This window comes from Perissodus microlepis, chromosome 16 (assembly GCF_051167445.1).
Source record: "Perissodus microlepis isolate ML-2025 ecotype Zambia chromosome 16, ASM5116744v1, whole genome shotgun sequence".
NCBI classification, from domain to species: domain Eukaryota; kingdom Metazoa; phylum Chordata; class Actinopteri; order Cichliformes; family Cichlidae; genus Perissodus; species Perissodus microlepis.
The window spans coordinates 24,039,517-24,299,056 of record NC_140476.1 but is presented as its reverse complement, the minus strand read 5'-3'; the positions used below and the strand labels follow the sequence as shown (position 1 = coordinate 24,299,056).

Sequence of the window (259,540 nt, the reverse complement as noted above, 5' to 3'; positions counted from 1 at the left end):
GAGGGCGATTATCTTTAACACTCTCCCAAAAACCATAAAACAACAACAGACACATCTTTTCACTCACCTTTCCTCCGAGACCTCGACGGGAACGTGAAGACACCTGGCAGCACCGCCAGCTCCCGCAGATGCGCAGCGAGAATTAAGCGGGACCAGAGAAGTGAAGCGAGAATTAAGTGGCAGAGAGCCAGTCCGCTTCTCGGCGCTCATTCGTCAATAATATTAAATATGATAATGACGGTGATGTCTGCGCTCGCGATGAGAGGGGGCGGGGGTAGCAGGCAACAGCGTGGGACTGCAAGAAATGCAGGCCTCTTAGAGGCAATATGACAAAGCGTGTGTGCGTAAAAGCGAGAGTGATAAGAGCTTATTGAACATTTCATGAAATGTCAGACGGTTGTTGAAAACGAGCACATTTGTTGGTTTATACTGGCTGTGCTGGATTCTCGCAGAGCTCGTTAGACGTTCAAAACAGGAGCGTTAAAGTCCGTTTAAAGCTTTGTTTCTTACCAGACATGCAGGCTGCTGGAGGCAGAGTGAGCGCGGTTTTGGATAATAACGCGCTCCAAACTTTCCCCTCAATACCAGAAAAAACGCATGTGCCCTGAGCTATTATCTTTATTTATGTCAGAATGTTATTTTGAAATTAATTAAAGCCTTGGATACACGACGAACTTCGTCTGAATTTCTCATCGTTTTTCGATTTTTAATCCCCTTTGTCAGCTATTTTTTGTTTTTGTTTTTTTTTAATCGCTGATGTGAGCAGTGTCGTGTTCGCAGTTTTTTTTAATCCATCTGCGCTAAACCAGGCTGTTCAAAGGAAAGTTGCATAAAACAAAATATAATGTGTAATCACTGCAGATGTGGAACAAGGATCACCAGAATAGATTCAGAGTTCTCCGCGTATCTAAATATTTAAAGTACTTCGTTTGGCTCAAGAAAAAAACAAAACAGATATAATGGGTCCTTATTGTGTAGTTAAATTCCGAGTTTTTTTCCGCAGTTAAACGGGGCCCGAGCGTGTTGTGTTTACCCAAAGAACTGTCCCGTTAATAAGCCGCATCATGTGGCTTTCAACTCCTCATGCGAAGACACCGGGCTGGAGCAGGCGCTCTGAATTATTAAAGGCCGTGGGGACAGAGACTCTCCGCTGCATCACTCACTCAGATTCTTCCCTCTATCTGTTTTCCACTTCTCGGGGAACTGGGAATCTAGGAACGAAGCCAAACAAGCGCAAAAAAATAAAAATAAAAAATCTGTGGAATAGAATGAAAAATTGATCCCTGAAATATTCCTGATGGAAACGAATTCAAGGGACTGGAGTGAATAATTGATTCAGCAGATCGAAAAGCTCAAGAAGAACGCGAGTGATTAGAGACTAATGTGCTGCAGGTATCATTACTGAGCGAGAGCGCATCTGTCGGGCAGGTAAAGGCCCCGAGGATCCCCACACCCACCCCAAAATAAATAAATAAATAAATATATGCATTTTTCTTGTTTCACATCTAGGGAGCAGAGCAATTTATAGAAAGTGATCTTGTGATTTTAAACAGAGCAGACCTCCGGCACAAAACTCATTTCAAATTCAAGAAGTCAGCGGAATCATTTGGAGAAGAATGCGTCTGGCTTGGATCAGGCGAAAATGACGCACTAATAAATAAGCGTGGTTTGTTTCAGCCTCGAGTTTACACAGTGGAAGCTTATAGGCGCAGGAGCATGTCCGCTGTGGGGACAGTGGGGTTAGCAAGGGCCTTGCACCAGAGCCTCATTAATCTCACAGTGTCCGGTGCCACCTGATGAGCGCGCACAAAGAGCCGCCGATGGAATGTATCGGCGGACATTTACTCACATTACTGCGGCTTTATACTCCCACTCATCTATATTTGGATTCTAATGTTTTACTGTGTACTTAATATCATTTATTATTTTTATAGCTTTATTCACAGATTATGTTTACACATTTCAAAGTGTAAATATGCTAATATGTGTAATACATGTAGAGATGAAGCTGCCAACAACTATATAAAAACTTCTATACATTGATGAATCAATAATCATGATGAAATAATACACATATGATTTAATGAGTACTTCTACTTTAGGTACTTGCAGTATATTTATATATTTGAAGCCTGTAGCGTTCCATTATTATGGAGCTTAAGCAGGATGATGATTTTGCTTGAGAAAATTGTTCAATCAAAATTGAATAATCACTTTGTAAAACAAATACTCAATATAAAGCCCACTGCCTTCCAGTTCTTGGCATTGTATTTATTCCTTATCAAATGTTTTGTTATTGGCCCCCACCCCCACCCCGTGTCACCCCATTTCAAAATATTCTGGAAACGCCACTGCGCAACCAAATACTGACGCACAGCGCAAACCCGTTTCTTGCCCTTAATCTCAGTGACAGCATCTAAGTGCTCCTCTGAGCTGTTTTGCTTAGACGTAGTCATATTTCTGTGTTTGATCACGAGTGCATGTTTCACATCGCTCTTCGTGCACCACTCAGGCTGTGCCGTGCATTTGCCATCTGGTTCCGTATGGCTTTCCAGCCGCCTGTTGTCACCTTGTTAAGTGCGGGCCAGAGGGGAGCGGAGGCGTCACTTGTGCGAACAGCGCAGCTGTGTGGCGAAGAAGAAAAGAGACGCAGCAGAGGACAGCAGAGGCTCGAGTCCTGATGGGAAGCCGTCAGCGGTTATGTGTCGCGGTTGAGTCGTGAGATGGATTTCAGCTAGTTTAGAAACGCTTAAAAAATTGTTAGAACTAAGCGCCAAACACTGACTGGATACTGACTTTTTTTTTCTTTCTGAAAAACAAATACAAGTAAATCTGAAATAGTTTTAAATTCTTTTTTTTCTTTTGAAATAAAGATTTGCTTTAATTGTTTAAAAAAAAACGTTTGCAAGACAAACACTAATATTTAAATTTAACTGTCTGATCCTTAATGGAAAGTACTGCCATAATGACAAATTAGGATCAATACACACAAAAGCAACATGGAGCACGAACTGACTGACAGCATGAAGCTGATCACCGATCAGGCTGTCGTACGTTCTTTTCTTAAAAACATAAAATGAATAAATAAAATATAAGTTTTTAGAAAATATACAAAACATAAGGGAAACTCTTGACTGGAGCTTCTTCTGGACTTCCTGATGAGACCACGTGTTTCTTAATTCCACAGAAAACATCATTTATTGACGTGAATGGTGAAAGAAGGGTGGAAATAATTCTCTCAGATATAAACTGACCCCAAAATTAAAAAGAGAAGAAAAAATGTGAATTTAAGAGGCAGAAATGATGTCGGAAATATTAAAGTTAAAATTCCAAAATGCCGGAATTGCTCATTTTATGACAACAAAATCGAACCGGCATAGTATTTAATAATAATAATAATAATAATAATTGGAACAGTAGTATAAGTAATAATATTGACGATACTAATAATAATAACAATAAGAATAATAATTATTGTTGTTGTTGTTAATAACAATAATAAAATGTAAAAGATGAAAAAGTCCAAACTAATATTGCGTCATTAATATCATTTAAAAATATTTATAAACTCGCTTGTTTTGCTGAATGTTATTTGGATTTACTATTATTAGTGGGAATAGTTGTAGTATTAGCATTATTACTACATTGCGGCGTTCTGTTAGGGCCGACTCAAACGTGTTGTAACTTGCGTTTTCCAGTTTTTCCGCTAAATTAAGCGGCCATGTTTCGAATCAGCGCTAATTGAAAACGAAAGTAAGTCAGCCCTAACGAACAGCAGGCCTGTGACCCGAAGCAGCCCATTAAACAAAAAGCTCCGAGCGAACATAAATACGTTTTTCACAAACACCCATTTCACATTTGTTTGTTTGCGCTTTTCTTGATTGGAGCGAATGAGGGGAAATGAAAGGTACGGGCCTGAAGCTTAAAGCAGGCCACCCCCTCACTGCCCCAACAGTATCCCGTTAAGACACTTAATGTACGGAGTATTTAAGTTTGGGTTGTTTTTGTTTTAGTTTTTTTGACTCTGTCTAATACGTCAGCTCCAAAAATGCTGTGAGATTTAAAGCGTAAAGTATGAGCCAATGAGGCCCAAATGGCTTGTTTTTAAGGATGTATCTCCTTTCCGTCGAGGATTAATTTGTCTTTTACGGCACTTTCAACCCTTTTTCCAAATTGCTTCCATGCAGAGGTCACGACTCACGAGTCCATTATTGCACCTTCACACCATTTCTCACTGGATCACTGCTTTTACTCTGAAAGCATTAGCACCACAAACACCAGTTTGGAGGGGGGGGGGGGGATTATATTAAAATAAAAATATATATATTAAAAAATGCCGACTCTTTAATATTAATAACCAATTAGATAGATAGAACAGCTAGTGTCATATTATATATGTAATATGATTATATTTTATACTATATACTGTCATATTATGAACATTATAAAAGTGAGAAAAGCTATAATAACTTCTAAGACTTCTAAGAATCCTGGGCTGATTAGATCTTATGATGATGGAAAAGTGGTGCAGAAGGATCAGAGGAACAAAATCTTCTTAATAGCAGCTGATTAAGCATAATCACTGCTGTCAATGCTGCTATTTCTACTGAAAGTGGCTAAAATGCTTTTGCACTGACCAGCTTTAGAAAATGACATCCAAACATAGAAACCCTTTGCAGATTTTACCTTTTCCTGAACACTGGCATTAATCCAGAATTATTAAGGAATTCAACAGCAGATTCAACTTTTTATTTTCCTTTGAGGCACACATATCCAAGGAAAATCAAGTCAGAATCATTTAACAGACTTGGCAGTAAAAGGTTGACCTTTAGATTCCAAAACAAAGTGCAGGAGGTTCGTCGTGGGAGCAAATTGCATCTATCAGCCACACCAGCTATAATGCCCTCATGCCTATCTCGGGGTCTCAGCGTCTGGGCTCCTTGAGCTCCGATATGCAACACAGAGGACTGTTTTCCTTTCGGTAAAAGCCGTGGCCCTCGCTGGCAGCCCCCGCCACCTCTTTTCCTCCCAATAAGTTCTTACCTGAAATCAAATCCGGCTGCTTAACGAGGGGGGAGCGAGTTGGAGGGAGAAAGGCAATTGTGAGCGTCAGCACTCTGCACTATGTCATTGGGCACAAGTATTTGACAGCTGGAATGATCTATAAATACTTCATTAAAGTGTGTACGAGCTCCCTTCTCTTGTGCCTCATGGTCCACTTCTGGTAAGATTTACAAATGATAACATAAACAAAAAAAAGAAAAAGAAATTCAATTCTCATTTGAAAAGAATTGGAGGAGGAGGAGGAGGAGGAGGAGGAGAGGGGGGTTTGATTGGCGCCCATGAGCAACAAAACAGCGGAGGTCTCTGTAATGAGGTTTGGAAAGTGTGTTCAGTGTTTGAGGGGCCAGGGTTTACTTGACCTGCCAGAGGGATTCTCTTCCAAACTGGACAGAGAGCCAGACGCAGAGCTCAGCTGTCCAGGCGTTCACCACCAGCTACACTAAATCTGTTAGGAAATATGGGAAAGAGTACCCGAGCTTCTCTAAGGGCCGCAGACAAATGAGGTGGACTCATCAAAAAAGGTGAGCCTAATTCCTCCTGCAGCTTGGCCCTTAATATTTAGCCTCGGTGAAATAAAAAAATAAGCCCTCTCGCTGCCTTTTTGTTTCCCCCCCACCATGAAATGTATCCTTTGTAGCCCCTAGATTGAGACACCCAACATACAGGACAGCCATGCCAGTAAAACAAAATGCTCTCTGCCTCTAAGATCATTTGTCCTTGCACTCACACTGACTCGTAAAACCACTTCAACTTCAGCTGCGTTTCTGCGTCGCTCTAAGGCTGACACAGTCACGCTGGCAAACACTCCCCACGTCAAGCTGTCTGTACTAATAAACAAGGCGGTCGGCCTCGTATTCCTGAGAGCCCTGTGTCCAGAGCGGCCTGATGTGTGCAGGAAATGGATATGCTTTAAAAGTGTCTGCTGGGGCAGAGGAGAGAGTGAAAAATGGAATCAGAGAGAGGTCACAGGTCACACTGCTACCAACTGAAACAACAGGGTTGGGGGTAAAACTGTACATACGAAAAGCCCGCCCACAAAACACGCATATGGGCTCTTACCATGAAGCATGCTGGTCCTCGGAGGCTGCTGGACACGCGTGCTCCATGGTCCCTGTCACAGCTTTCCCACACATCTCGTCTCTGACTCCTCGACCACCAGGACACAGACGAGCAAACAGCCTTGCGGGTAAACAAGGGTGTGTGGGGTATAGTGTAGTGGATGGTTTCACTTTGCAGGTCTCCCCCCTGGGTGGGTGGAGCCACTGCATTCAAAGTAAATGTCAATCATTTACTGTCAGACACCAGCAGAGAAGCTTTTGTCTCCTAGAGTAAATCCCTTTGATTTGTCTAAAGGAAGTCAATGATTGAAAACACGCACCGAAGGAAACCTATACTGGGCCGTGGAGTATTTAGTGTGTGTAAATACGCAAATGTGTGTGTCTGTGTGTGTTCTGTGGGATTCCTGAGCGGCCGTCAGAGCGATCAGCCTGGCTGCACCGAGTCTGCGGGGTCAGAGGTGACCTCGGTGCTGTGATCTTGTGTTTGTTATTGCTGTGCTGCCCTTGGACGGGTTAACATAGCACACACTGCATCAGCTGGTCTGTGCACTTCCTGTCTCGCTCACACACACACACACACACACACACACACACACACACACACACACACACACACACACAACCACACTGCTCAGCCACAAGGCCTGTGAGAGCCGTCTGAGGGTCACTTCCACATGTGTTGATGGGCCCTGAGTGAGCTAATCTAAACTGGTGAAATGTTATCCTACTACAGGGAGGACAGGAGCTCAGCTGGCCCCCACTGCTGCTCTCTTCATCCTCTAATGTGCAGGAGAACATGGAGAGATTTAGTTATGCATGTTACTGTGGTTCAGTGGAATATTTTATCTTGTCACTTTTTTTACATTTTCATTTAAGATATTTTCCAGAAAACACAGGTTTGGATCCATAGTTGCTAGTTTGAGCTAACTGGGACATGGACTGCTTCCTCTTACTCTTTCATTTTAAAATGTTAGATTTTGTTGGTTTGTTGGAACGTTTTTACCTTTAATTTCTTAACAAAACAAACCCAATATTTTAGTCACCTGTCTGCAGCAGTTCCTGGGCACATGTGGACACCAGCATCTACAGCGTGACCATTACACAGTATTTTGCATTTAACTATAAGCAACAGGTGTGTGATAATGCAGTCAATAAACACACCTCCCAAAAGCCAAATCCTTTTTTAAAGCACTGTGTGTAAATGAAAGGAATTTATCTTTTAATTAGATATCAACATCAGTTTATTTGTTTTATTGTTTATTTTTATTTGATTTTTTTTAATGTGTTTTCCCTGAATTAATTCTCTGAAGTGTAATTAGGCGATTTTACCATAAACCCATATTTTGGAGGGGAGGGTTTTTTTCGTGTAAATGTGGACGTGTGTCCGCTGACATGATTATTTTCATTGCTCCCTCACTTCCGAAACTTGGCAGAACAATTTACTAAAAACTAAAATTACATATTGCTAGTTATGCAGGTTAAGAGGCAGGGTTAGGGCTGGGGAACTAGCAAATGACATGCAGGAAATAAAAACATTTATTAAGAAATATTTAACTTCACTTTAAAAATGTGTTGTCAATGCCTGACTTTTTTTTTTTTTAGGATAAAAGTATTTAAATGCCTGACATATTTTAAATAAATACATCTGAAATTCACTGTTTGCATGTTGCTACCTGGAATTACATTTGTTCCATTCTTTGTGCAGCTTTAATTCACACCAGCAAAACACTCCTGGTGTCCTTTTTCTGTCGCTGACTTCCTGCCATGCTTACCTGAGTTATGCAGCTCGAAGCGGCTTCAGTAAAAAAAAATAGACAGAGTGGAAAGTCACTTCTGTGACTGTTTTTGTGTTTGGTGGAATCTCAAGCAAGTGGCTGCAGTTTGATCTGAGACCACAGAGGAGGGCTTCTCATGCACTTTACTGAAGTACAGTTTTAATACACTTGAAAGTTATTTCCTGATTTCATTTATTTATTAATTTGTATTGTTTTTGCTATGCTTCATTTCTACTTCATTAAAAAATTTATATTATTTATTATTTCATGAATAAATCAAAAATCAGGATCTAATAATAAAATCTATGTGATTCAGTGTGCCACTCCACACCCCAGTCCTACACTTATCTTCTGCCATTGCCTGTGATTCTGTCACATTTTCAAAAAATGAAAAGCAAATGTATTCATTAATTAAATCTTTGGTAAATATATCACATGGACAAAAGTGTGTAAAGTAAAACTTACTTCTCTTAATCTTTGAATTCTGGTGTTTTCAGGAGCGCGTTCAGTGAGAGGAAAATCAGCCACAGGCAGGAAATCATCATCCTGTACAACTCCTCCATCTAATGCACCTTCCACACTGTGATAGTTACACCCTTTTGCACATACTATACAGGGAAAAAAACAAATAACAACGTCTTACAGGTTAAAGTAAAATGTCAATGGTACATGTTTAATCTCTGTATTATTCTGGATATTTATAATTAAGCTATTTAAATATATTAGAGCTATTTCTTATATTTTGTAACTAGTTCCGTCCGTTACTGTTCTTCTTGTGTTGGAGCAGCTCTAACCACATCATTTCCTTAATAAAGTATTCTGATTCTGATTTTCAGTCCCTTAGAAATGCCTTTACAGTTAGTTTCAAAAGAATTGGCTCATTCTAAAATGATCATTGAATTTAAGTGTGGTACTGTTAACAGGATGCCCCCATTTCACCAGCTCAGCTAGCGAAAATTTGGTGAGATTGCAAAGTGGACGTGTTGAGGAACCACAGTACTTTGACCACATCATGTTACAGAGCGGAGCTGCGGAGTTCCAAGCACCAAAACTGTGTCCTGGGAGCTTCGTGTCATTGGTTTCTATGAGCGAGCAGGTTCAAACTGGCGGCAGCAGAAGAGGAGTTAAAGACTTAGCGATGACCCCAAACTCCAACTCTAACTCATTAGAACATGTAATGTGTGTTTTTTTAATCGTTCTCCTAAGTCTTAAACTAATCATTCTAATTGACACACGTCAATTTTTAAAAACAGATAGATACTTTATTACTGTCACACAAGGGAATTTCAAACCATGATAAAAAATCCTCTAATGCTAAAAAAAAGCTAAAATTGATGAAATCATTAAATGAAACAGATAAAACTCAGAGGCTTAAATAGCTGAAGTAATATTTAACCCAAAATGCCCCATGTTATTCCAAGAAAATGAAGATACAGTCCTATCTGTTATATTTCACAAAACCTGTATCAAAGATGAAAACCAGAACAAACATGCTTAGGTGAGTGCCACAGTGAGTCCACTTTAGAAACATGAACAGGTAGAAACAGAGGCTGATTGTTACCTTTGAAGTTCTGGGTCAGGTTGCTGGGTTGATATTTACTCAGCTATATTGTTAGCGTTAGCATGCTGTGTGTGCAGGTGCTTGCAATGAACCAAAGTTGTGTTAGCAGCATAGTACAGCTGTCTCTGTCCTGGATGGAGTCCAGTCCATATCCAGAGCACTATTTTATTCCTCCAACATACAAACTGAAATCAGCTGATTGTAGCACAAGTGTGAGTGGAACCGATAAGCAGGATCGACAGGCAAGCAGCTAACAATCCAAGGAACTGGACTACTGGGATTTCCATTCGTAGTGATGATCCAGTTTGGATTTGAGTTTGACTGACATCCTATAAAAAGTGGTGGAAATCCCTTTAACAGAAATACTGTGATGCCAAAATGTTTGTGATTATTATTTCAAATGTAACATCTCGTAGTTAGTGAAATATTGAAATCTCTAAAAGCCAGGTCACCAGTGAGCTGGTCGATGTTAAGAGTTTGACCTCTTATGAGGTCAAATAAATTTTAATTGAATTTGTATTTATTACAAAATGTAATAACACATAATACATACACGTACATAACACTTATTATACATGTGGTCAACTTACATTTATGTATATTTGGTCCTCAGATGTCTCACAGGTGAAACATGCAAATTAAGCACATAGAATGCGAATTTCATCTATCAGTTATTTTATTTTCAGCACAGCGATATTTCAGGTTGTATGAATGATGTGGACGTGTATTAAACGTGTCCACAGATCTGCTGTGTCTATCAGCTTTGGCCTCCAGACCCTTCTATGGTGCAGCCACATTAGAGAGCTGTGGAGGCCGTGGTGCTGACTGTAGCTGTGCCAGCAGAGATATGCTAGTGGTGTCAGAGGATAGTTCTGTGTGCGTCACAGGTCTCCTCTGAGTGTGGTGGTCGGCTGGCCACCCACCTCTTCCATTTTCATACTTCAATCACTCAACAAGTACCCTCTAATACAGAACATATTTAGGGGGGTGTGGTGGACCACAGAGGTGAACATGTATGAGAGATTGAAAGAAAAAGAGAGTATCCACTTAATCAGTCATTATTTACAGTCCAGGGAGGTTTAAAATCAACATGTTCAGGAACCAGGGCCAGGCCTTATGGCTTTATAACTGCTGTTCAAATAATCACGACACAGATACCAGATACGGATAATTCCTCCTCAACTCCTGCCTCCTTTACCTCCTTTCCTCAGCCACGCCCTTCAGGTTATTTTCTAATGTCCCTCCCAACTAATAAAACGATTTATCGTGTGCAGTTCCTTTTCTGAGTGGATGCAGCACCTGCTTTTCTTTGCCTCTTTTACATATGACAGACTTTATAAGCTCACATAAATGCTCAAGAAAAACGGTTACATTTAATAAAATTCTTTGCTTGTGTAAATCTGTGTGTATATACACACACGTGCACACAAATATTTGCATGAGTGTGTGAAATGTTTTGCAAAAGCTGTGAAATGAAAAGAAATGGGAATCCTGAGTGAGGCGATAATGACTGATGGAGCTGCTCAAAGGAAACAGAAGCATTAATATGTATGCCGAGCGGTCTGGTTTGGCACGTGAGCGTGTATGTGTGTGTATGTGTGTGTGTGTGTGTGTGTGTGTGTGTGTGTGTGTGTCAGGGGGCTGGTAGTGGAGGAGTTGGAATGACAAGGCAGATGAGGGGAATGGTGAAAGTCTGACGCTGCCAGAACCTGCCATGTGTCATTGATTAACCACGCAGAGTTGCAATGATTTAGTTGACAAAGCATCACATTAGTGCTATGGATCCAAATGTGTGTGTGTGTGTGTGTGTGTGTGTGTGTGTGTGTGTGTGTGTGTGTGTGTGTGTGTGTGTGTGTGTGTGTGAGTGTGTGTGTGTGTGTGTTTAGATTAATGATCCAGGGAAAAACCAGATACTTGTTGAAATAAAATGAGGTGCCAAAGTGATATCATGCCATTGTTTTATTTCTCACGGTGCTATTCGTCTTTTATAACTGGGGGAATGGCTGCAATACTTTTGTGATGATTTATGCAAAAACACTTGGCAGCAACAATAAATATTAAAACAGAAATCAGGAAACTGGCATGTTTGGTCATTTTGATAGAAAGTGTGGTAACTGCAATAGAAGCCTAATATAATTCAGTTGATTAGTGTCGTGCCACATAGTGTCAGTGTCAGAAACAACAAGAGAACTTTCTATTTTCCACCCAGGGAGACGTGCCTTTCTTTTTATTCTACGGTGCAGCTGGAAATGGTTTCATGTACTTCAAGTTTATGGACCTTACTCAGCTCTTAAAAGTGTGTAAATCCACTCCACTTGGTAGCTGAGTCCTTTTTCTGGATAAAATATGCTGGTTCAGTCTGTAAAGAGCATGAAACTACATCTTCTATAGTGTGTCTGCAAATACAGGAAAAAGTGTGTGCATGTGAAGAGAGAGCAGTTGGCCAGGCAGACTAGACAAGAGCAATGTTTAGGGAAGTTAAGAGCCGACACTTTTCTTAAACCGGAGCTGGACCTGTTTTATCTCATCGTGATGAGAGAAAGAGGGAGAAGGGTCCTTGCAGGGACAAGGCCAGGTCTAGGGTTGTGTGGTGGGTAGAGGAGGAGGGAGGGTAAAGCTGTTGTCGGCCTGAGGGCTCGTCTGTTTGTCTGTGTGTGTGTGTGTGTGTGTGTGTGTGTGTGTGTGTGTGTGTGTGTGTCTGGAAGCTGTGGAAGACTCTGCTCTTGGGGCTAACTGATTAGGCCATAATTTCAGGGGTATCTTGTTGGAGCAGTCCCCTTTGCACCTACCACCGCCACCCCTGGGAGGAGCTGGAGTCGGTGCAATAAGACCCCGGGCATATCAACACACACACACACATTAACATGCGTGCCTATGGAGTGATGGATAAGCAGACGTGGGGATTGAGAACAGGAAGTGATGATTTAAACAGCTATGCCAGTGACTGAACTCTACCAAGTAAGGTACTCTATAAAGTAAGGAACATGAATGTGGAAGGAAAAGGTAAGCGCTGAGATATATGTTTCACAGACATGCCATCAGTACAAAGTCATCAATGTTCCATTGGATCAACAGCAGATCACATGACTTCTCAAGTCTGCAGTTCTCCTGTTTTTTTCTTTTAGCATATTTCAGCTCATTGTTTGATTTTTGTCCCACTTTGCTATTATACTTGATACTGTTTTCTAATTTGGTAAGTGCCTTTGCTTTAAGGCTTTAAAAACCTAAAAATCAGTCATATGCTGCAGAGCAGTCTTCTTCTTAAATCTGCACTCTTTGAACCATTCGGGAGGTTTTCATGTATGCAAAGTTCTAAGAAAGACACAAGCCAACAGGACAGGGTGAAGTTAGTTAGTGCATGAGTAAATTTAAGTATTGTAAAACATCAAGTATTTTACTGGAAAGGAGATAAATGATTCTGTAAGCAATTTTAAGTAATGCATAGCTTCCTGTATTTTACAGTGAAAGAAGAATGAATTACATTGTATGTAGATTTAAGTAGTGTAATTTTATATAGTGCCCGATTTCTGGGTATTTTACAGAAAATGAGACCGAAATTATACTGCAAGTAATTTTAAGTACAACATAATTTCTATGAAATTTTGCGGAAAAACAAACAACATTTCCAAATGTCAAATCGTAAGTACGTGGTACTTCTCAGTTTCAAGAAGTACCACATATTTTTTCATGAATATAAATGTTCATATTCATATATTTTAGCTATATAATTGTGATAAGGACTGTTCTCCCCTTCTAGTTTGCAAAAAAAATAGCCTATGGTTTGATATAAGAACAAAGACTTTTGTACACTCTACTCTATATTCTCCATGCTCTGAAAAGTACAGCATATTTACGATATAAGATGGGGAAATCTTACCAAATGGATGGCCGCCCATCACTGAGCCCAGTTCTGCTGGAGGTTTCTTCCTGTTAAACTGGAGTTTTTCCTTCCCAGTGTCACCAAAGCGCTTGCTCATAGGGGTCATGTGATTGTTGGGGTTTCTTCTGTTTTCCTTGCATCATTGTAAGGTCTTTACCTTACAGCAGGGGTGTCGAACTCCAGGCCTCGAGGGCCGGTGTCCTGCAGGTTTTAGATATCACCGTGGGTCAACACACCTGAATGAAATGATTAGTTCATTACCAGGCTTCTGGAGAACTTCAAGACATGTTGAGGAGGTCATTTAGCCATTTAAATCAGCTGTGTTGGATCAAGGACACATCTAAAACCTGCAGGATACCGGCCCTCGAGGCCTGGAGTTCGACACCTGTGCCTTACAGTATAAAGACATTGAGGGATCTGTTGTTGTTATTTGGCGCTATATAAATTAAAATGTAATTGAATTAACACACTGCTTAAAATGACTGTACTTAAAATTGCTTACAGTAGCATTTGTGTCACATTTCCTTAGTTATGCGACACCTAAAATCACTCATGCATCATGTAAAAATGATTTACATATTACTTAATGGTTCTTACGATATATTTACTTAATTACTTGACTTGTTACTGCTTTGTTCCAGTGTACCTATCTTTATGTAGTATATGCAGTATAAATATATGAAGTTAAAAATAATTATATTGTAATTTCAAATAAAGTATATTGGAATTATACTTAATTACTGGGAATTTTGCACTTAAATCACAAAATGTTTTGTACGATTTTATCAGTTTCTCACCCCATGAGTAGGATTTCTGGCCCTCTCTTCTGTACACTGTTTCAGTTCATTGATTGCGGAGGTTCGTTGGTTTGCAGGCATTTGTTTATTGATGTTTTGCAGCCGTGACATTAATTTGTCGGCCATTTTAGACATATAACAAACTTGGCACATCAATTCAGTGAAAAACCTACTAAACATTACATTGATGAGATAAACTATAGCAACTATGAGCAAACAAACAAGTGTTTATACTCTGTCGGAGGAATTAAAACACTTTAATGGCAAACATCTTGTTCGTTATATGGGGAAATTAGGGCTGGAGATGGATGCTTACTTACTCCCCCCAACTTTGTTGATGCTGTGAAGTGCGACCCTGGTACCACTCATTATGCTATCAGCAACCCCCTTTAAATTATGCTGGACCTGAAGCCCTACAAAGGTTTGGAAGCTTATCAGTAGTTTTTGTAAGAAAGAGTCAATGGATCTGATTTTTAACACATTTTGATATTGACGCAAAATGGGAAAGTAATTTAAACTATTGATCAGAGGAAAAAGAGTTTTAGGATGCTAGAGTATAAAATTAACTGACATTACATTAGCTTGTGACGCTATGTTGTTGTTTAGCTGGTGTTAGCTAGTTTTTACATTAACTGGTTAGACTTGCTTACATATTCCACTCTCCTTGTTCCAGATGTTACATCCACAGATTTGTCACTTTCACTCTGTTTGCCAGTGTGTCACACGGTTTGACAAGATTAAAGACAACATTAAAAAAAAAGTTTCCATCTCCAGCTCGTGCAAATGCATTTTATCTTCAGATGATAAAATTATTTGAATTAAAAAAACAAAAAAGCCTTTCACCTGTGATTCTGTAATCTAAATCATGAGCTGATATTTTCCCCACAACACCACTAATCAGTTCACAAAACATCTCCATGCATCCTGTTTACGGCTTCGCCTTCACTGGCAGCTGATTTAGGAAACACGCCCACGTTAACTGGTGCTAGTCACAGTTTAAGGTGAGCATTACATGAAGGTGACAGACAGGTGAGGGAGTCTGCAGGATGTACGGAGATAAACTCCACAGACACAGGAGTTTGGTGTGACACAACAAAACGATCATGACCCCTCCACCACTATGCTGGAGCCTGGAATGGCCATGTTTGGATGAGAGAGTGCTAAGCTATTGGCTAACACTACAAAGACTGGTTTGGAAGCAGCCATCATGGACTGTGCGGGCACACTGCACTTGCACAAATACATGCTAATTAGTTAGCACCTAACTGATTAATATACAAATAAAATATTAGAATTTCACTCACCAAAACTGAAGCACAGACTCCTCATGAGGACATTTTCATATTGCAGCCATCATTCCAATGACCCCAACTCCAGTCCTGAATCCTAAGTAGTCTTAGTCATTGCTAGCCTAGATTACTTGCTTCTCCCCTGATTGCTAGGACCTGCAAGAATGTTTTTTTTAAACTGATAACATAGGGTTAGGATCATCATTGAAGATGACTTTCTAGGAGTCATTCTTCAGCAGGAAATCTATGCCATAGTTACATTGTAATCACAAAGCCCTTTGAAACCCTACGCTGTAACCTACACTACTTATCACTGCTATGCAGATGATATTCAGTTATATATCTCCTTTAAGCCCCAAGATGTTTCCAAGCTACAGATTTTGCATAGGTGCATAGACTCCATTACAGGTTGGATGGCTGAAAACTTTCTTCAACTAAATGAGGAGAAGACTGAAGTCCTCGTTTGTGCACCTAAAAACTTGTGCCTAGTGTTATGGAAAACTTGGGTCCACTTGCTACTTTTGACAAACCTTTTATCAGGAACCTCAGTGTAACTTTTGACTCAGCTCTGACTTTGGATGCTAAATCTCTGGTCCGCTCCTGTTTTTATCACTTGAGAAACATTGCTAAGCGGAGTCCCATTGTATCGCACTCCGAATTAGAAATTGTCATTCATGCATTTGTTTCATCTCGTCTGGATTATTGTAATTCTTTGTTTACTTGTTTATGTAAAGCCTCTGCAAGTTGTTGCTGCTGCAAAGCTTCTGACCAAGTCCTCCAAGTATTCCCATGTCACACCCCTGCTGATTCAGCTGCACTGCCTCCCTATTAAATTCAGAATCCACTTTAAGGTTTTGACTTTGACATTCAGAGCTCTGCAAGGACAAGCACCAACATATATCAGTGACCTTTTACATCCATACATTCCCAGCAGGCCCCTGAGGTCATGTGATCAGGGCTTGCTGGTTGTCCAACACACGAGGCTGAAAACAAAAGGCGACAGAGCGTTTGTAACTGTGGCCCCCAGACTGTGAAGTCTCTCCCTTTGAGCCTGAAATCTGTGGACTCAGTGGTCGCTTTTATAAAAACAGCTAAAAACTCGTCTTTTTAATGTTTTAGCTTCTGTGAAGCACTTTGTGATTTTTATCTTGAAAGGTGCTATATAAATAAAATTTTACTTGCTTTACTTACTTAATTTTACTTACATACTATTGTGATTAGCCTGTTGAGTTCTGCTGTACATTTCTGGAAATTTTTTTATTTTTTATTTTTTTTACCATTGAGAGAATAACAATTGTTGTCTCAGTATAAGGAATAACAATCATAGCATCAATAAAAGGACTCACAAATGTAAAAATAAATTTCCTGGGGCAAGATTGGAGAGACATGAGGGAATGTAGAAAGAAGTGGAAAATCTTGAGCGACAAATATGTTTGCCCCCGGAAAAAAAACAAAAAGCTGACCACAACAAAGAGCGGGTACCCGGGAGGGAAAAAAGTCCCAGCTTTTTATTTGTTTCTGTCGACTGGCACCACATATAAAACACCAGGACATGACCACAAGGTAATTGACGCATAATGCACCAGCACAAGCATAAATGCTGGGAACAATGTCGGCATTTACGTAGATTACGTGGTACACTTTACAAAGATTCACAGCAGAACTCTAAATCAGACCCCAGAGGGTTGCTTCATTCACTCCCCTGAGAATAGGAGAGGCTCAGCAGACAGCAGTCAGCTACAGATGCTGTCAGTGAAAGAAGTCACACCCCCAATAATTCAAACTGTAATAAAATCTAAAACACTTATCAAATATTTACCTGCTGCACAGTTGCTATGAAGGGCTAAGACTTGACTTGGTTTTGAAGTTGACCTCAATTGTCCACTTAAAGTACAGCAAGTTTTTGGACCTTGCACATTGGCTTAATTTGCAAGCCCTCAAGGTTGTTGCTTGATAGTGCCTCTATCTGCACAGGACGTCATCAACTACCTGATAATTACTGCAACATTTAGCACCTAAAGCAGATGTTTGCCTCACACGTTGGCAGAGACGTGAGTAAATATTGGACTTATTAGGTGGCCTGAATTCTAACATTGTTTTTAACCTTTGAAGGTTCTTAAAATTTCAGCTATGTTTGAAATTCCCACCCCGAGTGTCTATGTCTCCATCACTGCACAGAAGTGGGATTTTTTTATTTATTTTTTTACATTAAAAATTCTAACTGTTTGTGATATAAAAAGGAGAACAAATGCTGTTCCTTTTGTTCCACATAAGAAATGTAAACATAAAATAAAGGCAGCTATCCGGCCTTTATGATCACCTTCCGCTGAAGCTCAGCTAACGCAGCTCGGACCTCAGCACCATCTCCGATCATCAGCACCAGACATTTTCTGACCTTCAACAAAGAATCTCCACAACCTCTTATCCGATCCTCTCTCGTAAAGCTTTGAATGAGTGCTGTCACGGGTATCGACCAATGAGGACCCGTCTGATCTTGAGTGGCGTTTTCATTCCCGAGCCAAACAATCCTTGTGGACAAACTGCCCTTTCTGTCTGTGAACTCCAAAGTCCAGTTCATCCCCATTCACTAGATTAGATAACCTGGTTTTAAAGGCAGGGATACTGTTTGCTCAGTGACTCCTCTCTGCCCTAATAGCATCTGATCTAATGGGAGATTGCGACCTGCTTGTTGACAGTGGAGGCCCACGCAGCGTCATGGCAATGGCCAAACAACACAGGGAAACAAAGCTGGGCTGAGCTTTAGTACCTGTAATTACTGGATAAATATCAGCTTCTTTGCTTAAAATGGACTGCAATAAATATGTTGCCTTAATTACAGCTATTATATTGTCTGTACTGGCTGAAATATGAAGGCTCATGAAGACTGCACCAAAGTGGGTTGCTAACTTTCTTTTTTTGCACTAAAATATATAGAGAGTACACACAAACTATTGTTGAGTTTGAATATATGATTATTCTGTGTGAAATTTCTGCAGCCATGTTTATCAGGACACATCAGTGTGGAATTGTTGCCAGTAGCGACTAGCTGTGGTGTGATATTTCAGGCAAATATGCGCATTTGCTGCCCTGTGAGGCAACACAGGAGCAGAGCGGCATGGCTGAACCCTTTCCTGCAACACATAGCAAGCAAACTGATGAACACGAACACAGTGACAGCAAAAACTCCGAAGACTTCCCAGTGAGACTTCACTGACCAGTTGGTGATGTCACAGCGGCTACATCCATCTGTGCTGGCCAATCATGGCCCTGCCTTTTCTGTTATTGGAAAGACTTGAATTCAACCCAGTGTCAGTCATTCACCAATTCACATTCATCCTCAGCAATATTCTGCTTATTAGGGGTCTGGAAATTATGCAAACAGTACATACAGCTGTCATGAAAATGTCTAAAATGGGTTCAAATCACATGCAGCCCTTTTTTTAAAATTCTATTTTTATAACATTTGACTGACATTTTTGGTTGTTTTGTAATCTGACAGACACAAACTAGTATTGCCAGACAGCAGTTTTTAAAAATGGCATGTTTATGCCATGTAAATGATGATTCTCATGGGGTTATATCCCATTGTGTTGTGTACTTGTGAGCTTACTTATGAGTCTCTGGACAGTTGAAACGTATTGTTCCCACATGCTAGGGTGGCACGGTGATGGAGTGGTTTTGCAGGGGTTTCAGATGTGCTGCTTGTCTGAGGAGAATTATTCTTCTTGTTGTGGGAATTGTTTGTTTTGAACCAAACTGGGCTTTTTTTAGATGTCTTTTCAAGAACCCAAGGAGACTGCTTGTCACCTCTCACTTTTTAGCCACATCTCAATGTTCTTTAGACGTCTGGCAAAGTCATCTTTACTGTCTTTTCACTGTGTTTAATCCAAGTTTTTGATGCTGTTTTTCTTTGTGAGTTGGGATAAAATAGGCTGAGCTTTCCTCCTGGCGCAAAGTCCTGCATCCAAAGCTCAGTGTTGAAAACTTACCTCAGTTACCTCAGTTGTTTACCCTTTTCATGCCTTTTGAAAACCATCTATTCTTTTCTGTAATTTTTCTTTCTTTTGCATGTTTTCTCTGACTATCTCTCTCTTTCTCTTTTTCTGTCTACCCCTCTGGCTGAGTGCTCCAGTCCAAGCTCAAGAGGCAGATTCGGCTGTGTATGCGGGCCCAGCCTGGCCCCGGCCTGCCCAGCGTCAGGCTAAGTGCCTCTGACAGCCCACCACACAGTTATTAACTGTGATCCGCCACCACGGGGCCTGGGCAACCCCGCGCCGAGGGGAGGGTCCACCAGAGGGCTCTGCTCTAAACACAAAGACTGCTTTCACTTTGCTCTCAGTTTCCTCTGCACTCCACCGTGGAGCCTATACCCTTCCCGCACTCGGTAATACATATTCACATAATTTAATATGCACTGCGTGCACTCTTTCCTAATATTTGCTGTCTGTGTTAGCCCGGAGCTGCTAGGAACCTGACCTGATTTGGTGCATGGAATTTTATTTAAAAAAATATCTGTGAAGAAGGTTATTTCATGAAAGCGTATCTGGGATCACATACAATCCAGTCAAACTCACAACCACAGGACGTACAGCGCTACTTCATCAGCTTATGGAACGTCATCCATAGACTTGTGGCTTTCATCCATATAGGTGGTCCACAGCATTGTTTGTCCTGCACTCACCCTCCTATGTGCCGGCCGCCCCTTCTCTTCCTCACAGGATGTGGGAGAGGGGAGAGTCATCACCCCTTCAAACAACAACACAACACGGGTCATTAGAAGACAAAATTGGGATTGAAATAAATAAATGTTAGTGAGGGGAGGACAGAGAAAGAGAGAGAGAGACAGACAGAAGAGGAGAGAGAGTGAGATCCATAATGACAGTTGACTATGTTTAGCCCCCAGAAAGGCACTGGGATAAACAGCAGCTTGTCCTAGCTAACAGGACGGCTTTAAGTCGCTGAATTGAAACCCCCAAAGCCACTTTTTCCTGCCCACATCAGCCATAATGAGAGCCCCAACATTCAATTGTTGAATAGTTGAGGCTTTTGCCTTTGAGGTGACTGGCTTTAATATAGAAACACGGCATACACAGTGGAGCAATGGACATCCCCAGCAGTGTTCAAAGCTGTGGCGGGATAAGGACACGGCTGACATGCATTATTCCTTACAAAAGCTGCCCTTTGTTTGCTTTACGCTCAGATCCCACAAATTGTAGGCTTCGTCCGTCAACATTTCTTATTTCAGTCCTTTTTTCTCCTCCTTGCCCCCCCCCCCAGCCCCCCTCCTGCTGTCCTTCCTGGCCTTGGCATGTGTTTGTGCTTTACTGCATTGATAACGCCAAAAACACACGCACACTTAAAACAATGACACTGTAAAAAGAACAAGTCCACTGACCTTTTTTTTGTTGTGAGTCTGCAATCCGTTCACACAGGTCAAATGTAGATGACACATAACCTTCCTGCTGACCTTTTTTATTAACAGGTGTAAACTATTCTGGTTTGGGCAGGATTTGTAAGGCGTGTAAGAAAATAACCTAGCATTAAAACATGACTACTTTCAAACAGTTAACCAAAAATAAATACAGGATGGATCATTTATTCTTTTGGGTTTTTTTTGTTTGTTTGTTTTTCAAGTTGTATTGATGGGAATTTATACATTTCAGAAGATATGATTCATGTGAATTGATTCAATCTTCATAGCCTCCAATGTTAAAATACCCAAGATAAAAACCTTATTTATTGATCATTTCTGCCTTCATGAATATTTTGTAGGGTGAATTTTCTATCACATACCCTTTTACTCTTTTAAGGTTTCAAAAGGTTTTTTTGTTAAAGAAAAATCAAAACAACACTGGTTCATAGAAATGTATTCAGCTATGGCTCCAATTATTTCCTGTGCTTCTGGCAACTTTGCTCAATACTTTCATTTGCTGGTCAAATAATAGCCCTGGTGACCTGTCTAGGGTGTACAACCCGCCCAATAGTAGCTGGATAGCTTTTATTTATATGTTGCTTAGCACTAATTAGCCGATATCTGTGTCTCTGTGTTGCGCCTGCACAGCTTATGGATGCAGCTTGCTAACCAAACTAGTTAGCATTAGCTGACTTAGCTCTCCATCCTAATCCTGTCTGCACAAAGTAATGCTGTCGAAGCCTTCGTACTGCCACTCCACAAATCCACGAGTGATGTCAGATGGCTACATCCGTTTTTTATATACAGTTTATGGTTTTTACAGCCAAGCACCAAAGCATCAAATCACAGCGGAGTTGTTAATACACCATAAAGCTTTCATACTCCTCAGCCGATTCCACTTTCATGCTGTGTTTAAAATGCTTTCAGAGACAGAATCATTTTTTAGAAGAAAAGTTTCATGTTCTGCTCTGAGTAATGCCTCGGCGTCATTTTAAGCCTTTTTACAAACCCTGCGTCTGACGGGTCAGGCACCATTAACCAAGCACACTGCCGAGTCAGAGCAGGTCACAACACCCGTTGGCGCCACCACACACACACACACAGACACACACGCAGAACAGATTGCTCAATTAGCCCTCCTTTAGCCTGTGCCTCTCTTAACCCTGCAGCTACGCTTAGAAGCCATTACACTCAGGGTCAAGTGTGATCCCTGTGCTTATCTGCATCAACAACTGGCAAGTGTAGGCGTGCTTTTGCATGCACACACATTTTACACACAAATCTTACAGGCCTCTGGTGAGCACTGGGAGTAATAAAAAGTGATTTAGTGAAGGATGTGATTGAAGAGGCAATGCTGCCCTCATGTGCTCTGCAATTTGTAATTACAAGTGGTTAAAACTGATTATTTGTGGATGGATGGTAAATCCCCAACATAACTCACTCAGGCATCTCCTCTCAGAACCACATCTCACAAAGTGGGTGACCAAAAGTTACCTCATGCTACTTTTCACTCCTTCACTTCTTTTCAGTCCTGAACAATTATAACAACAGGAGCTACTTGATATTGCTGTGAAAACCCAACTGCAGCAACTGATCCGACTGAGAAACAATTTCTTCGTCTGCTATGGTTCCTTAAATGACCTGAGCCTCAGTGGTGCTATCAGGATGTTGCAGAAGGAGGCAGTGTTGAGGTGAAACAGTGAGATGTTTTATCTGAGCCTGATGGCAAAGCTTCTCGTCTCCTCTCCAGAGCCTCATCACTCTGAAAATGACTAAGGGATGTGTGGTGGGCTGAAGAGGAAACTCCCTTTACCACAGCCCTGCTATCACTGTGGGAGTTCATTATACACACAGACTGGCCACACACATGAGCACACACACATACACGCAGTCATTCATATGCATGCAATATCCACTGTGGGAGACTATTACACACATGCAGTCTGAGATGTGAACCCTGTGGGGCAGATGTGTACACTATTCACCACATTATAAATATGATTCTGTGGGCATCCCCTGCCCCACCCATGCAGGCAGACTCCCCTGCAGAGTTCCACCCACAAGGTCAGCGGCTGTGGGATAAAGGGGTGAACGTGGAAGCCGTTATAGTAAAGCCGTAGAGGGGTCATAGGGTGAGAATATGTCACATGGACCACACATACATGCACATCTGTACAGATGTGGGGACCTTCATGCTTCCAATGCTAGAGTGACTCAAACGTTGCCTTTATAATGAAAAGTTCTTCACTACACTAAAACAAACTGCTGTACAAATACAGGAAACCTATACAGTTATTTCCCACCCTTTATGAATACATGTGACTGCTTCAAATTCTCATGATTAATGTAAATATTACCAGGAAGCTACTGTGTAATTTTACAGTATCATACAGTAGTTTCTCTTTGGCAAAAAAAAAACAGAACCCTTTAACTTTAAATCCTTAACTTAGTAGTGCTGGTATAGTTAGTAAAATAGTTATCTCTAGTTCTGCAGCTGATTGTGGGCTGCAGTGTTTCAGTGTATGTTAGACTGAGTGTTAACGTTTAGCTAAAGCAGCATTCATCGTCGGGCTGCTTATTATCATTGAATACAGCACCGTTCCAGTAATTTAAGTTGTCTAATGACTAAATGAAGAGGGTGAATTTAGGCTACATGCATGCTGTTGTGTCTTACAGCAATAAATTGTTTGTGGCAATTGCAGTAAGAATACTAAAAAACTGCACTAAACAATCAAAAATGCTATGAAAAAAAAAACAGTTTAATGTTAGTAAATCAGTCTGGTGGTATTTCACTGTAATTTAACAGAGTGCATTTAGACAGTCATGTGGAAAAGAAACTTTTTACGGAACTCCAAGAAGTCCTGTGCGTCAGCACCTATAAAAGGTGAACTTTTGGCGGTTTGCTGGTTTGAAGCATTCAGGTGTGTGTTAACATAATCTTCCTAGAAGTGGACATCGCACTAAATTCACCCCAAGATCAGAGCTACAGCTCAGACTCAACATGCCTCAGTTAGTGAGTTAAATTTGAAAGTTCATGACAGTACAAGTAGAAAAATACTTCATAAGACCTCCATTTCTCTCTAAAAGGAACATGGCAGCACAGCTTAGGCTTGCAAAATTACATCGGAAATAACCCAAGAGTTTAACCCAAAGTGTAGAGGTCTGGCCATGATCCTCAACTCCACGTCTAAAAAGCCTAAACACAACATATCAGAACAAACATCTCGTACCAACTGTCAAGCATGACTTGTTTCGCAGCAACACCTCGTAGACCTGGAATCATCATGAACTTCTCTGTGTACCAAAGTATTGTAGATCAAATCTGAGGCCATCTGTCTGAGAGCTCAAACTTTCCTAAAATTGGGTCATACAACAAGACAGTGATCCCAAGTACAGCAGCACATCTACAATAAGGTGGCTGAAAAAGAAAAGAAGCTGTTGAACCCGACTTAAATGCTATGCTGGGACCTTAAGAGAGCTTTCATTAATGAATGTCTGCAAATCTCAACTGAAGCAACGCTGTAAAGAAAATTCCTCCACAGCGATAAAGTCATTCAGAAAACAACAGAAGTTATTATTCCTGAAGGTGCTTCTACAACATTTCGAGTCACGGGTGCATTTTTAAAACTTTCTTTTTCACATGGCTGTATTATCCTAACCTGTCCAGGGTGTACCCCACCTCTCACTCCAAGCCTGAATTGGATAGGCAGAAGAGAATTGATGGATGGATGTATTATCCTACTGCAGTATGAATCTTCCTAATCAGATGAAAACCAATCTAAAAAAAGAATTGAGTGTATGATCAGGGTTTAGTCCATTTGTCCAAAGTAGCGACTAACCAACCCGCTAGTTTCCTCATCGAGGAACCGTCTGCCACAGCAGACTCCCAGTGCATGCATAGTTTTATGCTGAGAAAACTACTTTTTGAATACGATAAATACTTCTGAATATTAGATGAAAAACGATGCTGTATTTGTCACCATCACAGTGGAACTTGACAGCAATGTCCTGTTAAAAACTTGAACCACAGCCTTATAACAAGTGAACAGGTTGATTTATGTGTCTATTAGACACAGGTCTTTTTTATGAAGGTGTTAACATTATTACTTTAGTTTGACTCTCGACTTAAAAATCTCATTATCAATTCTACATATCAAGACTTGTATGTTTTATTATCAATTGTGATTTCCCAAATTTATGCGATTATCTCACCAAGATCTCAGAATTACGACCACAATACAAACTGGTTATTTTTACAAACCCATTGCCCTGTAATGCAACTTACCCCCATATGTAAATTCATGTCAGCACCAAATTCTCCCAAAGCACCCAAAGATGCAACCATTTCTACACATCAGTACATCCAATTCTTGTGTGTGGAAAAAAGCAGAAACCTTTTAGTTTTTCCTCCTTCCTTGTAACTTTAGAGCTTTAACTTTTAGGTTTTCTAAGCTTGTTATTTACTTGACTCTGACATCATCTACTGGTGAATCTGGGGTACAACATGCCAACAGAATTTGTAGAAATCTTTATTTATATTGTCAATCAAAAGTACAATATCCCCTAGGAAATGTAAAAACTGCCAAATAATTTACATTTAAGGCCACGACACTCAGAATTGGGAGGCAGCATCGCGCTTAAGAGTCAAGGTAAATCAGAAAAGCCCATTATAGTCAACAGGGACGCCGTTACTTCATAGAGTGAAGTCCCTTTGAGCTATAGAGTGTCAGAGGTGTGGAAAACACACGCTGGAGCAAACTGCCTTCACTGTTTAACTTAAGAGGTCAACTCCTGTCACAGTGAACGTGGGGCTGTGCAATGCTGACAGTTCTCCAGTCACATCATGTCAAACAGAAACGCGCCAACATAAGTTAGGAAAACTCAAACACAACAAACAGGTTTGGATTTGTTCTTTCCTATTTACAGAGTATTATTGAACAGGAGTCAGGCCAGAGCAACAACAGTTCCATCACTCAGCAAGTGATGCTGTTACATTCATAAAACTCATCTAAAACAAAAAGACCAGAAATGGAGAAACTTCTGCTCTTGCACAGGTTGAACATTCTTCAGATATCCAGTTTGTCAGTAGCTCATCCTTCAGCAGACACAGAGGGCTGTAACGGTGTCCTCTCCACAAAGGAGCAGCGGTTGACACATGAGTAGGTGCTTTCAGATACAAAGAAGTAAACTTGACATACAAATATGGACAAAAAGACCTACTGTTACAGGGTAATGCAGGGAATGAAAAGGTTCAGAGTGTCCATTTTTACACCTCACATAAAACATCTGCTGTTGTGCTACTGCTGATAAGATGTAGAACATTTAAAAAGTAAAAACAAATTGGATTCAAGCCATCCTGAGACAAATCTGAAAAATAATAAATACACCCTGGCTAGGATTACAGATCACGCTCCTGCTGACTGAACAAGTGTGTCTGTGTGTGTGTTTGGGTGGTATGTGAATCAGTTCAGGCGCTGACGCTCGGTGCGTTAGTATCCTTGTAGTCCGTTGTAAACCTTCTGTACAGATCCCTGTTTCAGAAGATTCCGAATACCTGCAACGACACGGTGACAGCTGCTGTTAAAAACCTTTCCCCGCGAGCACATCGAACTACAACATCATTGATCCTGTTCAGAAATGAGAACATGTAACAAAGACTGTTCTTCTGTCCCATTCAATTAAATTACATATAGAATAACTACTTGGCATATAAACCTTTTCTGAAGACAAACTTTTAAAAAAGGTATAACTTCAATTTATAAACTCTAAATTCAACTATTTGTTTTTGGCATCTCTCTTTGTAAATTTGAATCACTTACAGGGGACCAATCCTTATTTTCTGTTATGTACGTAGTGTTCTTATGGTTGACACGGCCCAAGTTTGGTCAACTCAGACATTCAGTCACCTGCTCTTCAAATCTTTTGCTTAGGAGGGGCAGCCAATCAGAAGAACTTGAAAGAGCTAACATGCCTCGTTTAAAAGAGAAGCAGGAAAGCCTTGTAAGATAAATAAGGACTAAATGAGCAGAATACAGTAGGTCCCCTTAAGATATGACGTGTCCTTAACTTCTCCCAGACCACCCTTTAACACTGCCACACTCTGACCTTCTTTCTGCTGGTCGTCGAGCTGTGTCTGAGGAAAGTCTACATCAAAGGTGATGATGAGGGAACCTCGAATGTTGACGTTGTCAAAGTTGGGCAGTCCCTCTCCTTTCTTCCACATTCGAGCACCGGGCTTTGTGATCTTATCCCTCACTATGTGGACCTGCCAGGCAAAGACAGACAAACATTTACTATCAATCTTATACATGTTTTTATTTTTCCCCAAATAATCTAATCTTTCAAAACAAGAAGCATATACAGAACCTTGTGTCCATCCAAATGTACTATATCCATCTCAAAGCCAACCAGTGCCTCCACCAGAGAGATGGTGACATTAGTGTAGAGATCATCTCCTCTGCGCTCAAACACAGGATGTCTATAAAGTAGAAACATCCCCACATCACTTGTCGGTCACTATACTTATATTCTAATTGGTGCACGCCTCTCTCTCTCACACACACAGAAATCTGTTCATACTTCAACACTTTAATGCGAAATCGAAGGTCTCCAGGCTCTCCATCGATGTGAGGTTCCCCTGTGGTCAGAGTAAAATGTTAGAAACAGGGAGTGACAAAAAGCTAACGAATTAAGATTTACAAAGCAGTTACCTTCTCCAATAAAAGGGTACTCCATCTCATCTCTCACTCCTTGCTCGATCTCTACCTCTAAGGTCCTCTCTTCATTCACCAGCCTGCAGATAAGATAACATCAGAGAATGTATTTGTTAATACAATTTATTGGTCAATTTATTAAGTACGTTAAGCAAAAATCTAGGATTCCTGATGTGTTTTTCAAAATATCCCATAAGCATTCCCTCCCCTGGATAAGCAGGAGCAGTTGGCTAGGGAGAGCGAGGTCCAGGGTTCTCTGCCTAGACTCCTGGATCTGTATTCTCGGGTTCATTTCAAATCCAATCATAAGGTCTTGGCAACTAAAACACACCCTGATGGAAAAAGAAGATCAACTCTGCCAGAAACTTCGCACATCAGGAAATAAGAATCAGAAGTGATTGAAACGAGAAGCAATACATGATCTAAAAATCAGTACCGACTTTGATACATGTAATAAACACACCTGACATCTGCAGCAACAGATCAATGTCATTCTGAGAGAGCTAGACCAACATACAACCTGAAGCAGTTATCAAAAATTAAAATGGAAGCATCGCAGATTCAAACCCTGTAGCTGTACAATCAGTGGCCAAGTCCAAACTTGGGTTAGAGACATTCAAATTTACGACTTCAGATGCTTCATCTCATTTTCAGTGGTGTCCAAAATGGGGTTATCATTTATAAATTGAGTAGTAACATCTGTACTGTGGACTTGTGTTGCTCAATATCTGTCCATTTGTTTTACTGGTGCAGCAGAGTTGCTTTGCTTGATTGAGAGTTCAACATATTCCTCATAATGCCTCACAAACAGCAGGTGGGTGGGGCTTCTGCACCAGAGCTGTGTGCCTGAGATGACCACATTAGGGACATTTTCTATGATGTCACAGCCATGTATCACAGAAAATAAGGAAAAGCATAATAGGCCCCATTTAATGATGACAACAGGAGCTGACTTACTTCACATTGGGACACTCATCGCACACCATTTCCTGAGTCATCTGGAAACGTCCAGGTCCAAGCTGGGTCGTCCTCATTTCCTGTCTGCAATTACACTTCCTTTTACCAGGAGCTTCTTTAGCTACAGGCTTGTTACGTACAACCTGCATACAGCGGGAAAAATAAGTGTTGATAACATGAAAATCTACAGGTAGTAAATTAGACGATTCATCGTTAAGCCTTGCAGTTTGATGACTGAATGAAGTGACACTCTATAGCTAGCTCCTCTTTGTGGAACAAACTTGAAATGTGAATAAAGGATGCTAAAGACTGTTCGTTTGGAAACCAGGAGTTTCTCCACACCTCCACAAAGTTCCCAGAGTAAACTTCTTCCAGTGTAACCTCCAAGTCCAATATTATGTCATTTCCTCTGGGAATATTCCTGTCCTGCTGCTGTCGGTTGCCACCAAACATGAACCCAAAGTCACCAAAGAAGCTACAGACGGAGGAACAGTAGCATGAGTGGACATTATACATACATTTAGCTGAACCTGGCATAAAATCCAGCTGAGCTCATGAAACCAACCTGGAGAAGATATCGTTGTGAGAGCTGTGGTGACCCTCTTTGAGCCCGTCCTCTCCATACATGTCATACTGTTTCCTTTTCTCCTCATCTGAGAGGACCTACAAACAGACAACCTGTCAATCACACAATGGCCACATGCCGCAGTCTTTGTTCTCTCCGCTGATACAACGTGTGAGTGTCATAATTCAATGTAAAAAAAAACAAAATGTCGATGGGCTCTTGAAAGCTGTGTTAGTTTTTGAAATTGACTGTGATTCATTAAAGAATGAAATGAAAAGTCAGTGAACTGTTACTACTGAAACAATCTTAAAGCTTACGTATAAAATATATACTTTTTCAAATATGAGAATACAAACAGTTGACCCATTAGAAGGAACAGCCAGCAATTACATTGAGGCTGTAGAAGTGCTTTCACCTGAGAAAAGCAGCAATGGCTCCATTCTTAGAAGATGATGAGATTTTGGAAATTCATAGAAAACTTTTACGGCTGTTGCTACTGCTAATCAGTTTGTCATTGTCTCCCGTTGTTTCAACCACAGACTATAGATAAAACATTATCTCCCATCATTAAGCATCAAGCTGAACCTCATTTCTTTTTGTCAACCTTTTTGAAACTAGATATATGTGAGAGGCAGATCAGACTGTACTGAGAAATAATCTTCTTGACTCTAACAGTGAGCATAATTTACAACATGAAGATTATGCTGTAACAGGACTTGAAACTAGTAAGTGAGCTCCTCAACCAACGAAGAAGGTGTTTACTGAGGTGACAAAGAGCTCTCTTCCCTCATTCAGCAACAACAGGCAAAAAATCCAAGTGGGGAGGTCCCAAGTTAAACTTTTCTCAATTTCAAGGTGAGCACCTGAAGAGACTACCAAAGAATGTTGGATATGTTGCTGTTCCTACATTTAGTAAGCCATTTCAAATTCTGGTTTTGAAATATTTTTATTTGTTATATATTGTACCACCACTTTAGATTTCTTTAAACAAATACCTACTGAACTTTATGGTTGAGATTGTTATCGTTTTGGTGCCTGAGGTACCTCAATAGAAACAATTTTTTAAAAAAAACTTCAAAAGAATTTATGTAGATCTTGTCAATTATTTTCTATTATTTTTACTATATTGTCATTCATTTAGAGATACATTTATAGACCCACCTCGACTAATAAAACTCGATTAATAACCAATTTCAGTTTTGTGTTACAAATCAGTGAACTTGCTGCGGCATCCTTCCGTTTTTAAAAGAAACGTGAACGTTTGACAAGGAAACACCTGCAGCGCTTATCCGAATCCACTCCCACTCATCCACGTCTGAATTTTCAATACACCAGCTGTGCTGCCTGACAGCCAATCAGATTCAGCCACACGGTCTAATCGTCCAATCGCAGAGATCTTACCAACACCAACCAAATTTCAGGCTTATAAAACAGTTGTATCGGCGTCTTTGGGCGGTTTTATACCCACATAGGATTAAATCTACGCTACTGTCCCCGAACACAGCTGATACTATGAAAATATAACAGTCTTTTAACTCAAAAACAATTTCATTGTTACTCATCTCGGATATCACTAGCATCAAGAATACAACAATGGCTACACATCTACCTCATAGGCTGCCCCCAAGTCCGCGAACTTGTCCTGGGCTTGCGGGTCGTCTTGGTTTCTGTCGGGGTGTAACTGCAAAGCCAGCTTTCTGTAGGCCTTCTTGATGTCCCTGATTGATGCACTCTTGCTCACCCCCAAGATTTTATAGAAATCTCGCCTACAGGAGAGAGGAAGATGGCACAAATGAGGCAGACACAGGAGGCACAGAGGTAGAAGAAAAACGAGAAACCGTTATCAAATGGCAATGATGCTACTTTTAGATTGTAAAACACCGAGTTAGCTACAATCTCCGGGGGGTAAGCCAGTGTGGCTTCCATAGACAGTATGCAGCAGCTTCATCTGCCGTAATGGCTAGCTCCAAGCTAACTAAGCTAGGTAGTCACTTAAAACACGGCCCTTACAAGTGGTGGATACACTTTTTAATGAGTGAGGCGCAAAAGACAACGAAAGCACTTATTAGCAAGTTAGCTCTGTGTGTCAGACTGTTCCACGCATGGAGAGCACGTCTAGACCAATCACAGTGAAACATGTGTACCAGCTGGCGATGCTGTTTCGCCGCTGTCCGAGCGAACGCCACTTACCCGGCAAGCACCGCCGTAGTAGCATAAAGAAGCAGGCAGCACACGTTACACAGATTCATCCCTTTAGCAGCCATAGATCTCAGGATTTCTCAAGGAGGTAGCAAAGAACAACCGGCTTTTTAAAGCTCGGATCCCAGCTGCCAGTCAGTCAGCCACAAGCCTTCTTCCTCCTGTCAGAGAAAGCCCGCCCACTGGATGTCGGCAAATCGTCCTCTCCCGAAAAACTCTGCCCAGCGTTAAAGAGACAGCTCACACCTTTCTTCTCAGCAGCCCTTTCTTGTCATATATAACTGTTTGCGCCGATGTTTTTTGGGTTTGTTTGGTTTTTTTTTTTTGTTTTTTGTTTTTTGCTTTTGTTTTTTGTTATATCTATAAGTACAACTAATAAAAAACTGAACATTTCGGTGAATAAAAAAACCCGGGCACCATGCTCATAGTGCAGGCTGAAGCGCGCCCCCGGGAGCTGCGCGCAACAGATGTCTGTTGAGATCTGAGTGGAGAGGAGGGCGCCAAATAGGAAGGACGGCAAATGTGAGTCTGACAACAAACCAGTAACCACTGCACTCGTCCTCCTCTGTATACCCACCTATGAGTCCTTGACCTGTCGGCCCTTTTCTCATTCAGGCCGAAGATCCCAGTAACAGGACGAGGACACAAAGTCTGACAGTAAGATCCAGAGCTGTCCTAGCTCAGCTAGCTAACTGGAGCTAAGCTAAGCTGGCCAGCCCTACTTTTTTATGTTGGAGTTAACTTTATGAGCAAATATCAGTGCGCCTGGTATTCGGCTTCATTTCTTGTTGTGCCACAGCAAAAACAAGTGAGTTTTGTGCATATATTTACTGTGTTACTGGATTGATGTTAGCTTAGTTTTGATTAGCTTGTCAAACTTGAAATTAGATGCCTAGTGTTGATGGCACGAGCAGCCTGGATGCCAGGAAGATATTTTTCAACCTGTAATTAAACGGTCATTTTTGAAGATTAGGTCTGTTGTCGCTGTACTAAAAAAACAAAAACAAAGAGAAGGTTCATGAAATGCGATGAGTTTAAAAAAAAGTGAGTAAAAGCAGAACATCCTGCGCTGTATCTGAATTGATACACAGTTGTGTGTGTACAGAGTTAAAGTGGCTGGAGTATGAGTGACATGGTGAACTAAACAGTGTGGACAGAGGTTGAGTCTGTGCGAAATAACAAAGCATTATGTTATTGTAACTGTCCAGTTTGACCAGTTTAACTGCTAGTGCTCCCCAGCTCCTTCCCTGGTTCGTGACTAATAATCATAATCCAGTAATGGCTCTGTCATTGTGATTTAAAAGTGTATTGTACTTATACAGTGTCAAATACTCAAGTAATTAATTATCGGTGTATGTCACATGGTTTTGTACTCTGACTCTTCAGACATGGAGGCAAACGGTGTGAGCATATGGCCACGCATGGAACCGTTCCTACTTGGTGCCCTACAGGTAAATATACTCCCACTATGATATCAGCCAAGAGCTGTAAATCTTGTAAATAGCATGAATTACTATCATTGTAGGTGGCACCATCCTCCAAGCTAAACCTACACTATCTTCGAAAGATGGCTATCTACGTGCGAACAAGGAATGGCTGCTTCCCCATCCTGAGCTGGCCCATGTGGAGGCATATCGCCTGTGGAAAGTTGCAGCTTCCAGAAGACCTTGCGTGGCTCTACTTTGAGACCTATGACCTTCTGATAGGTCATACACCAGAGGAGAGGCTGGAGTGGGCTGAGTGTCTTTCCCAGTGTTCTACTAAAAGTGAGCTGGACCAGCAGAGGAACAAGGTTAAATAAAGTTTAAATATTTATTCCAAGGACTGATACTATTGTAACCTTGCCGTCAGATTTGAAGGAAGAGCGGCTGCATATTGATAGGTAACCTGTGGTTTTTTTCCCTTTCCTTTGTGCACCAGTTGTCTGTGGACACTCTGCAGTTTCTCCTTTTCCTCTACATTCAGCAGCTGAACCGCGTGTCTCTGCGCACCTCTCTGATTGGGGAAGAGTGGCCCAGCCATCGCACTCGCTCCCCGTCTCCATCAGACAGAGAGTCCAAGACTAGCTATCAGAACAAGGTTCTCTTTGCCATGAAAGATAAAACAGAATGACCAACAATGCAGCAGGATTTATAGTATTGTGTAGTTCTAATTAGATCTGGTGCAAATTATTGTATGGTGGTGTATATGAAGTTAACCACTTATAGTCCAGTTTTGTTCCTGTTTTGGTTCTGCAGAATTGGGATGATCAGGCTCACCTGTTCTTCGTGCAAAGCCATCTGGCAGAGATTTTGGAGCTGCTAGTGGAGCCTGGTCAACTGTCGCAATCTGGACAGGCCCTAAGAGACTGCCAGGTCTGGGAAAAGCAAGCACACATCCTGAGTTAGGTCACAGACACAATCTAGATATTTTTAACAATATTTGGTGCTAGCCAGAGTATTTAAGATACCAGTTTATTTAATATATCTTCTTAAATATATTCTTATAGGCATATATGTAGAAGCAATCCCTGTGAGCTAATCAGTCTGTTTCAGGTAGTTGTTGCCTCTCTTGCATCTTTATCTTGTCTCTGAGAGTATTTATCTCTAATGTTGTATTCTGAAGCTTGATTTCTACCTCTGCACTGAATCTGTGCAGAGCCTACATGATAGTCAAATGTTGTTGCCAACATTTCTGCTTGTACTGGTGTGCCCATGTTGCTCTGCATCTCTTTGCCGAAACACTAGTTAGCGATGGCGTTCTTCTTTGAGTTGATCTGTTCTTTTGCAGCCAATTTGAAAACTGGTATCAGAAGAGGAAGTAGCTGTAAATGTGTAAAAAGAAATGGCAGTGTCTAAAGCATCAGACATAGACATTGCTGGCTGCGTCAATGTGATGTGAACATTCACAGTTACATGTCGGTGTAGTTTCACATCAGGTTACTGCATGCATTGCAGCATAGGATTTCAGAACAGTTCAGTTAATGCAGAAGAAAAAATTCTGCAACAGGCATACCACTCACTGTGAGCATCGAGCGCTACCCACCTTCTGTTCAAACCCACTGTGCATGAAGGACAGCCAATTAGAAGAAAGATGGCTGGAAGGGAGAAGACCTAAAATAGTTTGTTTTGGGTAGATGATAAACTGTGGAGTTTATCAGAACTAATTCACAAAAGTTCTCGTAAGGTCCTCCAATAGCATTTCAGTCAGGTTAAGGTCTGGGCTTAAATACCCCACTTTGATTCTTTTCCTTTTCAGCCATCCAGCTGTTTGCTGCCATTTGACTCTAGAATACTTTGGTATACAGAGGAGCTGATGTTGACTCAGTGACTGTAAAGTGTTTTTTGCAGAGACGAGGCTTTTTCCTAACAGTCCTCCCATTCTTTTTCTAACTGTACTGTTATCAACTTTCACATTTAACATGCTAACCAAGGCCTCTGGACTCTGAGATGTAGCTCTTGGGTTTTTTGCTGTTTCTCAGGTGTACTGCACAGTCTGACACTGGGGTGAAATCCTTCTTGAATGTTTTCCACTTGTCAATAATTGTTCTTTCTGCAGAATGATAATAAATAGCCTAACCCCCTTCCCGACTTCATAGACAGCAACAAGTGCTTCTCTAAGATCAGTGCTGGTGTTGTTCCTCCTTCACATTGTAATGACACACACCTGAATGCTCCAGAGCAGAAAACTGTCAAAACCTCTGCATTTACAGAGGTGGTCAGTCTGGCGTTTCTGACTTTCCATCTTAATTGATAGATGAGTTAGATTTATGGCTGCACATTTTTTTTCTTTCACTAGTGTAAATAAAACATTAACAGCAAATTGTAGCTGTTAAAGTAAACTCATTATGTTAAAATTTTTGATTAGAGAATTTCTCTTGTATTAATCTATACTATTTGAAATATAAAAACAAGTCCGTACTGTAACTGATTTCTCAGTTATGTTCTATCAGGTATCCCTGGACGCTGTGCGGAGCTTGGGTCTGCTTCTGGAGGGCTCAGTTTGCCAAGGAAAAGCTGTTCAGCCCATTCACCGGCTGCTGACCAAAGGTCCACTCCAAACACAAGCTGGGTACTCCTCGCTCACCCGTTCCTTCCCCCTGCACAATCTCCTCTCCTGCCTCCAGCGCAGCCTCACTCTGAATCCCTTTGGAATAACTGCCTGTCTCCATTCGGGCAAGAAGCTCGCTTGGGCTCAGCAAGGTTTAGTAAAATCATCTGGCATTAGTCCTTCCTCACGGTCTTCACTTTGTGCCTTTCTTTGACCGCCCATGTGTGTTTGTGTGTTCTAGTGGAAGGGGCCATGAAGAGAGCCAAGATAGCCAGGAACACCCACATGGCACCACCTGGTAGTAAAATGGTGCTGATGTCACAAGTCTTAAAACAGACCCTGGCTAAAACTTCAGACAAGCTGACTGGTGCCAACATTAAAATCCATAGATGTGCTGATGCCTTCATATACCTTCTCTCACCTCTCAGGTAAGGTTGCCTTCTAGTAATAGAAGTTGGGTTATCTTTAGCATACAGGCCAAGAGTGCAAGCACCATAAGCGGAATTGATAGGCAGGCAGACTAATGATTACAAGGAATTGCCCTACTGGGAACCGGTATTCTACAAGAACTGGTTCTCGATTCCCGTTCCTAGGCTGACTGTCAGTTGGCTGATCTCTGGCTGAAAGCGGCAGTTTTCAGTGGCTGTATCTGTACAGTTTATGTTCTTTCTGTTGTTGAATTTGTTCCTTTAGATCAGTCAGTGTGGACAAATGCCGTGACAGCACTGTGGTTCTGGGTCCCGTTGAGACCAGCGTCCACATCCACAGCTGCCAGAATGTGCGGGTGGTGTGCATGGCCGGCCGAATTGTTATTGGAACTTCCTCACGTTGCACCATCCATGCCCTTACGCCCACACGCCCGTTGCTACTGCCGGGAAACACGGACATTACTCTAGGTCCTTTCCACACTTTCTACCCTTCCTTGGAGGATCACATGGCCAGTGTGGGGCTGGCGGTTGTCCCTAATCTCTGGGATCAGCCCTTACTTCTGGTGACCGAGGGCCTTGCCAGCCACTCACTCAATACGTTGTCCAGCCCAGACCCCTCCTGCTACCGCTTGCTGCCACCATCAGAGTTCCACACGCTGGTCGTGCCTTTTCAGATGGAGGGAGACACGTGTGAGGTGCCCGGTGGTCTGCCTCCTTCATACCAGGCAGCTCTGGACGAAAAGAAGAGGAGGATACAGAACTGGCAGAAGACTGTGATAGAGGCCCGGCTGAGCAAGTGAGTGAGAAATTGACCCCCAAACCTTTATTAAGCAGTGGCTCAGCCACCTATACATGTGTTCAAGTAAGTTTTAGTGTTTCATTATGTAGCGTGCCTTTTAATCAGTGGAAAATTGGAACAGCAAAGGCATTCCAAAAAATCAATATGAATGTCAGTTAACTGCTATGTGTGAGAGATATGCAGTTTAGTGAGCACACTGATGTCAGACGGGTTGCACGAGGCAGTTCTCCACTGGCTCTTTACATTCATAAATAGATGTTCATCTTTTAAAGGAAATACACGTATTTAATGTTTAACTGGCAGGAACACGATTGTATATCTGCATACCAAAAGTTTTGGCAGTGGCACCACTCGATTGGTCAGTGATGTGACATCTAAATTGTCTGTCAGACAAGAGACAAGGCAAGAGTTTTGGATTTGTTTCAAAACATTCGATTTTATATAGTATCCATGTACTGGTCAGAGACCAATAGAGGAACGTTAGTTAAACAGTCGTTTCAAAGATAGTCTTATTGGAAAGTCTTCATTCTGCTTTGAATGTTGTGATTGGATACTATGACTCTAACTATGATGTACAACACTGAAGGTGCTGTGAGGTTCATGTGAGGATTCATGTTTGGAAGCATTAGATTGTGATCCACTCTTTCTGAACTGGGTTGCAATTTGTGCTCACAAGAAAATCTGAAAAATCAGAAAGTTTTCAGCTTGAAAAACTGCTACAAATTTATATAGACAAACTAATGCCTCCTACAGAGGCTAGTCTTTGTTTTAACTCCAAAACAGGAATATGATATCCAATCATCTGGAGTGCTGAGCATGCAGGCAGGTAGAGGACTATGGAGGAGTGAAAATGAAGAAGACCTTTATTAAAAAGAAGAAGAGCACAGATAGTGGCTATAGTGGACGCTTCATTGGTTTTAATGCTCAGTTTCACTTCAGCTCTTTGTATGTTAGAACTTCGCTCTTGTCTGCGGCTGGTTGGCAGGCCCACATGACCACAAGTAAGAGTGGCCCACAGACCCATTGATCACATATTCTGTACACTGTCTCCATTGACAACATTGACATTGCTACTACTATATACGAGCTATTAAAGTACCAGGTTAAGAAACAGAAAATTAAACACACGCATATTGTTGCTGGAGCATAAATGTAGGAAATAAGGTGAATGATGCTAAGAATTTTCTCTGCTTCATTTCAGAAAGACTTTTTTTGTTAAGCTCTGTTATTTTCAATATTATACCATTTAAATGCAACTTTCTTTTACGTTCTCTGTCTTTCCAGGGAGCAGAAGCAACAGTTCCAGGAATTGGTGGAAATGAAGTTTCATGAGTGGCTTCTGGAAACGGGTCAAAGGCAGGAACTGGACAGCCTAATCCCACCCACAATAGCCTCTGTAAAGGACTCTGATGGGGCAGCAGCAGACACCAACCAAGTTAATGATCCCAAACATATGAGGACTGGACAGGCAGTGGGGCAGTCATCCATGGCGTGTTGAATTTTACTGTTTGCTTTTTTTGCCAGCAGAATAATTGCACTTGTAAATTAAGGCAACATGGCCGTTTGCACATGCAGGTTACATATGGTCTTCTTCTCACACGGTGCTGCTGTGAGTTCTTGCTGCTGGTTAAGCTTTACAGCTTACAGTTGTGTCCAAGTTCACAGTTCCTTCTTGAGAAAAGGCAGCTAAATGTTTGACATGTCTAAAGTGGGAGTGAATTGGCTTGTTATCAAACAACATCATGTGCCACACACACTCTGTAAAGATGAGGCATGTGTGAAGTCGCCACATGCTTTAAAGAGACATTTTCCTGCTTATTGTCTTCTTCAGAGTGAGGATGAGGAGGAACAAACTAGGCACAACGATTAGCTGTGATTGACAGTCGAGTAAATATACCCTGACACATTGTTTTCAAGAAGTCAGTCTTTTTTTCAAACATAATTTGGTACCAACTGTCCATCCAGTGTTTAGGTGAACTTTGTGTTGCAATAGAGAAACCAAAACCTGTTTGAATTAATTTGATAGACAGCTTTCAGGTGCTGAATTATGGGTAACTGTGGTTCAGTGTGGTCATGGACTATGAAGCAACATCAATAGGATAGCAGAAAGCTATGGTTTTTAAGCTAGCTAACTCAAACAGAGCCTAGATATGTTGAACTTGCTTCCTAGCACAGCCCTCTGGAGACCCTGTCGTCTCTTCCATGCACCTACTGACGCCGAATCTTCTCAAACAGACCTCGTATACAAGTTTTCTGAGGGAACCTGCTGAGCATTTAAAGATGTAGATGGAGGATGGATGGATGTAGATGCTGAACATTTTAAGCACTTCGAATCTAAAGGGGCATGTTAGTACCTAGATCGTAATAGTATTATTATTTTTTAGAATATTAATAAAGCATTTTCGTGTGTGTGTGCGTGTGTGTGTATAACCCGTTACTCACATGCTGCTAATAGCTGTAGTGACGCTGTTTTGTGTGCTCGATTTTGCTCTCACATGACAGTGCAGCTGCTGCAGAGTCGTGCTTGAATTTCTTCAGTACAACAGAACAAGCTAATCTGCTGTTCCAGCTGAGGCATGATTTAATAAACTGGTGACCAGTTTTCCAAGAAAACTTAAATGTATATTTATTTTTGAATAAAGATGTCGATTTTTAGCACTGCATAATAATTATTTTTCATAAATCTACTTTACCTCTAGAATAACTGTTAGCAGTGAATACCTCCAAGTGTACTTCAGGCAGTTAGCTTCCTCTTTCCACATATACTTTACGGCACGCTGAATTTTGACTTCTATACAAAATATGATGTAAATTATACACAGAAGGCCTGCTTGAAATCATCAGGGCAGCACTGTATTGGAAATAGCAAATGAAGGGAATATGTGCTTAAAACAGTTTCAGGATGAACTGATTCATGCTGTAAACGCCTTAATGCTGTTGTTTACTAAAAAATGGTCCTGTTAATTTGATGCACAGCTCTGTGCAAGAGCACCAAGTCATTTTTAATTGTTAAAAACTGAAATAAAGGTTTTGACTACAACCTGGTCGCATCTTATGTGTTTCTTTGGATATTTACAATAATGTGCAAAAGTCTTCTAACCTTCATTTCTTTGTATTTTATTTCCAAGAAGCCAGACTTTTAGAGTGGTATATTATATATATATTGGTGCCAGTAGTTCTCCAGGCTTTCTGAGAGGCTTTCAAAAATTGTCTTTGGACATTCGCTGCTTTTTCATTCATTTTCAGTTCAGTCCTTGTACCTCACCATTATTTCCTGTTTGTTAAGCCACTTAACACTGAATTTTATTACACGACAGAACGCACAGTAAAATTTTAATTCTGTAAAAGTTGGAACTTTTGTGTAAAATGTAAATAAGAACAGAATGCAAAGACTTGCAGATTTCATAAATCAATTTTTTTTATTCAACACAGAAGACAATTAAATGTACCATTTTCAGGAAAAAAAAGCTTATTTTGAATTTGATGGCAGCTGCATGTTCCAAGTTTACCACTGTGCTGCAGCGCCTCTTTTAGCATCAGTTGAAGAGCAGGGGGGCTCAGCCCCAGTGCAGGGGGCCTCTGGTGCATCAGCCCAACTAGGGGGCTCTCTAACTGGTGGGGAGGTTGTTATATCTTTGCAGGTGGTCTCCTCACCACAGGAGCTCACTCTGCAGGTGGGGGGAGAGATATAGGAGAGGTGGAGAATGAACTCAGCCTGGGTGTCTATTGTCTTGTGTAGTTTGGGAGATGATTGGATGATGGGGTGGGTGCAGTTTTCTCTGGGGTGGAGTCAGGTGGGCTGCCCCGGACTCTGTGGGGCTGGGCGGTGCTGCTGCTGCGGGCCCCGGTCCGGATGGGCCTGGGCCCCCTTGCCCTGGTGGGTTCCAGAGTGTGGGTGCCTACTGGGGTCAGCGGGGGAGCTGGCCCCAGGGAGGGGCCGCTTGCCCCTCCCTTTCTTCCCTCCCCATCCTCAGCTGCCTCCCTATTCCCGCTCTACCACTCCCACCCACACACGCAGGGCTTGGGATGCAGGTATGTCACCAGGGTGCAGGGGAGGCACTCCCCCTCTGTCCCCTTCTGGCCGCCTGTGCCTCAATTTAATTCTGCAACCTAGACATCCACATTACTCACACTCTCACATAACACATACATATAGGGCCGTGGGGGTGGGCACGTTTTACAGCATCCAGAGGATGGTCGTTGTACTCCAACCCACCTCTGGCGCTGGTGCCCTACCCTCAATTTTAAATGCATTTAGACACTAAGGGTTTTCGGGAGGAGCCGTGCTGCTCTCTGAGAGGAAGCAAGTACCATGCTCTCCTGAGGTTTAAATGCACTTTAGAACAGCACACAGCAACACTACATATGAGCGGGCGTAGGGAGGTTTGAGGTCTTCACTCACCCCGGTTCTGTTAGCCATCAGGGCTGGGGGGCTGGGAGGAGGTGCTGGCCGTCAGACTGGGGTCTGGGATGCGAGGCCTCCCTGCTACTGCAGATAAGGAGGTGGTCCGCTTGCCTACACCCCAGAGAGAAGGGTTACATCTCCTGGGTCTAGGTGCAGCTTGCCCCTCTGGGGGCGGGGGTACCTGGACCTGGGATATAGAGTATGTTTGGGGAGTGTGACTGTCTGTGCAGTGTCTATTTGTGTCTGTCTACATGTTGGGTGAGTGCCGAGTATTTGGTTGTGTATATGGGGGTGGGAATGCACGTCTGTGTCCGCGTGCGCCTGTTCGTCTGTGTCTATATGTCAGGTTGGGTCTTAGACTCAACCTCTCTGGGTACATCTCAGGCCCTCCAAAGTACGGAGGCCTATCTCCCCTCACCACACTCCCTGCCGGTGGCTGATGCCCTCAGACGTTGGTGTATTGGTGGTCCTTGTCGTTTGGGGATGGGCGCTCATGTATGTACCGGCTCACTCCTGGTGGCCGACTGGCGGGGCCTGGCGCCTGTGGCCCGGCTGGGCCCCTTCCGGGGGATGGGATGCCCTCAGGCCTCTGGCCTCTGGGCCTGAAGCTCGGTCCTCTCTGGCACAGCTGGCTGCCGGCAGAGCCTGCGGGCACGCCACTGCAACCCCCTCTGGCCTCTGCTCCGTAGCTGCTGGGTGACCTCTCGTTTGGGGCTCTACTCAGCTCTTCCCAGGAGGGTGGCACGGTTCCCCCCCTTTTGGTGGTCCTCCTCGGGTCCTTGTACTCTGGGGCCTCTGGATATCTGGGGCCTGGATCTCCTCCATACCTGCTTCATACCCTGGTGGACGGGGCTATGGCTCCCCACACTCCCTAGCAGATCGTTACATGGAGAAACCTTTGGAATACAAGCGTGCTGATCCACACAGGTGTACACACGGGTGTTCACAGATGCGGACTACACCTTTCTTGGCTGCTGCCTCAAAGCACATTGTGCGCTGTCTATCTTGCGTGCTGCACAATATCGTTTATTATTTAGTATCTACTGTTATCTACTGCTAGCTAGTTTATTGTGATGGTTCTGTTTTTATTATGTTGCTCTTTTTTTTGTTTGCTTTCTCTTCTGTTTTTTTTTCTCCATACAGGTGATCCAGGTGTTTTGTTTGTTTTTCTTTCTTTCTTTCTTCCCCCCTTCTCACCGTCTCTTCTCCCCTCTGGTTTTCTTTCTCTCCCTCTCTTTCATTCTTTCTCCCTGTCCTATCCCCCAGTCATGTCTGTCCCGTTTGTAGCAACCGAAAATAAAATAAATTCATAAGTTTAATAAAGGTCAATCAAATGGACCAATATGGCAAGGTCATGATGATCCACTTGGTAAAATAAATCCGCTTGGCATCTTTCTTGGCCTTAAGACAACAATTCTGATGGCTAAAGATCCAAACGGGACACAAAAAAAGCATCAGTTGAAGAGAGCAGCTGCTGAAGTTTTGGGAGAGGAGTGTTGCCCTGTTCTTCTCTGATATAAGAGTCTAGTTGCTCCATAGTCCAGAGCCTTCTTTGTCTGATTGTTCATTCACGATGAGCCAAATGTTTTCATTTGAAAGGTTTGCACTGCAGGAAAGTCAGTTCAGCACCCGGACTCATCTACTATGAAGTCATGTTGTTTTGATAGATGCAGTATTCAGTTTAGCATGGTCTTGCTGAGATATTCTTTGTTTTTTGAAAAAGCTGCAGCTTTTGTTGCTTTGTATTTCACCTTGATGGTGCCTTTCCAGATGTCCAAGCTGTCAGATCCATAGGCACCAATACCACATACCATCAGAGATTCAGGCTTTTGAACAGAGTGGTGATAACAAGCTGGGTGGTGCCTCTTATATTTTGCCCGGAGGACGTGACATCTGAGCTTTCCAAAAAGAATTTCAGATTTGGATTTCTCTGACCGCAGAACAGTTTGCACTTTGCCTCGGTCCGTTTGAAAGGAGCTTTGGCCCAGAGACGATGGTGTTGTTTCAGGATAATTTTTTCACGTATGGCTTCTTTGACCTGTATTTGGCGCAGTGAACTGTGTTCACAGACAGTGATTTCTGCTAGTGTTCCTGAGCTCATGCCAGTTTTTCCAAAGTCCTTACAATTTTAGACCGAGGAGCATGATTCTGAAATTGTTTGTGTTTACTTCAGAGAACCTCTGCTTCTCTAACGTGCTCTTTTTATTTCTGTTGCCACTTAGCCAAATTAGCTGTAAAATGTTTCTCCAACTGTTTCCTTTTAGTAGTGCTTACTTTTAAAGCCTTTTATTGCCCTCATCTATCAAACTCCAAATGAGATCAGTTTAAACATTTGTTATGTTTTCTCTGTTCTATTATGAATAAAATATGGGTTCATATTTATGCGGCACCCCAACCTTTTAAATTGTTTACAAATCCACTTTAGTCCAAATTATTGGATTGATTAAAAAATCCTAGAAAATAGGATGCATAAGAAACACAATACTGCAAAAGTAAATCACATATTATGAGTAATGTTAAAGAAAATAAGTAGCATCAAGAGCAAAAGTATATAATTGTAAACATTTCATTAAAAGTCACATGCATATTATAACCAGCGCTACATTGTACATTAACTACTTGTTTCATACTCACATCTACAACACTCACTTTTTCTCCTTATTTTTGTTATTTCAGCACTTTCAGACTGAAATTTTGAAGTGAGGTCACTCCGTTTGTGTTTCCCATTTTTACTTATTAGATGTGAATACTTTCACCACTGCTTCATGTGGATCCATCCAAAAAAGAAATAAGTCATGAGTTGGCAGGTCCTTGCCAGGTGGGAGCAAGCTGGTGGAGCTGGCATGTGTAACGGTGGGCACTGGACCCAGCCAGTAGAGTAGTGGGGTCAATGGACGCTTACCCACGCCTGGCCATTATGCCGTAATCCTTCCTCGCTTTTCTGGAAAAACTGAATAGCACTAGAATCACTGACTCAATTTTTGGATCTCATTTTCATGACAAAGCGATTGTTCCCCTTTTGCCTCCACTGTTGCTGTTTATAAATGTGGGAAAGCGGGCATATAAAAGGCACTTGCTCAAAGGCCAGTGCAACATCAAGACCTCAGGGGGAAGCATCACCATCACTCATCATCACCAAGGCTATCCCACACAATATATCCAAGATGGGCAGGGTGAGTCAATGCAAAGAGTTTAGTTTTAATGTGCGGGTGCAAAAGTGCATGTGGGAGAGTACAGAGGTTTGCTGCAGATGTTGTTTCCTTATACTCTGTTGTAAATTAAAGCCTCGCTGCTTGTTTGAGCAGCTGTTAACAGTGGCTTTGCTTTAAAATGTCTGAGCTTTCAGACAGGGACCAGGCTTTAGACTGCCTAACAGAGCAAATGTGAAAGGTGGACGAGCACTGAGACTGTTATGTGTTCCCCCCTCAGATCGTCTTCTACGAGGACAAGAACTTCCAGGGCCGTCGCTATGAGTGCGACAGTGACTGCTCAGATTTTCACACCTACCTGAACCGCTGCAACTCCATCCGGGTGGAGAGTGGAGCCTGGGTGGTGTACGAGAGACCAAACTACATGGGCTACCAGTATGTCTTGAGCAGGGGGGAGTACCCAGATTATCAGCGCTGGATGGGACTGAACGACCACCTCAGTTCCTGCAAGATGATCCACTTTGTAAGTCAGGCGTTGCCTGCATGCTGCTCTGCTGCAGGTGCAAATTTTTTTAGCCTGTCTGTCATTTGTTATTGACTGTGCACTGTGAGCACAGACTGCACGCTCAATGACAAAGAGCTGAAGTCTTCACAATGTTCTCCGCAGGTGTGGAGTCGAATTTTTGAATATCTTAAAAGACTGAAGGCACAGCGGGCTCAGGGCATCCCAAAAAAGCATTTAGTATGTGAGATGACATCCAGTCATGTTCATGCTACTGCAGTGCTGTGTCGATGGAGACCAGCGTGACATCAGTCTCTTTGTATGAGCAGGCTTTGGTCCAGCTGACCCACAGCCTGCAGCCTCTTTAAATCAATGCAGTTAGTAGATGCGTGTGTACAGTTTGGTTCTATTTATAAAGGCACAAAACAGTGAGCAAACACACGCTGCAAACAATGAAGGATTGATTAATGTAAGGTATCTCACTGATTATGGCAAATATACCGAGTATACAGTCCTTCAACAGACTAGTTTACCATGATCATCGAGAGGCAAATTATACACTCAGATACTTGTTTGTTATTTTACTTGCAGCTAACAAGACAATAAATAAACTTTATATTAAAGTGAACCCCAAGAGTCAGATGATCCCACTATGAGCAGCATGTGGCGACTGTGGGGAAAAGAAACGTGCTTCCAATAGAAAGAGACCTCAGGCTTAGGTGCTGTGACCGGCTGAGAGGTGACAGCATCATTAAACACAAGCAAAGACAAATGAAACTAATGAACTACAATTTTAAAAATAATCAATAATTTGGATTAGCTTTTCTCTAAACTGCCACACTGTATCTGACAAACTTCAAATTAGGTGTACATGTAGTGTACGAATTTTCCAATTAGATGCAATTCTAATCTCATTGTATCCTTTCCCTTTTCTTTTCCCTGCACTAACCTCCATCTTCACCTCCTTTCTCCCTCCCTCACTTTCCAGACCAGTGGGACCCAGTACAAGATGCAGCTTTATGAGAAGGCAGACTTTGGCGGCCAGGCCCTGGAGGCCACAGAGGACTGCCCCTCACTTCTGGAAAAGTTCCGCTGGAGGGAGGTCAACTCCTGTAAGGTCTACGATGGTTGGTGGGTTTTCTACGAGCACTCCAACTACCGTGGACGTCAGTACTTCTTGGAGAAGGGAGAATACCGCAAGCCTGGGGATTGGGGTGCTGCCAGTCCTGCTGTCCAGTCTTTTAGGCGCTTCACTGAATAATTTAAACTCCATCCAAAAATATCAAGAAGACTGTCTGGGCATTATGAGTTAAAAATTTAATTATAACCTTCATCAACCATGTTTGTGATTTTGAGCTAAGGTCTCAAAAATAAAACCTGCCAAGTAAGCACAATAATCTTTCTGTGGATTATTTCCATGCATGTTTTGAACCATTTTAGCACATAACTAAAGTTCATTCACTAAAGAAAAAAAACAAGCCAGCACCTTCCCTCCTAACTGCACAACGGTGGTTAACACGGTTACCTCACAGCAAGAAGGTCTTGGGTTTGAGTCTCAGCTTTCTGTGTCTCTGTGAGTTAACCCTCTGACAAACTGGTGGCCTGTCCAAGTATACCCTGCCTCTCGCCCTGCGACAGGTGGGACACGCTGTCACGGCAAATCTCTCCAACCGTTATTTAACAACACAATTTATTTAAAATGACAGACAAAAAATAAACAAACAAAAAAAACAGGAAACATCTAAAAACATTTCAAGCATCCACTGATGAAATGCTGCCACCTGGTGGTGAAAGTTATAGTTTAAAAACTCACCCGTCCATTCAAGTTTTCAAATTCAAATTTCGGCTGGAATTCTGTGTCACAGAGGTTTGTACCATTAGGCGGAGTATAGAGCTAGTGTAGCCTCGAGTCTGCCCAGTAGGAGATCATCACTTCATAACAATCTATCAAACTGTTGCAACATGCTAATTTCAGCAATATATAAAAAATAAAAAAATACACAGACTTCTAGCAGGCTGTTAAAGTCGTATTATATTTCAATTCAATTTTATTTATACAGCGCCAAATCACAACAACACTCGCCTCAAAGCGCTTTATATTGCACAGTAGATCGTACAATAATAGATACAGAGAAAAACCCAACAATCATATGACCCCTATGAGAAAGCACTTTGGTGACAGTAGGAAGCAAAAACTCCCTTTTAACAGGAAGAAACCTCCGGCAGAACCAGGCTCAGGGAGGGGCGGGGCCATCTGCTGTGACCGGTTGGGGTGAGAGAAGGAAGACAGGATAAAGACTTGACATAAGTCCACTTTCAAGTATAAGTGCACTGAAAAGGCTTCTCAAGGCAAAGACTGGAATTAGTTGGACTGACACCTTGTTGACAGCTAGCAGCTATGGGCAAGTCAGTCACAGCCACAGCCTTGAAACCCCTTAAATTATATAAGGGGTCTGTATAGTTAAAGGAAGAAATAAGACAAAACATATCTCTGGAACAGGTTGTAGAAATGTTTATTTCTGCTGTAAAGTTGAACATTATAATATGGGAGTCTCTGCCTCGAGTGGCCACGAGAGGAACTACAGTTTTGGGCACTTCTGCTTCGGCACCCTGGAGGTTGCTGCTCGGTCAATATGACAGGTTTTCTTACATAATTATGAAAATTACAATAGGAAGCAGGCACTTGTCTGGACCCTTCAACAGACTTGACATAAGTCCACCCTTTGGTACTTTATTTTGGAAATACTCAAGGCTGATTCAGCCCAGCATGAGTTTGAGGTCCACAGTGACAGGCTGAGGGTTCCAGTGAGTCCCAAAAGAGAAACAGTTGCCTCCTCCACCTATCAAGAGCAGCTCTGGATCTTCTGAGTCCGTCATCTCAGAGCAAAATGAGTGGAGCATCAGAGGCCAGGGCACTGAGGTCTACACATGACAGGACATACATTAGTAATTAACATCGGATAATTCAGTTCTGCTTTTCCTCACAGAAGTGGAACAGTGCTAGTTTTTAAGCAACAAACCTGGAGGCTTTAAGGCCTGAGGTCGATGAAGAACATTGGTTGGTGCTAGATTTCCTTTAGAATAACTGTAAGTGCAATAAATGATCACTAACCGTGTCCAGACTGTACTCCATACTGCTGCACGTGGTGATGTTGATCACAACAACGCCTGGCACGCCGTCTGAATGCAGCCAGACTCCACCTACCACAACCAGCTTCTCACCACTCACATGGGCACAGTGAGAGTATCTAAAACGAAGCACACAATGGAAATCTCATCAAAGAGTTTCTTTAGCAGAAACTTGGAGTTTGGTTATGGTGTCTGAGGCACAACAGACCTGGGTACAGGAGGGGGCTGTACATCTATTCTCTCCCAGCAGAAGCCTCTTTCAGTTGGTGTCAGGATTACCGTGTCATCCAGGGGCACTCCTGCTCTGCTCAGCCCTCCAAACACCACACCACCACCTTTATATGAGCATGCAGAGTGAGAGTGACGAGCCTCTGGTGCTACGCCCTCTACTGGGATCTGTAAATGACACCCAGTGGTCATGTATGAGTCATGTGCACGTTATGTTCCTGCTCCATACTTGTATTCTTGAAATCTACTAAATGACTCCTTCAAAATATACCTTACATATCTAATATGTGGAGGTTTATATGCATACGGGCCCTGTGCGATGTGATAATAAACTTGTGCGTGCAACATTAAGAATCTGGGTTTAAAATTGTAACAACAAGCAAACCTCAGTCCAGTGCTGCTGGTCGACACTCAGGAAGTATCCGTCACCCAAAACGGCCCCTGATTGGTTCTTTCCACCAAAGACAAACACAAACTCTCTGCCTGCAGAGATGTGACAGGGATTCAGTGTGTAACGAAAAAGCAGGGATGGGATAAAAGACTGGCAGAGAGAAGGCGAAGCAAAGATGTGAGAAAAGCATAAAGCAAAAGAACAAATGGAATGAAAAAAGAGAAAAAGAAAGAAAAAGCTACAAACAGGAAGAGAAAAAAAGAAAGAAAGAGTGTAAGGCAAAAGGATCCTACAAGACTTCCTGTTTTCCCTCACCTCTGTGTCTGGTTAGGGTAGCAGAGTGCCTCCATCTTGGCGGTGGTGGACTGCCTGTACACATCATCTCCTCCATACAAAGCTTCGGTGCATCTTGGCCCCCTGACTCCAGATCACCAGGTGCACCACAGAGGCTAAAGGTCATTTTGAAAAGGTTTCTGACCGGGTTGAGTGGAGAGGAGCGACCTCCAAATACCACAGCACCCACTCCAGGTATAGGGGTAACTGTGTGGTAGAGTCGCACACCTGGGATAAGTGAAGGGAAAATTACTAACTTTTCCTGGCTAAATCAAGACCGGCTGCCCCCCCCCCAAAGAAAAAAAACCCTCACCAACATCTGCCGATGGCTCCACACTGACGGACCTCCAGCCTTCCTGTTCTCTGAGCAGGAGTCTGATCGCTGCTCTTCTGCCTCCTCTGCTGGAGCCTCCTGTTAGCAGGACCCACCCTGGCCTCACTGACGCAGAAGCCATCCCCAGCCCCTCCACACATACCGGTGTGGTCCGAACACTCAGGGCTGTTGTGCTCCAAGAAGGGCCAACAGATGGCACAGGAGATTCTAAAGCAACAACACAACTTCAACATGCATACAGAACGTCCCATTTCAAATGCTTGTTAGTGTCAAGTCGAGGAGTGGAAAGTGAAAGCTACCTGGAGCTCGAGGGAGTAAAGCCTGTGCCATCAAAGAGCCTCGAGATGCAGTAAGGATGAAGTAATGGGAACATTTCTGGTGCCACTCCTGAGAGCAGACAGGTGAGGAGTCAGTGTTAGAATGTACACTATGCCCACAGGTTAGACGCACTAACACTAACATGAAATTAAGCAGATTTTTTTTTTTTAAATCACTCACTTTTCATTATTTATTGTCATCATTTATTGTCTATCATTTTGTATGTGTACAGTTGGCCATTTTTACATTGCATTTGAAATTACCTGCCTCTTAAAAATAATTATTACCTTTATGATGTTAGCTAGATACTGAAGTACCGCAACTGCAACTTATGGACACCTGCAGTCGTTCCGGTGTTGTGCCAAAAAATAAAATGATGTTTTATATCTTCTTTATTTGAACTAACACCAAATTTTATAAAGTTTATTTGTAACTTTTCCATAAAGCTCTTCTTCTACAATCATTGAATGATTTTGATGTTAGCTACTGTGTTGACTGTTTTACTCTTTGTTTAATAGCAGGTTCAAAGACACTTATATTACAAATGATGAAGGTAAAAAGTAAGTGGTACGTGACAGACAAAATAAAAGATGGGTGTAGCTTTCAGGACTGCAGAGTGAAGCCAGTGTGAAAGTGCCCGGGTTCAAAACCAGAGCATTTTATGGTGAGGTGAAAGAATGAACCATTGCTCCAGCATGCCGTCCATAAGGTTTCCCAAAAACCACAGAGAGTGGGCCAGACTGGACACACTCTCCCCTCATAGTTGGAAACTGAAATAATCCTAACATCTTCATTGTGTGCACTCCTCCCCACAGAGGCTGACACTCAACTACAAACACAGATCGCTTCTTGAATAAGCACTGTGGTTTTCAGCTGTACTAACATTAATTGGAAAAGAGGTTTTCTAAAGGTCACAACAATAAATAAACATTCAGCAGCAGTTTAGTGATAAATGACAAAATGTGTCATCCAAACCAATTCAAGTGAGCTCTTCTGATCAGTAGTGCACACTTTTATAGAAGATGCAACGCTGAGACCCAGCTGACCTCATATTCATCAAAAGGCTCCAGGCTCTCCAATCTGCATCTCTCCTCCTCAGGGACCAGCCCGAAGAGGAAATTATTCATATCCAGGCACACACACTCCTCCAAGCCCTGGAGACAAAGACGCCATATATTTAACTGAGCAGGACTGGACACATTTAAACTTCATGATGTGTATTCATGGGATTAACCTTCACAGGAGGAACAGGGACGTTTTGAATATGCCTCGACTGTGGGTTTTTTTATTCAATTGGTACCTGGGTCTGAGGTATGTTACATTGTGCTTGTTCAAAGAAGTGAAAAGATACAGGAAGTGTCTTGTGTATAGGTTGTGTACTGACCTTGTCCAGGAACCGGTGCCTTTGTGCGGCGGTGTCTGGGTATTGTCGAAGTGCATGCAGAGTTGAATTGAGTTTCTGGAAATGCTCCTGCATGATCTGACCAAAGGGATCGTGCGGATGGATCTGCTCATACATAACAAAGAGAGACTGTGGCAGGAGCTTTGCTGCCCAACCAATGATGGCATCAGACCTGAAAGACACACAACATCCAACGGCTTTAAATGTGATTTGCTTTGATCATAAATTCTCAGTTTTTGCTACATATTGCCATCATCTAACTAGCGTTACATGCCCAAGTGTATGCAAATTCATCTCTAGTTCACATTTTATACATTACTGCACCATTGTGTTTCCATGTAGGTGAGCACCACTTCAGAAAGAATCAGGGTAGGGGCAGCCCAGTCCAGCCCAGCTACACGCAGAGCCTCTTCCACCTTGGACTCCTCTCTAACATCCACTCCTAACAGACGGTACTGACTGCTGGACACATAAACAGGTCCTGAAGAAACACAAGCAGCCATACTAACCTCTTACATCTTTTACCTGACAAATAATTTTTTTAAACCACTAACAGGAAAAAAAAAGACAAACCTGTAAGTGACGGTGACTGGGAGTCTATCATCCCCCTTAGTGTTATATTAGAAGTGATGAGGGCAGCCTTGCGCTGAGAGACATCAGGAAAATCTACCTCAAACACAACAGCCCCGCTCAGAGCTCCATCTCCACGTAGGCGGAAATACAAAGAGTCGAAGCCCGCACCCAAAGACAAGATCTAAACCAGGGAAGTGAGGTTGAAAAATAAAGACACCAATCAGAATGGAAACCTATACAAAAGATGGGAACATTTGGTAACATGGAAGATGATGGTAGCCTTAAAGAGAAAAAGCTTTTTAAACATTAAGTCAGTGAACGTTGAGCATTTTTAAATCATATTTGACTCAGATTCTATATACACTTTTTGTTTTCCTTTGATCAGTGAAATGACCACTACTCTGGATAATGATTTAAAATATCTGCTCTAGTAAGTGCCAAGAGGTATTACATGATGGCTGCTAAGTGACCTGCTTCCAGAAAGACTGATTGGACGATACGCTGACAGCTTACCTGTCTTTCAGGGCATTTTTCTGTAATCTGAAGGAATTTCCTTACACAGTGGTCCACAGCTTTCCAGCGCACATAATAGCCCCTGAAACATCCAAAGAAACTTTAATTTACACAAGACATTTTTACCCAGTACCCCCTGCCAGCTACATACATACATGTGGTGTGCATCACCTCCCCTGCACATGAGAGTAATTCTATTGCTGCTGCTTACTGTATAAATTTTGTTTATAGAGTAAACCATCACCACATACATCCGAGGTCCATGAAAGAAAAGAAAACAATATCTGACCTGTTGATAAGCGGCGCTCTCCTGGCCACTTTGCACACAAAGTGTTGAAGGAAGGCGTCTTTGAAGTAGCCCTGTGCTGCAGCAGACACTTTGCTCACCACACTGCTGTCATTGGTTCCCTGTACCTGATTTAAGGAACAACAAAGAAATAGCAGAAATAAATCTCCCAAAACACAGTGCAAGACTTTTTAAGACCTTTAATGATCTTCTTTCTTATCCTTCCGTTGAAGGATGTCACATATACATACAAATGTTGCATATACTCATATCATCATTTTAAAGTATGCACATGTGCAATGAGACTACTGTTACAGGGGTGGATTCTCAAATTAAACACGGCCACAGATTCAAATAATGAGGTTAGCGCATGCATGAGAAGTCCCTAAAGTTTAAGGTAAATATGACTTATTTTTAACTGTGAATCATGCAAAGCTAGTCTAGGGTTCAAGAAACACACAGAGCTGTACTGTGATACATCTTATTCTATTACATATGTACTAGTAACCATCTGGCATGTAGTGCTGTAATAGGCAGAGACTGAGCTCATTTTTAATATCTTCTTATGTAACAGTGTTTATGTGGTATTATTCCACTTGCCACAAATGTCAGTGTAATGGGGAAACAGCGCCCCCCCTCTCGGCGTGGCTGGTTAGGTGAGCTGGCTGCAGTAATCGCTGTCAGTCTGCCGTAGCCATACGAGAGGTGAGTTGTATTGTTCCGCACACGATATAGCTAAGTAGTACAGACACATAAAACATGTCTGATTAGCTGATGGGCACCGAGTGTAATAAGTGCTTAGTGGACACATGTCCAACACCAGTTTTATGTACTTTTCATTTGTTTATTATTGTGTAAAACTGTATGCTAAAGCGGAATGCTAATGGGATGTTCTGCCGTAGTGTGCTGTGCGGAGTGGTGTGTGGCGAGCCATTTGCACTGATACAACACCGTTGTTTCCATTCAGGTACATCATTTGTTGTTGCTGTTATTTTATTGTATATTAGAAATTGTAATATTGCTGCAGTAATCGCGGTCAGTCTGCCGTAGCCATACGAGAGTGTGCTGTGCGGAGTGGTGTGTGGCGAGCCATTTGCACTGATACAACACCGTTGTTTCCATTCAGGAAATAAAGTGGCAACGATCGATCAGAGACTCCTTGTCTTCTTAAAAACACAACACAACGCAGAGTCGAGGAGTCTGTTTGGGCCGAACTGTTGCAGCGGGATGAGGCAGAAACCGGTTACACTTACACATGAATATTTTTTGAATACAACTGCAATATTGTGATTCAACCATCAGCAGAACAATATAATTGACATCGTGTACTTCATAGTATAGTAGAGCTAAAGTAAACAGTGGTGTGTTTACACATAATACTGTTAAGTACTGTGAATAGTGAAACAACACTTACAGCGGTGTCCCTCCCCTTCTTCTGCGCTTTTCTGTTTGTTGCTGGCATAGTGACGGCAAGTTATCGCATAACGTCAGAATAAAACACCTCCACGTTTCCCACAATGTCTTAAATAAAAACAGACCAACACATTTGTGTGCCTGCACAGCAGTGCACCGGTGAAAACAAGTCAAACATCCTTCACGTGGTATTGACTTCCGAGATATTTCCCAGGATTTCTCCGGCGCCCCCTGCAGCCCGGAGGCTGCAACAGAAAACCACGCGGTTAATCACTGAAACTCCATTCAGGAAATGTGTTGGTGTCTGTGCCTCGATTATTATGATTATCTGCTAGTTATTGAGTAACTTTTGTCGCCATTAAAACATTAAAATTTGACTAAAAGCTAAAAGCCTCGGGTTAATATTATCAATGACTGCCATAGTTTTCTAGTTTCAAAAAAGGTTTTAAATCTTTGTCGAAAATAAAGGCAATAGTTAAATTATACAATGCTTTGTGCATTCATACAATGATAAAAAGTTTAGTCTCTTTTTTTTAAATGGACATTCCGGAATTCTATTGTTTGTGAAACTATTTACCAGTTTTTTTTAAACTATGTATATATATTTAAATTTAAATATTAACTTTAGGTAACGCTCCTTAGAGGTTATAAAAAATAATAACCTTCAGAGGAGATTCTAGAACGTTGCCAATATATTACCCAAAGAATTCACTACAATAACCCCGTCTACGTTTCCTAGAATACCCTTTAAAGATCGGAAAAAATATAACCAGACGAGAAAGAACGTTTCCAGAGGGGGTGATGTGTTTTCTGAGAATGAATCATTTCTATGAATTTGTCATTCTTACTGTGAGCGGTATTTTGTTCGTCGAACTTGTGTTCTGTGACTCTTATAATTGATCTAAAGTTGTATTTTTAAAAAGTGCCATATAAAGACGAGTGAAAAAAAAATCAAAGGATATGCGGCTCTTCTTTTCTTCCCAGAATTGACAATGCGGCACTCAGTGCGCATGCGCCAATTTCCAGGAAGCGTTAACATTTTTTTCTTTCACCAGCTGATAGCCAAATTGTCAACAGTTAAGTTAGCGCTACCCGCACGGCTGAAACGACACTATACACGGTAAATAGACTTATGTTTTCCTCTCAGTACCTCTGTGTTACTTATACGCTCGGCTGGAACGGCTGTGTTTCATTGGGCGTCGAAATGCGAGGCTTTGTTTCAGTTTTGTGTCGTCCGAACCTAATGCTCGGATCGCTGTCCCGCTAGCACATAACCCGAGATAAGGGTTGCTGATCTGATAACAGTCATTGTGGGAGTTGCCTCAACACGAGTACGCCAGGATGTCATCCGTCTGCTCTCTTGTCCTGACGCGTGTCAGCGGGGTGCTGAGGTTAATGTTTCAAATGGAGAAAGTGCTGCAGTGCCGGGGGGAGGGGGGTTGTTAGCGTCGAGTGTCTGAGGTGGGAGAGAGCAATTAGAAGCGCAGCATCCCCAGTAAACTCCAGATCAAATGGGCCGCTATTTTCCCCACACAGCTCTTATTCAGGGAACGCAGCAGCATGTGAAGGTTGGTACATATTGTGCAATGCAGTTAGGATTTAAACAGGTGCTGGATTGTATGCGAGACCTCCATCCCTCCTATGAGGCTTAAATCTTTAGAACTTATTTCTGGATCGGCTTGGATTTCCGTTTCATGAGGTAAGGCGTGATCACATTCAGAGGTAGTACACGTGAGACATTACAGTCGCAATTAAAACTTGTGCTTGATCGCATAGAAAACTTCTAATCTTTAGAAAGTATGGATCCGCCGGGAGAAGATTTGTTACCTTGAGGAAGAAGGATATGTGTATATAGGGCAGACAGTGTGTAATCTTGAACCGAAATAAAACGCTTCTGGCTTTTTCACACAGACCAAACACGACTAGAACAGAGGTCAAGACGTCGTCAGTGACACGTGACTCTCGGTCTGTTTTGGGAAGCAGCACAAGTGACCAAAAGCACCTGTCTCCACTCAGGGAGGAGGCCCAGCCCCCCTGCTGTCTCTGGTCAGTATGAGCTCCAGAGGGAGCGGAGGCCGCTCCAACGGCACACTAACGCAGACCAAGATTTGCCAGTTCAAGTTGGTGCTGCTGGGGGACATGGCTGTGGGCAAGTCCAGTCTGGTGCTGCGTTTTGTCAAAGGGCAGTTTGATGAGTTCCAAGAGACCACTATAGGAGGTAAGAACTGGGAGAACTCCTAATCAGGTGATTGATTGGGGGTGGGTGGGGGGGATTTAAGAACCCCATAATGATCTATCATGCTTCTTTTTTATGTCCAGCTGCATTCCTGGCACAGTCGGTGTGTCTTGATGATACCACAGTGAAGTTTGAGATCTGGGACACTGCAGGACAGGAGCGATACCACAGCCTGGCTCCCATGTACTATCGTGGCGCTCAGGCTGCTATTGTTGTCTTTGACATCACCAAGCCGGTACGTAGAAATATTTCCTAATTTCAGTAGGTCTTGGCTGCACTGATATTTGTTCTAAAATGTTGGACTGCTGCCTACAGGTATTTTTCAACATTCACAATTCATTTCATTTACCTAAATCAATCATGTAAAGATTCTCACTGAAAGACAGTTGTAGAAACACATAAATGTCTCCGACAGCCTAATATCAGTATTAACCTGGAAACTCCTCGAGTTCTTTCCTTTCCTCTTTTTTTTTTTTTTTGTCGTCCCACATTCTCTACATCATTAGACATGGATATATTTGGTATCATTGAAATTCAGGAAGTTAGGTGTGACTATGAAGGTAGAGTAGGCCATCTGATAACTGGAAGGATGGTGGTTCAATCTCCAGCTCCCATGATCCCAGAGCTAGAGTTGGAGGATAACTTCAGGTGAACTTCATGGTTCACCTGAAGTTATCTTCTCTATGATTGTTGGATTTTTCTCTGTATCTATTATTGTAGGATCTACTGTAAAATATAAAACGCCTCGAGGCGAGTGTTGTTGTGATTTGGCGCTGTATAAATAAAATTGAATTGCATTGAACCCCTGGGTTTTGAATTATGAAGGTGGTACTGAGTTAAATCGCCATGGTAGCTTGTGCTTCACATCTGTATATTCAAGATAAGACATTTGGCAAATGCAAAACCACCACCTACTGATGAATGTCTCTGGGAAATAGTGTCACCATTCCTGGAAGAGCCCCTAAGCCCAGTGTGAAGCTTCAACAAGGAATAAAGATTCTTGAGCGCAATGTGAATGATAGAAACTTTGAACCTTGCGTCCAGTTCGTGTACTGGCTGATGTTGAAACACAAATTTGCGTTTTGATCTACTTAATGGTTTACAACATGTTTTTATATTTGTCCTGTGTGACAGTGTAAATCCACCGTCTGGCTGGGCCTTTCTGTGTGGCGTTAGCAGCTTCTTCCCGTGTCTGTGTACTCACAGTTTGAGTCTGATCTTCTTGTGTTGTCATGATGGCCACTGATACTGTAAAGTCTATGAAGTGACAGTCGAAATGTTTTCCCAGCTTTCCTTAATGGAGTTTTTATTTTTATGACCACTCAAATTATGTGTCATAACAAATATATTACATTCAACATGTATTATATGTTCGACCACTTCATATTTTTTATGTTTATTAAATTAGATTTTATGTATACAACACTCATTCACAATAACAGTGCACAAGGATGATAATATCCATTGAGCAAGTACTTGGTGACAGCGGGGAGGAAAAACTCAGTTTAAACAGGAACAGATCTCGTACAGAACCATGCTTAAGGCAGATGCCCATAGCTTCCTAACTGGTTCTGGTGGTGATGGGGAAAGGGAATTTGCTCTTTTATTTGTAAAATATCTCCCGGGACCTGTCCATGTTGCAACTGGTTTATGTGCTGTAAGCGACACACACCTCCTTCTTGGATGGACTAATCAGGCCGATGACCACCTTTGTGGGATTACTTAGCCTGACTGTCTGTGTTAGACTATGCAAATACAAGTAAAGAAAATCCTGGGCACTCTGAGCAGGAGAAGGAAAGTGCTGTAGAAATTCCACTTCCCAAGTAGGAATATCAGCTGTCTTTTATTTCAAATGTGTTTTCATAAGTGCAGCCCAAACACGCTGCTTTGAATCAGGTTTTGCAAACTTTTAATGGTTGTTATCTACAGTTATGCATATTTGTGTAAATAGCAATTCTGAAATCTATCAAAGCATAAATGGAAAACATTTTTGATGTCACACATCTCCAATGTTAGCTGTGACTTTGGGTTCACCTAGTTCTTTTATTGAAATTAACTGATTCTGTACTTACCCATATTATAATCAAGACATTGATTTTTTTTTTTTAATTATTTTTTTAACACATACTGTGTCTTCAGACTTTTACATTTTAACAAGTAACTTTCAGCGGTGCTATTTCTGTCAGTACCTCAGTCATGCTTCCAACACAGAGGCTTTGAACTTACTGACGTTTCATTTGAATGTCGCACTTTTGAAAGAAGTTATTACATTATACTGCCCAGCTCCATTATTTGCATCAGCTCAAAGGTGAAAAGTTAATCTCATCATATTTGCTTGGTATCTCCATGGTAGTTTATCTGACCTTGGTTCTGTGTTTGTGCAGGAGACGTTTGAGAGAGCCAAGGCCTGGGTGAAGGAGCTGCAGAGGCAGGCCAGTCCTAACATTGTTATTGCCCTGGCTGGAAACAAGGCTGACCTGGCCGAGAAGAGACTGGTGGAGTATGAGGTAACGCACCCCTGTTGGTCCGAATTAAATCATAACCGATTTACTTCCTGAAGAGAGAAGCAGTCCTATGGATAGAAGCACCTTGTTAATGAAAGAGGTCAGAGGCCACACTTGTTGGAGCTGACAGACTATTAAGATTCACATCTTCAGCCTTGAAGTCATTAGCTGTAACTGCTAGCCTAAAGCAGAAATATGTGGCTGCAAAGGGAACACACTTGCAATTCATAACTAACAAAATAGTCCCCAGTGAATCTTTTGCTTTAATTATCTCACAGCATGAATAAAAAAACCCAGCCATGCTTGTTGCAGCAGTGTAGGCTACTACCGTTGGATTTTAATACTGTGGGGAATGCTTTCTGGTCTGACTTTGGCCCACAATACTAGTCAGCTATGGTTTGAATGTGTAAGTGCTGTCACTGACCTTTTGGATCCCGGTACAGCCACACTTCTATTGTCTGAATCCACTAGAACACCTTTGGGATGTACTGTATATGCGTGTACATATAGAAGCTTCTGTTGGAGCTACACACTGTGGCAACCTCTTGTGACAGGAGAGTAGCTGAAAGTGGCTTTGTAACAGTGATGTCAGCATGGAGCAGAATATCAGAGGAAGGTGGTCTCCATGACACCAAGAACTGAGCTCAATAAGAGGAGCCATCCAATTTTAGTTTAGAATGGTAAACTGTATATAAAAGGGTACTCGGCATCCACTGGTTTGGGAATCCGTATTACAAAGCTTCAGACCTTACATTCTGGCTTACACTACACTATGCTGTGTTTGGTTTGTTTTCAAAATCATTATATGTGGAGCAGAACCAAGGACAAAATTATATGTTAATGCTAGTAAGCTTGGTTAGCAAGCAGCATTCAGACTGTATTAGTCCATTATGCCTCCTTAAGGCTACTTAAAATTAGAGATGGCACGATACCACTTATGTCCGAATCGGTCGGATGTGACTTTTTTTTTTTTATATGTGATGCTGAATTACAGTCATGATTTGTGAATGGAAAACAGTTTATTTCCTTCCATCTGCAGGTTTTAGCATTTGTGCTAGTAGTTTTTTTAATACTGTGTAATAATTTGATCTTTTCATATGCTGAATGGTAAAGGAAGCCCAGACATATGCCGAAGACACTGGTTTGCTTTTTATGGAAACCTCTGCAAAGACAGCCATGAACGTCAATGAGCTGTTCCTGGCCATTGGTGAGTGTTATTGTGTTTTATATAAGAATAATTTCTTTCACAGAAGAGACTAATAGACGTCAGGAGTCCTGCCTCGTGAATTATATGCTTGTCACAGTCTAAATAAACCTCTTCTCTTTAATCTAGCAAAAAAGATGCCAAAAACAGACACCCAAAACCCAACGCATGCAGCCCGACATCGGGGAGTCAACCTCCAGGACCCAGATGCTCATTCCACCCGAGCCTGCTGTGGAGGGAACTAGACTTCCACAACTCCCTACCACCTGTATTCTACCATCCACACCACCACAGCCCTACAATCATCTCGTCTCTTTCAATCAACTTACAGGGGGTGAGCCTTTACTCTGCATTCATCTTCCTGTTCAAGCAGAGAGAATAAGAGGAGAGGAAGAACCATAAAAGCAAGCAGAGCTGGAGGACAGAGACAGCGTTTCACACGTGTCTGTTGACCAACAACTCTGATTCCACATTTGGAAAGACACGGTATAGAGAAGACTGAGATTAAGAGGAATGTAGAAGATGGTGGCAAGCCTGTTCTAGTATTTAGCACTAATTGTGAAATTTCTTTCGTGTTCACTCTGCCTTGCATCATTTTCAGTCACGGCCCCGATTGGCACAAACTGAGCAGCACATGTTGCCGAGTGTCCCGAAAGGAGAAAAAAGGGCCGAGGCATTAAAAGAGCCAAACGGTTGAGACTGCAGTCACCCCCCCCCCCCCCGAGCTTGCAGCTGCTTGCTTTTCCCCTCTAATAAGATCCTTCTGTGAATAAATACCGAATTGAACCCCGGGAATGAGTTTGAACCCCTCTCTGTCCTGCCCAACCCTCCTGTGGCTCAGTTTGTCTGACACAAGTCAATTCATACCTATTTAATGTTCCATGTTCCTACTTCTCTTGGCTGCAGACTGATAAGCTTCAGCATCTCTGATTCCTCCCTTATTTAGTCTAAATGGTAACCCAAAAAGTTAAGACGTGAAGTAAACATTTCAACTTCTGACAAGTTCTGAATTAGTGAAACTAAAGCTCAGCAAGTCTGAGAATTATTTATTGAAAGATTGAGGTACATTCAGTTAGTGTGAATAAGCTTGCTGTAGCTCTTTACAGCAGTAATATACACTGGATGTGAAGTGTATAACTATGACATGGACAGGGTTACTAAATCGTTATTCTGATTGGCATCTATAGCTTTCCATCTGGAAATGATGTTCCCAAATGTCAAGGAATTGATTAAATTCCATTGTCCTCCCTGTTTGGTTTAGACTATGAGGCTTGTAATAAACCTCCTTGGTCTGGAGTATATCTGCACATGTTGTGTTCAGCTTAAATGGCATAACTGTTTCCTTTACCTTACTAGAATGAGCCGTGTGCTCAGTGGCTGTCAAAGGCTTGGCTGAAGAAAATGAGGAAAGAATAGATAAAAATACACACAAAAAAAACAGAAGTGCCTACTCCCCGTTTTCTTTCTGTCAATCATGTTTGGGGCTTTCTTTGAGTGTGTGCTTTGCAGACAAGGCGCAAGACTACTCCCTGACGTTGGTTTGCACCATAAACCAAAAACCTGGCACCCCGTCATTAGGCTATACCGTACTGGCTCTTTGTATGGATGTAGAGATCCTGTCGAATACACTGTATGTTAAATATTGTCTTAATTTCACTGAGAATGTTTGTTGACTTTAGCAGAGCACACTTGTGAACCTGGAATGGATCGTTTAAAGGACTCTGATCAATGTTATAAATCAGTGGGATTTAAACACACATCTGTGTCCAGAGAAATCTTTTCTTCGGCTTTATTTTCATATTCAAGCATTTTGATGAGAAAAACTGAATTCTCATTAAGACAATTTTCAAATAGTATACAAATGGAAGGCTTAAAAAAAAAAAAAAGTGCCGTTCCTCTCAACACTAACAGCTCATTATATACAAGAAACGGCATCCACTGTCATTGTTCAGTGTTTTAACGTAGGTTCAGTGGTCTGTACGAGTAAGATGACAAGTAATTAAAACAAAGACTTGCTTTTTCCATCAGCACCTACGGTATGTAAGTGTTCAATAAAGCTGTGAAGTCATTATTTCTGTTTAAAAAAAAAAACAACAAAAAAAAAAGCTGTTCTCATCTTTCTGGCCTCTTTAATCATCTTGAAATTACAATGTCAGAAAAAGAAAAAGTGTTCTAAAAAATCTGGTTGGATTAAAATACATAAAAATCATGTTTAAACAACGAAACATTTTGATGGGTATAATTTCTGTGGAAACTGAATCCAGAAACAAATTCTTTGCTTGTGTACAGTCCACCTTTACGGGCATTTTAATAAAGCCATGCCTCTGCTTTGAACAGCTCGTGTGAGTAGCTGCAGGTACATAAATTAATGAATATAAACTAACGGAGAAGTTTACACTGCCTCTCTGACTATCCCTCACACTCGTCATCCTCCGCTGCTGTATAGATCACCTGGTTTCTGCGTTTGATTCTTGGAGTTGGGCCTCTGCTGCCAGCGTCCCCACTCTCAATGCTGGTTCGTTTTAGGATGCGCGCAGCTGTGACGTCCTCATCGTCGCCGCTGTCCTGTCCTGCCCTGTCTGCTCCAAACTGAGCGTGAGCTGGGGTAGAGTGGGAAGGAGGTGGCAGGTTCATGAGGTCGGGCAGAGGAGGGGGCGAGACGCTGCATTTGGGCTCGGGTAGAACCATACGGCTGGGTGTGTGGATTTCACCTGCTTTCGCATCAAAAAGCTCGTCCCCTTTCACCTCTGCTTTCAGCTCCTCCTCCTCCCACTCGTCTTCTATGGTGATCTCATCTGGATTAAATGAACCTGACAATCCTGAAGTATCGGTTGGATACTCGCTGGGCTCGTCAGTACTTCCCAAACTATCTTCATCTTCGTCATCCTCTCCTCCTGTACTGCCCTGAACTCTCGCCACCTCATCTTCTCCCCGCCCGACCTGTGCATAGATGTCTGTGAGACCCAACTTGGCGCAAAGCTCGGTCGTCTGAGGGTTGGTGTTGTAGCTCGGGGTAGCCTGACGATGGGGCTTGTTGGGGTTGTAGGATGGCACCGTTGGACTGAAGTTGTCTGGAATGCCAAGCTCCCCGCTCAGATCCTCCACCACCTGCATCATAGCGGCTTCTGAAGCGCTGAAGTCCCACCTGATGGGTGTATGCAATCCAACATTATAAAAGAAAGTATGAACAAAAACCGCTCAGTCATAATGACCTTTTCTTCAAGCATCTGAAGCAATAACTTGAACAATAACTTGGCAGCTCATTATTAGGGTCCAGTATACCGTCTCCCAGTATGGATGCAAATACACTATGTAAAGTATTGTTTTGGCTTCACTGAAAACGTGCGTTGAGCTGATTTAAGCAAATATTGGTGTCCAGAGAAATCTTTCCTTCTGCTTTATTTTCATTATGTAAAATGTATTTTTATGAATAAGCAGTGTGACACACTTCAAATTGCTCCCCGCTCAGTTCTGCTTGCTGGCTTTGGGAAGAAGGAAAAGAATGAAAACCAACAGCTGAAGCAGTGAGTTTCATACTTCCTCTCTAACTTGCACAGGTCTAACTAGCTACACCAGCAACTTCATTCTTGGTCTGTCTTGACGTTGTAGACAGCTGAGTAGTTTAAAAAAAAAATTCCAGTGACTAGCTCTAGTGCTCCTATTGGTTATTAGCATTTTTCTTGCGCTTCAAAAAAAAAAAAAGTGGCATTAATTTGTGGAGAACATGCTGCCAAACAAAACATGCAAATATCAAACTTGTTTTTCCCCATAGAGCTTATTTTTGTTGCTTATTTCACCAAGGCAACACAGGTGGTGATAACATCCTACACAAAAAGGCCTTCCCTGAGCTCGAGTTTCCTTTTACACCTAGAGCTCAGGGAAGTTACAATGCAAAGCTTGTTTTAAGTGCAAGATCCTCTCTTCCAGAGTGACCTTTCCCCTGCTGCATGACATTCGCTCTATGTTCAAGCTAATGTTTTAGTTCTGGGAGACTGAAATTATGCATGCACAAGCTAACTCTGCTTTTACAGGCCTTGTTACTTTTATGTCTATACGTGTGTACCGTTCATGCAAGCCATTATTCTCTGGGGGGTTCCAGGGGTGAGGAGTGGTCCTCTGTAGAGTGTTGGTAGCCTTGAGAATAGCAAGCCACTCTGGATCATACTCAAGACCCTCAGATGAACCTGGTCTTTCTGGAATATCCACAATCTGAAAAAACAAAAGGTGTTAGCTCACACACTTTAAACAAGACTCTGATCCTAATATATCAATTTTAAAAAAAAAAGAAAAAAAAAAAAAGAGTTGTCCCACCTGTAAGAATTCCCTGTGGGGCAAACATTTATCCAGAGACAGGAATTTGGTTACGCGTGGTGCACTTTTACCTTTAGGCTGAAAATAAGAAATCACCGAAATGATGGTTAGAACGATTTAAACCTTATTAGCAGCAGTAATTCTAACTGAACAACTGTCACTCTCACCGGATGCTGCATAATGGCAGCAAATTTCACATGAAGATGTGCAGAGAACCAATAGTTAGGCTGGAGGTGAGCTAGGAGCTCCTCTGCAGCAGGACTTCCCAGAGAGTTTGACTCCACCTCCTGACGAAGGAATTTCTTCTTTCGTAACAGCTCCTTCGTGCTGCCATAGTAGTAGATTCCACGAGGCCAGTCGTGGCTCATGAAAATGTCTATGGGCATCTGGATCTTAGCAGAAATAATCATGTAAAATTAACATTGTATATTTAGCTAAAGAAGTGGACAAACATTTAGAGTTGTGTGGAAGAGCTTGCGAGATTTACCTGTTTTAATTTGAAAACCTCGATATTTCTGATGTGGTATGCACTTCGAAGTGTTTCAGGATTATATGGAGGGAATTCATGGTGGCCTTAAAGTGAAAACATTCCATGTAAATATGATGCATAGCAGTGGAGCCTCAACTATTTGAAAAGCTAAACAAACAAAAACAAATACCCTTCCTGTAGTCACGTGATTTGAAAATGCCAGATAAGCCACCAATTCTGATCCCTTTGTAGCGAATAACACCAGCATAACCTGGAGACAGGTGATTATATAGGTCAGGCTTGTGGCGAGTCAGACAAGCTGGCAAACAAATTTGGAATCAGTCAGTCTCTACCTAGATAATAAATGTTTGGTGCCACCCAGCCTCCATAAGGGAGCTCTTGCAGGTGATTGGAAGCCTCGTGGTTTCCTCCAATGAAAATGGTAAACACAGGTGCCTTCTTCTCCCCAGAATAATACCTGCAACACAGACAATAATAAAGTTTTAAATATCCTTACTCGTGTCTTTGATTTAAAAACCAAACAAAAACACAACATAAACAAAGAACTTACTTGTAAAAGGTCTGCATGGTTCTGTACTTGGCTGGCACTGCCATGCACTTCAAGTCTCCCTCATTTCGCACTGCCTGGAAGTCTCCACAGCAAAGCAGCAGGTCCACCTTCACCCCTTCCTTCTGCTCCAGATACTCAATTGTCTCATAAATCTTGTCCAGCTCCCCATGGCAACAGCCTTCTACTGCAATTTTCATCCTGTGCAAACAGGTGATCTGACAACGTGCAGAGAAATTCACATTCACACTAAAGGATGGCTTCTGTTCTCATCTAAACACCATTAGCCTCTGTGGACACAGTCAAGCCGAGGTCCACGGCCTCCTAAAAGATGATTTGGCAATCTGTAAAGACATACAATGGTGATGATGATTACTTTCACTTAACACACAATTTCGCTAAAGTCTAGTTCTAATATACATTTCAGTTGGGTAAATTATTTTTTTTTTTCACATCTAGTTGGATCATAGTTTTAGTTGCCTTTTAATCACACAGTGGAAAGGGACTTTAATAACCTACAATACGGTCTTGGATGATCTTAAACAGTGCGAATGAATTACCATGTGACTAAAGCTATCCAGGAGCAATCGGGTAGACACCCGTTTAATTTTAGCGTATGAGCAGAGCTCCTGTTGGACTGTCATGTTTCATTTAGCTAGAAACAATAAATTAAATGAAAGGTATGCGAACTGAAGATGACCCTAGCACCTTTTTTAAGACATTAAAGACTCTACAATGCACGCTGAACCGGCGGGTAGCCCTTGAATACGTGCAGTAAGTAGTGCACGATGCTTTTTATTTTTTATTTATTTTTAATCTGACAAATGTGTCCCATGCTGCTTTAAAGTATTCTCTACTTCGTATCCTCACACTCAAGCAGGGTAGCTACTAGAAGCTCAGGTCCTACGATACAACACGCAACAGCTAGCTAGGCTACGTAATTAAGCGAAACAACTCGACAGCGTATATGGAGGAAATTTGTTATATAAGAGCAAAGTAAACGAACTGAGTACTTACACCTTTGGGGGTATAATTAACGAGTATTTTGAGCCGGTTTATAGTCCATAAAGTTGCAAACTTGTGCAAAAAAACATACTTATGTTTGTGGAAGAAACGAACAGAATGGATGTTCCCACCTCGCCTCTACCAATATGAGCGCATGCGCAATTCTTCATCAAATTCTAGTGACTAGCAGTAGATTCCATTATAAATGTGTAGAATTATATTACTATACTTGTTGCTAAGTCTTGATTTAAAAATATATTGTATTTTAAAAATTTGCGTTTTTATATTTATTCCTTAATCTGATGCATAGTTCGCACGACTCAACCTATTGTGTCGAATCAAATTCAAGCAGACAGCAACTACGTCACGTTTATAAACAATATTTACTTTATTGACAAGTCCACGGTCTGTCAGAGAGCTCGCTAAGTTAGCGGTGTTGGTTTTTGTTGCATATCTGCTACGGGACATCACAGCTGAGCCTACGGAAGAATATAGGGGCCTGTTTTAGAAATAACGCTAGCAAAGAGTTGTCTGATTAGGCTACAGTTACTTTTTAAAGGCCCCTCAAAGCTGCTCTGGGGGGTGGAGTGTCTCCAGACTGCTGCGCCGATTGGGGCGCTCCATCGGAGGAAGAGAGATGGCGTGCTTATTGGAGGCCCCACTCCGCATCAGTGTGCTGTCTGTGAGTGCCAGTCTTTATAATTTCAACTAGCATTGTCAGGTTATAGAATGCAAACGGCAACTGCGAGTAGCTGATTTTGTTTGGTCATCTAGAAGCTCTCAAGTATAAAGGTTTTTCTGTTAGCCATAAAGCTAAGTTAAAGGCATTGCAACATGTAGCGGTCCGCCTACGTAGCTGTTGTTGAGAATGATTTGCGTCCTCGCGTTGCCCGGGCGGGCGGGAACCTTCCGAACACAATAAAGAGAATACATGCGAGCTGTGCCCGCTCGCCCCGTCGTTGTAACCTAAAACAAAATTGAGCGAACAAACTAGCTGTCAGTGTTACTCGGAATGAGTTAGCAGCTAATTGCTAAGAGTACCAGTGCTGTTTTGCAGTAGTCAAAACACGTTTATAGAATGCATCATGCACATTGGATAAAAAGTTGTAGGAATGAGATTTTTATTCAATCCACTCAGTATTATTTGATTTTAAGTTATGCGCCGTCTTAATTGCAATAACAAACTTAACATTGTTAACCTAGCTAACGTTAGGTGCTCCTGCAAGTAACATTAGCAACTGTAGCATACGGTTAAGCTAGCGAAGCAAACTTCGCTAACTCACTGGTTTCCTTACTCTTGAGGTTTTTTTTATATGTAGTGTGTCGGCAGTCAGAGCTGTAGTAATTGGTAAGACTCTGGGATTTACTCTAGCAAGTGACACTCACTGCCAACTGTAACTTGGCTAATATAACGCAAAATGTTCCACGAAAAAGCGCATAAGGAGCCCCCGTGAAACGCCCCCCACGGTAGGTGTATGCAGAAAGGAGGCAGTGTGATTGAAGATATCATGGTAACTGATACTTTAGCATCTCAGCTTCACTCTTTTTTTAAAACACGAGTTGATCCGTTATTGTGTATACATACATAATGCTGTATACTTGTGAAATGAATGTTTGCCACAGTGGCTGTCTGAATGAGAGGTACACAGGTACAGAACGTGTTGGGACACCTTGTGAGCTACGTGCTGGCATCAAAGTGTGACTCCGTTGGCAGCTGGAGGACGTTGACTTCTGCGGAAAGTTCTGGTCAAAGCTGCCAGTGATATAAACAAAGTTTTCTGGTGTCGCAGTGTCAAAAAGCTTTTAAAGGCTCCTGCCGTGGAGGCTGCTGTATTTTTCCTGTGTGTAACACAAAAGGTGTTATTTTAGTTGAAAAAAAAAAATAACAATTTAAAACTGCCCTTTTTATGTATAATTAATTATTGTTTATTTAATGGTTAATATTTGTTCAGTTAGAAACCAAATTCCGTAGGGTTTTACTCTGCTGAAATATGTGCACTTTGTCTGTTGTCAGATGTGGAGGACAGCATTTGATAGTGTAGAGAAAAAATACTGTACAAGGTAAATCCAGGGTCAAGTCAGTGATTTCTAAAAGTCATGTTTGTGTTTTTGTTTTGTTTTTTGTTCTAATGCAGGAAGTCACCGCCACTAGTCGCCATTATGTTGACAGACTGTTTGACCCCGACCCACAGAAAGTGCTTCAGGGAGTCATGTAAGTGTGGGTCTGATTGCGTATGACATATACACATGTATATCAGGGTCTTTCCTGTGTCAGAATAGTACTTATGTGAATACACACAAAAATACTGTTGCACATTATGTAGGTAAGGCAAGATTGTTTGATGCATAAAATGCATTATGCTTCAAACTTGTAAATTAAATTGAAGTCTTACATATATTTTTTTTCACAGTTTTCATTAATTCTCTTGGTGGAAGGCCAAAACCTGTTTGGTGGGTGGAGACATTGCAGAAAAATCTCTGCGTGTGCTGTTTTGTTTGTTTTTGATTTTGTTTTAAATTTCGTTTTACAAAGTGCAGGAAAAAAAAGGGTTTGAAGTAATTTTTTTGCTGTAAATGACAGCTGTCAAATTCTGCTTGCCTCCAATTTGCAGACTTTATTCAGCCACTGCAATAGCACATCTTTGGGCTTTCCTGATTTTTTCTTTCTTTCTTTTTTGTTGAAATTGAATGAAATTGGTGGTTAAAAAAACAAAAACAAACAGTCCACCCTGTTACGTTAAATTCAGCTGTTGTTGTTGCTAAGAGTTTAATTCCACAGGCTGTTTATCATTTACCAACACGTGCTTGTTTTTAATGTCCCAAATTCTAAACATTAGTGACGATAGTGTTGCAGCAGGAGTGTGTGCTTACATGCACAGGCTTAGCTGTTTGTGACTTCGTGTCTCACTCTCACTCTTGGTCTGGACTGCTGTGATTTGGACTCGGACTATTTAGTTATTTTTAACTTGCGGGGAGACTAGCTCTGGTTACGACTTGTATCGTTTCATTAGCTGAGCGCCTGACCGCCTTAACTGCCTCCTAGATCAGTGTGCTTTTCCACTCACTTTGCTGCAGTTTGATATCACATATCATCTGAAGGTACTAACAGAGCAGAAGAAGCACATGGGGGAAAAATGCACTTAGATGAAGCCTGTTCATTTCTAATGTGTTACATGAGAATATGTAGAACATGAGCTTGATATCAATGATTTCTATTGTTGTTTTTAAAACTGTCAGCCTGCCTGACCTGTGTTGGCCTGATGTGCTTATAACTTATCAATTAAATGATAACATGCTATAAATCAAGGTGTTCATATTCACTCTTAAGGGTATATTATGTTGTTTCAAATACATTCACATGTCTCATTTGGATGTATTTGTATGCTTTCACAGTGACATGAAGAACGCTGTCATAGGAAACAACAAGCAGAAGGCCAATCTGATTGTCCTCGGAGCCGTGCCAAGGTATGAATCCCCGCGCCTCTCACGCTCTCCTGCTCTCTACTTCCTTCTTTAGGTCTTTGAAAAAGTCATTCTAATGCACTTACATGAAGCTGTTGGAACGTGGCACGCTTACCCTCTTGTGTCTGTTCCTCCAACCAAATAAGTTGGACCACATTAAAAGCACTTATGGTGCTTTTGAATCCAGTGGTTTTGCAACCCCCAACCTCTTTGATATCATAACAGAGCATGAAACTCACCACAGTACATTACCCCAGCCATCCTCTGAACCCATTTGGTCACAGATACAGAGTAGATGGATACTTAAAAAAGGTCTGTTAGGGCCAAGTTTATTTTTACCCCCAGGTTCTACATGCTGATGTCTGTTTTCTTGACAGCAGTATAAAGTTGTAGTTCATAATAATATGAAACTACAGCACAGCTGTTAAAGCTATGCAATATAACCTGGTAGTAAATTCTGCTATGTCTTACAGGTTATGCAGGGTTTGTTCTCCTGTTGAACCGGCTCCCAGGTTGGAGTTGGGAAACAGAGGTCCTCTCTAGGCAAAGGCTAGAAAAATAGGCTGCTGGGGGTTTTATTTGTCTTTTTCCACTTCCTATGTATGGTTCTGCTGGAGGTTTCTTCCTGTTAAACGAGAGTTTTTCCTTTCCACTGTCACAAACTGCTTGCTCATGGAGGGGCCATCTTATTGTTGGGATTTTCTCTCTATTGTTGTAGGTTCTTTGTCTTACAGTATAAAGTGCCTTGAGGTGACTGTTGTGTGTTTCAGTGCTCTGTATATAAATTGCATTGGATAGAAGTAGGGCTGCCACGATTAGTCGACTAGTCACGATTACGTCGACTATCAAAATCGTCGACGACTGATTTAATAGTTGACGCGTCGTTTGAAGCTTTGTAAGATCCTGAAAGACGCAGGAATAAGTAGTAGAATTTAAGAGTGTAATAACGGACTGAAACAGAAGATGGCAGCACTGCGTGTACAAGGATGCCAGCTGCCGTTAAACCCCGAAGAAGAAGAAGCTGTGTCCCAGAATTCATAGCGCAGCCCAGCTCAGTTTCCAACAATGGCGGCAGCTAGTTAGTTTTAATATTACTCTTATTATTCTTTCTGGGTCACAAAATAAACGTTTAACGTATTTTCAGGCGAGAATGTAGCAGTGTAAACCTCAAATATCTGCTCAGTTTATCAAGATACCGCATATTTTCAAAAGCGCTCCGACGTTTTCGGAGACGTCTGTTACCCACTAGCTCGATAGTTAGCCGGGGGCAAGGCTCACTAGAGCCGTGAGAACACCGGACTCCCGGCAAATCGTTTTCAAACCCACCGCCGTCTTTCACTACTCAGGTTAAACATGATATATAAGTCACTTAGATAACTTAAAAATGTTATTGTTTGGCTTTTTTTTTAGTATTTTATTTGTCTTGAGTAAATCTGTTTGGCTGAGATTAAAGTTATAGTTTTTACACAGCTGAATAAACGTCAAGCAGACAGCTGATTATCAGAAGTGTGAGATGCTCGAGAATATACTCCGGTGTCCTGTTATATTTTAGATAGCAAGGAATTTATTAAACTTCACCGAAACAATCTGCAAATTTCATTAAAATTTAAGAAACTATCATCTTGTCTTTATTTTTAGTTAGCACACACCTGAAACACTTAAAGCTGTAAGCTAATTATAGTTATATAAGAGCAGATGCTGCTGGTGCAATAAGCTGTACGTTTTACGTCCAATGGATGATGATCTGATTAGTCGACTAATCGCAAAAATAATCGGTGACTAGTCGACTATCAGAATAATCGTTTGTGGCAGCCCTAGATAGAAGTGATAAGACTTTATTCAACTGTCTTATTAAAAACCTAGAGAAACCCTGACTGTGCTTCCCCCCTCTGTTGGCTCCAGGTTATTATACCTGCTGCAGCAGAGCTCGTCCAGTATGGAGCTGAGGACAGAGTGCGCCGTAGTGTTGGGAAGCCTCGCCATGGGCACTGAGAACAACATCAAGTCCCTGGTGGACTGTCACATCATCCCTGCCCTTCTTCAAGGTTGGGTCAAACACACACACAGATGTATGCAAATACTGTAGGTGACGTGAGATTACACGTACTCTGTGTGCTTGCAGGTCTCTTATCTCCGGACCTGGTCTTCATTGAAGCTTGCCTTCGATGTCTCAGAACTGTCTTCATCAGTCCAGTCACCCCTGTGCAGCTGCTTTATACTGTAGGTCGCCTTAAATGCCTTCTATACCACATGTGTAGACAAGTTTGGTCATGACAAGCGCAGAGTACCAGTCTCAGGTATTTGTTGTAGCAAATAAATACAGAACAGAGGCACTAATAAAATGTATTATTGGAAGAAATGCAGTGATTAATATGATCTGATTTGATTCAGAGTCATATCAAATTCTTTGCCACACTCGTTAGCCTCTGCTGCAGCGGACGTGCAGCTTAGAGGTGTTAATTAAACCTCATGATGGCACAGACAAGTGTGATTGTTCCGCTTGGTAGCAGTATGCTGTGTAAACACCTAAAGCAGTGTAAATGCAGCATATTGATTCTTCTCTGAAAGAAAATGGAATCTGTAATGTGGAGCGACTGTGTCTGTCTCGCTGTAACCAGAAATCTACCAGAGCACCCATCTGTCATTTCCTTGTTTGAATAGCCGGCTAGCCAGCATATAAACTGTCTTTCTGTTTAAGCCTTTGCAGCCATCAAAGACTTTAACCATCAGCAGTTTGTTTACGCAAAGAGGATGGACACAGGATACTAACACTGGTGTCAGCTAGACACAGGCATGCAAACCATGTCAGATAAATGTAAATATACTCCAATTGTATTAGTAAAATGAAGCTCTGCTTGGTAACCTGGTGCACCTAATTTTGAGATTTATTTGAGTTGTGCAGTTGTTGAGGAAAAAGTCATTTTTATAACCAAAAACAACAAAACCCTGTTTACCCCTTCAAAGCTTGCTGGGAGTAGTCCTTGAAGCTCTCCTGGTCTGAGTGATTTCAGCAGAACAAAATGACTGGTTTGCATCAAAAGTTAGTGATGAGTTAGTTAGTGGTGGTCTCTGACTATGCGGCTACTGTTGGAAAAGCCAAGAAACACTTCTGATTGTCGTCATACCGTGACTTTAGTGAGGTGTCGAAACTCATTGTTAGGGGCAAAGGAGAGGTTCTTAAATTTCATCTTTATGAGAGAATTAAAGAAAAGGTCAAAAGTATCCCTGCTGTCATGGATACTTACTTGGTCAAACTCATAATCAGCAGGTCAGTCTTTAAAAAAAAATACCATCACATTCTTTTATCTCCAACAGCAAGCATGAGGACAGTTTTAGTTAAAGATGTTACTCGCGACTATTTGACTGAAAGTAAAAAAAAAAAAAAAAATTAAAAAAAAAGCGTGTATTAAACAGTCACTCTGTGGCTATTGTTAGCATTGCTAGCAGCAGTGGCTACCCTATTTGCAAGGTGCCGTGCAGAGTATGGTGACTCATCGCTCTTGTTGAGTGGTTGCGAGCGCGTTTCCTCTGACACAGCTGACATGGAACGGTTTATCTTTTACAAAGCACCACAGAAGTACCTGGGTGTTCACCTCAACAATAAACTGGACTGGACTACAAATACAGACATCCTGTATAAGAAGGGCCAGAGTCGACTCCACCCGCTGAGGAGACTGAGGTCCTTCGGAGTCTGCAGGACTCTGTTAAGGACATTCTACGACACTGTGGTAGCATCTGCCCTTTTCTATGCAGTGGCCTGCTGGGGCAGTGGATGGAGAGGAGGATGTTAGTAAAGCTGACATCCATCATGAACAACCCACATCACCCACTGCATGAGTATGTGAGTGGGCTGAGCAGCTCCTTTAGTCAGAGACTGAAACACCCTCGCTGCAGGAAGGAGCGCTTTCGCAGATCATTCATCCCAACAGCAGTTAGACTCTATAACTCCTCAATCACGATGTCATAAGTCACTGGACACTGAACATCCACGGTCACCACTTCATGCATAATGGACCTTCCATGTGTATGGACATATGCCGGTATATATGTATGTATGTATATGTATACATATGTATATTTAGTGTGTGTGTGTGTGTGTGTGTGTGTGTGTGTGTGTGTGTGTGTGTGTGTACATGTCTATAAATAGGAATAGTAGTGGTACAATAGTTATGTCAAGCTATATAGTTTGTCTTCCATATTTCCAACCATATCCATAATCACATACTGTGTATGCTACCATTGTATATAGTGTATTATCTTACTTTTTTTCACTGATTGTACTTATTTGTATTTTTGTATCTCCTTCTGATATCTGTACTTGAGCTGAGGTGACTCAAAAATGTCCCCGTTGTGGGATCAATAAAGTTTTATCTTATCTTATCTCTTAGAACTGAGATTGTCAGGAGTTTATTTTCACCCACCTTGTTTACATTTTCACATCAGAGATGGTTTAAAAGTTGACTATTCTTGAACATGATCACCCATTCTCTCATTGAAATGATTCTGTGTGTATGTTCTCTTTCGTTTGTTTTCTTTTTGAGGACCCCACTGTGATTCCTCATTTAATGTCTCTTCTGAGCAACTCTCTGAGAACCCAGGAGTACATCACCCAGATCTTCTCCCACTGTTGTAAGGTATTTGTTGGTATTTGATTGCCCATAAACACACTGGAGTCCATCACAGTGTCTCTGTTCAGACTGATCGATTGCTGATTTGAGATTTGTTGTGTTCAGACTCCAGAGCACCAGACGATCCTTTTCAACCACGGCGCCATCCAAAATATTGCCCCTTTGCTCATTTCACCCTCTTATAAGGTATAATGGGAGTGTGCATGTTTACCCAGTGTGACGATATGACCTTTGACACACAATACTCTGTAACACTCCATACATCGTCCTCTGTTCTCCAGGTCCGGATGCAGGCGTTAAAGTGTTTCTCAGTCCTGGCGTATGAGAACACTCAGGTCTCCATGACACTGGTGAATGGTGAGGAGCTTTTCTTCTTTTACTTTCTCTCGTCTTTTTCTCCTCTCATGTGCTTTTTTTCTCATCAGTGCTGGTGGATGGTGAGCTACTCACTCAGGTATTTGTCAAAATGATGCAAAGGGATCAACCCATTGAAATGCAGCTAACAGCAGCCAAATGGTGAGTGGCATAACATTTATTTATTACTGAGTTATATCCTCTGTACCTTTTTGTTTATTTGTGACCTCTTCTCCTGTTCCAGTCTAACCTATATGTGTCGAGCGAGTGCCATCAGGACAGACGATAGCTGCATAGTACTAAAGGTCAGATTTTTCCCGCATGTTCTTGTGCCTCGCTTCATCATTTCTCTTGTGATACTCTACCAGTGGCACTTCTTTTTTGTTTTTTCCCCCTAAATGTGACTTTTTGCTGCTTGTGCAGACCCTGCCATGTCTTGTGCGAATGTGCAGTAAAGAGCATTTGCTCGAGGAAAGGGTGGAGGGTGCAGAGACACTGGCCTATCTCATGGAGCCCGACGTGGAGCTGCAGAGGATCGCAAGCACCACTGATCACCTCGTGGCCATGCTAGCCGACTACTTCAAGTACCCCAGCTCGGTGTCTGCCATCACTGACATCAAGAGGGTGAGTCGTGTCTGTTCAGTTATGCAGTTTTAATATTTATCTTTTAAAATGAGGAATCTCAGAGAACCTGATTGCATTGTTCATCACACATTAGTTCAAGACGTTGCCACTGTGGCAACTTTTCATCCATCACAGGCATTGTGACTTTTAGATTTCCTCTTCTCTAAGCTGCTCTCGATGAAACCAGCTGCTGGTCTAAGGTCTCCCACTGCCCCCATGAAATAGTGTTGTCACAAAACACACACGTATCTGTTTAAATATTCCATTATGCCCACAAGAGGGCAAACCAGTGCTGTGAAGAACACAGAACACTGTTCTTCAAACATGACAAACATGGCCCATTCAGTGTCTGCTGAGAGAGTGCAGTCCAGATTTCACAGTTAACGGCCTTCTAATTTGTTAATACAATTTTCATATTGATTTTTTTTTATTAAAAAATGTGCTTACCTATTGCACCACCTATTAAAAGGTTTGTATATATTTGACTTTGTGTGTAAATTCAAAGTTGTGCACTCAGTTATTGTTTTCTTTAAATGATGTAAGCTGCAGTCATTTCTTCCCTGGAACATAAAATAGTTCAAAGAGATCACTGAAAGCATTACCATGGCATTCATGCCTACGATGAGTGTAAACTTTTGATCACAACTTTAAATAATTGAGTGTGAATTATATTTGCTGCAGGCACACCTGTGTATGTCTGCTCTGTTCAGTGAGCAGCTGATTTGCTGCCCGTGTGCTGAGTGAGAGGAAAACTAGTTGTGTAGCTATGAGTGATCACGTTTACATGTAAATTTAGTGTAAATCATAGCACAGCTGTGGTCTGTAAATTGTGTGTTTGGAGATTTTTGTCAGAAGATGCAGTTACGAAATGATTTGATTGCTGATGTTTTATAAACAACAATGAAGCGTAGCTAATGCTTCGACCATAGTCACAGTAAAGATGTGGACTCACTAAAAATTGGACCTGTGAATTGAAAGTCGGAGCATTAGAAAGTGCTGACAGTTTCCTTTTGGGATTATCAAAACTTCTTTTCTTCTGTGCGTAACAAATTTGATTGCATCCGTGTAGCTCAATAGCGGGATTCTGATGAAAAGTTCAGGGGCTTGTAACATTTGTCTGTGAACCAACAAACTGAACTTGTGCTAATCAGTCTTATAGTTGTAGATGTTTTTCAGGGCATTTCAATATCTGCTGTCTGTGTGCCTAAAACATTTCCTTTCTTGTTTACTAAGACAAATTGAAGGCTGTTGAAATGTATTCCTTTTGCCCAGAAAGACTGTTTAGCTGTCCGATCACTCAGCTTTGACCCGGTAACCCCCAGATTGCAGTCATTTACTGCCTTCAGTTCCCAGGAACAAATACGTAATGCTGATAAACATATTTATTAATCACAAAATGGATCCTTCACCTTGAATAAAAAACCTATGTCACTTAATGTTCAGCAACAGTTCACTTTGCTGTCTTGCAGCTGGACCACGACCTGAAACACGCACACGAGCTGAGACAAGCAGCCTTCAAACTGTATGCCTCGCTGGGCTCCAACGATGAGGAGATCCGCAAAAAGGTGCTCTCTGGTTTACGTCTCTGTTTGCTTATGTAAACGTGTCATTATATGTTTCTGTGCTAATCCGGCCCCTCATGTTGGCTTTCAGATAACAGAGACGGAGAACATGATGGACAGGATAGTCAGCGGCCTATCAGAATCCAGCATTAAAGTCCGTTTGGCGGCTGTCAGGTATGGTGCAAAGTGAGACAGCTGCAAAGACTTGAGGACGTTAGCACTAAATTTGAGCTTGGTAAAGTTAAAGTGGACCTGTTTTGGCATAGAAAGTTTTCCACTTTAGCCATTTTATTGCTTTTATGTAGATCTTTTAACAGGAAGTCATGTAGATTTGATTGAAATATTATATCCACCCTAATAATCCAATAAACAGTAATGAGCAAAATATTTACTGAACAGAGACATCCTGCTTTAATGTTTGTTGCTTTCCTCGTGCTGTGCGCACTCATGCTCTGGATCAGATTCATGTCCAAACTGGTACGGATGTATTAGAGAAATTTGCCGTTTCTAATTAAGATCGATATTCTTAAAAGGTTTACAGCAGAGCCACAGCCTTTCGCTGCTTCTCTTTGGGGAAAACTAAGATGTAGGGCAACCTATCAGAATAAAGCTAGCTTAAGGGGGGCGGGACCTTAATGTAAAGGGAGCTGAAGAATTTAGTGTAATAGGTCCACTTGCGGTAATGTTTCCAATGTAACTACATTAGATCTCATACAGTTGTGTTAGACAAAACGTTACATTACTTTTTAAATCATATAATTAGTATTAATTCTCTGTACACATTTAACCCTTTATGTCAGCTTGCTGTTGCACTCTGGAGGCCTGGCTTGGACCACAGTGGGATTTGCCTGTTGATGAGTAAAACCACAGGCAGTTTAATTCAGGCTCCGGTGCTGTTCTGGTACATTAAACCAAAGCTTTGACACACTGAATATCTCCATTAAACCACCTGTTTATATTTTTGTTTTGTCCTAGGTGTCTTCACAGTCTTTCTCGGTCAGTGCAGCAGCTGAGAACCAGCTTCCACGATCATGCAGTATGGAAACCCCTGATGAAGGTCACTGGAATTTGACGTTAAAGTTTTGTTTACAGCATATTTTCACAGCTGTTTAGTGGAGCTCTGAGTTTCTCTACCTGACACATTAACGTCGAGCCTGTCTGCGATTGTGAGAGGAAATATTAACTAAGGTTGTGTGTTCTGTTGTACGCAGCTCTTGCAGAACGCCCCGGATGAAGTCCTGGTTATGGCTTCCTCTACACTATGCAATCTACTGCTGGAATTCTCACCCAGCAAAGAGGTACACTCATGGAGACACTCCGGGTTCTGAAATGAATCGAGTTTGGTGACACGTTCATCTCGTTGTTCAGCTGTTTGATTCACAGCTGTCCTGGTTTGGTACAATCTCACCGCTCACACAGCCTCGTTTTCAGCCACAGCAGAAAGCTTTAAAAACTGAGCAGGTGGAACATGTGCTGGTAAACACAGCAGGGCAGGTAGAAGCTCAGAAGCCACATTTCCCTACAGCAAAAGAGATTAAGTGCAGGTCTTACACCTACTCTGAGAAGGAACCCAGACTAAAGTGCAGAGAGAAGCGGAGAGAGTGGGCGGCTGTGGTTGAGGGAGCGACACCGTGAATGACTAGAGGGAGGAGGGTGTTGTAAAGCAGAGAAATTAAATGTTTTCTGATCGTCTGCATTCTGAAGCTGTAAACTCACTAACCCCTCCTCACAGCCCTGCAGGAAGAAGCTGCTTTTAACCAAAAAGCAGGCACACACGTCACACCTGCATTTCTGACACAGGCAAAGCACCAAAAAGAGACAAACCCGGCTCCCACATTTGTATAAGGTGTTTCTACAAGAGCTGATTATGAATGTAGGTAGGCAACAGCCCCATGCAAACAGTATTTGAGAGGAAATGTTCTGCAGACAGCACGACTGATGATGATGATGCCGTGACTGATGATGATGATGCCGTTCCTGATGGAGATGTTAAAAAATAGCTGTTTAGTAAAGTAACGTTTTCTTTTTTTGTTTTTTAATTACTTTAATGTTGAGTCCAGTTGTCTTTGTGTGTCTGCAGCCCATCCTGGAGTCAGGGGTAATTGAATTACTATGCAGTCTAACCCAGAGCGACAGTCCTGCACTGAGAGTCAATGGGATCTGGGCCCTGATGGTGAGCTTTTATTTAATTTTTGTACTTTAAAATATTCCCCTCCACCCTTCGTCTGCACTGTAAAAGTGAGCTGCTGTGTTTGGCTTGATGTTAAAATATCCCGACTGACTACTTTGTGTGTTTGTGTGTTAAGAATATGGCGTTCCAAGCTGATCAGAAGGTGAAGGTGGAGATTGTTCGGTGTTTGGGCACAGAACAGCTGTTCCGCCTGCTATCAGACCCCGACACCAACGTGCTGATGAAGACCCTCGGTCTGCTGCGCAATCTACTGTCGACACGCCCTGTGAGACACGCAAACACACACATGAACAGACATGAATAAGGCTGCAATTAAAGCTTTTTCTCTTTTGTTTGTTTTGGGTTTTTTTTCATTGTTGGATAAGCCGTCGATTATTGTGTCGATTAACTGCTGAACACTCACCGGCTCAAATGAAATCTCAGATGGAAATCACCTCGTTCTGAGTCAAATTTCAAAGGCTTTGAATTTTTTAAAGTACAAAACTTCACACTGAATCACATTGTAACTTAAATCAGTTTTATTGATATTACAACAACAGTCACGACAAAGTAAATGCTCTACAATAAGCAGTCAGATTAGTTTCTAATAGGAGTGGACAGATAAATGGTAGCGTGTTTCCTGTAGGACGTTGAACTCTTGTGATTTGGTGTAATGCACACTGTTTCTACTGTAAGTGAGTCGCTACAAACTACTAAGTGCTTTGAAGCTTTTGAGCTTTCTGAAGTATGAAAGAATCCATGAATGTTTGGTGAGATTTGTAGTCATCTGGGGGAATAAGCCCTCATAGGTTCTTTCAGGGCAAATTGGTCCTGGTTAGAAGGTCAGATTGATGAGTTTATTATAAAAACAGTGATTAAAGTCACATTCAAAGGATTAACTCATGCAGCACAGGGATACAGAGGCCCTCGATTTCGAGTCAGGCCTTGTAGTGGGGCTTTTTGGCAAGCGCCTGGCTGAGGGTCTAGCGCTTTGTAGGTCAGTTGGCAGTCCAATCCCCAGTTGCCAAAATGAGTGGATACAGTGTGGTAGACTAGTGCAGTGTCTGCATCGATACACTGTTGTAGTGAAAACAGAGTTGAGTGTGAAGCCAGACTTGTTGATCTGTGTTTCTACCCTTGCCTGTAGCCACAAGCTAAGGAAAAAGATCAGATTTAAGTGGTGGAAATGGGTTCTTCCTCAGAGAGAACATGGAAAACCCGGTCATTTAGGAGGAACTCTAAGTCAAGCTGGGCTCGATGGTCAGATCCTTATATTGGCCCTGTCTGCAGTCACAGATCTGATGGCAGAGGTAGTGTTCTCTGAGTCACACAAACACACCAGGAGTTTTTTTTCTCACTTTCAACACAAAGACATGTTTACATACAACGAAAAACAAGCCAGTTTCTGATATAGGTGTCCATCAGTACAATCTTAGCTCAGATTAGGGGCTCAAAAGGAGTCTGCTGTTTTGGCATATGACTCTGTGAGTGAGGAATGTGAGGCTTCAACGCCAGAGAGACTGTCTCCAGTTCTGGTTCCCATTCATATCCTCACACAGGGAGCCAGTAGCTGGGTAAGCTTGGATAAGCACAAGAAAATTGATGTCTGGATACTAATGAGTGAGTGTTAAGCAGCTACAACAGTTTGGTGTGTAGAGCAGCTTCCCAAATTCCACAGTGATGTTTTGTCCCATTACCGATCAAAACCTCTGTTCAGTTTACAATAGAGCAGAGAGAGATAATATTAATATTTCCCAGATAATATTTAAGATATTTTTAAAATGTGTACTGTTTGCTGTGGATACTTTGCAGTAATTATGAAATGATGTTGTTAAATGAATAATTAAATTTTAGCTTTCCACTGGTTACATGCAAATATTATCGTGACTATCGTGCTGTGTCAGATTCGATATCGACAAAATCCACTTTCACAAAAGAGTCTAGTGTGTGCAACAAATGTACTGCTGCTGTTTGTGAACTGCTCTTAGGTGGCCCATATGTCATAGGCTACGTTCACACTGCAGGTCTTAATGCTCAATTCCGATTTTTTTTGATCAATCCGATTTTTTTGTCTACTTGTTCACACTACAAATAAAATGTGACAGCAAACGCGCTCTAGTGTGAACCCTCAAAGCGGCCCGCATGCGCAAAAGAAAACGTCACACACAATGCGGTCTGTTTAGACCCAGAGCAAACAGGATTGTTTGACTGATGGACCTTAATATAAAGACTTGTTTCAGACTTTACGTTTCCCAATTTTGCTTTATGTTATTTTGTCATTTACAAATGGCCTAATAATTATCCTTATTGCTGTTTTAGAGAGGAGCGGTGCTTCAAAGGATAGTTGCAGATTTCTGTCAGAATCTGCAGATTATACAGTACAAATAAAATGTTCACGTTTCTCCAACGTTGTCTTCCAAACAGTTTCACTGGATGGCCAGGAAGCATTCGCGATGTCTTCTCGGGCGCTGATAATTGTCGTCTGTCTTGTGTCAGTGACGTAAAAGACAGATTTAATGCAACATGACCGTTCAAACAGCAGTCGCTTTCTAAAACATCAGATATGTATCGGATTCAGTACCACATATGAAAGTGACCCAGGTTGGATTTGAAAATATCGGATTTGTGCCGTTCACACTGTCATACCATGATCGGATATGGGTCGCATAGGGTCAGAAAAGTCGGATTTGATGCGCTTTCGCCTGCAGTGTGAACGTAGCCATGGGTGGTACTTGACCTCTGGGTCAGCGTTGAATGCTCCCCACTTTCTTGTGTTATCACTACATATGAACGATCCAGTATGGGCTGAATTTGAATGAATTGTCGAGAGGTCTTAAGTGCAGCATGCATACTGATTCTCCTTTGCTTCCCCTTTACTCCCAACTCTCATTTTGTCAGCACATTGACCAGATCATGAGCTCCCACGGGAAGCAGATCATGCAGGCAGTTACCCTCATCCTCGAAGCGGAGCACAGTATAGAGGTCAAAGAGCAGGTGAGCACCCGTCTGCTTCACACGTACAGATGATTAATTTTTCTAAGTTCAGCGTGCTGCTGTGTGGCAGAGCAGTTTAACATTCTGCTTATGTGATCACAGGCTGTCTGCCTGAGGTCAGTCTTGTCCTATCTACTGATAGGCATTTGCTGCTGCCTGTCAATCTAGTAAGGGTTCCAAGGCCACTCACTCACTTAAACTTCAGCGATATCAATCTGTCCAGTTAGGGAGCACAAACCATTGTGAATCTATTACAGTTGCTTTGATGCAGATGAAAGTAACAACAGATGGACTGGACAGGCAACAAAAGAGCCTTCAGAAAGGGCATGTTGGAGGAGGTTGAAATATGTGGTTACAGTTGCTCCAAGAAAATAACAGTAACAGACTGAACTAAATTAAATAATACAATATATTACAAAGTTTACAAAATATAAGAAATGGCTCTAATATATACAAATAGCTCAATTATAAGAAGTGAAATAGATATGATTGACATTAATTTGTAAAACTTTGCTGTAGAGCAAGTGCAAAAGGGTGTAACTACTGCACTGTGCATTAGATGGAGGAGTTATACAAGGAGATGATTTCCGGTGTTGTTCACTGGTGCACATTATGGAGTGGGTGGGTGGGAGTTTTTGTCCAGCTGCATTTGGTAAGTGGATAAAATAAACCTTGTACTGGTGCAGTGGGCCCTGGGTTCCTGGTGATGAAGAAGTGTGTGTGTGTGTGTGCAGTTAGGGCTGTGCGATATGACGAAATGTATCGGATGACGAAATTAAAACTTCTCTGGTTTCATATTATAAGCTATCTTTTATTTCGTGGTGGAGCAAAATCCACTGTTTACAGTTTATTTTTTTGGGATGGCCACCACGTGGATGCAGACACACAGAATACCAGCATGGCCAGTGAAGACGCAGCTCCAAACAGAAGGACCAGTCAACAAAAATCGAGGACCTTATTCCTAAATGAGGGGCTCCCTCCCCCTCTAACCGGTCCCCACCACAGACTCAAACACGACAAACCTCTCAACCACCTAAGAAAGAATCACGTGAAAGAGTAAGGAGAGAGTTTACGGATGAGAAGCAAAAAAGAGCTGTCAGGTGCTGAAAACATTAGAACAGGCTTTTCCCCGCAGCGTGCCGTGTAATAAATACTCAGAAAGAAAATGGCAGCTGTTGCAACTTTTAACTACAAATATAAAGTTTCATGCATCGATCAAAACACTTGACTCCAGGTACATGATGCCCAGGTCGAGCTGCCTGAGATTCACAGCATTTACAGAAAAAGCACTATTTTGTGATTTATATCATCATCGGGATGAGAAATGTCATATCGAATATGAGATTTTGGTCATATTGATTCCTCGTGGTATTTCTTCCACATCGTTGACACTGTGCTGTGCAGTAAACCTTCATGTGACAGTACGTATGGATGTGCAATACTGAGGGAACTACAAGCTGAGTGGACTGCAGGCATCAAGGCAGAGATATAGAGGGGTCCATGGTTTGGGGGTTGTCTTGTTGTTGCCTGGCCAGTGCTCTTGTTATCAGTTTGACTCGGTTTGTGCCTTCTAAGTGGACAGATTGACGTCCCCGTCCACAAACACAAAGTGTGATGATCAAATGTTGCCAGTTTTGTGAATGTGTTGCCTGTTGCTTTCTTTTATTTTTTTTAAACCTCAGAACAAACTGTTCAGATAAAAGCACTGATGTAACACTTTGTCTGTCAGACGCTGTGCATCCTAGCCAACATTGCTGATGGCAACACAGCCAAGGACCTCATCATGACCAATGACGACATGCTCCAGAAAATCAAATACTACATGGTACTGTGCACACTGTTAGTTTTTAAGCATATACTAGAGGTCGGGGCCTGATTGATCTGTGTCATTGTCCCGTCTTTCTTGACTTGTAACTTCTCTGATGTCTGCTGTTCCCACAGGGGCATTCGAATGTGAAACTGCAGCTTGCTGCAACCTTTTGCGTCTCAAACCTTATCTGGAATGAGGAGGACGGTAAGAAATGCAGCACATGGACTAATAAAGAAAGGGCATGGGTTTAGATAAAGGAGACCGAGGAACATGAAGAAAGCTGAGCTTACGTTAAAGTAGTAAGAACTGAGGTCTTAAGTGTTCAGCTTTAGTTTATAGAACATTTACCAGAATGAAGGCACGTCACAGGCGAGTACAACGCTGAAAGATGTCTGATGGAGAAATGCTGTGTAGGATGGAAGGAGCATGGTAATAAAGTCGACCTCTCAAATGGTTGTTTACATTTTAGTCTTTTAAATGCTCATTCAGGGAGAGTGTAACTCAGACTTTTGAAGCTACAGTTTACTGTTTTCTGTGTTTGTTTTTTTTAAAAAGAGGTCAGCCATAGGAATATACAGTGGATTTAATACTAATTATAGTACATGGCCTTCTGAAAGTGCTGTAACAGAGTTTTAAGATGTCCTTCCTTCACTTTTATTGTCTTCAGTGCCAACTCTCTGCTCCCACAGAGGTCGATTGTCTTGATAATAGTGGGAAAAAAAAGCAACAATCGTCGAGCCTTAAAGCAGTGGTCCCCAACCTTTTTTGCGCAACAGACCGGTTTATGCCTGACATTATTTTCACGGACCGGCCTTTAAGGTGTCGCGGATAAATACAACAAAATAAAACTAGTACCGATACCGAAAAAAAGAAGATTTATTCATAACACACGTGAAAAGACCCAGGAAAACAGAGTTAACGATAAAAACGATAACAAAATAACGCTGAAAACCGATAAAAACCCTGAAAACCATACATTTCACACCTGAGCCTCACTCAACTCTCGCGGCCCGGTACCAAACGACTCACGGACCGGTACCGGTCCGAGGCCCGGGGGTTGGGGACCGCTGCCTTAAAGGAGATAACTTGTAAGCTGGAGAGAAAATGTGTTTGGCCTGGATGATTTTCATCCCTTTATGTCTCTGATTTCTAATTTCCTGCTTCTAAATTCAGCTAAAACGGAAGTTATTGTTCTCTTCATTAAATCTTAACATGCTGTGAGACCAGATGGGATGAATCTGGGAATCATTTTTGCACTGAGTGTTTCTTCTTTACTCATTCATCATTATTAATTAAACTCTGATTTCTCTTCTACAGTTTGCCTTTTGACCTGAAGGCTTGTGACATTTCACCTACTATTTGAAAATGCCCAAAGATGGGCAGATCTCAGAAGGGAGCATATTTCAAAGAATCAGGGTACCAGGACTAAAGCTGTGTTGTTAGGGAAGGAGAGCAGGCTGTTATCTGGGAAACACGGAGTCCAGGACAGAGTGTAGGAGGTGAAATGTCTGATAAGCACTGGGAAGCAGGATTTTATAGGAGATACCGAACTTTATCAAAGCCAAGAGGTGAATAAAGGCGGGGTGTTGTCACGACTTGGTGTCGGTAGAAACTTTGTCAATTTTGTTTTATGAGCATACTGCAGCTTGTCCAAGGCACCATTGCAGCACTCCAAGCAGGAGGTGATGAAGGTGATGAATGTGATGAATGGGGGGTCTCAGCTGGGGAATTTGAGATTAATGAGTCTGGTGATGTTCTCTAGTTTCACCCAGGATGGAGACTCCTGGAGATGGTGAATATGAGCAGCCATCCACATCATGGTGTCGCGGATAAATACAACAAAATAAAACTAGTACCGATACCGAAAAAAAGAAGATTTATTCATAACACACGTGAAAAGACCCAGGAAAACAGAGTTAACGATAAAAACGATAACAAAATAACGCTGAAAACCGATAAAAACCCTGAAAACCATACATTTCACACCTGAGCCTCAACTCTCGCGGCCCGGTACCAAACGACTCACGGACCGGTACCGGAAAGGAGCCCCAGCTCCTTTCTGGAGCTGGGGCTTGGGGAACTACACCCCAGAGTTCAGTTTGAGAAAATTATTTGACATCCAGATCTTGACGTCTTCAAGGCAGTTGACCAGGGACAGAGGAGGGAGCTGATTGGAGGGTTTGGTGCTAAGATACAGCTGTGGAACATGTGACTGTGTTCATATTAATGAACACACAGCTGCAGTGGGATTTTACATGTCAGCAGACATTGTTATTTGTCCTCTCTGCTTCACTGTGTGTCATCAGGTTCTCAGGAGCGTCAGGACAAGCTGAGGGAGATGGGCTTTGTAGACATCCTGCACAAACTGACACAATCCTCTGACCCCAACCTCAGTGACAGGTGGGCCAGAACAGTGCGTCACAAAAAAGAAAATATCCTGTCAGACACTCCTTTAGCCTGCTGGACTCATTCTGTGTCTCTTTTCAGAGCGAAGACAGCATTGCAGCAGTACCTAGCATGACTACAGTGGGCAGCCATCGCCTTCTGCCAGCCTGACTAACAAATGTGTGGAGGACACCTGGCTCCTTCGTTATTTGTTTCAGTTAAAGTGCCCCTATTATGCTGTTTTTAACTAATAGGATTACTTTAAAAAAAGAAAAATTCATATTGTGCACTCCTGCAGCGCCTCTTCTCGTCGTCTGAGCCCAGTCTGCTCCACTCGGTCCACTGCTATAACAGAAGCAAGGCAGCGTTTTTGTGCCCAGCCAGCATAGCCCTTTAACAGCTGCCAACTTAGAACGCATTAGCAGTGGCCACTTCAGAAAGACACGCCAACAGCATCAAACATAATACAGCTGTTCTCTTGAAATTGTATAAATGTTAATTACAACAGTAGACAGAACAATAGAATATGTCCATTAGAACAGTGTTGCTGGGAATTTTCCTCTATTTAATGTAATTATGTCAAACTCATTTTACAAATAAAACCCCACTTTCTGCCACACAGTTCATTTCCTGAGATATGTTAGGATAAGATAAAGAGCACATCTGAGTTTTTCTACATAAGTCCTGGTAGCTCACCGCACAGACTGTTCTGTATTTATAAAACAAAGTTTTTGTTAATTGATGAATTTAAAAAGTTAAATTGAAATTTCTACAGTAGACCGTGAAAAACAGGAACTTTTCTGTCATGTAATTATTTATTTATTACTTAACTACTCTGGTCCAGTATAAATGGCTGTGGGGGAGGTCTTTATCAGCAGAAAAATCTGTAAAACTTAAAAAAAAATACAGTTAAAAGTCCAAAAATGCATGCCTTCCTCCATATTTTCCAAAGCCATCCAGCGGGACGGATTGGCATCTTTGCCAGGCCGATTTAGGTCCCTATAGTTTGACACCACTGCCTTAGAGGGTAGGATAGAAGCTGACGGGTATCGTGAGCATATTAATCCTTTTGTTTTAGCCAGAAACAGACGATGCCGTGTGCTTTGCTAGTTTTGGAGATATTTTAGAGTTATCACAGCAACCCTAGCAACAAAATAATGTCCCACGGCGAAGGAGCATGTGGAGGGCGGGTGTTTCTTTGTTAGAGTGCCCCACACTAGCAGCTAGGCTGGATTTATTTAAACATGTTACACAGTGACATAGATCAGAAACGTAAGGAAAAGCTTGGACTACAAACAAGGTGTTTTAGCAAACCCCAGAAAGGCTAATAGGGGCACTTTAATGGTGAGGCCTGTTTTGTTGCACAAAGACACCTTTTTTTGGACCTGTGGCTGACCTCTCTTCACTTCTCCAGTACAAACACCTCAACCCAGCCTCAACAGTTCAGCACCAGCTCCACGACGGAGACTCTGAGACTGCAGTTGTTGTGAAATCAACGGTTAGGGGAGTTTCACCTGATAGGTTTTATTTTGTTCTTCTCTTGAAGTGAATCCTTGGATTTGGATTTTGTGATTTGAGATTTGCAGACTTTGTTTTCTTTCTGTTTTTGGAGTGCAGCTGCCTGACGTCACCGCTAATTTGGAGCCTTCAGACTCCCAACAGTGGAGATTATGGTTTCAGAGCACGGCTGACGGACAGCAAAGTTTCCCAGTTGTATTTTTTAAATTTTTGACTAAAATTACTATTAATATTAATGTTTCCTTAAGGCATCGCAAGTAAGGACTCACTTGGAAAAACACAGACTGCCTATTTTGGAATTTCTTTTCTTCTTTGTGGATACATACCTCGTAAATATATAAATATATATAAATATAAACAAATATATATTTTTGGATTTTTATTTTCCCCTGCCCCTCATATTTTTCAGTCGATCCCTCTGAACCATGATTTTTGGCACAGTTGGGGGAATCTACTGCACTCTAAATATCTGTCGAATGCTGAACGTGGTCTCTGGAGGATAATCAAGACTGAGCATTTCTCCTTTCTGGTGTCGTCACTGTGATGGTGCTGCTCGCGCAGAAGCCTGTCACTTCTGTCCAGTAACCTTATTTCCAGTAACCATTTCTCATGATCCCACTCAGAAATGTAGTGCTTACACAGACCTGCGGTTATTAATTACACCCAACACCTGGGAAAAGAGGATTAATGTATCCATCCCTCACACCTCCTGTCGAGAAAGACCCGATGTCTGCTGCTCTCTGCAGTCCCCTGCATGTGTTTGTCAGGAGGGATAAATGAAATTCCCAAACCTCCAGCTTTCTCTCCCTTGATGTGTTTTTGAGAGGCGAGTGAGGACAGAGTAGATGTAAGAAATAAAGTAAGAATCATTTGACACTAAGGCATGAGTACATGCACTACAGCAGAATCAAGTGCTACATTCTTTCTCCACCCCTTTGTTATATAATTTCTTCTCCGATCAGGATATTTCTAGAACGTTTCTCCTGACATTTCAAACCTTACTGAAGCTCTGATAGAATGAATGTTACCCTTGAGAATATATGCAGATCTGAAGGAGTTCCTGTGTTGTGTCTTATTTCTTCTTGGAGAGTCTGCTGTATTAAAAATCCCACCGGTTTTGTTCTTCCTTCTTTTCTTTTTTTTTTTTTTTTTTTTTTTTAATTTATTCATTGTTAGTTAGGGGTTGCTTCATGGATTTGAAATAAACCATTAGAATGTGTTACAGACTTGTTGCTGCTGCACACAGTAATGTCAGAGTGTGAATGTGATGCTGACCTGACAGCAGACTTGCAGTCACATGTGAAAAAGAATGATGCAGGTCTTCCCAGGAGTGGATGTCCCAGCAAATTCAAGCCGAGGTCTCAGACTCCACATCCATATTAAATACAACCCCCCCCCCCCCCCCCCCCCCCAAAAAAAAAAAAAAAAGAACAGCTACAGCTGGTTTGGAAAGGAGAAAGCCTCTTCACTCCATGAAGAACATGGCAGCACAGCTTAGGTTTGCAAACTCCAAACTTTAAGAACAGTATCCTTTGAAATTGCCGTATTTGGTGCTTCCAAAACTCGTCAACTCACAGATGAGGTGGCTGTAGAGCCGGGCGTCTGCTGATCATAGGTGGTTCAATCACTGGTCGCTCCACTCTGCATGCCAAATATCACGTGGCAAGATGCTAAACCAAAGTTGCTCTCCAATGAATCCAAATGAATGTTTGATAGAAAGCACTTTGGTAGCAAAAGCATAGAAAAGTGCACATATACATGGGTTAATGAGGCATGTTCTATGAGCTTTATTTAATGTGTAAAACACTAATCCATCAGTTTTCTGTTCTTCTCGGTTCAGGTAATGATTCATTTAATTTTATTCCTACAATTATATATTACACCTATTAACGCAAATCAGTGGTACAGACAGCTGTCAAGTACACAAAAATGCAAGTTTCATTTGTAGTTTTATATTTGCACTTGTAGGTGTATAAAAATTACCATTAGTTGCCATGTAATCTGTATAAAACAGATCCTGTAAGGTTGTCAGTTTTACCTTTTAAACCTTCCAGTAACCGTGTAACACTGTTCTGTTTGGGCTTAACTGTGTTATCCAAAGAACTGACATTTGCAAAGTTTAAACTCTGGACTCGCTACACAGCAAGTCAACGCTTCATTTTCTGCATAAAATAATTGAAACATGTAGGCACTGGTAGCATTCTAGGCCAAAGAAAACACAAGGTGCCAGTTTGAACCTTCATCTGTTTGAAACACTCAAGCTTTTAACAGAATAACTGTAATTCCAAGGTGTGTGATACTTCATTTGAAAATGTACCGATTTAGCATGCAGCAAAAAGAAAAACCTAACCTGGTCACTGACAACCCCACAGGTGTTATGAAGACTAATAAAGCATAAATAATAAATACAAGCCTAGTTGGATGTGGCCTTTTACCCACGTGCACACATTATAATACTTTAAGCTATTTGCCATATTAGCCATTAGTCTGTGGGCAAATTTGGGTTGTTAAAGAGTAGAAGAACCATAAATTTATTTTTAGGGATTTTGAGCAATTGGGAAGCTTTTAGCACAAGCAACCTCAAAATGTAAGCATGCAGTGAGGAGAACGGCCAGAAGTGTTCTTGTTCTTAGTTCAGTGGGTGTCAGAAACAAATGGGGCCACTTCAAATGAAAACTGGATGATTACCTGAGGCACAAAGATTGGAGTCCTGCATGGAGCCCCTGTTGGTTTTCAGTGAGAAGCCCACTTTTACACTTACAGCTGCTGACACTTTCAGCCCAAGGGGCACATGTTTGTTTGCTTTTTAATTTTAATGCTGACATCATAACAGAACCATATTTGATGGCTTTACTTGAATAAATATTTTGTTTAATAAAACATAAATACTTAATTTATCAAAAAGGAAAAAAAATAGGGACGGGTTTTTGAGGCAACTGAATCACAATATACTCTAGCTGAAACTTGGAAAGTGGCTTAAAAAATATTATTTACAGTTTACTTCTTAGAGAATAGCCACTTACCTCAGTTACGTGAATATTAGTTCCCAAGAGAAACACAAGAGACGGAGAGCTTACAAAACAACACTTCTTTATTGTTATACAGTATGTAATCCTTGTTAATGTTTTGTTTTTGTTTTTTTAATGTAACAGCAGTCTTTAATAAAATACATTTGTAAGCAAACAGCCTTCAATTGGGCAGGCTGGTTTCTACTCCCATGAGCCCTCTGCTCTGGATAGTTCAAAGCAGGCACATTTCTCATGCAAAAAAGAAAATAAAAAGAAGTTTTGACATGCATTGAATTAAAACCTTTTAGGTACCCTCCCCAGCCACCAGTTCTTGCTTAGTAAATCTTTGTGAAAGTGTAAAGAGTCCAGTTAGTCACCACCTCCCTTGCTCCCATTAAAGAAAATAAAAGCCATAAATCTGACTGTTCATATATATACAAGTAACATGGTCCTAAAGCACCTCACAAAGCCAAAAAAAAAAAAAGTCCTGAGACCTCCAGCTTGATGCAGCCTGGATGTTGCAGTTTTAGGGTTTGGCTGCTTTCACGTACCAACATGAAGTCATTGGAGGAATAAGAGATGAAGAATGTGTGTGCTACATATGAACTCGGGGAAGGTTTCGCTCACTCGCTCTGGAAAGGATCCAGTTAGACGTTTAGAAAGCAAACCTTCCTCCACAGTCTGTTTTTGTTACATTGTCCAGACATGCAGAATATTTCCTCGCCGCTTTTTCAGCAAAAATAAATACATACACAGCCGTATTAAATAAATAAATACAATACGTTTTAGATAAAGGTGCAAGTGTTCCCCATAGATGATGGCTTTCTGTGTAAATTTCGATCCAGATGTTTGCCTGTAATCGACAGGTGAAGAACTTTAGGGAAATCAATGTCTGTATGGAGAAGGCACGAATGGCTAATGGCTAAAGCTCAGGGGTGATGTGGGAGTTCGATATACAATCTGATAGGCTGGTTGTCAACAGTCATCATAATGATGAACAGTGATACAGGGGTAGTGTTTGATATTAGCTTTTCCCTACACTTTGTCCACAATCTGTCTTCTCTCTTTGGCATACAATCCAAACACTCGCCTACACTTTTCCAAAGTGACCGATCGTAACTGTGCTCAAATTCTTTTGATCTGGAAAGAAAATGTGGATGCAAACTCATCGAGAGTGAAACAATGTGACAAGAATTCCCCAGAAAGACAGCCCCTTCCCCAAAAGACGAACATTATGACTGCTAACTTTAAGATTAGGTTGATTATAGTTGATGTAAGGATGTCCACACCCTAGAATGAAAGTAGGCTGCTTGAGATATGAGCTGATAGGCTGCTTGTCAACAGCATCATGATGCTGTTGAGCAGTGACACGGGGAATGTTTGATGTTAGCTTTTCCCTACACCTTTGTCCACGAATCTGTCTTTTCAAAGTTCTCAAAGTTCCTACACCGGCCTCAATCTGCTTAACCAGCAGTGCAAAGCTCTCCGCTTATTTTATTCTGAAATGCAACCAGATAGTATCTGTAATAAAGTTCTTGGATTCTATTAGAGTAGCACAGGATGATTTATAATGTAGAATGAGACTGGTTTATTATACTGGTGGAGTTCAGTTGATAATTGTCTGACACAATCTGCTTTAGACCCCCTCCCTCCCTTAAACTAGCTATCTTTTGAATGGTTACCCCTCTTAAACCACATTATGTTTATCCAAACTAGTAGTCTATTTTTCCGGTGCATGCATTCCTCGTGTTGTGGGCGATTTTAATAGAACTGATTTTCATTTTGTCCATATAGAGGCAACTGTAATTGTTGCATTTAGCTACATCAGCAATGTCGGCCCATTTCAGTTAAATAACTATACTTAAAGTGTTCTGGAAGACCTCTTCTCTTCAGCAGCCAACAGAAGAAACAAGTATTCAGCCATTGTCAAGTTTTACTGTTAGATAAGAGACCAGGCAACTTTTTTTAATCTTCTGCTATCCAATTTTGGTGAGCTTTTGGGAATTATAGAATCAGTTTCCTGTTCTTGGCTGACAGGAGTAATCTTCTGCACCTGCTTCACGGTTTCATGTATTATGCAGATTGATTCTATCAGATTGAAGCAGTCTGGCCATTCTTCTGTGAACTCTTGCATCGAGAACAGCAGTCGTCTCTTTCTTGCCATTCTCTGTAAACGTGGGGAAGTCCCAGTGGATCAACAGTTTCTGAAATAGTCTGAAATTCAGCAGGTCTGCATGTCTAAATGCATCGAGTTGCTGCCATGATTGACTGGATATTTGCATTAACAAGCAGTGGTTAGGTTGTTAATTTTAACACTTACATTCTGGTTTGTATTTAGTCTTTATGGACACAGTATACAGTAGTACTTTGACTACATAGTAATCTATTATTATTATATGAAAAAAAATGATCCTCTGAATCTTTCTATGAACGAAAAAGGATGTGACTTGCAGAATCCTTCTTTGATTCAGTTAGTTCCTGATCGAAGGATTTGGAGTAAGGTACAATGTTTCTGGCAGAAAACCTTGAAGGCAAACACCACCCACCTTCTTTGGATCTACACGAATCACGCAATAGATCTATTCTGAATTCAGACGTGGACGGTATGAGAAATGATGCTAACGCTGAAGAAAACCTAAACCTGCATTCTTTCTAATGGCCACCATGGGGCGATAGCTGTGGTTGCGCAGACTTTTGGTGCTAGTGTCAGAAAATGGTAATCATGCTTGAACTCTGTGAACCTCAAGGTCCTCTGTATTGTAAGGTAAAGAATCTACATTAATACTTTTATATAAATTGTATAAAAGTAATAATTCTATAAAGAACTTTTTAGAAATTGTGGTCATTCTAAGAGTCAATAGGATTCCCTGGGGTAGCTTGACAAGTCAGTGAGCACGTGGTTTCACAGTCAGAACTGCCACTTGCTTATTATGTTCAGTTCCCAAAAGCCGAGATGACGACTCATCTCAAGGCTTCAAAGCAGGACTTCACAAACCTGGGGATAAGGTCACAGTGGCTGCATCGATCTTTTATACTGTCTGTGGATTCAGAATGTCAGTTTTTTTGTTTTGTTTTTTTACAGGATGTGACAAGTTTGCATTCCTGAGTTAAAACCAAGCTCAACATCTTCTTTGTGAATGTGTGTAATGGGCATGTAATCGATTCTTGGCTCACCTGTGGCTTAGGTGATAAAGCAGGCTGCAAACAAATCACCAGGTTTTCTTGGTGAAGACACTGAATCCCCAAGTTGTTCCCAAATGCAGTGCGGGCGCCACACTAATGACAGTTCTGCTGTCATTAGTGTGTGTGTGTGTGTGTGTGTGTGTGTGTGAAAGGGGGCAATAAGAAACATTGTAAAAAACACTTTGTAGAACCATTTAGTCTGAGGTTATTCGATAAAAAGCTGTATTTTTTTAACCAGTCCAGGGGCAGATAACTGCATTCCCCCAAAAATAATCCCATTGATGAAGCAAAGGAACCTTCCAGGTGAGGTGACTGAGACCACTGAAGGGCTTACATTCTTAGTCCCAGTGTAGTTGGCTTGGATTATCTAGTTTGGGTAAAGACGCGTTTCCTGCCGAGATGCATGTGTTTGTGCCTGCCCTTTGAAGAGGAGACCTACTAGGATTAAAAAGCGATAGAGCTTCATCAGGGTGGAGAGATAAATAGATGTGCTCTGGCTCTGCAGTGTTTGACTCATGCTACTGGATCATTGATGCTATAAGACTGTTTGTGCTATTGTAATTCTGTGGTTGATCTGTAGAGGAAAGCATTCCTTCACACTGTATTTTGTGTTTACCTGTCTGTCCGTCTAGCATCTCCTGCCTGACAAATGTCTTTCTGTGTGAAATGGACCAGCTTTCTGTTCCCTGTGTTTGTTGTCTTTACCTTGCACTTGCTCTGACCTCTTTAAACTCTTGTCCTACATCTTTCCTGCTACTTGAATGACATCTTTTGCACAGGCCGTTCATAATGCTGGCTCCTCTTCATCAATGAAACTGATGTGCTCTGAGGAGGACTTCTCCTCTTCCAGGTGTCGTCCCCGCTCATGCATCTCCAGCTCCTGGGGGTGAGAAACGGGTCTTGCCCCTCGGTAGTGTCGCTGTGAGTTGCACCAAGATGGAGTCTGGTTATCTCTTCTCCTTGCATTTGCAATTTCCAAAGACAAGGGCAGAGAAAGACTGGAGGGATGGACAGAGGTGTTAGGGGACACGACTGGCACGGAAGGGGAAGGCCTCAGCCGATGACTTCCAGGGGAGGATGTGAGCGATGGTGGAGCTGAAAAGTGAGAGGACAGGGGAGGGTGAGTGTCCTGAGAGGCGGGTGGGATGAGCGGGCCTCTGCTGGCACAACTGCCAGGTCGGGAGAGGTGAGGTCCTTGGCATGGGGAAAAAGATGATGAGGAAGAGAGAGACATGGAGAAGGAGAGTGAAGGTGAAGGGGTGTGAGAGGCCAGAGGAGGTTCCTGCAGCGAGGGGAAAAATATCCCGTTACTGGAGGAGGCACGGAGTCTTCGGGAGTCCACGCGCCCCTCTGGAAATCCTTCCTCTGGCGAGTGATGGTTGGAGTCAGCAGACCCCTGGCTATTGGCCCCTGGGGGCTTGGGCGGGGTCTCTGCTAATGCTGAAGGAGTTGAATTAGGCCTTTTTGGTGAGTGAGGAGTTGGGAGAAGGCATCCTGGCAAATCTGCACTCTCTGTGTCTCTGCTGTCTAACAGGGAATGAGTGTCAGGTCTCTGGTGGGAAAAAACTGTGGAAGGGGGTGGTGCCCCGGGGCAAGGGCTTGATGACAGCTGGCTGGCACTACTGGGAGGTGATGTTAAATTTGGCATCATGGTCATCAGGACTGGCTGTGGTGCCATTTGAAGGAGGGGCTTGAGCAGGCGTGTCATTTCCTGCAGCTCCTGACTGAGCTTGGAAACTTGTTTAGACAGACCGTTCATCTGTGAGGTGAAGAGAGAGATCGTATTAACGCTGGAAAACCAGAAGAACAGTTCATGCAAATTCGGTATGACAATTCAGCACCATGGCTGAAAAATATCAAAAAATCCTTTGTTATCATAGTTGAAGTTATGAAACAAAAAACTCAGCATTGTTAGAGCCCAGAGAAGTATACTATGTACGAAGTTCAACACAGCCAGACCTTCTTTGTGTTAGCTGGTTCATCAAAACAAAGGTGGTTTCTCTCTTTACATGTGGGTGTGTTGCAAGCCACGCGACTCTTCTTCCACACAAAATGATCCCTATGAGTGCTGCCTCGTGCAGTCGGAGATCTTATCACATGATGATGATGCTGATGATAAATTAGTGTATAAAAATCTATAAAGAACATATTATAACTGCAAAATGCAACACTGTTACAAATAAGGTAAAAGATGAATTCTGCAGAAAATTGTTAATCTGGTGATTTATCACACAGAGCAACAAAGTAATTATTTTATCACTGAGCGCGCTCTCACTGCTGCTTATTTCTAAGTTTACTATAAACTGGATACATTGAAACATTAAAAGTTACTCCTTGGTGGCTGCTTATCGGGGCCTGGAGCCTGGGGCTCGCTCGGGCCACTTTGGGGGTGAGGTGCCCTCGGCCTCTCGGCCTGGGGCTCGGTCACTCTGGCACAGCTGGCTGCCGGCGGAGCTCACAGGCATGTCACTGCAACCCCCCCTGGCTTCTGCTCCGCGGTTGCTGAGTGACCCCTCATCTGGGAGTCTCCTCAGCTCTTTCTGGGATAGTGGCACAGCTGCCCCTCTGTTGGTCTTCCTTGGTCTCTTGTGTTCTGGGGCCCTCTGGATGTCTGGAGTTTTGATCTCCTCCATACCTGCTTCATGCCCTGGTGGACGGGGCTGTGGCTCCCCGCACCCTCTAGCAGATCATTACATGAAGGAACCTTTTAAAAACAAGCGCGCTCATGCTCTCAGGTGTACACACGGGTGCTCACACACACAAACTACACCCTTTTTGGCTCCTACCTCAAAGCACACTGTGCGCTGTCGATCTTACGTGCTGCACAATAATGTTTAATATTTAGTATTTACTGTTATATTCTCATATATCATTGTGATGTTGTTTATTGTATTGCTCTCGTTTTCTTCTGCTTGTTTTCTTTTTTCTTTCTCAACAGGTGATCCAGGTGATTGATATATGTATTTTTTTTTCTCTGCTTATTTAGTTGGTTTTTGGTTTTTTGCCCTTTATCCCCGTCCCTCTTCTCCGCTGTTTTTCCCCCCTCTTCCTTTCTCCCTTTTCTTTTCCTCATTCAAGTCTGTCCCGTATCTAGCAAGTGAAAATAAAAAAAATAAAATAAAATAAACAATAAAAGGTGAATCAAATAGACCATTACGGCAAGGCTGGGATGGTCAATTTGGTAAAGTAAATCCGTTGGGCATCTTTCTTCGCCTTTAGACAATAATTCTGATGAAAAAAAAAAAACCCAAACGGGACAGGCAAAAAAAAAAGAAACATTAAAAGTTACTATTCCATAATCTAATGAAGGAGACAAAGAAAAGTCTTTGGTTTGTTGGTAGATCAAAGTGAATTCTTTTGATCTATGGAACATGTATTCTGGGTATATGCTCTGTGTTCTAGTAGCTGCAGTTCCAGGGGTGTAAAAGACTTCAAAAATATCAAACTGAGCATGAGAACAGGGAGGAAAGGTGACTTTGAATGTGGCATGTTCCTTAGTGCCAGACAGGCTGGTCTACTGGGATTTTTCTACCATCTCGAGGTCTCTCTGGGTGATGCCAGATTTCAGAGTAGACTGGCCAGGCTGCTTCAAGCTGATAGGAAGTAACTTGAATACTCGTTACAACCAAGGAGTTCAGAAGAGCATCTCTGAACACAACATGTTGAACCTCGAAGCAGCTGGGCTACAGCAGCAGAAGACTACACTGGGCGCCAGTCCTGTCAGCTGAGAGCAGGGCTCACCAAAACTGAGCCACAGAATATTAGAACAATCTCACCTGGCCTGAGTCTTGATTTCTGCTGTGACATTAAGATTGCAGGATTAGAATTTGGTGTAAATTTCGTCACTCATCCAAGTGACTTCTTCAGTCTCAGCTGACTGCAGGTTTCCCCAATCTTATAAACAGTACATTTGCATAATGACTGAAACCAGCCCACTGAGGGAACAATGGGCTGGGAGGTCAGTTCCTTAATCATAATTATGCAAATTCTCATGACCATTGATCAACAACCACTGACCAAAACCCACTGATCAAAGACCACTGCTCAATGGCCATGAGTACCATTCACAGAGAGTTGGGGAATGGCTGCAATCACAGCATTGTAAGATGGCGAAAGATGTACCCTTAGGCCCCCTCCTCAATTCAGAGATGGTCTTTCCCTTTTCACATAAATGGCCTCCTTGACTCCGCACTCAAACCAGCGTTCCTCCCTGTCCAGGATGTGTACATCGTCATCCTTGAAAGAGTGTCCACTGGCCTGTAGGTGTAAATAGACTGCAGAGTCCTGGCCTGACGAGGTGGCTCTTCTGTGTTGTGCCATCTGCTTTGCCAGAGGTTGTTTGGTTTCCCCGATGTATAAATCCTGGCAATCCTCCTGGCACTTAACAGCATACACTATGTTACTCTGTTTGTGTCGGGGGACCCGATCCTTGGGGTGGACCAGTTTTTGGCGCAGCGTGTTTTGGGGGTTTAAAAGCCACAGAGACCCGGTGTTTAGAAAAAATGTGTCTCAACTGCTTCGATACTCCTGACACGTACGGGATCACTACAGGTTTTTGCTTGGGCAGCGGTTGTCCTTCTCTCCTGGATCAGCTGGAGCTTTCTTTTGGTGCCTTCCCAGCTTTGACAAAAGTCCAGCTGGGATAACCACATTTACTCAGGGCCTTCTTGATGTGCTGTTCTTCTGCCTCCCTGGCCACTGTGTCAGTGGGGATGGTGTTCGCTCTGTGTTGTAGCGTCCTAATGACACCCAGTTTGTGCTCCAGTGGATGATGAGAGTCAAACCTTAAATACTGATCCGTATGTGTAGGTTTACGGTACACGTCAGCTTTTAGATGTCCCCCATTACTGATGGAAATCTCACAGTCTAAGAAGAAGATGTGTCGGTCCACCGAGTTAATGTGATCCGTGAATTGTGGTACGTCCTGAGATTTGATTTTTACCCAGGTGTCATCCACATATCTGAACCAATGGCTTAGTGGTGTTCCAGAGTACGATAGCAAAGCCCTCTTTTCCACTTCTTCCATGTACAAATTGGCCACGATGGGTGAAACTGGGGAGCCCATGGCACACCCATGTTTCTGACTGTAGAACTGACCCTTGTATGTGAAGTAGGTGGAATGAAGACACAGTTCCAAAAGCAAACACACTTGGTCGATGCTGAGAGTGGTCCTGTTGCTGAGGTTGGTGTCATCCTGTAATTTCTTACGAACTACCTCCAACGCTTCCGTGACTGGGATGCAAGTGAAGAGAGATGTAACGTCGTACGAGACCATGGTTTCATCTGCCTCCATAATGACATCTCTCACCTTCTCAACAAAATCCAGGGTGTTCTGGATGTGGTGTTCAGAGCTGCCCACCAGCAGGTTGAGGATCGAAGCCAGAAACTTGTAGATGTTATAGGTGACAGAGTTGATCATGCAGACAATTAGTCTTAAAGGTGCACCCTGTTTATGTATTTTTGGTAAACCATACAGGCTTGGTGTAGATTCCCCTGGGTATAGCCTGTGGTATGAGGTCCGGTCAATGACTGTTGGGTCCAGTCAATAGCCTTGTCTTGTTCTAACTGCTTCAGACAGTTTATCACCCTCTTCCTGTAGCCACTTCCTGGGTCTCGTTTCAGGGGCTCATAAGTATTTTCATCACTGAGTAGTGACAAAATTTTCTCATGATAGTCCTTCTGGTTTAGCAATACTGTGCACCTACCCTTGTCTGCCGGAAGGATGATAATGTTGTTGTCATCACTAAGTGATGTGAGTGCCTTCCTCTCCTCCGCGGTGATGTTGGATGCTGGGGGCTTTGCATTGCTGAAATAGGCCGAAATTTTCGTCCGTAGTTGCTCTGCTTCCACTTCTGCAATATTGTTGTTACGAATTGCTGTTTCTGTGGCTGTGATCAAATCCCGGAACAATGAAGGAACAATGGGACCTCCCAGCCCATTGTTCCTTCAGTGGGCTGGTTTCAGTCATTATGCAGATGTACTGTTTATAAGATTGGGGAAACCTGCAGTCAGCTGAGACTGAAGAAGTCACTTGGATGAGTGACGAAACGTTTCTCCCACAAAACGCTACGTCCAGATGAACAGAATCAACTTTTTGGAGATTTACTTTCCTGGATGATTGAGAATGCATCAAGACGTTCCCAGTTTAAGCATTTTATAATGTCTTCTGTTTTCAAATCCAGTGCAGAGCTTTGCATATCACTGACTTCTGTTTTTACACCTCATCCATACTCTTATTTTGAAAAATGACACCACGAATACACATTTGTCAAACAAGACAAATCTTTTCACATGACATCATGTGTGTGTTCCAAGATAAGGACAAAATAATATTCTTTCATTTGAAGATTTCCAGAGGTTTCTTCCTGTTACTGGAAGTTTCCTTATGTTAAAAGGGAGTTTTTCCTTCCCACTGTACAAGTGTTTGCTCATAGGGGGTCATATGATTGTTGCGTTTCTCTTTGTATGTATTATTGTAGGGTCTACCTTAAAATATAAAGCTCCTTCAGGCGACTGTTGTTGTGAGTTGGTGCTGTATAAATAAAACTGAATTGAATTGAATATAGGAATATAACACAAAAACAAGCAGCTGCATAAAAGGAGAACCTCCTATTGCAAAGACACAAACTAGGTGCAATGCATTGGAAATCTGTTTGCTTTTATATATCAGAAGGTGGTAAACCTTTGGTCATCTGTCTGAGAGTGAATGTGTTAGTCCGAGTCCACCAGAACACGTTGCAGGTTGTTTTTAGGAGACCAGACTCAAAAACAAAATTTTAGAGACAGCTATTGACATTTGGCAGCTGTGATGTTCCAATCAGATTAAAAACATAATTTTTAAAATATCATTAGACACTTTGGGCCAGCATTCGTAACGTCAGGATTTTATCTGTATGTTTTTCCAGCCATGACCTGCTCGTGTCGTTTGCAAAACATCCAGCTGACTAACAGAAAAATCAAACCTCTGCTGCCGAGGAAAACATTAGACCCCCGGGGCAGAAGTGTACACATGCAATTATCATCAGTGTCAAGTCAGCACTCACCTCCTCAGTCAGTTTAGACACACTCTGCTTGATCTCAGAGTGCTCACGGATCCCTACAGGCAACACACATGCAGAAGGATTAGGCCTCCGGATAAAATGTACTGTTCTGAAAAAGTACTCCAATGTGTGCAGCTGTAGGTGTGCTACCTGCGTACGGTGAGGGCGGAGGGGCAGGTGACAGGCTGGGGCTGAACTCAAACTTCTGTGTTGTGGTGGAATTGTTCTCTGTTTCAATGCCGTCCACAAATCTGTGCAGAGATTACACATGAAAGAGAGAGCATGTAAGAGGAATGTAATCAGATGAAGCTAAAAGGGCTGAAAGCTCCGTTAGTACCGTTTAGATCTTTTAACACAAACATGGAAAAAGTCCTTCATCAGCAGCTTTGTATCACACAACACTGCACACAGAGAGGTTGTGAGACATCTCTGCACACACATAGGCATGTTTGCTCTGCACGCACGCACATTAGTGCATTGCAGTGTGTGAGAACCTACATGCCTTCCAACAGTAGCCGAGCCCTATGTGATTCACCAGCACTGTAATCTAGTGGTTGCCATGGCAGCCAGACACCTATACTGCGGCACTTTGCTCAATTGCTCCTCTCTGACTATGATGTTTTGAATCAATCTTCAGTTTCATACTATGTGTGTCTGTGTGTTTTACCTGGGGCTGAGTTCAGGTGGTGCACCGCTGAAGCTCACAACTGGTATCTGCAGGGTGGAAGGGCGCGAGTGGTCGGAGGGAGCACGAAAAGGCCGAGGCGGCAAGAGAGGGGAGCGCAGGGGCGAGCTGAGGCCCCTGCTGAGATGCAGCGGGGAGCGAGGAGCTCGGGACACGGAGCTCTGCTCCTCATCACCCTCCTCATCCTCGCGGATGGACGGCAGCTTCTTCACCAAGCCACCGTTGCTCTCCCAATCCACCTGAAAGAAAGAGAGGAGGAGCTTGGATACTAAAATGGGATGAGCGGGATCAGCCCGCACACCTGCTGGATTTCTTTTATCACCATAGAATTAGTAACTGCCTTTACAATGATTGTAAAGGCAGTTACAAGCTTGAACCAGTGGATGGCAGGCAAACACAAGTTCTGTAAATCTGTAAATATGTTTTTAACATTCAGGGTATTGTTTGATTAGCAGCATATTCTTTCTTTTGAAGACTTTTGAGCTCCTTCTCTTTCAGAGGTAACTGAATGCAGGACGTGCTCTGCAGGTCTTATCAGATACCTGCTATTTGTTCCTCTAGTATACGTTGCGACCTGTACACACACTCTTAAACTTTAATCTGGAATAGCTTTGCATTCACAGTTCAAGCTAACCCTGATTTCTTATACATGGCCTCTTGTGAAGCCTCTCAGTTCCTCCTGTCTGCAACAAGCCTTTCCTCCATTTTTAAGCCACCTTCCTTTGATTTCTTCACAAAAAAGAAAGAAAATGTTTTTAAAAGCAGGTGGGTGGAGCTGTTGGGCTCACAAACAGGTCTATGTGTACCCAACATCAGGGATATCTGCGCTTATTACCATAATTCAAATCCAGAGTAGCCTGAAGCCCAAGCTTTATGCTCAGTGAGAAGATGTGTGCTTTTAAGAAGCGACTCTCGAAGCAAATCACCAACTTGACCAGCGTCTCTGATCAGATTCTGGTGGTTAGTTTGTTATTTTTATAGCTGTAAGTTTAAATTCAGTGGTCACTTTTTTAATTTAAAAGTTATCCTGGATACACAACGCTTCATAAGATTACAGTTTTCAAAAAACGGTTGGGAACCTCGGCTGTATCAGTGCGGCACTGGTTAATTTCCATTTTGACTGTTGATTGGCTGTTCTGAGCAGGATAACCTTCTCTTTTAATTCAAGATTATTTGAGAGCCATGTCACCTCCTTACATCATGTTTACCTGTACACACACTGCCCTCAATATATATGAAACTTTGCGCATGTTTAATGTGATCAACATTACATAAACGTTATTAACGGAGTTGTATTTGATCGCTGGCTCACACAGATTGGCTGTGTGCCTATTTGGCATACAGATTACACTCAATCAGTCAACTACAGATACTCACACCTGATCTCGACTCGTTATGTGTATAAAGCACACCTGTTCAAAGAATCTTTTTCTTCCATTCCAACTTCTAAACCACCATGGGCAAGACCAAAGAACGTTCAAAGAACTAAGGTGACACCTTTGGTATGATTATTCGGACATGGAAGAAAAATAAAATGACCATCAATCGCCCTCAATCTGGACATCTATGTAAGATCTTGCCTCATGGGGTGGATGAAGGTGAAGGTGGTGGATCAGCCCAAAGCTACACAGGAGGAGCTTGTTAATGATGTAAAGGCAGTCAGGAACAGTCACCAAGAACACCACTGGTAACATGTATATAATGTATCTAAGCCCTCTGTTCAAGAAGGGACATGTACAAACATCTTATGTTTCACAGTGAACATGTAAATGATTCAGAGAAGGTTTGGAAGAAAGTTCTGTGGTCAAATAAAAACTGAATTGAATTCTTTGGTATGAACTGGACCAGCTGTGTTTGGAGACAGAGAAACGCTGAATATGACCCAAAGAACACTGTCCCCATAGATAAGCACGGAGGTGGAAACATTACGCTTTGAGCTGTTTTTCTGACACAGGGTACAGGAGATCTTCAGCACGCTGAGGGGCCAATGGAAGGTGCCAGGTACGAGACCCTCCTTTCCTCAGCTAGAACACTAATGATGTGCTGTGGACGGGTCTTCCAGCACGACAACAATCTAAAACATATCATTAAGGCAACAAGGAGCAACTTAAGACAAAGCACATTAAGGTCATGGAGTGGCCTAACCAGTCTCCAGACCTCAGGGAGCTGAAGCTTCGAGTTACCAAGCAGCAGCCAGGAGTTTCTGTAAAGCGTGCCAAAATCCCAACTACAAGAAACGTCTGACTGCTGTGCTTGCTAACAAAGGTTTCTCATCAAGTACTAAGTCATGTTTTGTTTGGGCATCATATATTTATTTCATTCAATGACATGCTAATCAATTGATCGTTTATAATGTATATAATGGTTGTGTTTTTTTCTGGCTTTTTGGTTGATAGTCTGTCTCACTCAGAGGTGGCTGTAGCTCAGGAGGTCATTTACTTATTGGAAGGTGGTTGGTTTGATTCCTGGCTGGCCTAGTCTGCATGCCACAGTAACCTTGGTCAAGGTAGAGATCCTAGATTTGCACTCTAATGCATCCGTTGAAGTGTGAATGTTAAATAAAAAGAAAGCTCTTAAGTAGAAAAAGTGCTTGTGTGAATGACACATATTGTAGAACGGCACTATTATATGAACCAGGCCATTCACCATTTGATGTATGGATGGCTTTCTTTTTATTCCAAATAAAGGTGCACAGAAGGCATATTTCAGATATGCTTTTAAGGTTCTCGCTTTAGTAGTATTGAGATGGGTTTAAATTCTTGATTGCTGACATCACAAGCAGCTTTTAATGAGGACTTCACACTGTGTGCCACAGTCACCCTTGAGTGATTGTGTCAGATGCAGACATGTGAGGGAACAATCTGAAAGAGATGTGCAGAGGCTTATGGTGAACGGCTGAATGCCAATTATTTCTCATTTTTGTTTTTGAGAATCTGTTTGTCTCTTTGTCTTTGCCAGACTCCAAAAAGGAGTCTGTCATGCTACATTTAATACAGATCGCTGCATCTCACTTTTCCCACCCCTCATCACACACACACATACACACACACACACACACACTCCTCTGACAGTTACAGTCCCAAGCCTCCCCAGTTTCCCATCAGCCTTGTCCCTGCTTATGAAGTGAACAATTTAGGCTCTGCTCAGCGTTGGTGCAGGGCTGGAGAAATTCAAGGGAATGAAATTTAAGTGGAAAAAACACAAAGACTAGTTCAAAATGTATTGAATCACAGGCTACACAAACAACTGAGAGTGTGTTGTGGTAGTTTGTGAGATAAGTAGGACTGACTTGTAGGAGAGCTCTAGCTCCCAGTAGCATGTTTACTCTAGCCACCCCAAAAAATCAATAATTTTGTAAAAATGTACAAATTTCAGTTACTTGTGTCAAACAGTGGCTCTTCACTCAAGGTCAGAATGAGCGTAGCAGCGCTGCTAGTTTATTAAACCAGCAGTTTCACCTGTACAGGCTTCAAAATAATGACATCGCCCATGCTCTAGCACACAACGCCTGGTGCAGTGAGTTATGAATGTATTTGAGCCAACACCCCTGTGCTTTCCCTTTCCCCCCTGCACTCTCCCCTCCTCCCCTGCCTGCTCAGCATCCTCCCTTTTTCCCTCCTCTGTCCCCAGTGCCCTCCACTCAGCCAGCTCCCCCCTTCCATACCCGTGCCACTGTAATTTATTTTTAGCTTTCCTGTTCTATTCTTAGCTCCCAGCTCCGGAGCACACCAAGGAGCTGCTCTGCGATGCGGGGGCGTGATAAGTGTGCGCTTGCCGCGTGCCGCCATCCTCTTGCTCAACTGTGTGCGAGAGTGTGGGGGAGTTTGCATCATGTGTGCGGCTGGTTTGGGGCTGGGGGCAGAGATTTGGAAGCATGGAAGCTGATGCATGTATAGTAACTCATATGTGCTCTCAAGGGCAAGGATAAGCAAGTTGGTCCCCTGTGAGAATGGCCATAGAGTTAAAAACTTTTTTCCAATATGTCTTTTCAGCAGCACAGTTCTGTGCGTGCTGTGCTCTGGCTGGTCATGCACATCGCATTTTTTCGCCCAAGGCTCTGGGGGGTCATGACAGTTAGTCTGCAACCAGTGAATCAGCAGCGAACCATCATTTATGCAATGGACACTCTTTCTCATCTTTCTTGCTTCATAAACCCTTTCTTCATCCCCCACCATGTCTTTGATTTTTGAACACCGTCATTCATCATTTAAGTTTGTAGACTGAAATACTATTTAAGTGAGGAAGAGGCTGCTGAATGTCTGCAGGCTTTATCTTCCATTTTCCACCAGTCTTGTCTTGGATACCTATGCAAATTCCCCTCCTGGGCTGCACATACCAGAATGTTTTTTTTCACACTAATAACCAGGATGGACATCTGTAACCCAGAACTAAGATATGCACAGCAGATTGTGCATCTAGAATAATACATCCTCTAGTCACACACCAACATGTTCACACTCCGCAGTAAGTGTGTTGATCCCTGGAGAAGCAAACTGCACTGCAGTAGAGTAGCAGAGAGTAAGAGCAGGAGAGAAAACAAGCTAACCAAACCCCCCCCCCTTCATCTTTCTTTCTTCTCCTCCTCCTCCCTTTCTTTTACTCAGCTGGCAGAGCTATTTATATTAAGCAGGATCCAATCTTAGCAGCAGCTGTGGGGGGGCAGCCAGTCAGGGAGAGCCCGTGCTCCCCTCCTGCTCTATTTTTAGTAACAGGACAACTTCAAACAGCAACACTAAGCTATTTTTGTCCCTACACTTTTTTCCCTCCATCCGCTGCTGCTGCAGCACCAGCCAAACGCAGTGTGTTTGTTGATGGAAGCAGGGAAAATGCCTTTCATGGCTGGGGTTGTCAGAGTGTGTGTGCACACATCTGGGTATTTTAAAGTAGTGGTGGTAGAATGCTCATGTATACCTCATATATACACCTGCTCACTTGGAATACGTGAATTTCCCCAATGAGGGACAATAGAGGATATTTCTGTTCTGTTCTAATCATTCACGTGACCCTTGTTAAGGTGATTATCTTGTATAGATATAGCACTACATAACCAGGTCACAGTACACACACACACACACACACACACACAGACACTATTCTACTCTACCTGAGCACTTAAAACACTTTCTACTGCATGTCTCATTCACACAAGCAAGTGCTTTCTACCTAATATTCACACACATTCATACTCTGATTAATTCAAATTTAATTTAATTTTTTTATACAGCACCAAGTCACAACAACAGTCACCTCCAGATGGGTTATGTTGTAAAGTAAAGACCCCACGATAATACAGAGAAATCTTTTGAGCAAGCACTTGGTGATAACGGGAAGAAAAAACTCCCTTTTAACAGGAAGTCTCGAGCAGAACCAAGCCAAGGATGAGGCAGCCATCTGCCATGACCAGTTGGGGATGAAGGGAAGATGGATGGAACAAAAGGCACACTCTGGAAGAAGTTGTTTATGATGCGATAAACACGTCAGTATCTTGGCCTACTATGGCATGCAGACTAGAGGAGCCACGGATCAAACTACCAACCTTCCGATTAGTAGATGACCGGCTCTACCTCCTGAGCTACAGCCACCACTGATGGATGTAAACATTTATCTGTGGTGGCTCTACCTCCTGAGCTACAGCCACCACTGATGGATGTAAACATTTATCTTATATACAGTCCATAATAAATCTGACTGAGAATGACTTGTAACAGCTTGTAGATTGAAAGGTCACAAGGTGTAAAGAATATCCTGTTTCATAATTTACTAAATGAACTATATGATGTATTGAACAAGACTTAAAACTAGTAAGTTACTAGTAAATCTATCAGTGAAGGTGTTACAAGGTCATAAATCAGGTGAAAAGTAGAATTAATTTAATTTTCATAGATATCCATATATAATCTTAGATCTTTACACAAATAAAGCAGTATGTGCTATAGTATTGTGGGTCTTTTTACAGATCATTTCTGGTCAGTATTTGCAGCTGTTTAATGACCACAGAGGTGAACTCTACTCCATTTCAAATTCAAATTCAGCTCAAGTGTACATTTTTTTAAATGTGCAGTAGACTAACAAAAACATTCACAAGTTCACTGACAAACGCACATAAACAATAAGTCCATCATGAATCTACTACAGGTACTCACATCAGCCCCGTGGCCCTCTCGTAGATTGTAAGTCAGGTCATGTTGTATCTCGCTGATGAACTTCTGGGCATACTCAGGGTAAAGTCGGAGAACCTCTCGGAGACCCTTGAGGCTGATATACTGTAGGTCACAGTAAGTCAGGGCCTTGACATTAGCGTTGGTTTTGATCACTTGTTCCTTCGTCAGGGAGTCTGAGCCAATTAGATCTCCTTTACCTGGGGAGGGGGATGACAAAGTGAGTGATGCACAGATACCTGTCTTTGAAGCAGCTGTTTAGAGGGAGCCTATTCTCACTAGCTGTCAACACCTGAGAGAACATCATCAGCCATTAAGCTTCACACACTGACGTTCTGAGCAGCACATCATCAAAGACAGAAGATTAAAGATTTGGACCTGTGAAGTCATCTCAGCAGCAGCGGTGGGAACATGTGTTTGTATATGTCTAATGTACCTGCAAACCCCGGTCCCTTCAATTTATATAAACCAACACCACCTGCATAAAGCAGCACAGTGTAACTTACTTTGGTAAGCTTTACCATATATTAGCACACTAGTAGCCTGTGCTGCTTATATGCCTTCACACAATTGGTTTCTTATGAAACATACTGTACAGCCTTAGCGGAGTAGAGCAGCCAAGGACCGAATTAGTAGATACAAGCAATCTACTAATTGGAAGGTCTAGGCCTAGTCCAGGTTTGGCAGTTGCCAGGAGAACGGTACTTGTCTGACTGCATTGTGCCAAGTGTACAGTTTGATGGAGGGGGGATTATATGGTGTGCTTGTTTTTTAGGAGCTGGGCTCAGAGTTTCAGTGAAAAGAAGCATACCAAGACATTTTTTTTGACAACTTTATTTATAATTTTCCAATATGACAAAGGTACAGAAAAATATAACTCGAATTGCGATTACAAACACTGCCATTGTGCAACTGGTTACGCCACGCAGTGGCAAACCAGTTGGATGCAGGAAAATGCTTAATCTATGGGCACATACAAAAAAAAAGTACTATCACGTGAAAAAAAAAAAAACAACAACACATGGGGGCTGCATTGTGCGCAGTTCTTTTTAGCTTGCTACAGATAGTAGGTGGCTTTAAAGAAAGAAAGAGAAAAAACCCCAAACACAGATAAAAGCAGTAATACATCATACTTCAGTAAATGACAACTTCTCCACATATTCAACAAAGGATGACCAGGTTTTGTAGTATTTACTTTGAGACCCTCTCAAACTGTATCTCAAATGCTCTATCTGCAAGCACCTCATCACCTCTCTCACCCACTGAACAAACACTGGCGGACCTGAATCCTTCCATTTAAGAAGAATTAGCCTGCGTGCCAGGAGAGATGAGAAAGACACTGCATTCATTTGATAAGAAGTTATCCAGTGTTGGTTTGGGAGTACACCAAAGACTGCTGTCATCGGATTAGGATCAATTGTTTTCCCACACACATATGAAAGAGCTTTAAAAACTAATTCCCAGAACCGGTTCAAATCAGAGCAGGTCCAGAACATATGGCTTATAGTGGCGGGTGATTTCTTGCACCTTGGACATCTATCATCAGAGGTATTGTATATTTTGGCTAGTTTAGCTTTGGTTAGGTACGCCCGGTGAAGAATTTTAAACTGTATTATACAATGCCGTATACAGATTGAGGATTCATGGATCTTGCTAACACTAAGATCCCATAGGTCGTCTGGGATCTGGAGGTTTAAGTCCAGCTCCCAGGAATTTCTGGCTTTGGACACAGAGTCTGCCTTTATATGCTGCAATGTGCTATATATTTGAGAGATGTGGCCTCTAGCCATAGATCGAAATTGCAGACAATCCTCAAGTGGACAGTCATTAGGTAGACTTGGATAAGAAGTGAAGTGTTTAACTGCAAAGCTACGCGCTTGTAAGTATCTAAAGAAGTGGTTCTTCGGGATTCCAAAATCTTTAGATAATGTTTCAAAGGATAAAAATGACCCTTTAACAAACAGATCAGAGAAGCAGATAATTCCTCTGCTGTACCAAACCTTGAACCCTGCATCGCTCTGAGCTGGTAAAAAAAGATGATTTGACGCAATAGGGGAGCAGACAAGTGACTGCCTCAGCCCGAAATGTCGTCGACACTGAAACCAGACATTGAGAGAGTTCTTAACCACAGGATTTTTAAAATTAACATTGCGACTGACTGGTAGACCTGAACACATTATTGCAACAGGGGATATGGTGAGATTACCGTCTAGCTCCATAGTGGACCAAGGCGGCCCTCTGCCCTCCCTAAAAGCCCGCATCCAGGTGGATAGTTTCACAATATTGGCAGCCCAATAATAATACATAAAGTTTGGTAGGGCCAGGCCGCCTTCCGACTTAGAACACTGTAACAGGGATCTACGGATTCTTGGAACTTTTTTGTCCCAAATAAAAGATGATATGAGTCCGTCTAACTGGGTGAAAAAGGTTTTAGGAAGAAAAAGGGGTATCATCTGGAAGAGGTACATGAATCGAGGCAAGACTACCATTTTAATCGTGTTGACCCGCCCAGCAAGAGAGATGGGTAATACTGACCAGCGTGCCAAATCCGATTTTGTTTTCTCTAATAAAGGGGTAAAATTTTGTTTAAAAAGATCCTGATAAGTGTCTGTGATTTGAATACTCAAATAGGTGAATGAGGAGTGTTCCAGTCTAAACTGAAAGGCTGAGTAGTCAGCCTCCTTTGCCAGACTGTTAACAGGGAACAGTGTGCTTTTAGCCAGGTTCAATCTGTACAGACAGGCGGCCAAAGGATCCAATGAGGTCCAGAGCTAAAGGAATTGATGCCTCCGGATCTGTAATATACAGAAGGAGATCATCTGCATCCAGAGCTAAAGGAATTGATGCCTCCGGATCTGTAATATACAGAAGGAGATCATCTGCATACAAGGAGCACTTATGAATAGTGTTTCCCCTAGTGATCCCCCTTATTCTGGGGTCCATTCTCAATGCTGCCGCCAGTGGCTCTATTGACAGATTGAATAGCAGGGGGCTTAAGGGGCATCCCTGTCGGGTGCCTCTATGTAAGGAAAAGTATTCTGAAATAGTGTTATTGGTGTGGACTGAAGACAGGGGCGCTGAGTACAGAGTCCTGATCCATGAAATAAAATTAGAACCGAAGCCAAATTTTTTCAAAACGGAGAACAAATATTGCCAATCCACATAGTCAAAAGCCTTCTCGGCATCTAGTGAGACTATTATCTCGGGGTGATCAACAGAGTGGTCAGAATATAGGATGTTTAACAGCTGTCTGATATTGAAATATGACTGGCGGTTCACTATAAAGCCTGTTTGGTCCTCATGTATAATAGAAGGTACTACCTTCTCAATACGAAGTGCGAGAGCTTTTGTGAGGATCTTATAATCCACATTCAGTAGACTAATGGGGCGATAGGATCCACATTTTTGAGGATCCTTGTCTTTTTTGAGTATTACAGAGATTGTGGCTTGGGACAGAGTATGTGGCAATGTGCTTGTTGCCTGAATTTCTGAAAAAACCTCAGACATTAGAGAAACTAACTTGCCGGGAAAGCGTTTATAGAAATCACACGAGAAGCCATCTGGGCCCGGTGCCTTGTCATTTCGCAAAGAATTAACTGCCTGCAATATTTCCGGAGAGGTAATAGGTCTTTCTAGTAGCTCACGTTGGTCTGGGTTAATAGTGGGAGTATCTATATTCCTCAAAAAGGAATCCAAGTCAGCCTCTGAATAATCAGTGCGGGAAGTATAGAGATCCTGATAAAATAGTTTGAAAGCAGCATTAATTCCGTCAGGGTGTGTTACCACCTGACCGGAGTCTAACTGTATGTCGGGTATAGACTGAGCTGTGGCGGATTGACGAAGCTGATGCGAAAGATATCTACTTGCTTTTTCACCATGCTCATATATATGATGTCTTGATCTAAGTAGGAGCTTCTCAGTTTCTTTAATTGAGAGAGTGTCAAATTCAGACTGCAGCAGTACCTTCTGCTTATATAAATCAGCGGTTGGACAGGTAACATATTGTGTGTCAATGTTAGCTATGAGCTCTGTCAGCTCTGGAAGCCGTTCGTTTTGCTTTTTATTCTTATAAGACGAAAAAGAAATAATTTGGCCCCGCAGATATGCTTTTAGCGACTCCCAAATTATAGATTTTGAAACATCTGGAGTGTTATTTGTTTCTAGAAAAAGCTCGATGTGGTGTTCAATGAACTTGCAAAACTCCTCATCTGACATTAATGCTGAGTCAAATTTCCAGAACCACTGCCTTGCGCATACATTTGGAAATGCGATATCAACCTGTACTGGTGCATGATCAGAAATTACAATTGCATGGTATTTACACATGGTGACCCTTGGGATAAGGAAATTATCCAGAAGAAAATAATCAATCCTGGAATACGAATGATGCACGGGAGAGAAGAAGGAATAGTATTTTGCTAAGGGCTCAGTGATACGCAGTGGATCTGAAATGCCATAGTTTTGAAGAAATGTATTAAGAACGGACACTGATCTGGAGGTCCCAGTAGACTGACGTGGCTTAGACCTGTCAAGGTTGGGATCGAATACCAGATTCAGATCCCCACCCATAATCAGGTGATGCGTATTTAAGTCTGGCAGCAGGCCAATTAGCTTTATAAAGAATTGTGGATTGTCCCAAGTTGGTGCATAAGTATTTACCAAGATAACTGGAGTGTTGTGGAGCTTACCAGTAACTATCAGAAAGCGACCATTCACATCACATTTTACATTTGAGGTGATGAAGGGAAAATTTTTCCTAACAAGAATGGCAACCCCCCGCGATTTAGAGTTAAATCCAGAATGGTAGACCTGGGAAACCCAACTTTGTGTCAGCCTATTGCTTTGCGTGGAACACAGATGTGACTCCTGTAGAAAGACAATGTCCGGTTTGAAAGTTGACAGATGAGTAAATATCCTTTTACGTTTTTTAAAATTATTTAGGCCTTTCACATTCCATGTAATAAATTTAGTAGAATCAGGTGTAGTTGTAGCACTGTTGGTTACATTGTAAGCCATATTCACACTTTCAAGACAATCATGACAGGCAAGCCGAACAATAATTTGGGGTAAGTATACACACAGAACTGCAGCCAACAAGAGAAAAAAGAAATAGAAAATAAAAAAACAAAAGAACAAAAGTAAAAACCCAGTGTAACTATAAACGTAACTCCCACAAACCTGGAGCAAACTACGCCCTCCCCCCCAAAAGAGCTTATATCCAACATGTCTCTTCGCTCCCCAGAACAAAAGTTGCCCCTAGCAGGGAACGCCAACTATGATATAATGTTTAGACATCTGGCAGATCGGAAAGCCACACGTGACTTCTCTTGGTCGTTTACTTCGCTCAGTGATAAACAATTATATGCAGACCTATTAAATTATGAAAGTAGCAAAAGTACAAACCTCCATCTAAGGTGCAGTCTGAGTCAGTGAACAATAGAGTCAAAAAGCAATTTAGGTTCCACAGTCCACTCAGTCCGTGTCTTGATTCCCACACACAGCCAAGATGCGATTCTTGACGTAGTCTTTAGCAGCCGTTGGATTGGTGAATATTTCCTCACCAAGAGGGAAAGAAATCCTTAGCTTCGCTGGGTACAGCATCCCGAATCTCACACCCCGACATCCGCGCAGTAGATCTTTAGCTTCTTTAAAGGCCCCTCGTCTCTTCGCGACTGCAGATGGCAGGTCAGGGAAAAATTAGGATTCTGTCTCCATTATGCGTCAGGGGACTGTTTAACGCGGCCCTGCGAAGTACCTCCTCCTTTTCTTGAAAGTAGTGAAATTTGACAATAAGTGGCCTGGGTCTCTGGTCTCTCGCAGGGACGGGCTGGAGGCTGCGATGTGCCCGATCCAGTGTCGGAGCGGTATCCAGAGCCAAAACTTCCTTTAGTAGCTGGGCCACAGAGGTGACAGGGCGCGTCCCAGTCTCAAAGTGCTCCCTCACGCCAAGTATTCGAATGTTGCATCTGCGCTGTCTCCCGTCAAGGTCTTCGGTCTTGTCCGAAAGAGCTGACACAACTTCTTTCAGATCGTGAACTTGCTTCTCCAAGTCCACAACCCGGTCCGAATACGTGTTTGCATCTTCTTCCAGGCTAGTTAGCCGGCTATGGTGGTCAGTGCAGGTAGTAGCTAGAGCATCAATCTTAGCACAAAGTTCAGTCCGCACTTCATCTATTTGGTCAGAAACATTGCTGCGAAGCGAATCGATCAACTCATTAAGAGCTTGGCACTTGGTCTCGACTTTTGCTTCCAGCGTAGAAATTTTGGCGACTACGTTCTTCTCCGAGTTAGCTATGGCAGCCATTAGCGCGGCTGTGTCCGGGGATGTAGCATTGCATCAGTTGCCTTGGCTCCATCAGTCTTTCTGGTGTTTTTGGATCCTGACATTGTTGCAAAGTTCCCTTAGGTGATGCGCACGTTTGCAGTGATAACTCAGCTGACGACAGATAACGCGTTAGTGCCCAATGTTGCAGTATTTATTTGAAAAAATAGCGTATCCCCACAGAGCAACTCAGCCACGCGTCTTTACATGTCGCTGCTCCTACGTCACCCCCATACCAAGACATTTTGAATAACTTTATTCTCTCAACTTTGGGGGAACAGTTTGGGGATGGCCTCTTCCTGTTCCAACATGACTGTACACCAGTGCACAAAGCAAGGTCCGTAAAGACATGGATGAGTGACTTACACATTTGGGATCATTTAGAGGGGAGACTGAGAGCGAGGCTTTCTCGTCCAATACCAGTGTCTGACCTCACCAATGTGATTCTGGGAGAATGGTCAACAATTCCCATGAACGCACTCCTTAACCTTGTGAGAGCCTTCCCCGAGGAGCTACAGCTGTTATAGCTGCAGCTATGGCAGTTATGGCAGTACAGTGTAACAAAAAGAGCAAACTCATTGGCTGAGGTTGGCTTACTGACTTTCACTATGCTGCCTACAAACACTTGGCTTTGTGCTGTGCTTCAGAACCATAATCATATATATCCAGTGTGCATATGTGTGTGAAGGCAGACTAGTGAACACGTGTGTAAGAACACCTAAATTAAGCAAACATCCTCTAATTTATAAAAATATGCTTTTCAGCATTTGGCTAATTGGGACAGAATCTATTTGAGACCCTAGTGAGGAGGAGAGTTTTGACTTTAGACACAATGCAAAGATGTCACCTTTTTCTAAGCTGCTCTGTAAATAAATCACTAGAAGAAATTGTCAGAAATAACAATGCTGGTCACATTACCACGCCCCGTGTATAATTACACAATATACAGTTAGCATACAACTATATAATGTATATGAGCAGCATAGATTGCATCGATTACTAATTGAAGACATGGATTGGATGGTTGGATGTTAGAAAGAAAATGCAAATGTGTTTGTGAGGCATCAGACAGACAAAGACCCCCCACAGTATATGGGGGGGAAAAAAGGGAAAAAGTCAAACAAAGAATGAACGAGGCTGCACAGCCACAACGCAAAGAAAAGAAAGAGGGGGCTGAAGAGAAAAACAAGCAGAGAGAGAACAGAGGCAAAATAGAGGGAGGCGGGGCGGAGAAGGGCAGAGGCGAGCAGGGACCTAAAAAGGGTGATGGAGTGCGGAGGTGGACTAAGAAGAGGGAGGGTGGAAGACGAAAGAATCAAGAGAGAGCTGTGAGAGGAAGTGGAGAGGGACACAATGTGGGGGTGGCTGCAAACTGGCATGAGAAGAAATGGAGGGGCAGGGTGAGAAAGAGTGAGGGAAGGGGGAGTGGTAGGGCGAGCAGGAGCTCGACGCACGCCACGTGAGCGACAGCAGTTACTGGACTCGGCCTTCCAGCCCTCCTTTGAACCTCGAACCACCTCGCTGTCCTGCTGCCTCTGCACTTGGCACCATCCAACTGTCATCTGCAGCCCCCACCCCGAAATCTGTGCTGCTTCTTAATTTGGCACGATAGGCCCTTCTTATGCTCCGGCTGTCCTTTTTACATCACTCACTCCCCCCCCCCCCCCCCCCCCTCCCCCCTCCCCCGCAGTTCAGCACAAATGCGCTGTTACAAAGATGACGGGTGGCCAAGAGCGACAGCAGCGACAAGGAGCGCTTTGGCTCATAATCGCAGCAAAATGTTAAACTGAGCAGGAGACAAACACTTGCAAGTGACATTTAAGTGCATGTATCTGTCTCGTCATAAAAGTGTAGGTGAAAGTGATGAGGGCAGGGAACAAAGGCTTATCAACGGAGCTCAATTTATCAACGTCGTTGATTTGATACCTTGAGTAGGATTTTTCTTTTGCTCTTGATCTTTTTAAAGGCAAGTTTTCAATCAACATCTCATACTTCCCTCTTCTTATTTTACCCCTCGCTCCCATCTAGCCATCTAATAAATTAGGCATCTTGGTCTAGCATGGGGGTGTGATGAAATAAAAGGTCAATGTTTTTACTGGTGTCACATACTGTTAATTCAGTTTTAAGTAATACATCGCTCCATACTCGCTGTGATTCTGTGTGATGGTCAAAGTAAAGGTCAACTGAAGACCAAATTTACAGGCTAACGTAAGCAGTACGAGATGAAGAACATTAGCCTCGGTGATGACCAACAGACCAAAATGACCCACAACGATGACACCAAGACTTCAGATGAAGTAAGTGGGTCCCTGCACTGTTCTGGACTAGCACAGTGTCTGTATATAATTTACAGGTGTCCTCTAAAAGCATTGCATGCATGCAATCATCGAGTTAACGTTTTGAAAACAGGAGGGTACAATAGGTACAATTTTTTCCCACAGTTTTCTGAATGTATTCTATAACCAGGGCAGATAAATAACACTTCTGGGTCATTTTGACCCAGTATTTTGAGTTAGTTAGTTAGTCTTTAAATCATGTTATTTCCCGGCAGCTACCTGTTTAGGGATAAAATGTTTTTGCTCTGATAAAGTTGTATGGCACTGCCTTGAAACACTATTATTGCTAATTGGTGTGTGGGTTTATGATTCAGGATTTTCAGCCTCATACTGCAGAACAAAATAAGACTGATAATTGTCTGTGGCTGTGACTCTAATTTATCGTGTGCAGTTGCACTTTGACACGTGATGATGTGAGACCGGCCATGGGTTTGAGATTAATCTGTTTTATTGTCCACCAGGGTCCAGAACAGTTCCTGGAAGAACACTGTACCACGATGGGCTCCACCAGTGCAAAGAGTTCTGTGAACTTTGCAGGACTCTGCTCTTTCCACACTTCAGCATTATTAATCAAAGTGTTTTAAATCTGTTTATTATTAATGCTGGCACTGTGTTCCTAAGTTTGCTCTCTAGACAAGTGTATTGCCCCCCCAGAAAAAAAAATGGGTTCAAATAAATGATGAATGGCTGCCACTGCAAATGACATTAAAGAAACTCATGCCCATACCTATCAGTCTGATCTTCCATCCTCACTGCACGCGTGTAAGCTGCTAAACTGACATGAACTAACAGTCCACCAGTGCAGCTTTCACGTCACACAGACCAGAAAAATTAAAAGATTAAAGTAAAAAAGAAAGAAAAAAGCAGTCTCAGTGCTTTCCTAATGAAGGAATATGAAAGAATAAATAAAGTGTGAATTGTATTAAGGTGGAAACATAGGATGTAATGGTACGCTGGTGGTTGTGATATTCATGTCTGTGGTAAAGGTGTCCTTGCAGAGCATGACTATTTGGGTTTCCACCCACACTGTGTCTGCAAATTCAGCCCTGTTTAATATTAGGCTTCTGCCTTCACATCCCCAGAGACTAACATGCACTCAAACTGCATGTGCGCACACACACTGGTGCACAAACACAAACAGTATTAGAAAGGTTACATCTTTGTGTTTTCTTATGTGTGACTTTGTTTCTCAGCTCTTTTGTTTGCAGTTACATCCTTTACAATTACTTCTGGTGCTGGGCGCTACATTTAGACATGTGGAGAGTGAACTGAGGTGAGGACCAAACCGCTCTGTGGGCTGACTAGTCACAATCTGAAATTCAACTGGAAAAATCATGGACGCTGGACTCTCCAACCTAAATCGTTTTTAGCATAAAAAGCCAGCACCTGTTATGGCTTCACTCTAACAGCATGCACATCTAGAGGCACCATTAATGTTAAAACTTGGGCTGCTCCATTTAGGAGTTGCAACAGCGGATCATCTGCTTCTGTCTCACCCTACCCCTAGCATCCTCCATCGCTACAGCCATGAATCTTCTCTGTCCCACATATCAAGCCAGCGCTGCTGGCTGACTTCTGGCGTGATAAGACGGATGTCATCCAGATATGGGCCAGGCCTGGCGTAGATGGCACTGTCTATGTGATGCCATGCCATATCTGGCTCAATTGTGGTTTGGTGTATGTGGCCCAGGCTCATAGAAAACAGGTCTTCCCTGGATCTGGCATCAAGCTGGCACTTCTGACTGACCGGTGTCATGTCAACCAGATGTGGACCAGGTCTGGCAATGATGGCACTATTTATGTTCCTATTTTCCTATTTTAGTTAGAAGACCCAAATGCCATGTTGCAATACTATACTGCTATGGTGGCCAACGTTTCAAATGCAGGTTTGACAGGTTTGTGAGTGTACGCTTTATCCAAAACCTAGTGACGGTTTACTGGGTGCTGTAGCTCAGGAGGTAGAGCAAGTCACCTACTGATCGGAAGGTTAGTGGTTCAATCCCTCGCTCCTCTAGTCTGCATGTCGAGAGTGTGAAAGTGTATGATTGTAGTTAGGAAGCACTGAGTTTAGAGAAATTGGGTGAATGTAGCATGTTATATAGAGCACTTTCAGTAATCTGGGATAGTGAAAAGCATTACATAAGAATCAGTCCATTCACTGTCTGAACAGAGTTTTATCATGTTACTTTTGCACTATTATGCACATGTTGTTATTACATGGCTTGATTAAGGTACACATTAGGCTGACATCTGGGGCCAGAGCTGAAACTGTTCTGGGCCAGCACAGGGCCAGCAGTGTGTTTGCACCTGGTCTTGTGCTGGCCCATGTGTGGGCCACCAAAGGTCCGTCATTCTTTGCAGCATGTGGGCCATGTGTAAGCACATTGTATGGGCCAGATCCGATCCATACCAATTTTGCTATGTGGGGTGGTTTTCCTCCTTTCCTTCTGTCTGGCAGCTCTATCTTCAACATCCTTTGTCCAGAACTTCCCCCGTCCCCCCTCTGCACAGAATTGCAGCATATTTGTGTTTTAAAGTAACATATTCTGCTTTTGAGAGCATGTTTTTTGAGGGAAGGTCTTCCTTATTTCAAACTACATTCTATATGCATGAATACAGCATTCAATACACTTGAGTTTTGCTTACACAGTGCCACTTCACAACAATAGTTGCCTCAAGGCTCTTTATGTTCTCAGCTAGGAAACTACAAAATCAAAGAGAAACCATACGACCCCCTATGAGCAACACTTGGCGACAGGAGGAAGCCTGAACTCCATTCTCACAGGAAAGGCATAACTTATGGGTGCTAAACCTGCATGGAGTCCAAACATGCCACCAACAGAAGAGATGATCCAGTACAGCGTATGCTCCTGTCCTAACATTTCTGAAATGTATCGCTGCCATCAAGTACAAAATGACCAGATACACTAATCAGGCAGAACTTTATGAACACTGACAGGTAAAGTCAAGAACACTGATTACCTCTTCATCATGACACCTGTTAGTGGCTGGGACATATTAGGGAGGAAGTTAGCATTTTGTCCTCAAAGTTGATGTGTTAGAAGCAGGAAAAATGGGCAAGTGTAAGGCAAGTGTGTTTGACAAGGGTGATTAGAGGACTGGGTCAGAGCATCTCCAAAAGCTCTTATTGGGTGTTTGAGGTCTGCCGCGGTCAGCATCTACCACAAGTGGTCCAAATAAGGAACAATTGTGAACCAGCGATGAGGTCATGGGTGACTAAGGCTCATTGATGGACATCCTGCCATCCATGTGGATTCTACTTGGACACATACCACCTACCTAACCATTGTTGCAGACCATGTACACCAGCAAACCAGAAAGCACTAAGGGGCAGAGAGGAGGATGTTACTCTCAATGTTGTTGGCGCATTTCAGGAGGACACTGCTAATAAAGTTACACAACTACACAGTTAATTCGCGTTTATTATGATACTTACAGAATACCACAGTTTTTGTCTCGGTCGTATCATTTTATTTTGCTGAATTTATCTGCGACACCTTAAAGGCCGGTCCGTGAAAATATTGTCGGACATTAAACCGGTCCGTTCCGCAAAAAAGGTTGGGGACTGCTGCTGTACATCATTTCATAGAAACGGTACTCCCTGATGGCTGTGGCCTCTTTCAGCAGGATAATGCACCCTGCCACAAAGTAGCAGACTGGTTCAGGAATGAGGAGGAGCATAACTATGAGTTTGAGGTGCTGACATGGCCTCCAAATTCCTCAGATCTCACTCCAATCAAGCATCTGTGGGATGTGTTGGACGAACGATCCATGAGGGCCCTCACAGCTTACAGGACTTAAAGGACCTGTCGCTACCATCAGTCAGATTAAACAGCACACGTTCTGGTGGAGTCCATGTCTCAATAGGTCAGGACTGTTTTGGCAGCAAAAAAACATTTGTTGTGTTTTCTCTGCACTCTCTCAGTTACAAATAGGGTTTAAAACATTTGCCAATTGCTGCATTCTGTTTCACAATTTCCACAGAGTCACAACTTTGTTGGCAAAGAGTTTGTGCCTTCCTACACAGCACACCCAGAACCGGTCGCAACAGCAAGCGGCAGGACTGAAGAACATTTCCGAACCACATTTCTCATTTGGAAGAGTCTGAGGTAATACTGTATACCAAGCTCATACTTATGTTTTCTTACTGGCATGTGGCTAGTAAGAAATAATTCGCTCCAAGACACCCACAGTGTTCACCCTGCACCACGCTCTAATTACAGCTTTTGGCTGTCAGTAAAGACATCTGACAAAAAATATTTTGAAAGCTACTAACACCCATGACAGCTCATACAGCAACATTAATCAACTTTGATGCACCTTCATACCTATTTCAAGATAGCCTATTACTTCCCATGCTTCTTCAAATCATTTTTTTAATCTTTCAAATGTTTATAAGATTTCTGTGATGTGTGAGAACCGTGATAGTTGCACTCTCGAACATAAATCGTGGAACCATAAACGAATCACGGTGAGATTCTGAAGGGTTTTTGCTTTTCAGGTGCCTGTGAGAAGTTAAACTCTCAGGTGGAGGTGTTACTGGCTTGCAAGGAAAATGTCACTGCTCCCCTGTTGTGGGAGGTTAATAACTCAAGTGTGTGAGTAGAAGCTCCAGTCACTCTCCTGAACATGCCAGCAGAGCTGAGCTACTGTCAGGATGTGTAATAGTTTCAAATTAAAAGGGACCTACTAATCGCTAATTCAATTTCTGAGCAGCTCCTCAGTTCATCCTCTCGTTCAAACAAGCTGTTTAAAGTTCAAGCTCTGCCAACGATTTAATCACCACTAAACATTTTGGAGTCTCATAAGTACTTATGTTGATCATGTAAACTGGCTGAAAGAAACATGTTTTCCAAAAGAGCTGTATGTCTTGTGAAAACCCGCTTCTCTCAGACACCAACCTCCATGGCTAATAAAAATTGCGACAAAAACTGCAATCCCCACTCGCTCAAGTAACACATTACTGTACTGAATTCAGTAACCAAAAGAGATTAAATCAGACACTTGTGTTCAAGTCATGTGCAGGTCTGCAAGTTCAGAAGAGGGTCGACACGATCATTCAATTTATTCTTATTGCACAAAAAGACACGGATGTGAAGCGGAAATCGGCACCCAAGCCAGGAACAGCTATCCACTACTGACATCAGCAGTATGTGTAAGTATGTGCAAAGATGGAATGCCAACGCAAGTCTAGTAGTGAGAAACCCCAGATCCATAGTGCATGCTGCCCATGGCCAAGGAGCCAAAAGCTCGATTTTCTGCAGGTAAACAAAGCATCTGATGAGCCGTGTGGCTTGTAGAACTGTAGCGTGCATTTGAGCCTGTACCTGTTTCTTCATGAGAACCATTGTAGCCACATTTTTCAGAGTGCTCTTTGGGCTGGTTTCCACCTTTGCTATTCATAGTAAACACTAAAACTGTCCCCATTGGTACAGTGATTTGTGTCAGCGTGTGGGATTCTAGCCAGAAAATTCATCTTACGCTCTGTTACCCAGTAACTGAACTATTTTCTTTTTGAGTAATGACCCCAACAATGTTCACTATCATAGGCCACAGACTATACCTGTTATAGACATCAGCCAACATTATTATGCATACTGTATGTGTGCCTCTCTGTTTATGCCTCACCGCCACTTTGTGGTCGCCACTCTCACCTGTGTGAACTATCTCGTGTGACAAGAGTGAAACACAGCTGCTGGCGTGTGCTTTGGTGTTGTCATGCACCTCTGGATTTAACATGACCAGGTAGGAGACACACGTGTGTGAGCGGGTCTGTGTTTCAGTGACATATCAGTGATGCAGCACAGAGATTCTGTGATGGCAGAGCAACAGTGAGAAAAGATGAGGAAGTGGAGGAAGCAAGAAGAATGAGTTGAGTAAAGTTTGACTTATCTGACTGTTTTATTTAATGTGCCTTATAATCCGGTGCGCCTTATGGTCCGAAAAATATGGTACATTAAACCCCATGGAACAAAAATAGGATGCCATTAAAGTTCATATGTGTGTGAAGGTAGACAAGTGAATACTTTTGGCAGTGCAGTGTAACAAACAGAACAAACTCATTGGCCGAGGTAGGCCTCACTAACTTTCACTATGCTGCCTACAAACACTGGCTTGGTGTCGTTGTTCAGAACCATAATCATATATGTTGTGTGCATATGTGTGCTGCATAGAAAAGGGATTTATAAATGTGTGTAACAGTTGGATCAACTATTGAAAACTGTAGCTTCTCTTCCTTGCCAGCAAAATTCCCTCCATTGCATTACAGAGCCTCAAGATTCCTTCACTGCAGAGGTTTTTCTTACATTTTGCCATGTAAGGAATAAAGTTCTCCAGCCTCATCTGATTCTTAGATTCATTACATTAACTGACAGCACAAAGATTAAAACAGAAGTGCCAAACTGCCAACAAAAACCCTCATCCATTCATTCATCCATTCATTCATTAGTTTGGTTATAGGTGCATACAGTGTAAGACCTGTTTCATCTCTGCTCACAGTAAATAGAAGATTATTCTGTTGAGCTCACAGGATCAACACTGTGGGAAATCATTACTCTCTCGGCTTGTATCAAGCTTGGTAACGTCTCTTTAAAGCAGCAGAGCATAAACAGCTGCTCTTTATCAGCTTGCCTTCAGCCTCGTCTTCCCCTTTGTTTGAATATTACACACACACACACACACACACGCACACACAAACACACACCCGTTTTTATGTCCTGCCTTCCTTCTCCTTTTTCGCCATCATCAATTTTAATTTCCATTAGACACTCCAGACCAGGTTGCTCTGCAGGTCTGAGCCAGCACTGTGAAATTATTTTAACTGTAATCACTGAACTGAGAGATGATCTCTCTTTCCCCCTCTGAAGTCCATACTTCGTAAGCAGCACTTAATATTAAAACAGGCACACATTCAGCCGGCACATTCTCAAATGAACCATTCTCCCCCTTCGTTTAATATTCAGCACGATGTCCCGCAGATCATCTCACATCCTCCAAATCTCAGTTTCAAAGATAATTGTCTGTCAGAGCCGAGGGTGTCCCGTGTAGTTCTCACTCAGTTCTGTGTCCTTCCTTCAAACAACAGAGATCCTAATTGCATTTTAGTTTAATTAAGTAACCGTGTGATCTTTTTTGTTTTGCAGTTTGGCAACTTGACTGAGAAATGTTGTTATCCTTGAACACACTGACAGGACATCATGTTCTCTGCTTAAGAGAACTTTACTGTTTCTCTGACTTACCTAGGATAGCCAGCACAGTGTTGTCTTTCAGGACCTCCATGGATCCTGAGCAGACGAAATAGATGGCCTGCAAGGCATCTCCCTGCCGGATGAGGAACTCCCCTGGAGCGCAGAAGGAGGTCTTGATGATGAGGGAGAGGGAACGCAGGCAGCCCCTGCTGGCTGACTCAAACAGAGGCAGCTGGAGCAGCTCCTTGTTCAGGTGCATGGCGATATCAGCCCTCAGCTCATCTGGGAAGTCTTTCAGAAGCTGTGAAGTGAAAGTTCACACTGAACAGCTGGTCTTTACTTTAAAACAGGCTTCCATATCGTTTTATACAAAAAATAACCCTTTGCTGCAGGCTTGAAGAGCCTCTCCAAATGTAAAAATGTGATAACCCCACAGAGATTTTAAAGTACTCAGTGGGCATCTCAAACCACATGCAAGATCAGAGAAGCTTGTAAGACATGCTGAAATAATCTAGGACTACTCTTTTTTTTTTTTTTTTTACATTACTCAGGGTTGCTCGTGGTATATCAGGCCCTTAATTTTAGCATATTTACTTGCCTTAGGCAAATCTTTTCAAGCTGCAACGTATAAATAGATCATTCCAATAATCCTGATTTATTTATAATTGAGAAAATCTTAAAATTAAAGTCAGAGAAAAGTTCCAGATTTGACACCTAAAAGCACTGGTGACCTCTATGCTATTCTGTTTCTGTAGCTCACAGCTTTACCACCGACGTGTTAAAGTGTCGCTTAGGTGTAAGAACTGGGAGCTGAGCTGGCAAACTTCTCAGTGACAATGAGTAAAAATGGTTGTAATTCTTAAACAATTCTCACTAAAGTTTATGTAAAACGTGTTGTGTTCATTTCAAGCTGAAAGTCTGCACTCCAGTCAGTTTGATTTAAAATCCACTCTTGTGGAGTATAAGAGGCTAAACCACAAAAAAATGTTTTTGTGCAAGAAATGATTTGATCTAATTGTATTCTCAGAGCAGGCTTTCATCTCAAGCTGTACACTGGACCCTGTTCTCAACTCAAGGTGTAGATAAAACTTCCAGCAGACAACAAGACGTCCAGTGCTGAACTCTGGTTCCTCTGAACAGTGAAGCTGTTTAGTGGAGAGCATCTTTGAGCTTTCACTCTGGAGAACAGGCTATAAACTCTGTGTAAGCAGTGCAACATAAACAGCAGCTTCTCACCTCACTAACGTCGATCCCGTTGTTGACCGACCACATAGTTTGGAAACACTCCAGCATGCGCTGCTCCAAAGCTTTGGGCAACCGATGGACTCTGATGAAGTCCTTCAGGTCCTTGGTGCGGGTGTGGTAAAGCGAGCGGCGCGAGTACATTCTCTGGATGATGGCCGTCACGTTGCCAAACACAACTGCATGCATCAGTGCTGGACACAGAGGAAAGGTTTCTTTATTGTTCTCGGTGCGCTTCTAGTTTGATACAGAATTAATTACTGTGGCTCGATTGGCTTCTTTCTAGAAAAGAACTCATTAAAGTCCCATAATACTTCTGCGCAGCAGGAAGCTTCATGGGATGTCTTTATAAGCCCTGAGAAGTTAAAAAGCACAGGGCTTAGAAGGACTTAGCTGCTCTAAAACCACTGTGAAGCACTGCCTAGAGTAGATTACGGTTTTCACAGAATGTCAGTAACACACTGCTGAAAAATAATCCCACTGTTCAGAAAACCTTTTATTTCTAATCAATGACAACTAAATTATTATTCCAAACAAACCCCAAAACAGCTCCAACCCCAGTGTGAGCATATTTGTTCAACAGTGCCACACACACAGGTTTGGTCTTAATGTGAGCACAGCTAACCAGCAGCTATCCCCAAAGACTGGAATCGTTTCATAATGCACTTTTCCTGAGGGAGCCACACAGCAGTTTCTCTTCCTAAAAGCAGTTTGAAAAGCTGCTGAAACAGCAGTCAGACCACGGGGACACTTACACGGTCCACTGACAGCCAGACTAATGGCTTCATTTTATAAAGAAACTGGGTTTTTAAAAGGCTGAATTATCTCTAAGTTATAGCTCATAGTATCTGTGTGCAGCAGCTTACCACGAGAGAACATTAAACTATGTTTAAGGAAAACATTATAGAGATTAATGAAGCTGTGGTCTACTCTCACTGTTACATTCAATCTAACAGCAATCTCCTTTAACAAAGGAGCTAGGATGCTAGCAATCAAAGCAAGGTCAAAATGGAATATGATCTCTAGGGTGGTTGAGAATAACCAATGCTGTGGGACTTCCAGATACCAACAGGACAATTATAATGGTGGACGACAGCTGTAGTGATAGATGAGTGGATATAACAAGTGATAACAACATCAGGAACTAGGAACACAGGAATCTTGAGAAATACCAAGGGCTGAGAGGAACTAGAGAATATGAAGGTGAAGGCAACAGTGATCTCCGAGTTACTCAGGGCAGTGACCCCAAACTGAGCAAGTGGTTCATCTGGACACAGATCTTAGGAACGATATCAGAGATCTGTGTCCAGAAGAGCGCAGTCCTAGGAGCAGTAACAATACGGTACAGGACTCCTAGGTAGAGGACCCAAGTTTGAAGGATAAAGACCGCATCCAGAGCAAAAGGATAATTTTAAAGTCAGTTTTTCCTGATTGTGTATAGACATGTCCTCCTTTAGGATGGGATAGGTAAAGTAAAGCAGTAAATAGCAAGGCAGATTCATGCTACTGTAGGCAGATTGAGAAGTTATGACATTTCCATAATTAGCAAAATGCACATATTAACCTCCATCACACAGTCAAAGTGTGCTGTCTAAGGTGCTGCAGTAGCAGAACTCTTTGAAAATACAAACAAATGCCTACCTGCTGTTGCAACAAATGGGCCACACGGTGGTGGAAAAAGTACTTTGATGATCTGATTGCATGTTGTATACAGCGCTTTGAGTACTCCGGGAGAGTAGAAAAGCGCTATATAAGAATCAGTCCATTTACCATTTACCATCACAGTAGCTAAAACTCCCTGTAACTCTTACATTAAGCGTTCTCCTGCCATCTAAGAGATACATGCAGACATCATTGGTTCAGAGTACATATGCACACTTAAATCAGCCTTTGTTAAAGTTACAGTGTTGCTTTCACTCGACTGGGAAATATAGATTTCATTTTTCTTTCTTGGACGACTGTTGGACACAGATTCTATCAGCTGTCTGCAGAATGTGTTTTCCCACCTATTAGCTGAGTGTGTGTGTCTGTATGTGTCTTTCAGTATTTACTTGCACAACTGCATGTGAGTAGTTATGGTTAATGTCAAGGTTTAACCCACTAAAAAGAAATGTGTGTGTGTCTGAGACATCTGCACACATTATTGTGTCCTCTGCCCATAAATTGCTGCATTTCTCTCGTGATAACCTTTCCAGTGACTCCATTTCTTTCCCGATTCTTCATTTATTGCTCTCTTCGTGAACATTCAGTTCTCTTCATTGTGGCCCAAGAGGACACGCATAAGAACACAGAGTTCAAACAAGTAGCCCACTGTGAGTCGAACACATCTTTCATCTGTGATTAAGCTAGAGTAGATCCACTATTGAGCCCATGTACAACTGTTCAACAGGCTCAAACAAAAATGGAATCAAGAATAAGAAAGAGACAGTCATTGTAATAGTTTATGACAAAAAGGCAAAAAATCCTCATAAATCATAAATTTAGCGAGTGTTTTTATGCACCATCACTTGTTTCTTTGAATCAAAATTTTCATTTAAATCTGCTCAGTACTTGTGATGCATCTTGAGAACAACAAAAGAATTTCATGGCCAAGCAAGTAATGAAACCTTTCAATCTGGAAAATGAGAGTAATGAGACAGTGAGTGAGAGGATTTGCATACAAGTTTGATAATCTATTATGTTTTACTGAAAAAAAGAAACACTTTTGAAACCAGGGATGGAACAAAATGTGTGCAGCTGTTTGTTTATGACTCACCCACACCTGAAAAAGAGCTGAACGAGTACTTCAGGCCGAGAGGAGAATATGAGCTTCAAACTCTGAGAGGAAGCATTAAGATGTGTGCACACATTCCTTACCTCCTATGAGCATGGTGCAGATGGAGAAGATCTTCTCTGAGTCTGTGTTGGCTGACACATTTCCAAACCCCACACTGGTCAGACTGCTCAGAGCAAAGTAGAGGGAGGTCACATAGCTGCTGCGCATTGATGGACCGCCGTCCAGCACACTGAAACTCCCACTCCCACCAGCTGTCCCAGATGCAGTCTCGCTTCCTGAAACATTCCCGTAATACTGGCTAGAATTCCAGGTTCCTTGCCCTGCGACCTCTGACCCAGACACGTTCCACTGACTGCTGTCGGCTGGAATGCTGCTGACCGTGGAGGGGAATAGCGTTGTCAGGGCAGCGGGGAAATACGGGGTACCCAGACGTTTGGCCAGCTCATGGAGCCAACCTGAGACAAAGAGTGAGAGAATACAATGAATTATAAAAGTCTTTTTATTCAGCTCAACTGCACTCAGCTGATATCTTTATCACCTTCATTCTGTTACACTGTTACACTGTTACAAGTACAAAACTTGTTCTAGGGATGTACTGCACCACTGTACTGTACATCCCGTACGTTCCACCTCCTAAGTTTCCTGAGCAGACATCAACTAGAATGAAACTGACTTTTTATGTAGAGGAAAATTATTCTAAAGTTGTTCTACAATTTGTAAATGCATTTTGTTGCAAATTGCTGAAATTCTGCCCATTTTTAATTCATAGAAGCTCTGCTTTTCTAACCTTTTTATACCCATATTACAGACATGTTGCCAGTTAATCTATTTAATTGCAAAATGGTCCTTCAGATGTTGTTGGGTTTTAAAAAAAACAAACTTTTCCAGCCATTTGTTGTCCCTGTCCCAACTTTTTTGAGGAGTGTAAATGCCGTCAAAAGAGATATTTTTAATGACATAGTAAAATGTCTGGTTTGGACACAGACATAGTTCACACAGCATTGATATATATACATATTCCCTATTAGACTCATCAGTGTATAAGAAAATGAGCAGACTTACAAAAGCCTAGACAGATGACAACTTATGACTTGCTTATTGTGTGAGAAATATGAGTGGAGCCTTTCTGGTGGCAGCAAAAGTGTTCAAGTGTAGCTTATCAGCCGCTGTCCAAGGTCCTGATTTCCCCTCACCTTCAAGCAGAGCAGACTGAAGTGGCTGAACCAAATCAAAAGTTGTCTTTCTAATCTGGGAACACTGACAAAATCTTTGACAAAAAGTATATATATATGTGTGTATATATATATATATATATATGGCTCAAAAGCGACTCGGCTACAAAGGCCAAAAGGAAGTAAAAGGAAGGAGGAAATCGATAAATGAATGTAAGGGTAAGGAGAAAGGAAGTGAAGGATAAATTATTAAAAAAAAGCATTTGCAAGTGAATGAGTGGACCAGTGAAACCCAGCTGAGCCGCTGACAGCAGAATCGAAAGAAAGAAATACAGCAAGACAGGGAATATAAATAATACAACATGGATGCATCTCTTCATTGATGTCTGGCATCACACGAAATCATGAAAAGAAGCTTTGACCTTCTGTGTGTGTGTGTGTGTGTGTGTGTTGGTTGTCAGGCAGGGAGACCAGCCTGTCAGAGTAAATAAGCAGAAGTGACAATTGAGCTGTGAGCAAAGTCTCAGTGAGGCAGCTAAAACAACCACATTAGAGGATTTAACACCTGAGTAGTTTCCTAATTACTTTGTCATTAGCTCAACTTAACCTCTGCCAAACTGGGGGAATGGCAAGACATTACTTTGCATGCATAAGTATTTTTACCACATGGAAAGGAACATGGAAGCCATTACTATCATAAGCCTAGGTAGTGGACATCTTTTGACTTCCTTATTGTTGTGTTTATTGTAACCAGTTGACATGCATACAAGGACAAGTGTTTGTTTGTTCTTCAGCCAAGATTCTGAATGAGGAATATAAGTGGAGCCTTTCTGGTGGAAACAAAAGTGTTCAATTAGAGCTTATCAGCCACTGTCCAAGGTCCTGATTTCCTCTCACCTTCTACCAGAGCTGACGGAACTAGTGAGCTGTCTGTGGTCCTGAACTTCTGTCTCCTACCCAGTCAAAAGCTGCCTTTCCACTCTGGGAACTTGATCCTTTTGGTGGGAACGTCATCCTTTCAATCTTGAGTCTTTTAAGCTGCAAGTTGGAGTGCTGCGGGACAGATTAGTTCCAGCACAGCACTCATCATCCTTGGGCTGTTCCATACGTTTTCCTTCTGCAACCACTATTAGCAGCTGCTCACCCTGGATGATCCCATGTCTTGGAGATGCCCAGTCTGGCCATAACCATGTGGCCCTTGGTCAATGTCAAGCAACATCTGCAGACTGAGATCCACCGAGAGAGAGTGACGGATCAACTTAACACTAAAATGTCTGGTCTTATCACTATGTGTCATTAAAGGAGTTACAGCAGGACAGACATTGTGATTTTTCTAGTGGCTGTTGAGACCATAGACAGTATAAAATATCATACATTATGGTAAATGGACTAGAGCACTTTATAAAGCATGCTTCATTCAAGTGCTTTCTATGTAACACTCACATAGATTCATGCTCTGATGGTGCATCAGAGAGCGACTTGGGCTTCAGTATCTTGCCTGGAGACTGGAGCAGCCAGGGATTGAACCACCAACCATCTGATTAGTAGATAACCTCCTGAGCCACAGCTAGCCCAAAATAAAAAGAAGACTCTTGGTTCCATACGCAGCATGTTATAGTGTATGTGTGGTTCTGGTCTGGGACCTCATTACTAGAAGAGCAGAATGAAAAATAACTGCTGGTGACAGCTTTGCAAGTACCTAATTGAAATTTTAGCACATTTAGTACAACATCCTGAAAGGGTGCAACATTTAGCTCCCATAGTTGGCAAAGGACCTAAATTAATTCATCACAAGCTTCTTCTAAAACCTATAGACTTCTCTGAAGCATATAGCATACTCTCTGCCAACCCATATCATCATCCTTGTTTTCTGTAAACTAGCTTTTGTTTGTGTGTGTGGTGACTGCTGCTCCACCTCAGGCTATAGGGACAGACATGGCTCAACTGTCCCTCAATTATTGAGAGACTTGCAAACAAAAAGTGGGGGTTTCCTAAATTCCAGCTAACTGACAGAGTAATCCAGTGTATGTACATGCTGATACCAGTGCTCTATTGTGAATCACAGTTGGTGTCACATAAAGGTCAGACTGACAGTCTCTGTCTGTCTGAATAGTGAGTGGAGAGGCTGATGACATGAACTGACCACAATGTTACTGTTTGTCCTTATGCTGAAAAGATAAGTGCAGGTAGGTTGGTAAGAATCACTCAGAAAGATAGGGAGGAAGAAATGAGAAAATACTAACCAGAGCAAGGTCCCCAGCCTCGAAAACCTGCCAGTTTGCAGGATTTTATACATAATGTCTGTTTGTGTGTGTCTGTGTGATGCTTAGAAAACAAAATGAAAGACACACACACACACACACACACACACAACTCGGTTTTTGCCGCCGGTCAGAGTTGGAAAAATTACAGTTTGATCCCCTTACCCTTGGAAACTGCCAGTCTGTCTGTACATCTTCACAAGTTTATCAGATATCACGTCGCCCGCGGGATTCAAGTTTCTATGTCTTATTAAAAGTATCAGTCGTGCTGAAAACGAAGGCACACGCAGTCGTATTTCTGCATAACTGCCTCTGTGCCTTTCTTCCTAATACAATATTACTGTTATTGCTTTGCAATGGATAGGTATACTTTGGAGCAAGACAAGCTAGGTGAGTGCTCAAATAGTCAAAGTTGAATGAGGATGAATTTAGATTTTTCTTTGTCATTACTGCAAAGTGGATAAACAATGAGACAAGATCTTATTTGAATTTCCATTTGGGAAGCCTAGAATAATCTCCTGAGGACAGTGCTTACAGTGTAATTGAGTAGAGCACAATTGTCATTATGTGTGTGAAACATGTAATGACAGTTAAAAACTGTCACTGAAAGCTCTCCACAAACAGGAAATGGGCCGTTAACTTGCTTCAGGGAGAATTTTTCCAGCCTGATTAACACCATGGCATCAAGTGAATATTATCATAAAAGCAGCTTCCCTGTCTGAGATAAAGAATAAATATACTTTATTTTTCTTGTACAACGTTAAAATTAGAGGATTCCATGTCTGCTGGTTACCCTAGTACAGAGACAGCTAGCCTGCCTCTGCCTACCCAAGGCAACTGTCAGTGGTTGGTGTTACAAACAGCTAAATGTAAAGGCTTAAGACATTGGATGGCTGTGGCTCAGGAAGGTACAGCAGGTCATTTTCTATTGGGAGGATTGGTGGCATAGGCTCAGTAACGACCTGGAGGTATTCCTCTGAGAGTTTGGTTCATGTTGACATGATAGCATCACACAGGTGCTGAAGATTTCTTGGTTGCACATCCACTGAGATCTGGTGACTGGTGATTGCTGGTGATTGCATTTATATAGTGCTTTTCGAGACCCTCAAAGTGTTTTCCACTATTCATTCACTCTCACATTGGTGGAGGCAAGCTACAGTTGTAGCCACAGCTGGCAGATTGACAGAAGCGAGGATGCCATATCGCGCCATCGGCCCCTCTGCCCAACACCAGTAGGCAGTAGGTGAAGTGTCTTGCCCAAGGACACAACGACCAATCCGGGGCTCGAACCGGCAACCTTCCGATTACAAGACGAACTGCCAACTCTTGAGCCACGATTGCCCCGAGTACTTTAAACAATTCCGTGATGTGAAAGACTAATGACTGTTATGAGAAACACTTGTTTACAGTTCTTGCTATCAGGAGTGGCACAATCAGTTATCAGTTATTATGTTTAAGGGGTAATTACCTTTTTACTTAGGGCCAGGTAGGTTTGGATAACGTTGCTTCCTTAATAAGTCATAACTTAAAAGTGCATTTTGTATACACTTGTGTTATCTTTGTGTAATATTAAAATGTATTTGATGATCTGTGACTGTGACAAATCTAGTAAAATACAAGAAATCAGGAAGAGCACCAATACTTTTTTTTCACAGCACTGCACATGTTTCTAAAGTCCAATCATTGTGGTAATCTCTGCGAAGTCCCTTTGCTTTGTGTTTTTCATACATCAACACTAAAAGTAAAATTGCATGTGGGTCCCCATTAGGATAAAGGATTGTGTGAGTGTGTGGGACTCTACCCTTAGGCTCATATTGTTAACTAGTCATTATGTGACATACTGCGTTATTATTTTTTAATAAATCTAACAAGTACTATGTGATACATTACGATTTTTTGAATAACGACCCCAACACTCACACTCGTGACATAACTAGTTGAACAAGTCAGGAAGTCCAATGAAATTTAATAGAGTAGAAGTACAAAGTAATGTAACACAGAAACGTACACCTAACACAAAAATTAAACTTGAGTAAAACAGTGACTGAGTTAATCTACACAGATGCTTTCTAGAGATGAAAAAAGGGCGAACTAACCTATGTCTGATGATCCTTGGCTCTCAATCTCCCTTCGACCTATGAAGTACCAGACACACGCCATCCAGTGGGCCAGCAGGGCGAACATGGACATCAGCAGGGTCAAGACCACAGCACTGTACTGTGAGTAGCGCTCCAGCTTCTGCAGCAGCCGCAGTAACCGAAGAAGCCGGACTGTCTTCAACAGGTGGACGCCAAAGTACTGCACAGAGATACAGGCGATCTCAGTGCTCTGGCAATATTTCATTCACTGTATTTCTTAAATCAAATGAATCATTAAGAAAGTTTGATACCCAGTAATGTGGGATACTGTATATAATACACATCATTTATTCAAACAGTTGGTGGTTTTACTCAAAAGTTGGAGCTTTAATGGATTCACTCACATGAAATCAAACATTTTTAATCTTTATATACAAATATATATATGTATATATGTACATATATATGTGCGTGTGTAATCAGTTCATCTTTTTCTTCTTCTTCCTTCACCGTGTTAGTGCTGAAAATGAATGGAAACTGAACATGTGTCAATATTCAAATATTTAACTTTACTATTGGGGTTTAAATTACGTAGGCTGATTTGTCACACTGTGTGATTCTCGGTTCTGTTGGTGTGGTCACACACAAATGTCAACAGACAGAAACACACACACACACACAAACACAGTAAGACACAGGGGAGACTCACCACGCTGACATTGAAAGCATACAGCAGGTCAAAGGGCAGGGCGGCAATGAGATCAACAAAGAGCCAGGTGGTGACGTAGTGAACGCAGATGGAGCGGGCGTCGTAGACGACCTGACCCGACGTGCTCACAAATGTAGTTCGAAAGTTCAGCAATATGTCTGCAGAGGACAACAACAACAGCAGTAATCAAGTGTCACTTAAATTACAGTGATGCATGGTAAACGCACAGCTACTTTTCAATGAGTCATATACACACAGCATGCATGGGTTACTTTAAATAAAAATAACAACACAGTATTAAAAAGCAATTTATGCACTTTATTTTCAAAGGGGTATCTTTGCTGGGATGTCAGCAACAACCAGTTGTTGCTACCTGATATTAAAAGCTCCGTTCCCCTTTATTGTGAGCAAAAATCACTTTTAGTTTACAGTGGAGTTGAGAGCTAGTCCAGAATCAATGTGGCTCTATAGCCCCAAATGTAAATGTCTTGGGGTAAAGATACTTTTATGGTAGTTTTCATCATGTTTTTGAAATAAAAGTGTGTTGATACAGTTTGAGATGCTTCCATTACAGGGATAGTTAGTTTTTTTAACACACCAGATTCAGATGGTCATTAGTTGTTTATTTTTAAAGGTACAGTTTTTAAAACATCACCACTATATGTCCGGTTTTATACCCCTCACAGTTCACGTGCATAATCCATCTATAGTGGATTAAAGACATAAATAGCCACACCCAGCATTTCCTCCTAACAGCCGAGGGTGGCTGGCAGGTTTGTGTGTCAAAACATTTTTGCGCACAATATATTTTCACATATTTAAACAATATCATTACTTGGCAATAAATCAGGAATAAAAAACAGACCAATAATTTGCAGTATTTTCTCAAGTTTAACCCCAGAGTCACCGCTGGCTGCTGTTCATCTGCAGTTAGTGTAGGCTGTCAGTCTGCTGTTACCTCAGGTGTTAATACACTAAGGAGGCTGTAAAACGGGTAGATGAGTAACTGAAGCTCACCTCTGACTGATAAAGTAGCTCTAATATTGCTGGATTTGGATGCTTAATGAATAAACTCTCATGCAATGTGAGAATATAATCAGACTGTTTAGTAGAGGGATCCATCCAGCTACTATAGGGCGGGAGGTGGGTACACCCTGGACAAATTGCCAGTCTGTAACAGAGGTCTAAAAAAATAAAAACATGATATAGTATAGTATATATATAGTTATTGCTTTTTTTCAATTTAGACAAATTACTCATAAGATATTTGTGAAAGCTAAATTCTTAAGCTTAATTGAACGGACATCAGCAAAGTGCAATAGAAACCAGCTCACTCTCTCAGGGTAAGTGATTTTCTAGCTGTAGGGCATTTTGAACAACCAGAGGAATTTCAAGATGGTTTCTGATGACTTGTTTCCAGAAGAACCACAACATACAGCTAAACGCAGCAACTGCACCACCCAGTCCTTCAAAGTATGATATGATCCTATTCAAAGAGCCAAGGCTTTGAAGCTTGCTGAAAAAAACAGACGAGGACAACACGACAACAAAAAAAGACAAGCAGTCATGATTAGCTCTTCAATGTTTGCTCTATGATTTTAATTTTACTGCGTGGTATTAAGGAACGAAATGAATGAATAAAAGGTGTCCCGACAGACTATTTCAATCCACTATTGTTTGCTGGTGAATGTATCAATAAATAGGCACGGCCTATTAGTCCTAATAAATGGGATATCGACTGACAGGAGTCAGACATTTAACTGCGGGTGGCTCATGTAATTTCATTACAGAAGTTTATTGATGGAGAGCTTGTGTTCACTCTTTCCCATTAACACAAATCGTCCGCTGAAGAGCACTCATGTAAGTTTCCTGCAGTTAGGGTGGACATGACCGAGGACAAAGAGGCCTGTTGTTTTCTGGGAAATGACAACAATCAGATGTAATGGCTTATTGTGGAATGGCTCATATCCTTTTCCCTGCAACATTCATCATTAAAAACTTGAACAGAACTTTTATAATGAGAACTTCTATTAGGAGTCACATGCCTATCAGACAAAGGCTGTTTGACTAACTTCCCATCAGCAGACAGTTAATATAATCAAAAAGAATTTTGCAACAATTACACTGCCAGTAAAACTTTCTTTGCACACCCACTCATTCAGGCCATTTTCTTTTTGTTTCTAAACACTTGAAGAGATTTCTTAAGCTGGCCTAATGTGTTTTTCCTCATTTGCTGTTACAATTGTTCATATTGAATTTGAATTTATTGAACAAGGCCAGAGTTTCAAAAATGTTCAAGTATCCCAAAAGCTCAGGCTTCACTTTTATTTTCACAAAATTTTGTGTATTTTCTTTGATTTTTATAATGTCAACGAGAGAGCACAACCCCAATACGGTGGTCTCATGCACACAGCTCTGAGTGTGTACACAGCACGCCCACCCACATTTGTTCAAACCCTCTGAGAGGGGAAAGAAATCTGCCTTGAAATGATGGTGGCTGATAGGTGGAGAAGCCTAAATGGTTTGTGTCAGAGATGGACTGTTAAGAGGTTGTGTTAGAGTATCAGGTGTCAAAAGTAAACACAACAGTAAAAGTGGATGTACTGATTCAACTTTTTTACTCAACTAAAAGTTGAGCTCACAATGATTTCTATTGTGGGCTCCAGTAGATTTTTTTTAGTGTACAGCTGACCTGTGCTGCTGCTGCTACTCTTACTGCTCTTTGTGGGTGAATGAATTCAATAAGATGTAAGCAGATGAGCTATCTTGGCTGATTTCCATCCTCTATACGTGCAGTATGCTGTTTATACACGAGAAAGAATAAAGTTGGTTAAAAGGTGGAAGTTAGTGAGTAACACCAGCTTAAATTTAAATTTGTGTCAACTCACTCTGACGAAGAACACGTCAGCTGCTGTGCACCAGTGCATTACTGTAAACTGACCACAGCACGGCATGCTAACCTGTTCATCCTGCACTAAACTGCCGATCTTTGAATAACTGAAAGTTCAGTTTGTTTTGCAGGACATTTCACAATATTTAAAGCTCCTATATCTGAGAAAATGAGGACATTATAAGCATTAAATTTTCTAGTTTTTCAAATGTGATACCTGCTGAGCTGATACCTGTCACTTTAAAGCGTCACTCCATTTATAAATCAGTCCGTGTGTAGAGGATGAACTGAAGGCCTGCGCCAAGGCCCAGTAAAAGATAAATGTGAATAATGCAAAGCTATGCTAGCAGAGGCAGCAAATAAAGCTACAGAGCTAATAATGAGGATACTAGGTAGTTCATACAACAGGTGGCAGTTTTCAGCAGTCCACTGGTGCTATTTATTTGTAGTTTAAGCCTCCGCTCTGCTGTGTCAAGGTATTTTTTTGGTATACAGGAAACAGAGCTCAACTGCTATTGTATTAATTCATATTATGGCAAGTCCATCGTTACTTTATCAATTTAGGTCAGGACAGAAGAACTCTTAAAGTTTCTTCCAAAATGATCAGTTGCTGTAACGACAGACTCTCATGAAGACAAAAGGAAGACTACCAGCTCCCTTTGCTGCAGAGTTACCAGCCTCAGAATCAAATCAACAATTAACAGCCTCTCATATTCATCAGTGGCCTCATTAATGCTTGACAGACTCTAGGCAGCGCACACATTTTATTTTATTAGCTTTTTGGAAGAGACTGGGGATCAGGCCATTAAGCTTATAAGGCTACTAAGAAAACCACGGCTGAGGGAGACCAGGAAACACAAGGAATGGAAACTAGACCAGTGGAAGTCTAGACTCTCGTCCAAAAAATTCAGTGTGAGCTTCTTGATTTAAGATGCTGTATTTTATGAGATACAGCAAGTGTCAACAGAAGATTGAGGCGAAGCTCTGAAAGAATGTGGAAAGACTTTGCTGGACATTGTTGGAGATGTTTTCAAAATTCAAAGCACAACTTAACCCCTACAACCTCCACAACACCCTACTGAGACACAGTTTCTTGTCTAGTTTGAGTGAGACCACCATCATTTTTCAGGAGCAAAATGAGCCAAAAACACATTTCTTTTGACCAAGAAGCAGACTGACAGAGTGACGAGTTAGACTACAGAGAGAAGGAAAAGTCCTCAGCATTTGTTAAACAATGGTACAAAACATTCAGGTTTCATTTTCTTGGTTCCTACTTTCTAGGTGTGTCCAGTCTTTCTAAGACTTCTTGCTAAAGGAAACAAGTTCTATGGATGGTTAGAAGAAAGCACCAACATGAGAAGACGGCACACTGTCTTACCTAAAATGAAGAGGATCTCGACGAGGATGTCGCTGACGCTGGGCGGGCTGCGTGAGGCGCTGCCTTCATCCCGCCCTCCCCCGACTGTGAAACACACGTTATAGGGCACAGTGACGGCCACGTAGAAAGTCGCCAGCAGAATTAACCAATCCCAGCCGGCCTTGAAGGTTCCATAGTGGAGCAGGATGAAGCGAGATTTCTGAATGGCTGCTACTTTGTATTCCGGGATTGGAGGCTTCTCCCCAAACATGTTCTGGATTGAGAGGGAGACAGATGTCAACAGCTCTCTCGTTTCAGGTTTTTACATCTCTCTCGTTGTCCCTCTGCCGGGCCACGATAACACGGCCCTGTGCACACACTTATTGAGCCACTTCAAGCTTTGAAAGCTCACACTGTGCAGAGGCGTTATAAAAATCCACAGGAGTGGAGATTTCAGATTCATTCCACTCGATATAACAGTGCAGCCATGAAAATCGTTTCAACCATTCATAAGTGGGTTATTGCTTTTGCAGAGTTTTAGTAAAGTCTACAAACACTGACAAAATGGTTTTCCCAGCACTAAGCAAGAAGAAGAAATGTGGGACCACTGGTTCCAAGCATTAACTTTCACACCTGTGAAATATGTTTTTATGAAAAAGAATTTTATTTGTAATTCATTCATTTCCTTTGGAATCAGGCAGATTAACCAAAGAACTCATTTTGTTTCCTGTGTGAGGTTCTCTGCACTCAAGTAAAAATCTGACGTAGCTGTACTTTCAGTTTATCCAGTTCATGCAACTATAAGCCTGAGTTGTTATGATTACCATGATTTTTGCATGTTCAGCATAAACCATTTATAAACTGTACAGACAGGCATTTAGTCTGAAAGACAAATGATACTGTTTCATTTTTCTAATGGGATTGTTGTTTTGTTGGGTTTGTTTAATGAGCTCCATTGTAATGTAAATGTTTTTTGTATTCTGGACTATTTTTATGTGAGAAAGTCAACACGTAATGGAAAAAATGATTTGTTTTAAAGCAAATAATGAGCAAATCAGGAATCACCTGGTAGCTGATAATCTGTTCATTAGTGAAATTTAGAGTAGATGTTTATTTACTGGCAGTGAGATTTTTATATTAGTGAATCACTGGGTAAAGTTTAGCTCAATATTATCTGATCTAACTCATACATCCATTAATTCCTGATTAACTCTGCAGACACTAAACATTTATTACTGATTACATAGAGCCTGAATCATTTCTTTGATTACTTTACTTAATTAAAGAGTCATTCTTTGGGTAACGGTGAGATTCTCATTAAGTAATAAAGACCTACTGAGTAAGAACTGGGTGCTTCATAACATGAACCTCCCATAAGATATTTTTTTATGTCCTGACTGCTTATTTTAGCCTGGGTCAGGAGTCATTAGAGTTTCTAGATCATTAGCTATCACGTGATTCCTCGTTTGCTTCTCAGTTTTTGTACACAAGTTATAAATTTCCCTCTTTTGAGAAGTTAAAAAGCAAATAATGATCGCCCTGGGTTGGTGGTCATTGAACATGCAGGGTGCAAACTGCATCGGTCTGCATGTTTCCTAATCACTGACATCAGCTAAATGTAGATCTGCTTTACCACGGAGTAAACCAAAACCAAGCATAGTCCTCTTGTCCTTCACGCCATCTGTCAGGGTGTGCGCTGCCCGCTGGACTGCAGCAGACCTACAGAGAGGTCAGCTCACTAACACACAGCCATAATCATCATCTCCTGTGATGCCAGGTCTGAGCAGTAATGATAATTTCCCATTTCATAACATTTCGTTGTCAGTTTGCAGTGTTCTTCTTCTCTTGGCTCTTGACAGAGGTGGTTGCACTTTCTCCTTCTCCCTCTCCTTCATCTTTCCTGCTTGGCTTCTCATGTCTTTTGTATAGTCTCGCTTATTCTCTAACCCTAAGAGAGTCTCCCAGACTTGTTCTCCTAAAACCTAAAGAAGAATTATGGATTTAATCAACTGGTCCCTTAACGAAACTGACAACTCTGGGCTTGGGAGAGCCTGATTGTCCTGCGGAGACGTTTGCTGCTGGATACTCGATGGTCGGATGCATCGTGTGTCTGACGACACTCTCGATGGAGGACATTGAACGACAGCTACCAATTTGGAACCATAATAACAGAGTTCTGGCTGATTGGAGCTGGCTTGGACCTGGCTTATCGAAGAACAAGAAGCGGCTACAGTTGTTCAAAATCCCACAAGGCTGGCCGACATGATAGACGATGGGCAGGGCTGTGTGTACTCAGACTGTGTTTATTTGAACGCAATATGGATACAATCTTGGAGAAGCTCATGGCTCTGCTATATGGATAACATCTTGAAGAAGAACAACAGGAATTGAGAGACCTGGTGACCAGTGACGGACATTAGACGAACTGTAAAATTGGAAGCAGTTTGTTCGCACTAACCAAAACAACTACCATCTTCATCTCATGCGGGCCTCCTGACTCCAGCTGGATGCTCAAGGCAAAAGCTGATGGGAATAACAATTCTCCTTTAGATAACAAGACTGTGTTGTGACTTTCTCCCTCCTCATTCAGGGTCGCCCGTGTCGACCGAAGATTGTTGACTTTTGCCTAACCGGGTTAAGGGACACTTTCTCTCGGCTAAACATGGAACACACACACTCTCACACGCACAACATATGCATGTACACTGACACAGAGTGAGTGACCTACACTCACTCTTATGTCTTCTACGTTGTGAGATGTGCTGATTCATGTGCTGAGGTGTTTTTTTCTGTTCTCAAACTGATCTCCCTGTTGGAGCTCAGTCTGGGAGGAGTTCTTTTTTCTCCTCATCTTTCCTCATGTTGTGCATTTTCCATTGTTATACCTCTCTGACCTGTCTTCCCCATGTGATGTTGTAATGTATGTATGGTCGGAAGGGTAAGATGGCGCTGGCAAAGGTCGGCAGCCTTAACCCAACAAATTTCCCACGCGTGGGACTAATAAAGGTTATCTTTATCTTTTGCTTTTTGACACACAATCATTAACTCAAGCTGAAATATTTGGATTGTGTTGTCTCTGTTACTTTAAACCACACACCTGCACCAACAGCCGGGTGCACTGCTTTAACGCTCAACTCTTTTTCAGTCTGAACTCATGCTAAGGCAAATAATACAAGCTACTATGCTATCAGTGGCTTACCCGTTGTTTAGTTCAGGGACTGCTGTTGCAACTAGGGAAGCAATTAAACTGACTGCCTTTCATCATAATGAGGCAATAACCTTTTTTTTCTCCCATCTCCAGTCTTTGGAGAATCTTTTCATGGCTGCATAACATGTATGTGAATTAAAAGTTTTGCATGAATAAAGTAAACTCATGTTTTTAACTCTGTCACTTCAGTGTCATCACCAGTGCCAAAGTCCCAAGTGTGAAGCTAATGACTGAATGAGAGGCAGTCTGGAGCCAGCCTGGCATACAATAACACTTCCTCTGGCATCCAAACATGTTTCGTTTTTATTCTAATATGAAAAGAATATTCCTGGCCACAAACTTAGCCTGCAGCCAGTGAATTTACATTCCTAAATTTAATGCTTCTCACGTAAACATAGTGGAAATACTGCTAACCCACCCAAGCCCTACGCTTGATGTTTATCCAAAAAAACTCCTCGAATTAGTCAGCAACAGCTCCACACTTCACTGTGTCCACATCGCTGATTGAACAGACTGGAATAACTCACATAAAACTGACATGTAACAAAAACATTTGATGTAAGCAAAGTTTATCATAGACATACAGTCAGAGCTATATGCTGTTTAATGAGCGTTACAGTGTTGTCCTCATTCTGGGACCTCCACAGCAGACATGGTTAATGGTAAAAAAGAAATACATTAACTAAAAGTTCTTGACTTTGTTAGTGTGCAGCTTGTTTCACATGTAAGGAAACTCCCGGCGCTGGCATGGGAGATTCATGGGTTGCTGCAGAAAAATGTTAACCACACAGAGAAACCTCAGTCATGTAGATGTAGCTGTAAATTTAAAAGCAGAGAAACTCACATTGTTGATCTTGAGCTTGCTCTTGTCTTGTTTCTGCAGGTGTCCTGACAGGTGATAGAGCACAGCTCTGCTGCGGCGCCGATTGGCGTTGAAGCCCGGAGGGCGAGTTACCTGATGCACCTCCAGACCCGTCTCTTCATCTGTGGAGGAGACAGAAACATGCTGAGCTTTGATGCAAGAAACGAGAGGAATTTAAACCAGTTTCTGTCTCATCCGCTGCATGCCGACTAAAGCGCACTCATAGCTCAGAAGTAATGCTTTGACTGCTATCCTTTTATTTGTACGTGTAAGGCTGTGAAAACATAACATAAAGTAAAGAGGTCTGTTTAGGACACGCTCACAGAGCCTGTGAAAAACTAGAAAAGCTGAGATGGACTGATGGAAGGTTGCTTCTTTTTCATATATTGGATAGAATTAACTGTATGGTTAAACATCTTTACACTGACAGAAAGAGAAATTTCGTTGTTTCGCTCTATTTCAGATCAAAGCTAGATGTATGTGGCCCACGATGAGTTTGACACCCCAGTCCGGGTCCAGGTCAAAGTTTATCTGGGTTAGGGTTTGTTAAGGATTGGATATTAACCCGACCTATAACTCTATATGGGACGCTTGTAATCTCATGAACCGAACGAACTGTTGTTGAGATACATGAAAAAGGATGAAGCCTTCTGAATGGTATTCCCTGACCTGGATTACAGAATCACTAATATTCACCAAGACCCACCAAGTATCTTATTCATATCATAACTTTCATCATCATCAAAAAAGAGAGAAAAGGACTGAAACCGAGTGTGCTGAGGGCTCAACAGATAGATTAAGAAAAAGATTAAAGGAGTTGTTCTTTGTAAAGCTATTATTCAGATAGAAAATATTTCCTCTATTTCCACTTTTAATGTCCTTTTTCAACTGTTGCCCTGTTCATAACATGATTTATTATAACCATGGCTGGAAAGTGCCCACCCAAGTAACCAAATCATTTTCATTTTCAGCAAGCAAATTTGATTTGTACATAATATCTTGGCTGGATTTCAGGCGGTTCAGATAGTGTATGAAGAAAAGCATCTGTGCCTCTTTCCACATATACAGCGTGGGGTTATTCAGAGGACCATCACTAACTAACACACACGCACACACACACACGGCCTTAACAAGGTGTGTGCTTTGTGTCAGAGGGAAGAGCTGCACCAGCACCTGTTTTGACAGATATACAAAAAGAAGGCGTGTTAGCTGGGCAAAAGTGTAGCTGCAGATATTTTTATCCCTAGAAATTTTAATCTGGGGCGTACGTAGCTGTTTTTTCCTGAGCTACGTTATTGCTAATTTTAAAGATATCAGCACTCAAGGTCAGAGAAGGACAAATGAATAATTTTACAGCTGCTAATACAAGTCTCAGAAACGTCTCCTTGAATGCAGTTTCTGAGACACAGGATGAATTGAATGCACTTTGTTGCTTAAAGCCATCAGACTTTTGCTGTGTTTTCCCCTTCGTGTCTAAAGGACAGTTTGAAGATGAAAATCTCGTCTTTAATGGTTACTCAGCACACAGAAACACTTGTGACATGTTGCCTTATTCTTCACAATCTTTTGCAAACCCACAGTTCTCATTTTGTTCATTTGAAAGTTTACCCTAACCCAGTGGTGAGGCTTCTAACCCGAGCTTTTTATTATCAAATCCCTCACCTGCAAGGAAAAATCCCGGCGGCAGCCAGTGGTTCCCCCTCATCCTCTCAGCAGATATACCTATGATGTCAGTTTTTCAGTTACCTCATGTAGAAAATATGGCGTGTGACACCTGACCTTGAGGCCGAGCTCACTGAGCTTCAAACTTGTCGGCGAGTTTGAACAGATACACCTACAGTTGTCGCATTCACAGGAGTCCACGAGGCCCTCCTGTTACCTTGCTGGGCAGGGTGATGACAGTACCCCATCAGACTCGTGATTTTCATGATTTTCTTTATGCATTTCTTTAATAAATGATTGTAAAAAGTGAGGCACTTGCTTGCACTGGTAAAAAAAAGCGATCCTTTTGTTGAATCCAGCTGAGATTTCCCCTCGTTTACATCATTCCTAAAAGGCTGCCAGGGTAGCACGTGTCTAAACTTTTCAATAAGATGCTTTAAACTGTTATTGTGATAATTCTTCAGCTGTCTTATACTAGGACTGTGTTAAATGAGCAGTCTAACATCATGAAAATAACTCCCTTTTCTATGACATAGAGAAAATCACAAGGATTTCATACAGCAGTGGTGCCACTTCAGAGAAGGTGAGCCCACCATGACGCATTGCAAACAGCAGCTCTGAAAAGCAATGTTTAAGAAAAAAACCCTCCAACTCTGAATATTTCCACTTCATCTCGAGTGCTCTGATTACTTTTCTTCTGGTCTCCTTAGACGATTGCTATTCATCTCTGAAATTATAGTATATGCTGACAGCATTTACAAGGTTAAAAGGAAGCTTTAGTTCAGTAAAATGTGCTGGATTGCTGTTTTTCTTCACACCTTGCAGTGAAATGCAGTACACACACCTGCAAGATATTCACATATTTTACTTTGTACACCTGTTTGAAGCACAGAGAAACATCTCCTGATGCAGGGGTCAATCAATAAAGTTTACCCTGAGAAAAATACAACTACGCCCCTTTTTAATGGTCAGGTACCAGGTTATGCTGTTGTTTCTATGTTCTTTAAGCACATGGGCAAACAATGAAAGAGAAATGATTGAGGTGGGTTGACCTGCTTTAGGGCAGGTTTCTTGGTTTGTATACATATTCATTATATGCTACAAATTCACAAGAACCAGATGTTATTATAGAAGCGACAGAAACAAACATAACATATCAGCAGGTTAAGGCATTAAAACTTATTATTAATTACAATTTCTGTGAGCCACATCACTGTCAGCCACAGTGATCTTCTTTCCATTGATAAAGGACTAATACATTGTATCCTATGCTGAAAGAAGGAAGCACGTTTTCTTAGTATTTAGAGAGATCGTGGCTGATACTGGCTAACCAATGTTAGAAAAAACAATTTTAAAATAATCGATGTATGTGCTGATTTGCTTTGACCTCTCCAGCACACTCACGCACGTAAACAAACCAGTGCATGCAAATGAATATGCAGCCTGACCTGATCACCCTTTCCTCCGTTCGATATGTGCAACAGTAAAGTGTACAAAGGTAGCACGACCCATACAGCATAACAGCAGTAATGAAATGATTCTTTATGTCGTGAGCAGAGAAAAATGAATCAAAGCTATTTATAAGATGTGCTTTTTAATGTCAGTGGACGCTGCACTTGCCAATAACTGAATCCTGTCTGCCTCTAATTAACATGCAAATATTACCTAGTAATTAAAATTGCAGCCTCGCTCTTCACAATTCAGTATTTTCACCAATTCTCACAATGTGTGCGTAATCTGGTTCTCAATGTACATCTAATACGAGGAAGTCATTAATATTAACGAGTTCAGTACACTGACAGATTCTTAGTGAGATTTACACTGGGGAAATAAGCAATTCAAATTATTAATTGATGCCTTAATTGTTGTTTGCTTGAAATGACAATAACTACAGCGGAACTGAAAAGCTGAAGGGCCAAATGTTCTGCCTGCTTTCACCATTTCCACGGGTGAAGAGTAATTAAAATTAGGCTCACACTATGGCAGCATAACTAGATAACTGCTGACATGAAATGAAACATAAACATGGGGACATCCCTAACACAGAACAGATATTACTTTATGCAAATTTCATGTTATTTATCGAATACTGCCAATCTACTGGCCTGGGACAGATATTCTCAAGTTGCCTTGAGGCGCTAACCACGGCAATATTACACACCAATAATGAGAAATAATAAAATCCACATGAGGAGGTTGAAGGGTTGAAATCACACTCAATTTACCACTGAGATTACAAAAAATATGAAATCAGAAAAGAATAAGCTTCAATATCAAAATAAAGCATCTTAATTTGTTTGATATTTGGATTTATTAAACTGCAGACGTGGTTCATGCATATGTTATGGCTTGTTGTGTTGTCACTTATTGTTTCCTGCCCTGTTTTCTTATTGTTTTGTTTTAATTGTCTCGTGCTTTTACTGACTGTGAAGCACTATGGTCAACTTTGTTGTATTTAATATGTGCTATATAAATACATTTTGATTGATTTGATTGATTGATGTTTGTCTTGGATTATTTAGTTTAGGTCTGTCTTTCCTTGTTTATTTTTACATGTTTGTAGAACATAATAAAGAACAATTACAAGGATTTCATAGATTTTCTGGCAAATAAATAAAAATGTCCTTTTGGCAGCCATGCCGCTGTCAAAATTTTGGGCCACGACTGTACTGCCAGCTGGCGTCTTTTATACAAACTCACCAGTTTCAGGTCCTTGCTCAGGGTCCTGCTCCTTCTTCTTGTCAGTGATGTCTTTGTGGGACACGAGAAAAAGAACCACCTCGCCCTTCTCATTCTTAATCGGTACAATGTCCAGAAGACACCAGAACTTTGTACCTGGAGAGAAAAATAAATGCAAACCTACAATTAATGTGGTCTTTCGTAATACAAAAGTGGAAGCGGTTAAATCTTTTTCTCCAATGTACCAAATGTTTCAGTCCTATACATCACTTTTAACAGACAAAGTCTGTGGAAGTCTTTAGTGAACTATTTCTGATGCTCATAAATGTGAGTTATAAATTTAAATGTCAGTTTACATTTTAAACCACGCGAAACAGTGTCTGACTCCTGTTATCTCATTTTTTACGTTATTTTAATTTGTTAATTTTCCAATTAGTGGTAAAAAAGTGGCATTAACCCACTGCAGACTGCTGTTACCGCAATATTAATGATGTGACCAGCAATGCTTTGTTAAAAAATGATGTTTAATCTGGCTGCCTACTGCCGTGTACATGCTGCTGCACACAGACTCAGACTCAGAAAAAAAAACCCTGATGAAATTGGCTTCAGGAGCAGATTACTTTGACATTTTAGACAGACATTTCCTTCCATGTGCAGACACAGAACAGAGCAGGCATCAATCACACTGATTAAGTTAAAAATACCATAAAAGAGGAGCTGGGGTGGACGTGGGTTGCAAAGTTGCATGCAGACGCTCAGGAACTGTGGGTAGGCTGAAGTTGCTTAAATAGCCCTAAAAATTATTCATAAGGAATCTATTAAAATGTGAGCCATCATCTAACTTGGACTGAGATCAGCTGATCTGCCTGAACAGGCCTGAAATGAACTAAATAGATGAATTTTGTTAGTTTTGAGTGAAACTACATGCCTTCACAACATTAATCTTGCACACTGAAAAATGTTACTTAAGGGTACCTAGTATGTTATTCTCATTTTATACAATATACAAGATCATGTGGTGTGTGTTAGGTTTATATTGTTGATTGTCATTTATGCTTAGAAATATATACTCATATATTCTTAGAGTTTTATAATCGATTGCATAATGATAGAGGTCTGATCCTTAGCAGTCTGCAAAGACTCTGTGTGCCTCCCAGAGCACTCTGGCATACACACACATCTTAAGGTCATGAGAGAGGTCATACCTTCTGATACCTACTGATTTATGGTATAGGAGTACACCGACTCTGTATCTGGTTAAGTATAAGAGCCCTTTGTTTGAGTGAACTGCTGGACTCCCTGGCGCCAGTAGGTGTGGGGAGTCTTCACAGGGTCACATCTTGACCCCGCACACACACACACACACACACACACACACACACACACACACACACACACACACACACACACACACGACACACGGACAAGGTATTCTTTGTTCACATGTATGCCTGTGTAAGATGTGTATGTTTTAACAGGAAGAAACTCCAGCAGAACCAGGCTCAGGGAGGGGCGGGGCCATCTGCTGTGACCGGTTGGGGAGTAAGGAGAAAAGAGCCAGAGATCAATAATAATTAATGGTTAAATACAGAGTGGTTTAGAAACCCACTGTGAGTCAAAACCAGGAGTGAAGAAGAAATGTGAGCAAAGTGTAAACTTGCAGCTTTCATTTAAGCAGTTAAACGTTGACTTCTTAGTGTCTTTGTTTTTTTTAAAGCGTTTGCAGTCAGTAACTGTCTGAACTAGAATCTTAATTTGGTTAAGGTTGACTGACTAACTCACCCATTTAAAAACACTCCATTTGCTGGCCTGAAGGAGCTCTTGGGATGCTTTTGCCATATGAAGTGCCTGAATGTACTATACTATATATAACCCTGTATACAGTATTAACACCAGCGATCAGGTCCTGGTCAGGTCCTGGTGTGATCCCGGTCAGGTAGTATTCTTCACATCTTTTATCACTCCTTTCCATCCTGATACTCTTATCCTCCCATCAGTCTATCACAAGTTGAAATGTTTGTTTCATCTGTTCAATGAATTTTGTTTTAGAAAAAGACATTTTTAAAATGTTTTCTAGCCAACTCTAATCTGGCCTTTCTGTTCTTTACTCTACTGTTCTTTACACTAAAGGTTCAGATCGACTCCCTCTATATTTTCATACATGAAGGTGTCCTTAAGAGTGTTCTTGTTGAAGGTTTTTTTTTCTCATTGTACCCACTGTACCAAAATGTTGATTTAGCCTTTTTTTTTTTCTTGATTAGGTTTATTCTGTCTTGTCTAACGTTGGCCTCCTTCCCATGGACAAAGCTCTTGTTGACATTTTCCATCAAAAGCAAATTCAGGCTTTTGGACTTACCTCAGACCTAGTCATTAGTCAATTGTTCAATTACTTGTGAGTCTGTGAAAATGGAGAAACTATGTAAAAATATCTGTAATCATAAATGGAGTGTTTTTATCATTTTTGAATTAAACCTCAAAGACTATCAATCACATCTTAGTTATTACTAATTTAGAATAGAGTAGAGCAGACCTAATTGTATTATGAGAGTATGTTCACACTGCTCTTTCAGCATAGAGGGATTTGCTTTGCCATCTAAACCCTCAGAATACACATGGTGTGTTGAGGAGGTGTGGTGGCCCACAGATAACACACACACCTTCACTACAGGAGAGTCGCCTGGCTGCCTTACCGAGGGCTGTGATCACTGCCAAATATAGATGAAATAGCATAATTAAAGCTGCTTGTCTATGTGTTGACAGTATCAGAAATGTATTTAAACTCGAGCTAAATCGGTTCTAAAATCAAGTGATCTTAAAAAGTAATCAACACCAGGCTTGGATTCATACATGGTAGAAATATCCTAAAAACCACAGCTGGTCTCAAAAATGCTGCTCTTCCACCTCAAAAATATTTATGCCCAAAATGATGAATAAGTAATCTGATTACATGTACTGTTGTAAAACATTTTATTCTGTTACCAGTGTTCATACACCAGATCACCACAGAACTGGTCAAATGAAATGTACTTGACTGGTATACGTTCAGTTTGTACAAAGCATATGTTCCATAATAATTAATCATTTAAATAAATAAATCTTTAATTTTATATATATTTATAATTTTATATATTACAGTTGTGTTGCTTCATGTCATCCAAGAACCGATTTTTCGAGTACGTAAATCTTTAAAAATGGCCAAATATGTAATTTATCCTTTTAAAAGCACTTCCTCATGGAGTAATACATATTTGGTTGCCTAGCAACAACGATGATGAGATTGATGTATGTGGGACTGACTCGAAATAAAACGTGTGTAACATGAACCAGTATACACAGATGGTTCCGATACTTTCAGATAATCTTCACGGGGTTTATTGACAGTAGAACAATAGGTGAATAGTGCATTACCAGCCTTGTCCCTTATATAAGCGTACCAAATAAAACATTTAAGCCCTCTTTACTGTCACATAAATGCATGAAATCAGGCTAAAACTCGTTGCTTTGGTTTTCTGTTACTCATCTAAAGCTCTGATTTGTGATGTGATGGGCTGCAACTGGTACAGTGCACACTGTTTCCTGGAGCTCTGAGACTTGTGCCAGAATAATAAGGGGATCATGTATGTAAATAATACATTTAAACAAGTAGGAGGATTTCTTCAATAAAAACATAAGCCATATTGAGGCCAGATTTGTCCCTGTTTGACTGGAACACGACAGTAAACAACAGTGTTGGAAACAGCATGTGCTCTCTTCTGTTCTACCTCTGTTTGCCTAACTCGAATGATGATATCAGGATAACTTATAATACAAGTTAGAACATTTTAAAAGTAACAGGTTCTCTTTATGCTTGGAGAGCTGATCATAGAAAATTTGGTCTTTATAGTAAAAAATGAAGTTTGCCAAAAACATTTTTGGCAAATCTGATAGAAGCAAACAATTTAGTGCCAACACACACGGGGCCTATTTGGAAATCACTGAAATGAGAATAATAAATCAACAGCATAAAGAGTGCATGGAAAGCATTAAAGAGGCACTACTGTCTGCTTTTGAGCTCTGCTTTTAATTTGTATTTGTTTAGATTGATCTGTCAAATTGAGTATGAATGCCTATCAACAGCTACCATGCCTCACATCTGATCTCCTCAGAATTATCCAATGATCCTTCTGATCCATGCAGGGCACGAGGATTTTGAAGAATACCTTGAGGAACTAAAATTGTTAAATCAATGATTTTTCCAAATTATATATAAAACATGTGGACGTCACTGTTGTTTTTAACTTCACAGTCAAGCTAAACAGGCAACGATTCAAATATATTAGCAAATAATTATTGACTTGAAAGGAATCATGGCTCCCGCTGCCTCTCACCCTATGACATCAAGGATCGTCTAGGGCAGCGATCCCCAACCTTTTTGTGTTTATGTCCCACAATATTTTCACGGACTGGCCTTTAAGGTGTCGCGTATAAATACAAAAAAATAAAACCAGTACCGGTGATCTGACAAAACACCCCACCTATCAAGTAACTTGTTGTTACTGCGCATGCGCACAACTCAAAATGGCCATGATTTTTTGTGTTAATAGTACACGCCTATTATTTGATTCTACCCCGATCTCGTGCGTGCAAAAAAAGGTTAGTGTTATATGTTTTACTTCTTTATTACAGTTGATTCTTGTTTTTCTTAAGCTGTTGTTAATTTGTTAACTTTTCAAGCTAACATGCATTGTCACGGACCCGGTTCCGGGGACTCGGGGTCCGTGAGTAGTGTGGACTATTATTATTATTATTATTATTATTATTATTTGAGGTGTGTGTCTTCTGCATTGCTGCTGTTCCTGTGCTCCCTGTTTGTGTATTGGCAGGTGTGTGTGGGTGCGGTCGTGATAGGCACCTTCAGGCCTGGTGGGTGTGGCCCTGCCAGCTGACCGGTCACATCCAAGGATCTTCACACATACCTGGCGCTGATCAAGCCTCATCGGGGGAGCTACTTTAGAGTGTGGTGGAGCTCTCTCCGGCGGGATCGTTGAGTGACTACCCGTCAGTGGTTTCAGCCAAATCAGTGAGTGCTAGTCTGTCGCTGTTTAGTTGTGTGTTAACGGCTGCCTCTGTGGATTTTCCAGCAGGAGTGCGGGAACGGGAGGGCAGCGAGCACACGTATCACGGGAGCGGAGACACGGAGCATGAGCACTGAGGAGAAGACACGGCACGGGAGTTTGAAACGCACGGGGATTTATTGATTGTGTACTATTTACTTCACTGTAAATAAACGCACTGCATTCATCACACAGAGTCCTGCATTTTGGGTCCTCCTTCCCCACATCCCCCCACATTTGCCCTGGCAAACCATGACATGCCTTTTGTTTTTTGTGCAAAAATACTCCAATTTGGAGTCTCAATTGAAGTCATATTTCAAGTCTTGATTTGGTGCTTCTAAACTTCTGTAAACTGGCGTACAGCGTAAACCTTGTCAATGAATTAGTCCTCCTGCAGTTAGTAGACACCACTCTCCGTTGTTATGTCGAAGAAAGTAATATTGCACTACATACTTGTACCTAAATAAATACAAGCAGGAAGCACGTTTTGATAGTGTGATTTGGCCGTCAGAACGTCCTACCTATATATATGTACGATGGAGGCATAAACCACGTAAGGTTTACTATAAATTTACGCTATGGTAGGATGTTTTGACAAAGTAGGATGTTTTGATTTAGATTTATTCATAACACACGGGAAAAGACCCAGGGAAACCGAGTTAACGATAAAAACCGATAAAAATCCAGAAAACCATCCATTTCACACCCGAGCCTCAACTCTCACGACCTGGTACCAAACGACCAAAAACGTACCCCGGGGGTTGGGGACCGCTGATCTAGGGTACCGTTGCTTATTTGCCCATTTGTCTTTGTTTTGGGATTGCTTGAGCAAAATAATTCATATTACCTGAAAAGTGCTTTTATTGCAACACTGATCAGTTTGCATTTTTGTTTTTCAAAGCTGTTCCCATCCATTTACTTACCTGTTATTAAAGGGATTACTGAGAAGCTTGGGGTATTTTATGACTATGTGCTCAGTGAATAAATAATAATTTTGAAATTGTGCTAAAATTGTGCTTAGAAGAGAATTGTCGTGATCTGAGTGAGCCAACTGGATATAAATGTGTTTGTTTTTTTCTTGCTCCTCTGGAGAACTGCTAAAATGTTAATAAGAGCTAGTGAAGAGCGGATAAAAGCACGAAACGCTTCTAATTTGTGACGTGTGCATTTGTGGAAAACAAGTTTTTATAACCTTCTGTTGTTATAGCCTTATATCTCAGAGGAGCAGATGTGTCCTCATCTCCCTGTGCTACTCTTCTATCTATATGTCACCCACTCCCCTTATTATTTATTTGACTGAGCCTTTGCCTCTGTGCCAGCTCACACACACCATTGATTCATTAACAATTAATGAGTGGATGAATGGAGAGAAGGATTTTCTCTGTCTGGCCTTTCACTAGCTTTGTTTCCCTTAAGATTTTTCATTTCTCTGCTTGGCTGTTGCTCTCCTTCTCTCCTCGGCACACTTTTAATCTTTCATTTCTTCGTTTAACTAATTATCATTAGCCAGAATCAGTTGTTTTTAGTTGCTGAGTTTTGACTTCTTAAGACTGACAACGAAACAAGTGAGGTGCAAGAAAAAAAGCTCTTTGGTCAGCTAAAATATATTAATACTACCATTTGTACAATCCATTGTAAACAGTAGTTTGTCCTCTGTTGTTATACCTGTGAATCTTAAACATGCAGTGACTCAGCGTCTACTCAAGAAACCTGCTCTTGATCCTGATATTGTTGCAAATTACAGGCCTAACTGAGTTTTTTTTTTCCAAAAATTCTTGAAAAGGTAGTTTACAAGCAATTAATGTCCTTTTTAGAAGAACACTGTATTTTAGAAGTTTTTCAATCTGGTTTTTAAAGCTTTGCATAGTACAAAATCTGCCTTTTTAAGAGTTTTTAATTATGTGTTTTTAGCACCTGACTCAGGTGTGTTATTATCGTGCTTTTAGATTTAACTGCTGCCTTTGATACAGTAGATCATAACATTTTAATTTCCCGTTTAGAGCAGTTGGTGGGTGTTAGGAGTGGTTTATATCCTATTTGGCAGAGCGAACTTTCTCTGTGAAACTTGGTGAGTTTGTATCCTCTGCTGCTGCTTCTCTTCAATGTGGGGTCCAACAGGGTTCAGTTTTAGGCCCCCTTCTTTTCTCCCGATACCTGCAACCCTTTGGCTCTATTTTTAGGAAACATGGGATTTCTTTCCACTGTTATGCTAATGACTCCCAGATTTATTTCCCTCTTAAAAAGATAAATGGCTTCTCAGTAGACCCTCTGCTCAGATGTCTTGATGAACTTTTCAAAGCCAACTTGGTTCGCTGGCACAGAAAGCTGAAGTGGGGGTGGGTTTCAAAGCAGCTTGCAGTGAAAGCACACATTCTAGGAAGATTAAAACTTAAACAGCATGCACATGTGAGATTTACAATTTAGAAGGGTATCGCCAGCGTCACAGCAGCTGACCTGACAGGAGTCTGTTGACCTGGTTTTAGAATGGAAAGAAAATATAATTCTGAATGTTTTATTTACCACCGCACCAACCTTTTTCTTAAATATCTTCTTTTAAAAACAGCCGATTTGTTTTTTAACATCAGCAGTTGTAAGTTTGTAGTCACCTTTACATCATTGTTGAATCACAGGTGAGTAAATATTCATTTTCCTCCGTAAGTAGTATTAAATCCACAAACGTATACACACACACACACACACACACACACACACACACACACACACACACACACACACACAGATTTTTCATGTGGGGTCACCTTCCTTCTTGTAGAAGACCAGCTCAGTCTTGAACTCCCTCCTTTCATCCAGGGCTCCTTGGATCTGGGCCGTTGACCGGTCGCTCGTTTCTGGGCCGTACAGGAAGTGACACGCGCAGCTCTTCTGCATGAGTTCGGCACGGGCGTAACCAGTGAGCTCACAGAAACCATCAGAGCAGTAAACGATGGGGTAGAGTGACTGCACCTGGGCGTTTCCCAGAACAAAGTTGCTGTCTGTAAAGAGAGAGAAGAGAAAGCAGAGAGCAATCACTATGACTGTGTCATGAAGACAATTGGCAGAGCTAGTGTTCATACATACAGCCCCCGAAAGGATGTTTTTATATCCATTAAGCCTAAAATCGATGTAGTAGACCGCTAGTGTTTGTGATAAAAAATACATAAACTCAGCCACCAGAAAACAACAAAAGCTTGTCAGACTAGCTGTGACTCTGACTGTAGCATTGGAGCAAAAAAACTATGACTGTGCAATCAGTGTTGGGCTCCTGAAGGGTTGGGCTGGTAAACAACAGGCTAATTTATACTGCCAATCCTCACATTAGTTAACCTGGTGTAAAAGTAGGCCACATGTTCCACTTTCTTACAGCTATAAAACCCACAGCCTCTGGATGGCAGGAGGAGGGCGACCCGTCTCATTCACTTCTGTTGCCTTTGAGAAGCGTCTAACACCATACTCTTTTGAGAGTGAAGATGGCAACGAAAGTAACTAAAAGTAGGATGGAGCTACTGAGAGGTAAGGTAGAATACCAAGAATAAATGAAACCGAATGCAGTTTACTAGAAACCACACACAGAGCACAGGTGATCAATGAGCTCAACAAGAAATCCAGTCGTTCTGATATTTCTGATGTTTACCTTCTAGATTCAAAGGGAAAAAAATACATTTATGGAGAAAATAAGATCGTGTTGTATATTAAAATGCACTAAAAATAATTTGACTTGTAGAATCAGTTTTTAAGAGTTGGAGCAGTAGTGTATGGATGCACTGCATCGACGGTTTCTGTGGTTGCGTGTTATACGGAAGTGTAAAACTATTCATTAAGTGAAATAAAATAAAAACTTACCTTCTAAAAAAAATTGAATCTCTATTGTATACTTGTTTAAGCTAAATACAGCACCCATATATACACATTTATCATATTTTACTTTAAGTCTTTGTGGACTTAAAGTAAAATATGATAAATGTGTGTTAATGGGACGGGCTCCACCCCGACATGCCACACCAAATCCCTGCTCACAACCCTGAGTTGGATAAGCAGTTAAGAAAATGGATGGAACTATTTTATTTTTATTTTTAAATTAATTTTATTTATTTGTAAATTAACGTAAAATCACTGTAAATGTAATAAAACATAATTTTTCTTGTTTTTTAAATGTATTTGTCTGTACATATGCATATTTAGATTGTTAAAATACATTCACAAATGTATCATAATTTCACAAACATTTGTCCGTTATTTGAAAGATTGAACTGTTAAATTCAAATGTAATGCTATGGAAAAATATATAAAATGATTCTTGTAAACTTTTGTTACATCAAATAATAATTATTATTATTGTTATTTAGGGCGATCGTGGCTCAAGAGTTGGCAGTTCGCCTTGTAATCAGACGGTTGCCGGTTCGAGCCCCGGCTCAGACACTCTCGGTCGTTGTGTCCTACCACCTACTGGTGATGGCCAGAGGGGAATTATAAAGTGGAATTGTAAAGCGCTTTGAGGGTCTCAAAAAGCGCTATATGAATGCAATCCATTATTATTTAAACCAACTGTTAACTGTATATTTCTGTACATTATTATTATTACAGTATTATTATTCATATTGCCGCATTCATTGACCTTGTTTATAGGTAATTTCATTGTTTAATCACGTTAAAATGTTCCTAATTTAATGTTTAAAAGCACTTGAAAAAGGCAAAATCCCATGTAAAATTAGGGCAACAAACTGTATTGTCATTACTGAAAAAAAACGTATTTTCATGAGAAAGTTATTTTCTGTTATTTTCTGGTATTATTTTGGTGCCCCAGCTGCCGGAATATTACTGTTTTTTTAGGATTTTTTTTTTTTACGGTGTAAGATAGACCCAAAAATAATACATACAGAGAAAAACCCAACAATCATATGACCCCCTATGAGCAAGCACTTTGGCGACAGTGGGAAGGAAAAACTCCCTTTTAACAAGAAGAAACCTCTGGCAGAACCAGGCTCAGGGAGGGGCGGGGCCATCTGCTGTGACTGGTTGGGGTGAGAGAAGGAACTATAACTCCTTGTTACAATTACTCCTAAGTTTACCCCTTTTACAGATCTAAAGCTTTAGATTTTTTAAATATTTGCACTACTTTTGTTCTAATGCATCTCTTTAATTAAAAACAAGATCTGAATAAGTGTCATACTGTCGCTGTGCTGTGGAGATCAACTACAACATAAAATTTAATGAACTGAATGTGCATGTTCAAATACGTTCATTACTGCATAATTTCTACTTCTGGTGATTGAAGGATTTTGGATTTTAACTGACAATTTTATTTTAGCTTGGTCTTACTCTTTTTGAGGCTTTTGTATTTCTTCCACAGCTACACTTCTAAAGATGACACTTAAAAAGACAGATAAAACTTTAAAGACATTTTCAGCTTTGGTAGATAAAAGCACAGCAAACACCAAAATATATCCAGTACCTGCAGGATAAATCCAAACTCTACCCAATATCAAACATTAAAACACTCAAAAAGTAAGAACTCCTGCCATATTTGCAGGCATTCTGCAATCCTCAAAAGACTCCACTGGGCTTGTTTCTATCAGTTATTTCAAATGATGCACATGAAAGCAGCATCACTGTGAGAAAGGAGAAACAGAGCTGGAAGCAAGGCTGCTGTTCTCCAGAATGAGGAACCCTTGCAGATCAGAAACCAGATTTGATGGGGTGAAGTAAACAATGTCAAGAGTCGCCACAAAACCTCATCAGTTTTCATTAATTTAAGCCGTCAATAGCATGCCTGCACATGCACTGCACAATCTGCTGTTCAAGATACAAGCACAGCTACACTCTGGCTGCTGATTGGTGATCAGCTGCAGATAGACGTGTTTGTGTGCGTGCATGTGTGAACGCCAAGTGGAAAATTTTGCTACTGCTTATTCGGTTAATGGTTCCTGTCATGTAGCTAAGCAAACACTGTAAAATGCACAATTTATTACTTTGTGCTCAGTTATTCTCATGGATCCATCAGTTCTGGTGGCCCGAGGGACCCTTCCCATATTAAATATTTTATGGTGTAATAATGAGATGTGTTTGTGTGTGCCTGTTTGACTTTCAGCTCAATTGAGAGACAGATTAAAAGGAAATGCTGAGTCAAGGAACTGATCAAAGGGGCAGTTATCAGTTGTGACCTTTCAGAGAGGTCATGACTGATAACTGGACTAGTATATAGTGCTTTTCTACTCTGACTACCGGTCTCGCTCACTCAATCACACACACAGTTTTTTCTATATCTAAGCACTTTGTCCAACAGTCGTGCCCACGTTCACACACCAGTGGATGCATCTAGGTTTCAATATCTTACCTAAGGAAACTTTGAGATGCAGACTGAAGGAGCTGGGGAATCAACCCTTTGACCTCCCGGTTCATAGACAACCCACTGCAGCTCCTGAGCCACAGCTACCACTGAAGAATTTTATTTTATTTTTTAAAACTCAAATGGACCTTTGAAAAAGCAATCCTGTCATATCTGTACTAGTGAAATTCCCTCTACTTGGGGCTAAGCCAAAAGGCCATCTTCTGCCTCTAGCAAGTTCAAACCTTGAGTGCCAGACTTTTAACAAATTCACAAAGAGAAGCGAGCATCATTCCCATCTGTGTTACACTACACCTACTACCTGTTAGGTAGAAAACTGGTTTGAAACTTTAATAATTTTTAAAAACGACAGTGTAGCTTTACTGCCACCTCTTGAACTGACATCAAGATGAACTCCCCTAATTGTTTCCAGAGGTTAAAGTTGGCCAGGACAGAAATGAGGCACCTGTTCTGGTCAACATGTGTAATTAGAGTAATTAGATCAATAATTAACAGCATTTAATAGATGATAATATAAAGCAAGCTCATTCTTTGTTTGCAGCCGTGCATTTCTTCTGCCACTAAGATTCTCACTCAATAGTTCAGGAATGATTGTCACAGTTTTCTCCAGCACACTTCACACATCTTTGTTTTTTCCATCACAAACCTGTGATTCATGCTGCAAAGATCAACAAATCGACATTAGCAAACTTCGGCATGCACACGGCAGCTAAGTGGCGGTTAATTTAAAATGCAGCATTTCAAACAGCTCCGCGAATGTGTCCAAACACATAAACTGTTCCTGCGCAGCACAAGTAGGGCTTCCATCTAGAGGTAGCTGTATTGTGTGGATTGAATGATAACAGCTCTTAACATGCATGAAAGAGAGAACAGGAGCAGAAGACGATTAGTGACTTTGAAAGGTAAGAACTGCTCAGCAAGTGACATTTGATAAATCTAAAAAAAGCATTTAAAGCAAGTGTCCTAATTAATTTGAGATTATTATAATCAGACACTGGGTCTGTACATAATGCGCTGCTGGAATTATCTATCATCTACATGTCGTAAGATTTCTTTAAAATAGAACATTTAAAAAAATAATGTAACAGAACGACTGTACTGGAGAGTAGATGCAGAGTAAGTCGGGTTTTTTGCAATATTGTTGCAAAGTTTGCAGTGACAGATGTTGTATTACTGCAGAACACACAGCTCTGCACTGTCGGTAGAAGTGACCAATCGAATTCAAATTTCATTTGTCACATACACAGTACAACATGTAGTGAAATGCTTGTGTCCGAGCTGCGGACAGGCTGCCGACGTAGCTGCGCCATTCCAGGGCTTAGTTTTAGCATGGGGGGGTCTAGCCAGGACACTTACTGGATACCGAGTGGGAATGGAGCTTGCAACTCGTGCTCCAAAGGGGTGTAGTTTTACCACTTTATCTAGCTGCAAATCTGTCGATCCTGATGATCCTATGATTTGCCAAACTCCACATGCTCTGTGCTACTTTTATACAGCTTATTGGCTAGAAAGCAGTCGTGACAGATCATGTAACGCTGGGAAGAAAACGACAGCAAACATGCCAAAAGTCTGAGCGGTGCTCAGTGACCTCTGTTTCCTTGCCCTCTCTCTCTCTCCCCTAATAACAGTTGCGTCCACTCAGTATGAGCTCACGTGAATCTTCTGATAATGTTCTACTAAGTACTGTTTTGTCGACTTCTTCCTGTCATCCCTTTTTTTTTCTTGCCTCAATTCCAAATTCAGAGCCACCTTTAATGAATGTCTTGCTGTCTCTCTCTTGCCATCTCGCCACACTCTGTGAGGTCAAACAGAGCTGTCTGCAATTTGGATTACAAATGAAAAGTGCTTCCTCCAACCTTGATTTGTTTTGTAAGGATGTGTTTTACTGTCCTGCCCTTGTGTGATCGGCTGTTCCACCAATATGTCATTTATATTTTCTACTTTCTCTACTTTTCATCACTAGATTAAATGTACACCTGCGATAGGCGGAGGTTCTGTCTGAACATGGCATGAAATACATTAAGCAGCAGGTGGGGGTGGAGGATGTGTCCTCTAGGAAATCTTTGGCATCAGGCACATATTGGGGGAATTTTTCATGATTTATAGTTTTGGGGAAAAAAGAACACTGCTGAAATACCAACTTTACAAATAAACAAAAGAGAAAAAAAGAAAAAGAAAAATAGATTTAAAATAAATAATAGATGTTGCCTGTTTGCAGAGAAAATGAAGCAGGCTGCAGAGAACTGCTGCAGCCTGATGAGACCCTGTACAGTAACCAGTGAGTGAACAACTCAAACTGGTTTTAAACATCACAAGATTTATGGTGTTTATGGCAGTTTCCATTTCCCTTTCCACTTCATGCCTTCGTAGTGGCAGCAGTAAATCACTGTTTTATAGCTACAGTATATGAGGCAACAAATTCAACTATTTCAATAAAGCTTGCATATTTTTTTATATTTTTTTTATATCTGAGCCACATGATGGCAGAGATGTGGAGTCAGAAAAATCAGCAGTGGCAAAAAGAAAACAGCAACAGAAAGTTTGCTAACAACCAAAACTTTTATCACTCATGACAGAATCACACATCCCCTGAGCATTTCCGTCACCTCTGGAACTGAGTTAGAGGAAATTAACTTGAGAGCAGCTCGTCAGACTGCCAGCACCAACTCATTTACTTATTTTTTTATTAATCAAATTTACTTTTAATCCAGTGTGTCACACTGAGGAAAGTGCAGACAGATGTCTGAGAAAGTTGAGTGCTGCATTTCATTTCGTCTCCTTGGCAACTACAGGAGTCTGAACAAATGTCAGCACATCAAGATCACCTCTGCTCGATGACTCACTAACAGCACCTCATACGTCACAAAGAGCCAAACTAAGCAAAAATCCAGAGTCACTTCAGGCATGTGGGAAATGAACCGGTGAGATCTGAAATTCAGTCCATTAATGTAGCGATGATTGTTAAATGACTCAGGGGAACAGTACGGGTGTACCGAGGAAGGCACAGACAGCAAACAACACATGGTTTGGACACGTGAATGAACACGATGGTACATAGCAACCAGTTACAATCAATCTTCTCTACTACTCTAACAGTACTGAAGTCAGCAACTGAGGTTTCCTTGTTGTCGTGGTCGTAATGCAGAGCACTCTCAAAGTCCTTCAAAAGAATTATAAGATAAACCTGTATTTGTCCCTCCATGCTGTGGACGGAATTTATTACACCAAGGGCAAGATCTGCTAATGAACTGTGCCACTTCAATCACTACAGCATCAACAAAGTGACTGCAACCTTACAAAATGAACTTGCAACCTTGTTGCCTTCAAAATTGTTACTTTAAAGTCAGGGACCATACGCACTAAGAATTCAATTTCAATTCAATTCAATTCAATGTTATTTATACAGCGCCAAATCACAACAGCAGTCGCCTCAAGGCGCTTTATATTGTACAGTAGATCGTAGAATAACCCAACAATCATATGACCCCTTATGAGCAAGACTGTTCTACTTTGTGAAAGTGTCTGATAAGGGGATGAAGCCAACATATGTGCTAGTGTAGCAGTTATGTTCTTGCATAAGAAACTGCAGGTATGCTGGGATGACACCAATGTCCTTTAATCTGACAAACCTACAACATGTCAGATGGCACAGAGGGTATTTTCAGCAGATATACATAGAAGTGTACCTCTTTTGATGTACGTCGGGTGGTAAATTTAAAAACACTGCTATAGCATATTATATCCATAAACAGTGCTTATCTGCATTTCTGCAATTACACACTACTGATTTCAGCCATAAATCTGCCATGCATGTGAATACTATCATTATTGTGTTTGTCCAATGTTCTGCACAATGTGTACACTCTAATATCTCTAATATAACTGAGGGTCAAACCAAAATCTGTAGGTGTCTCTAGTGAAATGCAGCCTTCGACCCAGAATCAGCCTTAGGCACCACCTAAACATAATAACTGACAGCCACGACTGGACCTTAATGTGGGCTTCTAAGTTTGCAATCTCTTCAACTTGTCAGCAAAATGATCCATTTCTTTCTCTGGGCGAAAGCTGACGGGCTACCTGCACAAAATCATAAACGTCAAGCTGTTGAACCCTGTCACAGGTGAGCAGCACAGAACCAGAACAGCCATCTGCCACGGACTGTTTTTCCCTGTTACTTTTCAAAGTTTATCAGTACATTTAAGTCAAATCAATGAATTAAACTTTTACTTGGAGAAAACTGACAAGAGCGCAAAAAAACAACTAGATTCTCGACAGGCTTCATGCTATTGGAGCTGGTATGGACCAAACAGCATCATATAAGGAATAAGGAAGGACTGAACAATAAGATAAGAGCATATTGTAGTTATGAAAGTAAATATGTAGATGGTTCATCCAATCAAGTATTTTAAGCACCTGCCATCTTCTCTTAGAGTAGAAAAACATTATATAAGTACCAGTCCATTGTACTTATACTACAATGTGTAACAAAGAAGCCTAAAAGACATTTTTGATACAAAAATATCTAAAGTTACAAGATTACAGTGGGAATTTCTCACCTGATACCATGACAAAGCGTGTAAATAGACACGTCCGTCCACCACGTACACGTCACGCTTTGCCTCTCCAAAACATGAAATGCACACGCACATGCAGAGGGAGACATTTTATTTTAAACCAAAATGAAAATAATCACGGGAAAGCATTTAAACAGACATTATTAACACATTTACATGTATACACATATCAGATGTCTAGCTTAATCAATTCTGACAATTAAGTTTTTTGTTCACTACCGACTCCATGGCTTTAAATATATTATCTACCCCTGCTGGTAATGCAATTTCTGCATGAGTGTCCACTTCATATTTTGGAGAGGCAAAGTGTCAAATGGACACTGTAGACCGGCATGCCTATTCCACGTTTTGGGTTTGAATTGTAACTAAAATAACAGCCTTGGATTCTCACAGTCAAAACCACGGTAAAGTCTGAATCTTGGACAGAATGTGTTCAGTGTAGAGGATATAATGTATTTTATTTATATATTCTCTGTATGAGTATCTGATGGAATTAAAAATTCATCCTACAGCAATAGCTTCATGCCTTAGGGCGGATATGGTACTGAGGGATTCAAGGCTTTGAGAAACTAGTTCTCCAGCACATCAAGACCATGACCCAGTCAGTCTGGACCCCCACCAGTGTGAACTTCCTGCAAACAGAGGAAGCCATCTCTACTGCCCACAGCTTAGCCATCACATATCCTTAACCTCCTAAGACCCGAACTCTTCCACGACATGCATTTTTAATTTGTCTTTGATATTTGGGCTGATTGGGGCCAGATGAATGTAAAAACAAAGAATTACCAGATTTTTTATTTTTACCTTATTTTTGTTTTTAAGAAAAATGAGAGCCACATCTGAGGATATTCGTTTAAAATTTTGATAGAACAGTAGCAGTATAATGTCCTTGTAAGTGGATATCAGGCCCTTGTAGAGCATTTTGGTGTAAATATCCCAAAATGTGATGTCCACATATGTGGATGCCAGGTCCTAGGAGGTTAAAACAATAAAACCTACATCAGGAAAATACACATTTATTCAGCATTTAGCACAACTGAACCTACTTGGCGAGCTCAGAACTCTGGGCTTGAGTATAATACTCTTACTTGATACTGGACTTTTTCATCAACAAACCATTGACAGTCAAACCTCACTTTGTACACCGAGTCCTTCAAAAGGACAGAACTCTGTGGCCGAGTTTGCTGATAACACCTCAGTAACTACAACAACACAATGATATTACTCACATCGCCGGGACAGGACTATTTGCAGAAAGGTGCAGATAGGCAACCTTTGACTCAGACAGCAGAACTAAGCTGGAAACAGGCTGCGACACACTCCATTACTTAGCTTCCTGTGAATCAGCATTACACTGGATGTCTTGTGGATTTTACACAATGACAACACAAAAAGCAAAAAGAACCTCTGAATTTAGGCAAACATGTCAGCACTGGGAAACTCAGCGGACCTCCAGGTCATGCAATTTCTTTTTAAGTTTGAAGAATTTTGCACAGAATATTAAGACTGTTACCAGAGTTATATTTCTAAAATAGACAAACTGTAGAATTTTACAATAAATTATGCAATTTCAACACAAAATAAAAAACTAAACTACTGAATTTGTTAAGTGAACTGTTCTGCAGGAAGTCCTAGTCATCTGTAAGCTATGTATATGACTAACCCTCATGAAAGGATTTTTTTCAATTATATATTGTTCTTATCATGTCTTGATTTCTTCTTCTTGACTATGTCTGATCAGCCCGAGGTTAAAAAGTTCCCTACTATGTGTTATGACTGCTAATTCTACAGTAATCCCCTCTTTATACAAAATGTGTACTTCTAATTTGTCCTTGTTCATTGTTATTCATTATATGCACTCTAATAATATCAGCAGTGCTCGAACAACTGTTAAAGGAAAGGAAAGTTGAGGCCATATGATAATCATGTCTGCTATACCCACAATGCAACTTGCACAGCGGGCTACATTGTTCTAGTAGAAGCTAAGTAGCCTCAGGATGTTAGCCTCAAGCAAAGACAACGAGCAGGCCCACCATGTCTCTTAAGCACCCTCCTTAACCCCAGCATTTTTAACCTCCAACCCCCTCAACAGACTCAAGATACTGTGAGATATAGACTCAATCAACTTACTGTAGACTCAATTCAAGAATCATAGCTATGTTTCTTAAAGAAACTAAAGAAAACCCAATATGCTGAGAGCACTGTTCCTAAAAACGTTCCAGCAGTTCACAGAAAAAAGTCCAGTGAAACTGCTGTTACAAACTATATCGTATACAACAGCCTGCAACTTTAGTGTAATTTCCCATCAACTACCTTTTAATTCTTCTGAATTATGGTGTAAATTTAAGTAATGAGTATCTTTGTAGTATTTTAAAAGAAATGAAACACAAAGTATACTACAAAGAAAAAGACAAATTGCTTCTATCCTTTTTCATTGTAAGTATTATAAAGTATCCCAACACCCCGAACAGAAAAATTACACGATAAATACTGCAAAACTACACCAAAGGGTATTTTGACGTGCTGCCCTTGTCAGTTATGAAGCCCCATCTTTAAAGACCTTCGGATCACTTTATTGTAGTCCAAACTTTGTAATTACTTCCTTACTTAGTTTTCCTCTCATCTTCTCTCCTCCTGTGCAGCATGTCAGTGCTCATCTCTGCACTCCTCTCATACTGTTCATCACTACATTTACACTTCTGTACTGTCCTGTCAGCCAGACATCTATTTCAGTGCTGATCTCAGGACCTCCTTTTCAAAAACTCACAAAGAGGACAAAAACAGGCATTAACAACCACTGATGTAGAATTACAATGTGCACCCAGCGACAAATAAATCTACCTCACAACTTCCCCAAATCAAGTAGAGTGTCTCAAGATATGACAGCGTAATCTTTCTCTGAGAAAAGATCACACAAAACTGTCTCTTTTGGTTGCACAGATAGTTCCTGTTTGAACTGTCAGGGTAAATGATAAGGAAAGTATTCTTTCAGCTGTTGCTCTTGTTCTTTTATTCCCTTGCTGTCTGCTACCTACTCCGCTCTTGGTAAATCCACAGCCTTGAAACTCCTCGTGTTAAAGAGAGAGGACTGATGAGCTACCTATCTGGAGAGTTTTCTCCAAATAAAACACCAAACTTTCACCCTCAGATTTGGAGTTGAGTCAGCCTCGACTCCCAATGCCCCACTAGCTACACAAAATACAGCCTCAGTAGTGTAGTAAACAACAAACAAACCAAACCACAAACTTAAGTTTCTCCTTTTTGTCTGTGTTGCATTAGGCCCACACGGGATTACATTTTCCTGCAAAAAGCAAGTGTGCAACACAGAGTTTAAAAAAAATATATCCAGCAATGTTAAGGAAACAGTAAATCCATGTACATATACAACTTTGTAGATGTAACTGTTCAAAGATCAAAATGCTTTAGGGTCAGTAGTGGGTGTAATGCATCCCAAAGTAACAAATTACAGTAATTACATTACTTTTTTCTGTAAAGGAGTAATGTAATTTAATGCCAAAACCAGTACTGACTAATAGTTACCAATCAATTAATACTTACATAATAGGAAGCATCTTAAGAGGCATTTAGAAAACAATCTCATCACATCGTCAGGTTTGACAGTGGATGATGATGCCAAACGCAGACTCACAGTAATGATAAACAAAATAGTATGCAACAGTGGACCATAGCAGTATAACTCAACAACAAACTAAGGCTATGAATGCATACATACTGTAGTTGTACAGGGAAAGTGAACACAGCTGTGGGGAACACACCGTAAGACTAAACAAGGGCTACCAAAATAAAGTGCTGTTGTATTCTGCTTTTCTATAACATTCACACACTTTCACCGTGCAGTTGATGCTTCAGAGAGCACCTAGGGGTCAGTGTCTCGCTCAATGAGTGTCCAGGGATCAAACCACCAACCTTCCAATTAGTAGATGACCTGCTCAGCAGAGAACTATAATTAGAAGACCATAATGGAGGAAATACAAACTTCGATCATGGATAAGGCAAAACCAGCAACTCAAACTTTTAAGGATATACAAGAAACTGCAAGCTCATTTTAAATTCAAACACCTGGAGATAGCAGTAACCAAACTAAGAGTCAAATTAAATATAGTTAATGACAAACAACTTTAGAGTCAAAGACACATGACCTTGGGTCAATAAGAGCCATAACACAGATGTGCCTGCAGATAATAAAAGCTGTGAAGAACAGATTGAACAGATTGAACAGCCAACCACAGAATGCCAAGACGAACTGCAATAATTACAGTCAGGTGACTATTTAAACCAAAACCTTGAGTCCCCTACTTTGAATTGCATGCTGCAGCCTTCACAGTCACTTCAGCCCAACAACTAAATATCTGTGGGAGATTTTGGACCAACATAGGGAAAAAGTAATGCTTTTTTGGAACGACATGTTCCATCCTTCCAATGGCGTTCCAGAGACCTGCAGAATCAATGTTAAGCAGTATTGAAGCTGTTTTCATAGCACATCATGGCCCACCACCTTACTAAGACACTGACAATATACTGTACAGTATGTTATGTGAGTGGCTGCTATGTCCTTGCAATCGTCTGAGGATTCATAATCAGACCTCCCTGCTGTGGCCTCTTACACTGAGCTACTAGCACTGATTTGAAAGGCACTGTCTACAGACACTGAGGATGCTTGGCTCAAAAGATCCTGTATTTTTAATATATTACTCTACTGTCAATTGCAGCAACTGAGAAACTATGTGAGACCTGAGATCACCTGGCCAACATTGTCGCATAAGACACTGCACTGTCTATATTTTTATGTGTGTTTAAAGGAGCATCAAAAACATGAGCACATGTAACTAGTTTGACGTTAAAAAAAAGTCCACTGGAAATGGCAAACAAAACCCTTTTCCTTTGCATCTACATAGTCTTAGGTTAAGTTCTAAGGCAGGCCGCTCTGCATACAGCAGCCTCTTTTTTTATGTGCAGTACAGTGCTAAAGTAGATGGAATGATGGACTGGCAAGGGATCTATCTGTCAACAACTGTGTTGTCAGAAAGTGCACAGAGTGGCAAAATCAAATTACTTCAATACTTTGCCAGTACTTCAATTAATGATGTATGTATCAGTGTTTAGTTTTTATTTCAATTACATGTCTGTAATTGAAATAAAAACATTATAAATTTGCAATAAAATGAAGCATCCAGAAACTGCAGACTTGGTATAAAACCTTCAAATGGTGCAAACACCTTTTTCAGGTAATATTTGCAGCCAATGTCCAGACTATGAAAATGCTTTGGTGACACAGTCCCCATTGAGGAACTTCTATTTGTATTTTTGTATTCTTTGAAACATAAATCCAAACCAAAGAGGTTGTGTGTGTGTGTGTAGAATAAGACAACAGGAGATAAATGTCCTGCTTGGCTGCCTTGCTGTTGCTGTCCTGTTTTGTTCATGATTTTAAATAAGGGATGTTAATTATGTAATTCACCTAACAAGGAAGGATCCTGTTGAAGAGCTGAAACTAAACTTTGACTGGATATTGACAATCAACTGTCCCTTATATGAGGGACTACAAGTCAACCATAATTATGATTAGCATAAAAATGCAAACAAAAGTAAAGCAATGATTAACATTAGAGTAACAAATGATTCCCACCAACAGCACAGCTGCATCTGTGTAGCTGATGCTCAGACTACCACTGAGCATCACTCTTTATATGTAGTGGTGCTGAATAAATATGTAAATGGATTGTTTTCAATTTCAACCAGAGAGCAGCTATAACTCTGTTTAACTGCCCTTCAAGCAAATGAAGGTTTAATTTGGCTTCATTTAGAATGTGGTGATACAGACTGAATGTCCCAGGAGTGCATTTCAGAGGTGACCTCTCACAACACTGTGAATAAGACCAATATTATGAAATCCAATAATGGATCATGTAGTGAAATTTAGGCATTGTGTACTCCATGTAGATCAGGCAGAGACAGGCCTGCAACTGACCAAAGTTCAGTTTAAATGGACCAGTGTGGAGCATGTGGACTGCCACTGCACATTAAACAGGTGGTGTGATGGTGTGATGCAGACCTTGCCAGCAGCAGTGGCGAACTGGAGCGCTCATTCTAGCACTCCACCCCTAACAAAAGATACAAAAGATATCTTGGTTATGTGCTGTAATCTCACAAACGCACACACACGAACACACTCCCTTTAATGCCTTTATCATCCTTCTCATGTTAGTCTCATTATACCATTGTCCTGTACTTCTGCCCTCTTTGTTTTCCTGCTGCTATGAATTGCGCCACTGGAGAGCTGTCTGGTTCATATTCATCAGGATGGGTATGAGAATGGAACATGAAGGTGTGAACGGCTCTGTCCTTAAATTCTCCCCGTGCACGTGACTCTTTTGCTAATATACAGGCCATATGAGTTACATTCATACATTAACATGTTCTCTTCACGTACACTGTTCATATGTGAGATTGAAGGAGGTCACAAATACATTTGCACTGACCAACATTAGCATTTCCTTTTATTTTATATGAATGTGAGTGCTGAAGTTTCTTAGGCATGTGCATTGAAAGCACTGTGCTTAGATGCTAGTTATAGGCAGCTTGGTAATCAGGATCCCTTCAAAGGCACTTTGAAGGGATCCTGGGCTACAGCTTTGAAAGGCAGAAATAGTGGGGGTTGTTTGTGTGTGTCCTGTGATGCCCTTAACTGAGGGGAGCATTATATTACTCTAGGGCACCTTCATTTACAGGTGCAACCGATTAAGGAGACATAATGATGAGCATCTTTGCTACTGTTGCTGTGCGAAAAAAACAGAAGAGGGCTTATTGGCAAGGTAAAACCATTTTAAATGTTTCAAAATAAAATGTATCATAAATTGAATTTGAGTAGGATAAAATAAATCCAAGCACATAGACATATATTAATGGTTTATTGCCATTTCGTAGTATACCAAAAGACAAAAAGGCATTTTAACCCTCAGCACAACATCACTACTAATACATGTCACATATTAGTCATTTAAACAGTAATAATTTACTGGCCATACCCATTTTCATTCCCAACACATTTTTCAATGAGCTGGACTCTGTCATCTCATCTTATTTATGGCAGGGTAAACGCCCAAGGCTTAAAAAGACGCATCTTCAAAAATCTAAAAGTGAGGGTGGGTTTGCACTTCTCAACTTTCGTTTTTATTATTGGGCAGCTAACATACGATGTTTGGTGTTCTGGTATTTTTACCACAATCGGAGTGGTTGTCCTGACTGGGTCACTATGGAATTACATAGTGACAACAGTATATCCTTACCAGCTGCACTTGTTCTCCACTCTCATCCTCTTCATTCAACTCCATCCCCAACCCTGTAGTGGTACACTCATTAAAAATATGGGGCCAGTTTAGGAAATACTTTAAACTCTGTCCCTTCTCCCTTCTCAGCCCCATTGCATCTAACCATCTCTTTAAACCTTCTATCCAGGACGGTGGGTTTGTCTCCACAAACAGAAGTGGAATAACTTGCTTTAAGGACCTATTCATAGCCAACAAACTAGCATCATTTGAACAACTTGCTAATAAATATAGTTTTCCACCATCACACTTTTTCAGATACAAGTCAGGCACTTTATTCGTTCCCAGACTTCAGGCTCAAGCCCTCCACCAGAGCCTACACTATTAGAAACTATCCTACAACTCAATCCAACCAACAGAGGGCTGATTTCCCTGCTTTACAATAAAATGTTTAATTTGACACATACCTCTTCATCCAAGCTCAAGACACTGTGGGAAGAAGACTTAAACATGACAATCTCTGACGAAACATGGGCCTCCATACTCAAACATGTCAACACAACATCATTATGTGCCCGCCACTGTTTAATCCAGTTCAAAGTGGTGCATAGAGCCCATTTCTCAAAATCCAGACTATCCCGTATCTACCCTGAAATCACTCCATATTGTGACAGATGCAAAACTGCTGAAGCCTCACTGATCCACATGCACTGGTCTTGTCCCAGTCTCGTTCAGTTCTGGACAGATGTTTTTCATACTCTGTCCAGGATTCTCAGTGTGATGCTGGCCCCTGGCCCCATTCTTGCTCTCGGGGCATCAGTGGGAATGAGGTGCTTCTACCGGCCTCTAAAAAACAGGCATTATCATTCTGTTCCCTATTGGCCAGGAGGGCAATCCTACTGAGGTGGCGGGACGCTGCCCCTCCCACTCACAAACAGTGGTTATATGACCTCATGGCGTGTCTAAAACTGGAAAAAAAATAAGACACTCACTCCAGTACTCTACTGGGAAATTTCAAAGCATGTGGGGTCCCTTCCTTGATGCATTTCAAAATCTATAAGAATTTTTCAGCAAACTCTCTTATGTCAGGTGTGGAAATATAGTGTACAGGTCTAGGGGAGTGACCTGGGTGGGAATGAATGGGATTATTTTGCAGGGATTATGTTATTTTGGGATATATCATACATATGTTTATATTTCTCTTTCTTTCTTCTCTTTACTTCCCTTTTTTCTTTTTCTTTTTTTCCCCTTTTATTTCACAGTTGAAGATATTCAGATTTCTGAACTCATTTCACAGCCTAAATGTACTACTTACAGATCATCTGTAACCCTTTTCTTTTCTTTCTGTTTATATGTATAATATATATGTTTATATTTATATGTATACAAGGAAAACCTCTTAATAAAAAGACATTGTTTAAAAAACTTTCAGGTCTTTAAAAACGTTATGCCTTTATAAGACCGACCATCACAAATCCCCTGGTCATTTCTATCTGAATACATACTTTTATTTGAAATATTAGGGGGCTTTAAAATCAAATAGATTTTGTTGGATGAAAAAGTACAAGAAGATAAAGTCTGAATGATAAAACCAACTCTGAATCAATCCATCATCTGCTCCACTGCAGATTCAACCAGCCATGTGATAGGTAACCACTTATCAACGCTTTGCCATCTGTTGCTGTCTGTGTGCATATCTGTGTGCATGTGTGTGCGTGTGCGTGTGTGTTGTGAGGGGTGGGGTTATGGCAATATTTGTCATTGATAGTTACCTGTCATCAAGTGTAAATGCACTAGTTCACGCCCAGCTGGACTCTTTGGCCTCTTTAAGGCTCACGGTTCACTGCTCTGGTTCATTGTTGATGCCACTTACAGTGCTGCATTTAATGTATGCCCATGTTTTAGACCGTGTCTGCAGCTCGCTATGAACTTGCACATGTAGGGACCTCTGTATTTTTTGGCTGATGCTTTGCATTAACTATTAAGTTTTTGTGCTTCCTGTCTGCACTATCCATGGACGTCTTCACCTTTCTGCTCTCCTTCCTTGCTGGAAAATGTAAAATAATACTATTATAATTAATAACTATCTACTGCATTACCAAAAAAAACTATTTGCTATTAGCTGACTTTGAAAAGTGGTAGAGGAATTTTTCAAACCAGCAATAAACCACTCTGCTTCACTACACATAAAACTGTACTACTGGAAAAGTTCGGCAAGTAGTGCTTGCCTTGTCAGACACTGTAGCTGTCTCAGTTTTCTGTGTGGATTTGACTTTCTTTAACAGTGACCTGAGCTGGGCAAGCTGAGAGGCCAGCAGTGTTTTTCTGTTGCTCTGGCTTTTTGCAGTAAAGTGATAGGAGTCCAAGGTGCCACTGGTTCTATTTAACCTGCTCTGAGATCTGTTACGATCTGTGATTTTTGAGGAAATAGAGCTAGCATTATCAAGTAAATGCGCTTTAGTGATTTATCATCATAACAGATGAGCAAAAAAAAAATTGGTATTAAATCCTTTAGTACACAATCAAGGAAATGATGCAAAGGGCGCAACAGCTCCAACCTGTCCGGTCTAACAGAACAGGCAAGTTGACTACTTGCATGCTTAGCCAGCACTTTCAGATGAGCAACTATGAGAAATCATTAGTTGATTGAATGCCGTACATTTAACCAGCTGCTTTGCCACTTTTACAGAAGGCAAGCCAATTATCAAAGTTGAGCTCATTTAAATAATTTATATTCCGTTTAATGTCCAGCATCATATTCTGTATATCAGACGTTTATAAATGCTGTAATACTGAAAAAAAGTTCATAAGCTCAGAAACATATATATTATGTTAAAAAAGTAAATTAAAATATATAAAAAAAATATAAAAAAATCAGCTGAATTTGAAAAACTTTAAGAGAATGGATGGATGTGCAAATAATGGTCAAATAATATTCTTCTTCTTATTGTTGTTGTTATTATTCAACTACTGTAACAAAATCCCAAATGTAAATAAATGAAGTATAATCTCATTTTATCTCATTGTCTAATGTTGTCAGCTTAGGCTAACGCCATTCCCATAGCAGAAGCATCTTCGCTCACAGGTAGATATATACTGAAAGAAGGTCTATTACTACACTATTACCACAACATGTTTCTGCATCAGTATATTACTATATATCAGTATATTAGTATCAATATGATAAATTCTCAATTATTAAAAAAGTGAATGGAATTCAGATAGATCCATATATTATGAAAATAACCTGATGATATAGATTTGTAATCACAGATGGTGTAATCACATTAGTTACAGTGCGGTGTAACAGTCTTGAGAAAATCCTTATTTCTTTATATTTTGCTAGTCAGACTTTGGACAAATTTGAACTCACATTAAACACCAAAGTGTTTTTGCTTGAATTATTTTGGTCTGTTTTATAGCTGATTTTTACCCGACATTACCCATTTTACTAGAATTACCCCATGATACAGACAAACAGAGGCTGTTATATAAGAGTAAGCATTAACATGCTACAAAGAAGAACCTGAACAATAAAACCTCCAAAGGAACCACGTGTGTTGCAGTTCGTGCTGCAGGTGTTTCTTCTTAAGATGCTTTTAGCCTCGTACACTTGTACAAGTGGGTAGGAGGTACTAATTTATCTCCAAAGAGCATCTTAAGCTGCTGTGCTTTTGTAACCCTAATAAGCTGTAGAGCTTTCAATAAGGTGTTTTTTCCCCATCATTTTAGTTGTAAAACATTTTTATTGGGGCCACAATTTAAGAATTCATTAAACTGCAATAATCCTCATGGGTAAAGAAGCAAGCGTACATACTGTCCATACAGCAAACACACACTACATCAAGACATGGTCCAATTTGGCTCTGAGTCAAAAGCCCATTACCCTGTACCTCGGGTGACTGTGTGACAGGGGCAGAAATAGCAACTAAGTATGTTGCTGCTCATGGCAGTCTCCCTCTGGCACAGTGCACTGTGTGTGTGTGTGTGTGTGTGTGTGTGTGTGTGTGTGTGTGTGTGTGTGTGTGTGTGTGTGTGTGTGTGTGTGTGTGTGATTCTCCAGCATGAATCAGAAAGTCTGACAGTCTTTAAAATCAATCATGTAAACTGGTGTTGGTTTGCTAAATTTCCTATTTGGTACTGATGCTCCTGTGCTTTCCTGTTTTACTTTTATAGTTTTTCTCTTGTGTACAGTCATAAGTTTTATTTTTGTTTTTATGTGCTTGGACTTTTGAGCTACCTCCACCTCCTGCATCTGGGTCCTGTCATCATGTCACACCACAGAGTTAAGTTCAAAAGGACAAAACGGCACAAAAGAGTTTGAAAACTAATTCTGTAGTGCATTAGTCTGAACCAAGGGTGGGGGACCAGTGGTCCCCAACTTTTTTGGCGCCATGGAGCGGTTTAATGTCAGACAATATATTCATGGACCGGTGTCGCGGATAAATACAACAAAATAAAATGATACGACCAAGACCAAAAACTGTGGTATTTTGTAAATTTAAAGGGACTGTAACATCTAGTCCTTTTAACTGAATAAGAACTCTGGAGTGATCCAGTGACTGCTGCGAAAGGGCAGCTGACAATCAGGGAAAGACCAGATGACAGCTTGGAAAGACAGCTGACAGGAGGGAATAACCCACACCACGTGGCTGGTGTGGGTTAGCTCCTCATACCAGCAGGCCCTAGCGCTTTTTAGCGAACCTGGGTGCACCCATTATTGCTACAGAAATCTCAAATGAGAAGATACCTCTAGGATCTGCGAGAGCAGGGGCGGAAGAAGACCCTTTCTGGACGGATTTAATGGCAACGAACCACGGAACGGTACCAACGATAAATAGATCAACCAGCATTGCTAATAATGGACCATCAATGATGGTAGGAAAGAAGCTGCAGAACTACATATGTGGCTTGTCAAAACTAACAACTGACATGGGCCTTAAAATCCAGGAAGGCAGGAAGAAGTGCCTCAGCGAGCTAAGAAAGGGGCCTCGCATTGACACATACTTTTTAAGAAGTCAAATCAGTCGAATGAAGTCCAGAGGCAGGAGAATCCCCACAGTCCTCAGGGTATCAGCACCCCGTTCGAAGTTCATTGTCGTACAGACTCCCCCATAGTCTCCAGATCGGAACTCAGTCAAATCCAGCCAGTAGCAGTTCCCAGTCTAGAGCTTAGCCAGTCACACTCAATATTAGATTCTAGCTTAGGGCCCGGCCATTTAATATCAGCCCCTAGCTTGGAGTTTAGCCACCAACAGCACTTGTGTATAGATGTAAGCAAGCCACAATCAACACTATGTTCAAGCCCAGAACTCATCCAGAAACAGCCAACAGAATCTTCCAACACTGAGTCTAGCCAACCAGTACCAGCAAGGGAAAGGAAGATGGAAGGTAGGAAAGATCAGATTCTGTGGCCCAGATCCAGTGAGAAAAGAGTGTGGGAAACCATTGACTCGGAACTGGCTCTTATACTAGATCAACAAAAGGGTCCAGTTGAAAGGAAGCTGGAGAACTTGGGAACCACCATCTACAGCTATGGGGCAGAGCGATTTGGGGTAAAGAACTCAGAGACAGCAGAAAGGCCAATTAAACCAGTTAAAGTCCAGGAGACAGCGGGAAATTGATAGATTAATGAAAGAGAGAAGACAACTGAGGAAACAATGGAGGAGGGCCTATGAGTGAAGTGGAGAAGGTAGTGAAGCAGGCATCGGACCCAGGACCTAATGGTATCTCATATAGGCTCTATAAAAACACCCCACGAGTCCTCAAATACCTGTGGAAGCTGATGAAGGTAGCGTGGCAGAAAGGAGTGATTCCAAAGGCTTGGCGAAGAGCAGGAGGTATTCTGATCCCTAAGGAGAAGAACTCCTCATCCATCAGCCAGTTTCGTCAGATCAGCCTGCTGAATGTAGAAGGAAAGATCTTCTTCAGTGTCTTGGCCCAAAGGCTAGCTACCTTCCTGCAAAGAAACAACTATATTGACACATCAGTGCAGAAGGCCGGTATCCGGGGCTTCTCGGGATGTCTGGAACATGCCAGCGTCGTCTGGCACCAGATTCAAACCTTCATGTGGTCTTTTTAGACCTTGCCAACACCTTTGGGTCAGTTCCACACGCGATCTTGTGGATGGCCTTCAACTATTTCAGCGTACCAAACCACATCACAGGACTGGTCAAGACCTACTTTCAGGATTTACAGTTTTGTGTGACAGCTGAGAACACCACCACAGCCTGGCAGCACCTGGAAATTGGAGTAATGGCACGCTGCACAATTTCCCCTCTGGCAGTTATCATGGCAATGGAGTTGGTCATGCGGGCATCCCGGTGGGTAGTGGGAGGTGAGAGACTCAAGAGTGGCCGTCTTCCTCCCATCAGGGTCTACATGGACGACATGACCATCATTACAACAACAAAACCATGTACTAGGCGATTGCTACAGAAGCTCCAGGAAAACATAGAATGGGCAAGAATGGAGTTCAAGCCAAGTAAATCTCGCAGCATCTCCATCATAAAAGGAAAACTGACAGCCGAGCAATTCTATATCAGTGGAGAACCAATTCCAACAGTCTTAGAGAAGCTCATAAAGAGCCTGGGATGGTGGTATAATGCAGACCTCAATGATACGTGGCACCTAGAACAACTAAGGCAGAACTTGGCTGATGACCTCCAGCGGATTAACAACACTGCACTCCCAGGAAAACTGAAGCTCTGGTGCTTCCAGTTTGGATTATTACCCAGACTACTGTAGCCATTGACAATGTACGAGGTCTCACTCAATCATGCCAATCGACTAGAGAGGCTAGTGAGCTCCTACGTTAAGAAGTGGCTCGGACTTCCCAAGTGCCTCAGCAGCATTGGACTCTACAGCGACGGGATACTGTCATTGCCTAACCCTAGCCTGGTTGAGGAGTTTAAATGTGCAAAAGTGAGGCTTGAGATGTCACTCACGGACTCCCGGGACCCCATAGTGAGAGGCACTGCTCCCACCCTAGCAACGGGGATGAAGTGGACCCCAGCCACATCTGTGCTACAGGCGAAAGCCGCTCTTCAGCATTGTGACGTGGTGGGTCACGTCCAACAGGGTAGAGGAGGATTTGGTCTTGGCACAGTAACACCTCGGTGGCAACAGGCATCTGTAACCGAACCTCGGAAAATGGTAGTGGAGGAGGTGCGTCGACAGGAGGAAACAGCCAGACATGCCAGAGCCGTGGCACTGGCCAAGCAGGGTCGCTGGATGAATTGGGAGAGTGTGGAAAAGAGGAAACCCTCACGGAGTGAAATCTGGGGCATGGAGTCTAATAGACTAAGTTTCATCATCCGAGCGACATGCAATGTGCTACCTTCCCCAATAAATCTGCAGCTGTGGTTTGGAAAGGACCCATCCTGCCCCCTGTGTACAGTCCCAGCAACACTCAAGCACATCTTGGTTGGTTGTAGGACTAGCCTTACTCAGGGCAGATACACATGGAGACAGGTGTCTAGCCGAGAAAGTTGAGTGCAAAAGAAAATCCATTAACGCTCAAACTTTCACGAACCAAGAGGAGCATCAGTTTTCATCAACATTTGTCCGGGAAGCAGACAAGCTTAGGACAAGACCCTCAAACCCAGACCTGGGCCTGCTGAAGGCCGCCAGGGATTGGCAGATGCAAGCGGACTTGGATCAGAGGCAAATTTTTCCCACAGAGATCGTAACAACTACTCTGCGACCAGACCTCATCCTTTGGTCTAACTCCCAAAAACTTGCGTACATCATTGAGCTGACGGTACCATGGGAGGAAGCAATTGAGGAAGAATTTGAGCGTAAGAAGCTACGCTATGCCAACTTGGCAGCTGAGGCAGAGGACAGAGGCTGGAAGATCAAGGTGCGCCCAGTGGAAGTGGGGTGCAGGGGCTTTGTTGCCAACACAACAGCAAAACTGCTTAGAGAGATTGGGATCAGAGGACAGGCGCAACGGCAGGTTATAAGAGAACTAGCTAACACTGCTGAGAGGACCAGTCACTGGCTATGGTTAAAAAGGGCTGACATCACTTGGGCAGTTAAGGCAATCAGCTAACCACAAGAGAAAAGAAATATTCCCCTCTTCTTCCCTTTTCTGGGAGGCAGTGGGGAGGTAGAGCATACCTTCCGGCTCTCCTCTCTGCTCTCTCCTATCTTGTCCCTTTTGTCTTACTTCTCTCTATCACCTTTTCTATCCCTTTGAAGAAGTTAGGCTCCATAAATGCTAAAGAGGTAAGTATTATTTCTCAGTTGCAGTAGATAGAAATAGGAAACTGTAGGAAACCAAAACAGAAGAAAGAAGAAGAGAAATAAAAATTTAACATAAACCAGTGACACACTCCAGGGCCTGATCAACCCTGGCAGGGCCTTCCTGGGTGAGGGTGTCTAGTGATAATGGCCGAAACACCTGATGAATCCAAGGTCCACTACTGATGATGTGTCCCAAATTTAAAATGATAATCTAGATCCATCTCTAATCCCTAAACCTAACCAAGGAAGGAAAATGGCAGATTAGCCTGGGTAAAAGACCAAAAGTTGAGGCACACAACAATGTGTGCTGCTGGCAAAGTTTTTGGGCTGCCTTTCCTCATAACAGCCATCCCTCAAGAGTCTCTCCATCTAAAGCAATGCATTATCAGGGACTGTAACATCTAGTCCTTTTAACTGAATAATAATAAACGCGAATTCATTGTGTAACTGTGTAATTTTATTAGCAGCGTCCTCCTGAAATGCACCAACAACATTGACAGTAACATCCTCCTCTCTGTCCCTTAATGCTCTCTGGTCGCTATGCTAATGCGTAAATATTTCTTTCAAAATAAGACACACAAATACAATATGGGAAAAGACCCAGGGAAACCAAATTAACGATAAAAACTCTGAAAACCATAAATTTCACAACAAACCTCAACTCTCGTGGCCCGGTACCAAATGACTCATGGACCAGTACTGGTGTCCTGCAGGTTTTAGATGTGTCCTTGATCCAACACAGCTGATTTAAATGGCTAAATGACCTCCTCAATATGTCTTGAAGTTCTCCAGAGGCCTGGTAATGAACTAATCATTTGATTCAGGTGTGTCTACCCAGGGTGAGATCTAAAACCTGCAGGACACCGGCCCTTGAACCTGGAATTCCCCACCCCTGGTCTAAACTTAAGGTTTAAATGCTACAAGCAGCTGCTTTGCGGTCTATAATGATAACAAGTAAACTCATCCTCTGTGGCAAGTAGTCAATTTATGGGGACAATTCTCTGTAAAGTTTTCATGTTTCGCCATTTTTTACTTCTATCACATAACTTTACTAAAACCTAATAAACGGCTTGTTAAAAATTAAGACAGTTGCAACATTTTGAATTTAAGGGCCTCACTAAAGGTACTACAGTGATAGTAATAAATGAGATAAAGGTAACATCATTTGCCAGAATGGACAAATGATGTCACTGTGGCTACATCCATCTTTCATAAACAGCAGTCAATAAGCATGTAATTGGAAAGATTAGAACTTCCACCCATCCTTTCATCCATTCATCCATCTATTACTTACTCACTTGTCCAGCAAGGGGCACGGTGGAGCTGTGTTGCTGCAGCAACACTGAGAATTACGTTTTGTCCTAGTAAAAAAATAAATTCAAGCATTTTTTAAGGAGGCTTTGTAACATCTTCAAACTGTGACTAAGATTGCTGACAAAGAATTGCATTTATTTGCACCTTGCTGGCATTAAATGTCTGCAGACTAGTTGTATTTATAGAGTAGTTTTTTTTATCTCACTGCTAAGAAATGCATCAGCTGTGCTACAGTCTGTTAAAAACACATTCAAACTTTAGATATGTGTATATTCCTCAAGGGTACTGCACATTGGAGGGCTCTGCAGTGTAAATGACTGGGCAAAGAAATGTGAAACGACCCACCTCTGTGACAGCTGACAAACTGCGTGCGTGTGTGCGCGTACGTGTGTCTGTCTGCCGGCAGCTCTGTGGCCCAAAGATACTATGCAATGTTGCCAGGCGACAGGTACCAATTGTGTAGCGTTTCCGTGGAGACATTAGGGAGGGTGGGGCTTTGATGAGAAGAACACAGTGTTTTCTGCCTTGCCTACACATGCACAAATGCACACAAACGCGCACACACACACAAACACACATAAAACTATGGATTTTATTAGACGGATTGCAGCAAAGGAATTGAATGCTTGCAGATAAAACTGCTCACGTAACTGACAACATAAGCAATGGAAGCTTGCACACACGACAACACATAAACAGTGAAAGTGACATGAAGTCGGTGGGTTCATAATCATTGACAGAGAGAACATCATCAAGACTACTGTCAGGATGAGTAAGTACAACCCAGTGTTGACCTGCAATAGAGCTCTTCTGCTATTCAGAGGTAACATCAGTTATTATCTATGTGGGGATTCAGAAAAACTTAAGGAATTACCCCATCAACATGTAATGTTTGGCTAATTATTATTTTAACTTTAATTAGTCTTATCATATGAATTTCACTAGGTGTCCTTTCCTACATCTATCACTTAACATCAGGTCTAATACATACATACCACAAAAAGTACTCATAAGGTGACACCTTATGAGTACTAGTTCTGGCAGAAACAGGCTCAGAAAGGGACAGCCACCTGCCACGACCAGTTGGGGGTGAGGGAGACAGGACAAAAGACACACTGTGGAACAGAGCCCGAGACAACAAGAGCCTGAAACTGAAGGCTCTGCCTCCCATTCTACTTTGAAATATCTGAGGAACCACAAAGCAGCCAACGGTCTGAGAGCAAAGTGCTCTACAGGGGCGAAACTGTACTATGACGTCTTTTAGATAAGACTTCATAGATAAGACCTGATCATTTTAAACTGTGTATGTGAGGAGAAAGATTTTAATTTCAATTCTGGATTTAACAGGTAACCAATGAAGAGAAGCCAATATAGGAAAAATATGTTCCCTCTTTCTAGTTACTGTATACACAGAATTTTTGAAATTAGACAGCCACTCTAAGAAAACAGGACTGAAACACCAGATACAGCTAATGATTTCAGTTTGCCAGTGAACTAGATAAATAGTCTAGTTGAGGAAGTGGTTGGTGGATTCTTTCTGTGGGTTCATATCTTTGGAGTGGATTACAGAGAAATGAAACTGGATAATGTACTCTGTCTGCTTCACATTCATGCAAAGAGATACAAATGCAAATCAGTGAGTCCTGCCAAACTTGTTTAATCATAGATCTTGGAATGGTACTAATGATCAAGCTCTCCTTCCTGGCTATTACTGACTGTCTGTTTACTGCGTGTATATATGTAAGTGCAATGGTCAGCGTGTGTGAGAGCTTATTCAAGCACATGCCAGCTCAGATACATGGCAATAAGAGTATGAGAATTAGTGGCACAGCAAACACATCGCTTCTCACATCCAGTATCCTCTTTGCACACCTTGGCCCTGACCCAATAACAGCATTAATGGCTCATTAGGAAGTAGTTGAGCTGTAAAAGAAAGTTGATCATTAACACCCCCTCCTGAACACTCCATCCTACTGTCGCCATAGCAACCTGATCACAGAGGCTGAGTGGTGGTGAAGGTCAAGCTCCTGCTTGGCTAAAGCACAGAAAAGGATCTTAAAACTGACCAGTGGGTCTAAATGGATTAAGTTAAATGTTTTTGGACATTTCTGCTGTTCACACCATCACAAGCGGTATTACTTTTATCTGTCAAATAAGGTTTATCTGGGCCATGAATTAACTAATTATAACTACTTAATACCTCGCCTTGAACTGTCTTAAAAGAACTGTCTTATTTTTTAAGCATACATGCTGATACTGTATAAATTACACCATCAAGGTTCTACAAGTGCATTCACACAGAACAGTAACAAACACTAACAAACTAACAAACTAACTAACAATTTAAGTAATCCTTGAGTAATTAAAGAACTATTGAGTATCTGTAAAGTACGATGAATCCTGAAGTAACGGGGAACTCCTGTGTAACAATAATACGGCAATTTTAAAAAAAAAAACAGTAATTCATGTTAACAGTAATAAATGAGCAGCTTCTGTTTTGAGCAGTCGGTGTTTGGTGCAGAATCAAAAGAAAAGATAAATAAATAGAAATGCCTGAATCGACAGTAATTGAGATATTTGGCAGCAAATGGTTAGACTTAAGGTTAGGCTCACCAGCACAGTGTTTTAACATCCATGAGTTTGCCAGGTAACTGTTTAAGGGAATAGGCAGGATTAGATTCACATCAACCTTTTTATATTTTCACTTAACTGACATACATAAATAGAAGTTTAGCAGCAAAGGAACTACAAGGCAAACGTTTATTTGTAAGGCAATATCGAGTTTCTGAAACTGTGCTTGTTTAGCGAGGATGCAACCCTAACCCTAAGTGGCTCACTGCCAACTGCTCACTGGTGGTTAAGAGGTTAAACTGCACTACAAGCACTTCAGCTCTCTCAAGAAAAAACAAGCATTTGAGAACTGCATTTCTTTAAATGTGTTGGACTGAGAGAGAAAGACTGTGTGGCTTACAATCTGCAAAGTAGTACGATTGAACAAGGAGGCAATGTAATCTGGCAACACTGTCTTTAATCTGATTAATCTGCCACAGGGAACTGGAGATGATATAATGTTATTTAAGAGGCCATTAGGCCCATTAGGTCACTCCCTGTCCACTAACTGTGTCAATCAGTGTGTTTTCTTTTCGACTGAGCAAAGCGGTCACTCAACAGATAAGATACAACATGAATACCATATTATTAAAGCTTTCTGCTGTTTGATCCAAACTTATCTAGTCTTTAGGCCTTATTGCATTATCAGGTCTCACCCTGTAATTATATTTGTGACTTAATTTTCTTCTTAAACGTGCTCACATTATCACATATGCTACTGCATTGTTCTGCTCACATACATTGCCCTGTGTGCAAATGAATGCAGTTCTCTGGGAAAGAATACAGTGCAGTGTGAGAGTGTAATGCAGAACACAGAGAGGCTGCCTACAAAAGATTTTAGTTTTGTTTCGTTTAGTTCTGTATCAAAGAAGTTGAGCTTATAAAACTGACTGGCTTTATTCATTATCCACAACAGTAGTTCTGGATAAATAATAGATTAAATGTATTTAAGGTTTTTTCCATTATCTGGGTGCTGCTGTTGTTTTTGCTGGATTCATCTTTGTTAGAAACTCTGCATGGTGCTGCAGCCTGCAGTGGCAATTTATGATCCAAACAGGTTGTCCATCCTTTGCCTACTGAGAAAGCCTGGAAGTGGAGACACACAGGCACATCAGTTTGTTCAAGATCGACAAAGAAAAACACAAAGAAAGACAAAGAGCAACATAACAACATGTTCAGTGTTTACCTTCAAGTCAGAGAAAGGAGGCACACATCAAAGGTGCTGTTCCAGTTCTCCAAAGATTCACTTCTACTGAAATATTGATGATATTATTCTTATGGCATTGAGCATACTATTGCATCATTATGTCTGTGAAGGTTCTCAGTCATCCAGGTCATCGTAGTCAAAGGAGCTTGCAAAGAAAAGCGTCTGGACTTCTTTAAGTTACTTGAAGACGTTTCACCTCTCATCCGAGAAGCTTCTTCAGTTCTAAGGTCAAATGGTGGAGAGTCCCAGATATAAACCTAGTGGGAGTATCCCCCCACAGAGGGACAAAAGGACCCCCTGATGATCCTCTAATCGCCTGAGCCAAGGTGTGAAACTGGGTGTGGGTCCCAATCAGCCAGAGTTTCGGGTGTGTTCATTGTGAAACCTGGCCCCACCTTATCATGCGAATTCCTGAGGTCAGATGGCCCAGGATGTAAGTGGGCGTTAAGGCGTCTGGGAAGGGATCTCAAAACTGGATTATGGCCATTTCAGACCCAGCAACACGCTCAGACAAAAACTGGTTCACCCGAAAGACAAAACGCCAAAACACAGACTTAACAATGTGGTGTATGCTGTACAATGCAGCGAGGAATGCCCAGACCTCTACATTGGAGAGACCAAACAGCCACTTCACAAGCGCATGGCACAACACAGAAGAGCCACCTCCACAGGACAAGACTCAGCAGTCCATCTGCATCTTAAGGATAAAGGACACTCTTTCGAGGATGCCAATGTTCACATTTTGGACAGAGAGGACAGATGGTTTGAAAGAGGAGTGAAAGAAGCCATCTATGTCCACTGTGAGCGACCATCTTTGAACAGAGGCGGGGGTTTACGACACCAACTCTCTGCCATCTATAATCCAGTTTTGAGATCCCTTCCCAGACGCCTTAACGCCCACTCACATCCTGGGCCATCTGACCTCAGGAATTCAGTGGCTGTTTGGTCTCTCCAATGTAGAGGTCTGGGCATTCCTCGCTGCACTGTACAGCATACACCACATTGTTAAGTCTGTGTTTTGGTGTTTTGTCTTTCGGGTGAACCAGTTTTTGTCTGAGCGTGTTGCTGGGTCTGAAATGGCCATAATCCAGTTTTGAGATCCCTTCCCAGACGCCTTAACGCCCACTCACATCCTGGGCCATCTGACCTCAGGAATTCGCATGATAAGGTGGGGCCAGGTTTCACAATGAACACACCCGAAACTCTGGCTGATTGGGACCCACACCCAGTTTCACACCTTGGCTCAGGCGATTAGAGGATCATCAGGGGGTCCTTTTGTCCCTCTGTGGGGGGATACTCCCACTAGGTTTATATCTGGGACTCTCCACCATTTGACCTTAGAACTGAAGAAGCTTCTCGGATGAGAGGTGAAACGTCTTCAAGTAACTTAAAGAAGTCCAGACGCTTTTCTTTGCAAGCTCCTTTGATTGCATCATTATATTACATCACAATAATATATATTATATTATTCTATATAGCATGCTTCATCCAGTTCCCTCAAGTAACATACAGTAAGTGAAGCAATAAGAAGAACAGCGCTGTGGGCAAGTTTGGGGACACTCAGCTGTGACAAATTCATTGAACACGGCGTGGTGTTTTCCTGCAGTAATTCTCTGATGAAAAACACAATTAGGAAAATCGCTCGCAGGGCACCACAGAGAGGAGCTCAGAGGAGCCATTAAAAACATAGAAGCCAAAAGACTGAGAGATTCTGTGTAAGCAGCTAGAGGAGAAATGGAAATGACACGTGAGCAGTGCAATGGCACCAAAAGCATATGAGATTGATTTTCAAGAATCGTAAGCTCGATGGTCAGACTGGACTCATGTGGCTGTGTGTGCATGCGTGTGGGTTATGTTTGTGTCTATGTCCACTTATGGAAGGGATGCCCGCATGCAGAACGACATCTGTCCCTCAGCTATCACATCCACTTTCCACCCAAGACACAAGCACATCAGGCCTAATTATAATCAAAAGTCCCATCAGGTCAAGTGGTTCATCTCCTAATTGCTTCATCTGTACACTCATAATTGACTGTCAGTTGTCATCTTTTGTCATTTTCATGGAACGTGATGATGACACAGAATCAATTATCCTGACCAACAACTCAGAATGGGTTTGGAGGTCAGATCTAAAATTGGCATTTGTTTGTAGAGCTCCTCTCTAGCAATGATGCGTTCCTTAGCTTTGCATTGATATTTTTCCTCTCTTTGGTAAATGACTGATTCTTATAAAGTGCTTTCCTACTCTCCAGGAGCACTCAAAGTACTTGAAATTGAACCACCAACCTTCCGATCAGCAACCTTGCGATGATGCCTGCTCTACCTCCTGAGCTTTACATCCACAACTCTACGGTGGATGAATTACTCTGTAAATAAAAGATGGCCATTGCCACCATAATTCACCCACTGCTTTTTATTTGTTTATTTATTTATTTTAAACTCCACTTTTGCTAACTGCACAGATGCAGTGCACACATATGCATTCCTGCTAATCAGAGCTAAGTAACAGCTTCATAAAATGCTAGAATTGCATTCACAAAACCTCAAGTACAAGTTCTTGGATGACATGTACCAACGTAGACTGAAAGAATAAGTCAGGCTTGAAACTTGACTCCCCCACAGGCCAATTTGTTTAAATAAAAATCTACTAATACTGTAGACAAACCTCTGTGTTATTTAAGACCTCAGTGTGTCTGTGGGCTGTGAATGAATAAATTCTATCAGTGCCCGACACAGGCGTTTTTACAACCCATTCTTGGTGATAACAATGGCTCATTTCAATGATTCAAATTAGAAGCAGAGGCCTATCAGACAGCCACCAGCTACATCTGCCCATGTCGGCACAGCTCTCAATCAAAGTACCACACTTTCAAGTTGGGAATCAAGAACTGGTTCTCTACAAGAACCAGTAGTTCAGTTACTTGGAATTGTTGATCTGCTTGTCTGTTGATTCAGCATACCAGTTCCACAACTGCATTATACTGCTAACACAACTTCGGCTATTTGCAAGCACCTGCACAGACAGCACACTGACGCTAAGCTAGCCAAGAACCCAGTGATGTTAAAGCTGAGTGAATGTCTGGCCCTTAACCAGACCCTAAACTTTAACAAGTAACAAACTGATGAACAGTCAGGCTACAGCCTCCCTTTCTTTTTCTTTTTACAGTAGATTCAAGTCTCTTTGTGTTGGTTTTCATCTTTGCATTGTTTTGTCAGCTTTGTGTTCACAAGAGAAAGATAATATGTGTGTCCTCATTAGATAAAATACTGCATTACTTTCATACATTACTTTGTTTGAGTTATGTTGCCAACACTGATCACAACAAAGAAGGGAAATAGCTCCAACATGGACCAACATTCGACCACACAGCAACTGATTTGCAGAGATGTAATATGTTTTACATACTGCTTAGAAATGGTGGAGACTCTCAAAGCATAGCCAATGAGAACCAAATGAGAATTGATAAGGAATCAAATTGATAAATTATATCAATAATGGAATCAGAATCGCTACATTCTTATCAAATGCCATCCCTACCATACAGTTGTTATGAGGGTGCTAATGAGCTGTAGACAGCAAACTCTTGGACTCTTTCGACCGGTTGTATTAAAGCAAATACAGCCAATGTTATGAGTTACATGTTTGCATTTTTACATTTTTTGTTTTGAAAGAAACCACCTGTGTCTGTATACCAAACGCTGTACCAACCATTGGACCTAAGCTGTCCATCTCTCTTTCTTTGTATCACTCATACAAAAGCTGAAGGTGCTGGTAGAGATTAAGAAAGATAGGCTGGTCAGCCGAGGCAGAGATGTGAGATACCTCCTGGCACCTGCCCGAGTATCTGACTGAAAGAGACGATATCAAGAATGCGTATATGTTAAATTGCTGGTGTTAGGAACACACACACACACACACACACACACACACACACACACACACACACACACACACACACACACACACACACACACACACACACACAAGAGCTAAGCAATCAGGCTTACTGGCTTCAGATTGTCGACCCTTGTTCCAGCAGCAGACACAGGGCTTTATATAGATATAATCAGCACCCTTATTTAATGCTAAAAGGACATGTGCTCTCCTGGCTTCTGAGTATTTTTTCTTTGAGTGCAAACACAGCTTTGCTGGCACAGAAATGGTGATTTTTATGCATAAAAAAAGTTGGTCTGAAATCACCAGTATCATAATTACAAGAAAGCCTTCTAACCACATGCTGTGAAAACGCACACTTAATGAGCTTTTTTAGAAGTCCAAATCCTTTGGTATACATTTCTTTTAACATAAACTGAATGAAATGTTTGCTTTCAAACACTGTCGAAAGCTTTTTCTCATAGAGCGACTTCCAAGGAAATTTGAGTGTGTGAGGAATAAATATTACACAAAGAAGAGAAGAAAAGCAACACACATATGGGAAATTTGGTTTTATTAACTGCTTCGCCTGCAGTAAATGTATGTTATCCGATTTTATGCTTTGAAAAGGCAACTGCATGAAAACAGAGGCAGAGCGAGGAAAAGTGTTCTAATCAGAGCCCAGTCTTCATTAAGTGGCCTGAAAGATAACATCCAGCCCAAAACAGATTTTCACTCCAAAAGAAATTACAGAAAAAACTAATTGGTGACGACCAGTTTAGTCTGTTAAAGCTGAACAAGAAAACCACTCAAAAGGACAGAAAAAATATTTTCTAAATGAACTAAACTTGGACTGTAGTTAGGGAACCAGATATGGGTATTTATGGTTTTCAGACTGGCCTATAATTTGGTGTAATTGTTAAAGCAAGACATTTTTTTCAGGCAGGCCACAAAGTACCAACGATAGCCCAGATGAGCTTATGGTTCAGCTGCCATTTGCTTCGGTTCTACACAATCAAGCAGCAAATCTCACATAAGGAGTTTAAACTGCTGTAGTCCTCCCGTAGTTGCTACATATCTGCAAGCCACTTTGCAGTCCAGGTCTCAAACCCAGTCCCCCTTTCCTGCTATATCTAAATTAATCAGTGCTATACTTGTTGTAATTTATCCCTTCGCTGTTCGGTGGTGGGCCTTTACTGCTGCTCCCACTGCCCTCTGGCTTTTCATGTATGCATATAATAGGAGCAGAGGTCCCAGTGATTCAGTCTTTACACAGTCTGGCTGCTGCTGATATTTCTAAACTATTCTATATAGCTCCTTTATATCTCATTATGTTAAGGTTTACATTAGTTTGGACTGTAGCTGTATTACAGCACCAGATCATATCATCAACCTCTCTGCTGTGTGTTTGATGTACCAGACTTTTTACTGTTTCTTCCTTGACCATTTCATGAACTCTTGAGGTGGATTTGGGTAAATGAAAAATTCTTAAATGCTTAACTACGAACTATTTTGTGGTGCACTGACTGAAGTGAAGTGCGTGATGATGGAGAACCTTGAAGCTAGTTGCTGTGTTGGATGTTCAAAGAAAGGTCACATTATGGCACAGGAAAAAAAACCCTCTGACCTTTGAATCAGTGTCTGTGAATGACTACAGCCCATGGAGAGAAAGGGAGATAAAATAGTAGGCTACTTTTACATCCTAACAGCATTCGATGTGCTTTTACCTACGAACTGGAGTAGAAAATGGTGAAAACATGTAGATGTTATACTATTATATGATTAACTTTGATGTCTATATTAAAAGTAGCTTGATGGTGTCATTACTGCCGAAGGTGCTCTAGTGCACCAGAGAGAGCCAAGCACTCACTGTCATACAAATGGCAGTTTTAAACAAGTATGTTTTAAAATGTATTTATTTAATTCATTTGGCACTCTACTCATTCGTCTTTCTAGTTAAACCCACAAATAAAAGTCCAGAGACCAGAGACTTGTTTGCTTTATGCCATCAGTGAGCAGGCTAAGTGTGATCCTGCAAGCTCATTTCTTTCTAGCTTTGTACCTGCCGAGTATTTCAACCCTGTGGCTGTGCTGCTGCCAGCTGTTCTGTGTGTAAAGCACAGGCCAGAACCGAACACAGTCTACCAAATTATGAATATCTACTGTAAAGACACCAAGCAATCCCAGTCTGCTAAGGACTGATTTTGTGATTTTTCTATCAAGCTCAGTCTATCAGACTGCCAGATCTGCCAGCTAACTGTAGTCTTTGACCATCAACAAACAAACTTTGATAAGAGAGGCTATTTTAAGCTTTGGGCTCTAATTTTAATCATGTAAGAAAATAAAAATAAATCTATGCTTTCCATGGACAAACATCCAGACTTGGGCATATTCCAAATCCTTAAACTTTCAAATGCCTTCAATGCTTGTTATCTACTTAGTTAATTTCCAGATTTCCACAAATAGTCATATTTCATTTAGCCTGTGTTTTTAAGGTTGGTCAGTGGGCTGTTGAGACTACTCACTTGTGAGTTTTGGATTTGTTTCAAACATAATGATTTAACAAGTTCAGAGTAAAAAATGGGAATCCACAGGGATCTGTATTTGGTCCTCTCATCTTTTTTTAAAATGACCTTAACTTCAGAACTCCCCAAAGCCCCAAATAATCAAGTGGAATGAGTCAGAACAAGTGTAATCCAATATTAAGCCCCCTCATATAACTCCACTAAGCCAAGGATCTGCAGCCAATGTCCAATACCACACACCAGAGGACAGCTGCTGTACACGTCCCAATGTGTCAGAACTGTTTCGGTGGCATAGACAGAACAACCCAATATCATGGTTTAATGTTGTGGCTAATCAGTGAATTAAAATATATGCATTTTTTAAAAATTAGGTTTTATCTGACTAGGTACATTTTAACAGTTTAACATCTTGTACAGCTTCAGCTAATGTCTCACTTTGACTCTAACTCCTCTGAATGTACAAAAACCCAAATGAGTGATTCCTGAGATTAGGGACAAAACAGGTTTTAATTTTCTAAAAAATATTTTTTGATTTTTCAAAAACATAATTACATATAATTGTTACAAAGGTGTCTCAGGAGGGGAAAGCGGTGGGCGGTGGATGGAATACTTCGAGGTCCTCCTTAATCCCACTGACACGTCTTCCGAGGAGGAAGCAGAGTCTGGGGATGAGTGGGATGACCTGCCAATTTCCGGGGGCGAGGTCACTGAGGCAGTTAAACAACTCCTTGGTGGCAGAGCCCCTGGTGTTGATGAGGTCCGCCCCGAGTTCCTGAAGGCTCTGGACGTCGTAGGGCTGTCCTGGCTGACACGCCTCTACAATGTTGCGTGGAGGGGCAGTACCCCTGGACTGGCAGACTGGGGTGGTGGTCCCCATCTTTAAGAAGGGGGACCGGAGGGTGTGTTCCAACTACAGGGGGATCACACTCCTCAGCCTCCCTGGGAAAGTCTATGCCAGGGTGCTGGAAAGAAGAGTTCGTCTGCTAGTCGAACCTCAGATACAGGAGGAACAATGCGGTTTTCGTCCTGGTCGTGGAACACTGGACCAGCTCTTTATCCTCTCAAGGATACTTGAGGGAGCATGGGAGTTTGGCCAACCAGTCTACATGTGTTTTGTGGACTTGGAGAAGGCATTCGACCGTGTCCCTTGGGGTGTCCTGTGGGAGGTGCTACGGGAGTATGGGGTGTCTGGCCCATTGCTACGGGCCATTCGATCCCTATACAACCATTGCAAGAGCTTGGTTCGCATTGCCGGCAATAAGTCGGACTTGTTCCCGGTGGGTGATGGGCTCCGCCAGGGCTGCCCTTTGTCACCAATTCTGTTCATAATTTTTATGGACAGGATTTCTAGGCGCAGCCAAGTGGCGGAGGGCTTTCACTTCAGTGGCCTCAGAATCTCATCTCTGCTTTTCGCTGATGATGTGGTTCTGTTGGCTTCATCGGGTGATGGCCTCCAGCTCGCACTGCAACAGTTCGCAGCCAAGTGTGAAGCAGTGGGACTGAGGATCAGCACCTCCAAATCTGAGGCCATGGTTCTCACTAAGTATTTTTCAGTGGTCTTTTTGACCTTTTCCAGTGTCCTCTTTCAGGTCTAAAGAAGTGAAGAGAGATTTTCTGTGTCATTGTCCTCCCTTGCTAGTCTGACCTCATAGAATAATCCCTGTCTTCCAGTCAAATAATAAAAGGAGGAAGAAACATTTGGTGATGGCAGATCTGCTTAAAGCTAGTGTCAAAAAGTATTTGAGCATTTTCATCTCGGTTGTCCAACCAAAACAAGCGACTAACTACAGAAGCCCATGTGTGTATGTAGGAATTCCTGGATTAGCAGGGATACCTGATGCAGTGTATTTACTTTTAGTCAGACTTGAAAATAAGCTGTTCAGTTTGCTGAATATCCATGAACGTGGTTAAGTATACAAGGTTGGCATGATCCATAGAGCCACGACACATTGATGGGAATTATCAGTTGGTACATGGATGTCAACACAACCCAGAAATTTGATAGTAAAAGCATTTTTAAAGATGTAAATGTGAAATGAATTCTGTACTCGCATGACAAACATTGTAGTTATCAGAAAAATAAACCTCAACCAATTTTATCAAACAGCAATTTCTCGAAACTCTTTAAACCGAATTAAATGCAATGCATTAACAAAAGCACCACTTTGTCTAGACTGCTAAACAACATGGTTTCCAAAAGATGAGCTGTCAGTCAGACCTCAAATATTCACATTCATGGTTTGAAAAAGCCGGCACAACGTTGTGGCGGTTAGCTGTGCCTAGCACTCGCCTTACATCAGTGAAGTCCTGGGTTTGAAACTACTGGGCAGCTGGAAGCATTTTGTGTGCATTTTCTCTCTGAGTATTCCAGCTTCCTCCCACCTCCTAAATACAGTTCATTGGTTATTCTACGTACATTAACACTAAGTGTTGAGTGCCAGTCTCTGTGTGCTAATCCTGAGACAGATTGGCAATCTCTCAACCACCTCTTGTCCGTGCAACCCTGATTTGAACGAGTGGTGTGAAAAAGCAGAGCACAAGGTTGCTCCAGGTGAATGTTTTTGATAGTGGCACCTTTTGTTAGAAGGAGGTGATGGTCTTCACTACAGAGCGAGCCCCACCGCTCCCTACTGCAAAAAAAGGAAAAGGAAAAAAAATGCTTTCAGTCATACCCCCCGGACAGACAGAGCGTGACTCTCAGAAACAAAAAGCAAGTCAATATGATTGCCAGAGGACAACAGTCACAGTGCATTTGAGAAAGCAAGAAGAAAATGAAATTGCTTTAATTGTTTGAGAGCGTCTGAACGTATGTGTATGAGAAAAAGAAACAATAAAGAACATCTTGAGGCTTCAGTACTAAATCGTACACAAACTACATATAGGACCCTTGACAATTTCTAAGACCAAGCACTTTACAAAGCGTCTCATTCACCTACGCTCAACCACACGGAGCTGCCATGTAAAGCATCAGTTTGCTCTTTAGGATGGTGGAGGTTTGGAGCTTTGCTCAAAGGCACTCTGAAATGTGGGAAGAAGAATTAAATCATTAACTGTCTGATGATTAATATATGGCCCACAACAATGACAGCATGCAGTGTTTTGCTTGAATATTGCATTCAACAGCGTGTCCTGCTTGTAAAGATGGCAGAAAAAGAAGCAGAGAGTGGGAAATGAGAGATTGAAAAAAAGGAGGGTGTCAAAGGAGAGGGACATGCCTCCGCTTTTACTCCAGTGCTCCCACAGCATTCAGTGTAAAAGATCATTTATGGATGAATGGAGTCCTTGACCTACCACATGATACCTTTCTCAGACTGTGAAGCACTGTGCATGTTGATCCCTGCTCCTTCTAACCTTTCATAAAGTCACATGATGTTAGCCATATGTAATTCAGTAGTTGCAGCAGCTAAATGTTAACCCCTCAAAGGTTCTGGAAGCAAAATTCAGAACCACTGCATCTCAAACTGAATCAAAAGCTTCTTTTCCACTAGTTTCTACTCTACTTGACTCGGTTTTGGTCGTTTTCCATAACAATCGAGCACCACCTCAATGTGTGCAGGGTCGCTATAGCAACGAGTCTATGATGTCATTCTTATGCGGCACAAAGACAACACAACAACAAAGAACGTCACAGGGTGATGGTATGCCTGCTGCTCGGCTGAAGGCTTTTTGTTTAGAAACACCATGTTGGTTTTTGTGTAGCCATTTTCCTCATTGTTGCATTTCAAAAACTTTGATTTTTGTTAAGGAGTGGCTCTCATGACTTGTTGAGTGATGTCATTGACTGACCAAATCAACACCTAAAAACAGAGCCGAGTCGAATCAAGCTCAGTCGAGTAGGTGCTAGTGGAAAATGGAAAAACCTTTGCATTTTGTCGACAGCAAGGCAGCTTATGACAATGAAGTCATAAAAAACATACATTCCTGTTCCAGCCGTTAGCCTATGCTAGCATTGTAAATGACACTGAACGATTGTGATCGTCTGTGGAAAGCCTGCCCATCACTACCTATAGCACATTTTACAGCCTGTCACCTGATTCAGGGAAGTTTAAAAAACATTCATGACCTCTTAGGAAAACATTTGCTCCGAAACTGACTTTTTGCCCATTTTCTGGACCTCACCTTTTGCCCACCATCGACCAATCAGTCCCAAGCCTGGGACTTTACAGCATGTAAGATTGGATACTTGGGTTGCATTAAATACGATAAAGTATTAAAAAAGTTTGCGTGATAAATGAACATTTCTTCCTAATGTTAAAAGAAAAGTGGTCATTTGTGATAGAGTGTACACTCCCCTGGACAGCATCATAACAAATACTGAATAATCTGGTGTTTGTTTTTCAAAAAGACACACTGTAAAGTGTAAAAAGTTTTAACGAAATGATTATGACTGCACAGTACTGAGTTCCATGTGAGGTCAGGCCCTACGTAGACGTAAACCAAACATTATGCAATTATCATTTGGAGCTTATTGTCAGTGGGTATATAGTTAAGAGACGATGAAGATGTCTAAAGAATCAGGTAGCAACAGGAACTGCTGTCAAACACATAACGTCCGCACTAATACACATTACTTTGTTTCTTTTAGTCTTTGATGTCAACTTGTATTTGTCATCTGTCTGCACCTGCAAACATTTACTGAAATGAGAGAGGTCAAAGGTTGGCAGTGGCACAGGGATTGTTTTTCATGCACCCTGCTGCTTCAGTTTATTTTTAATATTATTTTTTACATGTTGCTATGATTGAATAAAGAGGCATCACAAAAATTTCATGAGTTTCAAAAACTTAGATTGACAAATAGATAAAAAATTTAGCTGCTAAAACCTCTGGCCACAACTGTAAGCACAGTCAAAGTCAACAGGTAAGGAAAGCAGAGAGCTGCGTTATGCAGGCTGGACTTAAATGAATATTGTTGAATGTAGTTTGTAGCTGCTAATTAATTTATGTATCAGTGAAACACTGATGCCACTGCATAAATGAAATACTAACAACTAAGCTTCTTTAGCTTTATGATTAATGCATTTGAAAATAACAAAGGCTGTAATAAACCAGTCAGATAGAAAACGCTAACAGACGAGGAAAAGCCAAAACAGAACTAAAGACAAACACGAGCAGAGAAGAAGGCACACAGCGTCAGGGAGGTGAGAGGGAAGGATTATGTAAACAGCATGCCACAGTACATTAATGTGCTTTAGTCTTTCTCTGCTATTTGGGCTCTTCTCCTCCCGCTGAATTGTAAAAGACGTGTCTACGGATCTGACAAAGAGCACTCTTTGTTGCTGTACCTCAGATTCTGCGGCGCTTTGAAAAAAAGGTATTTACTGTGAAAGCTACATGCATCCACATTATGTTGTTTTTGTGCAGACTGATATGTTCAAACAGCAAGGGCGAACGTTCTCATTCATCAGGTTCTTTTGGTAAGCCCACGGAAATACAACCGTTAATCAGAACGTCAGGAGTTGGCCAGACACTCTGCTCATATTATTATTTATTGTAATTTTCTCCCCAGACAAAAAAAAAAAGAAATGTTCCCGAAATGTTTTTTTCAAATTATTATTTTTTCTGTGATTTATTTTGGGTTTTCTGAAATAAACAGTGAAAATCATAAATACAGTGTCAAAAACAGACATAACCCCATCTAAACTACATATTTATCAGTGCCAAAAGTTCCAAAATGTCTTGTCTAGGAATATGCCTCTTTATTTCCTGTTAGTGATCATGACTAGAGCAGGGCGATATGACCAAAAATATTTATCACACGGGATTACAAGGGGCACTGTCGATTTTCAGAAAAATCAAAGGATTGATTTTAAGTGTGCCATATTTTCCAAACAAGATGGTAATAACGACGGCCCGCTAGCATGCTCTACCAAAAATAGTGCTTTGTTGTGTATCTGACGGACGAAAGCCAAACCAGTGCCACACCACTGAAGTTGCAGCATTTTTACAAACCAATTCTGGTTCATCTGTTTCATTTAACGATCCGCTTTCGCTCTTCTCATTCTGCGTCGCCGCCATGTGCGTATGTAAACATACGCACTGCGCATGCGCGTTTTACCCATATTCTATCGCGATATTTCATTTTCCTATCGTTGCCCAAAATTACACCGGTATTATCGTGAACGGTATGATATAGCCCAGCCCTAATCATGACTAACTACAGCTGGTTGTTTCTCAGCAGCAACATAAAAAGGGTACGTTTCACAGACGGCATAGGACTGAGCAAAACATACTGAAGTGGGAAAATCCAAGTGGCTCAGTGCAGACCAAATAAAGAGGAAAGCAGGTTACACAAGCTGCTAATGTGTGCCTTTCTATCCTGTCCTGAATGATGATTAACACTGGACTGTGCTAAACTTGCAGTCCTTGTAAGACTAGCATGTATGCTGGAAACTTGCTGATGTATATTTATGATCTTATTATACACACTTGTTTTAACATTGGCTATAATTGTGAAGCGTTATTTGGGATACAAGAAGCATAGGGAGAAAGGCAGAGTATAAGAGAAGAAAGGCTTTGAAACCAGACAAACTACAAGACTGGAGAAAGAAAAGATGTCGAGTTTAGTTTTCAAAAAACAAAACCTTTCCAGATAATGATCAGCCTCTTTAAAACACGAACATGTTTGAAATGCAGCCTTAACATCACACAGTGAATCCGAACAGTGAGCAGCCATCACGGCAGGAAACAGCCTTTTTTGTTTCTCACTCTCCTCCTCTCTTTCACTCTTATTTTCACTCCCTTTTCCTGACAGTCTCTCACCCTCGCTGGCTCAATCTCTGCCTGAGCCGGTGTTAATTTGTCCTTCCATTGTGAGGCTCAGGCATCCGCATCTGGGGAAAATCTTGGTCTGAACAGGTGGCGTGGTCTCTAATATCACACACAGAGAGAGATACACACATCTATGGCAAATTGTGCCGGTCAATAAATGACAAGGCAAACATACGGGTGCACAATGAGCTCAATTGTGGTAGGAGACAAAAGCTGGGTGTGTTTGTGGTTATTAAACTTGGACAGACGGGTCTTTAATGAATGAATCTGGGGACTGGACATAAAGCTAGAAAAGGGAAAATACTAAGTTATCCTCTAATTCCAAACTATTGTAATCTGTATCTGCAATTCCTGGCATTTCCCAGTTGGTACCTTTAAACCATGAAGCTCTGGCTGTTAATGGAAAACCTTCCATCCTGCATGCAGCTCATATGTCCGTCCAGGTGATAAAGAACCCTGCAGCACATTATGTAAATCAGCCTACTCATCATTCATAGAGGATTCATCATGGTGTTGTCTTCTGGAGGCCAGGTCTGGTTGAAATACAACCATTATTCCTCAAACTGTCCACGAACCATGCTTTATAGTCTTTGCTTTGACTGCATAAGTCTAATGGACAGCATCTAAGCAACTTATCTATTCATCTAATTTCTCTGTGCAGTTATTTACAAACTCTGCCAGTAATTGCTGAAATGTGACGGCTCAATAACAGCCTGCTGCATCGTCAAAGCTCTCTCAGTACTCATGGGACAGGACCATTGAGTGTTTTGACTTTATCAGTAATCCCCAGCCTGCCTTAATTTGGCTTGCTTTGGAAGATTTAATGAGATGGTATAATTGAAGTTGAGGCCATTGAAAGGTAAAGTTATCAGTCATTTCATAATTCATGGGTTAAGCTGTGCTAGATTTCTTTTTACTGTAAAGCAGTGGATATCCCTGGTTAAACTGTATCCATATGGCAACATTTTACCGTGTCATTGGATGGATGAACGTTACGGCGAACAAAATGTTGTGATGATTAGAAGCAATAAAGAGTCTACTAACCTATTTTAGAAACAGCTCATCTGCCCTGTTACATGATTTATGACGTGAAACTAATACTAAAGCTTGTGTCCACTTCAGGGAAGGGGTAATATATGTTGTTCTAAATACAAATGTGCATTGAAGAGTACTTTAGTTTTCTTGCACGTCAACATTAAAGCAAAAAATAACATGGAAAAAATAACTGGCTACTCACAAATACTATAAAGAACCCTCAAGTTTATGATACAGCTACTAGCTCTTCATCTGACAAATCATGCAGGAGACATACAACGTTCTAACTCTGACAGTCTCACAAGGGTAACCTTTGTGTTGAAATGTGACATGAAGGTGCTGACCAAATATCAGTTTGTGATGAGCTGAGCATGAGACCTCTGTCAGAAAGTCAACAACTGGGATTTGACATGACGACTTGTGTACTTGGGCCGTGGTGAAGTCCCGCAGCTCATCTAATGTCTGAAACAAGCTGTTTCCGATCCTTTTCCCTCCCTTTAAGCCAGCTTTCCTCTCACTCGGCGCCCCTTGTAAACATAAGGTATATACTAGGGCTGCCACGATTAGTCGACTAGTCACGATTACGTCGACTATCAAAATCGTCGACGACTGATTTAATAGTCGACACGTCGTTTGAAGCTTTGTAAGATCACAAAAGAGCAGGAATAAGTAGTAGGATTTAAGAGTGTAATAACGGACTGAAACAGAAGATGGCAGCACTGCATGTACAAGGATGCCAGCTGCCGAAGAAGAAGAAGCTGTGTCCCAGAATTCATAGCGCGGCCCAGCGCAGTTTCCAACAATGGCGGCAGCTAGTTAGTTTTAATATTACTCTTATTATTCTTTCTGGGTCACAAAATAAACGTTTAACATATTTTCAGGCGAGAATGTAGCTGTGTAAACCTCAAATATCTGCTCAGTTTATCAGGACACCACATATTTTCAAAAGCGCTCCGACGTTTTCGGAGACGTCTGTTACCCACTAGCTCGATAGTTAGCCGGGGGCAAGGCTCACTAGAGCCGTGAGAACACCGGACTCCCGGCAAATCGTTTTCAAACCCACTGCCATCTTTCGCTACTCAGGTTAAATATATATAAGTCACTTAGATAACTTCAAAATGTTATTGTTTGGCTTCTTTTTAGTAATTTATTTGTTCCTGAGTAAATCGGTTTGGCTGAGATTAAAGTTATAGTTTTTACACAGCTGAATAAACATCAAGAAGACAACTGATTATCAGAAGTGTGAGATGATCGAGAATATACTCCGGTGTCCTGTTATATTTTAGATAGCAAGGAGTTTATTAAACTTCACCGAAACAATCTGCAAATTTCATTAAAATGTAATAAACTATCATCTTGTCTTTATTTTTAGTTAGCACATACCGTATAAGTGCAGATGCATGCTGGTGCAATAAGCTGTACTTTTACGTCCAATGGATGATGATCTGATTAGTCGACTAATCGCAAAAATAATCTGTGACTAGTCGACTATCAAAATAATCGTTTGTGGCAGCCCTAGTATATACACCAGTTTATTTTTATTGATTTTGTCAAAGAGCACAGTAAACTTGGTAATGGCTAAAAAAAACAACAAACCACCCTTGGTGTGGAAAAGGGATTTGAAATGGGTTGCTTTAAGTTAAGGACAGCACTTTTGTATTAAGGGTTCAAACCTTCAACAGATGAACAATGCAGTATTACCACAGTCTACCTCTCATACAGACAGTGAAGCTTTTAGAGTCTGCTGCAGTGGAAGGGTTTCCATCCAGTGATGGTTCACTTGATTTAGGCCATGAATGACAGCATGTCTAGAAATTGGTGCTTTTGCACCAATCTTTGCATAAGAGCGGAGGAGCTGAATGTTTGAGTGTCAGGTGAACAAGGTTGAGCTGAGGAAAAGGGTGAAGATGTGTCAGAGGCGTTTTTTGCTCATAAGAGGAACATAAGGTCGTAGATGTGCAGTTTTTTTACTAAAGGGAAAACATGCAACAGCTGATATTACAACAACTTGCTTAGTCAGCTTATCTATGAAGTGCTGTAAGCCATATAGCTAAGAAATTTCTACATTTATAATTCAGTCTTAAAGCCATTACACACAGAGCAAAAAACATGAAATTCAGACTTTTTCAGATCGAGATTTGCGTACACACCAAATGTGGAAAATTGGTGCTCAAATAACTACACTGGAAAAAAAGTAAAGTCGATATCAAGAATGATGAGCTGATCCTGATGTTTCTACATAAGACAAGAAACAAATGAAAATTTTGGTTTCATCTACTTCTCACAAGAGGGCAGCAGCAGGAACAATTTCATCGTTTAATCAAGGAGTTGTATCCTGACCGCTGTCATACACGTTTTCAGGATGTCAGTGACACAGGGTAAGCACTTGTTGGCAGAGTTGAGACTACATCTGAGGAGGCAGAAAAATAATTTCAGAGACTCACGCGGAGCAGCATCTCGTTGTGTTTCTGAGGTAAAACTGTATTATTTTACTATTTTCATTTGGTTGTATATTCATTGTGTGCACTTGTCGCCTAATGCAGTGGGCTGATTGGTCAGATATGTTCACTCAGATCTGAAAACTTGTCCAGTGAAATTAGGATGTTGGTGTGAAAAGCCGCATTAAGAAGAGACAAGTCCAAAAAAATATTTTTAACACACGAAATATTCACACAGATTTTTGCACCTGGTGTGTAGGCCTCTACAGTGCTCAACTGATAGATGTGCTGCGATCACTAACACTCTGTTAGAATGACCTCTCAATACAAAAATATAAAGTAATCGTTAATATGAATCATTCATTTAACAAAAACTTGTATTCTTTTAAAAAAATTGCTGCATGCATACGTAATATGCTAACACCATACAATGTAAATTAAAAAAATATGTAGGAACAGTGACCCGACCTATGGTCCTGTTTTTGGACCTTGGGTATCTTTGCATGCTTGACCTTTTTTTTGAGTCAGAAGTGACTGTTACTACTCAAAGTCAGAGAGCTAATCTAACACTAGCAAGTATGTCAGCGAGCTGCAACAACAGATAGTATGAATACACAACTACATGATAATTAGCTTTGAAAAAATACAAAAAGTAAACACTTTGCTCAGTCTTCTTGAATAATTGTTAGTCTAATTAACAACATCAATGATATTCATTTATTATTGGTGTGTTCTGCATCATGCTGCAATGCTGCAGCGCAATCATGGCCAAGAAATGCAGCCGAGTGATTCCAGATTGCAGTGATGACATGATGAATCCTGCTTCCGGGCCCAAAGTAGTCTGCATTTAATAAGGCTGTTGTGTTTTTAACATGTTTTAGTGCTTTGTATCTTGTTCTATTTAATCTCAACAAGCCCCTAAAAACAGTCAGTGATCACTGTCGGCTTTTCTCGGCTTTTATTACCGCTAATCACTTTAAAAAGACCTCCGTTCGTTAGGGTTTGTCCTCCAGCTTTACTGTTTATGTTATGCTGACATAGCTTTGTCGCGCTAGCGATCACGTAGCACATCATTGTATACCAGCTAGCCCAACTTCAGTAACCCTACACACGTCACTGCTGTTTACCTCCCTCAATCAGAACATGGTATATTATATTTAGATGGAAGCTAGCGAGCTCCATGCTAACTTCTAACACCGTTAAATATCCTGCCTGGATGTTAAACTTAATTCATTATTTCTTAACTTTTTAACATTTGTGACATGTTGTTGATTTGTTTCCTCATTTCATTAGCAAACTTTTGGTTGTCAGTAACTTATTTGTGACTGAAGAGACCTCCAGACATTTCTGTTATATAGTATTTTTTGTGTAATACTAAACGTACCTGTACAGTATGTACAGAGGATAAGTACCATCACACTTTTAGTATTTTAGTATAAGTATTTAGATTTTTGTTATGCCTCCTGCTGATCACTGGTTGACACAAATGCTGTTGTAGTGTGCAATGTGTCACTACGTCAGTGCTTTCATGTCAAAAGGCTCTTCTTCACTATTATTTTAGTAAATTCAGGAGGAAAGACCTGGAACACCAAAATCACAGTCCCTTAAACATCATAAATGTATGTGAATAACTGTAGGCAGCTAATGGGAATTTAAGAAAAAAGCAAAAAGCAAAAAGACAGCAACAAAAAGGGAGAGAAAAATTGGTGATGGTAGGAGAAGAACATGATGACAGAATCCTGTAAATGTACTAAGGTGATTTAGTGAATAAGCAAAATATGAGACATGGATAAAAGTGTCTCACTTCTTACTTTTACTTCCTCTCCTGCCAGTGAAGGATCTGTGAAAGGCTGAAAGAGGTAAGAGAGAGTAAGCGCAAGGAAAAGGAGGTGGAAGGAACAGGAATGGAAAGAATGAGGATGGGTGTCTTATAGCCCACTATAGAGAGAAAAGATGAAAGGCAAAAATACAGAGAAAATAAATGGATGCAAATACACATTCAAACATGTATTTATAGCACCAATATTCATCTATAGTTTCTACGCTTGCATCACATATGGAAGGGTCCTGTGAATGTGACTGTGCTATAACAAGGTGCACGTAAAGAGAGAGAGAGCAAAAAAACTCGATGAAAGAAGAAATAAGGGCTAAGTGAACCCAATCAGAGAGGGAAGAGAAGAATGCAATCAAAATAAAGATGCAAAAAACGAGCATGGAACATGGTGGTTGGCAACATTCAGGAACAGGCTGGCAAAAAGGAAAAAAACAAAAACATGGCTATAAAATGTGACTTGCTGAGAATGGACAGATGAGATTTGTCAGCAAACCAAGTAAGAGCAGAGTAAAAAGTTTCAGTGACATTTTGCTCCCCTGGTTTCACTCAACAGCTCTCCTGAATGATGCACTATGAGGCATGAGTGCAAATGATATATGGACTGGTTCTTATACAGCACTTTCCCACTCTATACCCACTCGCACACAAAGCGCTTTATAGACCATGCCTCATTCACCCATTTACATAATCACTTTGAGATTACATGAATGGGTGGACTGCTCTACATCCTGAACTACAGCTACAGTGTGACGACAAGACTGTGGTGATCATTTAAGAGTACAATAACACCAACTACTCATCCACAGCGTCTACATCCATAGGATCTATCCTTGTGCAAGTCTGCAAATGAGTATAGTCTTAACCCAAGGAGTATAAGTGTAGATACTGAGCATCTTGTCGTAAAAACTAGAAGTAAACTTCCAACCATCCAACAAAGTTCCCATTATAGTATGCGCTGATGCATTTTAGAAGCATTCTGTTGAGCTAGACAGCATTGTTTAAGCCAAAGGAGATATCTTATAGTGTTTTTAAAGGGATCTATAGTACAGAATGTCAACAGAATTCAAAACAACAAAACCACTGACAGGTAAAGTAAATAATAAAATCTCCTTATAGTGGCAGCTGTCGAGAGGTGGGATACACTGAGCAGCAATTTAACAGTCATCTCTTGAAGCTGATGTGCTGGGAACAGGAAAAATGGGCAAGAAAAAGGATCTTTTAAATTCGATTATTTGGGGGAATTTGTTTTTACATTTATTTGAAAGTGGCAGTGGAATCAGGCAGGAACTGTGTGGAGAGAGAGCAAGGAATGACATGCAGCAAATGTGCCAGATCAGCCAGGAATAAAAAACTGCACCTATGACACATGCTCACTAACAGGGCTGCTGTAATATCTGGTTTTTCATTCACATTTATCAGGAAATAGAATTCACAGTAACAATATTATCTTGGTATCTATAGAAAAAATGAACCGCAACAACACTATTAAATTCACCTCTACCTTTGTTTAATGTGTGTGGTCATAAAATAACAATTTTGCAATTGTGCATCTTATGGATCTTTTAAACCTTTGCCAAAGCTTTTCTGACAACAAGAAGGAATTAATACGTGTAAGTACTGAGAACTGTGACTGTATCACATCCTAAAAACTGATTCTTTCAACATACTGTACCTAGCTGTTAAAAGCACTGAATAATTTTAAATCATGAGAATCATGTTTTTCACACTCACCAGATCTCACCATTCACAGCTATGTGAGATTTAGCAGAAACATGTTTGAAAGCCCTCGACCCCATAATCAGAATAACAAATCAGGGTGGATTATATTCACTCCTTCCACCAGGGAGACATGTACAATTTATGCCATGTAGCCGTGGAGATACTCAGAGGCAAACAGCACCTTACTAACGCTTGCAGGATTTTTTCTTTAATGTGTCAGCCATATATGTATATGAACCGTATATGTGCAACAAATAACATGAATACATCAACTGCTATCTTAGAATACATGAATAATAATGGTAATGTTCTAGGCTCAGTATAAAATCTGTCCACCTCAGCTGGTTAGCAAAAGAGTGCTAAGTGAACCTTTTCACAGGGCAGTCGTAAACCTCAAATATCACAAAGCCACAGAGAAAGCACAAGTAGAAGCCTGGCAGGCCACAGTGTTGGACAACCTTAGTTTACTATCTGACATTATTAAATCCTGTCATTTATATGTAGTCGTTAGGACTGAAATTCGGTTTCCTTGCAGCAAAAAGGAGTTTGTAACTTTCTAAGTCAGACAAGTGCTATATAATTATAGTGCAAATATAATTATATAAATGAAAGTGTTAAACTGAAATGCAAACACACTGTAGAGTAAAAGTTTACATAACAGGAACCTGCTATGAGGTCAGGAGTCTCTGACCTCATAGCAGGTTTGGGTTCAGATGACAGGGAAAACACACCCCATCTTATTTCTCACAGCATTAAAACCTCAGGGTTTCTAGTCTCTAGGTAGAGGGCGTAGCTGCCCTATAAATGTGTTAGTCCACACCAGAGACCCAATGTTTATTCTTTAGTAATGCTCATCAACATTTCTCAAGAGAGGATTTGAGAGAGTTCGTCGTTGGACTGGGAATACTGTCTTGGCAATTGGTTTGATTTTCTTTACAAGCTGCCGTGAACACAGTGGACAAGTCTTTCTTGCACCACATTTGCTTGGAGCATGGAACCAGTGCTTGTTAGACAGCTGCCTAGATTTCTGAGTTCACAATAAGCTTTAAAATGAAGTTTGGAGCCACAAACACAGACATTTAGATGATGCAGGCTGTGAAAGCTGCTTTTGTCCTTTGCTCTGTGGAAAATTGTTAGCTATGCTGGTCACCAAGGAACAAAGACAAAAGACGAATCGTCCAGTCTTTATTGTACTCCCGTGAGCAGCATGTCACCCCTAAGCTGTGAACACATCCCATTCTGTCCTAGACCTTTTCACATGAATGGTACAAAGAGCACCTCATTCAGTGAGACAGGTCTCACTATTGCTGTAATCCTGGCACTGATGCTAAAGGACATCTGTATCTTTCTGTGAGCTTTGCTTTGTCAAAACAGCCATATCGGATCCCCTGGGAATGAGAGCAGGCTGGAAAGCGCCATAACACTGTTTGCTAACGACCATGGAAATCAAAAAGAAAAAAGACCAACAGCATTAGCCCTACAGATATACAACAGACCACAATCAACAGGGTTTGGTGGAAATCAATAGACCTGTCAGCCTTCACAAAATTAACAGTTATAAAATGGGCAGCCACAGCACGCAGGCCAATTTCCACAGAGGAGGACAAAAGTCTATACTAGACAATTTGTTTGGGTCCTGAATGGTAACTGAATTTATGAGCCACCCTCAAGAGCACCAGTCATCACTAGGATACATGAGCTGTACGAAACACTTACTGTTGAATACTTCACATCTCTAGGGAATCACAGCTACCTTTGGGTTACAGCGCATTATCTCAATCAACTCCAGAAAATGCATTCACGTACTAAAAAATGTCAACCATTTAGCTGTCACAGAAAAACATAGGCACAAGCCTCAGGCAGAATAAGTGCTTTCAGAAAGCATAAAGCAAGACTACAAAATAAGTGATACAAATATATAAAGAAAGATCAAGAACAATCAGTGTCTGGCATCTAAGCAGTGCCTAATACTGCACCTGTGTCCTGTGAGAACGGGAAAACTTTTAGTAATACTGACAGAAATAAGTTGACTTAGAACCTTCCAAATGCTTTAGGGGTTCAATTCCTTTCTGTTATGCAGTACAATCAGAGGAGCAGCTCACTGACTCATGCAGAAGCTGTCTACAACAACAACAAGAATAAGCAGTCCTTCAATAGTTGCTCACAGAGACCTGATGTAAACATGATGGACCGCATTACGAGACAGAAGATGAGCTAAAACCCCAGAACTGTGGCAACGCCTCACAGATATTTGCACAACACTGTAAATGAACATCATCAGTATGTTAGAAAACTGCCCAGTACTGGTCCAGGGAAACCAGTCAAGGCTGTCCCCTGCTTCTTGGCCTGTTACAGTTGGGATGGGCCATCTGGATAAAATGATGGATGGATGCTAAAGAACTCAAGATGGTGAATAGGGTTGCTGAAAACTGATGTAAAAAAAAAATCTAGCCTTTTCTATGCGTTTGGGCCTTTCAGCCACATGTAAACGGCGTTTTCGATCACTGAAGATGGAGATTTTTAAAAACTCCTACCATGGTGGAGATTTTCGAAAACTCTGTTTATGCGTTTACGTGTAGACGAGGAAAACAGAGATTTAGTCATGCAATTTTGAAGGTGTGCGCCTTTTTTGGTGTCACGTTGTTTGCCACATTAGTGTTTCTACCATGACAAAATACTGCTGCTCTTAATCTTACTATCTGCAGTTTATACACACTTACATATACATGTTTTCTTGTGTTTTTGCTGCTGTCTGTCCACACATGGGACTCATTTCTGCTTCTATGCACGATCTTTTTTTACTTTTTCCCTCCCAGGATTCTAGACTTCTGATTGGCCAACATTTCTACACGGTTAGGATTTTATCACCACCTGTTGCTTTGGCGTGTTCTTGACTTTGTTTTTTGCATTTACATGTGAACAGGATTTTTTTTTTAAAGTAAAATCTCAGTTTACAAAAACACCCGTGTAAGTGTGGACGTAGCCTTAGCGTACCCTCGCACTACTTTTTAGAGTGGAATCATTAATACAGAGTTGATTAATCAATTTGTATCAGCTTTTTTACTTCATCACTTATGACCCAGTTCAAGTAAGGATTTCCTTTCTTTTAAAGACATGCTCCAGACTCCACAGTGTTCTAAAGTCAAGCTAACCTCCCTAATCTGAATATAGCCAAAGCACTTTCATCTGCTGTGCTTCTTTAGGGATTGGGATTTGAGGCAGGAGGATGGAAATGCTTTGAAGCATTTTGACTGATGTCTTGGCTGAAATAGAGCCTGTTTCACGGCTGGACCTCTGAGATGCTTGAGAAAGACAAGAATGGGACAATGTTGTGCAGTAAGAGAACAGCTATCTGAGGCCAGATCTCCTCATAGTGAGAACTTATTCATACAGGTACAAAATAAATTGAGCATTTTCTGAATAATTAAATCATACAAAGCGCCACACAAAAAAGAATAATAATAACTTTATTTATAAAACACTATCAAAGGGAAAAATGCACACAAATACATAATACATATATTTCTTTTTCTTCTCCTTTGCAAGCTGTATATTCATTGTCTTAGACTAAGTCATCAGTTACAAACATTATTGGCGTCACAGTTGATGAACACTTTGCACATATGCATGACAATACAGCCCCACTGCCACAGCGCTACAACAACGTTGTCACGGATCATGTCACCTTTTTGTTGAGATCAGTTACTCCTCATACATATAATTCGTAAGGATGTGATGATGATATAATTGATTAACATGTCTAGTTAGGTAAAAGACATAAGTATGCTACAATTATTATAGTAAGATTATGTATTAAAAAACATTATTGTTATTGACCAGCTAATGCCAATCCCTGTGCTCCGAATGGATTTTGTCTCCCTACCAATCCATAAAAAACCTTCCATAAGCTTTGGGAAAACACGTGCACAAACAAATGTATGCCTGTTTGATGATGCTTTCCTCTCACACCATGCAACACCATCCACCCACAGCAATCTGTAATGCATTCTAACAGAACAGAGAGAAGAAGCAGAATAAGGGCAGCAGAGAGAATGTGGATCAGGCCAAGGAGCTCCATATGCCTCATTATGCTCAGAATGTTCTTCCAACCCCAAAACACAACCAGTTCCGATCAAAACACTGCATGCAACACATGCCATCACACATCATTTGTACTGAGCTATTTAAAAAGCTCCTGTGTGCAAATACCTGTCAATTACATGCGTTATGAATGTGGCACGAGTATCACAATTATATTAACCATATTAGCCTTTTGATTTTTAACAATATTTAACTGTTTCCAACAAAGAATGGTGCAGACAGAAAAGCATGACACAGAACCTGTGGCAGGTCCTGATAATATCAGCATGACAAGCTTTTGGAATTTTCAGACATCTTTAACAGAAGGTTAGTTTTAGGGACTAAAACCAGATTTAGAATTGTTTTGACAATTTTTGCATCAACAAAGTTGGTTCTCATGGGGAAACACACAGAACACTAGGACCTGAAGTCTGAACTGCAGCAGTGGGAACAGCCTTTATAAGACATGGAAAAGATCTCAGATTTTTTTTTTTTTCACAGTGTCCAAAAGTGTCTCATCTAACACTGCTTGGCTAAAATAAGTATTTGCAATTTATAGGATTGGTCCTACAATTCTCATGGTGCAAAATATCACCTTTGACCCATATTCATGCCAATACAAAAGTAGTATATATATGAGAGGATATATATAGTTAATATATATTATATGATAAACTAAAGTCCAGTTTATCACATGTAACACACAGCAGGAAACACCACTTCAGACATCTCCACATTACTGGTGGTATCCACACAATACCTACCAGCTAATGGTATATGAATATTAGCTGCAATATTCACACATTAGTGCAACCCAAAATTGCACAGGTTTGCCTCATATTCTCACACGTTTCCGTTCACAGCTGCAGTATATGTGTGTAAATTTCTGTATAGTCACAAAATCACTACAGGACATGCAGTTACTGCATAAATAAGTAGGTAATAGTTTTTAAAAAAGCATTTAGAGTGTTGATTTTTTTTTTTTTTTGATTAACTGAATATGCTTCCAGACATAGTGCTAAAATCTTAGCACTTCAGAAATTCCACTAATGACCACTTAAGGTTGACCACAAAAGCAAGTTAAAATGTTAAAATCAGGCTAGCTGCACATTACACCCACAGGAGCTGCTCATGCCATGAAGCTCCTAGTACTCCTGGTGTTTTTGACAAATATTATTGTCAGTGGAGGTTCTGAAATCTGCAGTCTTGTAATCAGCAGAGCGTTGGCAACTTTTACATACAGGCAGATCAGCACTCAGTGACCCTACTCTGTAACTTTATGTGGCTGCCACTTCTTGGCTAAGTTGCTGTGTTTTGTAAACCTGTCTACATATGACACTTTGTATCATAGAGTATCTAGTTTTTCCAACCTTGACATCCTATTACATTACAGTGAACTCGAATTTAGTAAGCTCCTTCCTGTTTGTAAAGGCAAACATTTTAGATTGCAGCTGTGTAAATGACACTACAGGTAAATGACACTACAAGTAAATGACACTACAATATTAGGAGGTGTGGCCTAATATTTAGTCTGCACGTTAGCAACAAACAAGGATATTAACTACACTTCACAGCCTTGCTTGTGGGGTTGGAATCATTGTTTAGGATGAATAAATGTCTTACTGAAACATCAGCACAATGGAGGTATCTGCACCCATGTGCTACATCCATACAGACAATAGCTACATAAGCTAACAAGGTGCAGTTAGCTGATAACATGGGGCACTCCACCCTCTCATCTGAACTTCAAAAGCTAGTCCACAATAAATCAGAGAGCATGATGTTAACCTTCATCTATTTTTTTTTAAATTTACATTCTATAGCACAGGGATTCGACTGATGCTAAATAGAGAGAAACTATGGAATGGTGATTAGGAAAGAAAGCTTTATTTAGGTTTGTGACAATAACAATAATCAGTGCTTTTAGGATCATGTGATATAAAGGGTTCCTGGTGGCAGCTTACTCTAACAGGTTGAGTCTAAAGACTGTATACAACCAAATAGCAGACAGATACAGTAAGCTGCTAGATGATAAAACATCATTCAGTAATGGAAGAAGCAGATATTTGTTTCAGTGGAGACCAAACACAGAGCTGATCCTGAGTGATGAATGGTGCTAAAATACGTTTTGAATTAAACAGTCTGAAGCAGTGTGCTTGTGGATAATGCAACACAGTATTGGCTGGTTTAACCAAGCTCATTAATATATATATTAATGTTTTACTCCTGTACAAGGACACCAGATGAACACATTTTATCTTGTGTCTTTCCTTCATTTTAGCTCGTTAGTGCCTTTCAATAATCACAAGATCTGTGATCAGCTCATTTCCTTGTTACATCACATGGAATAAATAGCTCCAATTACTCTCATTACTACTTGCAGCAACACACACATGGTGTACTATATTGATCCCTTGATAGTTTGTTCCCATGGACACTATATTGTTGCTGCCCCTCCTCCGGGTGCTGGCTGTCATAGACAGGTCTCTGTGGTACACTGGTATGCGCCGGTGCTGGTTAATCATATGAACCATGATAACTACTCATATTAATCACTACTAGTGAATTGGGAGTTTATTTAAGATGTATAAAAGTGCAGTTCTTTACTATAATCTATTAGGTTTCACGCCAGTACACTATCAGTCACGGACAAGAATCTGACTAACATTTAATTCTGTGCAAATTCCTCCTCTACGTGTTGGAACTTGTTTTTGATGTTTTTTCTTTTAACCTTCAGTATGTTTTGATTAGCATCCAGTCTGTGCAGGTTGCATAGATTCATGCAGGAAATACAAAAACATCCACATGAACCTGTTCACGTGCAGGAACACAAAGCACTCTGATGCTGTAGAACAGAATCAGGAAGAACATCTGCAGCACAAGAGTTGAAGTCTGGAGAGGCAAATAATAACAGTGCACTGCTACTTTTTTTTTTCCAGAAAATACAAAAATATACTCACCAAAGAGACAAACTGCTACTACCACAAAGAGAATCCTCAACTGTGGGAAACACTTTCATTACGTACTAAATACCTCTGAAAAGGATATTTTTACACCTCAAAACTACACCACTTGAAGCATTAGAGGAACACCTTGTAAACACATCAAACCTCAACAGCAAAAGAGAAATCGTGCTGGATATTTACACTGATATGATTTGGTGGAAATGATGAATTTACAGAGGGCTGAAAATGAAACTAAAAAAAAAAAGGCAGAAATGTCATGTTGGTTGTCTCATTATTGCCCCTCGGGTGCACTTGTGTTAATTTCATTAACACCAAACAGCTGAAACGGATAAACTACCCCCTCTGCTAGTTAACTGACCAGATCAATATCCACAAGTTTAACCGACCTGATGCTGCAATCAATTTAATACATGCTCATTTAATTTTCTTTTCATTGCATTTTCTGTATTTTACACAGTTTTGATGCAGGCCTGCAACTCAAACCTGCTTTAATGCATCCACGTATTGTTGTTCACACGTTAGGCTTTAATCACTGACAAAGACAGCGTTTTCTGCGTCCAGTGGTCACATGACAGCTGCTTAATAAGGTCAGAAATGGTGGATCAGTTCATTGATTTGGTTCCACGTTAAGTTGAAGTTGAATAATGAGGACAGGGACCATTTCCAAACAGGAATGCAAATTACTGTACTGTAGTCGCTCTAGCTTCAAGGCCAACGTATGCATGTGCATTTACTTGTGACCACACAGTGGACCAACCAGCCAACAAGACACATTTTGTAGATCTAATTTTACATCATGTTGATATCACATCTGAGGTCTAAAATCTCATTTTTGCTAACATAAAAACATCATATATGTAAATTTGTAAGCCAAAAGGTAAATTCACAGTAGTTTGAAGTTTAGCTTCAAACGTATGCAAATCATTAGCAATTAGAAAAAAAAACGTCTCTGCAAAAATATTTGGTGAGTCTGTTGCTATTTGAGTCAAAGTGCCAATATACTGTACATGCGTAAAACCGGGAGCAAGGACACAGACTGATAGCTTACACACGGCAAGGTTCATTTATCTGCCTGCTGTGTTTGTCCCTTGAGATCTCGGAAACATGTGTTGTCATATCACCACGGTACCACCCCCAAAACAGAGGGGCAGGGGATGAGCGGGAAGACTGAGGAGCGCAAATAACGCAAAGCAGCAGCAGGTGGAGAAGCGAGAAGAAGAAGAAATTCAGAAGCACAATAGTGAGATGAAGGGAAGGAAAGAAAAAGGGACAGAGAGCCCCAACTGTTACAGTCCTATTATGTGTGGGCTGCACAGAAATGTATAAGCGTTGTGGTTGCCGGGTGGTGGCAATGTCATCTCCTGTCTGTAACAAACACGCTCCTCTTCCCCTCTTCACTTTGGATGAGCTTCAAAGCTCTTCCACCCCCATCTAGCTCGGTGTGTGCACTGTGTATAAGGCACACACGTCTCCTGTTGCTCCAAGGTAAGCACATATTTAACATTTAGGCTTAGCTTTTTCACCTTCATCTTTGCATCATCCTCTCCTATTATCCAATTTACAGTGACATGCATTTAATCCTTCTTCAACTCGAGCCGTACCTGCTGCTCTAATACTCCGAGCAGAATGGCGAGCTAAGTGGCATGTACCACTGTGGAAACTGGAAAAAGTTTTATGAAACATAGTTTGTATAAAAGTTTAAATCCTGTGTAAAATGTAACTAAATGCAGAATGGAGATTTGAAATCATTTAAAGCCAATATATAACAGAAAACACTTGAAAAAGATGGCATATCAGATGTTGTTTTAGCTGGTAAACTAGGTTTTTTCAGTGGGTGACAGCTCTGGATTGTGGGCGAGCCGGTTTAGCACTCAGACTCAAAATCCTGATGACAAAGTGGTTTGGCATCATTTTGTATAAACACGCAAGGCCTTCTCTGAGAAAGGCATCACCTGGATATGCATCTCATACCTTGTCTTAACCACTTATCCGAGGCTACGTCCACACGAATGCGTTTTTGTTTGAAAACGCATCTTTTTCTCTCCGTTTTGGCCTCCTGTCCACACTGAGATGCCGTTTTTGGTCAAGGAAAACAGAGCTTTTTGAAAACGCTCTCCAAAGCTGATACATTTTAAAATGCCATTTTTGCATCGCAGTGTAGACTGCACAAATGGAGACTTTTGGGAACGATGAAGCATTTTAGTCATATGATGCAGTCATGTGACCGATTGAACTAAGATAGTGGAGGGCATTATGCAGCAGTTGTTTTGTTTGCTCTCAGTTTTGACAGCCCTATTTAAGATTAATATCAGTGTATACATGCTCCAGATAGCTTTTCTTCAAATTCTTCAATTCCCACTCGCTTTTGCAACTTTGCGCTTTTGTGTTACTCGCAGCAACAATTCCACCTCATTGTTAGTCCAATTAAAAAAGAGCCAGAAAGTAAATAAACGGCAGACAGAAATGACACAGGTTGAATCGTCTTACGTTTCACGCATGCACAGTACAGGAACGTAAGCGTTTCAGTCGTTTCAGTGTGGATGAACAACCGTTCTGAATTGATTGAAAACGATAGTGTGGACACAGAGTGTTTTTAGAATTTATCCAGATCAGTGTAGACGTAGCCCAATTCAGGGTCAAAGGGAGCTTGGTGCCTATCCCAGCTAGGGCGAGAAGCAGGGTGCACACTGGACGGGCGACATTTTCATCACAAGGCTAACGCAGAGATACAGATATCCACACATTCACACCTTCAGCCACTTTAGAATCACTCATTAATCCTATTTGAGTGTGTGGGAGGAAGTCATAGACATAACGAGAATAGTCACACACAGAAAGGCCCCAGATGACCAGGAATCCATCCTCATATCCAGCCTGTCCCAGGTGCCATAAGGGCAAACGGCAGGGCAAAACCTGTACAGGTCGCCAGTGTGTCACAGGGCTAACAGAGAGACATGCAACCATTCACACTCACATTCACACCTACAGGCAATTTAGAACCACCAATTAACCTAACCCTGCTAACTGCATGTCTTTGAACTGTGAGAGGAAGCCGGAGCACCCGGAGAGAACCCATGTACACACGGGGATAACACGCAAACTCCACATAGAAAGCCCAGATGGCGAATTTGAACCCAGGACCTTCCTGCTGTGAGGCAGCACCACCGTCCATCTAACATCTGAACCTCCTGCCTTTACGACCACTGTCCCTTTGGCAGGCTTTTACAGGCTTTTTAGCTGTAACTAGTAAAGCTGTCATTTATTCCAAGTGCTCTTTCTCAGTACTTACTCTGTTTTCTTCTCATCCCAGATTCCAGACTCACTTGAGTTCAAAGCCTGTTGAAGTCACTCACCTACCTGCTCACTTTCCTTTGTTTTATAATGAGAGACTTCATAAATATCTTTACTAAAAGACTCTGTAGCCTCACTGCCAGCCTTAGTTGCTCCCTTCAACCTGTTGAATACACACCTGTAAATATATCTGTGAATTGTGAGCAAGCTTGACAATGGCCTGACTTCATTGCCTTGCATTATGGCAAAATTCTCAGCTTCAGCATCTGAGCTGTTCTTTTGACTATTTTCAATCTACTCTAGGGCTCAAACGGTTTGCAGATCATTTCATTGTGTTTCTGTTTACATCGCACACCATGCTGCAGTGTTTCTACAGACTGAGTTGTCATGCATTTTGTTCCCTAGTTTGAAAGAAGTCCAAATGCTTACAATGTGTCTCTCAAAAATAATCTGCAACACCACTGATTGTGTTTCACCAAACCCTGGGATAATTGCACATTCTAGTAATTCATTGTCAAACTTTCCTCAAATTCAGACACCAAACAACTTATCTGAGTCAAGGCTACCCAATCTTCTACATTCATGTTTTGAATTGCTGCATCCTTAAAGACACACAATTTGCTGACAGTAGATGATAATGTCAAGTCTGACGGTGCCCTGACCGGCCCCCTGTGTGTATGTGTGTGTTTGTTCTCCTCTCTCTCGCTCTGTCTTTCCTCTCCGGCCTCGCCGCGATTGTTACGCGGTCGCGTAGCAACGGGAGATCTCGGACCCGGAAGTGCTGCCACTCTGAGCTGTCCCACCTGCGACTTATTCCTCTGCGCGTGTGTTTCTGATTAAATCTTAGCACAGAGGAATAAATCAGAGCAAAAAGCTGGTGACACTCTGTGCATGTAAAACAGAGCACGGCTTCATTTACCGCTGGTTTGAGAATCTTCATAATTAATAAATCCAAATGCTGGATTGGGACAATTGCTGACACAGTGGAGATAGCCTTTTGTTCCCGTATCTGCACTCCACTGTTCCACCACGTGGATGTTTTCTGTGTGTGTGTGCCATTTGTAATTGGTGAAAACTCATTGAAACTTAAAGGGCTGATAGATCAGTGTTGGGGTACTGCGTGTTTCTGTTAGTGAGGCAGAGAAGGAAAGAATACACTGCCTCCAGTCTGTCTGTACAAACCTCTTCAATTTTCTTTGATCTTGTACCTTCACAACTGAACATCATGGATCTCTCATCCTGCCTCCTAAAAGCTCTCTCTACCTTTCTTATATGTTAACCTTATGCTCTCTCTCTCTCCTCTCTTTCCCTTTTGTCACATATTACCCAGAGGCTCCCAGTCTCAGCGTTCCAGGCTCATTAATCCAACAGTGAGTATTTACACTGGGCCTTTAATTATGCTAACCTGATCTCTGCTGAAGGAATTAGCTTCAAAGTTTTGTAATGGCAGGACAAACAACTTTATCCACAACTACTGTTGTTACAACAGGTAGTGATTAACATTGTCTCCTCACTGCAAATGGTCTTGGGAGAGTTGACAGTCAGTAAGACAGAGAGCTGGACTGGACTTCTGCAGGACTTCCAATGAAAGTCTTGTTATGTGCATAGAGTAACATGCCAAATGTAGTGATTTCAAGGCACAGAAACAACGTTTCTCACAATAAAATGGCGCCTGTGTGTTCGGCACGCCGTCTATCGCTCTCCTTTATTTGTTTTGTTTTATTGTTTTTAGCTAACTTTGCGTTACATGTCTGTTGTACTTTTTCCTATGATCGCCAGACATTATTATCCATCCGGATGTCTGACCGGCCTGAATATGACAACCAAGGCTTTTTGATCTGTGTTGTTCAGCACTTTGGTCTGCCTGGTGTGTTCTTAAAGTGCTATGCAAATAAACGATAATAATGATGATGATAAAACTGTTACCTAAATACTTTTGCCTGCAGCAGGTGACAGTGATCAAAATCACCATCTCAAGGATGTTCATTTTTGATCATGTTGGTTATGGCTTTGCGGTGCACGTGTGGCATATATTGCCTTTTGATAATGTTGAACTCCAGCAGGCATTAGCAGATAATCAGCAGCTGTTGGAAACATTACAAAAACACATTACTTCTGTTGTTGTACCTATTTTGACAGGATGCAGCATGTTGAGCTTTCTTGTACTTTTACTGCCTGATCCAAGGTGAAAAGCGAGCACATCTCACAGCTTATTGTCTCACATAGACTTTGCCTCCATTACAGGACAAAGCATGTGTGAAATGGACCATGCCTTTCACCCGCACAGGCTAACCCTCCATATAAATGTCTACCCCTATTACATTCTCCCTAACAGAGATTGGAAGTAACAAAGTACAAATACTTTGTTACTGTACTCTACTTTTCAGGTATCTGTACTTTACTTGAGTAGTTCAGGGTTCCCACACCTGCTGAATCCCAATTTAAGTGGGTGGTATTTCGCGGGTGGCTGTAGCTTAGGAGGTAGAGCTGCTCACCTACTGATCGGAAGGTTGGAGGTTCGATCCCTGGCTCCTCTAGTCTGCATGCCTAAGTATTCTTGGGCAAGATACTACCAAGTTGCTCTCCGATGCATCCATTGGAGTGTGAATGTAATTAGACAACACTAAGTTTAGAGAAAGTGCTAGTGAGAATAGGTGTGACTGGGTGAATGTGGTATGTTGTATAGAGTACTCCGGGAAAGTAGAAAAGCGCTGTATAAGAATCAGTCCATTTAAGCCTTGACTGTGTTCCTGCAACAGAGAATAGATGTTTTCCTTCTGATTCAGACCGAGTACAATTAAAATTAAAAATCAGACTAAAGTTTGTATTCCCATCTACTAATATTATTTTAATATCACATTAATATAGGTTCAGTTAGCATTACACAAAAATAGCTGGTAGAAACGTCCTCCAAAGAGCTACTTTTTACTTTCTTAATTTGAGTACATTGCAGAGCCTGTACTTTTTTACTTTTACTTGAGTAATTTAGAATCAGTACTTCTTTTACTGGAGTATTTCTTTATAATACTATCTGTTTTTGTGTGCCCTACTGGTTCCCATTTGCCTAACAAATGTTAAGTGAATGTGTTAATTACTAATATATAATATAATATAATATAATATACATATTAGGGCTGGGTATCGTCACTGATTTCTAGAATCGATTCGTTTCCGATTCACAAGGTCCCGAATCGATTTGATCCACGATTCGATTCAATTCGATTTGAATCTGGGAAATTTTGACAGTCAGAAATATTATAATTCAGATCAGTACATTTACATATTTTTGTATCTATAAAAAGGAAGCTGACACTCGCAAGACTTTATCAAAGGTGTAAGCGTCACAGCAGATGCCTTTGTGTCAAAGCAGCTGAAGATAAAACACAAAAAAACATGAAGGTGGTTTTCCTGGGATTTTATAAAAATATTCTGCAGTACATCAAAAACGAAAGAAAACCATTAATCAACATATGAACATTACCTCTGAAGTTACAGCGGTTTTATTAGAGACACAGCTGAGCGTTTTGCATTTTGCATAATTTTAAAAAGTTTAAATTTGTTCAGTATTGAACGGCAGAAATTAGGTTTTCTTTTCGGAAGTATGTAAAAGGAAAAAAAAACAGCGTTTTTTTGTAAACAACAGTAGACTTGTGCATAATAAGCAAGCGAATAATGCAGAAAACGGATTTTTAGACGGGAAACTGTTCTTGAAGGAGAGAGAGAGCTGTGCATCGTGGTGGAAGCAAAACAGTAAACGTCGGAGGGAATTCATGACGATGTTTATGTGAAGCGTAGTTTGGATCTTCTTTTGCTGCTGATTCGGTCAATATTGTTTGGAGAGAGATCAAACCTGCAGCTTCAGAATCAGCGCAAAAGGGGCGTAAACACAAAGCGCGGACCCGCCAACACATCAGAGTCAGCGAGCTGTCGGCTTTCAGCCCCGACCGTGTCCGTGCCATCGGTGAGAAAGGCGACATCTCACTGATTCTGATCAGTGAGATCGCGGACACAGCGGTCTCACACACACAGCGGTCCGCGCTGTGTGTTTACGTCTTTGTGCAGAAGCCGTGTTCCTGCTCTCATTCACTGTTTTAGCTGTTTGGTGGTTGTTGAAATTTTGTGAGGTTTCACCTGAGATTCTGGCATTTCGGGCAAAATAAATTTATATTAAAAAATTGATTCAGGATTTTAATGAATCGATTTCACGTTATCCAAGCCAGAATCGATTTTAATCGATAAATCGATTATAAAAACCCACCCCTAATATATATATATTAGGGATGCAACGATACACAAAATTCACGGTTCGGTTCGGTTCGATACTTTGGTGTCACGGTTCGATATTTTTTCGATACAAAAAAAATGTTCATGCCTTTTTAATTTGTCATTTATTAAAATTATAAATATATATTTTAACTCAAAAGTACAGTTTTTAAATTTAATGTTGCTGAAACAACAAAGTAATAAAAAATAAATCTATCTGATCGAGAAATCACTCATCTTTGGAAAAGAGAGTTTATTACAGAGAAATGGCTCTTTCCAAAATAAAAGCTATACTATAGGCTTCTTCTGGGCTATATTCTCAGCAGCATATTAAACATATCAGGTCCCCATAAGTAGAATCATGTGCTAACGGCTGTCTAAATGACTCAGGTAAAGTTTGTAGCATGCGTGCTTGTTGTTTTTGTCTGCTTCCACTTGTCTTTGCACTAGGATGATGTCAGAGTAAATGTGCAGTCATATTCGTTGTGTTCCCACTAGTGCTGTCAGCGTTAATCTGAAATGACGTTAACGCCATAACACGGCAAATCTCCGTTAACGAGCTACCGCGGATCGCCTGCGTTCGACTACTCCGCCTAGGCTGCACTGTCGAGCGCAGATCTACTGAGCGCAGCACAAGCTAGCAAGACAGAAGCTAAGCTTGTTGCAACATGGCAAATTGAACCTCCCTCACCCTCATTCAGATCTGGCCTTTGGAACTATTTTGGTCTTCATGTGAAACATGACCCTGAAGGTAAGTATTGAATATTGTTGCTGACCATCTCCAGCTTTTTATTAACATCCTGGGCCAACCTAGTGCGTCTAATAAAAATTGCTGGTCAGCATATTTGCATGTCTCTTACCTAATGGCTGCAGTATAAGCAAAGCTGTAAAGTACTCTAATATTAAGCAAAAAAACAAAACAAAATTTTCTTAGATTCAGGTACTTTATGAATTTATCCTCTGGCAAATTAAATCTGGTGGTTATCAGATAAGGCAACTTAAGGTTGGATGAATAACCTGACCTTAATCACTAAAGACATTATTTTGATATATTAGGTAGCTGGAAGTTGCTAGGCATGCTATTACCCAGGAAAATAAAAAAATCTACCCAAAACCAAAAAAAAGATGCCTCCATGTGATTTCACTGTCACAAGTTTTGTCCTTGCATCATGTGATAAGGCTGGCTTTCTTTCAACTTGATCTTAGCTTCTCTTATTTTAACCTAAGTTACAAGTATTAAATAGCAATTAGCCTGCTTCCTAGCAGTGTACATTTAATGATTTAAAGTTGTGTTCAAAAGTTTTACACTCTGACAGCACGGATTCTATCAGAAATAGTACCGTGAATACTCTTATCCTCATAGAGATGAGTGGTTTTCCATGATACCCAAACAGATAGTTTCTATAGATGTCTGTAGGTTGTTCCAAGCATCCTCACCAAGATTTGATTTAGACCAAATGTGTGACTGCCTCCATGAAGTTGGTCCTTATTACTTGGGCTGAGTGCTTGGAGCCACAAGACAGCTCCTATGATGGCATTGTATAACAGGTAAGAATCTAAATACCCTAAACCTCCTCCGTAGGAGTCAGGAATATAACGGAGCTCTTAAAATTCACGTTTCACTCTCTGTTCTTCACTCAATATCCCACATTCACATTTTTCATGTTTTTAATAATACATGGACCTGTCAGATTTTGATGGATGGTGGTTCACTTGTGTGATTTTTATAGTTTCATAATACAATCCACGTGTATGCTTGTGTGACTGGAAGTATAATAAAACAAGTATCAATTGTGTGTTGCCAGATTGACCCTCTAGATGTTTGCTTTTATATTGACCCAGTGGATCATTAGGTGTCCAAAAACCTTGCTCATTATTTTGACCATTGATCTAGAAAATTCCAATAACCAACTGCTGTTTCCAACACTCAGAGGAAAGCAAAGAAAGCAAGCAGCTTTTCAGTGGTGCACCTTTTCAGGCTTAACTAATTGATGCAGTTGTGTGTGTAGCTGCTGTGCTTATGGCTGATTTGCTTGTTTGCCTAATACTGCACTTTTTAGTGTAGTGTCCAGAGGCCAGCTGATGTGTTGGTCAAATGGCCAACACATCACCTCTTCAGGCAGCATGCGATCGCCTTCTGCACCTTTTATTTGTCTCGCTTCATTTAAAAAAAAAAAAATCAATTTCTACACTTATGCACAATCAGGAGGCAGCATGAAGCCCCGCGGCGCTGTTACGCCACATTCAAGTGTGCTGTACAGATGTGGTGTTGTGGATATGACCAAACATGCATACAGGCACTGCATGCACAAAAGGCCAGTGTCAAATGTCAAAGGTCTCTCCAACCCTGGTTTTGATTTGCTTTACAGCAGCGGTCCCCAACCTTTTTTTGTGCCACAGACCGGTTTATGTCCGACAATATTTTCACGGCCTTTAAAGTGTCGCGGATAAATACAACAAAATAAAACCAGTACCCATACCAAAAAAAGAAGATTTATTCATAACACATGGGAAAAGACCCAGGGAAACCGTGTTAACGATAAAAACGATAAAAAACAACGCTAAAAACCGTGAAAACCATAAATTTCACACCCGAGCCTCAACTCTCGCGAACCGGTACCAAACGACTCACGGACTGGTACCGGTCCGTGGCCCGGGGGTTGAGGACCGCAGCTTTACAGTGTTTGCCTTCATGTTTATTATTTTGCATTGTCTGATTTCACTGTTTAATTCATAGTTTTTGATCATCGCTGGGTTGAGTTTCTGACTCCTGCATTGATTTCTGTTTTACCCCAGTATCCTGTTAGTTCTTGCAACATCTAACATGAAGTCTTCCCTTTATGTTTCTAGAGTTGAGTTTCAGTTTTGATTCATGCTTTGATTTTTATCCTTAGCAGATGTTTCCATGTTTGTCTAGTCCTCCCTCCACCTTCTTTACACTGAATAAAAGTTTTGCATTTTGTTTTTTAAATCATCCATCCTCATAGAGGGGTCATCACTTTCTCTTTTATTTATTTATTTTAGTTTATTATTCACATTATCATCTGTGTGGTTTCTATGCCAGAGCTGATGAATGGATGCTTCATCAGTAGATACAGGCGACCACTCAGAACTACTTTGTGTTGATCTGTCATGACCTTTTTCTCTAAGATGACCCAAACCATCACTGCAAACAAGACTCCTCACAGTGTGACTTTAATTTGTCACGTGGCTGAATATGCAAGCATCAGGTTTAAAAACAAATAAAAAATTCAAGGTTAAATTTGAAAGAGTTTAAATTACTTTTGATTGTAGTCAAGAATTGTACTTGTGACATACCACAGTGTGTGTTAATGTATCATGCACACATTCTTGAGAAAGCATTACTTCCTTTCAAGGTTAGAATATAAGATTTTGTCTGTTTCTTTTATCAAACACACACTTCAAAGAACACTTACATAAATGCCTGCAAGCTACTCTTACACTGGCAGGGACTTTGTATTTGTGGTTGAAGCTGCACTTCAGATGACTGTCTGTGCATCTGAAATGAGTAAGTGTTGCAAATTGAGATGTGGCAGAATTCACACTAAAGCCTGCAGTGAGACTTTAAGCTCACAGTCAAACTGCATTAAAGGCTGATTTCTTTTTGTAAATGTACTTCACAAAATACACAAGAGCAAACATTTGAATAATATGAATGGCACGTAATGTAGACTAACGACTAATGTCACTAACACAGATTACACTCTCCATGGAGATTATGCTCTCCACGAGAAATGAGGGATTTTTTTTCCGCTTGTCATTCTACAAAAAACAAACAAACCTGGAAATCTCTTTACTCCTGTTCACCTGTTCCTTGCCACATGTTTACCCATTTCACTTTCATGTTGTTACAGACAATAATTAAAATGCTAAGTTTGAGCTTGTTTGTGTTTTGGCTAGAAGAGTTTCCCCAACACTGACAAGGTTTACTGGTTCGCACAATGAGAGCTAACTATCGTCTTTATTTTGTTTCCTTGGTATCTGGTAAGAAGTGATGCCACTGTTTGGATAAGTGATTTTTGAGAAACAGGAAGCCCACAATCTGCCAGCTCTGCACAATTACAAACAGACATGTTAAAAGCCACGAACAGGCACAATGACACACACACACACACATACAGCTGTCCTCTTCTCAAAGCAACAACTTTATGATTGCTTTTATGTGACGCATCGGTAATTTAATAATGTGTGTTATACTTTCCCTGAATGGGCACGGCACTGATATATCAAATATTATGTAAGGCAGTAAAATTTACTCTCATGTCTATTGATAGCAGTTTACACAGCGTGTCTACTTTCATTAGACTACTAGATTAGATTACTAGATTCAACTCAATGCTTTGTATGCTGCTAAATTCTTATGTGTAGATGCCATAAATCTGTAGGACAGAGCAGCGAAAAGGCTGGGTCTGAAACCTTGTTATGTGTTGTGCCCTTAAGGGAACACGGTGAAGGATAAGGTGACACTGCATGCTGCTGAACCAGGGGCAGATGGAGGAAATGCAGTGGACACGTCCACAGAAAGCAACAGACAGTTCAAAGTCGAAGGATCCTGCCAAGGAAAGCTGAAGATAACAAGAAGAAAAATGTGAAAAAAGGAAACAGGTCGGTAAAATGGTGATAGAGCAAGCTGTTCTATTTTTCCTCAAGTTTAAGGAGTGAATGCTAATTTAAAAACAGCTCATTTAAGCTAACATCTAATGAGGTACCATATTTAATCATAACTGCAGCAAACTGTCCTGAGAGCTCCACAAGTTGTGCATTTTAAAATCATCATTATAACAAAACAAAACTGTCTATGTGATGGCAAAGCAATTGAGATCAGTCCACCTGTACGTGCGTGCAATAATCTGCAATCAACAGAGCTGGAATTCCTTTGGTAGGTCAGGTCCCAGTCTTTTGTAATTTTAACTCAGTCTTAATTTGAAATGAAGCAATCAAGACGACACTGAAGAGCAGACTTTATTTTGAACTTAACTATTTAGGAATTACACTAATTTTTCCACAGGCCCTACTTTTTCACAAGCTCAACATTAAAGTTGAAAGTTGAGCGAGGAGCAAATTCATGGGGAGGTGTAGCAGGTTTCCTCATTACTTTATGACCAACGAAGTGTTCAATTTGGCACAATTTGATTCATTCTAGAAAAAGAACGAAAATAGCATCAGCAATACACAAAGGCCTGAAAGACCACGAAAGATCACCATCTATTCAACTCAAGGAGATCAGTGAACCACTGTCAGTGTCTACAGCTAAGAAAATACAGAGGCTTTATCTCAAGATAAAGTGGTTACACTTTACAAGCTGATATGTGTAACACAACTCTTTTGGCAGATGAAATTAATATGAGTTGGTAGCAGACTTATGCGGAAAAAATCTTAAAGAGAAGGAAAGAATGGGCTCATGAACTGGAACATATAATACAATGTTATGTCGTATTGATGTAGGGGTGTCAGTGCCTGTGGTATTTCTGATGATGTGGCAACTGGTAGAACTGCTAAATTCTGAAGTATATATCATTATAGTATACTTTGTTAGATTGAGTCAAATGCTGCATAATGCTTCACATTTCAGAAGACAAGCCATGTTTTCACTTGTGCACTTGTGAGTTTAAAGATTTTGCATCGTTTCATTTTGCTTCCATAACATCTGCGTTCAGACACATGAAAAGGAGAACCAAATGCATCGTTAGGACTTTACACGCTATTAGACATTTATGAAAATGACATCATACGGTATGTAATTCATAAATGTCGACTTCCGTAGCACCTATATGCAACAAATGTTATATTTTTATTCGATTCTGGATTATTTCCAGAGGATTTATTCATATATACTCCAAAACCTGATTTATGGAATTTGTCTTATTTTCTGGTTGTTTTTGATTGATGGAGTGATCAAAAGAGATATCCAAAATCCTTTCTGTAGAAATATCTAGCTTTTTATTAAGACTGCAGTCCTATCATCCAGGGTGCTGATGTAAATTTAGGAAAAGTAAGCAAATTAGCACAAACTGTGACTGCTGACGTCTTTAAAAACAATCCTGAAACAAATAATAAAAGCATGTGTTTGATAGTAACAGGAAGCTGTGGTGATATCTGTTGGTTAACATGCCGTTTGTTCCCTGTTCACCTGAAATGTAAAACTGAGAATGTTTTTCTTTTTCTCACTGCAGAGAAAACTGAAAGCACAATAAAGACCCAATAACATCATCTGAGGTTGGCTGCAGTGAAGGCCTGGCAAAGCAACAAAAGCACTCAGAATTCAGTGATATTCATGTGTTCTGGCCTTGAGGCAGTCTTTGACTGTGTGTTTGCGTCCAAAAAGTAAAAAATAACCCTCATGTTTATCCTTTTGCTTTTTTTGCCTGTCCTTTCACATTTAAGCTTCTGAAAGTGTCATTTTTAACCTGTTAATGCAATAATTTGTTATCACACTTGAATTTGTAAAAAAATGTAATTGTCCAAACATTCATGTACTAATGTGTAAAGTGTATGTTATAAAGTACAACAACAGTAATAATGAGCTTGAAAGCAGTAATCAGTTACCTCTACAAACAAATGTGTTTAAAGTCCGCTGTGCCATAATAATGTCCCCAGTTCCTAAATAAAGGACATATCCAAATTCCACATATGCTGCAACCTTACAATAAACTTTAACCTACAGTTGAAGGCATTTCCTTCAATACTTCTGGACTCGAACTAATCTTTCAGTTGATGACAGCAATTTTTGAAATTCATTTTGATACTTTTAAGGCTTAAAGTTATGGCCACGTTGACTCACAGATGTGATTCACAGTCATAGACTGTATTTATAAATAGCTTCTTGATCTGCAAAGCCAGCACAGAAGTACCTTTAAGTGACATTCTTTCTAATGACCAGGATAGGGTAACGTGTCTGTAACACCAATGCTGTGTTGTACAAAGGTGGATATACACTATACTGTCAAAAGAATACACTCACCCATCCAGATCATTGAATTCAGGTGTTCCAATCACGTCCGTGGCCACAGGTGTATAAAATCAGGTACCTAGGCATGCAGCTTCTGCAAACATTTGTGAAAGAATGCATCGCTCTCAGAAGCTCAGTGAACTCCAGTGTGGTATCATGATAGGATGCCACCTGTGAAACAATTCCAGTGGTGAAATTTCCTGGCTACTAAATATTTCATAACCAGCTGGGAAGTGAAAAAGTCACAGAGGGGGGTCAGCAGATACTGATGCACATAGTGCGCAGAGGTCGCTATATTTCTGCAGAGTCGACCACTACAGACCTCCAATGTGATACAGGCATGCCAGGCCAGAGAGCGGGGACCAAGAGGATCCTGCAGTTACACCACACACACACACACACACACACACACAGAAAGGAGAGAGAGAGCCTATGTGGAGATCGAGAAAAACTAGCAAGGGTACCAGGAGGACTGAAGGACTATGACAACCAATTATGGATTATGGCGGAGTTGCGATCAGCCCCTTTGTTCCAGTGAAAGGAATTCTTAATGCCTCAGCATGCCAGGACATTTTAAAAAATTTCCTGCTCCAAACTTTGTGGGAACAGTTTGGGGATGGCCTCTTCCTGTTCCAACATGACTGTGTACCAGTGCACAAAGCAACGTTTGGTTTGGAAGAAGCTGACTGGCCTGCACAGAGTCCTGACTTCAACCTGATAGAACACCTCTGGGACATCAGTGTCTGACCTCACAAATATGCTTGTGGAAGCATAATGGAATTCCCATAAACATACTCCTAAATCTTGAAAGCCTTCCCAGAAGAGTTGAAGCTGTTATAGCTGCAGAGGGTGAGCTGACATCATATTAAACCCTATGGATTAAAGTTAACATGCGTTTGAAAGCAGACAAGCGAATAAGTTTGGTAGCAGGGTATAGTCCAGCTCCACCATTCACTCATCACATCTGGTCCAAAAATACCATTACCAAGATTCAAGGCCAAAAGTGAAAAACCAATAGGTGACAGAAATATTATACATGTATATTTAAATAAATAAAATTGATGTATGTCCATTTTACAGTGTTGTAATGACTACATCTTTGCTGTCCTGCATGAGGAGCTCAGATTCATTGAATCACTTTGTATTGAATTTATGTTTATTGCTTAGCCTGTGAGTGGATTTAAAAATGTTGATAAATAAGACTCTGCACTGTTATGAATAAATTATTTATTGATTCAGTTTTCCAGCAAATTTTTCATTGGCTTGCTATGTATAAACATTGGTTTGAAAATTGCTACATAAATGAGTTTATTAATTTCTCGTTTTTATTACCTCGTGATGAGTTACAGTTAATGTGATTTAAAAAAAAAGCTCTGCAAGGGACTAAAGTTAGTCAAAATCAAGATGTACCCTAAAAAGAAAGTAGGAACATGATAACAGACATGCTAATGAGCCATGTGGAAGCAGTAGGTGCTTGAAAATATACAGACTGACACAGTACGATCTCAATGATTACTGCTGTGTGATCAAAGCAATACAACTGCACCACTGACAGCCAGATCTAATAATTAGACAGAAACAGACAGATGGAAAGACAGGTGGATAAACAGGGCAACGGTTTGGATGGACAGACTGGCAGATGAATAGATAAACAGATGGATGGACAGCAAGGCAGACAGGATTTTAATACTGCTCATAAAGGCAGAGAGAGGACTGGACAGACTGACATATAATTAGACAAGCGGAAAGACAGACACACAGACTGGCAGACTTTGGATAAGTTAGACATGATTAGTCGTTGCTTTGAGCTACACTGAGATGAACATACATAAGACGTCTGCACCTTACTGGTTTCTTTTTAGCAGCTCAGTTTAAAAATAATGTCCAAATATGATTATTGATGTAGAAAAAAAATAGACATCTGACTCCCTGGCAGGCTACAGCATCAGGGATTTCTTTTCCACACACACACACACACATCACAACCATTAGGTTAACTAATATATACAATTAACCTTTTCAAAACTATTTATTTATTTATTTATTTATTTTGTTTCACACATGGTACAGCAGTAATTCATTTCCCATACACAACCTTCCTTTCAATTAAAGTAACACTGTTTCCATGCATGAAAAGGAGCAGGAAGAAGAATAAATTCTTATTGACACCTGCCCCCTATCTGTGACAATATAAGTAGGCAACCAAAATTATACTCTGACAATATTCTGCACATAACAAAACAAAACAAACCAAACAGAACAATATACTCAACAATGAGCAATACCACTAAATATCAAACTAAAAGGATAATTTTTTCTACAATTAAATTCTGTTATTTTCAACTTCTTCATACTGGTTTATCATTTTATTCTTATAGCAGATTTTAAATTGAGAAACATTTGTACAACACTTAAGATGATCATTGAGAGAATTCCAGTTTCTTATGCCTATGACTGTTGGACACATTTGCCTTTGTGTGGTTCGAGCAAACCGATGCTTAAAATAAAACTTCCTTCTGCCGTCCCCATTTTCTGAACACAATACAAATAAACTTTGTAACTTAAGAGGTAGTGTTTTATTTTTTGCCCTAAACATAATAATTAATGTCTGTAATTTCACTATATCTTCTAGTTTTAATAATTTCGATTTTATAAACTATTAGTGTGTTCTCTATATTTAACATTATGCATAATTCAAAGCGCTCTCTTCTGTAATAAATATAATGGTTTCATATTAGTCACGTATGTATTCCCCCATACTTCAACACAATAACTCAGATAGGGTAGAAACAATGAAAAATATATTATTCTCATTGTCTTGTAATCTAATATATATCTTACATTAACCATGATATAAATACTTTTAGCCAACTTTTTTTTAACATGTTCAATATGAGATTTCCATGTTAACTTGTCATCCACTATTACACCCAGAAAACAGAATTCTGTCACTCTTTCAATTAATACTCCCTCTATAGACAATACAATCTCTTCCTCCTTTACACGGTTTCCGAATATCATAAACTTAGTTTTTTCCAAATTCAGCGATAACTTATTTACATCAAACCATTTTTTAATTTTTTTCATTTCAATAACCATAATTTTAGCCAATTCTTTCAAGTTTTGAACAATAAAAATTTGTATCGTCCGCAAACAAAACAAAATTTAACATTTTTGACACATCACAAATGTCGTTTATATATAAATTAAAACGTTTTGGTCCTAAAACAGAACCTTGAGGGACCCCACATTCTATTTTCATTCTATTAGATGAATTGCCTAAACACTGCACATACTGAAACCTATTATCTAAATAACTGCTTAACCAGTTCAATACTATTCCTCTCACACCATAAGTACTTAACTTAGAAATCAAGATGGAGTGTTGCAGAGTGTCAAAAGCTTTTTTTAAATCAATGAATACCCCTATAGTATATTTATTATTATGTGTTGCTGATGAAATGTCTTCAATAGTATTCATTTATGCTATTGCTGTTGATCTGTTCCGTCAAAATCCGTACTGACTTTCACTTAACAGTTGACGTTTTTCAATGAAACTATTAAATCTTTGTGCAAAGAGTTTTTCAAGCACTTTAGAAAACTGTGATAGCAATGATACTGGTCTATAATTATTAAAACTATGTCTGTCTCCCGATTTATAAAGAGGGATAACTTTTGCCACTTTCATTCGGTCAGGAAATACACCCGTATAAAATGAGAGATTAAAAATATAACAGAGAGGTTTGATTATCCAAGGTCTTTTTTACGATGACCATGTCTAACCCATTACAGTCAGTGGATGTCTTGTTTTTAGATTTTGCTACAATAGCTATGATTTCTTTTTCAGTGATTTCCCCTAAAAACATAGACTGTACCACTCTGCTATTATTTTTATGCAAATAAAAAAATGAAAGGATTGGTCAAATTATAAAGATGTTTTCAAAAAGTAAAAGGAATCAGAATCATATTAGTTTTGACTAAAACTGTTTTATATTGTTTAGTTGATATCAGTCCATGTTCACTAATTACAGTAAAACAGTAAGATAAGAGAAGCTAATGAAAAACCAATATATTAATATGTTTTTAATATAAGGATGGACTTTCTGTTAGAAACGACTGGGGATTGTGTGGTTCTGAGAACTATGACTCAGGTGGAGTGTATTAATAAAGATACTGTTACTGTGTGAGGTGTGCATTATTCCTGCAGCTTCATCATTAAAAATTATCATTGATTACAGACGCATATGATATTATATATAAACATTTTCTATATTAGAACTTTTTAATGGCAGTAAAAGAAAAAAACACATGAATGTTGCTCTGTGTGTCCACTGCTGAGAAAAGACAGGGAGAGATGTTTCCCTGCGTACCTGTGGGGAAGCCTGAAACACTCACCGTAAAAAAGGAGCAGAGTGTTGTTTGACTGCGTATGCTGGTGTTTTCCACATTAAGTTCCTGGTCTCTCTCACTGAATTCCAGGAGCAGAGCAGGAATATGTGGGGGCTCGGCTCTAAATACTGCAAGGACTAAATTACAGGACAGAGCCAAAGTTTTGGCACTGCACTCACAGCTTTCAGCCATCCAGCCATGCGAATTACACACTCGGTCTGATAACATCTTCCCTTCTTATTCCAAATAAATAAACACTCCTAGTGGCGATTATCACACACATATCAGCTGCAAAATGAGACATGCTTTTCAGCATTACATTTAGCCACAAACCTTAGTAACTCTGGGGCTTTTTTTTGCTCGAATTTAAAATATTTGTATTAATATTTGTATTCCTGTGTTCATAGTGTTTCAGTTCTCTAACTTTAGGTTACATTAGTTTTAGTTTTCTGTGGTTAAAGTTCTAGTTTATATTTATTTGCTTGAGTTTGAGTTTATCCTGCCTCCCCCTGGTGTGCCTGTATGTTTTGCTCTGGATTTTTCCCTTTTCTCTTCTCTGGTTACCCTGGAGAAATGTATTTTAGCTTTTTGGATTTATCCTTTATCCAGTTAGTTTCAGTTGGTACAGCACCAGAGGACACCAAGCCCAGCTCCCACCACTCAGCAGGCATCATGGGAGACAACTCACCAGGGACGACCTGCATCCATTCTTGGATAACAGCGAGTGATAGCACTCATTATGCTGTAGCCTGCAAGTAGCTGATATTCAAGCTAAAGTATTCATTCCCCCCAACCCAGCTCTCCATCTGCTCCAGTGGTTACCCTCTGGGATACACTACACATCACTGCCTTCAAGGACAAACAGATTTTCTTTGCTACACTTCAGTCCTTGAACTCTCTGAAACATTCATCATATATTGATCCCCTGTAACTCTGTATATAACGGTACCACATTTTCATTACTTTACCTTGTGATCATTAGTGTGAACTAAATTGATTAAATTCCATTTTTCCCATTATTTTTGACAACTTCTGGTGCTCCAGATGTTTATACAAGGAGAAACAGTGGGTGATCTGAACTTAAATATGCAGATGAATTATACATATTGCATCATTAAGAAAATAGTGAGTGTAACTCTCTTTGAAAAGAAAAGAGCAGAAATTCGGAATAAAAACAGAGCCTTAATGTCTGAGGAATTAAATAAAAAACAAACAAATGAAAAAACTACCTCATTTTCAGGGGTTCTAACTTCTATTTATTCTGCAGAAAATATACCAAATTGTTGATCTGGCTGTTCCTAATGTGACCTTCCTCATGAATTAGTTTTGCTCTTTCAGCCTAAGAATCTGAATTAAGGTTTCCTTTGATGTTGAGGGGGTCACTGCAACAGCTCCAAAATTCAAATGCTACATTTGGGGTGAACTCCAGACTTTACTAGGTTATTGGTTACGAAATTATAGAGAAGCTGTACATGGAAGAACTGATGAAGAGGAAGCTGCAGAGCTGCAGAGTCTCTAGAGCTTTCCTCCAATTTGGATGTGAATAAAGTGTAACTAAAAGTCTATGGACCTGTAGCTTAAATATATTTTGGTAAATTGCACTGCTTGTAAAATATAATATGTCAAATATTTTCATTGCTATACTTCTATTCCACTCTCTATAGCTTGGTAGATTTTATAAGAAGTACTGTATAAATCAATTGGCCGGGGAACAGCTGACAGACAGCGCAGCAGGATGTCACGGTGTGTCATTATCATTGCCGTTTACCAGTGACGGGTCTGGGCCACTTTCAGGAAGTCAATTTACCAAAACAAAGAAACTAGAGAGCAGAAGAGAAGTCTCCTGTGCCTCTGCTGTTGGACAAGATTCCCACGCACTAACATGAGTGCACAAAATAAACCTTGTGTCATGAAAAGACACAACGTTTTTTTTAACACTGTCAGTCATGAAACTCAATTAATCACACACATAGCAGCAGAAAATGACCTCTTCCCCTCCAACATCGATCCACTTCCTATGTCTCTCTTCTCTGCTGGAATTTCTCATCTGTCTGTACGTATTAACCATAGTGAGGCCAGTCATTTACGCAATGATTCGGTCACAGGGTGCATGACATGGACACCGGCATTATCTGTCAGCACCATCTTCTCTGTCTCGAGCAATAGGCTAATGAACTAAAAGACGGAAACCATCCCATTATACAGCCCATTCCTCCACCTGTCATCCATGTATTCACATGTTGTCTAATGAATCCATTCATTTTTAATGTGTTTATTCCAGCTGCATAGTTTTTCTTCATTTATTTATTACATTTAAATTAAAATTAAATCAGCAAAGATCTCCCTAAACTGTTCAGTGATTGAAAATTAGTTAAATGAAATAAGTTAAATGAAATATGTCAATGGATCAGCACTACCAGTGTGATCCCTTTAAAAACAGTCAAAAGCTACAAAAGGGCTTCATCACCGATAAAAGCTCCTTGACTGTAAAGGTTGATTGAGCTTTTGTGTGGCTTCTTAGCACCAGTCTGGTATTTTAGCTTTCTCCATCTTCATGTGATGTGCTGAGCCAACAGAGACAGTAAATATGTTCACGTGTAGTACTGCAGTCTGACCTGTGACAGCCGTGTAATTGCTCTCGCCACCTACTGCTAACATAAAGCAAACATGATTTACCTAAAGTGGAATTTTACACATCAAGGCACCAGAAATAGTGTTCAACTAAATATTATGACACTCTCTGATCCTAAGTTGAGCTGGGTTGTACTGTGGGTAATACACTGCTCAGAAAAACACAAACACACACACACACACACACACACAGCATGGTGGATATCTATAAGGATATGGACTGGGTAACGTGTTAAGAACAAAAGGATGCTACATTATCAGCCTACAAAGGGCTGAATTCAAAGACACACTAAAAATCAAAGTGAAAAGATGATGCAGCAGCCTGGTTAATTCACTGAAATTTCATTGTAGCAACTCAGAATGGTACTCAGTAGTTTGTATGACCCTTGTGTCATTCTATGGATGCCTCCATGCTGGAAGTCATTTTGTATCTCCTGTTCCAGGAGCAGGTACCAGTCCGGCTGATGGGTTAAGGACCTTCTACTGCCCTGTCCGTACACGCCCAACTGTCCACATCTTCTGAAGCAACTTCCCATTTCCTGGAATGTCCTCCATGATCTTGAGACTGTACTGGGACAGCCAACTTTCTACCAAAGACGTGTAACCTCTGTAGGGTCCAGGTATCACCTCATTCTACCAGTAGTAACACCGCCCCTGGCCAAATGCAAAAGTAGTGAAAGAACAGTCAGAAAAGGTAAGGAGGGAAAAATGTCAGTGTCCCCCACCTGGAAAACCATTCCTGTTTCGTTCTTGCCCCTCTAGTGTATCTGTTGTGACAGAATGTGTATTGACAGGTGTTTTTACCATACAGGCTCAGCACACAACACACAGCTCTACCAGCAGGTCTCAGTCTCCTACTCATATAGGTGAGGCTTGATTAGGTGATGGAGATCAGCTATGCGGGTCAGCGTCCCCTTACACCACACCCTGAATCCACTGCACCACCCCTCCCCTGCAGCTGAACCACAAACCACACTCCGCCATAAATATGTACTTAACTTCCAAGTCTGAGAAAGTGAAGCCAGTGTGGCTTCTGCTTGCAAAAAGATGTTCGATGTTTGAGAAGACTAGAAGGAACAAATCTGCAGCTAGCTTGTCTGTGACTTCAGGAAACACTGTCTGAGTTTATGAGTCAAATTTCAAGATTCACATCATGCTGAATCTAACACGGTGACCATTAGAGCCAAAGAAGAAGGAGAAAGCGTTATGTACTTCAGGAAGAGTCTGACTTGTGTGTCAGTGTCAGTTTCTCACCCCACTCATCATGAGGGTTTTTCTTTTCTAGCACTTTTTAGTGCTTCTCCACTACAAGCCACATTCAACCTGCTTTTTTTTTAAATACTACACATAGCTGAGAATATATTGTACAACGTAATCAGGAAAGTCAGGTAAATAATCACCAGTGGGTAATCAGCTGTCCTTCTTGACACACAGCTGTAGCCTTTGGATGCAAAAGTTCGTCTGCCCTGTCAGTTCTGTTAATCGTGGCAAGCACCCATATGCCGCATCAGTTCCTACATAACACAGAGACTGCTGATGATTAAGTTGTCAGTTTCTGCACATCACTGCTCATTGGAGCTGCTCACACTAACTGCAGTTGGGTAATTAGAATTTCTTGAGTGACATGTGACATCGCCGTCCATTGTGAGTGTAAAATGTCTCGTGTACAGATACTCTATCTCAGAGTGCACTGTATTGTTGACCGCCATCTGCCTTTTATAATGAGATGCAAATAGAATGACATTTGCCTATGTTCAGCTATTCTCTATAGTGAAAATGTATTTCCTTTAATTTCCCATCCCTAACTTGACAATGGTTACTTTACTGTTAAATCAATATTGACTGGTTTGCATAGCACAAAGCGTTACAGGCAGCAGGTTTTTATTGCTGCTTCAGCAAACCACTGAACCTGCACCACTGTCAGGACAGCAACATTTTAGCCCGCTCTGCCCTGCTGTGCTCTAATATGATCCACATACATATTATAGGACATGAACACAGTGAGACACTTCATTCCTGAGACCATTGCTACATAATATGTCACTTAGATTTATCAAAATCTCAAAGCGAGTGCTTTGTCAGGTGGCCACAGCGTAGGCCATGATGTAGAAGAAACAGAAGAGATGAATGTTCCAGTGACAAACCGGTGACACTGTTAATATTAATGAGTGCATATTAAAACAGCTGCACCAGTCGACAGAGAATGCAACCCGCTGCCTTCTCCTCCATTAACTGCTAAATATTTCATGTTCCCATCCAGACTAATCTTAACATATGCTGGTTATGTCTGTGTGGTCTGCTCTGCAAAGACTATTGATGCCTGGTCTATCCTTTTCTCCATCTATTCCCATTTATCTTTGTGCTTTTGAAATTCTTTTTAAAGAAAGTAGCTAAAGCCAGCACAAAAGGTTATTATCACACGTGCAAATAATGAATTCAATATGAAAATGTGTATGAGGAATATTTTCTCTACAAGATGTCACCACAGGGTTCACACGCATCTTCAAACATAACAAGAAGACTGGCTGTACTGAACTATCCACCTTTCTTTCTATGATTTAGTCTGAACTGTGTGTAGATTAGTAAAGCTACATTCATCCCATAGACTGTATACAAAAGATGGATGGTGAATGGACTGATACTTATATAGAGCTCCATCCATCCATCCATTCGCTTCCGCTTATCCTGTTCAGGGGTGCTGGAGCCTATCCCAGCTGTCATAGGGCGAGAGGCGGGGTATACCCTGGACAAGTCGCCAGTCTGTCGCAGAGCTAACTCACAGAGACAGACAACCATTCGCGCTCACATTCACTCCCGCATTCACACCCTATATAGAGCTTTTCTACTTTATCAGAGCATGAGCCAAGCACTTATTTCGATACCTAAGCATACTGAGGTATGGGCTGGCTGTAGCTCAGGAGGTAGAGCAGCTCATCTACTGATAGGAAGGTCGGTGGTTTGATCCTTGGCTCCCCCCATAATCAAAATTACTGACATTCATGCCCCCCCAATCCCCCCCACACCCCACCCATAGCCACAGTGATCATGCATGCTCATATAGTAGTGACTACCATAACTAAATAAAGTAATAAGTAAATAAACATTCAACAATCCTTTGGATAACTTGCATTCAGATCCAAGTAACGAGATGTCGTCACAGTAATGACGACTTGTTCACTTCTAGTATTTCCAGTGACTGATGTAGGAATTAATCTAATAAACCACTTCTGGATTAAGTAGCTGGGACATTTTAGTTCCAGTGTGAAATTGCTTTTTGAATGCCAGGAATCAACAGACATTTATTAGACTGTTTGTGTTCTGCACCTTTGGCCACCATTGATATTTGAACAGGAACATGCCAGCTCTTCCACCAATTAGGATATTTATGCTCTAAATATGTTCACTAATAGAAATTACACGTGTGCGCATGCCAGCAATCAGTTTCTATAATGATACATCACAGAATACTTTAAGTTGTAATATACCAAATGACTCCATGCCACAAAAAAGATTTATACTAAAGAATGATATTTAACAGTAGGGCTGGGCCATATTACACCGTTCATGGTAATACCGGTACAATGTTAGGCATAAGAAAATAAAATATCGCGATAGAATACGGGTAAAACGCGCATGCGCAGTGCCCTTGTTTTCATACGCACATTTCTGAAAAAGTATGGCGGCAACGGAGAATGAGAAGGGGGAAGGTGGATCGTTGAGTGAAAAGGATGAACCAGAACTGGTTTGTAAAAATGGTGCAGCTTCACTGATGTGGAACTGGTTTTGTGTTTGTCCATCAGATACACAACAAAGCACATTTTTTTGTACAACATGCAAGCGGGCAGTCGTTATTACCGTATTTGTTGGACTAAGGTGCTCGTAAATCTGGGAGTAATCTGGGTCCAAAACTTCGTCTGCTTCATGTCCCAAAGTTGAACGAACACTGCGGCATCACTGAGTTAAAAACTGTCTAAATTCTTTCATCTTTGATAAAATGATCAGCATTGCTGCTTTACCAGGTGTAACAATTAAGTTTGACATCCGGGCATCCATGAAAACAGAATTTATTACATTTAACGGAGTTAGAAGTTAGCAGGAAGTTAGCAGAAGTTAGCTCGCTAGTTTTGAGTTAAACGTTAACGTTAAAAGTTAACGTGAAGGTTCCTGATGGTTAGAGACAAATGCAATCTCAGGATGCTGTAAACGGACCAAGCTTCAGTCAGGAGAACAACTGAGATAATCCATCCACAATAGAAGGTTAGTCATTAATATACTGCAACAACATGGGAATAGAGCAGCTGTGATAGAATACAGGATTATTGAATCAATATTCAATAATATTGAAGTGGAGGAAGCAAGAAGAATGAGTTGAATAAAGTTTGATTTATCTGACTGCTTTGTTTCGCTTAATGTGTCTTATAATCCCATGCACCTTATAAGAAAAAATACGTATTTGACTTTTTTATTTGACACACTGCAGTTTCATCTTGCAAAGCACCTCTTTTTAACTTTAGTGGATATTATACATGGTTATGCTCAGGATATGTCAGCCCATTTCTACTGGAAATGCCCTTTAGTTAAACTTTCAGCACGGAATTTGCATTTGCACTGTTAAATTTTTATATAGCTTTAATGCACATAAAAAACAGCTGCTTGTTTAAGTGAAAATAAATGGATGGGTTTTTTGCGCTAGTAAAGTTGTGGAGTTGTATTTTGTCTTGCATCAATTATATCGTCAGTTATATCGTTATCACAAATTTTCAAATGTATATGATAAATATTTTTGGCCATATCGCCCTGCTCTAGTTAACAGTGAACATTACACCATTACATATAAACAGCACAGTCCATATAGTGTCCTCTAGAGATGTTCTTAGCTCTGGCAACAGGTAATGTGATGATAGCTTTCGCACATATTACTAATTCTGTGTCAGCTCAGTCAAAACACCAGAGTTTAGCATGTACAGCTCTTCACACAGACTGAGACGCAGGGGTATTTATACATTTCCCACTTTGGCATAAACAGATATAATTACCAGTCACATTCAGTGATGAATGATTTTGTATAACTTGATTAGTGGATTAGAGTAATGTGCAAAAGTGGTCTAGACCTTGGCTGGGCCATTTTGTAACACCTTGATTCTCTTGTTTTTTTGGCCGTTCTACTGTAGATTTGCTGCTCACAACAAACACCGTAATTACCCTCCATCAGAGTCCAATGCACCTCTTTCCTCCTGCTTCCACTGGGCTGTTATGCACCTGAAAGGACATATTTAATCAATACTCAAATTAAATGCCAGTCCCACCCTCTCTCCCCCTCAGAAAGCTCAAATGTTCAGCTCCATTGAAAATGAACCAAGTGACTCTTTTCCTCCTCATTTCCACAGCATTCTTCACACGCCATCATGTTTGGCATTTTCATAATTATCAAGCTGTAATCAAATTGACTGAAAGTGCACAAAGCCCATGGCACTTGAACAATGTGGTTGAGGTAGAGTCATGCATAAACTTCTCTCTCATCAATTTGACACAGTGCCATAATTGCATAATCTTATGACTCTGGCAGGCTATATTAAGAAAGGTGGTAATAATGCAAATGACTCGAAGGCACAAATGCAATGCATGACAAGTTTCACATGCACACACACACAATGTGCAGCCAAACAAAGCTGGATTCACATGTAGAGCCAATTAGTTTGACAGAGGAGAGCTGTGGAGCTAAGCGTACAGTCACTCATCTCCTTCTGTTGTATCTCCCTGCAGCTGACAGGCCGGGATAAGAAGGGAATGAAAAAGGAATAAGATCAAATACCTGCCAGGGTCAGGCTCATACCAAACCATGAATACTAAAATACATCCATTTATATATTCTGCTGCACATATTACTCTGGCGCAAACAAACATACAAATGAAACCGTATTGTCCTTTGGGTTCACACCTTATGTGAGCTGGGCTGCTTTTCAGAGTTCAAACACACTCAGAGGAGAGGGATTAATGGCATCTAGAGAGCATTTGCCTAGAGCAGCCCCTTCACAGCGAGCCTACCTCCAGGTTACTCCCAACCAACAGACAGCACTGAGGACTTAAGCAACTGAGCAGCATCTTTGTGCCGTTTCCTCAACAAATATCCTTCTATATTTTAACACTATAGACGTTATATCTAACTCATCAAATACATAGTTAGAAATGAAAAGAAAACTCAAAAGAAGACGCACAAAAACACAAAGACAGCGGCAAAAAAAATGGTTGAGTTCATCTTGGGGCCTCGTAAAAGCGTTCGCACTTGTTTTTTCACAGCAGACTCTCCCTGACCAGCTGCCACTCCCAGAACCCTGCCACGGACAGCAGAATTGTTTTTTCTTTATTGGAGCATTGCTTAGTCACCGGCCTTTTCATGCTGGAAAAGAGATGGGCCCGTCGCCTTCTCCAAAGTCAATATTTGCCACAATTACACAAAAGCAGGAGGAGATGGCAAACTGGAGAGAAGCGGAGGGACTAATGATGCAATATAATGGTCATCTACCAATCCAAAAACAAACAAATGGACATGAACGCATGCTGAATAATATATGCACCTTATCGTCCACACACAAATCAGGGATGCACCTTTTTAATCTATGGTGCTTTGAGGCGGTGGCAAAAGGGCCGTCTCCAGCATCCTCACTGAGGTAGAGTGACAGTCTGCAGGCTCTCTCTGCCAAGTCCTGTTTGGGTCATTTGGCTCTGGCTTAGTGTTTATGTGACTGACTGTCTGACTGACTGACTGAACAGATTCCAACTGCCCTGCACCACCTTTAAACTCTCCTCTTAGCCATATGCCACAATCTTCCTCTGCACACACCTCTTCCTACTTAAGAAAGACCTCTTCTGACCAGATGTGCCTTTTACTGTGGATAAAATTCACCAGTTACCCCTCTTTTTGTTTCCTTTGTAGCACCACTGACTCAAATAACTAAATAACATTTTCCATTAAATAAGGCAATTTATTTTGTTGACAAATCCACATCATCTATATCTTTGTATCTTACCCTTTAAGCACATCCTCTCATACTTCAATCAGAACTATGCAGAGCTAGGCATATACCACACATGTAAACCACAACAAAAGAGCCTCCTGACCACACAAAGAGCTACTGTGTTTATGGGCTTTGGCTAAACAACATGGAAAAATCTGAATAATAATAACTTACATACACACGATTGCACCTTTTTAAAACACTATCACCTACATGACAATTCCCCCATGCTCCATTACGCTTATTCCTTTTTACTTCATCCTTTATTTGCATTTTTCCACTTGTGTTTTTCTAGGCCCAAGACATGGAGATGATGACCTCGTTTGTTTGCAACACAAGTGCTGCAGCACACACCGACAGAGACCTCCCTCACCTCACTCTCAGTGCGCTCATCTTTTTTCATGGTCTCCAAAACAGAAGAGGGCTTTTGTTCAGTTGAGGATGATGGGAATTAAATTCATTGACCTGATGTTGGTAAAAACTAAAAGATTTTAATGATCATTAAAATCAGCATAGCTGCCAGTTTTGGCACACCTGTCAGTCAAAGAAGCCATGCTCCTAATGTGAAGCTTCACCTGGATTAAAGTCTATAATGTATAAAAAAGCTCAGCCACAGGTTTTGGAGCCAGCCTCGATTGGTCATTAGAGGAACTGCCGCTTTCTGCAATTATCCATTGGCTTCTTTTTTGAATTTACTATTATGGGTAACATTGTCACACTCTGAGACATTTTGTCGTGGTCCTGAGTCTGACAACTCAGTGTTTTGTGTTTCTTTATTTTCTGTTCTTGTTTATTCTGATTATGTTTTCCGTTAAGATTTGCCATTTGTTAGGTTTCTGTTCTGTGCCTGCCCTGGTCTCTGTCCATGATGTTATTATGTCTGCTCATGAGTCTGTGTCTGTTAAGTTCTGTGTCATAATCTGGATCTCTGTGTCTGTCATGTACTTCCTGTTTTACTTTGTAGGTCTGTGCCTTATGTCAGTGTGTTCAGCTTTGTGCTCTCCCTGCCTCGTCTGTGTAATCAGGGTCAGCCGTGTCTCCCAGCTGTTTCCTCTCAGTCCTGATCACCTCTTGTATTTAGTGTCTGCGTCTGCCCCTGCTTGTTGTCGCGTCGTCCCTCAAACTTCATTGTGTTTTGGTTGCCAACTTGCCTGCCTGTTAGTTTTTCTTTCCCAGTTTAGCTAGTTTTCTCTTCTGTCTGCTACCCCACAATAAAGCACATGTTTTGAGTTCACTCTACCTCTGCGAGTCCAGCTTTTGGGTCCACCAGTCCTGCCTACCTTCACACAGCCATGACACATTTCATATCTCCAGATTAATGATGGAAGTTTTAAATGGGACACTGTTTTCTCTTTTGTGTTTATGTGCTTGAACATCAGACTTAAAACTGTGATTGTGTCTGCCATTTTATCAAGAGAGGTATTCTTACTGGGGGTAATTCTTCTGTCAGGGTGGAGAAGCAAAAAAGGGGGTTTGTGAGCAAGATAGCACAAGGACTATCAGCATACGTGTTAGAGAAGTGAAGTACAGGCAAAGGAAAAGATCGCTTTCTTTAATGAGTTGAAATCATTGTAGATATGGACGTATATGTTAAAACATAAACCCAATACTGACGAAATCAATCAAACGGGTTGTCCTAAGTAATTATGTTTGGATGTGCCTTTTAGAGATTACTCAAATGTTTTTAGTCAAGGAAACTGGAAATTAATATTAAGAAAATTTTGGTTTAAACCTCAGAAAACTTAGATATAGGATTAGCACTGAAGGATGATCCCAGTCTCCAAGTAACTCATATTTCTAACAGGACAGATTCTAGATCCTTACAGAGAATTCCCTTTCTCCATTTATAAATGTCCTTGTGACTCTTTGTCTTCTGCTCGCCCTTGGCTTTGCATGTATTTGCATAAAATCGTGTGCCTATAAGAGAGCTGTGTGTCTATAGGTGCTACATAGTGTGTATTTGCTTTCTTTTTTTCTTTTCCCTTTCAGACCAAGACACAAGAACATACCCTTTGGAACATCATGCTTCACCTGTACTTATGTACACCACACGACATCCAACACATCATCCAAAACCCAAGAGAAAAAGACAGAGTTGACTCAGTCTTTAAAAGACATAAGTAGTTTTTAAGGGTCTGCAGGAAGTGGCTCTGTCATATCAGAGAAATAATGTTGTTACGCACTGCATGTCTGCTTCACCAGCTCTCTTTACTTGCAATGTCTTCCACATCAGCAGGTTAAAAGCTGAACATGCTGAACATTTCTGATCTGTACAGGTTGCTGGTGGAGTGACTCATCCATCACACAGCATTGGCATCTAGTTCAAAACAGCCGACTGCATCTTCTTCTTTGTTCTGCTGTTTCAAATCTGACTCAGAGTTTCACACATGAATGTAAATGACTGGAAATGAAGTACAGTACAGGTGGGTGCTTGTATGGTTTGAGGGATTGTCACCAATGCTAAGGTGGATACAGAAATGGAATCACTGTATAGCTGCAATGCTTCTGCTTCTATACAAAACCAAAATGTTAAAAAACAAAAATCTGATTTTCACTGTGTGGTGGGGCGTGGTTTGTGGTGTCATGCAGGGAAGGCGGACGCACCTGCGCGGCATCCACAATTACGCCCGCTGACATAAATAAGGGGAATTAGGGTTTGTGGTGTTGTTGTTGTGGTAGTTTGCAAGCTGCCACCGCGTCAGTTAAAATGGCTTTGAAATCCAACATGTGAAATCGCCCTGCCTCATTCACGCCACACACTGCATCTTAAAGTATATGGATAACTGTTTGTAGATGGAGGCACCAATATACTGCTATAAAAGCCTGCTCCTGTACTGGCATAAACTGACTGCAGAGGTTTGCTGCAACTGATATTGGGTGATAAGTCCAAGTCAGTGTGTCAGCTCTTCACAAAGGGGTCGCTTTGTGAAGAATTAATTGATTAGGTTGGGTACCGGGAAGGCTGCTTGAAAATCTTGTTTTGTGCACAGAGGTAATGTCACAAAACAGAAAAAGATATTGAAAATTCTAAAACTGATTGTTTGATTATATGATAAGGAATACAAATTTCCCTACTTGGAACTAAATGACCCATTTGTTTCTTCCCAGTGTTGCTCGTAGGGGGTCATCTGTTTGTTGCGGTTATTCTGTAATATTGTCTTTATCTTACAATATAAAACACCTTGAGGCAACTACTGTTGTGATTAGGCATTACAGAAATAAAACTGAATCGAACTGAATACAAAAATATGTGGATTTTAATCATATTGCATGCCAAACATTGCATTGTTCCTGTTCAGTGAACAGGGGAAACAATGTGTTTGTAGCTAAACTTTGATGTCGTAGTTACAAAGTTACTGTTTTGAAAGAGAGGACAGCTATGAGGATACAATGCAGATGTTAAATGAAGTCATTCAACACAAGAATCCAGAGGTAATAAATAAAAATAAATAAATACACGAAAAGAAACATCACCAGCTCTCTTTGTGGGAATCAAATCAAAACTCTCATTTGGGTCGTACCTGTTGAGCATTCAGTTTTAGTTTGATGTTAGGCTGTATGTGGAATACGGGTTGGTATTTATGGGGAAATTATTCCACCGTTCCCAGCAGCAATCCTGCTAACAGACAAAATCAACCAAGTACATGGGCTCCTTGGTAAAGCTAATAATGCATAATTTGTCTTTTCTTATGTTACACTCAGTAGTTCTTATAAAAATCAGAGAATAAACAGCAATACATTGCTCAACTACCGCAAGCAGCACAATACTAATGTGACTTTGTGGAAACAGTGCACTGCTGTAAATAATTAGCTCAGGACAACACATAATCAAGCTGATACTCTGTTAAACAAGGTGATACTGAAAAGAACATTTACTAGGATACATCTTGAAGATGATGTAATAGCTGCTCTATCTGCTGCTTTGCTAATTCCAGGGTCTAATAAAGCCAGAGCTCAGATTCATCTGTTTCCTAATGGAACATATTACTTCAAAGCAGTCAATTGTACCCCCTGTCGCTTTGGCTTCATCACTTTCATTTACTGCCATTACAGACTCTGTCCTTCTCCTCCTGCGCACTCATCTTTTTTGCTTCCCTCATTTCTTACACACATGGTGACATCCGCGCTGACCACCTGGCTTCTTGTCTATTTCTAGCTTTGTCTGTTTCTCTACCTGTCTGTGCTTTCTAAACATGTTTCTCTCTCCCTTAGCCAATCTGACATTCAGTTCACCTGTGTGTTCTCTATCGCACTACAACTCAGCAGCTCCTATTATGCTTTTCACAACCCTAAAGTAAAAGGCTAACACAGGTCTGCTCGTCTGTAAGAAGTGGGTGAACGTAAAATTGAATAATTCAGAGAGGAGAAGAGATGACAAAGTTCAACCTAACATTTTGACACTTGTTTTCTCTGCTTCATTTCAAGAGGCCCTGCCGCTCTGACCAGACACAAAGCCCATTTATAAAGGGTCCTTTTCACTGGTAATAGAAAAGTCACATGGTATTTAGATTGCTGATAGGTTGTGTCGGTCATCTGAAAATGTACTTTGGGATCTATATGTTGCTACTGGTGCTAAGAGATAAGGCAACAAAGACAAGCATCCATGTTTACAGGTGAAAAAACAAAGACAAAGTCAATAAAGATATATTTTGTGTTGACTCACATCTTTCCATGAGGACTAAGACTAGGACTAGGTTAGTCCTAACTAACCAAGGCTAAGGTACCAAAGGTTTTGGTTAGATTTAGAAAAAATGTGTTAGCAAGGCGACAGGTATCATAGAGGTACAACACATGACGTAGGACCAGTACTAAATGGCACCTTGCACCTCTGAGACACCAGCAGCTTTGAATAAACACCTTGGATATCATGTATCCATTTATGTATGTATGTTCCATATCTCCTCCTAGATGAGTGGACCAACCTTGATGAAACTTTGTATAGACATTGACTGGGTCAGTGTGAGTGTAAAAATCTACACTATATTGCCAAAAGTATTCACTCACCCATTCAAACTATTGAATCCAGTTGTGGAGTCTATCCCAGCTGTCTTAGAGCGAGAGGCAGGGTGAACCCTGGACAGGTCGCAAGCCTGTCACGGGGCTAACACATAACTGACAGACAGACAACTATTTGCACTCACAGTCACACCTATGATCAATTTATGGTAAAAATGGCCTGTATTTGTATAGCGCTTTTACTAGTCCCTAAGGACCCCAAAGCGCTTTACACAACCAGTCATCCACCCATTCACACACTGGTGATGGCAAGCTACATTGTAGCCACAGCCACCCTGGGGCGCACTGACAGAGGCAAGGCTGCCGGACACTGGCGCCACCGGGCCCTCTACACGTGAAGGCAGACAAGTGAATATGTTTTGCAATACAGTGTATATGGTGTATACAAATATTTACACAAATCCCATAATTGTTAGTATTTGAACACTTAACAGTTCAGTTGACTAATATATCATAGCCTTACAGCATCGGGTGGCTGTAGCTCAGGTGGCAGAGCAGGTCAGCCACTAATCAGAAGGTCGGTGGTTCGATCCCAGGCTGCCTCCTGGCTACATGCCAAATATCCTTGGGCAAGATACTAACCCCATGTTTGCCTACTGGTGGTGGTCAGAGGGCCCGGTGGCGCCAGTGTCCGGCAGCCTCGCCTCTGTCAGTGCGCCCCAGGGCAGCTGTGGCTACAATGTAGCTTGCCATTGCCAGTGTGTGAATGTATGGGTGAATGACTGAATGTAGTGTAAAGCGCTTTGGGGTCCTTAGGGACTGAGTAAAGCGGACAAATGCAGGCCATTTACCATCATGATCATGGTGTATGTAGGTATGTGTGTGTATGTGTGTATGCATAGTGTGGGGTTTGCAAACACCATTAATAATCCTTAACAAATACATAATATATACAAAAGTAGATGCACCAGTGTCATCAGACAGTAAGTGTAATTGTCACTTATCAGCTATGATCAAATATACTGCTCAAAAAATTAAGGGAACAGCTGAACAATTTTTAACCTTCTGGTGTGAATGTCATGTTTCTGAAACACAATGTTTTGTGTTTTTAAGACTCCTAAATACTGGTTACTTACTCCTTAATCCCATAATAACGAGATTCTTAATTATCCTTAATTATGTTCAGTTTCATTCTTAGTTTACCGTTTACTTTTTCTCCTTCATGTTTTTCTTTGTATTTATCTTTTGTTATCTATTTATAGCTGCTTGGAATTATTATTTATTTTTTTTATCTTTCTAGAGGTTTTTGAATCCTTGGTTCCTGGTTTTGCTTTATCCATAGTTGAGTTTATATTTCCTTGTTTGGTGTTTGGTAGTTTCTACTTCCTTGTGTTCTTTTTAACTTCTCTAGCCTTTGTCCCTGTTTTAGCTGTTGCGATTATGTCATTTCCTGTTAACCCTTGTCTTGTATGTTTAGTATTGAATTCTACTTTCCCCACTCTCATTTCCCCGATTGTTTGCATTAAATGATAATTAATAAAATTATTACTTTTTGTACACATTACTCACATAAACATATATTATAACCTTACTGATTAGTAAATACAAAATATTACAAAGGTAGCATAGCTGATATGTTGTTAGCACTATCACGTAACAGCTAGTCTGGGTTTGAACCTACTGGCTGGGCCCTTTCTGTGTGAAGTTCAAATGCTCTAACCCTGCCTGCATGAGAGCCTCCTCCTCCCCCCCCCCCCCCCCCCCCCCGTCCAAAGACAAAACTTATTTCATCATTTTTAAACTGTCTAAAAATCTGAAAGTGAATTTCTTTCTGTCTCTTTGCCCTATGGTATACCGGCAACTTAACCAGAGTGCAGTCTGCCTCTCACCCTATGATAGCTGGAATAGGCTCAAGCACCCCCTCCCCGACCATGAACTGTGGGTCGATCACTGGCTGCTCCAGTCTGCATGCCAAAGTATCCTTGGACAAGATACCAAATCCCAAGTTGCTCCAGATGCGTTCATCGGAGTGTGAATGTTACATAGAAAGCACTTAGATGTAAAAAGAAGTGCTCATATGAATGGGTGTGAATGGGTGAATGAGACATGCTGTATAAAGCGATTTGAGCACCCACGTGGAGCAGAAAGTGCTATATAAGAACCAGTCTATTTACCATGTTTTAATTTGCCATTTATATTAATGCTTATCATAATGTGTTATCTAATTTGAGACCAAACCAATTTTCAAAGTTTCCTTTGATTTTTCAAAATAGAAAAAGGCAATAAAGACTACAATACAACTACAATAACCATTATCAGTGAAACATTTTGCAGTTAGTGCATGCTGCAGAAGAAAAAGAGAAATGCTATAAATAATCTTTCTTCTTTGTTGTTTTCATTTCATTTCATCTGTGAAAGTACTTCAGCATCCCAATGGACGTGCCAGATCTCGGGTTATTTCTACCAAATGAATTTCAAATTCAAATGAATTTCAAAGTATTACTTTGCCCTTGAAAGGAAATTTTTATATTTCTATTTTAAAGGCTTTTAAAATAGAAATAAATAGGTCTTTATCTTTAATAGAGACATATCTAAGATATACTGAACAAGGTCTAGAAGGGCTGAAAAACTGCACAGGGGCAACTTTAATAGCGGCAGGACGTGGCTTTTGTTTATTTTTTCATACGATGAAACACACGATTTATATACTGGTATATAGATTATATATAGAGTATATAAGGAATCCTGTTTAAACCACTGCATACGTTGCTTTCATATGATACTGCGTCCTCTTCTTATCTGCCGCCTAAGTAAACTGCTCTGGTTTGGGGGGGGGGTTTAAACAAACAGCTGCTGTAAATAATATATGACTGTTTGGGTATCTATTGATTGAGACTCACCCACGGCCTATAAAAATACAGCATACTGCAGCCAGATACCTTATGTGTGTAGTAGTGAGTTTCAGAGAGTGCAGGGACTTTATTTTAGCATGCCCATGAATTTTTAAGAAAACCAAAACCACCTGAAGATCCTATGATTTCAGCTCTGAGACCTTCTGCTGTCTGAACTGTGCGACTCATCCATCTGTCAAAAACATTATTCAGTAACAGAGCCAAGTTCTCTCATCATTGATTATCAACTTCATAATCTGACTGCAGGCACAGCGTGAGTGTAAAAAGGAGACTGTTAAATTCAGAAATAATGAAATGAGCTCTTGACGGAGATGTGCTTACTTTACCGAGAGCTCTCGAGGTTATAAATGAGCTCAAGAGCAAACTTAATTGATACTTTCATTATTTCTCTTCTCCTTATGCTCCACGGAGCTGACAAAGCAAGTGTAGTATGACTGTGTTTTACTATTGTATTTATACAGGCAGCACAATGTGAAGAGAAACAAATAGCTTCCAAAAGTTTACCGTACATTGTAAATCTGTTTTCATTGTCACCTGAAGCCTTTGCCCTTGTCCCACCGTCTTACACAAAGTGTCTGCTGTTGCCAGTGCCTTGACATGCGGGTCACTGCAATATTGGTCATGAGAAAACAATCCCATTTTACATGTCTTACAATGCTGGAGGGCTACAAGGTGCAGGATTTTTTCTATATTTGTTTAGTTTAGTTTTTTGTTGTGTTTTACCCAGTACATAGGTTTCTTTTGCAGTAGGCTATTCAACCATCCAGCATATTTTTCAAAACATCAAAAACATCAGATGATCATTGTACATGTTATGCTATTGTCCTGCACTTTGGTTCACTTTTCTGCACTCCATCTTTACTTTCACTTCTAATTTATTTTAACTTCTACCCGCTGGTTAGGTTCCCACACTAAAAACTAGCTCTTAGTTTTAGAAAACGAGTGTGGTTTCTGTTAAATCATCTGTAACCCTTTGGAAAATAAATAGTTAGGACAGACGTGCATCACTAACGCCAAACTCCCAAACTGCACTATTTCTCTCCCTGAAATGAAAATGGCCTTCTACATAATACTGTTAGTATTTGGGATATGTCTTCTTTAACCCAAATTTCCCTTACAGTTTTGTATTTTGATTATATCTGCAGCTATTCATGCCAGTACTTAGACCACATTCATTACCCACCCATCGACCCCCATCTGATATCTGCTTATTTTGTTTCCACTTCCAGTGCCTTTCTGCCTTTTTCACCTCTAATAACAAGATGCATATTACAGCACAATTACACTACATTCAGGAACAAAGAATTTACTTTTTCTTTTGATTTTTGATTTTCATGTGTGCTGCTGATCAAAATCGGATAAAACTTACACTTCATTTAGCGTACTGTTAACTCTGATTACCATTTCTGTTAATCACTTCTCACTTGTACAGCATTACAGTACATTAACAGTTTATCAGTTAAAATAGACTTATATTTAGATCCATGATCACTTTAACCGGCCAATTATTAAGAATTATTAAGAATTCCTAAAAAGTTTTTAGACATGTTGATCAGTCACCTGCCATAAAAAACCCATCCTGGATATTAAAGACTCCTGTGAATACTTGGAAAAAGAATCCTTGATCTAAAAGTAAAAAGTTTCAAATGATTTCTTATCCAATTTATTATAGAGTTGAAATATTTCTATCCATTGTAAAAAGTCCCAGTTCAGAATTTTTATTGGAAGGCAAATTCTGGAAAAAAAGAAGATATTAACAAAATCAAATTAAAATTACATTTCCTTTATTCTTTAACCAGATAAAATGTGCCAGAATAAAAATATACCACTCTGCCAGCTTCGTGGACTGGAGGAGGACATTTTTAGAATGACTGCTTTAGCAAACGTAGCAATAAAATCCTATGAACACCTCACTACACATAAAACTTGTATTAAAGTGTCAATAATAAAAGTAATTTTTCTGGAGTAAAAACATTCAATCATGTATGTTAGCCAAGCTGGTTAATAAGAGAAAACGTATTTGTTACAAAGATAAACGGGTGCTTGGTTTTTTGCTAATGCTACCTCAAGCACAGCTCAAAACTGATCTCAGACCAGTTAAAGTAGAGACTGTAGCCCAGGAGATAGAGCAGGTCACATACTAACCAGAAGGTTGGTGGTTCAATCCCAGTCTGCATGCCAAGTAAGGGCAAGATACTAACCCCATGTTGCTATCTGGTGCATCCATATGTGGATGTCAGTTATTGTTAGTTTGCAGAAGCACTTTGTGCAAACGGGCAAATGTACAACTTGTGTAAAGCGCTTTGAGTGCTCACGATAGAGTAGAAAAGCGCTATAAAAGAACCCGCAGCTTGCCTGTCACGCTAATCTTGCATCATTTCCTGTCATACAACGCACATGAGCAAAACCAGCTGCAAGCTGCTGGCTTCTCAGCTTGACAAGCTCCAGCTTTTATTAACGGGACATTCCCCTGTCAGTGCATAGCCCATGCAGCTGCGTTATTTCTGTGTTCAGAGACAATAGTCAACTGCGTCAAGATGGTAGTAATTTAAAAGATGTATATAAGTAGGACTGTGAGAAGCTTTATGAGGGAACAGTTTGACATGAAAGGAGAGAGTCTGCTTTACTTTGGTACATCACTTTGGTATATTTTTAGATTTCCCTAGACAAGCACTTCTTGACTTGTTTGCTGTGAATGTAATAATTTTGTATGTATTTAATGTGAATCACAACACTCCTCTTAAAAGAAATACTTTGCAAACTCCCTTTAAAGGTGAAGAGACCTGTGGAAAAATTAGGGTCAGAGATTTGCCATCAAGATCTACTTATTGACGTAAGCACACAGCTAGATTTCAGTGTAAATGTTAGTTTGCTATGGCCCCAGTCACACAGGCCTGTAATCAGTAGGGGAAAAAATTGTATTCTGCAACCAGCTGCTGAAGGTTGCTGGCAGTTGCAATAAAATTGATTGCTAAAGCCTCCCACAGGCCTAGAGACCAATCAGTAACCCCTGGTAACCAGTCACTAGGAAGAAGAGTGTATTTTGTATTACCTGACCGATTGTTGAATGCTTGCACGAGGTTGCTTGGTGTCCCCATGTGAAACTGGTTGCAAACAGGCAGATGTTGCTGTAACGAAAACTTCCTTGTAATTGCAGATTGTCACAGACGGCCATAGTCTGTATGGAAGACTGCAAACACTTACCAGCGACTTGCTAAGTGGTAGTAAAACTGTGAAGAGGGCTCCTCTATGATAAGTTAGGCAGTGCTCGCAAACAAGTTGTCATCTTCCATGCAAACTAAGGATGACTGTGACACTCTGATCCCAACCAAAGCAATCGCAAGAAGGTTTTTGGTGTAGCATTGAGATATGGCAGATTTCACTCAGCGATACTCACCAACCACTTGCCAACCAATGGAAAAATACATATTTTCCCCTAGCAACCAGAGGTCACCAGGGTGTCACCAAGTTGTCTTACACACTCTGCAGTAACTGCGTAGTCTGAAGTTTGACAGGCTAGTCTTGTCTCAAACACTTTCAGAAGTGATGACTGTAATATCTGAATATTAAAGTCAACTGCATGCCAAACCTTGGACCAAAAATATGACACAAAATTCTTCTAGAGTACAGCTTAACGAAAATAAAAAGCAAACAGCACAACACATTAATTAGTTAATTAATTACATGAATGCCTGGTAAATATCTTTAAATATTAGCAAGTTAACAGATATAACAACTATTAGCTAGTTCATACTGGTTGAAAATTGGTGCAGGTTTCTTTTTAGCTACATAGCAAAGATGGTGACCACCGAGGAAACGTTTACTGATTCTAACCCTAACCCCTAAGCTAAGCTAGAGCATCCAAGTACATGTATTACACAGCATTTAGCACAAGTGCAGAAGTATGACATTTGAGACGCACCCATCTGAAACACATTAGCACATTCCAGTTATTTACATCCGCTTTAGCTCAAATTACCACTGTGCCTAAACACAGCCTCGTGGAGCTTGCAGCATTAATGTAGATTTTCAGTCTTTTTATTTGGCGTAGAATATAATGAGTGCAGCTTGCTAATACCATAAAGTGACAGAGGCTAGGCAACTCATTATTAGGACTATCATTACATCTATTCCTGCCTGACAAAAGACCGGGAAGGGGGTGGGGGTTAAGCACAAAGAGCCACAGGGGAAACACACACGAAACACAATCACGCTTCACCATTAATCTGTGCTGTCAAACATAAACGGGCACACAGATACATAAACACGGGCACGGTGAAGTGGTGACATGTTTTCCTGCCTGTAGGTTTGAGGATATGTTCACTTGGTTTCTCACTTACACGTATGCACATGGACCTACCTGTAAAAAATATGATGTGAAAAACAAAAGGGGAAGGTGGGAGGCAACTAATGAAGGAGGAGAAACAGAAGTGAGGGGTGATGGGTGGAGAAGAGAGGACTGTCAGATAATTTGACACTTATCTCAGCTGTTAGAGTGAGAAAGTGAGAAATGATACCTCATTTCTGTGTGACTGGAGCAGACAGGCTTTGCTGCACAGACAGTATTGTGTGCATAACATGTTCAACATAATAATTCTATATATTCTATCTTCTAAACTAAAATATGATACAAGAAGATTTTTTCAGCAGCCTAAGTGACACTTTTATTGATTTAAAACTTTCAAATCCATGCTGACATTAGTGCAAAATTTGTAAAGTCTTGATTTGCAACTTATTTTATTTGGTTCTATCTGGGAAACACAGCAAGTGCACCTTGTTTTTAAAATAATATAGAAATTCTACTCTTGACAGTATGATAGTTTGTCCTTCTTCATGCACGTAATCTCCTTTTGGATTTTTGAATGAAGTATGAGAAAGGATGTTAGCATGGCTCCTGGCAGTTTATGCAGAGTGCCAGACCAGGAAGTCCATGTGATGAGCACAGCTCTTGGCCTAACCTGATTAAGACCAAGCCAAGACCCACTCAATTAATAGGACCAATTGACTCAGTCCCACACAGCTGCCGTCTTTTCTAGGGAGCACTGCAGCAAATGAACATTGATTGAACCGAGCACGAGGTTTATGCTGAGGACTAATTCCTTCCATATTCTTCCTCACCACTTTCACCCAGAATGATTTCTCTATATTAAAAATTCCAAAAAATCTCAATGATAACGATTGCAAGAATCCATGAATGACAAAGTGAAAAACAAACATTAAATCACAGATCATTTGACAAATGTGTTTAAAACGTGTGACTCTGTATGGTCTTTCCGTCATGCTGTTTGAGAGCTGTTGGCTACAGCATTCACCACGACAGTGGTCTATAAATAATAACCTTCCTCCAAGTGTATGATTCAGAAGCTTTGATGTCTGCAGTGGGATGCAGCACCTCAAGCCCATATGTGTGTGACATCATGTCTGTTCTTATATCTAGATGGAATCTGTCTCTTTAATTGTTTTAACTCCTTCATCTACTGCCAGCAGACGAGAACATCAGCAACACGTCTTCAGTGTCAAATGCACAAAAAATTACCTAAAGTATACAAAATCTTGTTGTTTTACACTTTGGATGAAGTAGCTCCATTTTGTTATATGAGGCTAACCAGTAAAATATTTCAGATAGAAATGAATGGAACAACTGTCTTGAGTGAAGATTGGGCCTGCAACTTTTTTTTATTTGCTGTTTTCAATTAACTGTAAGAAAAATTTTGAGAAGTGTTTTTTTTTTTAAGCAAGTTGAAATCTTCAAATTAGAGGTTTTTTTAAGAGCATATAATAGCAAACTTTGGGTTGATCCCAATGAGTTTGATGAATAACTAGATCAATTTAACTGATTATTGAAAAAGTGGACAATTAATCCTCTGTCAAGAGACCAGTCAGTAAACTGACTAACTGTTACAGGCCTGTTGCAGAGACCGGTTTTATTAAGCAGTCAGCTGTAATGTGACGGATGCATTAAATACAGTTCTTGTTCACGTAGCAAAGGTTGGAGTACATTTAAGACAAAGAAGGTAACGACTCACATCTCAAAGCTTCCTATTTAAATCGATTTACGTTTCTTGATTGTTTAAACAATCACATATCTGCTTCTGGAACCTGTCAGAAGCAGATTGGCATATTCAAATACTTTGCTTCATCTAGCCAAGCTGATAAGAGCACCTGCTTAAAAAAGTGGGTCCCAAAAATGAAGTAAATCCGGCTCTGTTTGTGTCATACATCATGTTACATTAAATTGCGCAGCAGATTCAGATTTAAAAACTGCAGTCATTCCTTTTATTGGTTTGGGCATTCTCCTATTGTAACATATGCAAATTTTCTATTGGCAATGTAGAAGAGCCCTGTCGATGAAATGACTGATTATTATGGGCCTAGTGCAGCACTGATCTTATTAAGCGGTCAGCCATGATACGATAATCTGCAAGCAATGCATTTCTTTCAACCAAGTCAAAGCAGGTAATTGGCCAAACCCAAGGTGTCCAAAAAACAAGGGTTGTCCAGAGCATTTGGCTCTATACATGCTGCTTACTTACAAAACTGTTTACCTACCAGCCTTTGTTATGCCCAATGTCACAATACATTAAAATTATTCCACTTGTGCAAATTTAAAAATTGTGGCAAAGAGGTTTTTGTGTTGTCAGTGAGGCCAGTATGGATTGGCTATGTACACTTTCCGTTCTCTCCAGGGTTTGTCTTCAACAGCCTTTCCTGCTCTGAACTGAAGGGACTACTGGAAGTGCATTAGTGGTGTTGCCACATTTGGCACGGAGTCTGCTAAAACAGTGGTGCAGCCGCACAAAGCAAACAGTCTTGAACAACAGAAAATAAAGTGCTTTCAGATATCACTCTAGCAGGGATGAATGGCATTTACAAGTAATTGTTATTGCCATTTGATTCAGCTCCCAACAAAATGGCTTTTCACAGAAACACATCAACACACCAGTATTCACTCAGACACAAAGCTTCCATCACCTCTACAGAGAGACGCTTAGGTGGCCTTCTCCCATTCGCACCAGTGTCTGTTTTAATGAGGAGCTAATGCTATACCATTTAAAAAAACACATATCTGCACCTGTGTCACAGCCAGAACCCAAATGGATTTATATTTAGACGTCTGAAATGTCTCCCTCTTCCACAGGAGTAGCTACACACACTCTCCCATCCTGCCCTCCCTGCCTCCCACAAGCTCCTGACAGGCAGAAAGGCCACAATGAATTCTTGACATCCATTCGTGTTAATTACAATGGCTTCACCAGTACGGCTGGAAATGTGTAATTATCAGCACCTCGGCAAGTGGAAGGCCTGTGTTTTAGCCGCTCACAGGGAAACAGTTCCACTTAGACCATTTCTTCTTTAGACAATGAGGGCGTGAGCGGAGTCCTTAGAATTTCGGTGTCAGCCAATGTGTGGCCTGCGTGTGCTCTAAGTGTTTCCTATGAATAATGTGGAGTTACACGATACAGCGTTAGGAGACTTTGTAACCTTTCTTCTCACACTTCATGAAGACTCGTGTATACTTTAAAGTGAGAGATTTTAAATGTCCAAATAGGAGAGGAAGGGAGAGGAGTTGGAAAAACCTTGAGTGAGATCAGGATCTGCCTTTGAGCATCTTGCTCCCTGCCTGGTCCCATAATCTTTTCTATCCCGCTGTCACACATAACTGGTTTATTGAAGTCACTGGCTCACCACCGCTCACAGTCTCACATAAACTCCAATCACCCTGAATAATCGATGCAAAAAACTAAAACAAAACAAAAAAAGGGAGAACTGAACACCCCAAACACGATATAATCTCTCACCCGCCTACCTACCCAGCATGGGCCCAAACACACACGGGCTGCTCATTGCATCTGTTCACAAGACACTCTTGCCAAAGACAGAAAAAAATAACTGGCCTGTGCATCCTGCCTCCTCTCTCTCCCCGGCATCTTTATTGTGCTTGAACAGAATAGAGTGCTGTGACAGAGATCAGACTAAGGCAGGACTCCCGTGTGCTCATCCTGGGTGTGAAGTACAAACGCTCTGGGGAACCTTTCTGCTAAAACTGCATCACTAAAACATGCAGATGACACAGAGTTAAGCTTGGACACAGTGTCCACAATAGAAAAAACTACAGCACGAAATAAAACTGAATTAAACTAATCACTCTTCATTTCTTAGAAGCAAAGAGTACAAGACTAAAACTGTTACTATGGAACTTAAAGCCATCACGCAAATTTTCCATCAGTGGCTCTGAGAAAACGTTTTCCTAGAGCACGTCACTATTTAGAGGGATACATGTGGCGGAGAGAAGCGCACATATCTGTTTTTACTTTTAAAGTTGCATACTTGAAAATACTCCTAAATGTATATCAGTCACATAAAGATTAATATTGCACCGTTGTTTTCTATCAAAAACACGGTTTAACTGTGTGTAATAGCCACGAGATAATGAGCTCATCAGAGAGCTCCTGCTTGTTACTCACGGGTGCCATCGAAGCGGGTGGCTATTGTGTCCAGGAAGGTGTTTTGCGGGGCCAGTAGCCCTCTCATTACTGGCATCCTGCTCCGGGTAGACTGGGTCCTCCTGCCTCTGCGCCCTGGGGCAGCGCTTGACTCCTGCTCAGACCCGAAACTCGGCAGGAAGCGAGAGGTGCCCGGTGCGCATCCCAGCCCCTGGAGAAGCGCACCGATTCGAGATACGCGCGGTGGCTCCACCTTGGCACCGCGGGGGTTGTGACCATAATCAACTCAGCACAGAGCGAGTCTTAACCGTGGGATGCACCTGTGCACCTCCCAACGGGGGTGAAACAACCAAACAAATAAAAACGCCAGTGTGTGCGCGCGCTGTTACGAGACAAGGATGGATGCAAGTTTTGGTGCTGATGGTGAGTGGAGTTAATCTTATAGCTGCAAGCTCCTCCTCAACTCTCTCTCTCTCTCTCCCTCTCTCTCTGCGTTGTTATCTTGCCACAACTGAGAGCAGATGCCGAGTCACATGAGGCCTTTCGGGTCCTTGCCAAGCCGTGATCCTGTTTCAAAGTGGAGGTGGGAAACAACAAAGAGACTGGTTTGGAAGCCAGTGGCCTTTTCCTCGATATGATCAGTAAAATCCAATTAAACGCAGCTACCTGTTGGGTTGGGGAGAAACGCTCCGTTTGCTGTTTGCTGGAAGCGAGCCCTGCGGAGGCTTTGTAAGTGCTGGAGGCTGGATTACACAAAAGGCACCTTTGCGCATCTTACAGTGTCTTTATGAATCCGGTTCCTAAAGTTAGAAATGAACACGGAAAGACCTGCACATTGTATTTCTGGCTTTAACGTTTCATAAGGGTGCTATCAATCAGGATACAAGATAACTGGACTGTTCCGCTCGCTCTTGGGTTTCCTCGGACCGCATGGATGCGTGCAGTTGAATACAGCGGAAGGAAGCGCTGATCTCGTATTAAAGTCTGCTTCCGCCATCTCCTGGTGGAACAGCGCAAGTTAACCGGATAGTATCTTGTCTGAATTACTGTAGTACAAATTTTATTATCTGAAACCAAATTCTGTATCCTAAGTCCTTTTGTTGAACCTGTCACTTTTCTTGGAAAAGCATAATCAGTCTTAACCTTGTTAACCCGATTTCGTTTGTAGTTTTTCAGAATTCCTAAGAAACATTTCTCGAAACATTTCACTCTCAAATCTCAAGTTTCACAAAACGTCTGAGGGGGAAAAGGGAGGGTTTCCTTTTTTGTCGAGAACTCTGAGGAAAAAGTCAGAATTCTGACTTTTATCTCTTTCAGAATTCATCTCAGAAAAAAACAAAACGCACCCTCACTTTTCCCCCCAGTGGCCCAAATCATGTTTCATGTACCTCACTAACACATCACGATAAGATAGAATCAGATCAGTTCTTACATTAAAACGTGTTTCCTGCACATTGAAAAGAGCCGCATGAGGTGGTTCGAGCATCTGGTTCGTCAAGCTGAGGTCTTTCAGCTGTGTCCAGAGCAGGTGGACCAGGACACGCTGACTTGGGAATGCCGAGGTGTCCCCATGGCCTTGATAAGTGGCAGGAAAAGGATGGATGGGTCTTGTACAGTACAGTATTTGAAGTTTTAGCATTTCACGTTTATTACTTACAATATAAAATATAAATAAAACACAATATAAAACTAATAAATATGATGTGTAACATTTTACCTCTTGCTGTTCATGGTAAAATTAATATAAGTAATAATTTCCTTTTGGAACATGTCAATGCTGACAATGTGCTATCTAGGACAGATATCTCTCTCCCAGTCACCTCCAGATTCAAAAAATGATCAGAGAGACTCGTGCAGTATTATTCAACCACTAATGTTTCCTGTGAAGATGGAACCAAATGTTTTTGTTGTTCTTGTTTTCCACATTTCCTTGACCGAGGTGTGTCTGTCACATTTTTGGTTTGGTTTCTCTGTTTCTCTGCTCTCACTCTTTTATCTCAGCCCGCCCTCTCTGAACACAGTAATCAGTACTCAACCTACATGCCAGTCATCTAGCAATCAGCCCTCTGCTACAAAAGCCAAGCACAAACTGCATGCTTTGTTCATACACCTTGGTCTTGCCAACTGATAGTCTACAGCTTTGTTTGCCTGCCAGTCTTTCAAAGTTTAACTTTAATTGGAGTAAAATTTCAGTGTGACATGTAGAAAACATCATGCCAGGTATCGCTGTCCGGATTGGTCCTGTAACAGGAGCGATGAAGCTGCCCTTTCTATCCTGCTCTCTGTGTTATTATAATGGGTGCTTGATGGCGGCAGGGTAAATACACAGTGCACAGGATGCAGTAGGTGGTCCAATCGGATCATTTTTCCTTGCTCAGTAGACCATGGATTTAATTGATAACGTTTAATATTCTATAAATGCAGGGAGATGCAAAGGAAAATGCAACATTAGGCTCAAAACACAAGCATGATGTATAATAATATGACCGAGCTAAATTACTGTGAATGAAAATAATGCCAAAGAAATGTTACTGTCCTCGCTGACTGTGACTTCTTCTGTAACATGGCACAAACTGTCTTTGTACCTCACAGAGGAGGCAGTAAGGTAAAGATACGAGAAGAGAGGAGTTAAGACATTATTTAAATCACATAAACAGTAAATGGCAAAACATGGAGCGAAGGAGGTGATCACTTCTAAAGGAATGCTTATGTGTCTCTCACCATGGTTTGTATATTCTGTCTGTGGCCAACAAGGGTGCAAGCACAAACCCTCCATCTGCTTCATGATTCATGAACTCTCCTAAGCCTCCTCTCTTCCTATTCCTCTGCATTTTGACACATCCTTCATAATAGCATACTGATTTTGGTTTCCATGTCACAAGCTGGATGTTCTATAGATGTCTCATAGAGCATGTCTTTGAGGAAAAAGATGGGTTTGTAATTCTGTGAAATGCTGTGTGAACACATAATGAAAATAAAAAGAATAGCATTTAGTACTGTAAAATTGGTTATATTATCATAAGTGCTTCATATTATCATGAAAACACTGAGGCTGAAAACCAGGCTGTGATCTTAAGGTCCTCAAGAATAAAAACAGGCCTGTGTCTGAAGTGGAAATTAGTGGACTTCAGAACAAATGGAAATCAGTGAGTCAGTTTACAGAGTTTGTCTCTGCATCCACCCATGCAAGCTAAAACTGCCTCCTATGGCCCTCATGGATGTAGAGCCAATAATTAATTAGCTAGTTTAAGATGGACTGTGACAAAGCATAAAATTCTGCTGGTCTGTGAAGACACCATTAACACTGAAACACACTCTCGCTGGCTACTTCATTAGGTACATTTTGCTAGTACCAGGTTGGACCCTATTTTGCCTTCAGAGCTGTCATAATGTTTTGTGGCATACATTCAACAAGGTCCTGGAAACATTCCTCAGAGATTTTGGTCCATCTTAGTGCATTTTCTGTAAATATTTTGGCTCCACATCCATGATGTAAATCTCCTGCTCCAACTTTAACCCAAAGCTGCTCGAGTGACTATGGAGGCCATTTGAGTACTGTAAGCTGACTGTCCCATTAAGACTACAGGTGCACTGTAGTCTTAATGGGACAGACACGGTTAGCAACAATACTCAGGTAGGCTGCAGTGTTTAAACTATGATCAGTTGGTTTATACCTTATTCTAACCCTACAGCCCTACAATGTTGTAGCTGAAATCAAGACTCAGAAGTCCAGACAACATTATGTGGATCTTGATCTTGAACCTGTGTAAACTGTAGTCTCAGTTGCTTGTTCTTAGCTGACATGAGTGTGATCTTCTGCAGTTGTAGCCCAACTGCTCCAAGGTTCAGTGTGTTGTTTTGAGCGGTGCACTTCCTCATAGCTTGGTTGTAACAAGTGGTTACTGAGTTACTGTTGCCTTCCTATCAATTCAAAGCAGTCTCCTCTGACCTCTCTACATCAAAGTGTTTTCCCCATAGAACTGCTGGTCTCTGGATAGAGATACTTTGAGCATCTCTCAATGTCTCAATGTCTCTCTGTCTCTCCGGTGAGTGTATGTACGTTTGTGGCAGCCCTGGGGCATGGCAGTTAATCTGGATGGTGAAGAACTGGACACACCTGACACGCATTATTGATCACACTCCTGTGCTTTTAAAGACCGATCTCTCCTAGCCTCATCTTTGGCAGATGGTTCAGCTGCAGTAGTAGCACATGGCTACAGCGCCTTGTGACGTCTCTGAAAGACTTTTGTGGACGCTCCAATTGTCTTGGGACTGGACTTTGACGGTTAACCTGTCTGAAAAGTCACTGGTTTGCTTCTCTGCCTTCGCTCTCTCCTTATGGGCAGGGTGCAATGATAACAACAATAATTCACTATGCAAGCCTGGATTTGTCAATACATCTTTTGAAATGAAGTTACCATCTGTGTCTGGGTCTATTATTTCGGAGTTCATTATGACACATGTATTGCCATCCAGTTTTGTTTTGTTTTTTGGTTATTTTTTTTGTGTTTTTCTCACAGGGAAGGTCTTGCTCAATACAGTAAGACCACTGCAAATGACATTCTGCATGTACTCCAGCAGCATAGAGGTAACAGATGATGTGCTAAACTGG

General features: G+C 41.1%; 8 protein-coding genes across 17 annotated transcripts; 4 read left to right on the top strand and 4 right to left on the bottom strand.

Moving 5' to 3' along the window:
- Nucleotides 1–25,350: 25,350 nt before the first annotated feature.
- On the bottom strand, nt 25,351–31,476 carry dnajb11 (DnaJ heat shock protein family (Hsp40) member B11). Its single transcript, XM_084954975.1, has 10 exons — nt 31,263–31,476; nt 30,682–30,838; nt 29,073–29,170; nt 28,850–28,982; nt 28,508–28,650; nt 27,548–27,630; nt 27,417–27,474; nt 27,204–27,315; nt 26,943–27,102; nt 25,351–26,391 (listed from the first exon to the last, which is right to left on the bottom strand). Exons 1-10 carry the CDS (start codon nt 31,334–31,336, stop codon nt 26,327–26,329), a joined length of 1,083 nt encoding a protein of 360 aa, XP_084811101.1. The 5' UTR covers nt 31,337–31,476; the 3' UTR covers nt 25,351–26,326.
- A 153-nt stretch (nt 31,477–31,629) lies between these two features.
- On the top strand, nt 31,630–39,567 carry tbccd1 (TBCC domain containing 1). Of its 6 annotated transcripts, none has more exons than XM_084954968.1 (10): nt 31,632–31,793; nt 31,887–31,928; nt 32,658–32,722; nt 32,797–33,063; nt 33,192–33,350; nt 33,509–33,625; nt 35,203–35,452; nt 35,542–35,728; nt 35,994–36,524; nt 37,812–39,567. In XM_084954968.1, exons 3-10 carry the CDS (start codon nt 32,660–32,662, stop codon nt 38,023–38,025), a joined length of 1,788 nt encoding a protein of 595 aa, XP_084811094.1. In that variant the 5' UTR covers nt 31,632–31,793; nt 31,887–31,928; nt 32,658–32,659; the 3' UTR covers nt 38,026–39,567. The 6 variants fall into 6 exon arrangements, with proteins under 6 accessions (XP_084811098.1, XP_084811097.1, XP_084811094.1 ...); XM_084954970.1 differs by having other exon boundaries at nt 31,887–32,079; XM_084954972.1 differs by having other exon boundaries at nt 31,630–32,079; nt 32,839–33,063.
- Nucleotides 39,568–43,841: 4,274 nt separating this feature from the next.
- Nucleotides 43,842–46,047, top strand: crygs2 (crystallin, gamma S2). Its single transcript, XM_084954981.1, has 3 exons — nt 43,842–44,105; nt 44,362–44,604; nt 45,572–46,047. The coding sequence occupies exons 1-3, from the start codon at nt 43,977–43,979 to the stop codon at nt 45,842–45,844; spliced, it is 645 nt and encodes a 214-aa protein (XP_084811107.1). The 5' UTR covers nt 43,842–43,976; the 3' UTR covers nt 45,845–46,047.
- Nucleotides 46,048–47,080: 1,033 nt separating this feature from the next.
- Nucleotides 47,081–54,082, bottom strand: lcmt2 (leucine carboxyl methyltransferase 2). Its single transcript, XM_084954965.1, has 14 exons — nt 53,505–54,082; nt 52,094–52,218; nt 51,805–51,886; nt 51,292–51,472; nt 51,043–51,199; nt 50,701–50,890; nt 50,363–50,470; nt 49,298–49,385; nt 48,978–49,205; nt 48,647–48,892; nt 48,326–48,423; nt 47,921–48,108; nt 47,696–47,831; nt 47,081–47,505 (listed from the first exon to the last, which is right to left on the bottom strand). The coding sequence occupies exons 1-14, from the start codon at nt 53,550–53,552 to the stop codon at nt 47,341–47,343; spliced, it is 2,040 nt and encodes a 679-aa protein (XP_084811091.1). The 5' UTR covers nt 53,553–54,082; the 3' UTR covers nt 47,081–47,340.
- rab5b (RAB5B, member RAS oncogene family) lies at nt 52,874–61,781 on the top strand. Of its 4 annotated transcripts, none has more exons than XM_084954980.1 (6): nt 52,874–53,057; nt 55,520–55,721; nt 55,823–55,974; nt 58,124–58,246; nt 59,357–59,450; nt 59,577–61,781. In XM_084954980.1, exons 2-6 carry the CDS (start codon nt 55,556–55,558, stop codon nt 59,690–59,692), a joined length of 651 nt encoding a protein of 216 aa, XP_084811106.1. In that variant the 5' UTR covers nt 52,874–53,057; nt 55,520–55,555; the 3' UTR covers nt 59,693–61,781. The 4 variants fall into 4 exon arrangements, with proteins under 4 accessions (XP_084811106.1, XP_084811104.1, XP_084811105.1 ...); XM_084954978.1 differs by having other exon boundaries at nt 52,875–53,057; nt 55,415–55,721; nt 59,577–61,204; XM_084954979.1 differs by lacking the exon at nt 52,874–53,057 and adding an exon at nt 54,503–54,623 and having other exon boundaries at nt 59,577–61,204.
- dbr1 (debranching RNA lariats 1) lies at nt 61,213–65,962 on the bottom strand. 2 transcript variants are annotated; one of them, XM_084954973.1, is made up of 9 exons: nt 65,813–65,962; nt 64,799–65,139; nt 64,581–64,705; nt 64,418–64,498; nt 64,246–64,331; nt 63,926–64,150; nt 63,759–63,836; nt 63,511–63,656; nt 61,213–62,592 (listed from the first exon to the last, which is right to left on the bottom strand). In XM_084954973.1, exons 2-9 carry the CDS (start codon nt 64,993–64,995, stop codon nt 61,857–61,859), a joined length of 1,674 nt encoding a protein of 557 aa, XP_084811099.1. In that variant the 5' UTR covers nt 64,996–65,139; nt 65,813–65,962; the 3' UTR covers nt 61,213–61,856. The 2 variants fall into 2 exon arrangements, with proteins under 2 accessions (XP_084811099.1, XP_084811100.1); XM_084954974.1 differs by having other exon boundaries at nt 64,799–65,013.
- Nucleotides 65,963–66,175: 213 nt separating this feature from the next.
- On the top strand, nt 66,176–88,526 carry armc8 (armadillo repeat containing 8). Its single transcript, XM_084954966.1, has 22 exons — nt 66,176–66,482; nt 67,936–68,012; nt 69,194–69,265; nt 71,165–71,307; nt 71,385–71,482; nt 73,804–73,896; nt 73,996–74,076; nt 74,172–74,247; nt 74,316–74,406; nt 74,489–74,549; nt 74,668–74,868; nt 76,338–76,433; nt 76,522–76,604; nt 77,406–77,487; nt 77,642–77,728; nt 78,511–78,603; nt 78,737–78,886; nt 81,499–81,594; nt 83,324–83,419; nt 83,536–83,608; nt 85,711–85,804; nt 85,892–88,526. Exons 1-22 carry the CDS (start codon nt 66,438–66,440, stop codon nt 85,923–85,925), a joined length of 2,022 nt encoding a protein of 673 aa, XP_084811092.1. The 5' UTR covers nt 66,176–66,437; the 3' UTR covers nt 85,926–88,526.
- Nucleotides 88,527–90,380: 1,854 nt separating this feature from the next.
- On the bottom strand, nt 90,381–255,840 carry kcnh3 (potassium voltage-gated channel, subfamily H (eag-related), member 3). Its single transcript, XM_084954961.1, has 15 exons — nt 254,950–255,840; nt 153,996–154,229; nt 146,165–146,299; nt 141,785–141,924; nt 137,754–138,006; nt 133,486–133,643; nt 132,795–132,996; nt 127,346–127,720; nt 124,484–124,683; nt 123,299–123,548; nt 107,367–107,581; nt 101,206–101,462; nt 100,689–100,789; nt 100,542–100,594; nt 90,381–95,257 (listed from the first exon to the last, which is right to left on the bottom strand). The coding sequence occupies exons 1-15, from the start codon at nt 255,023–255,025 to the stop codon at nt 94,283–94,285; spliced, it is 3,624 nt and encodes a 1,207-aa protein (XP_084811087.1). The 5' UTR covers nt 255,026–255,840; the 3' UTR covers nt 90,381–94,282.
- Nucleotides 255,841–259,540: the final 3,700 nt, after the last annotated feature.

Bases quoted from the DNA above. Each gene is read 5' to 3' on its own strand.
- dnajb11 (XM_084954975.1), bottom strand. From the start codon at position 31,336: ATGGCTGCTAAAGGGATGAATCTGTGTAACGTGTGCTGCCTGCTTCTT. The intron at 27,475-27,547 runs GTAACTGCTTTG...CTCTGACCACAG, and splicing joins GTACCCTTTTATTGGAGAAG to GGGAACCTCACATCGATGGA. The intron at 26,392-26,942 runs GTCAGAGTGTGG...GTGTCGTTGCAG, and splicing joins CGACGACCAGCAGAAAGAAG to GTATTCGGAATCTTCTGAAA.
- tbccd1 (XM_084954968.1), top strand. From the start codon at position 32,660: ATGGAGGCAAACGGTGTGAGCATATGGCCACGCATGGAACCGTTCCTA. The intron at 33,626-35,202 runs GTCTGGGAAAAG...ATGTTCTATCAG, and splicing joins AGGCCCTAAGAGACTGCCAG to GTATCCCTGGACGCTGTGCG. The intron at 35,729-35,993 runs GTAAGGTTGCCT...TTGTTCCTTTAG, and splicing joins TACCTTCTCTCACCTCTCAG to ATCAGTCAGTGTGGACAAAT.
- crygs2 (XM_084954981.1), top strand. From the start codon at position 43,977: ATGTGGGAAAGCGGGCATATAAAAGGCACTTGCTCAAAGGCCAGTGCA. The intron at 44,106-44,361 runs GTGAGTCAATGC...TTCCCCCCTCAG, and splicing joins ATATATCCAAGATGGGCAGG to ATCGTCTTCTACGAGGACAA. The intron at 44,605-45,571 runs GTAAGTCAGGCG...CTCACTTTCCAG, and splicing joins CCTGCAAGATGATCCACTTT to ACCAGTGGGACCCAGTACAA.
- lcmt2 (XM_084954965.1), bottom strand. From the start codon at position 53,552: ATGCCAGCAACAAACAGAAAAGCGCAGAAGAAGGGGAGGGACACCGCT. The intron at 51,200-51,291 runs GTTTGTCTTTTT...GTGTTTCTTCAG, and splicing joins CCAGTCACCGTCACTTACAG to GACCTGTTTATGTGTCCAGC. The intron at 49,206-49,297 runs GTAGCTTTCACT...TTGTTGCTTTAG, and splicing joins TTTACTCCCTCGAGCTCCAG to AATCTCCTGTGCCATCTGTT.
- rab5b (XM_084954980.1), top strand. From the start codon at position 55,556: ATGAGCTCCAGAGGGAGCGGAGGCCGCTCCAACGGCACACTAACGCAG. The intron at 55,975-58,123 runs GTACGTAGAAAT...GTGTTTGTGCAG, and splicing joins TCTTTGACATCACCAAGCCG to GAGACGTTTGAGAGAGCCAA. The intron at 59,451-59,576 runs GTGAGTGTTATT...TCTTTAATCTAG, and splicing joins TGAGCTGTTCCTGGCCATTG to CAAAAAAGATGCCAAAAACA.
- dbr1 (XM_084954973.1), bottom strand. From the start codon at position 64,995: ATGAAAATTGCAGTAGAAGGCTGTTGCCATGGGGAGCTGGACAAGATT. The intron at 64,706-64,798 runs GTAAGTTCTTTG...TCTGTGTTGCAG, and splicing joins ACCATGCAGACCTTTTACAA to GTATTATTCTGGGGAGAAGA. The intron at 63,657-63,758 runs GTGGGACAACTC...TTGTTTTTTCAG, and splicing joins CCCACAGGGAATTCTTACAG to ATTGTGGATATTCCAGAAAG.
- armc8 (XM_084954966.1), top strand. From the start codon at position 66,438: ATGGCGTGCTTATTGGAGGCCCCACTCCGCATCAGTGTGCTGTCT. The intron at 74,407-74,488 runs GTGAGTGGCATA...CTCCTGTTCCAG, and splicing joins CAGCTAACAGCAGCCAAATG to TCTAACCTATATGTGTCGAG. The intron at 77,488-77,641 runs GTCACTGGAATT...TGTTGTACGCAG, and splicing joins TATGGAAACCCCTGATGAAG to CTCTTGCAGAACGCCCCGGA.
- kcnh3 (XM_084954961.1), bottom strand. From the start codon at position 255,025: ATGCCAGTAATGAGAGGGCTACTGGCCCCGCAAAACACCTTCCTGGAC. The intron at 146,300-153,995 runs GTGACCCCACAT...TTTTCTCTCCAG, and splicing joins GGTCTTCTACAAGAAGGAAG to GTACAAAGTTCTGGTGTCTT. The intron at 124,684-127,345 runs GTAAGGAATGTG...CTCTGTGTCCAG, and splicing joins CTGCACCATGCTCATAGGAG to CACTGATGCATGCAGTTGTG.